The sequence below is a fragment of the Poeciliopsis prolifica genome, unplaced genomic scaffold, assembly GCF_027474105.1.
Source record: "Poeciliopsis prolifica strain line A6 unplaced genomic scaffold, Auburn_PproV2 SCAFFOLD033, whole genome shotgun sequence".
Classification (NCBI taxonomy): Eukaryota; Metazoa; Chordata; class Actinopteri; order Cyprinodontiformes; family Poeciliidae; genus Poeciliopsis; species Poeciliopsis prolifica.
In genome coordinates, this window is record NW_026562408.1 from 5,556,036 (window position 1) to 5,844,393 (window position 288,358).

Below are 288,358 nucleotides of genomic sequence, written 5' to 3' on the forward strand. Positions count from 1 at the left end.
GTGGCAGGGTTTCAGGCCATTCTCCAGTGAATATCTAATATCTGTGTTGTGGCTCTGTGACTGGGTGCAGTCAGTTGTGTGACTGAATGAGCACATAAACTCTGGCTTGTTCTGCCGACAAGCAGGACAGTTGCAACTTGTGTGCATGTAATGTGTGGTATGAATGAGTGTTATTACTACGTATCAAGCAGATTGAAAGGGATCCTTGTTTGGGTGAGTGGGTGGGTTTTTTTCTGCAGATCCTGTAGGTTTGGTGTGTGCGTGCGTGCGTGTGTGTGTGTGTGTTAGAGAGAGCGAGTCTTTGCACATGGGGAGGGGGGAAATCCGCCTCTCACATCTGGCTCAGTAGCTCACATGGAGAAGTTATGTTGAAACAGTGCAGCGCCTTCGCTCTATAAGCGACTGGATGTAGGGATGCGGGATCAGTGAGATTCTGGCTTTTTGGGGGCCAAAGAGACCTTTTCTGCTGGTGCAGGGAGGTGACGCAGCGCGGAGCTGAAGCCTGGACCAGGTGAACCGGTGACGGTCACTGCGGCAGGAGGAGCCGGGGCACGCTGTCCCAGCCGGAGCCGGAGTACAAGAGAACCGGAGAAATCTTATGCTGATCAACACTGATTTTAATCTGATTTTAGTCGGGGATTCATGGTAGTATCAATAATGCGTCGGGCTGCACCGCAATGACAACACAGCGAAAGTCTGTCAGTAAGCTACAGCTGCGGCGGTCGATCAGTGAGCAGCTGCGGGACTCCACGTCCAAGGCTTGGGATCTGCTGTGGAGGAATGTCCGGGAGAGGCGACTCGCAGGTCAGACATCCAAACATCCAAAATCACACACACTTAACATATAAATAAACTGCAATCTATACTACAAGGCAATCACGCGGAGGACTGCAGCTTCTTATGAAGATTTTTCTTTTGAAATGAATAACCTGACCATCTTAATTTGTGGAACATCCCGCTGTCTTGCCAGACCATTGAGATATGGTTAGTTTTCTTGAGCTTAATCTTATTTAGTCCTGCTAAGCCCACGGCAATTTGTAAAAATATCGACAGACGGGATGAAAGTTTATTTCCAGTCCATGCTGCATACAGCCTGGTGGCGTCATGCGCAGAGCGCTCCCTGATTATTTTGGGAAGGTCATTGTCAAATTTAGTGCTCTAAACAGCGCAGGCATGTGCTGTGGAAAGGAGTACAGCAGGGCTTTCAGATGCCGGTCGTTCATATTTTATTGGCTATCGATTTTTTTTAGACAATTTTGTTATTCTTAACGATTGTATTGGTGAGCTAGACCCATTTAGTATTTCGGGTTTCACAGCCGACAGAGTGGGTTGTAACATGAACGCAAATGCACCAAGTTTAGGAGGGTCAGTTTCCTCTGTGTTTACAGTGGCGAGCTGGAAGCGCACTCTGGATATAGGCTGTGCGTCAGAGAGGGTGGAAGAAGAAGGGAAAACGAGGAGGAGAGAGGGAGCTGCAGCTGTCCACTCGGTTTAATGCAATTACGGAGATGTGCGGCACTTAAACTGATTGAAGTAAAAATATTCCCACATTCAGGATCCATCAAGCCTCCACAGACCAAGTGGGCATAGCTGTCTCCCAAAGTATTATGAGGGCCTAAGCAGAATTTAATTTGGGTTGTCATTCCTTATTTGGTATATATTAAACCCCATAAACCTAGATGGTGAGAAGATGCCAGTTATATAGATGCAGTTGATCCCTTTTCCACAACAGACACCTCTGAGGGGTCACACTTGTCTGTAGAATTAATAACATTGTCAATGTTTCAATCCTGAAGTCCTCTCATCTATCTTCCATGTAAATAGAAACAAACAATTGGAACTGTTTTCTCTAAAAGTGTGAAACAGCGATCTAGTCAACATGATGACGTTTAAATCTTTTTCCCCTGATAACCACAGTAAAGATTCACCCTTCATTAGCACAAACTGTTTCAGGATTTAATGTTAGCACTGTTGCTAAACTGGCAGAGTTATCAGGATGCAGACTTGAATTAGCGCTCCAACACATAAACACATACAATTTTCCTACCACAAATCCAGTTCAAAACTTTGCCTAAGTTCACAATAAAACCCAGACAAATTAATTAATTTTACCTTTCTCAGATGGACACCACAAACAAATAAAACAATTGTCTGGCTCAACATTCTCTGTAAATGTCTCTTCAAATGATGAGGTTGAATTTGTTAAACATTACATTTCCCAAATTTATTTGCTAAACAAAGTTACTTTTTGCGGTATTGGACACCAAATTAATTTTAAGACAGCACCTGGTAAACTTGCCACCCTGTAATCACCTTCCACTCATTTTAATTTTCATTCCTTCATCTTTTTCTTTAAACTAGAACTCAAAGGTTCCCTTGAGCTTCACTGCTCCTCCCTCAGACTGCTGCTGAACCCATCAGCTCAGAGGCACACAGTCCACATCTGTCTGGATCAGATTTAAAAATGGGAATTCAGGCATCTGGCTGCACAGCTATGATGGTATTTGACAATGCCTTTTCCACTCTGCTATAGTCAGTCAGGGGAGGTAGGATATCCAGGTTAGTCAAATAGTTTCAATATGGGAAAAAAACTGAATGGATAAATCGTCTCACAATATACTTAAAATGATGTACCTGGAGTGACATTAAAAGAAAAAGTACAAAAAAATTGTACTCAAAAAATTACAGAGTAATAAAAACAGGTTGTGATGTTGAAATAAGAAGTAAAAAGTAAACTGAGACACACACAAAAATGGGGCAGACAAAAAAAAAAACAGAATGAGGTTTTGAGTGCATGGTGGGATTTAGTTGTAATTCTACAGATCTGTTGGATTAGGGAAACTGGGTGTCTCCCCCTACATATGGGATTTGGGGGGTTTAATTCCACATTTGTGAATGCTTAAGTGAATGTGTGTGTGTTAGTTTGTTAGAAAGCATAGATATACTGAAGGGGATTTACACAAGCAAACAGCTTTATCATTAATCATCTCCACCCCCAGCTCATGGATTGCTCCTCTGGCTACTGTAGGCCTGTCTGGATGTAAAATCCAGTGAATGCACACCAGCAAACCACATGAATACTTTCGTTTTGGTCTGTGAAGCTTTCTGCCACTTGACTTCCTGTCATCAGGTTGATTTTTAAAGACGCAGAACCACATGTGTTGATGGGGGTGATGAGATGTGTTCATTGTTGTCTGACTTCCTGGTGCTGCGAGGCAGGCAGTTTACAGAACTCTGTGTTTTTGTTTATATTTTGCTTTTAAATAAAGAGTTTGAACTTTATTTTTGGCTTTTTGTTGACTACTTTTGTCTCCTTGTCAGTTTAATGTATATATGCTATTGTTTTTGCTAATTGACAGCTTTTTAATTAATTCTACATGGAAACATGAATTATTATGAACTTTTCTTCAATTTCTTGTTTTATCAGACTACAACATTAAAGAATTATGGATTGCCAAGGATATTTTGATATATAGTTCCCTTCATACCTTCTGGTATTTTTGGAAACAGACCCATAGCAAAACATCTTTCAGTGTAATTCACAGTTAATGGCATAAAGTAGACACCATTTAATGGCCGTCATGGAGACTTGGTGACCCAAAGATTTTGCTCTTTGTTCCAAACGATGAACTTTACAGTTTTCTAAAATAATATTACTAAGCTACTATCACCTTTTTTCGATGACTTAGTCTGTTTTTTTTATTTTGACTTGTTCAAACTTCCTTTTCAAACAGAAGTAATTTTGTGTGTCACTACTGTAACAGAGCAGTTATACTCTGAATCAGAGCAGAAGATTTTTCTTTGAGTTTCCAAAAGTCTTCCTGAATTATGACTTGGAAATTAACCATTGTTCCTCCTTTGCAGTATAAATCAAAGTTTTCCTGTATTTCCTCCAGATGGCAGTGTGATCAAATCAAGTCTCAAATATTGTTCTGTACAACTTTTTCTCACTTTGTGAATCAGATTATTCTGCGTTTAAGTAGAATTTATGATTCAGATAAACTCTGCAAAAACTTTTTGCTGTTATTTTTTTGCTAGATATTCTATATATTAGTAGAGACCATCCATTTATAGATGAGTTTTTCTAAGTGTGGCATTAGCTTGACGTTGTAGATGCAGAGAACATTTCTGAATGGCATTAAAAGTCCCACTCCGCTGTAGAAACAATAGCTTTGCTCCTTCCATACGTACATTCCTCTGAACCCTCTCTCTCACACCCACATATTCTCTATTGTTCCCTTCCTTCCTTGTTTCACATTGGGATGTTGGGATCATATATTTTTCCTCTTCTACATCCCTCCAATCACAGTCATGCACATATGCCTGGGGCATGTACCAAATAGTTTCTCTGGCAGAACTTCAGGAAGCCGCAAAGAATTCCCCCTTCGGCTGCTGGTCACATGATTGAAGGAAACAGCTTGTGGATGTAACTGTTTGTGACTTTGTTCTCCTCCCTGTATCAGTCGGGCAGCTTGCGTGTGGGTGGAGAGAACAAGGACGGTCGCCTGAGTCAGGTGGTACCATGAAGTTTGTTGAAGAGGGAGGAGGAGGAAGAGGAGGGAATGTGCCTTCCAGTGAAGACATGTTAGAGGGAGGAATTCTTAAGAAATGCTCCCATAATAAGTCATCAGCGCAGGAGAGAGGAAGACTTGCATTAATATGGATGATGTTGATGCGACAGTAGTTAGGACAGAGTAAAGGTGAAGGAAAGGCAGAAACCTCAGGAAGCAATATGGATCCTGCAGACAGCACAGAAAATACAAAAGGGGAGGATGCTGCTGGACAAAATGCGTACCCTGTGGGCTTAGCCTTTGCTGACAGAGTGGACAACATGATGGCCGAGGCAGAGTGTGCTGACCCGATATATGACAGGAGTGGAAAATTGGAAAACACTATTGACAAGATGGATCAGAATGCCCAAAGCGGCAGCAACGACGGTGGAAGTGACAGCGACAGCACCAGTGAGGGAACCTGTCTGGAGGCCATGACACCTGACGGTCAGGACTACTACCTGAGGCTGGGGAACACGCCTCGAAGGCGCTCCGCCCTCCGCCTGTCACGCATCATCGCCCGACAGCAGCTTCTGCACAGGCTGGCACAAGGTAGTCAGAGAAAGTGATGTGAAGAAGTCCTAGTAAATGCTTTAATGGTCGATTTGAGTTTGAAGAACCAGGATTAAAGGGACACAGTTTTTATTTTTAATCAGCTGAGAAAGAGACAGATGCGGCTTTAAACAATGTAAGCTTTGATCAGTACTTCAAACATCGGAAGGAAGCTTCTGATTGCAGCCTCTTCATGTCAGATTGTGTCTTCCTTGTTTAAGATTTTTCCCCCATATTTGACTTATGCCGTAGCAATTTGCAACACATCAAAAATTTATTGCTGTAGCAACCTGGTACTTTACAACTTCAAGCTTAACTTTTAAGAACTCCTTTGGATTGTAATCAGCTCAGACCTGACTGAACGTACAAAGTCATTTCTGCACCAAATATGTTTTTCAAGAATCTGAAAAGAAGTCTAAAGGAATCACAAAGGCTTTCAGTGTTATTGTTTTGTCTGTGTTCCGCCTACCTAACTGGTCACTTCCTTTACTTCCTGTCACATGACCCATGTTTGCCAATATATAAACACAAAATTTAACAAAACAATGGTGACAGCTCTTTCCCTGCTTAGCTTCTGTTTTTTAAAGAAGGAATTACATTTTCAGTCCTCCCAGCTTTATTATGTGTCATATCCGTTCCTTTTTGATGATGAATGAGCCTAGTGCTACATGTCAGAAGGAGAAATATGTCAAGAATGTCGATAGAGAAGCATGTTTCAACTTGTGCAGAGTGATTATATGACCTTGTTAGCTTTCCACTACCTCCTTTTAGCACTGCTTACACCCATTTTGACCTTAACCTTCTTAATATCAATGAATAAATGATCAATTAGCAGAGTATCTATGAGACTGGAACTTCTTTTAAATGAAAGATCAGAATCCCTAAAAACCTGACAATGCTATGAAGACAGAGATGAAAGCAGATATTTCATCTCTGGAAAATTTGACTAAATAAACACAACAGTTTTTTATTCACTCTGTCACATTGTCAGAGAAAAAGGCCAGAAAAAGTCAGCTTCGATTACCCAAATTATTTCGGTTAGCTAAATTCCAGAATAATGAAAGAAGGAATTTTAAAATGTTCTTAAAATTCATACAATTACGCACATTTAATTTGTATTTTTCAGATGTAGTTTTTTTGGGTGTCCTTTTTACAAGCTTAGCACAATAATTTTCTCTAATTTCATTTCATTCATCCTGACAGTAACAAGGTCAGGGTTTTAAAGATGCCTTTTCATACACACTTTTAGATTTGTTGCCATTTTTTTTGTATGAACTTAGATCAGGGCTTTTGTTGTCCAGTCCAAGTGTTGACTTTGTTGAACCACTTTGTTGCTTAAATGGTTTCATAGGCCTACTGCCATTGTCAATTTGGAAACAAATCAAATCAAATTTTATTTGTATAGCACAGGTATGCTCGGTACGTCAATCTCTGGAAGATTTTGAGTCGATCTGGGCAGTAGGTGACCAACTGAAAGCCGCTTTGAGGCCGAGATCAGCAGGTCTCTTGCTGAGGCTTATCAAAAATATTCACTAAGATCCAAAACATTTGTGACTTTATTAAAGACTAGAAAAAAAGAACTCGACAAAACGTGTTAAAATTAACGACCCATTAAAAAATAATAATCGCAGTAATTAATTCAGCGAGGTGTTGTGCAATTCTGTGCATTTTATTTCCTTTAAAAAAAGGCAACAAAAAGGTAGACTCAGGCAATTGCCACGGCAATGGGTGTGCTGTGCTGACAGATTGGAGTGGTTTTGACTCGTTCGGCTGTTCGGGGTTATTTTGCCTTTGCTGTAATTTTACCATTACAGCCGCTGTAATTTCTGAGCGTTGAATAAACGACAAAATTGGATTAATTACCTTGGTTGTTTGCGAGTACACGTCATTCACAACAAACACCAAATAGGACAAATATATTTAATGGAGTATTTAACAAACAAATGGCTCCTACAGCGAAAATTATGTGAAATTAAATTAATTGTCCAATATAAAAAAATAGTTTGGTGTCTTGCCTTGAGCATAGAGTCTGAGAAGAGCTTTCCTGGCTTTTCCTCTATCAAACATGTTGCTAATTATTTTCATCTTTTATTTAGTGGAAATATTGATATTGATGAGACTTTCTCCAAAATGACAACTGTATAGAATGTTGAATTATTGGAAGATTGGAACATTTCAATGGATGAGGTCATTTCACCTTTTCATAACTTTGTGGAGTTAGTCGATTCATACCACATGTTTTCAAGAGCGAAGAACCACTGGGATCTTTTTTAACTGCCGACAATTTAAAGCAATTTTCTATGTTCTACAAATAGTCTGCTGCAAGGAGATTTTATGACTTCAGTAAATATCTACCATCAGGAATCATGACTTCTCAAGAATCAACTGTTTAAAATAGGGATCAGAACCAAAATAAATGGAAAAAGGCGTAAAACACTTCTTTTCGAATGTGCAGTCAAAGTCAGATCTATTCAACCTTCAGGATGATTTAAAGTACAATGTAAATTTGTAGAACAGTTAGAACTCAGTGGAATTGGGGAGGTGCAGCGATTTGTGTTGTGTTTAAGAGTTTAATGTTGTTTAAGATATGAGCTGTTTGAGACTCTAAAAGTTCTGATTTTTGGTGGTTTGCTTTCTCTAATTTCTGCCCTCTTCCTGACAATGCAACAACAAGGCTCCTGAATTTGGCAGCTAGAAATCATCATCTCATCGCTGTTGGTTCATTTATGTGCTTTCTGATAAACATTAGATAGAAATATTTTTGGGTCTGGTGTTTAATTGAAAGTTTAAACTGTTTCACAGCTTTATACACATTAAGTTCTCCTTTTGTTCGTTTGTTGATTGTTTCTCCTAGCAGTTCCTGAATTTTAGTGATTGTCCTGCTTTTGAGCAACAGCATCAACCTAAACTTAACGTTATAACTCCATTGTTTCTATTTTCATACACGATTGAAAAAAGACAGGCTATAAGAGCATTTCTGTGCAGCCAAAGTTCAATTGGGGATTGAATAGATGCACAAGATGTGACAGGTACAAACAAATCTTTTTATCCAACCCTGCCCTGAGGACATGGATAGTCAGACTGAATATGAATACAATGCTGGAACACCTTTCTTTGACACCCTCTGCTGGACAAAAGGTTGCATCACCAACCACTGAGCCTGATGACCTTCAGCTGCCTTTTCTTTTGTGCCCTCATTTAAATTCAGGCAGCGAATAGCCACTGTAGCGCCGGTTCTCCTAATTATTTTGGCCAACCAATGTTTTACCATTTTTCTGATGTTGTGTGTGTGTGTCTGTGTTTTTGTCTGTGGTCCATCCCTGTGCATGATGAGGCTCTATGTCTCAACCTGCACTGATTTCATGCCAGTATTGATTCTGTTTTACAGTGCATTCCTGAGGGCAGGACATCATAGCAGATGTAGCTCACGAGACAGGACAGGCATATTCCATTTTATCCCTCCCCCCTCCCGCTCTTCCTGTATCATCAAGCCTCCACTGTCTTCTTCAATCCTTTTTTTTGACCTTTAGACATGAAGGACTAAGTACTTTAGCTTATGTGGGAATATGGCTGCTCTCCAGACTGCCTGTGTTTGTAGTCTTTGACTGTTAAGCCTCCTTTGTCAGTTACTGGTGACGGTGTTACTAGAAGGGCTCGTCCTGATAAACATATTGAATAATGCACATATCATTTTGTAAACAGTAGCAAAATATTTTGCAGTTTGCTGTGCTCTGAAAATGTCAGCTTAGCTCAGGAACTTCCTGCTACAACCGTTGTTTTTAGTTCACATGTTGCCCTGGCTTCATGGGAAATTAGAAGCAGGAAATGATGTCATCCAAGCCTCTTAAGAGTCTCTGGGATCTAGAGACCCTGTAGTAGGTGGAGATATCGCAGAAGAAAATTGTTAGTGTTAGTGGAAAAAGGCAGGAAATAAAAAGCAGAGGAATTGACTATTCTTATGAGGACATTGGGCTGCTTTTGTTCAGTCTTTTATGTAATACCTCTGGCACCCTCATCATAAAAAGAATTACCTTTCACCCTCTTTACTCCACACTTGGATACTCACAAACTCACATTCGTTTACCATCCAACAGCCCTGTTGGCTGTGATTCTGGTCCTCAGCAGGACTGCAGTGACATGAAAAAGATTTGGGGGGACACACTGCGAGCGCCTCGGATTAGCTCCGTCTGCCTGTGTGCACTGTTGTGTTTTACAGCCAACACCAAACATGTTTGTGTACTAATTAATCTCTTGATTAAATTCTGCACAGATGAATAGTGGGGCTTTGTTCCCACACTGACGGGAGCCTAGGCTTTTGTTTTTTGGTCTGAACGTGAAAGCACAGTTGGCAATTACACATGCCCCAACACTGTGATGAAGTGCTTTTTAAATATTAGCGTGGTGATAATATGCCTTTTTTTTTTTGTGATATTTTAGATGCAACTCTGTACTGAGCGTAATTCGGAATTATTTGCAGAAGGAGCTTTGTGAGGCATAAACTCATACTGGGATACAAAATGTAAATATAAAAAAGTTATGACTTAAATTTAGAGTTTCATGTGTCTACAAAATGTAAAAAGGCTATATACAGATGTGGTGGAATTATTTCTCCCGAATCTTGTGAATGTGATTTAATTTACGTTTTCATAAAGATTTCATTACCGTGAGATTAATAAAATCTTTATGGGAAATGCAGTTTTATCTGAAAACTTTGATTCATGATCCATGATGTGAGTATTACCAAAGTAACTTTTGTCAACATTATTAGAGCATATTAAGCAGTATGAGTCACTGACTTTGTTTAGACCGCTTGTGGCAAGTCATAAATGTAAAACTTCAAAAAAAATTGTTTTTGAATTTTTTTGTGGGTTACCAAAACAAACTTGAGAAAAAATTGCTCACACATCTGTAACCCATTTCAAAGGAGTTCGTGCCAAGAGTTTATGAGTTTTTGAATCTTTTTAAAATTCTGTGGAAAAAGTTGAGGATTTCCTGCCATCTGTCCTTGTTTTGCCTCTCACTGTAGATTTGGGATTTTAACCTGATTTTAACTTTTTTAAAAAGTCAACCAATCTGACAGTGAGTAAATAAACAACTGGTGTGGCATGTCGTCGTCCCTTCAGTTTTCTCATAACATCCGTTCATCTCGGCTCCCCACCCCAGCCATCCGACTGTCTCATCCCTGTTTTTGCATTCTCTGACTCACTGAGGGCAACATCTGTGCTGTTTTAGATTTACATGCCAGTGAGTCCAATCTGCTGCATGTGTCAGAGTGGATTCTCGCTCCCATTGTGTGGGTGAAGCATCACAAAGAAACCAAGGTCAAAGTCTCCTTGTTGTCCAGTATGCTGGTGGGCTTGGCTGACATGTGAAGTAGGCATCCAGTAACTGATGGTCTGCAACCTTGAGGGGTGCAGCCTATGTGAACGTCAGCTGAAATGAGTCATTTCCTGCATGGATACAAAGAAGATGTGGACTTTCTTCAAGGAGCTTGAGTGGGAGAGAGGGGATTGGGATGTTCCTGTCGATGGATGAAAGAAAGTGTGCGAAGGATTGTTTTTGTTTTACAGAAAGAGGGAGAAAAGAGAAAAGATGAGGGGTACCACAAGAGGGAAAAATATAGTTTGGTCGTGACAGTAAAGGTTAAAAAGGAGTTTTCGCTATGTGAATAAAAGGGAAGAAAGAAAGAGCTAGATGACTTGCAGAAATTATTTCTGAAACATAAGTGAAAAGAAGAAGGAAGAGGTCAGAGAAGCGTATAAATAGAGAGATATTGTATGTGCCGTCCAACGCAGATGAAAGTTTGAGAGAGGAGGTTGAGTAGAAAATTAGAGGGAAGGGAAAACCTGCATGGAGCAGCCTGAAGAAACGGAGGCAGAGCTGTAAACACATGGGTTGGAAAGCCAAGGAGGAAGAAAACACTGAACTGTCGCCGCTGTTTGATGGAAAGCTGCACAACACAGCAGATAGATGTTTCCTCGCATGGAGATGAAACTTCAGCTGGAACAAAGAAAACATAGGAGCTTGTCATTCCCCTCAAGATGAAGTCTTCCAGTAAGTCTTGATTGGAAAATAGAGTTGAGCCTCATTGGATATTTGATTTTTCTCTACTTTCAGAGAGCTACAATAAGCTGCAATATTTTGTCCCCACCTTTACTTCGCATGTGATTTAGAGAGAAGAGTTATTCAAAGAATGTTGGAAGAGGGATGTAATTGCTAGATTGTGGCGACAGTGTCATTTCCTCTGACCGTTCTCATCTCTGATGGTGAGGGACGGAGCCTTTTTATTGCTCCGCTGAACTTTGCCAACACCTCCAAAGTCTAGTGAGTGAAGAAAGTGAGAATGAATGAGTGGGAACTTGACGGAGAAACAAGTTATTTATAGTAGTCAACTTTGTTTGGACAAATACAAACTTTATTTTCTCCACATATTTGTCCTCAGACAGCCTCTACAGTCTGTGCTGGTACTCATTCACATTCATATTCTTTCCAATCCCATGCATTAAGGTGCTGTAAGCATTCTTACAAACAATGCCTGTTGTTGGAAATGTATTTGATTCTTGGCACAAGCTTCTTTTGGTTTTCTTTGTCAGCACAAGGAGCGGCTTTAATAAGTGTCTGCTCATAAAGAAAACGTATGTAAACACACCCAGATTTCTCTGCTCCCAGTTAAGCAGTGTGTGTGATACATATGCCAGCGGAAAAAGCAGTAAAACAAAAGCCTGTAAAAAGTTTCATGCTTGCTAGGCACCCTATGTCTGCTTTGGTGCAATGTGTTATGCCTGGTACATTTATCTGAAAACAGCCAAAGGAAATATGCATAAGTTACATTGATAAAGTGAAATTGTGCTACCAGCACACTTAAGAAAATGCTTGTCTTTTTACTGGCAGATTTCCAGTTTTCCCAGTCTCATCGTTCCATTAATTTCCCAAAGGAAAAAAAAAGCATCTTAGAAATGTTCTTTCCTTTAGTAAAAGCATAATTTCCAAGAAGGATATCACGCATAAATACAGTGCAACGTCTTTGACTTGATTTATGTCGTTTAGTCATACAGTGTCTAGTAAAAGCATTTACATTCCTTGAACTTTGTCATATGTTCTCCAACCAGCTGCCCTTAGAAGTCACACAATTAGCAAACAGCGTTTCTGCATGGGTAGTTTTTTTCTCACGTGTACCAAAATGGTGTTTTGGTCAGAATAGATAAAAAAAAAAAAAATTACTCAATTACCTTTTGACTAATTTGTAAAACTCTGTGTGAATTCTAACACTGTGTTTCAGGGCGAAGAGACCAGCCACACTGTGAAGCACGGTGGTGGTAGTATCATGGTATTCTTCAATCAGAAAAAAATTGGTGGGAAGGCCGATGTTCATAGAAAGTTTCCATCCAATCTGTCTGATCTTGAATTAGTAGAATCAACAAAAATAGTCCTCTCTGGATGTAAAAAGCTGGTAGAGGCAAAGCTAAAAACATCTGCAACTGCAATGGAAGCGAAAAGTTTTTTCAGCTTCCCTGTGTATCAACTCAGGGGGACACAACAATTTTCCTTTCATTAAAAAAAAGTCTTAGACCATGTGTCCATTTTCTGACACATAAAAAGTTCGTTGTGTTTGAAATCTCTACTCAATTAAGGCAGGTTTGTGGTATCAATGTGACAAAATCTGAAATGAAAAAATCTCATTGTGACTATGTCTGATTTATCTTTCTAATGTTTTTTGTGTCTTATAGAGATTGAGGCAAAGGAGGCTTGTGATTGGCTTCGAGCAGCAGGGTTTCCACAATATGCCCAACTCTACGAAGGTAAGACAATCCAGTTGCTGTATTTAACACGCAAACTTCATTCTCTAGTTATCTTCTTTGACTTTTCCTACTTTCTCTTTCTGTCTTATTTTTCCATCGTCGTGACTCTTTCTCTTTTCCTGCTTCCCCAAACTTTACATCCCCGTCTTCTGTGCCGATGCATTCTATTTCAAGGCTTCGGTTCCTCTAGAGGGAGGGGTCATGGGAAAGGCCTTGTTATCTCTGCTGGGACTCTCATAGCTCCTCTTTCTCCCTCATTTCTCCCCCGTTCTTAAGATCACCAACCATTTCCTTTCGAAGCCCTCCCCCCTCAATCCGCTCTAACTAAACCTGCCATGTCTTACTTTTATGCTATTTGAATTTCTTTTCTTTTCTTTTCATTGTTCCTTCTTGTGTCTCTGTGCCTTGTCTAGCAAGCCTGCAGGTGTTTGCTCATATGATCATCATTTGGTCTTATGGGGTTGAAGCACAAATGCAAACTGCCTTCGATAGTGAAAGAAGACGATTTTATAACAAAACAATCCTTCTTTAGAAATATTGGCAAACACACACTGGTTCTCTGAGAAAGGTTCAGAGATTTCTAGAAAGTCAGGTTATTGATGCCGCAGATGAGTCCCCTCAATAAACAATTTGAATTGTGTTACGCTTAAGTTTTATTACACTTCAGACGCGGATGACAAGGGCTTACTTTGGAGACGGCAGCTGTGGCAGACTTCTCAAGCTCCATAGAGAACGCTGCTATGTGTCATGTGTCAGTCATTAGCTAACAAGTCTTCCCCCTCTTCTCTTTGTTGCTGTCTCTGTCTCTTATTTCCCAGATTCCCAGTTTCCAATCAATATTTCCGCGGTGAAAAGGGACCATGACTTTTTGGACCGAGATCTAGTCGAACCTCTGTGTCGGTAAGGAGGATTTTTCTCTGTAAATTCCTTCTCTGGTCATCCTGTCTGGTGTGCTGACTTTTCCTTGTGGACTCATTAGTTGTCTGACCCTTACCCTTAATGAAGTCCCCATCCACGTCTCCCTCTGGGACTTCCAGGCTTTGATCTGGCCACCTCCCCTTCTGTCTGCCATGCTCTGATCTCCCATTCAAAGAGAAGAGACCCCTCAGGGGGCAAATACAGAGAGGTGTGTTTGGGTGATGGTAATAGGGAACTGAGAGAGGGAACTCCAAAGTTCTGCTGTAAATGGATTTGAACCATTTTCTCAATTTTTTGATCTTGCCAGTCACATTACCCTATTCCTTAAAAAGTTCTTGTGCATATTTACAAAATGTTAACTTAGTTTTGCACTGCTGCCTCTTCATCTCTCTTGAGCTGCAGTAACTTGTACAAGTTCACTCTTTAGTCCTGTTTGGATTACAGAATAGAACTTAAATGGGTTTTGTTGGGATTTTATGATCGATAAACACAAAGTGGCACAAAGTGGAAAGAAAATAATGTGTGGTTTTCAGCTTGTTTTAAATTAAAAATGTGAAATATTTGACATGTCGTGGTCTTGATCTACCCTAAACCTAAAACAGGCAGACTAGATGGACTGTCTGTGAAACTCAATTTTCAAGTCTTGCCATAAATTCTGATTTGATTTTAGGTGCATACTTTGACTAAGTAATTCTGACTCTGGCTGTAAACTTAGCATCATTGTATTGCTGAAAGGCCAACCTTTGCCAGAGTTCATCCAACATATGATCAACTCACAGCTTTAAGGGACTGTGTTTTCACTGTGATGTACAGTGTTTGTTATTCACTATTTTTTTTTGTCTATAACATTTTGGTTTAATCTGACCTTCTGACACAAGTTCTCTGTGTCCCACACACTTCTCATTCTTTTCTTTTATCTTACATTAAAGCATCCTGAAACCTGAACTGTGAATGTTGAATGTAACAGCTATTATTAATATTATTTCATCATAAATGAATCATAAATAATAATTAATCAAAATACTTCTTTGTACTTCTCTTAATCCTACCCACAATTCCTTGATCTGATGCTGTCTGTTTTCTAATGTATTGCATCAAACCTCTGAGGCCTTCACAAAATATTTATACTGACATTATATTGCATACAGATGGACTCTATTTACTGCTCAAAACAGACAATCACACAACATTTAACTTAGGGGTGTTTGAGTAAAGAAAGCTGAATATACATGCACCACAATTTATTTTTTTTAAAAAATTATTTAAAGCCATGGATTATTGTGTGTAGCCCATAACATAAATTCTCCTGACGATGTATTAAAGTTTATAGTTGTAGTACTGTAAGTAAATTCAGCAAATATGAATGTATGTCACAAATAATTGAGGCGCTCTCCACAAAGATAAAGATCAGTTTTAGTCGAAGTTGGAGAGGGAGAAGAGTCAGAGTAAAACTTCTGCTGAAGACATTGTTAGACAGTGGAATGAGAGATTCAGTGTGGGGTCAGAAAAGATTAAAGAGAAAAATGAAAAGGGTTGTCTGCCAGTGACTGATCAGACTCTGGGGGAAAATAGGAGCGTGGAAGTAAAAAGCAATATCATAGAGTGAAAGTGAGTGTTATTACAGTGCAGGATAGATAGATACAGCAACAATAGGTTGTGCTTTAGTGACTCTGTCTTTGTGTGTTTGTTGCAGACGCCTCAATACTCTGAACAAGTGTGCATCCATGAAGCTCGATGTAAGCCACCCCAAGAAGAAGGTAAGCAAAACTTTGCAGCATAACACTCATTCAGCATTCAGATGAGTTTCATTTCAGATTTAAAGTAAGTTTTGAAAATGGGACATTAAACATACTTTTCACAAAGCCCAAATTTCTGTATTAAAATGTTTTTATTAATTGTCTGAAAACCATCATAGCTAACAGATTGAAGACTTGAAAGCATCTGTCTGTATAAACATTCTATCGATTTAGTTACTGAAATAAATCCTAATATATTAAATGTTTTCGCTTATCAAACTTCTCAAGCGTTCATCCTTCTTTATCCAAACATTGAACAGATTTTTTGTAGAAAAGGTTTTACCTGTTTTATTAAATAAAGGTTAACTTTTGATGAGCAAGGGAGAGGAAAAAAAATGCTCCTTCTTGATTGCAGCTTGGAGTGGTTAATCTTCATCCTGTCAGAGCTGTCACCAGGACTCTTGTATCCTAATTTCTGATCAAGTGTGTGCCTACGTTTTGGGGCTCGATTGCAAAAGTATCATTTTAAAAGGAGACAACCACTGCAGCTCTGATTAGGGGTGCTTCCATTGTGGCTGATTATAGCAGCAAGTGTGCTTCCTCTGATACTTAGTCAGCTGCTGATCCTTAAGAATATTTTTATATTCCCTCTCTTTTAGTTTTTTCAGTTCCTTTTATTCGTCTTCACCAGGCACTGCGATAAAGACATGCTGACAGAAACAGCTGAGTTATTTAAGGATTCAGGCAGACTAAACTGCAGCTGTGCTCAGCTGTTATAATAACAGTCAAGGTAGATACATTTTAGGGGTTTACATATTTTGGATAGGTTTTTGCAATTTATTCATATAATTTAAGCTTTGGCATATATTGTTATTCCACAAAACATTGAATATATTTAATTTGAATTTTATGTCATTTTTTGGTGCAAAATTGCACATAATTGTGAAATGGAAAACAATGATGCATAGTTTATGCAATTCTTCACAAATAAGAATTTAAATGTGGTGTGGTCTGAGGAAAGGAGGCCAAAATCCAACATTTTGATGAATCTGCTGAAGAGCAAAGCATTATGATGGGAGCTCCACCATATGGATAATTTTCTTCAGCATGGAGAGAAAACTAGTCAGAACTGAAAATAAGATCAACTGAGCTAAATGCAGGATGAACCTGTAAAGAACATGGACTCAAAAACTTGAGTCTGGAGAGGAGTTTCAAAGTATAATGTGGTAGAATGGTCCAGTCAAAGGCCAGACCCAAATCCAATTCAGAATCTATGGCAAGAAATAACAACAGTACTGTTCAAATAGTCTATCCAATCTGACTGAGCTTGATCTATTTAGCATAGAAAAATGTTTTTGTAATGTGCTAACTATTTATAAATGAGGAAATGATTGTTTTTTTTTTTATTTTTGTTATAACTCTAGAACAGGACTTATAATCCCAGGCCTTTGTTCCAGGTCACTTCGGCCAAAAGCATTTTCCTTTAAATGAGGAGAGGAATTGAAATTTTGTATTCTTCTGTTGCATTCTGTGTAAGGAGATGACTTTGCAGTTCAATTTTAATTTCTTCACCACAGTAGGGAGGAAGTGGGTTTGGTCCACTTCCAGAAAAACTCTTATGCTGCTTTTCTTGCTCTCAGTCACCAAAAAATAAAAAAAATAAAAAAATTACTATTACTACTACTATTTGAGAAATTCTGATGGTGAAGGATTGTTTTTATAATCCTTTAAACTGACACATTTTCTTAGTAGTAACATCCTAATATGTTACATTAAAGAACACTTGGTATTAATTTGGGTGTATTTTTTTAATCTATTACGCTGTCTTTCTATAGAGTGATGACTCTGATGAAGATGATCCTTTGGCTATCAGTAAGAGGTGGACATTTGAGTGGAACAGCCGCCGCTGGTCACGTCTGCAGGACTTTCTATTGGACAGCACTAATGAGAGCAGCCCAACGGGTCAAGGCGAGGGTTTGCGCAGCACAGTGAGCAGTGAGAGCGTACTGACTGACCTGAGTGAGCAGGAAATCACGGAGATCTCCTCACTCCACAGTGAGGACTCGGCCTCCGCAATGCCTGACTCTATATCCATGGCGTCCCTCTATGCTTCCTATCAACCACCGAGGGAACTTCCTCATTACAACTCCCTTCCCATTAAAAGCAGCCGCCATGGGCAAGGAGGAAAGAGTAAAGCCAAAGAGTTTCTACGCAAAATGGAGCTGATGCGTACCTGGGGGCCATCGACAAGGAGGAAAAGCTCAAATCGGAGACCGCAGCTGGTCATCAGTGAGCCGGTGTTACAGGGGGAGGAGCCTCATGCGCTTCAAATGCTTCAGTGTACTCCCATCAGCCAATTAGAAAACAGCCCAAAACACAACCATCAAACAGATGGCGATGATCCCCCTGTTTCTGACAACAAAACATCTAAAGTCCAGATCATGCTAAATGTGAGTCCAAGCAAAGAGACTGTAGCGCTGATTGTTCAGGAGCCTGCATGTACAAAACCGCGCACTGCCAGCAAGAGAAGCAGCATGTACCTGGAGGATATGGAGTTGCCTTCTCAGGGTAAGAGGACTGACGGTCAGAACCAGTTTGGCAGAAACCAATTTCGCTCATATGAAAACCTCCTCATTCACATCCCCAAAGACCACAAGCCAGGCACTTTTCCCAAAGCTCTGTCCATTGAAAGTCTGGCACCTTCCCCCGGTGACAGGAACAATAATCCCCAGTCACACAGCCAAACTTCCCCAAATGAAAATGGCCTGGGCGAACCTTTATCTAAACCTGCCTGCCCTGGAGCTCCGAGAGGCAGCAGGGTGAGTGTTTACGACAACGTGCCAGGCTCCCACCTTTATGCCAGCACAGGGGACCTTCTAGACTTTGAAAAGGAGGACAACCTGTTTCCTCACTTAGACGACATCATCCAGCACGTCAGTGGCTTGCAGCAGATTGTAGACCACTGGAGCCGCAGTGTTTTGCCCGAGGGGGAGGCACTGGAGGGAGTAGAGCGAGGGGAGGGCAGGGCCACCCCCAGCGAAGGTGAGAGAGACGGGGTCTCCCTAAATGACACCGATTCAACAGGGACCAGTCGGGAGAGGCGGGACTCTGGAGTTGGGGCCTCGCTCACAAGACCTCGGTAAGCAGCTGCACACACATTTATTAGATAATTATGGTTGATTGCTTCTTGGGTCTTGTTTTTATAGTTTGGCTTGAACTTTTATTGGTTATAAGAACTGTGGACTCACCACAGCATCTACTGACATTTTAGCGACGCTCTGCATGATCATCCACATAACTTCAATTATTGAAGTGAATTATTGGCAAAAGTTATTTCTTAGGTTCTTAGAATCTTATTTTTGTATATTTCAAATACAATAATCATTCTTGTATAAAGTTCTTAAAATATCAGTGTAAAAATGGTGTAATGGTGTAATAATTGTGCTATTTAGGGGATTTGAAAGGATTTCCAACTGATTTCTGAAAAAATCTATTTTATTTACAAGTACCTCTCACCTTACAAAATTAAAATAATCAAATGAAAGTGCCACAAAAACAGTAACAGCTGCCAAACAAAACTTAATAATCCAAAAAGGAACAAAGATTTGAGAGCAGTAAGAATAGCTTGAACATCCCTCCAGTTTTTTACGATTCCGAGATTGTAGATATTTATACAAAATTAAAAGATTTCTTCATGCTAATGCAAAATTGTAATTTGATTGCTAATTTTTTTGTAAAAATTGTGAAAAACATTGGTTCTTAGTGACTGCAAACATTCTCCTGCAGGTGGCAGTATTTCTGACTTCTACTAGATGTCTGCACCAGCCTTTCTTGATGACAAGTTATAGTCTATCATTATGGCGAGTGACAAAAATTAAACTATTTAAGTTCTTCGAAAAATAAAATTGTTTACATATCTATCTGCTTTTTAAAATTATTTTCTTTAAGTTTTTTATATATATGCATATTTTAGAAGGCCTTTAAAGATGAAAAAATTCCAAAAATTGTTGCAATTATTTCTATTGTGGTGTCATAAATTCTGGAGAGTATAAAAATGTCGCATGCAAGAGAATTATAAAGTTAAGGAGTGGATTGGTTGAAAACTCTGGCTTTGCATGGTAAACATATGGTCATTAGGAACAGTAGAGTAAACTGAAGAGTTTTATGAGTGCAATGAAAATGTCATTTTGGACTATGTGCCCAATTCGAAGGGGTTAGATTATGAAATAATGGGCCTGAGGACAGAACCCTGAAGAGCACCAAATGTGACCAGGACTGAGCGCTGGTTAGATAAGACTGAACTTTTTTTAAAAGTAAGCACAACATGTGATGGTGTAAATCAGTCTGAAAGTTGAATTTCCTCAGTGAGTTCATCTGGGAATAAAATCTGTAAACAAAAGTAGCATACTGTCATTCCTTATCAGTCATGATTGTCACAAGCTTCAAAAATAGCAAGATCATATTAATTTAGTTTATTTGCATCATACCATTTCCCAACAAATGTCTTGGCACTATAAAAAAAAGTAATTTCAATTCAGTCACACACATTCTTATTAATTCTAGTTATTCTAGTGGATTAAGCTGAGTTTTGTTATTCCAATTAGTTTAAAAAGTTTTCAATCTAAGGAAAGCAGCAAATTCCACCGAGTCACTAACTTGCAGCATTCACTCCTCCTGGATGAGCATGCAGCAACATTAGCAAGAACACCTTGCAGTTGTAATGGCTGTTTAATTAAAAATATAGAATAACCTAAATTAACTCTTACTTCCATGTTTCTTTACTGACAGAATGACACCTAAAATGTTTTTTTTTTGATTGAGTTGCACTTTAGAAGACAAAGGTTACCGTAGATCATGTTGTGTTCCAGTTTTAGGAAAATCTTCTGTCATCACAGCAAAATAGAGACTGGCAAAATATTCTGAGTCTGCAGTTGAGTTAATGTGTGTCAAATTAGTGAAATGAATATTCATATATAAGGTTGATCCCAAATGGATATCCACCAAAGACATGATTGGGCATTTTAAAACCAGCACAACTGTTGTTTTTATTTGATCACTCCACATATCAATGTAATAAGATACAAGAGTGAATTGTATTGCCTGACTCACATTATATTTTACCTTTTACCTGTAAATCCATCTTAGTCTCCGATGGCCAAGTTTCAGAACGTCTGATCATCTCAACCAGCCAGCATCTTCACTGCAGATCAGCAGCCAGTCGGCGGGCCAGCTGAGCCTGCTGCAGAAGTTTTCTCTGCTCCGCCTGACCGCCATCATGGAGAAATACTCCATGTCTAACAAACATGGCTGGACATGGTATGTAGAAATACAACTAACTAACATAGAAGATAATTTGAGATAGTTTAATCCCACGTAATCACAAAAAATAGGGAATATGCCGTACCGCACAAATGAACCTAAGTATGACACTGTTCATCTAACTGCTTTACAATCTTTTCTCCCAACTATAAAATGAATAATATAGTAAATGTTTTTACATTTTTTCACATTCGAAATGACATAAGTAAGGGATGCATTGAGATAAGACTGAATGTAAATGGAGGCCACGATTTTGTGATTTTTAATTTGTAAAACATTTTTAAAACCATCCATCCTTCTCTTTTCACTTCATAATTATGCTCTGCTTTCTGTTGTTATACAAACTGTAACGCCAACAAGGATGCATAGAAATGTGTGGTTTCAACATAACATAAGAAAAAGAAATTCAAGGGGTTCTTCTTCCTTCTTTTAACAGTCTTTACGAGAGCTTTATTAGATATTTCTCAAGCCTGCTGTAGCCTTTAGCTGTTGGACCATATGGACAATTAACACCTTCATGTATGTCTTAAAATTGAAAACATAGCCTAACATCAATGGGTTTGTCCATGTGCAAGTGTTTGTCAAGGGCTGAGCTTACAAAACTCAGCCGCCATTCCCCACTACCCACAAACTCATCCCTCTGCAATAAACAACCAGTCCTGTTCACTTTTATTGTGCCCTACAGGGAAGTCCTGTTGACCAGTGTGTACATGTTTAGGCTGATAATGAAATCATAGACATCTCTTTTCTCCCACACACTTCCCTAATTGTTTGTCTGTCGCTGGCAGGTCCGTGCCTAAGTTTATGAAGCGTATGAAGGTCCCAGACTACAAAGAGAAGAGTGTGTTTGGCGTTCCTCTGATTGTTCATGTCCAGCGCTGTGGGTTCCCACTTCCTCTGTGTTTACAACAGGCCCTCAGCCACCTCAGGACTTACTGTCTGGACCAGGTTAGTAAACAGCTTTTACTGGACTGCTTGTGTGCATTTCATTCTCTCCATGCCTAAGCTGTCAGACACAAGGCACCATTCCGTCCCTGATTCTTCCAGACTCTCTCCCACTGTCTCCATTCCAGGTGGGATTGTTCCGCAAGTCTGGTGTAAAGTCCCGGATTCAGGCTTTGAGGCAGCAGTGCGAGTTGTCCCCTGACTGTGTAAACTACGACGACCAATCTGCATATGATGTGGCTGACATGGTCAAACAGTTCTTCAGGGACTTACCCGAACCTCTGCTTACAAGCAAACTGGGGGAAACTTTCCTGCACATTTACCAATGTAAGTAAATGTGGAAGTAGATCTCCCTTTAATAAACTCTTTTGCTTTTTTCCTTAAGTACACCAGCCAATAAAATAATTGTCAGTTTTTTGGCTCCTCTTGAAAAGATGCATACAAAACCTTTGCAGAAACATTACCACACAAAAATGGAAGAACACAGACTTCAGTGGGAATCCATTCAAGAGGAGAAAACCCATTCTGTGTTTAAAAAAACTGCTTTTATTGAAATAGTGCAGCACCCAGTGACTCCACTAAAACTAAATTAAACATTGGAGCATTGTTTTATGTTAAAGAGCTACTGATCAGGGCAATTTCCTGGCCGGTTGTGGTTTTCTTTGAGGTCTGACTTTTCCAGTCCAATTATAACCAACGTTTATTAGATTTTTGAAACAAGACAGATTAGCTGCAAGTTCATTGACAAAAGTTACTGTTTTGATTTAAACAGAAAATGAAGAAATTACAAGATTTTTCTAAATTTTTCAACATCCATTGACTGTCATTAATTTCAAATGAATGGGACATTTACACAGAATGTTGTCCTTGATGCATGGGTCATGGGTTCGAGTCCTGGTTTTGGGTCATTTGCTTCATGTTTTCCCTTTCTCTCCTCTTCTTCTTTTATAACAAATTACTGTTCAGTAAAGGCAACTAGTGCCAAAAAATCTTCCAAAATAATTCAGATAATATCAAAGAAGTGCATCAAAGTTCATGCTATCATTTCTTTTTTTGAATACAAATAAATATCATGTTTTCAGAGTTTGATTTGAAACCAACCAGTTAATGGACATATAGCTGACAAGTAGTTGACATTTTCTCATTGCTCAAACTGTTTCTGATCTTTTAGTTAGTAATTCATAACTTTCTGATTATCTAAGACATACATATGAAGGCATACAGAGACAAATTTCACTTAGCCATTCTTCAAAATTATACAGAAAAGAGAACATTGCAATCTCCTTAATAATCCATTATTGGAACAGCATCAAACATATTTACCCAAATGGAGATTACTGCTTCCTACTATAATAAGGAATTTATCTCTAGTCCCTTTTTCCTATTTTAATTTTCCTTCTTTTCCAACAATTAGATGTTCCAAAAGAACAGCGGTTGCAGGCTGTCAGGGCAGCCATATTGCTGATGCCTGATGAGAACAGGGAGGTTCTGCAGACTCTGCTCTACTTCTTGCGGGACGTCACCTCCTTGGTGGAGGAGAACCAGATGACGCCGATGAACCTCGCTGTTTGTCTGGGCCCATCTCTGTTCCACCTCAGCATCCTGAAGAACGAGACGCTGTCACCAAGGTATGCGTAAACTCTCATGAGTTCAAATGGAAAACAAGAAACCTGGTGGTGACCTCGCATTCTTTCTGTGGTTCTTGTCTTCTTTAGGTCAATCCAGAAGAAGTACGCTACAGGCCGTCCCGATCAGAAAGACCTGAGTGAGAACCTTGCTGCCACACAGGGCCTGGCACACATGATCACAGAGTGCCAACATCTCTTCCAGGTCTGGATCAAACTCAGCAGATATTTATTTTAATGCATGGGCTGATATTTCAGTTAACAAATTAAAATTAATTCACTGCATTTAAGGCGATGAGCTAATTGTACTTAAGATTGTTTGTCACATTATGTCATCAGAGACTCAGGCTTTTTGCAAGGAATTGGAACTGCTATCTGGAGAAAATAAAACTGATTACAGTGCATTTTAAGATTAAATATCTTTTTACATTAAAAATAATAAACTTTTAATCTGAACAGAATAGGTACTTCAATCTAAGTTCTTCCAATTGATTTTTAAAATTTTTTACTTTTAATATTTTTCATCTCATCTCAAAGGTGAAGGGGAGAAGTTTTTTTTTATATAACTCTTATACACTATTTATTAAAATTAGAATTAGTTGAGAGTCACTATTCTTTCTAGAGCCAAATATTTCTCCCCTGATAGATATGTTAAAACAAGGGGTGGTCACAATCTCTTACTTGCAACACCAATCTGTACAACTTAAGATTAACCATCTAAGTCCGAGCCAGAAAACATTGTAATCTAAAAGCATTCGCTTTAATATTAAGATCAAGTTTCTTACATTCACTCACAAAAAAAAAAAAAAAATACTTACACAAAAAGATGTCTTTCTTGCTGACATGCTCCTTTCCTCCTCAAAACTTTATGTCATCAGATTTGAGCTGACTTGCAGTTCCTCTTCCTCAACTCTCTCAGTCCGTTCTCCCATCAGTGATGGGATCTCTCTGAAGTGAAGTCCTTTGAACACAACAGAAATGCCCCATAAAAGGCAGTGATGCTAACGCAAAATTCTCATGCTAATGGTGATGTGAAAGATTTAAACAGAATTTTATGCAACATGCATTAAATCTGAGCGCGGGAATATTCTTGTTCTTGTAAGTGTGGGCACTCAAGAGAGGTCTTCTTAATGTAAGAGCAGAGTTTTGAGTGTGTGCAGAACAATATGTGATAAGGAATTGAAAGGATTAAATTAAAAATTCACTGATATTGAATAAACATGAATACTACTGAAAAGTTCATGTTTTTCAGTAACTCAGTTCACTAAGTGAAACACATTACATTGACACATTTAAGCCTTTGTTTTTGCTACTTTTATTGATTTTCCACTTGCAGCTAATGAAAACAAATTTAAGATAAAAATTATTAATAAAGATAAATATTTCTATTACAGAAATGTGGAGTTTATAAATACCTCCTTAAATGTTACCTTGAAAAGTTGTATTTAATCTGGGATCTATGGGAAAACACATTCTAATCTATTGAAGATGACTGTATGCTGTTTTTAGGTTAAGCAAACATGTACCATAATTAAGTAATTAAAATTCCAACTCAATTTTGCATAAAACTAAGCGATAAAAAAGAGAAAAAAACAGAGAAATACTAGTTTTCTTCAAATTCTATCCTTCCTGAGTTTATTGCGGGTTTTTTTTTTGTGACACACCTTTTCCGATTGTTGCTCAGATCCCAGAGGAAATGGTGACCCAGTCCCGCAACTCCTACATGGAGGCTGCGCTGATGGTGCCCCCACTGGAGGAGCTTTGCAAGGTCCAGGAGGAGGAAGATGTGGATGAGGAAGTGGAAGAAGAGGATGAGGAAGCATCCTACAATGCACACATAGAAGGGCTGATCCAGAACTTGCTGAAAGAGGCCAAGGACAAGAGTAAAGGCTGGGTGTCCCGCTTGTCTTCTGACAACACGGAGCTGACATTTAAAAAGGTGGGAGGTCACTCTGTTCCAATATGGTGGGATTTTGGAGACGAGGAGTCGAGAATAAAAAAGATAAGGCAGCAGAGATTAGTGGGACCTTTTAAAAAGAGTCTATATTTATTAATCTCATGTGGTCAACACTGACAAAGCAGAAAAACTGAAACGCGAAATTTTTGAACTAAAAATCAGGAACTTGAAGACTTTCGTTTCAATACTTTCTTTGACATTTTCAATATTTATGTGTAAGGTTGGAGACGGGAATCCTCTGAGGAGGTGGCGAGTTTGTCTGGAGGTGTCAGCGTCTCCCTCTGAGGTCCTGCAGCGGCTTCTGAAGGAGCGCCTGCTGTGGCAAACGGAGCTCCAGCAGGAGAAGATTCTGGAAACGTTGGACAAACAAACAGATGTGTATCATTACACCTGCTGCAATATGGCGCCTCACCCGTGCTATGACTATGTGGTACTAAGGTATGATTAATAACTGCACGATGTGACACATGTGCGGAGACACACGTGGGTGTGTCTGTGTGTGTGAATTTGAATCCGACTGAGTGAATCATATATTCTCAAAAATTGTCACATGGAATGAGTCTTAGTAACAGTTGAAAGATTTTCTACATATCAAAACAAGCATGTATTTAATCAGTTAAAAGCAATAAAATAGAAAGATTGCTCTTTTATTAATCCACCATGTTTAAACAGCAGAGTTAAATGTTCAGAGACTAATTCTGCCTATTTTTTACATGAATAAGAAGTGAGTGTCATGATTATATTTTTAATGGAGTATTGCATGAAATTGACATTTATAGCTTTATGTCATGTCGTCAACAACATACCTGGAGTGTTACTTTGATTCTTTTAAAGCACAGGAAATTCAAAAACCTATGAAAAAGTGTCTTGAATTTCCTGTGGCAGAAAATTTAGAGATGCCCAAACGTTTAGCTTATTTTCAAAAAGCTCTTCTCCTTAGAGCTGCAGTCTCCTGCCGAACATTTGCCTCACAGAGCAGCCCTTTTCGGTGCCTCCCTCTCTCCGCTCCACAAGACTAGTGGCAGCAGCAATGAGCAAACCCCTGATGGAGCTGCATCCCCGTTTATCATAACAACTTGTTCTCAGCCCAATGTGTTTAAGAACAGTTGTTAAAATTGACATAAATACATGATTTGTTTTGTTGTTAACGACACTGTTGTGATGATGTACTGAAGCCGAACTGTCGGAAAGGGAAGAAGCTTCTTAAAGAGATAGATACCAAGAACATGGCATCAAATTGTGAAGTCAAAACTTCAAGTTTGATATGTGCAGCATTTTTATAACAACTGAAGGTAACATAGTAACTTGATTGTGTTATAAAATGGCACCATGTTCCTGGAAAATACACGATACTCTCTTATTAAAAACATTAAACTAGTACTACAAAGAGGTGGTAGTTAAGAGTTTCTCAGTAGATAGATACAATTTGTTTGCAGTTTCTACCGTGAAGCTCTAACCTCATAATCTTTTTACACCATTCAGATCATGGCGTACAGACCTTTGTAAAGAATCCTGTGCGCTGGTGTGCGTGTCCGTCGAGCATGATGACAGCCCACGTGTTGGAGCTGTGAGGGGCGTTGTGCTGGAGTCACAATATCTCCTTGAGCCCTATGGGACGGGGAAGACCAGGCTCACACACATCTCCAGAGTTGATCTCAGGTGTGGAAGGGCTTCATCATCCATTTACAGTCACGTTTTTAGCAAGATTTTAAATTTATAACATGTTAATTTGTTATTATCGTTTCAGGGGACGATCTCCAGAATGGTACAACAAAGCGTTTGGTCATTTGTGTGTTAATGAAGCCCAGAGGATCCGCTCCTCATTCCTCCCAGGCGATCAGAGTCCTGAGGCGAAGAATTGAGCTTCAAACATAATTCTTCATCCTGGAAACCAGTTTAATCACCCAGGCGATCTTTTCTTGGTGCTAAGTTCTGCTCAGACATGGAATCAGTAATTTGGGGCTTTTAAAGATTTATAAGACCCATCCAATATGGGTTTTGAGTAAATTGATTATAAAACAAAAACCGTCAGTGATTTTTGACAGGAATAACTACATACACTAGTTCAAATTATGTGTACATTTTCTGTGATAAACACAAGGTCCAAATTATCAGGTCAGTATTGGTAATGTAATTGCTTTTAAGCCTTGTTCCTGCACTGTCTTAAACAGTTCAGTGTTCTCTGGTTTACAGCCTCGCCTTCGCTCCTCAAAGCAATCTTCAATGTAGATGTGGAACATCTTCCGGTTAAAATTAAGCTTGAACCTTGATGGGTGTTATTATGTTTTTTTTAAAATCAACATTCAAACCAATTTTGCAACATTCAAACCAATTTTTAAACCAATATATTAATGAAAAACAGAGGCCATGCCACAAAGCCGTTCACTTTAAACAAACTTTGCCAGTTATGCCAAGAGGAGTGATCAATTCTCCAGCCAGAATAATGGCAAATAATTATATATTTGTAGAATAAAAAGGGTTGCTCATTTCCAATTTGTCCTATATTAAACCCCCCAAATTAAAATGATGTTAATATCCATGATGAGTAGATGTAAACTTCTGACTTGGATTGTACATTATGCTGACTGGGCACATAGAAGAAAAGTGTTTTTATTTTTATTTCCAGGTATTTTTCGACATAATATTTTAATGTATAATATAAATTATGATATTGCTTTTCAGTCACAATTTCAAGATTATTTCCAGTTGTGAATGTGTTCAATCATCAGAATTGCAATTTACTTTGCAAGTACTTGTAGCTAAGTGCATAATGAAAAGGATGATGTCTTGTAGATAGAAAGCAAATTCCCTATTTATTGCTTTGATTTGTTCTACCAAATACATAGCATTTATTTTTAACATCTTGAACAAACAAAACAATGAGAGATTATGATATAACGCTTTATTCCCCATTGTACTTATCTACAATTTACATATCATGTAAATTTATTTTCAAATTAACTGTCTATGGAAGCTCATATATTATTAAAATAAAGATTATTTATTACTATTACATTTCTCAATATTTGCGAAAACATCACAAGTCCTGCTTATTCTATCAATCTTAGATTTATTTTTAAATTAATCTGTAAAAACAGGTCTTGCTCACCTGTAACTTGACTTTATACCAGTGAACTCTTTACAAATAACATGGGAATATGATGTATCTCCAGCTTTATCTTGATGATATGCCAAATCATTGCTCCATTTGCACTTACAAAAGTATCAAAGTAATTACATAAAAATATCAGAGCTCTTTTAAAAGAAAAACAAAAAACAAAATATGGATACATGTCAGCACTGTGTTGTAAAAAGTCCACTTGTTTCATGTCCACACAGAGTCCTGAACCACATTGAAGGGGACGCAATCACTGGGTCCATAAATGTGTTTTTTATATTTTACGTACGCTTTCACAGATGATTTCCCTTTTCAGTCCCCACTTTCAGTGTTAATCTTATTCAAAGGTGTTCTTTTATCTCTGTATATGGTATTATGGTGGATTTTTTTCTCTTTTGTGTTATACAATGTCTAAGACATGAGACCATTTCACTGCTTCTGGGAAGCATGTTTGAAACTTAGCGTGTGTGCATGGTTGTGCCCGTGTATCTGCATTTCAAACACACTTACAGCCTGTACTGTAAACTCTCTGCAGCGCTCTCTGTGCCATCACAGCTCTTCAGCGTCTTCCTATCATATTGATAAGCTGAAACGTGAAATTTCCACACACCATCCGTAGGGAAGCAATAGAGGAAAACTCGCTCCACTGTGGTACTGCCCTGGCTTTAATGTTTGTTTCCACTGTAGGCAGCATTGCCATGGTGTTGCTATGATATAATATCTCCACAGTGCCACCATAATCCTCGCGTGGATGCCTTTTGCTGGGTGACAGTGGCGCGTGTGCATGTGTGTAAGAAAGGATTGAGAGACTCTGACGTGAGACCTCCGCTGTTTGTGGAGAGGTTCCAAACTTAGCTTAGAGCTGGAGGATTTATGCTTGTTATTTTTGACAGTGACTGAAAACAAAGCTATTGTTTCTAAAGAGGAGAATAAAAATTTAAAAGTGCATTTGTTCTTTGTTTTTTTGTCAAATTCTTCCATGAAAAACAAATGAATATGTGCTATAAAGAACCATGTGTTTTGCAAAGATTTTCATACGTCTTTTATGTTTTGACAAGCTTATTTATTGAATTTTAGTTGTGAAAGGCCAAAACAAAGTAGCCATTTAAAAAGAAAAAAAAAAGAAAAAAAGAAGAAAAAAAAAAATAATATATTATATATATATATATATATATATATATATATATATATATATATATCTATATATATATATATATATATATATATATATATACATACATATATATATATATATATATATTACAAATAAGGAAATATTTAAAAAATGACATGCATTTATATTTAAGGAGAACTTTAAAAAAAATATACCAATCTTTCAACACAGCTCCCCAATATGGAAATGGTGTTGAATAAATGTAAACCTACCAGGAAATTGAAGTCAACCTCACCTGATGAATTGATGGGCAGCACTTCACATCAATGTAGTTACACTATCTCCATGGTGAAACACAGCTGTGGCAGCATCATGCAATGGGGATGAAGAGAGAAGGTGATCAGAATTGATATAAAGATGGATGTAAGTCAATACTGAACAAGCTTGGATGAAAAGCTGTTAGAAACCACAACCCTAAACATACACCCAGACTTGCAATGTAATGCCTCAGATTAAAGCATATCCATGAATGGCATAGTCAAAGTCCATACCCAAATTTAGTTCAAAAGCTTTGCTAAGACCTAATGGCACAATGGCATGAAGCTGCTAATCACATGGTGCTAGCAGCAGCATGCTCTGGTCAAAGCAGGTAGATGCATGCCTCAAATGGTGGTTCTACCAAATACTGACTTAGAAGGGTTGTATGCCACACTTTTCAGATTTTAGTTGGAAATGAAAAATAAGTAAAATAACATACAATTAACATACATTAAACTATGGACTAATTCGTGCTGGTCTATCACTTAAAAGCCCAAGAAATAAAAGCTTGTGAATGAAAAGTGAAAAAAAAAAATTAAAATTGAACAAGTATTAGTTTTCATGTCTAATATTCCCCTTGTCATATGTTGCTGTGTCCATGAAGTGGTGCTCTTCTCCCTCTGCAGTTCAAACGAGCGTGAAAAGTATGCCACAGGAAATATTTTTAGATAACCGAGTAAGTGAAAAGTCCTCAGAATCACAGAGGGCTCTCCTCAAGGACTTTTTATCACTTCCCTTCTTGTGTCCTTTAAAGCAGAGGATGGAGGCTAACTCTCCAATGCTCAGATCAATATTCAATCACATTTACCTGCTTAGCTGAGTTAGATAGATGGTCTAGACTCTCATAAAGGACAAGGAAGGAGTTTGGATCCAGATACCACTCTCTAAAATCTCCCTGCGTGTGAGTAAGCATGTCTTTTTACTGTGTGACAACGGAGAGACATTACTTTAACTTCTACCTCATTTAACATGTCAGTGGTTTATCTTGAAAGTGGGGCACATGGTTACAGCTCCTGAATGTCAATGATGCTCTGCACGGTGGGTGTGTTTTAGCTCTGCTGCTCCACAGGCTCTGACAAATGGAGAACATCATTTTGCAAATTACTCAGTGAAAAAAGAAAGAATCTCACCAGGTGAATCAGTAATTTTCTCCACGAATCAATTTCGTATCTGCATGTGGTTTTTTTTTCTTTTACAAATGCACACAGAACTAAGCAGATGTTGTCTTAAGAAAAACGGGAGCCATCCAGAAGGAGACTGCAGTTTCAAATTTTGCCTGCCGGTGTTTGTTGATGAACTAAAACTGATTATTTTTTTCTTTTTTGTGTGTGTATAAAACAAAAACTAATCTTTCACACGTGACGCGTTAAGATAGAGTATAATGCAGTCTATATTTTGCAAAAGGACTTAAAGGGCCCTCTGCTGGGAACAAAACAGAAATGTAAGTTAAGCTTCAACTTTAAATTTCAAACGACAGAAATGTGAATTAAATATTAACTATAATATATTAACTATTTTTTCAAGCTGATACATAGATGTTTATGATAGCTGTCAGACATTGTTATTTATTAGCTGATTCTCAAGATAAGTTTAATTTAGCAGTACTAGCAGAAGATAGGAATAGAATTAGCTGAAGTTTCCAACACTCATGTACTAAACAAATGACCCCCCAGGGACATGGTCAATACATGCACTTTAGTTTAGTTTTTTTCACAACACTGAAACTGTGTATTCTATGGCACTTGTATTGTATTTATTTATTTATTGGGTAGTATAAGGTTTTAGCTCTGCTACACTGGTAGCCAAGTAACGACATTTCGTTGTCAAGATTCACCTTGTGTTTTTTTTGTACAATGACAATAAAGGAAGTCTAAGTCTAAGTCTTTAAAGGATGACCGCTTTTCATTTATGTTTTTAATTTAATTAAAAAAAGTTTTAAGTAGTTTTAAATATATTCTATATCTGGGAGAATATGGAAAAAAAACATTTGTATTTCCAGATTTTTTTCCTAACTGAATTTGCGTGTTTTGCCCATTTTCTTACAATTATGTTTCTCAAAGGTTTTTGAAGCCTTCGCTAAAATTTGGTATTTCTGCATGTAAAACAATAATAATTATTTCTCTGGAACTAAACTGGAAATTTTAGCCAAAATAATCTATCATGATTCTCTGATCTTTGTGTATTTATTTTGGACTTTAGTTTTTGGATTCAACTGATTGTTTATTGATGTCACTTATTTTGTGCTGAGATTATTGGTTTAGATTTTTATTTTATTGTTTCTCTTTTACTTTTGGTTTAGTGAGATCCTCTTCTATCCCCCTTTGTTAACATATGTGCTTACAAGTCACATTCTCCTGATTAGCCTCACCTGCTTCTTATGTTGCTCATCAACCCTTCCAATAGTTAAAAGCCTACCAGTTTCCTTTTGCTCAGCTACTTTACTTTTACCTTAGTTCTCTAGTTCCAGATGATCCATGTGGTATAAGTCATTTCTTCAATTATCTAATTTATTTCCAGTATGAGCGTTCCACTATCTGAACAAACACATTAAAGCTTTACAGCTGTGAAAAAAATTGTGGAAGCCAGCAAAAGTCTATTGTTTCTGGTTAATTTGATTTGAACACAATTTAAATCAATTTGTTATATCAGCAAGTCAATCCAGTATTATTTCTTTCACTTTGTTATCTTTATCTGTCTTGTTTGCGTGACTTAAAATCTGATCAGGGAGGGAAAACACTGGTGGGACAGATGTGTCCCCTGAGACCGGCTAATCCACCATCTTCTTCCAAACAACCACGATAAGGTCATCAATGAATAAATTAACCAGTGAATGAATAATTAATGGCAGCATGTCAGCAATACAGGTGTCCTTGAGTGTATGTAGAGAAACTCAAAACACAGGAATAACACGAGGAATGATGAAATTCTGGGAAATTCTTCAAAAGTGGTTATAAATAGTCAGAAAACTGACCTTCCACATACACACTTAATGAATAATACACATTATTTAAATATGGAAGGTCTGTGAAGAACCTATGTAGACATGAATCAATATGTTTGTTCATAGTTGTGAAGTTGATCCTTATATTTTGTTTAGACCTGTCCCTTCTATGTATTTTATTTCTGTTAAAAAAGTACCTATTTTCACTCTACATTTTTAGCTCTCTTGCCTACATCCAGCCTATAATTTTCAGGGTAAGTTAATTAATACATTCAGGGTAGGCATGGTGACAAATTGAGTCATTCTGACATAAAAGACATGCATACTTTTAGCCTTCAGGTCATTGTCCTGATTTGATCTTGTGCTACAGCTGTTTGTGACAAGTGAGAGACACCTGAAAATATATGCAAGTCTCACAAAAGTCAAAACCTAGAACAACAGATCTGGCTTCATTGTTTCTCTCATGTGCATTGCTACGTGATGTCTCAATTTAATTATTAATGCCAGCTGGTATTCTGAAGGTTCTCCAAACACCATGAGAAACACATGCACACATTGGTATGAATATGCATTGATTGCAATATGATGGTGTTTTCTTTTATTGCCATGCAGTTTCATGCAATAGGAAAGCATTTTCTTTGCTTTACAATAAAATGGCAAACTGCTAAACAACAATTTTGTAGACATTTAGCTCATAAAAAGCAACAACATAACTTGAAATGGCATCTCCAGGCACCTGAAAACTAGTTTCTATCAACCAATAATAAAATCAGATTCCTCAGTCTCTAAATGCTTAATTATGTTTACCATCTTGAATCCAGAGGTGTCTTTCTACTCTGAGCAGTTTGTTTAGGGTGGTGCTTTACAGCTTATATATAAATATGAGCTTTCTGCTTCAGCTATAGGAGTTGTGAGAGACTGAAGGGCCCATTGGGGCCCATTGGGGGCCCATTAGGGGCCCATTGGGGGCTCAAGAAAGTACTAACATACTAAGCTTGGATTTATGTACTGTGTATTTTAAAATCAGACTGGAATACTTGATATTATTACTCAACTAGGGAATAGCAGAAAAAACCCAAAAGAAAATGTTTGCTAGAGTCCTGTCTTTGCTTGTCACTACTTTAGAATTTGTTTAATTTGTGGCTGGACATAAAGAGTTATTGTATATTTGTGCAATAAAATGTTCATGTTATAAGTGAAATCATCTGCCAATGGATCAATTTTTTTCATCAATATTAAGGAATTGTTCTTAAGTTCTTATGTTTTGCTGAAAAGTTACTTCCATGTTAGATTTTCTTATCTGAAGTGAACCGAGACATTTGCTCTAGAAACTAGCCAGAATTAATTTGTCTGATTTTGTGTTTTTGCAGTGATATTCTTAAATACAATCTGTGAACACAACACAACATTGTTGTTCTCAGCTTTTAGGCATGTCGTCTGCTGAGTATCTTTTCATCCCACTGCCTCTGATGCTCACTCTCTAATTTAGTAAAACATTCATATTCAATATTCCTCTATTCAAAAGCCTCCAACATCCCATAATAATTTACGGTTGTGCTGTGCTTTCAGCTATGAGAAGGATCACCAGGAATTCAGCATGACGGATATAATATCTTTGGGAATCTCTAAATATTGAGGGAGATTTTTAATAAACTTCTGGGAGTTTGGCAACATTAATATCTGACTCATCAGGGAGCCGAGGCTCTGAGAGGCTAAAGACACTGAGCGGTGCTTGAATGCTGTCAGAAACGCTTATGAAGAATGCTCACAAGCGGAGAAAAGCAGATTAATTTGTCTAACGTCCACTGCTCTCTGATGAGAATTGGCCTCGCTTACTCAGTAGTGTGAAGTATATAATTCATAAGCTTTTCTGTCAAATCTCAAAGCACATGTAATCCCAGTTGCCTAATTTATAGAAACATGGCCAATGTTGCAAAACAGTGAGATAACCCAGACCTTAATCAAGGCCCAGGGCGTTTCTTACTTGATGATAATTCAACAGATCAGGATGTATAACAACAAACTCAGCATTTAAATGATTAAAATAAGGAATTGTGAACTTATTAAGAAACAAATATTTCCAATAAAATTTGTTGTTGGGATATTTTGTCTAACTATGTACTGCTTTGAAAATGTCCCTGTCTGAATTTGCTTATTGGGTTTTAAAAGAAAGTGATCTGTATAAACTAAAGTGGAGAGCATTACCCTTAAAATTTTGACATTTGCAGAAGGTGTAAGATTTCAACTAGGTTACTAGGAAACTACCATGCATATTCAAATAAGCTGTTTTTTAAAGTCCTTTGTGACAGGTTAATAAGACTACCAGTGACCGGTTAATGAGACTACCTTGTTTACATTGTGCTTCACACAATGTAACCAAATCAGAGCAAGTATTTCGTCCCCTGGATTAGAGGTTCTAAAAAAAAATAGGCCAATTAGAAAATCTTTTCCAATCTTTTCTAATACTGTCAGAATGTGAACTTTGCTTATTTTGTTTACAGGAAAAAAAGCATGAACTTAACAGGTATTGGAAATGCTAGTCATACATGCTGAGGTAATTCCAGACGCTTCAATCACAGGAAATGCCCCATATCAATATAGTACAAGTGCTGATAAACTAACCACAGACAAACTAACTTTGTTTTAGTTCTATTGTTTGGAACTAGTAGAAGAAGCTTGATTATTCTACACTTACATTTATCAGTCCAGTCACATAGTGATGACAGAAGACCTTATCTTTGAGGCTGAGCTAAGCCCGACATATCAGTTACTTGGATCAACCATTCATCTCTTGACCATAAACATTTTTGATCCCCTTATATGTTACATTCAAATGTTTCAGATAATAACATAACCATTAATATCAGATGTAACCTTATACAAAAAGTCGATCTGTCATGATTATATTATATATTCCATCAAAGTGAAACAGTTTCTGTACAAATCTAGCCATATGCGAAAAAGTAATTGTCCTCAAACCAGAGTCTTTCTCCATAAATGACGAAAACACAGATCATTGCTGATGGTCTCTGCCAAATTACTGTTTCAATGACTCACCCACAACATCGCAAAACACCCAGTACAACATCTTTAACTCCACAGGCCTCATTGGTATCTGTAAAGGTCAGAGTTCATGATTCAACAATAAGAAAAATATTATGCAAATATGACACCCATTGCCTTGAAACAAGAGACTGAAGTTAAAAAACATTTTCACCGAACAACAACAAAAAAACATGATGATGCTCAAGACCTTCGGGAAAAACGTTTGTGAACTGACAAAATAAAAGTCTAAATAGTTGAAGGTATGTGTCCCATTATGTCTGCAAAACAAACAGTCGTTCAGAAAACACTGTAGTTAAATGCTGTGGTGGAAGTGTAAATGAAGGGTGTAAATGCTTTTTCATAATTGATAGGACCATAAATTCTCTGCACAAAAACTTTCAATGAGAACGTCTATCAGCTAATAATCTAAACCATAAGCGTATTTCGGTTATGCAGCAGCACAACAGTCTGTAGCAAATTCTCATCCTAATGGCTTTAGAAAACCAAGATGAAGATCTGATTGGACTGAGGTGCTGTGATTAAACCTAAAACAGGATACTCATGCTCTAACTCTCCTAATATGAATGTAATAATATAATTTTGCAAAGAAAATTGGGATGACGTTCTTCCTATAGAGGTTGCGCACATCTTGGCGGTAGCTGATGACACAAGGTGAAGTTAGATTTGAGGGTAATGACGTTTTGAAATGGAACAAGATTGGTTAGAATTTTTTTCTCTTCATATGTTCACATTTTAAAGCCACATTTTATATTTACTCAAGTTGTTTTCATGTTCTTTCATTATCTGAAATGTGAAAAGTGTAGGAATAAATCAAACTCAAATTAGGATGGCAGTGCATTAGCTGCAGTGCTAGCAAATAAATGGAAAGAAATGGACATGAAGAATTAAAACTCAATGTGTGTTTTCATCATACATCAGCTAATGTTAGAGTGGATAAGTAATTGTCAAGTAACAAATTCTATGAAATTATATGTAATTACTTTGACAAATTGCAAAAAGTCCCAGAAAATTGATGCTTGTTCAGTTCTGTAATCAGAACAGTTCTCATCTTTATCACACTCTCCCTCTCACACAGACAAATATCGACAGAAATTACACACTAGAGTGCAAATGGACGCACTAACTCACAGCCATCTTGCTGATGACTCACATTTGTCTGTGAAAACAGGAAGTTATTACCTGCGTTTTCATCACTGTCTGAGGTAATCTCTGTTTATCTCTGTATCCTAACAACAACCAACCTGGAAGTTACAATTTTACATTTCAGCGCTGGAAATCTAGTTAGCAATTTCATGTTAATAAAATAATGAGCAGTCAAATGCATTTAATGCATCTCTTTCACTCATCAAATCTTTTCTGACAGGTGTCACCTCTGATCTGCCTGATGCTCACCAAGTCCTCCTCTTCTCAGTAGCTCCAGCATTATGCTGAAAGATGCTGTAAAATAAAATGGAACTGAACTGGAAGACAAATACCTTCCTGACTGCAAGGGCAGCATATCTAGAAAGGAAAGACATGATGCAGAAGACAAACGGGAGATTAAGAAAAGCAAGAAGGTTGTTTTTCATGTTTTTCATCCAGTCACTAGTCGGAAGTCACTTTCTCTCAAGACGGAGTCCTTTGTAGAGTCATGACAGAGCTGCAGAGGAGAGCCTTTGTCTGGAAACAAAGAGGAATGTGTTTGTGTGTGAGGGGAACTTGCCATTGTGCTTGTGCACATGTGTGTGAATCCAAGTGTGAGCGTGAATGAGAGCTACATGCAATGTGTTAGTTTGAGAAATAGCTTCTTGGAGGTGTGAGGGGAAGTGTGTCGCAGATGTGTGCTGAGCAGAGTTTGTGATTGTCTCCCTCAGTTTCTTCTACGTTGAAGATTGGTACTGAGGAGAAAATGAGACAATCTCTGCTCATCTGTGAAGTTCACTAATGATGTAACTTGGTCACACACATAAGACACACACACACACACACACACACACACACACACACACACACACACACACACACACACACACACACACACACACACACACACATATATATATATATATATATATATATAGAGAGAGAGAGAGAGAGAGAGAGAGAGAGAGAGAGAGAGAAACTGCAAAGGCTATAAGTCACAGCTTGATGCCCTTATCAATGGCCAGTAATTCAAAAAGATAAGGAGGGATGCATGCAAGAGACATATCTGCCTGTATGAAAATGCTCTCCAACAAACAGACAGGCACAGAGAGAAAAACAAATCAGCCCTCATAACCTCCTTGTTAAAGCAAATCCTACCCAGCAGATGTGCTCTGTTGAAGAGCACATGGTGCACAAAACAGCCTTATGTACACACACACGCAGGTTGTTGACTATATGGCTGATGTAGCCAACATGGAGTGTTAGTGGGACATTATTTGAATATGTGGTTTTTGGCTTTATCTGTTAGTTAATGTTCAAAGATGCCAAATCTTTATTTACATACACAAAAAAATTACTAATGCAAATTGTAACACCTAGATTTTCTAAAATCAATCAGAAATCAGAAATTTACATTTCCTTTGCATTTGGTAGAATTGCCTGTAACTGTATGGTGAAACAAATGATAAAAAAATAACAACAAAACAAAACACAGAAACCTCAGTTTAGCTTAATTTGTTTATCTCAAATCCTGCATATTTTTGTAGAAGAAATAAATAATAATAATAATCAAAAAAAATTTATATTTCACAAGGCCAACATAGCCCATGTGGATTTTAATCAAAATGGTCACAATACAATTTTTTTAAAAACATTTGAATTAAAACAAATACTAATAGGGGCTGTACAGTGGTGCAGTTGGTAGCACTGTTGCCTTGCAGTAAGAAGGTCCTGGTGTTTGATTCCCAGGCCCCGGTCCTTCTGCATGGAGTTTGCGTGTTCTCCCTGTGCATGCGTACAGTATTAGATACTCCAGGTTTCTCCCACTGTCCAAAAACATGACTGTTAAGTTAACTGGTCGCTGAATTCTCCTCAGGTGTGAGTGTGAGTATGCATGTGTGTGGTTGTTTGCCCTGTCTGTCTCTGAGTTGCCCTGTGATGTGACCCCGCCCCTCACCTGTTTCGCTGGAGAGGGGCATCTGCATCCCTTCTGACCCCACTATAGGGACAAAGGTGTAAGGAAATGGATGGAAGAATAATAATAAAAAAAATAAACACGTAAAATTCCTAAGCATGCCTGTATTGTGTTAAAGAAATAGTTTAAATTGGCCAACAATACATTACTATTTGACAAATGTAAGTTTTGACAAAATTACAAAAAAAGATGTTTTAATTGTTTTTTTTTCCTTAATTGTATTACAAAAATTGTAATCCAAAGTGAAGGTCAAAATATACTTTCGTGTGATAAACTTTGTTGACTGCATCTGTCTGAAAAATATCTGGCCTTCAGAGTAGTAATATTCCATTCTGTCATTAAATATATAAACAGTCTCTGCCTAGAAATCACACGCCCTAAACTGAACTCCACTTGAATTGCCCCTGTACTCACCCCAACTGAGTAATTGCTTGGTTATTTTCCCATTCTGTGTTAGTTTTTTGCCTGAACAACTGATAACTATTTGTTAGGAAAATATATTTTAAAAATCATAACAAAAACAAAGCCTTTCCTTGCAGGTCTGTGCTCTACATGAACCCATGCATGGATGGCTCCATGTTATTCTGCTTCAATACCCTCCCAGGGAGCCTTGAAGTGCGCATGCCGCACACAGGGGGCGTCAACATGGATCCATTTATGGAAGGTAATTGTACGATATAATCCGACTCCCGTCTCCGTATTATTTTAGAGATAGTGGTACTAGTCACCTGATGGGTGTTGTGTTTTATTTGAAATTAATGTCGCAATCATTCAAATGAAACAAAGAAACAAAAAAATCTGAAGTGAAAATTTGTTCATAAATAGCTTGGTTGAAGATATTTACAAAATAGAAATGATACAATAAACAAATCATATAACTCTACCAAAAAAAACAAACAAACAAAAGGCTTCTAAGTTTTAAGGTTTATAGGGAACTTTGGATATGTTTCGCAGACACTTCCACATCAGTTCTTTATAGCTTTTGATGACCTGTGAATGAGATCACGAAGTGGAGAAATATGCGTTTTTCTATTGAGATTTGCATCAAACCAAGATGCTGCCATTATATCACTATGATATAATGGGAAAATATAATTTATTTTTCAAAAGAAATCATTTTAACACAAAGTTAAGGTGTCAGTGCTGTGCAGTAAGATAATGCAGTTTTTTAAAAACTTGATGGACTTTCAAACCTTTTTTCTCTTCACACTGAGTGGTTATTGCTCATTGATTTTTAGGTGAAACGTTTTTATGTCGAAACAAGTGACATATTTTATAAAAACCACAAGCAGTTAATTGGTATGTATGTGCAATGTGGTTGAGCTGTCAAATACATCAGTTTAGTACATTCCTGATTTACATCATTTTCAAGTTATTCGTAAACTATACAAACTGAAATGCATAGTTTTTTAGCATTAAAGTTAAAACTGTCCCTGTTTTGTGGATTCAGACCAGGTTCTGACTCTTGCTTTACCATACCACATTGCACATTAACAAGAACAAGATTGTTTATTCACAACTCACATATAGTGATGTGCAGTGTATCTAAGCATCAATATTTAACAACATAGTTTGATGTAATTCACCTCAGTTAACATTGATAAATGGAAATTATGAACTTCACAGTGAAACTTACTTGGATTGTTTAGTGGTGTGACCTGCCTTATCTATGGCTGAAATGTTTGGAGAATCCAAATTATATGATATGTCGCCTTGCCATAATCACCGCACTGACTGCAACCTGCCAATGAGAGGGGGATACAGAAGAGAGAAAGAGAGATAGGAACATAGGCTTCTGTCAAGGCGATGTAGTTTTCCCCCTCTAGCCTTATGCATCCCTACATGTTTTCAGGTGGATAAGGTGAATTCAGAGGATTTTTAAAACACCGGGATTCTTGTTTTTTTTTCTTTTTTACTCCTCAGTGGATGGTTTTTGAACAACAGCAGACGCCCGAGCTTGTAAAGCAGGTGTGAGAGACAGCGGCGACCGCTCCTCTCCTCCCTGTTTTCCAAGGGGAAATGTCGAGCGAGACGCCGGTTTCAGCACCACCGGGCTCTGCTTCCTCGCTCACGGACACAGACCAAGACTCGCATCCCCCTCTCCCTCCTGCGCCGGCGGGGTCCTCCGCTCAGCCGCCGCCGCCGCAGCAGCAGGTCGCCGCGGGCGCTGGCTCCGGCTCCACCGGGGAAAAGATGGTGTCTGCGGCCGGCTCCATGGTTCTCCCGGCCGGGGTGATCAACCCCGCGGTTCCGATTAGGAATATCCAGATGAAATTCGCCGTGCTGGTGGGCCTGATCCAGGTTGGGGAGGTTAGCAACCGGGACATCGTGGAGACGGTGCTGAACCTGGTGAGTGGATGCGAGGAAAGCTGGAGAAAACAGACAGAGAGAGAGGAAGCCATAGAAAACAGTAGAATCACTGCGCCCCAACTCGCTATGTTTTATTTACGAAGCTTCCTTCACTCCCCCCTTTGGTTGTGTGGCTTTCAGGCGATGATGTCATTTATTTGTTCAGGGGATGTAAACGCTCGCCTTTTTAACAATTTCTGTAGATAAAAATGCTTTAGGTTGCGGAAAAAATGAGGCTGTATTATTGTGGAGGCAGACAGAGGCATGTGACTCCAGCAGGGGCTTTGAGGTTAGTCTAATCACCAGCCATTGTTGACTAAATGACCAGATTGTTGTTGGGTGGAAAGACATAAACAGACATATCCAGAGAAGCAGTGGTGGACGCCAGACACAATGCATTGTGGTTATTCTCCTGACCCCGATCTGTAACCCGAAGTGATGCGGGGGACGAACGGACGATTTTGCGCACAACATCATGACCCAAACGGCTTTAATTCGCGCAGAATCACGCATGCATGCCAGATGTGTCACCTCTGAGACGCACTCATCCAGCATCATCGGACAAAGGCCCGACTTAGCTTTATGCTATCCACCGACATCCGTATGCGTTTATGAAGAGAAAAAAATATGCACAGGCCTATTGTTGCAAGCAGGCAGGCTGGGCGCTGCATCCTGTGCGCAAAAGGGAGTGATGTATCGGTAGCTTTGAAGCGTTTAGTGGTTTATATTATTGTGCTTCACATTGCTGTTATTTATGGAGCTGATATAGGTTGCAACCACCCCCTTCCTCCTCCCGTCTTTACTCTTCCATCAGAGGTTGTGTCGGTAATGCTGGGCCTGTTCAGCACAACACATCAGAGAGGATTTAATCCAGCCGAGGCTACTGAGATGACTAGTGTGGATTGTTACGAAACAACCAAAATGTACAGTAGACATGTGTCATGTGGAGCTTTATGAAGATATAGGATGTCTGTGTAGGTTGTGTCCACCTCCTCCATGCATCATGCAGGGGTACTGCATATATTTGCTACAAGAAATAGCCTCTGATCCTTATTGATTCTCTTGTAAAAGAACAAGTTGAATGATCCAAGCATCTGTTTTTAGATTTTAGGATTCTGGCCAGTTCCTATTTTGAGGGGTTTGTGTTTGCAGAGGCCTGTGTTTATTTTTCTCTCTCTCTCCCACTGGATACCTTAAGCCATCCTGATTCAGGTTGCCTCTTATCTCTCAATCAGCTATTGGTGCTGCTGTGTGCAGCAGAGGGGCTTTGCTTGCTCACTCCAATCTTGTCTCCTTCTGGAGGAGACGGAGAGGAGTGATGCTGCATGCACAGACTGGTTTGGCTTGGCAGGGCAGCACCATGCATTTAAAAGCAGGTGGAGGGTTGAAGGAGAGTGGGGGAGGAGAGGAGAGATCGAGTAGGAGGAGGAGGTAGGATGCTGCAGTGGCTATGTGCTCAGAAATCACCAGCTGATGCAGCGAAAGAGGAAGGGACTCAGGATTGGTCCACATCAGATCAGTGAAAGCTCATCAGAGCATTCAGCTGAAACACTCTCAAGTATTTTAGGCAAACACCTGGCCTTTTTTCCCCTCAGTTCTAGGCCGATGCCTTTAATTGCGAATCCCGCTCTGATGCGGTAACACATACAAGGGCCTGACACCCTGACGAATTAAAGCACTATGTGTTGGTCACACAAAGCTTTACTGACTAAATCCTGAATTGAACAATCAGTCCTAGTTGCAGGGCTGCCAATAGCTAAGCCTGTTAGGGAATTCTCTTGCCCAGCTCTTTAATTAAAAGACTTGAAACAAAGAGGTGCAGAGGCAGGAAACCTCAGTGGTCATGCTGCTGGTACAATGAGTCCACTGTGACCCGAAAGCTGATCCATTATTTCTGTCAATGTGGGAGACCACAGCAGCCACATTCTCCACTCACCGTTGCTGTATTGATCAGGTCCCACTGTGTTTTAGGTGAGCAGCTGGTCTGTCAGCTTTAGCAGTACCTCAGAAGAAGGCGCACACTGTTTGCTCCAAATGACGGAGAGGAATGATGTCACAGAGAACTGATTTTTCTTTTGATATGCAGTGCAGCTGAATAAATATATTACATATACAGACAATGTTTGTCGAGTTCTGGCTGCAAGCTGCTCGGCTATAATCATCGACATGGCATCACTGTTGTCACGGCAACGCTACTCTTTGGCTGCCTGCATCCAGACGCTGGACCTCCTGGTGTTGTTTTCTACTTCCGGACTGCTCCGCCACAGCTCTTCTCTCTCTGAAACTCCTGGCCTTTGTTTTCTTTTTCCCCCTCGATAAGTCTGTCTACTGGTATCTATGTTATTAGCATAAGCAAAAGCCTAAAAGACTGGGTGATAAGCAGCTAGAATGATTGAAAAACATGTGCACCAGTGAAGCTCCATTGTTTTGAAATAAGTGGTTAAGCTTGGTTTAGGAACAGATGGGTGAAAAACTCATGTGGTTTATTATCGAATGTCCCAAATGTCTTGTGGTTTTTTTAAAGGCCATTACATGTAATCACTCCAGTTTTATTCTTGCTAGAACAACATAAGGTACATATGATTCTCTGCTAGGCCTGTAGCGATACATGTACCTCCCAACGTGAGATGATTCATAACATTTGGTCCCCATCAAAGCTGATTTCGAGATTCCAGTGAAATTCTGGCAGCACCACTTGATGCCCCAGAGTAATGTTGTTTCTCATTTCTCAGGCTGTCGTAATATTAAAACCTCACACTATTTGAAGAGTAAAAGATTAATTACACTCTTGTTTTCAACAATATCCTTCATTTGTCTTGTTTGTTTTATGCAAAAGTCCAAAGCTAGTCTGAGTGCATTTTTAGGAATCTGTGGTTTTTGCCCCCTCACTTTTAATGTTGAGCAATAAAAAAGGTAGAGGAATGACGAGATGAATGGTAAGAGATCTTTAGATTCCTTGAGTCTGTTCAGAGAAACACAGCACTTCTCTACTTTAAGGTTTCAGACATCTTTTTTTGTTGACATGGAGACATTTAATCGGTGAGTAGGTAGTTCTGTTTAAGAGAAAAAGCTTCAATTGAGAAGGCATTTTGTAGTATAGACTACTTCATGGTGTAGTGAAGGACCAATTTACTGTTTGTGCCGTCCCTTTGGAAGACATTCCCTTTTTTCCTGCTCACTGACTAGATAATGGTCAGTCGCTTCAGCTCACAGCCTTTCGTTACTTGACATGTTGTGATGCTTCTTATTGTTACAGCAGGAAGCCAGCTGAGCAGCAGTGTTTGTTGACAAAAGGGTTGGCATATGTGACTTCTTTATCTGAAGCATGCTGTCGCATATTTTCTTTATGTGAAGACTTGCAACATATTTCAGATTCGTCTACAGTCAGCCTTGTCACTTTGAGAGCCTTCAAACGGCACCAGGTGTACTTATTTATAGGTGGCTTTATCTAGCTGTGATGCTTTTTTTAGGATCAAAAGCGAAGGTTTGCGTTGGATAGAAATTGACTGAGACCTTGTAACAGATCTTTTTTTTTTTAATTTCAAATCCTCCTTGGAAAGGTGAATGTGTTCTTGCACGCTCTGTCCCCACCTAAGCCCATTTAGAGGTCCCAGTGAAACTCTGGCAGCAAGCGTTTCATTATCCCTGTTCTCTCGCTGTAATATCACAAAGGTCCTGAGTCCATGGCCACTAGTCAGACTCTACCAATAAATCAGAGTCTGGGACACCCAGAGTCACCAAATTAGCTCAATAAACAGAGGCAAAAGGAAAATTAGAAGAAGGCAAGGTGATAAAACTGAAATATGTTACTGCGTTTTGTCATGTGCTCAGCAATGCGTGACAGTTTGCTGGGGTATAACTCACAAGATTTCAAAGAAACCTGTCAGCCATTTTCAAAATCTTTTCTACGGCAGGCACCCCGGGAGGTCTGAACAATTCTACAAAACCGAGTGCAATCAAAGTGTTTTTCAGGCTTGCCCTGTGGCTGCAGACTTAAAGCATGAGATACCTATGTCCTGTAGCGCTTGTAATCTCTTTGAATGACCATGCAGGGGGAAACAGTGCGTCATTGTGTGCCCAGATAGCCGAGCAGAGGAGCGTTCCCCTAATGCAATTCAATGTTTTATTAAACTATGTTTTGCTATTGTGTACAATAAGAGCATATTTTATGCCACTGTATTTTCTTTTTAAATAGCCAATTCTTTTTAGTTACATGTTCTGTTTTTTTTTTAAGTTATATGGCTGAAATTGAGTTATTTAGTATCAAGTATGTATTATGGTGTTAATCTGACACATTTTACATATATTAAATTGATGGGGAACAATCCTGGGAAATTACACTTTTATTTTTTGAATTACTCATAAGTAACTATAATTTAATCTTGATTCATAAAACCACTGTTTTTTTATGTTATATGAAGAACTTCTAGCTTTTAAGTTAAAGAAGTAAAGATTTAATGTAGAAACTATGCTGGTTAGGTTAAGGCTGGTTTATTCAAGAAGATACAATTTGTTTTTGCTTAAGTTTAAATTAACATTTTGATTTCTCAGTGAGTATAATTGCAAAGTCTTGTTTTTTTTCAATGCAAATTTTTCATCAGCTTTCACATTAGAAATATATTTTTAAGTTTTATATAAATTTAGTAACGATTTACACTTCCTTTTTTATTTTGCATATTAAATTTTAGAATTAGTTTCATAGTTTAAAAGCAGCTATGCTTTTAAAATGTTATGTTTTGGCTAGAAATTTTTTTTCATGTAATTATATAGTCTCACAGATTTTTTAAATTGAGAAGGAAAATATAAAGTGCTTTGTCTACGTATTTTGACTTAATTTTAGTAAATCAGCAGAACAATCAGTGTAACTAGTGAAGGTGCAAACCTGAATGTCAGGGTAATTTCACTGCAAACAGAAAATCTAAATGTTAATCAAAAAATAAAAGAGACTTATCTCAAAAGTCACATTTAGATGATTCACTACAAGTGTACATTAAAATGAAACAGAAATTTTCTGTGATATCCCCATGGAGCCTATGGTCAGTGTCACGTTTGAAAACAAGTGAGAGCAGTGCTACTCTTGACCCAAGAGGTAACACAGGAAACATTTTAACGCAGACTGACCTGCCGTTTAAACTCCTTCACACAAACATTTTCTGCCTTTCACTTTCACATACACATGTGTCTATAGAAATGGAGGACAGAGGGTGTGGTTTCTGCTGCAAGGTCATGAATGACTCCGCTATCTATCACACAGCTGGGCTGTCCTGACCCCTGCGTGTGCCGTTCGGAGTGAGGTATACAGAGGCCGTGATAGATGGCAGAAAAACAGCCGAAGGGTGGGGGATTCTTAACTGTCGAAAGCAATACTGGGAGGAAGCCTGTGAACCTCAGGAAGGGAAATGATGAGGAGGATTCAGAAGGAATATTGAAAAGTCTTCAGCATTTCCCTTGGGTGTTTTTTTTCATCTAAAGTGTGCCACAGGTCCAGCTGTATGATGTTCTATGGGGGTCTGATGAGCTCTGAGCCCCCTGCAGAGCCTCATCACACCCTGGGTATCGCTGCTTTCCCTTCCTCTGCTCCTGGCGACAGGGGAGGGGAATACAGCAGGAGTCTCATGAAAACGGCGTGCACAGTTTCTAAACAAATCACAAAGCACTTTAATAAAACCTTGACATGCTGACTTTTAATTGGACCTTTCCTCCTCATTATCAGTTACCTGTCATGCTGGAGGGTTAGCTTCATATGCATAGCATCTGTGAAATCAAGGTTTTACTCTTGCAGCTCAACAACACAGGCTGGTTGGACAAATCAAGAAACATATTTCCCTCGACTAATACCTTAAAGCACCCAATTAAAAACTAAAATCTCAACTTGCTCCTTAAGTTGCACACCCTGTCACTCCCAAATCCTCTTAATAGCAGATTTTTTTTATCTGCTTTTGGACCAAAATGATACCTTTTGAGAAGGAATGCTTATCACTGCTGTTCTTTTTGACTCAAATTATAGTTTTTTCCTGCTAAACTCTCCAATTTTCGGGCACATACAAGAAGCCCTACAGACGTCTTTATGTTCTAAAGCGCCTAAATTCTGCTCTGCTTCTCTAAATTCCTCCTTATCCTCTTGTTAGCTTCCATTTCCAGATGGTCGGATTTGTTTCCGAGGATAAGCCATGTGAGATTTTAAGTGAGGTCTCCCGTCTGGAAGTGGGAAAAGAACGCAAAGTAAAGTGTCCCAACCTTGCGTGACGACACCTTTAGCTACCTCTCTCCATTCCTTTATCCTCTCAAAGCACATATACGTCCTCCTCACCCCTGAGCGTAATCTGGTCCCTCGCTCCCTGACTCTTGAGCTGAGTGAAGCCGCTGGTGAATGATCCCTATTATGTTGAGGTAATGGAGGTCTCTGCAGTGTCATCACTCTCTGGTTTCTCCTCTCTACGCACTTTCTCCTTTCCCACATGTACAGAAAGCCTGGTGATGGAACCATATGGCTGCCATCACCTCTGTCTGTTGAGCCTTCTGTACGCGGGGGTGGAGAATTGAAGAGAGGGACAGGGGAAGCTGACACAAGGCTTAGAGTCACAGAACTGTGGAACAGAGTAGTGCAACAGCTAAAATGCCTTTTTTTTAGGTCTTACATTGAACTACACAGAAAACTCGTAATCCATTTGCCTAATTTTTACCAGATGCTATGTATAAAATTCTGTCATTATCTTCAGTAAAACAAACATATGATACAATGGTATTAATGTAAAAGATACAGAAATGCATACCGTGCTTGTGGAATGAACAGGAAGTTATTATTTTTTCCATTTGAACAAAAGTAGATTGCTTTTTGTACTGTTATATAATTTACCTGAAGCTAAAGACTGAAACACAGTCATAAGTTAATCTCATTCAAATTAAAAATGTATAAAATAAAAAAGGAATAACATGATCCAACATTTTTTTTATTGAATAAAAAATGAAAAATAAACTATTACTCAGATTTATGCACATATTCTGTATTGATCTCATGAAACTTTAGCTGTTGTTTGCATCAACAGTTTAGTTAAAGTTATCGTTTAGATAATGGTTCTAAACAATAACCAGTGTGGTTTCTGGTTAGCTGTCATGCTAACAGCTCAGAATAGTTAAAGTAGTTGTTTTGATATATTTATATAAATATAAACATTTTAATGTTTATACTTATATAAACATTAAAGTGCTTCTTTCTATAATAAGAAACATTTTAATGCTGTTTACTGTGAACCCTTCTGTCTTGCTTCTTTGGCATTGTTTCTTCACTATTGTTACTGTCTGTTTCATGCCATTGTGTCTGGCTCTTTTGTGTGTGTGTGTTTCCTGGTTAGTACACACTGGATGGTTGTGATTGCCTCTATGGGGAGGTAGGGGGTGTATGGAATCTTCACACACAGTATTTGGATCAAAACCAGTGCTCAGACACTGATGTGGCTTTGTACACGTCTCTCTGGGTGTGTATGATTATGTGTGTTTGTTTCTCTCTGGCACCCCTAACCAGCAGGAATATTCAAATTCTAGCAAGCTGCTTTGTTGGAGTCACCTGATGTTTTTGTGCTTCTTGCTGAGCGTATTTGATAAATGAGCGCACTTGCAAAACCATAGTTTTACTCTCCTCCATCCACTTTCATCTGCACATTTTCTACTCATATATACGCATGCAGAAAAGAGAAAAAAACACATACTGCTCTCCTCCTTCTTGTAGCCTACATCATTGCCTGGCAGGGGTTATTTTATATTCATGCTGGCCTACTTTGCCTCCCTCCCTTGGCTCTGCACACACTTACACCACACATCTGCTGTACTGGAAGTATAACTGACTGTGGTGGCTATTCATCATGCTGCGTGCTGCAGTGGTCAAAGGTTGATTATAGCCAATTTTGGAGTGTGTGTGTTTGTACCTGGAGAACTTTAGTATTCCACATTAGACATCCAGAGTTTTCCTGTGCTACTCATGCATCCCCTGCAGCTTGGAAAACACTGTCAGTGGTTGTAACAAGTCATTTAACACCGCATTAAGCTGGTTAGGACATCCACACTCTTTATCGAGCCACAACATTTCCTACGTCTCTGCTTCCATCTGTGCTCTGCATGGAGGGAAGAATAAATCAGGGCTTCATGTTCCCCTCGTTAAATAGACTCTAACTAGTGATTGTGGGAAAGAGCAATTTTACCATAGGATTTTTAAAATAAAGCCACATCAGTAAAGCTGAAAGATAGAGAAAAGGGGGTGTTTATGTAACCCAGATATGACAAAGAATTTTGGAGAAAAAAAAAAGTTGAAATATGTGAGACTGTGTTGGTTGTTCTCAGCATTAGTGTTACAAGTGCCTATACTTAATAAACAATAGTCTGCTTTTGTAGCAGTGATTTGGTAAAAAGGGCTTTATGACAATATAACTTTCTGTTAATAGACTGTTGTGATAAAGTAGTAATTAAACATTTGTACCACATTTTAATGTCACCACTAATCACACACAGCATGCTGTGAATTTATTTTTGCTGTTTTACTTTTAGCACACTGTCAGTGGCACATTGGTTCAGTTCTTTGGATAAAACTGTAAAAACAAGTCAGAAAGAGTCCAGAAAATTGTGTGGACAAATTCACCAAAAATTATTTATTGAACAGCTGATAGCAAAATGACAAACTACACTCTAAAAAATGGTGTCATTCATTTAATGCTAAAAGATGTGTAGCACTTTCTAACAACCATACGAAAAAAAAAAGACAACTTATAATGGTATAGTTGAAGCTTGTTGGCAACATTCGATTGAGTTCTGTTGTTGTTGATGAAGTGGGACACATTGCACTACTTACATGAAGCGTGAGAGCTATGGCAGTCATGTGGCAGAATTTTTCACAATGACTAAAATCAAAATCAAATCAAATTTTATTTGTATAGCACATTTCAGCTACAAGGCATTTCAAAGTGCTTTACATCATAAACACAAAACACAAAGGCATGCAACATAGAATAAAATACCAAGGTTTTTTTTTTTTTTGTCATGGATGACAAAGATCCAATGCAGACTGGTTTATGTGCTGATCAAACACCACAGTGGTACTTGTGTGTAAAGGCAGTGAGGGAGTGTCATTTCCAACATACTTGAAACAAAAGGCTGATACATAATAATGCAACAATAGTGTAACAATAAATGTGTCTTGTGTTTGTCTTTACTTTGCTTTGGAACATAATGGTCTGATATTTTACTTTAAATAAATATTATACCAATAGGAAATTGTTGGCAGTCTTCTTCCTAATAAAACAAACAAACAAACAAACAAAAACTCCACCTCAAATGTCCTGGCAAATAAAAATATCTTCCTACTAGGGCCTTTTTCAGAAGTAAATTTTGACCGTGTTCATTTATTTTTATCTGGGTAAATGCAGTGTAATCTCAGGTTGGTGATAATTACCACAGAAAACTACTGTACTTCCTGGAAACGGTCCATGTAAGGCAAATTTGTATTTTTGATACAATAGCAATCCCATGTATACCTGAAGTGTGAGCGTTAATCACTCTGTTGAGAACTAAGTGAAACCTTATGAATGCAGTTATTCAAAATGGGCTGCATTCTGTTCATTAGGAGCTTTATATGAATAATAATGTTTTAGTGACTGAATGATTAGTTATTTGTGTTTTCTGAGTACAGCAGTCAATGTAGATGCTATGAAGGGTATTTTACACAGCCATCCTCTTAGGTACTATGATAAATTTTGTTCCAAATTCTTTTAGTGCTAGATCCTTCCTTTATAACATGTCTGCTTGTAGCACAATGAAGATTAATATCTTGTAGCACATTGGCAGGTTTTATTCTCGTTCTTCCTGCAAGCTTTTTCACTTTCAGAATGCTTGATTACCTGGCGGTGCTGGTGACTCATTGTGGTATCCCCAGACACTCTGATACACATTACTAGCATTGCCTTTCTTTCTCATCCTGCCCCTGTCCCATTTAAATTAATCTAATGTCTAGAGAATATGTATGCAGAGTGGCTTGGTCTATTAATTTTCCTATGGTATTGAGCTGTCTTATCTTACAGACATTAAGTGATAGAAATGTGAGTTTGGCAATTAGTGTACAACTGCATATATAATGGTTTTCCAACTAAGAAACTGGATTCTGGAGGAATGTTTGCCTCTAAAGCTGTTTAATTTAAACAGCAATTTTATAGTTTTCAGAGCATAGTTCTCCACCTTCACCACTGGAGTTTGGCCCTCCTAGAGATAAGTCTGTAAGCTCTCAAGGCTACATGTGCAAGCTGACAAAGTGCAGTGATATTTGAGAATGGACTTTGTGTTGAAATAACCTTTTCTTACAAATTGTTTTTGTTTGACATTCGACATCATCATCATCTGGGAACCTGAATTTCTTGTATTATCTTGAAAACAATTGCCACTGAAAAAGTTTTTTGTACGTTTTGGTATTTGGAAATGCAGTTTTAATTTCTCTTGGGTGGGATAAATAAAGTCTATAGTTTGCAACCATGACAAACCTCCCAGTGTAAAAGACTTGAAGCTGATTGTGTGAAAAGAGCTCATAGTAATAACCACTCATCACAGCTGCAGTTCCAGATTATTCTCTTCAAGGGTTATTTTTAAAAGCACAGATCTCACATCACATTGTTCTCACAGTGTCTGCTTTATGTCAAACAACACAAGTCTCAAATGGTGCGTCTGTGCTGGCTTCCAGTCAAATCTAAAATAAAACCGAAGTGATAAGTTTACAGAGGAACTGCAGAGCTGTTGAGGCCAGACGTCAGATTACAAATGTAACCATTTTAAATATAATCTAAAATTTAAAGCAGAGATTTCCAGTTCATAAGTCAGTTCTCCATGGCCAAGTCAAGCCTTTGGTGTTTGTGAGGACGTTCCAAAATAATCTCAAGACATCGAGGGTCAAGTCCAAATATTATAATGCCAAAGCCCAAGTCTTTTGCAAAAATCATCAAAATGTCTGAAAGGCAAGTCCAAATAGTGTCTGAAATTTTACAAACATATCTTTTTCACCCGAAGTCATTAATCTCTTCTCTAATCATTGAAATTATGAATGACATTAAATGCATGCCATCTACTCTGTCTGCAACATAAGGATGCTAAATGGACATCCAACATCCTTATCTTTACCTTTTTTACACATTTTGTTTGTCATACAAAAAATATTTTTGCACAGATTTAATCAATACTTTATTTTTTATTTGGAAAGTGACTAAGATCAGAATATAAATATGAATTTATACACAAAAAAACTTGAACTAATTTAATGCACATTGATGCTATGGCAAACATAGACATGTTGCTATTTACTATTAACATCTTATAATCCTTGAATGTCCCTTGGTGATAAATCAAATGCACCTTTCAGCAGAACATGCTTGTCTTCGTCAGAGCTGCCGTCTTTGCCTTACTCACTGGAAATACTTGCTCAGTGGAAGCTTCAAATAAAAACTGTCTGACGTTAGAAAGCTGCCATTAGCAGTTTTTACTGAAATGTAAATGTGGTGTATAAGGTTACCATAGCAGTCATTTTTATACACAAAATCAGAAGGGACATCGTTTATTAGTCAAGTTAAAAAAGATTGTTTGTTTGTTACGAGTTTGAGTCTGGGGGTTGAGTCTAAGTTAAGCTTTAAGGGCTTGTTTCTTGTGAGTTAGTTGTAGCACAATTTGCACAAAGGAATTCCTTTTTTTTATTGAGAATTTTTCTGGTTCCTGCAGTCAAACTGATTTTTTATGGTTCCCCAATCAAATGTTCTGTGTATATTGTGTTAATTCACTGTGTGTGGTCCTTGTACAGTAAGTCAGCCATGGTCAGTAAACCCTTCGGCCTTATTCCGTGTGCCCATGCTCAGATTTGTGTGTTTTTTTTTTCCCGACCCCGTCTCGTGATGATGGATTACAGAGACCCGTTGGAGCTGCTCGCTGCCTCCCTTATCCTCCATCAACTGTGGCTCAGTGAAACAGCTTTCTCCATTGTTTCAGCGATTGGACGCACACGGACCCACATGCATGCGCAAGTCTGTCTCTCAAACAGACAAAACAAACAGATTAGTAGTCCTGAATTGCCACCAGCTTGGCTTGAGTCAGGTCTGCAGGGCTTATCTGGAGACCTTTGGCCTTAGCATCAGCTAGTCTACACCTGCCTCATCACTCAAATGGACAGAAAAAACTCAGTTGGTGGAAAAAATTGGGATTGTTTTAAGAGGGAATGTGAAGCGATTAAAAAAAAATAATAATAATTTTGTTGGAGGTATTTAATGAAGAAAGATGAGTTTCATTTTCAGATGAAACTCACGAAGCCTTGAAAATATGAAATGTTTTAGCTAAAAATTTGGTATGAAAATAGCTACTACAATATTTGAGTTTTGAGCTATTATGATTATGAAGATGTCCAAAATGTATTTACTTTTGAGGGCAACTTGCGGCTGACCTCAAAGAACAAGGAAATAAAGTTACGAAAGGTCAAAGAGAAACAACAAATGGAACAATGATTTAAAAACTTATTACCACAAATTAGAAAAGCTACAAGTTGAAGGTTATGAGATGATTATCTATCCTTAGCGCTTTGAAGAGATGTACTAGATATACAGAACCCAGCTTCCAGCCTTTTATTTGGACCTCACATCCTTTTTGTTCTTTCATAATTATGAAATACAAGTACAAAGAGAATAATAACGACAGACGACTTACACTGAGGTTTATATAGTTCAAAGCTCTTACCTGCCACTATTGTATTTAATCCTTTGTAAAAGATGAGTAGGAACATGAGTTCAAAATAAGTGACTTGTAATTGTCAGATAAAGAAAAGCATTGATTAGGTTCCCTTTTTTTAAGATTATTTTCAAAGAAACAAAATGTGTCCAAATCTGTGGTTAAGCACTGAAATCCTTGATAAAGCACAAGCAGTAAACTCAATGCTATTCCTCCATCGGCATCTATAATATTGCACACAAGAATGTCTTAAGTCTCCCAGGTCTTAAGACCAATGTGAAACAGAATGACTTAAAAAAAAATAGACTTTGCAATTTAATGCCTTGAAATTGGGCTTGTCTTTCTGATACTCCGCCTTTTAGCACATCATGACAACAGCGTTTCTCCATTAAGCTGTTGATGGAGAAACAGCTTAATGTTTCTCCATTAAGAAACAGCTGTTGGGATCAGCAGTTCCTGTGACAAGCTCAGCAGATGTGCAGTTCCACCACAGCCGCTAGTCTGAAGGAACTGAGTGAGAGAGTCGTGGAGGAGGAGTGCTCTGTGAGGCTGAAGCTTGGCTTGGAGACTGCATGGAACAGGGGAGGCTTAGTGAGAGCAAGCATTTAGGCACCCCTCAATGGTTGCCATTGGAGATTAAAGGATTCCTCAAACAAACATGAAAGAATCAAAGCAACATTCTTGCTTTGATTGTGGTTTTGATGAGGGAGAAACATCATAACAAGCTAAAAAAGTTGGTTTTACATAATACTGCCAGTTAAATATTTTCAATCAGTTATTGTTGCCATTAGCTTTAAAATGGCCTTAATATCCCCTCAATTTTGCTGAAGAACAGTGAAGTTTTCCTTTGATGAAATACACCAAAGACACCACTTAAACACCCTCCTTTAACATTTTACCATTTTTTTTCATGTCAGTCCTCCTGCTTTGTGTCCGAGAATATTCTTTCGCATCTCATTTGTTTCCTGCTGTCCCTCTAAGGGTGAGCTCTCAATTACAAACTCCTTTTTATGCAGCTTTGCTGACATCCTCTCGGTTTTCCTCTTTGTTCTTTATTTTCTCTCTTTCAGATTCTCACCACTTTAGATGTTTTCTCTATCTCTCTTTCTTTTGCCCTTCCACAGACCGTTTGTGCCCTGGTGAGGGAAAGTGCTTTTTAATGATAACTCTTTCTCTCCCTGCACATAAATCATGATGGTTTTTGTTCTAGTAAGGTCCAACTCTTTTTTTTTTTTTAATGAGGGAAGAGTAGCTGTTCCTGAATTTTGTTGTTACTTTTGTATTTTCTCTAAATCTGGTGAGTTGCATCTATGACAATTTGGCATTTTTAGATAAAATTCTTGTCTGAATTTAGATATGTACTTCTTCTGAAATATTCTTTTAACTAAACAATTAGTGTTCATTTATATGTTTGAATAAACTCAGTGCTATTTGTGTGTCGTTTTTTAAGGTTACACTGCCTAACAGTTTGCCCTTCAGCTGTATTTATGTTTACTAAGTTGCTAATTATAAAATAAACATCACAATGATCTTTTTATGCCTATATTCACATTCTTGTCTGCTGAAGATTTGTGAAATCTATACTGAAACCTGTTGAGATGGGAGGTAGATGGAACAGACTTCAAAGTGTAACTTTAAAATCTTCTGTTCTTTATTTGGCTATGATCTACTAATCGTGTAAAACTACAAAAGTCTGTAAATTGATTTGACCATTTTCCAAGTCTGTAACTATTTCTTTTCAGCAATGTAGATCTTTATCTTCTTTAGCAAAGTCTGAAAACTAAAGTTTTTTGCACATTCATGTTTTTCTATGAAGAGCTTTTCACCTGCATTGATGTTTAAATGTCTTTCAGTTTTGGTTGGATACAGATTTATTTGTCTTTTTCAGCAAAGTTATTCTTCAGGTTTTAGGAAAACACAGGTTTTCTTCAGAAAAATGATTTTACATTGTTTTAAGTTGTCCTGAGCTGTTTGTGATGTCATAAGTAAAATTATTATATGTTTAAATACCTAGTCTGGAAAATTCAATAGTTTTTAAATAGAAATACCTTCAAAAGTCTTTTTCCTCTGAACAGTCATTGAACAGCTTGTGGATATGTGTTTAAAACTGTCGTTGTTTTTTATTCAATTAGCAATTAATGCCTGTGACATCGCTAACTAACAGCAGTCTTACAATATTTTGTCAATGGCAGAAAATGGCCCCCAACATTTCTGATGCACTTCATAGCAGATGCAAGATAAAAGGTCAAAATAATAAATTGAAGCAGTTTTTTGTAATCCTGCTAGCATTTCTGCTTTCCGCTTAACCTTGCCATTTATCCTCTGTAAAAGTCAGTGTCTCTGCAAGACGTTCATTCCTCAATTAATATTCCTTCAACAATATTAGATAACTTTTGAAACAAGGCATGTTTTTAGAAAATGCATACCAAAATGCTATCTTTTCCTTTTCCCCTCACAACACTGAAAGACATGAGTAAAAATACTGCAATTATAAAATATATCTACCAAAATATATAGCTCAAATAAAGCAGCTTTTATTGAAAATAGAAAACAGCCTGTAGTCATATTGAGGCTAAAGTAATATTACATGTCGTGTATTACAGCAATGGCTGTTTTTTTTTGTCATTTTTATACTAATATGTAACCCTGGGCAAAGCATAAATCAAATGCTCCCTGAATTTCATGATAGTTTGATAAGTTAAACTATCAAACTATCATTGCAGAAATTATCTGCTTTTATGTTAAGGTTTAACAAGCTGTTATTAGCTTGTCATTGTCTGCTGGGCTTAAATATGTGCTTGGTAAGCTAACCTGAAGCTGGCTATTTGATTGCTCCAAAATAAGATTATCTTAAATGATGGGTTGGGGTGTCTTTGTTTTCCACACCAAGACTGTCCATTTATTTTAGAAATATTTCTAAATGGCTAAATATCTTTTTGTAAGCGTAAGAAGAACCTTTGTTCAACCAGCTGACCAACAGTGTGCAGCAACAGGTAGGGAAGGCTCCATAAAGCTTGAGAAAACTTAATCATTGTGGATCTTATTAAAGAAAATTTTAACGAGAAATAATATGGAGGTAACAGTGTTGTGGAAATGACAATTAGTAATTGCTTGATTATTTTTTAAGACATGCTATGTGTTGTATTAATAGCTATTGTGGCATGTTGTTACTAGATCAGGCCTCTCACATTTGACCAGGTTGTGGTTATTCTTAGATGAAATATCTTTTAATCAAATTGACAAAAACTTAGAATCTGTTTGTATGACTGATTATTTAATTAAATTAATTAAACAACTTTTTAAAATGTAAAGTAACTTCAGACATTTGTTGTGATCTGGCACTATATAAATAAAATGAATTGAATTATCAACACGAAATGTGAAAAAATGTAGTGGGGTGAAAACCTTCCAGTGGCACTGAAATACACAGATTCCATCTGGAAACTCATTAGCTGTCGTCTGTGTTGCTCTTAAAGCAACACAGACGATTATTTAAAAAAATCATGTATCAAGAAAAGAGTAAAAATGCTCTAGAATTTACTGCAACTAGAAGTTAATATGTCCTGGCATTTTTTTTGTGTGTGTGTGCTGCGTTATAATTCATTGTGGGGTTTTGTAAGAACTGGAAACAATGCTTGTAGTGTGTGTGTGCGTGTGCGTGTGTGTGGGAGTGAAACAGGGCATCATGTGGTCCCTCCTTTAGACGAAAGGGCAAAACTGTTTTTTGTTTGTGACCCGATAGCATGTGACGAGGCTTATTGCTCGATCCATTACTAAGCCTCTTTGGCCAATCAGGTGGCAGACATTTTCAACCGCACTTTGGATGAAGTCAGCTTTGTGATGACTTGGGTTCAATACCCAATCTCTGCAGTGTGTATGCACATGAGCTTTTGACCTGGATCCTTGTTTTTCTTTTTTCTGGGAATATTTGCCCTGAAAATACTGCTACAGCTGCGGACACGCCTCATTTTGAGTGGTTTTCTTTACCTTTACCATATTTAGTTGTCACAAGATTTATTACTAGAAAATATCGATGGTCTGGAGGAGCTTTGCAGCCCTGTGATTCAAGGGTTTCTTCTGAAGCTTCTTTCCTTTAGTGCATCTGTCTGCAAAGGAGAGCAGGAGCTGTCCATTGTGCTGAAATGAGACCTACTGTATTTGTGTTCCTTCTCTTTTTGCCATATGTCAAAGCAAACATTCACACATTACTGTTACTGTGCTTTTTCTCTGTCAGTTTATTTAAGTCTTGCATCACTTTCTTGTCGATTCCCATTCTCCTCCTGATCTGCCTCTCTTTGCTGTTCTTCAGTTCTTTTTAAAGCTCCCTTTTCTTCAAATCCTGAAAAGAAGCTATTTTTTACTCAGCCTTTTATATGCTAATGGCACTGCACCTCATTATAGCAACTTGTGAAAGTATCTATATTTCCATTTGATTTATTAGGTTCTCATGTGGCAGATCAACACAAATTTGTGTCTAATTTTGAGGGAAAATTAGTCTTAGTTTCCATATTTTATTTTTAGAAAAACAATTACAAAGTGCAACAGACAACTTTATTATGACCCCTTTACTCTATTACCGCAAAATGAAATCCAGAAAATCCAGTTGCCTTCAGTCACTTAATCATCAAATAGACTTCAATTGGATGCAACTCATTCCTAGTGTCACAAAAACTCTTGAAGGGACTGGGGGCGGCATTGGTAAAAAACTTCTGACTTTGAAGCAGGATCAGGCAATAAAGCAAAACCATTAGAGCATCTTAGAGACCACTTTTTATTCCACCATCTGAAAATGGAAAGAGTTTGATGCAACTGTAAATCTATCTGTCTGTAACTGGCAGGATGGACAAGGAGAGCGTTTATCAAAAAAACAGCCAAGAGGTTCATAATGACACTAAAGGAGCTGCAGAGGTCCATGGTTCAGGTTGGAGAATCTGTTGACAGCACAACAAATCATGGCCTTTACGACCAAGATTTGTTGAGCAGCAAGAAGACATTAAAAGAACGCCATGTTGAAAAATGGGGGATGTTATTTAGACGATAAGGGCCCTAAAGCACCTCAAATGTAGCAACATTATGCTGTCAGCACTAACCAGAGAAAACGTTTTGGAGAGTATAAAAGACATGAAGCCAGAACAGAGGAGGACAACAGTCATTAATATACAGCTTGAGCTTCAATAGAGTGGTTTAGCTGAAGAGCCCAGTTAAAGTCTGCACCTAAGCGGTCAGATATTAAAACTGATGTATTCAGACATTCTTCAGCCTATGAGACAGCAAAAAGCTCACACTTCCTTTGGTTAATGTGTTTGTGTTTTGTTGTCAAATACTCAGCACACAGAGTTGGTTTCCATGTTTTACGATAAATCACAAGTCAGCTAATATCCTATTGTAACTACATAGAATGGCAAGTTATTGGTGTAACAGTAGCAGGTTGACTTCAACCCACCTGCTTGCATTGGTCCTTTCATAAAAAAAACTAATTGCAAAAACGTATTTTAATCCCACCTTTTTCTGAAAGAGATTAGTGAAATAGAGGTCTAATGTTTTGACTTATAAGAGGTAAATGCAAAGAAATATCACATTTTAGATTTTTCTGAAAGAAGATAAAACATTATAAAAAGCATGTATTCTTGACCTTTCACTTTGCACTAATGTGACAAACTGTGAACAAGGGGGAAGGCAGTGAACATTTTCACAAGTTTCTCCATTTCTGTGATATTCTTGTAGATCTCCAGCTTTGCTCCTTTCACATTCGCTCATGCTGTCATTCATGTGAATTCTTGCCACTGATGTGAGCATGTATGAATATACCGGTGACAAACTCGGTGACAGTGTATGTGTGAGTGACTAATTTCTGCAACTTTTTTTTTTTTTTTGACAATGAATTGTTCAAAAGGCTTTTTGCCTTTCGAATGCTGAGTATGTACGTGTCTATCTTCTGGGTGACTTTGTAAAGGATGGAGGTGTGTGTAATTGTAACCGAATGCTGTTGCGTACTTGTCTGCAAGTATGTCCAATATGTTTTATGTTCACACTTGACAAGATTTGAGTCAGATGTTGGAGGCGGTAAAAGGCACACAGAACTGGTCGGCAGCGAACTGGAGACTTTCATAAAGAGGAAGCAGCAGGCATTAAATCTCTCCTCCTCTTGGACCTTTTATTTATTTATTTTATCCTGCTCTCTCTTTGGTTTCTGGCAGTGTTAATAGAAACTGACAAGGCAATGCATGGGAGCGCTCAATGACCTTTCTTTTCTTTGATATATGTATAGACGCACATTTATGCAAATTTTTACTGAAAAATCTATCCGCTGCATGGCTGTTGGCACCGACTTCACAAATGTGTTTTGAACCACGTAGAGCTGTGGAGCGCTCAGTTATTCACCAGATTGGAGACACAACCTGCTTAATTAGGATATGTCACCTTTGCTTTGCAGCACCCTTAACCCAAGCCTTCCTTTTGCTCTGGGTCACAAGTTCTATGCAGAAATGACATTTACTGCATGCCAAATACAAGAAAAAAAGTTTTATTTAATTTTATGCATCATGACTCATACATGATGCATTTTTTAATGTCTAGCAGAAATCTCTCTGCTTGAATTTGCATACATTTAGATTTGCACCATAATAGTTCATGGTTATTTTCAGACCATGCTAAATTGTTTTTATAGTTCAGCCTATTTCATTTATTTGTATTTGCACTGTGATTGAAAAGACTATATGTGAAAGATGGAGAAAAAATTATGTTGCCAAAGATGCTAGATTGGATGTAGTTATCAGCTTTTAATGATCTGCATCTGCATTGGTCTATTAGGGAAATGCTGAAGATATCCATGCAGTGTACCTTGCTCTAGATTCTGCTAGTTGTTTAAATCTTTCAGAGGTTTTTTTTTTTGGTTTATCTTTTCATTTTGACAGATAACAGTCGTGCATCTACTTGTTTTGTGTTTTGTTGAGAGAAGATGAAAGAAGATGCCATGCAAGCCTATTAGTGTCAGTCTTCAGAAAAAGGATCAGGATGGAAATATGTCAGCTCCTTTTGATCTATGATAGAATTCTTTGTTGTCTACAAAGTGTTTTAGTTATGCATAACATGTTTTTGTTCTTTTTCACTCAAATCTCAAAGTTGAGGGTCACTGATGTGGCTGAAGGTTTGTAAATTTTGGGATGCAGTTGGTGAAGTGCCAAGAACATTTTAGATTCTACAAATTGGGAGGCAGTACACTGCTATAAGCTGGGGCAGCATTCGTTTAAGTAAGTTGAAACTCACAGTTTGATTGTGAGTTATTATAGATAAAATTATGACTCATTGCTGAAGGTCTTCATTTATAATATAGCAATGCTGCCTCAGTAACTATAAATGTGCTTATAGATTCATCATTCAACCAGTTTGACATGGAAATTAGACATTTTTCTCTTGATCAGCTGTAATTGATAATTAGCTGGTTAAAAACTGAAATAAAAACATTTTTTTCAATCTTTATTACATCAATCATGATTAAGAACAGATGTCCATCCATTTTTATTACATAACAGCACCAGCCAACACCATATATTTCATTTTTGATGAAAACAACAACAACAAAAACTGATGCAGCTCAGGGAGACATCTCTTGGTGGATAGATGGGGACAATCACATAATACCTTCATGTTATGATGAATTCAAAGTTACTCCCACTATCAAAGAAGCTACTGCACATTTTCTCCTCTATTTTATAGTTTTAGAGGTAAAAAAATGTAATTAGCATTTCAGACCTTGAAGAAAAATGGAAATCAATATTGCTCAAGAAAACCACCAATCAGTGCATCTCTAGCTATAACAACTTAATGACCTAAGAAAAAAGCATTTTGGAGCTTTAAACTGTCTGATAACTGCTCAGATAAAAATGGTTTAATTCTGGTCTTAACGGTCACTACATTGACACAATTCCTGTCTGAATTATTCACCTAAAAAAATTATATGAATCACTTACTCAGGTTTTGAGGTCATGTTTTGTTACATACATGAGCAAGTTTATGTTTGTCTGATTCCAACTTTTTGTTGTCTGATCAGGGCTGGGACTGGTTTAGGTTAAAGTGTGTCTCTTGTTAAACCACATGAAGACACTGGTCACACTGGTGCGATTTCAGATTTGCTTTGGTTGCTCTATTGAGAAATGAGGGCACATGTGCAACCAAATAACCCTGAACTATACAATGTAATTAATGTGTTATAAACCTTTTCCCCAGGGCATTTCAAAGCCCTCAATTTAGAATTTGATGTTAGTAATAGCCTATAAATATTGATTTAGTGATGTTTAATCTAAACTAAATTGGTTATCAGGTACAAATGATTTTTTTCTTGTACGATGCTGGGCTGTAAACTCATTCCAGATTTTCTTTCAGCACTTTCATTGTTATATTTTGTCAAACTCAATGACTTCCATTTATCTGAGGAGACCTGAATGCCACATGGGATTTTTATCATCGCTCTTTTACGGTTGGTCTCACAGACTCGGGACATGTCGCCGTGTCATTTGTTGTTACTGTTGCTTCTTAAAATAACTGCGTGAGCCAAAGAGCATCCTGTCTGGGCTGCACTTGCTTTAACACTCTTTCATCCATGTGGATTTATTTCATCATTTCCATTTAATTGTTTTGGAATCATGGTTTTATTTTGCACCATTACATAAAGTAGTCTGCTGTAATTCTGCACCATTTTTCATTTTTATCTTTTCATCTTTCCCTTAACTCTGAAATAAAACCAATACACTTAAGGCATTGCACCTCTTGGATGATTTTAAGAGCTCTTTGTTAATAATTCTGATTTTGCTGACTTGTGCATTCATGTGTCTACTCAAATGGTGATGGGTAGGCTCTGACTTTTAAGAGTGGGGGTTGTGTCTTGTCTTGCCTGCCATCTGTGTCGATGTTAGTACAAAGGCCCATGGGAAAAGCAGTCCAGAGGCCTATCCCTCCTCCTTCGTATATATCTGGAGGCAATCGTCAGTCAACATGTCATTCCTGATTATGGTCAAAGAGGGAAACATACATATGCTGCGTTTTTCTTACCAGTTATTAATCATGATTTCAGCTGTTAATGAGTTAGTTTTTTTTCATCCACATGTGCAACCAAATAACCCTGAACTATACAATGTAATTAGTGTGTTATAAACCTTTTCCCCAGGATGCAACTGGTTGTTTTAGGCTATACGTTTATAATTGGGTAAGCAGTCAAAATAATGTTGTTTTCAATGAAATTTGGACAGGGACTTTATAGGTAACAGTAACTAAACAAAGAAAAAAATATATATTAGTTTTTAGTTTTGCTTTCTCATCCTTGTTCAAAGCAAAATCACCCATCCAAAACATAAGCACATAGTTTCAGTTGAAGAATAGTGTCTTCTTTCAACTTAGATGCATTGCACTTCTTCAAAACCAAGGTTTTGCTTTCAGATTTAATACCACTTGCAGAAATATTCTCTTCTCCTGTTTGCAAACTATACAGTGTGCATGAGCTTCCTCTGCCCAAAAACCTTTCCTGGACTCTCAGCTTTATCCTCTCTGCTCAGGAATTGTTGTTTTTTTTGGTTTGTTTTCTTTTAAAAGAATGTGATAAGTCTATAAAGTAACAGCTTCAGCCAATAGAATGACTGTAAGTAACTATTACGTCTCTACCCTGAGCGACTTGTTTTATTGATTACTCTCTCAAAACTATACTTCTGCTCTCAGATTTAATGCTTCTTGCAGAAATATTGTCTCCTTGTTGTTTGCAGTCTACTCCTCACACTCAAACTCCTGCTTCCCAAAGGAAGTTGGAAACCTGCACACTCATGGATTAGCTTTCTTTCTACACAAAGGTGACTTGTCTTGTAACTATTCCTGCAACTAAAATAGCTGCATGTGACATTACTGCCCTGTTGGTGGTGAGTTATTATTTTTCACTCTGGTAAGCCCATTCTCATAAACCAATTTAAAAATGAGAACCACCAGAACAGACAGATGATGCTGCGGAATTTTGAACGAGGACAGTAAATATCTGGAGACTGAAAATAAGGAATCTTGCACTAGAGGTAGTTAAAAGAGAAACTGGAGGCTTTTCTGTGAAACATATATGTGCACTTTTAAAAAGAAGTAATGCATAAATATTTTCTCTTTATGTTCTAGCTTGAGAGAGATGTGAATGATGCAAACTGAGAGAGAAAATATATGTTGCCAAAGGCATGTAGTCTGAGTAAGCAGTGAAACATCTGAAATTGAAAATAAGAAAACATTAAAAAATGTATGCTCTTGTATTTTAGAAAAAAACAGCATGTAGCATATAATCCCCATATGATCAAAATGTCAAATTTTTGGTTTATTTTGCAAAACTACAATCTGTTAAATAATTTACGATGAATAATTTTATGCATTTTAAGCCAAAGCATAAGAAAATACACTTGAAGATGTTCTACAGATATAAATTTTGGGCTGGTGATAAAATTAACTGCTGCTCTTATTGATGGAGTTTATTGCAAATGAGGTCATGTTGAAAGCTGAATGTGGATTATTGAGTGTTTAGTGGCCAGTTTAGCTCCAGCATAATCCATATCTTTGCAGAGATTTGCTATGGTCGTCAGTGGAGAATTAAAACCCTCCACTGAACATGGTGAAAGCTGCAAAGCAATAAAGTTGCTCTGCCATCTTGATAAGGAAACCACACAGTCGAAAGCCCCAGTTCCCCCCAGTCTTTCATGTTCCGTGTCACATAGACAAGCTTTCTCGTAGCTATTCTTCTTCATGTACATGCTCTTTTTTTTTTTTTTTACCCATTTACAGTTTACACCATCCAGTCTTTTGTTTGTTTTTCACTCTTTTATCTGCACCTCTTGTCCCACCCACCCCCCTCACTCTGTTTCAGCTTTGCTCTCCTTTGCCCTGCTGAGCCCTCTTGGCGAAGCGTTAAGTGTATAATCTGTGATCTCATGTCTAGATGGGCCTCTTGTCTCCTCTCTCACTGCACACAAAGGGTCTGAATCGCTGTGATTCACTCAGGGGACACAAATGAGTCGTGAGCCACCCGTGTACACTCATGCAGATACACACACACCAAACAAACACCCAGAGATGTCCGCAGCTCTCCAGCGCTCTCCCTGGAGCTTTGAAGTTGCATATTGATGATGCCAGATCTGAAGGCTCAATTGAATGTGCAGAGGCAGAGGGGGTGGCTATTGACCGTCCCTTCACCTTGTTCACCTGTCATCCCTGATGAGCCGTAATGAGCAACAGGTGCCTGTTTTGCCAGTTTTGGCCTCGATAGTCATCAAATGTTCAGCGCTCAGTCAAAGTAATCAGCTGCCTTAATCGCTCGTTTGATGTGTCATCACAGCACTTCATAACAGGCTGCAGTGGGCCTGAAGCACTTTTTTTTTTTGTAAGAGGCAATTAATATTATGATTATTTAAAATGTGCGTCTGATACAGTGGCCTCAACTGTTACTGGCAAACCTGTTAAAGACATTAAAAAAAGCTAAAAAATAGTTTTTTTTATGGCAGCATCATAACCTCATGTTAAAAAATAAGTGAGCTCAAGAGATTTTTTATTTTTTATTTTTTTATTTGTCATAATTTTAACACTCGCACCAAACACATCACATACAATATCATACTTATGTAAATATAAATATCTTTACAAATTTTATATTGCTTATGGTTATATTTGTATTTATCAATATTCAACTCTTTTGATGGAATAATTGTCAGCATTTAAGCAATTTCTCTTTGGAGATCAACAAAATATATATATTTCTCACCATCTCCATTATTGTGTGTGTACAAGAAGGGCAAACTTAAATTCTTATCTACCATCACTTTTCACAGTTTAAATCATTTACATCTCCATATTAATTGCTCTGACTGTAAATGCAACACAATTATTTGGTTGAGTACCTATTTTCTTGTCCCCAAATGACCATTCATTCTGTCCCACTCTGATGGCATGTTCTCTTACTTTTCCCATTTTGAAGACCAGTGAGGAGAAATGGGCCTTTGTATTCAGTGTTACTCAAATACCAGGGAAGCAAGGAGGTAGTAAAAAAAAAGCCTAACAGTGTATAAGGCTATAATAGAGTGAACATTAGATGGACCAGTATGACCTTCAGCAGACGAGCAAATAAAGGCTGGTTGGATAATGAGCAACATGAAATATTTCTAACAGTGGACAAGATGGTGTCTTATTAAGAAACTAACACACTCGATAGTAGTTTTATTCAAAGCAGGTCTACTTTCAACCTCCTGAACATGACTTATTGTATGTTCATCATATCCTTGCTCTTTTGCAGTTGTAATCTGTTTCCTTTAAAAAGGCCTTTTGCCCTTAGAGTGATTCTGGGCCATGTAAGCAGGCCTGTCATAATAACAAATTTCACTGGACAATAAATAGTCCCAGAAATTATTGTAATAAATGATAATAAATGTTGTTTTGAGACCATTTTAACTAATATAATGCTAATGGCATAATAATGCAAATACATCCTCTCAAACATCAATAAACTAGTGTCCTAACACTGGAAGACATTTTAAATATAAAAAATAGGCAAGTCTTAAAGTCTCTGTAAACAAACTTGCTCTTCAAATTATATTAAACATTAGGCTCAGACAAGGATAGCAAGTAATACTGACAAATAGGACTTTTGTGAAAAACAACTGTGAACCGACTACGGTATACTCGGTGTCATAATTCTGCATGTCTTTGTGCTGATATGCTACTTGAAATTCCAAATTACAGTGAAGTTTGTAGTTGCTGAATAGTAGATGTGAAAAAGATAATGGGGTATTGTTGCCATTTCAAGTCAGTGTAATAAGTTGCCCACTGACTCCTCTCCCTTCTGATGCATATACCTCATAGTTTCGTTGTAACCTCCTGCAGTAGTGGAAAACAGTCAGCTGCTTCCTTAGCAACTGGTTTAAACCGGCTGTGACTCAGCAGCTAGTGTCCTTGCATGTGTGTGTGTGTTTGTGTAAATGGAACATGCAATGCTTTGGGACTTATCAGTGCCATAATGCTGCCAAAACAAACAACTTGAACAAGTTGCCAAGAAGACAGTGAGGTCAGTGTTTTACAGAGAGTGTGGTGGCACTGCCAGGCCCCTTTTATTCAGACAGGATGGTGTTTATGTTTGTTTGCCCTTTAACTTCCAGCATCATAAATGCCTCTTGTGTGTGCTCACTGGTGTGAATACATGGAAATCCACATATTGGACATGCAGGGCAGGGTGAACAGAGAGATTAAAGGTTACTTGTGTTTATGCAAAAGAATCATGTTGGCTCATAAAACTAATTAGCTCGCTTTTGTCTGTGTGCATGATACTGATTGGTGCTTGAGTGCACTTGGCTGTACACGGCCTTATTGCTATTTAAGGTGCTGTATTTATTTAGACATCAATTAAAAGCCACATTTGAGCAAATAATGAGCTCAAGCATCCAGCGGTATTTCTTTTTTTCCCCCCCAAGTACTGGAAAAGGGGGAAAATAAATTTGAGTTGAATATTTTTCATGCCACTGCTCTGGTCTTGGCAGGATCACTTCAGTTTTTAAATATCCTTTACAGATGTTTCTGTTGGTGCAACAGAGATAGTATTAATAACAGGAAGAATGAGGACACTTCCTCCTTTTTTATATCACTCTGCTTTTGGCCTTCAAGCTCTATTTTTTTTGCTGCATTGTTTGTCACTAGACATTTTGTTGCAGTTGTTTGCATCACCCCTCTCATCTCTCTGTGATGCTCTGTGAAAGGAAGAGTTGGCACAGAGACATAACGCTCATGCTGTACATGAGTAGACACGCCTCAGGGATGTGTGTATCTTTCTATGTTCCAGTTTGCTACGTATCTACTAGCGAGTTTCTACAAATGCCCTCTGCGCCCCCTGTGGCTGTTTACATGCATCGTCTTCAGACGGACAGGTTGTATTGGATGCGCTAGAACGCAGCGGTCCCCTGTGAGCAACGTAATTAGGAACCTCTGAGGAGAAGAGGAGGGAAAGAAAAATTCAGCGTGGGCTGAATCTAAATCTTCCTGCTTTTATTCCAGACTTCATCCTGTGTAATCTGTGATAATGTATTCACAGAGCGAGGCGGATCAATTCACTTCTCCAAGGGAGAGATGGGACACTGGGACAGAAAGGGGAGACCATTGTTTTAACTGTAAAGAGGGGAGGGAACAGACGAGGGTAGACGACATGGAGATTTATTGTAGTGACAAAGCTGGAGATGAGACATAATTAAATGTAATGTTTGTTTCTGGTTTTCCGTATTGTTGACTGTATGGTGTTTTTATGACTTTGTATTTTTGTGTTATTATGATTGAACTGCCTTGTTGCTGAAATGTGTATACAAACAAACTAGATTGATTGATAGAAAAAACATCTACTGTAAAGCACCAACTGTTGATGTTAACCCTCTCCAGGCAGGTGTTGCAGATTTGCAACAACTTAAACAGTCTTTGCAAGTAATTTGAGCCTGAGAGGGTTAAATGCCTCTCATTGGACTTGCGATTAGGGAATATTGATAAGACTACTTAATGATCGATTATGATTCCAATGATTGCTGAGGTTAGATTTCCTTCTTATGTTAGTATTACATCATCATGTTATGGCCTTTCCTTGTCCTAAAGAAGACATTGCGATGTAAGCATTGGTTAAAAAGTTGGCTTTTAAGGGTGATTTTTAAACAAATCAATGGAAAATTGAGTAGAAGGGAAAAGTATGATGGAAAATGTGCACTGGCAAGTTCATTCAAGAGTTTGCTTGAGATTTAGAGAATGTGGATTGTGGTGAGAGTCTGTCCGTTAACAGCTACCACAGTCTGCTGTATCTGAGACCTGGGCTTTGGCTTTGGCTTTAGCTTTTCTTATGTCAATCCACTCCTCCCCCACAAACACCAGAAACTTCTTACATGGGCTAAGGAAAAAAGGCTTGGATGGCTGCTCAATGATTCAATGTTCTCTTTGCAGATAAAAGTAAATGTAACATTTCAATTGGAAGTCAAGATTTCAGTCAAGTGTGAAATTTCCACAATCGGTGAAGATTTGTGGAACCTTGTCATCAGCTATCGTTCATTCACTGTGTAAGGGCAGCCATCAAACAGGAAATTTCAAATCGCTTAATGTTTCCTGGCAAGTTTTGGGGAGATGCTGAGTTTTCTTTGCCATTCCAAACACTATTACCTTATTTCATGACCATTATATCTGGTTATGTGCTTGATTAGCTAGCAGACTTGCCTGACCCAAACCCTATTGAGAGTCTATGGTGTTTTGTCAATTGGTAGATAAAAAACATCCAATGCAGAAGAACTGAGGGATGCTAATGAAGCAGCCAGGCCTTCCTTAACATCCAGCAGAAGCATTGGCTCTTTGTCTACATGTTGCAATGCATTTATGTTGTCATGCAAGCAAAAGGACCTAAGACCAAGTATTAAAAGCAAATACTGTACAGGATGTGGACAAGCTTTTTAGTATGCAGACGTTTCTGTTTTTTGGTCTTGTGAGCCCTAATTTCTCTGTTTTAGAGGTGTCCAAATCAAATACATGATTGTTTAAAAATCTACTTTCTGTTCAGATGGAAGCCACCCTTGATGCAGCTCAGCTAGCTACTACAGGAAGTTAGAAAAATATAGGTCTAAAACTGATAATAAACAGATTATGATATTGATTCTTTAACAGTGTGACAATGTACAGATGATTAATTAAAGGAGTGTAGTCAGTAACTCGGTCTTATTGTAGATTATTATGTTAGTTACTTTTTGAATTATGAATAACCCTTTTTTGATGAGTAAAATGTCACAGCCACATTCATGATTGCTGACAGACCTGTAGGATAACGTTACTCGAGGCTGAGAATCAGATTACTTATTTTACACACTATTAAAACTACGTCACATAAATGTTTACACTACAGGGCAGTTTCTCCTGTCTGAATGGACTCTGCATGATGGCAGAAGGATCTGAGAAGACAACATGTTGTGCTCCATCTAAATAAATCCAGGAACTGATAAGAAACAAAGTTGTTGTTGGTTTGACTTTTTCTGAGCTGCAGAGTCATTTCTGAGGCCTCGGGACACCAACAAATCACAGGGAGAAAATGTGGAAAACTGGTGGCCAAGATAACTCAAATAACGGATCAATGACAAACTTTTCAACCTTTTCATAAAACAGATCATGAGAGGAATGTTCATCTTACTGTACACAGCCATGACAGTCATAATGTTTATCTTTTTCTCTCTCTTGCCTTGCATAGTCTGTGGCATGTTTCTGTTTCATCTGATTTAATAACCTCGATGCTGCTCCCAGTGCTTGCTGGTTTCCATGGTTTCCATTTCCTGGACAGTGTAGTATGCAGAGGACGAGCTGTGTGGGTATGCTCGTGTTTGTGAATGTGAGGCACGGCCGTATGTACTTTCACAAGTAATTATAGTGCTTCAGCCATTAAGAGACAGAACATTTGCGCTCGATTTGATAAGTGTGGTATGATCTGACTAATGCCGTCTAAGAGGACCAGGACTGTAATGTGCATTAATCAGTGTCTGTGTGTGTGTGTGGGTGTCTTTGCATGTCATGATGTGCGTATGTGTGTGTGTAGCTGATGAAGAGGAGGCCATTTCTATGTGGCTGTATGTTGAGTGATTGAGGTTCGCAGAGGGTAGAGCTCCTCTCCTGATATAAGAGAGTGAGGAGTAGAGGACATAGGGTGTGTATGTGGATGTGTGTGAGTCCATCTGTGCACTGAGACAAGAGACGTTTATTTGTTTCAGTGCGTGTGTCCCCCAGGCCAAAGAAATGTTTTTCTAGCCAATCAGCATCCATCAGAAGCTATACTAACCTCTCCTGGAGACAAAAAACTATAAATGCTTCTCTAAATCATTGACCATATTTCTTCTGCCCTCCCCTCTCTCATCCCCTCTTCCCCCCTTTCTCCCCGTCTTCCTCCAGCTGGTGGGCGGCGAATTTGACCTGGAGATGAACTTCATCATCCAGGAGGCGGAGAGCATCGGCTGCATGGTGGAGCTGTTGTCGCACTGCGAAGTAACGTGCCAGGCGGAGATCTGGAGCATGTTCACCGCCATCCTGCGGAAGAGCGTGCGAAACCTGCAGACCAGCACCGAGGTCGGCCTCATCCAGCAGGTGCTTCTCAAAATGAGCACTGTGGACGACATGATCGCAGGTGAGATGTGGAGACGGCAAGAAAAACAGTTCGGTTCATAGTTTTGGATCATCATACAATATCATTATTTTATCCCATCAATGTTTCATAACCTCATTATTTAAACATGATTAGACACTTAAAAAGATTTCAGTTGTTTCAACAGAGATGTTTAACATTATTTAAAAAATCAAAAATGTACAAAATATGTAATAAACAGCCTATTTTGTTTTAATCATTTTGAATTAAGAATAAATGTTAACATGGTGAACAGTGTTGAAAAGAAACTGCATTTCTACACGTTTCTAAAAATACATAGATTAAAGGACCAGTCTCATTTTATACTGATATTAAGAACCCTACTTATTTTGGTTTAGCCTTTTCTTAGCACTATTTTTATTGATGAATGAGCTAAAAGGCAGAGTTAAATTTGCATAACCAGTATATATAGAAGCTCCTTTCAAGAAGTTGTTGCAAGAACAATATGAAGCTCTAGAATTTTATTTATTTTTCTAATTTATCAGTATATTTAACTAAAGCGTAGGTTAAAGCACCCTATAGTTGCTTTAACCTATTATCATTTAAAATAATAATAAAAGAACAACAAAAAATAATTTCAAGAAATGTACTAAAAAAAAGTTACATGTATAACTTAAGGCTATTTATTTAAAGCCTAAAACCATTAGTTACTTCTACCACTGAAAAAAAAAAAACAAAAGAGATTGATTATTGTGATTATTGTTATTTTTATAATAGTATTAAAACTATACATATATATACTCAAACTTTATTTGTGGCTTTCAATTCAATATGTTGAACTGTTTCTTTAATGAAGACCATCTCTTCATTAGCACTTCAGGCTGCATGATGGCACATTTTGAGACACATCTCCAACATAAATCCCATGAACTTCCTTGATAGGAGGCCTGAAATGTCTGTGCAGATGTTTGTCATATATTTTGTGGATGAGCTCAGAACTTTATCAGTCATAACATTTTGTGATTAAACCTTCCCACTAAAACTCCCAATTGTGTTTTAACCCAGCTTGCGAAAGGTGTAAATTAGATATATCTGCTTACTTATTCATAAATTGGTAATACACTTATTAAGTATTTCATTAGCTCTGTGTAAACAAAATAGCTCAGGCTGTGCAGAAACGCATCTGTTGATGTGCAATGTGTTCTCACACTTCTTTGTATTATTGCTTTGTAGAGTCTAGTCACTGCAGTCATGTTTGAAAGTGTCTACTGCCAGAGTAATAATTTCACACAGGGTAAAGGGATTTTCCCAGGAGTGCCTTTTAGAATAACACGAAGAACACCTTTCTTCAGAAATGTTTTTTTCTGTATTTGTTTGACAAATAAAAGCCAATAAGGCATTTTCAATAAGCAGTATACAAGATTTTATGACCATTTTCAAGCCTGTTGAGTTAACCTTATTTGTTTGTGGGTAAACGTGGATGATGCTTTCTTATAATAAAATTTTCCAGTGTGCTTTGTTTGAAATATATAAAACTTGCCTAGATTTTTTTTCATACCTACAGCATGTAAACTTTACCCAGTCAGTCATCTCTTTGTGTTGTCACATTGACCTTGGCTTTCCTTTGATAGCATCTCAGCATGTTTGTCCCCACAGTTAGTGTCCATGTCGTCTCTGTCCTACCCACTGCGGCTGGATAATGGGTTTTATACCTTAACTGAGTTATTAAAACTCAGAGCAGAGCATACAGCTGCATCAGTTTAATGCCAGTTCTCTCTGTTCTCACTTGGATTCTGGCTTTTTCCTGAAACTATTTAAAATGACCCATTTGGATTTATTGTACCAAAACTGGAGCTCAGGGGTGTAAATCTGGGACATTCTGAGTTGGATTTTGCTCTCGTATCAAGTACCTCAGTGAGATAGCCTTTTTCCTTTATTCCCAGTCGCTGGGCTCTGGTTAATGAATTATGGTGGTGAGACTCTTCATGTCCATAAGAAAGAGGAGGCCTCTCTAAGCAGATCGTTTCACTCTGCAGAGGCGGAATGCTCTCTCTCTCTGCCATAGCGACACTGCTAATGTTGTTTGTGTGATGTGAAGGTCAATGAAGCAGGGAGGTCATCTCGAAATACCTCAGTTTAGTGCTGATGTGCTACTGTCTACGAACGTACCTACAACAGAAAAATAATCAAGAGAGTTGTATTATATTAGGACTAGCCGTATAAAACCTTATCATGCACCATATAAGTATATTTACTATACTGAAATATAGTACCGAAATTTTAAATAAAAAGTTTTTGGGTAAATAATTCCCCTGTACCTTTAAATGAATATCCTTTCCAGTATAAAACTGGCACGTTTTTGTAAATATTTGTGTTGAATATTCCATTTACTGTGAAGTCCACAATTATTCATACTCTTGCTGAATAGATTTTAAGTAATCTTTTACTTCAACCAACTTCTTTTCTGTTAATGAAAATATATATATTTTTATTTTAGCCCAACTTGAATTATCTGTAGAGGAAGATGAATATTAGGGTGATGGCAGCAATGAGCCGTTCTAATCTCAAGGACATGGACTTCATCATCAAAATACTATATTAAATGCAAAATAAGTTTCTACCTTTGTTGATAAATTCATCTAAAATTTGCTTTGTTTTATTACCATTTGAGAGATGCCTGTCTCACTTACTTTCAGAAACACAATTTAAGCAAATAATTTTAAGTGTGTCAATAAGTCTGAAGTGTGTTTGAATGTGTCAGGAGGAGTAATAATAATTTAGTTTTCTGTAGATATAAAAAGTGTCCTTCATACTTTTTTTATTTCAACCACTCGAGTAACAAAGACTCAGGTCAGTTTATTCCTGCACCTGTTCATGCTTTATGGATTGATTTGTACCAGTCTTTGATATAATTTGTTTATGCTTTGCCAATGAATGATTTAAAGTTATATCTTAAGAACTTATTTAATCCTCCAAAGCAGTAAGAGTCTATAATTTCTATGATGAGGTGAAGGGCTTTTATTTGTCATATTTCAAAAGAGTAATTTGGTCCAAACTGGAATCTGAACTGCAATCAGTTGAATTAGGAGTGAATAAGACCTTTGCAAAATAATATAGAATTAAATGAAATTACATCTGAGTTTAGAACATATTATTATAATTAAATTGTCTGAGAATCATATAAAAACATACAGAACGACCAAGATGAAAAATGTGAAACACAATGATAAAGTAAGCGGATAGAAAATAGAAACAGGAAGGGGTGACATGTGGGTGCAAACATGTTTGAAACATTGAAGGACTGATTTGACCCGGAGCTGTCAAACAGTGATATGTCCTGCTTGCTATATAGTGGTGTAGCTGTTTGTTGTTGGCTTGACTTTCACTGAATGATAAATGAGTAAACTCTCGCTGTACGTGAACTGGCTGAGTGTTATGACCTCATCACACTTTATCAGAGAAAAGTCTGCACAGGGCCTTCCAGATACTGACTCAAAGATACGCTCATGAGAAAACATATCTTACCCTCTGTGCTCTCTGCTTGTGTGTGTGTGTGTGTTTCCTCAGACCTCCTGGTGGATATGCTTGGAGTCCTGGCCAGTTACAGCATCACAGTGAAGGAGCTGAAGCTGCTCTTCAGTATGCTGAGAGGAGAGAATGGCATCTGGGTGAGTTGCTGCAGAACAAAACTTTGCATATTTGCCGTTTTGTAGATGTTGGTTGTGGACATTAAGAGAATGTTTTTTTTGGGTGTTTTTTTCTGAAGTCGACAACTTCACAAGATTATCATTTAGACCTTTATTACTGGAGGATATGGAACTTTTGAAAATACTTAAACAGGCTTACCTACAACACAAATCTAAATTTTGAATACAGTTGCACTCATAAATCCTTAAAACACTGATAGGCACACCCTGCAGGATTTGATCTGATAGATTACATGCACACACATGCACACAGTGGATGGTTTGTCTTGCAAATTAAGATTACATTTTCACCAACTCTGTTAAAACAGAGAAATGCAGAAATGTGTAGTTAAGAGAAGCAGAAGTGATGTCAATGACTATGTTAATCTGATAAGATGTAGATGCCAGGTTTTAAATTAGCTTGACAGATAACAACACAACAATTGTATGTAAATTTCATTAAATTTAAATTTATTTTCTGATCTGTTGTAATTGTTGGTGAGATTTGAACTGCTTGTTATAGAAAACATTTTTAAATCTTGGGACTCCAAAATGAGCTGCTACTGTTGTTTGTTTTTCTGAAATTTGTGTAAGTGTCAATCCAGATGCTGAAAATCCTCTCAAGCATCAAAAAACATTTGGTCTTCATTGAATGATGCTTTTTAATTGCACAAATTTCAAGGTGTTAATTTTACTAGCTAGACCTAGAACAAATCTATATGCTGAATTCTTCTAAATACTTGGCGATAATAAAGTGCAGTTCCTTAATTGAGCATCAAATAAAATAAGTCAGTCAACATAAACTATAAAGGTAAAGTTGTGGTGGTGATGGCAGGTGAATGACTAGAAATAAAGACATTTCAAAGATTCCATCTCAGTATTTTTATTAAATGTTGTTTATAATGATGGCTTTATGCAAATAATAGATTTACTTTTGGTTGTGTTGGGGAACTTGAATATGCCAACTTAAAACTTGTTAATTTATTGAAATTGATTGATTTTATTCTTAAATTGACTCTGACAACAGTGAATGCACTCTCTTTAATTAGATTAGCCAAAAAATCACAGTCTCTAAATTATTGCAATCTGCAGGACAGAGGCCTCAGCTAGTGACTTTTTTTTATGACTTCTTTAATTGTCTTTCTCAAAACACCATTTTATATGTTTTATGTCTTCAATTTATTTCTTTTTTTTTGTTTTTATTTATTCTCCTTTTTGATTTCTTTTGGCTTGAAATTAGATTTTCCTTTGATTTTACTTGCCTTGTATCCAACTACAATAGTGGTTGAAGCTAAATTTATTCCAAATGAGATTAATTAAACGGCAGGAGTTTGTGGTGTCATTAGTCTGGGTGTCACTTAATGGGATTATTGTGCTAATAGACTTGAATAAAATAGAACGTGTTTGCGAGTGGATATAGAGACATGGGTAATTTGTTTATGTTTCAGGTATTTTCTTTTATAATTTTTTCAGTGGTGTTTTTTTTTCTCTCTCTCTTGTAATTGACTTTATCAATACAGCGAAGTAGTGACTGTGTTATTGCTTAGACCCTTAGAAGCTTGATGAAAAAAGCAGTGACAGCCCAATCAGGTGTGAAGGTGAAACAGTCAGTGCAGTTCAAGATACTCAGACTCTCTTTACATGTAGATACTATTTTCGGTTTCTAAGCACAAGCCAGCTCTACTGGATGAGTTCAAGGGCACACCTCGTTTTTTTTTTTTCTTCTTTTTCTACTTTTGACAGGTTGTTTAACCATCGCATCTCTTTCACAGACCTTTCTTTACTGTCGGCAGAGAAATTCAAAACTTTTCAGACATAAGACAGAAAGTTTTGTTTACTCTAGCATTTTGCATGCTTTGGAATTAATTTGAATTCTCCGTGTTTTAAACTTTCTGCACCTTTATGTTTATTATCAAAATGCATAAGCTTGTCGTTTTTTTGTATTTGTTATAGTTAGAGCTACTCTACAAATACCCATTAAAGAGATTACTCCTGGTGCTGGTAACTAAAAGTGATTAGTTTAAGATCAGCTTGGGTTCCTGTTGTCGTAATCCAAACTGCTCCCTGTAGTTTACTGATTAGCTCAGCTTGCAGTCACTTGATTTCCCTGTTTTAGAAAGGATACTTTAAAACTAAGCTTTTTAGAGATGATTTTATGAGATGAAAGTTCACGTTGAAACTGCCAGCGCAGGCCTTTTAGGTCTCTGTACATTTACAGATTTCCTGTAAAAGAAGAAGCAATCCCGGTTACCCTCCCACCTCTCTTTTCAAAACTCCTCTTGTCTATTTTGGTGATTCCTCCTCTGATCAACCTACTTTTCTGAACATATTTTCTAGGAATTTGCAAACTCCGAAATACCAGTAGAACAAGGTACACAGTTAATTGTTGTCCTTGTTGAGTCATACATGGAGAAAGGCAGGTCAATCACAAACATTGAAATATCCTGTAGAGATCAAAGCAAACTTAAAATCTTCTTTCTCCACACCTTACTGTCTGAAAGGTTGGTAGATCTGCAAATGAGTCACTAACTTCAGATGCACATCAGTGAATTATAATATCATCAAATATTTAATTTGTTTACAGGTTTTAATCAAAAGGTGGAACTCATGTAAATTCATTACACTCAGTGAGGTGTATCAAAAGTGTCTGCGTTTTGTTGATTTTGATGAATTTGGCTTAAAACTAATGAAAACCCAAAATATTGCATCTTAGAAAATGTAAATTATTAAATTGGATAAATTTGAAATTTTGATACAGAAATATATTAAAAGTTTATCAGGTTTGTTGCTTATCATTTCTTAATAAGTTCCTGGTTTACAGAGGTGTGTATCCAAGCACATAAATTGAAAATAGAGTAGAAGGAAAAAATGCAGTAGCAAAAATACACAAGCAATAGGGATAACAACAGTTTTGACAGGATTGTGACTCATTCAAATGGTTGGGGGAGATTCACAAGGCATGGGCTGCAGCTGAATCCAACACACAAACGTATGCAGGCAACGGCTGCAAAGGTCGCATTCCTTGTGTTAAGCCATTCCTAATCTGGAGACAGCATGTTTTATGTAGGTCAAGGAGAAAAATGACCTTAATATATGTTGGATATTTATTGAGGCAACATAATAATTGGCTGGTTGACTCTATATCACACTGCATCATATCAACATATAAGCTGATGCCGATCTGATATTAATATTACTGCTACGGCTGATAATTGATATTCACCTAGTATATTACATAGATTTCACTACTCTTTCAACACTGAAAAAGCAACCTCAATGCTGACCTCTGCTTCTCTGCTTCAGTTAAACTTCCCACAATCCTGCACTGGATCACCATTACTGTCACATGACCATCCTTCTCCGCTTCCCCTCCAGAAACAAATGACTCGTCATGACATCAGTCTCACGTTATTCTATTTTTTATTTCTGAAAGTGATTTTTATGGGTTTTTTATTAGCTGTCAGCCATCATTGTTTAAACTAACAGAGCTCAGCAGTTTAAATACATCAATGTGTTTAATAAATCTATATCACACATTTTTTGATTGAACTGCCAATAATACATTTTCAATGATATTCTAAGCTATTGAGTTCCACCTGTAAATGCCTTTTCCCTTCCTCATTAATCGATCCTTTGGTGAAGCTCATGCACAACCACCTTCAGCCACCTCTGTTGTCTGACCAGTGGGCAATACCCTCAGCCATTTTACTGCACCTCTGCTGTCCAATAGCAATTGTCAGCCCATCCACTTTGTCCGTTTCACCGTCCATTCCAGTTCCTCCTCCCTCAGCAGTCTTCTCTGGGGACAGATCGATTAAGGGGTGCCATGGTATTGAGGGGTTGTTATCGGGGGAGGGAGCCGGTGATTGAAGACTTATTGATCTGGGATGGTTGTGGTAGAGATGTGAAGCCACAGAGTTGTTTTTCTTTTTTTCCTCTTTTTTTTTTAAGTCTCACTGTACTGTCCCTCTGATGCACAGCATTTTTCATGTAATAACAACTTACTTTCTCATCTCCTCTCCTAGCCAAGACATGCTATCAAGTTGTTGTCTGTGTTGAACCAGATGCCTCAGAGGCACGGTCCCGACACCTTCTTCAACTTCCCTGGACGCAGTGCAGCGGTAAGAAGCATACAAATATGTTCTGCCCCTACATGGCTAAAAAGCAGTTCTTCCAATTTATGTGTAACATCAGCATGTTTGTAGTTATTTTATTCCACGAAAAATAGATTATAAATATCCAGTAATAATGTTAATAGCATGGTGGAAATTGAAAATTGTATATAACCCTATTAAAATCGACTGTTCCATAATGTAATTTTTTTTTCTCACGAATCCATTCTTTAGTTGACATAGCTGTTGCCTTTAACTCAATGTATTGATGAAGAATGAAATCCTTCTTCAGTTTTACCTTTTTAGCAGACAACTACAATTAAATGCAATTTTGAACACATTCAAAAAATACACATACTTCTTTATATTTCTACCAAAATTAATTAATCAGATTCATTATCAATAATATCAGGTCTGTACAAAAGAAAACTGATTCATTTAAAGGTGTGTGTATTAATGAGACCAGATTTTGGCCCCCTTTTTTGTTTTTGTTTATCTTTTCTCCTCATACACCTTTGTCTTTGTCTCTTAATTTTTTCAGAGTATATTTTATACTCTCAAAACTTTTCACATTTATTTATTATGGTTTAGTTTTTAAAATTTTTTTTTAATCTCATAGATGCATCATTTTAACAATTGCCTGTAGTTTTTTGAAATCTGTTCATGGCCACATTGCATTTTTTTATATGTTGATGTAAACTCTGCTGTGCTTATTCTCCACCAGGCTATAGCATTGCCACCAATTGCCAAGTGGCCGTACCAAAACGGATTTACCATCAACACTTGGTTCAGACAAGATCCACTCAACAACATTAACGTGGACAAAGACAAACCATACCTCTACTGGTGAGTTTAGAACCCTGTAGTTGGACTGGAGCTAAAGGTTATATTTTATTGACTTGGTAAAAAAAATAAAATAAAATAAAAATTGACAATGAAACTCATACTATTAGATCATTGTTTTTTCTAACATTTATTATCTTGCTTGCAGTGAAAGACCAAAGAACATTAATATGCTTGTTTTATATTTTTTGTGATCACAGATAATCGATTTTCTACAAGTCTTTTTATGTTCATAAGAAAAAACACTGATTTAAGTGTTGACTCCTTTTGCGCTAACTGGCCTCTGTTGTTGAGGATTCAAGAATCAAATAATGAAAAAGCCTGCTGGTGAATGAAGAAGCTGGATCGCTTTTTGTGTTCAATTTGAAAGAAGGTTTGCTGACGGAAAGATGCTGCACAAAGCAGAAATTGTCTGATTTCTTCACATTATCAAAAGTAATCGACTGACTTTAGTTTAGTTTATTCTTGCTCTTCAACAAAAGATGAGATTATTGCAAAAAGAGATACTGGCTTCACTTGGAGCCAGAAAAAGACCAGAAAGGCTAAAAACTCTGTTGCAGTGATTATTTTTAATTGTAGAGATCTTTAAGTGCAACTTCTAATTCATTTCTTACATTTTTCTATCTCACTACCTATGTCGTCTGGCAGTGCATGACTGAAGAAAGCCCGGGGTTGAATGTCCAACCTGTTTGATCTCATTTGCTTTGCTGATATTTTTTAACTCTATTAGCATTAGTCAATAGATTCAGCATTAGCTTTGGCCCTCAGATGCTCCATGTGAGCAAAAAGGCAGCTATATTTCTTGATGTGTTAGACTTAAATAATTTTCACAATAAAAACATACAATGTAGGGTGAATTATGAATAGAAGATCTTACATATGAAACACAACCAGTTTGTGTTTCTGAAGCAGCATGCATGGATTTAAGGTCTCCAAATTGTGAGATAATGGTATGTCATAAACAGTGAGGTAATAATTAAATAGATTATTGATTTGGAACAAAACTTTAAATGTCAAGACACTCCGTGTTGAGTGTATGGTTTGTTGATTGCTTTCTGGCTGCTGTGCAGTTATGGACTCGGCTCGTTTCACTGTTGGTGTTGTAAGAGCAAGATGTTAGCCAGTGTAAAGCTTCATTGGTTTTGACCTTTTATTTAATTGAGCTTCTTTTCTGGACATCTACTCTCCCTTCATGTATCTGTGATGCTAACTAGCAGCATCCTCATTCACCTAAACCCTCCCCAGAAAAGTCAAAGACCCGTTACCACCAAGAAACTAAAGAAAGTGAACCAGGAGATAATCTCCTGAAGGAAGGATACCATCACAGAGATGAGCTCTAATCATGTAAAGTGTTGGGATGTAATCCTGTTTCCTTAGTAACCGTTTGTCAGATTGTCATGGTAAGCACTGAGTGAGAGAGGGAGGACGTCCTCCTCTGTTCTGGCCCGGGTCTTATCATCCTCCCCCAGATGCAGCTGCTACTCAAGTAGCATGTTTGACAGCGGCCCATGAAGATGCATGACGACCACGATAACGCACTTTGACGCGGTCCTAATGCATACCAGGGATTCGCTCGAGAGGGATTTATATCTGCTCTCCGGCTTTGCTGCGCGTGTGATCCTTCTGGGCCTATTTTAGGAGAGGAATGTGTCTTAGCTGTGAAACTGCGCTGTATGTACGTGGATGTAGCGAGAGTGGGAAGATAAATATTACGGGGGACAAATGAAGGGAAAAGGGATTAGTAATGTCAAGAAATTGTAATCTGCAACCCATGATGCTGTTGCAAGAAAAAAAAAGTTTGGAAAATCAGTTGTCTGTCACTGGCTTAAAAAAATAAAATGTGTGGGTGATGTTGATCCTAAATATTTGTTTCCCCGCTTAAAAATGTTGTTCTGATTTTTGCTTTGTTGCACTTTAATGTTTCATATCTTATCAAACTAATTGGATAAATATAAAAAAAGTAGTTGCCGTCTAAAACTAAGAATTGTCTTGGTTGTAACAACTGCAGCATCTTTCTCTTCTAACTCTAAATTAGAAGAGAAAGATTTTTGGAAATTTTTGGAAACTGTTTTTTCTGCTCATGCCAGAAAACATCTTGTTGCCACTTTTCAACCTGTCCCTGATTACTGAGACAATATTTTCTTCCATGCCTGACCCAGCTATTAGGACTGTTAGACACTGTCATTTATAACCTCTCACACATCACTGCACTCTGTGCTTTGGTCAGCTGGACATCTTTATCTACAAGCAGACCTATCCAGTGGAGCAATTTAATATATAAATCAATACCTGGACCGTGAACATCATACCTGTCAACTTTCATCCTGTAAACCGTGTTCACAACCTGCACTCGTATAGATGTTTCTTCCATATGTTTTAAGCTGAGCAAAAAGCCTTGTTAGCTAAATGTTTGTCATCTTCTCTTTGGTAATATTGTGCATTAGTATTGTTTATGTGAACACCTTCCTTTTCAAGATATTGTGAAATTTTTAATAACTGGCAATGAGTATTTTACATCCCTGTGGAGACGTTTTGGACCACTACTGCTTGCTGAATTTGTTGTGATTATGTCACAACAATGTCTTTTCATTTCTTTCCTGACCCTCCCACCCTTTTTAATGCATCTTTGGTAGGCTCTGCGTTTTAGGGAAAAATTTCCCTCCAAGTTTTGTCCACTGGTGGATTATGGCTTTCATTGTAATTTTCTGGAATTCCAAAATCTTTTTAACCCTTTTAAAGACTGATAGCTGTTAATGTCTTTGTTTCTTATTTGTTTCTAAATGTTTTTTGATTGGGGCACATGTTTTTTTTATTTTAGATCTTTTGGCCTACCTAATGTTGCCTGGCAGGTTCTGTTCTGTGAGTCTACCTCGTAAAATTAAACTAAACAATGTGGGCAATGAGTTAATTTATGAATTTATTTATACAACTTTTTATTAAAATAATTATTTAGTTAGTCATAGTTCAGTCATAGTTTAATTGGCTATATATTAATTAGATCACCTAAAGACAACAAGAAAAGCAAAAACAGAGTAATCTTTATGGAGGCAATTCCTTTCAACAGTATCACATATAATACATAAATTCTAGAAATTCATACACATTTATTGTATTTTTTATTTGCAATGTGTTCAGTCTCTTGTTTATTACCTAACTTTTTCTTTTTTGTTGAACTTAAAACAACAAAAAGACCAAAAATTTATCTCTCTGATTTTTCTACAGTTTTCGCACGAGTAAAGGAATCGGTTATTCTGCTCACTTTGTGGGAAACTGTCTCATTGTGACATCCCTGAAGTCCAAAGGAAAAGGCTTCCAGCACTGTGTAAAATACGATTTCCAGCCACGTAAGGTAAGGAAACACACAATCTGGAAATCCTGTGCCACTTGTTCAATTAGGCAACGGCCCTGCTCTCTCCTGCTCTCTCTCCCTCTACATCTCTCTCTGCACTCGCTGCGAATGTTGATAAGCCTTGATAAGGTCTGTCAATTAAGGCCCCCTCTGCCACGCTGTCAGCAGTTTGCTGCTGTCCTAAACACAAACACCCACACAAAGTCCTTGCGTGTGCACGGAAACAAGCACACATTCGGTTGATGAGATGGCCTTCTGCGGGATTTGCTGACCCAATGGATTCCCGGCGCAGCCTAACAAAGTTCCCAGTGGTTCCAGTTGATCAATTTGTATGTCACCCTCGTTTGTCTGGCTGGTGCATGGGTTAATGTTCATGTGTGCACTGGGGAGGTGGTAATGTTTGGATGGACATTTGCTCCCTCATTAACCTGGCAGAATTTTCGCCCCACTTACTGAAAGAATTGAACAAATTGCAATCATTGTTAACAGGTCGCAGTCATAGACAGCTTCGGTATGAGGAGTTCAGCAGAAAGAATCTTTACTGCTGAAAAGACAGAAATGAGCACACAGGACAAAAAGCAACGCAGAGGAATGACTAATGGGGTTATTTCTGTGTTTTCCAGGTTAGACGAGCGTGGAAAAGAAAATAGTTTGGAAAATACTATTTCCAGACTTTATTTAGTATCTTGTGTTCTTTCTAATATATTACCCAAATCGGACCTAAATGATGACCAGATATCATTAAATGATATTTCACGGCATGGTTGCAAATCAAACTTAACTGTTTCCATGTGTTATTTTTTCAGTGGTACATGATCAGCATTGTCCATATCTATAATCGCTGGAGAAACTCAGAGATCCGCTGCTATGTCAACGGCCAGCTGGTGTCCTACGGCGACATGGCATGGCATGTCAACACTAATGATGTAAGTACACTGTTAATATTGTTTAATATCATAGAATACATTTTTGCTTGACTAGATTTCTTTTAATAGCAGCCAAAGAAATAGTCTTACACAAGTCATCTTTAACTTTCAAAGAAGTGCCTCTGATAAAGCTCTGAAATCTAGTATTGCTTTGGCTTTACTTCAAGCTTTCCCTCATGTTGTGGTCTTGGCAAACATTTGAGGTGTGCCCTCTGCGCTTGCCAGCTGCAGGAGAGTTGCCCTTGGGCTCTTTTCCAGCACAACTCACCCAAACTCCAACTTCCAACTTTTCCATTTAGCAGGGGACAGGTTGCCTGACCTTTCTGTGGCCCTTCCCGCTTCCTTCCTCGGAAATTTTCAACTTCTGCTGCTGTAACCGTAGGGGTGGAGAACACATATTTCCTGGCCTCGAGGCAGTGTTTTAGTTTGTGCATGTGGTTTGTGCAGCTTATCAAGAAAACTCCAGAGAGGTGATGGAACAGGTCTCAAAATGCACTGATCCTATCGGTGTGTTTTCTCTTGAATGCTGGAGATAAAACTTATGTCATAATTTTTAAACAGCGGAGCAGGACAGATCTCGTTGTGATAAGAAGTATTAAAAGGATGTAGCTGGTAGGGAGGCGAGTAGACTGCAGAACACATAGAAGAAGGTGATAGTGAAGTTGGTGGAGAAGAGATTAAAAACCAACAGCCATTACAAGTTCTCCTGTTTTCCTCCATCCACTGCAGATAGCTAAGGCCCTTTAAATGAAAATGAAAAATGTACAAGATTTAAGAAAAAAAGTGACACTGCACCATAATGTTATTAAATACATTATGGTTAAACTGCTTCTCCTTTTTTTTCCAGAGCTATGACAAGTGCTTTCTGGGTTCATCAGAGACAGCAGATGCGAACAGAGTCTTCTGTGGCCAGCTTGGAGCCATTTATGTTTTCAGTGAAGCTCTCAACCCGGCTCAGATCTTTGCCATTCATCAGCTCGGTCCAGGTTATAAGGTACATTAATACAACCAATCACACTGAATCAATTGTGAGGCACATGTCCCAGAGGTTTTTTTTAATTCTGATGTTGTTACTGACCCTCTTCTACTGAATCTGCTGTTGGGGATCTTGAGCTTTTATTTATTAATACATAGGAATTTAGTCATTATAAGAAACAGGCTATGGTGAGAATAGAAACTGCAAGTTTGTGAACTTATCATACCCTTTTCATTTAATTGTCTAGGTAATTTTTCTTTGCGTAAAGATGCATAAAAACACATAAAAGCCTAATTATACACATCTATAAACACAAGAACATGTCTACTGTGAGACTGTTTCTTTTTAATGTCTGCATCATTAAAAAGAGAAGAAGAATGAGGAAGAAAGAAAGACAAAACATTAGGCTCTACAAGTAGAAGCACCACAAAGCAATAAAGAGAGAAAAAAAGTAATTGCTCATAAAGCTTTTTACTGCAATGTTTTCACAATATTATGCCGTCACAGTTCAGACTGGTATGGAAAAGCCTATTTTCACATTACTTCCACTTCAGGAAACATGAACTTGATTTGTTAACATTCTGTATCACTTTAATGTTAACCTATTCTGATTAATTCACACTTATCAAAAAGTATGAGTGCAAAAAAAAAAAAAAAAGATTTATAGAGTGGAATAAGTTTGTGCACTGTCAATTTTTTTTCTTCTTTTAAAAAATGGCTCAAATTAGTCATGGGAGTATCACAACAAATATGATTGGAACATCATTGCTTACTTACATCGGTGTAAGCAGAGTTGTTCTGCTTACACCGAAGACATTTAGTTAGGGAACATTTTGGGTGATGAAGAGTTGACTGAGGCCATCAGAAAGAAATTTGTTAAGGCTAATCACTGTGAGTAACTTAAAAGCTCTTAAAAATAATTTAATCAGTCTTTGCAGGGTATAAAAATGGTTTACTATTTTCAAAACTACTGCTGGCTGTCAACTTTGACTATTTAAGAACTTCCATCTTGAAAGCTGGCAGCAAGATGCTAAAAGAACTCTCAAAACTCATATGCATTATCTTGCAGCTGTTGATGTGAAGATGCACAGCTGTAGAATCAGAGAGAACCCCACAGAATTAGAGGTAGAGGTTCTTAACTTTGTTTTCACCTAAGCAGCGTGCATAAAAATTCTGCTGAAATCTGCTCCTTAATTGGAAACACCTAGATTTTCTTTTTTTTAAGTGCAATCAAATCATTTTTGATACACATTTATGTTTTTTACAAGCGTAAACATGGATTTTCACACATTATAGGAAAAAATATAGCATCAGAGCTTTTTACACTGTTTGTTGCAGAGAACCGTGAGCTCTAAAAATCGTATTCCAGGCCTTTTTGGCCTGGCTATCAGGGAAAGATGAGAGACCAGAGCATCTCGCCAGCTGTCTTCTCCTTGTTTTGGCAGACTTGCCTCAAGCTGCTTTCAGCCTTTACTTGAAGGTGTCCAGACCTGTCAAGATTTCAGCACCAGGAGACTGCATCCATATGAAGCTGTGGATGTGCAACAGTGGATGTGCAACAAGCTGCTGGAATCACAGCACATTCTCAGAACAAATATACAAAAATCATAAGATATTTCTTTACTTATTATACCATACCATACCAAATTTATTTATAAAGCACTTTAAAACAACCACAGCTGATACAAAGTGCTGTTCATAGAATAAATAAAAACTCTTACAGTTTAAAACAAACAAACATATTATAGACTAATGGAGCAGTAAATAAATTGTAATAATTTGAATTATTGTCACCTTTAGTAATGTAAACCTTAGAAACATATTTACTAAACAAGTTACAGGTTATTATTTTGCCCTCACTGAACATTTTTCACTGTTTCGTTATTAGATTGAAGAGTGTTTTAATGAAAGAAAAATTCTGTTTCCTGCTTTGTAGTAAACGAACAGAGAAATAACATGCAGGAATGCACAACCCCATGTTTTAGTATGTAGTCATATTACTATCCTAGCATAGCTAATATGTTAAGTAATGGTGCAAAAGGTAACATGAAGGCTACTAGTATTATGCCAATTGAAAATAAATGGAAGATCCAATTCATTGCTAATTGGTCTCAATATAGACATAACAAGCAAATACTAACTAACTATAGTGAAATAATCAGACATTTTAAATTACTGGTTGGCCGTATTTTTTCAGTACTCTTTTAGTGACTCCTTTGCCTTTTTGTCTCAGATTTTGCTTTGACATTTGTACTCTTTTTTTGGATTTTGTTTTAACACCTTAATGTTTTTTTTTTGTGCTCTGACTTCTTTATGCATTGGCTTTTGAATTCTTTTATGCATGTTTTCAGGAAATTTTTGTAAAGTAAATTTTTATTAGGCATTTAACAGCAGTGAATATATCCCACTTCACTTGAAAGGTGGCACAGATCTACAGATCTACAAATTATTCAATGAACTAGAGCCTTTGCCTTGCATAGAAGCTGTCAGTTGTACTAGAGTTGCACACTTTACCTTCTCTGTCTGATCTAACACATTATGGGTAAGGATATCTTATAGACTAGATCTCACAGATGCTCCTCGTAATGATTACATGCACATCCTCTGTTTTTTTTTTTTTTACTCTATGAATACTGATTTTGCACTCTGTCACAGCCCAGAGCTTCCTGAGACTGATCAGTTAGATGATTGCCTCTCTGCATGGCGCAGAATGGCCTTCTCAGATGCCCAGAAGAGACCATTAAATGGCTCGGTTGTTTCGAAGACGCAGGGCCTCCGTGCTGGTATAGTAATGATGAGTGTGTGGGTTTTTTTCCAGCTGGTTCAAGAGTGATAACAGTGAGACTCAGTTTGTGTCGCCTAGTTTTCTTTCTTAATGTAGGCCACTTATTGTTATCTTGGCTCCACACAAATGATGTATGTATATAACAAGGTGCTCTTTACGTATTGCTTGGTTCATGTTCAGGAGAGCTGGATCTTCAAAGTACTACATGTAACCCTTGCAGCTGTACTGTATGTATCCTCTTGGCCTTGGCTGTTGTCAGTGTTACTGCTCAGTAATGAGCAGCCAGACAGTTTGCTCTGCTGAACAAGCCTTCAGCTCAGCGAGGAGGCCCGTGGTCTTCACATTTGTGGCGGCTTATGATGGCCGACACACTATGTTGAGCTGAATGTCTGCGTGTGCAGTTTGAGGCCCCCACGCTCCACTAATGACACAAGAAAAAGGAGCATAACATCTTGTGTTCCTGTGTGGGCTGTAGCTGTACGAAAGCTCCTGAGCTTTTCTATCTTTTTCTCTGAGTTTATGAAATTGTGTGTGTGGGTTTGTTTGTTTTGTGCTCCGCAACTTGTGTTGTTGAAAGCGCCGCTGGTTGCTGTCTTCATCAAGGCTCCAGATGTTCTCACTAAAGCAGCATCAACAGTCTGACCCCTGCATGATTATTGAAGCCATCCAGTCTGTCGTTATAACTGTATTGTATTTATATGAGTTCAGATGTTTTGTTGCATTTAGACATTGAATGTCACTGACTTTTCAGAGCAAGGGAATATGTAGAATATGTTAGATAGAAATGGTAAAACTGGGGATGAAGATCAAGTGAAATAAATACGTAAAAATGCTTCCAGAAAAAAAAAAAAAACAGCTCTATTTCTCTCCCTCACACACACACATGCACACGCACACACAGACTGTGCTGTTGGGAGACCTGACACAATATGAAATTATTGCAAATTCTGAGTCAACGTGAAATAAAATTCTTTGGCGTCTATTGTAAGCCTACAATTTATCTAAGCAGTTATTTAAAGAAAGTCTAATTACGCTTGCAGTAATCTTTAATGGTTAAAGTCCAAGTGAACTTGTACATTTCAGTCATATGCTGGAAAGCTTACTTACAGCTTTTGGCCTATTTTCTGCAAACAGTGTGGTGAGGCAGGGTGAATTGAATGGATCAAACGCATGTGTGTGTTTGTGTGTTGATATCACTGCTGTACCATAGCTGCAGCTGACAGGTGCAGAAAAAGGTGGCAGTTGTCGCATTCGTTCCTCTGTGTGTTTGGGACTCGTATGTCTTTAATCTCCACTCTGTAGAACTTCACATGTTTAAAAAAAAAATTACATTTCTTGCATGCTCCTCCTATCTTCTTAAATCCTCTGTGGTGTCCTTAAGCCTTTAAAGAGTCAGCAAAGCTCTTTTACACATTCACCTTTCTGCCTCTCTAATTCAGCATGGTATCATAAATACAGGCCTATTTTACAGGGCCACAACTGCACAAATTTCAAAAGTGCTGCACAGCAAACGGGCTTACTCTGCAAAATATGTGCATCTTAATAAGTGTATTAATTTTACATTCAGGCTATTCAGTATTTTTTCTTGTGTGCAGAGGGCCTACTAACCTTCGAATTAAGCCGAAGAGCACTTTATTTATTTTTGTGATGGATTACCACTGCATCTTACCAAGGCTTTGTTGGTAATCTATAATGGTTAATCTCTTTAACACACCTTTTCAGTATAAAAGTTGAAGCATCCTGTTTGTGAATGCATTAATGTTAACTTGGGCTCCTGCAACTATCTCTAATTTCTATTGCAAATGTTGCTAAGGGGATGCAAATGTGTTTTAAATGTCAGCTTGGATGAGGATAAGAATATTTAATTTACTGCTGCGTGCAGTCTGCTCAGGGTTCAAATCTCACAGAAATCTCAGATGAAAGGTTCAGAACAACATGGGCCTGGAGATCTCAGCAGCCTGGGGCTTTCCTGTGCAGTCAGGCTGAGGAAGGCACCAGAGACTCAGCTGCTGGAAAAGGGAGAACATCCTCCCGCCTGGAGCTGATGCAAAGGGTTGCATGCAACTCGTGAGCCTTTTTATCTACAGGGTTTCACATGTGTTAAGGCACCAGTACCGCCACAGGATACATGAACTCACTGGCCTCTGCAAACAGAAATAGATAGAAATGGGCAAACACAAACTGCTCCCAGTAAAGTAATTCCTTCTATCTGTGCATAAACAGCAATAAACATACATGCATGTCTAAGCCCTTTAACCTCTGTTATAGAAGCTTAGAATCTTGGCCAAGGTTAGCATAACCATAATTTAACATATTGGGACTGGAATACAAATGTGTTGATCTTTTTGTGGGTTGTCATCTTGACTGACTACAAAGAGATAAATCTGGATTCCTGAGTGCTTCTTTTCTACACACACGCTCCCCCGCTCTGCCTCTTATTCTGTGCTAATTGAATTAGTGCCCGGGTTAGCACTGTGTTCATTAAGATAATGCTGTGTTGTTTACACGAGGCTCAGGCTGCAATTAAGCAGACTCCATTTTGGGTGTTGAACTTGTACATGCAGAAACACACCCGCACTTATCTCGTCTCCTGACAACTCATTTGTCTCCCTGATTTCAAGATTTCTTTTCTTTTTTCTTCAAGCTTTTCTTATTATGTCTGTCTCCGCAGAGCACTTTCAAGTTCAAGTCGGAGAGCGACATCCACCTGGCTGAGCACCACAAGCAGGTGTTGTATGACGGCAAGCTGGTCAGCTCCATCTCCTTCACCTACAATGCTAAAGCGACGGACGCTCAGCTCTGCCTGGAGTCATCACCCAGGGAAAATCCCTCCATCTTTGTCCACTCACCGCACGCACTCATGCTGCAGGTCAGTTTGAGCTACATCCTGCAGAAAGGCAGCCTACATCTTCTTGGTTGGTTCAGAAAGTGTAAAAAAAGCATGAATGAAGCAAAATAAACAAGCACGTCAGTTTGGTATCAGGCCCCTGTGACACAGGCTGACTCACTGCCACTTCAGGAGCATTTGTGCAAAAGCTGTAGTGTTTATTTTGGTTTTCGAACAGTAGTTAAGTGGTTTTCTATAAAAAGTATGTATTAAATATTATGGATAGAAAAATACACACTGCACTATATGGAAAGCAATTGAAACATATTCTGGAGCAAATTGTAGTGTTGGTATGCTTCATTGTTTTGGGTTATCAGATTTCATTTTAAATAAAATGTGGATCTAGGACATATTCTTAGAGCTAAAAAATATTTTCCTTTCACAAATTAGCCTGCAGTATATTGAAAAGATGTCACACAGGGTCTGCGTAAGAGACCACAACCAGCAAAAGTAAATGGGGTCATTGTTTGCTAAGCCAGTTATTTTTTTTTTTTTGAAAAAAGATGTGATCATACAACAGGTAATTTTACCAATATGTTTCATCTGACTAGAAGTCATATGGACATTTTGGAGTGGTCAGCACTGCATCCCAACAAAACTTGATAGAGAATGTATGGAAGAAGCTAAATATTAGGATAATGGAACCCAAAAATGTTAAACACATGTAAATGTTAAATTTCCAAAGGAGATTTTATTTTGAAGCACCAGAACTGAAGCTGTAACAGTACATGCCTGTGGCAAGTTAGGCTTGTTTTGTTCGCCTTTGCATCCCTGTGGCTTACGCTTGTGAAGCTAACTGCTCTTTTGTCCTACAGGATGTGAAGGCCATTGTTACCCACTCCATCCACAGTGCCATCCACTCTATAGGAGGCATCCAGGTCCTGTTTCCACTCTTCGCTCAGCTGGATTACAAACAGCTCAATGACAGCAGTGTGGACACCACAGTCTGGTTAGTCATTAACAAAAAAAAAGGTGCAAATTGAACCTTATGTTCATATGAAATCTGATATTAGACAGATGTGCTGGAGGCAAGTGGGGAATATTAGTTTGAAAGGGCAATAGGAGAGACATTTTTTCCTCAGAGGACAATGATTTCTTTTCCAAACTATCTGTCCTCCTCTGACTTTAAGATCTTCCTGATTGCACTCCATCATGTGGTCTTTAATGCTGTTACTTATCAGGCACCATCTCAACATCATGTCAGCTGCAGATGGATTATTTATTTAATTTCATCAGGAGGATGGAGATAAGGGAGAAAATACAACTGCGTATTAAAAATAAGTTATGAAGGAGCTATGATGGGAACATGGATCATGTTTTTTCCACTTGATGTGGTAGAAAACGCATTTAAACTCTTCAATGTTTTATATGTTGCAGTGCGACTCTGCTGGCATTCCTGGTGGAGCTGTTGAAAAGCTCAGTGGCCATGCAGGAGCAAATGCTGGGAGGCAAGGGCTTTCTGGTGATTGGGTACCTGCTGGAGAAGGTCAGTGCAACGGCCTCCTTTGGTTTCAAGTCGTGTTTGTTTGTTCTGTTTAAAAGAAGAGAAGCCTTGGTTTTGACTGCGACCCCCTCTTTATTCATCAAGATTTTTGAAGCGTTCACAAATAGCTCTTCATTATTAGCCAAAGCTATTTATCCTGAATAAAAATAAACTCATGCTTATTTTGTTTTTTCCACTTGTAGATGAAAGTAATATTGTGTAATAAAAACAGAAAAATTCCTGATCTTTTGCAATGAAATAACAGTGATTCTTTTCCATAAAAATCTGCCTCTAAAACATTTTCAGGAATGATAATAGCTTATGGAAAATATTAATTCCCTTGATCTTTTGGATACTTTGACACATTACAAAAATGTGGATTCCTTCTTTTACACAACTGCAAATTTCTTTTTCTTCTTTTTTTATTTTTTACAAATAATCCAAAAATTGGAAAAAACACCCAAAGTTCAAACCTAAATGCATCTTAAAATCTTAAAATATGTAGCAAAATTTTAATATGTGATGCTTCCTGTTCAATCTAAGCTGGAGTTGTTTTGCAAAGAGGATTGGGGAATTTTTCAGTCTTAGATGTTTGAAGCTGGTAGATGGACGGCTACGACTGAAGCAAAAAGCTGTTATACAAAGTATTGATTCATAGGGAATCTAATAACTATTTTAGAGAGGTAAATCCAGTTTGAGAATGTAAAAGATTCAATGGACTGGGTTTTTGTAAGGCACTGTTCATGCAGTTTATGGGAATGGATAGTGTTGCATTTGTTGATTGTGAAAATAGACTTTGTTTGCTTACTTACATCTTTGCTTAATTAAGCTACAGCTCATACTTGCCCTTCTTCTTGCAGTCGTCTCGGATTCACATCACCAGGGCAGTCCTTGAGCAGTTCCTGTCTTTCGCAAAGTATCTGGACGGTTTACCTCATGGAGCGCCACTCCTCAAACAGCTCTGTGACCATGTCCTCTTCAACGCTGCCATCTGGATACACACACCTGCCAAGGTCTGTTTGTCTTTGTATGCATCTCTTCAAGTACTTTGCTTCCAAAATGAACCACAGATTACTAAACTGATGACAGAGAGACAAAAATTAACACAACAGCAAATTAGTATTTAATTCTCTTCTCTGTGATGTTTTGACTGAGATTGTGCTTGAAACAAACAAAGAGGAAATGCAGAACTGACATCTCAGCGCCCATTACCCTTTACAGTAATTTAATAAATGAGCTCAGAGGATGTGCAGGGAGGGGCCGACTCGCCGTCCTCTTAAAGGAGAAAACAAGCGAGCGAGGGAAACAAATAGGAAATGTGACATTTGAAAAGACCCCAAGAGGAGAGAGGGGATGTGCATCTCCTCTTTTCTTATTTTCTCTCTGAAATAGATGTGAGAAACCATGGCATTCCCTCAGGCCTCGCTGGCTCATGCCTCCGCGGTTCGCAAAACTTCTCCCTGACCCTAAGAGGTGATCTTGCAGTTGAGCTGCACTCCGGGGCAAGTCAGAGCAAAAACGGAAGAGACAAAATATGATTAGTCAATGCTGTTTGGGAGAAACAACAAACATAGAATCCAACACTGGGTTTTGTTTATTGATTCTAGTTGTCAACACAAAGCGGATCAAACTGAATTATCTTGTTGGGTTTTTCTCTCCCTTCATTCAAGTGCCAGTAAAGAAATTAAGGGAAAGAAATTAATGATAACAAGGCTGGCATCAAAAATGTAAAAAGCAAGAACAAATACACACGCACGCACAAAATGTAATTGTCAAATCTTACCTCTGTTCTACCTCCCACTGAGCTTTAATATTTTCCTCCTCTCAAGGTGTCATTGCTACCCTGATTAATGCCAAGATTAAACTTGGTAATACTTAGGGCTTAATGAAACACAGAAAGAAGTTTCTCATCATGTCTCCAAAAACCCTGATTACTGTTAAACAGTGTCCTGCTGAAGAAAACCAATTATTTTTGTTACAGCAATGCACAAAAGAAAATCAGAAATGTTGTTTTGCTGTGCAAAATATCTGCAAATTTAACAGCTGAGTGTGTGGAATGTAATATAAAGTATTGCGTTGAAGGCCTTTTTAAGACAGCTGAGTCCACTCCCCAGCCTAGATGATCTCTGATGTGATGTGGTCAGGCCGTGGCCCAGCGTTAATTTCATCCGCTTAAATAGAGCTACCTTGTTAAGGCCGGCCCTCAGCATGGTGGCTGCTGTAATGAGCTCAGAGGATTGTGAGCCATCTCAATTCAGCCAATGTGCATCGAGGATTAGCTGAAGGAATATTAGGAGAGGGCGAAAGGGAGCAGAAGGAAGAGATGAAGGAGCAAATATGTAATAAGAGAGAGGCTCCCTCTTAAATGTCAGGAATTGAAAGCAGCTCCTCGAATGGAAGCGTAATTTCAAACCCTAAAATATTAAAGCATAAAGAAAGCGGTAGATGTTTTTTGCATTCCCCTGTGTCTGTCTTTGTACAGTTAAATTGCATTTTTCTTTAACTGTAATAAACATTCTGCTCATTGATTCATCCAGCAGCTTCTGTTGGTCTCAGTGTATCGATGTGTGCTACATGAATGGACTGTTTGCTCCTGCACAGGTCCAACTGTCCCTCTACACGTACCTGTCGTCAGAGTTCATCGGCACCGCCACCATCTACACCACCATTCGCCGCGTCGGCACTGTCCTGCAGCTGATGCATACTCTGAAGTACTACTACTGGGCTATAAACCCTCTGGAGTGTAGCGGAATCACCCCCAAAGGACTCGGTATGTTCACAACTTAAACCTGACACTAAGTTAAGTGGAACAGGACGTGACCCTTCTGTACTATTGCCTTATCCTCGAGCTGTCTTCAGTTGGGCAATTTGGCTCAGTGCCCTGGGCACCATGGCCTAGGGGGCGCCACAATCTCTTCAGAGAAAAAAAAAGTGATCTGTCAGTTGCACATTGAAATATTTTTTTCTGGACAACGAACCCTTCATTTCTCATTTCAATATTTTAAACGATTCTTCACTGAACAGAAACTCTTTTAAAACATGTTTAGAGTTATCAAGTGGTGATTTATAAAATCTTTATTCTATTTGCTTCACCTTCAGATGTAAATCCATGTCCATATCTGTCAGGTTTAACACCTATTAACAACACAGGAAAGACAAGAGATTTAGATTTAGATTCTCTGTTGATGATCAAACCATGATTCATACTACTATGAATTCATAGGTCAAAATACGCAGTTATTAAGACCCTGCTAAGAACTTGATCTGGTGCAAGATTTTATATCCCTCTTTGGTGTTATTTATTTATTTAATTCATTTCCATGCTTGTCAATTTTGTAGCACGGCAGCACAGCAGTCATGCATTAACCCAAGTTAAACCAGCTTAAAACTCCTTTCTTGAGACGTCCTTTTTTCAATGTAGTTTGAATGTGTATTAAATTGAGGACCTCCTAACAATCTGTGGTATAGAATTGCACAGATGTGATGCTCTGAAAAAAAAAAAAAAAGTTAAAATGTTAGGAGGCGTTCCACTTCTCAACATGAGTATGAAGGATCACGCTTATGAATTGTAGTCACAATAATAACACTAATGGGGCCATTAGGTTTAATAATAGGGCTCTTAATGTCACATGAGTCACTGGCCCTAACTCCTGAAAACTCAACTCAGTCCAGTAAAACAGAGAAGAAGATGAGGAGTTCAAATGTGATCATTCAGTATGTAGGAGGGTCTGAGAAACTATCCTAGTGCTTTTTAAGCCTTGCGACACTCAGACAAAGATTGGTTTTATTCCACAATGTGAAGAACTCTTGATTGTTCTTGAATCAATTAACAGAATTCCATATGAACGTATGCAGGGAAAGGTGGTTGCCTCCCTGGACAACAACGACTTATAGAGGAACGGCAAAAATGATTCAGTGTTTCTGAGAATGAAGATTTTTTTTCAGGAGCAGATGGTTCATTGAGCTTTTTTTTTAGATGAAGGGAATTGTCCTCAAAAGACTAAATGTTTCTCTGATGCCTTTGTAAAAATATTTTATACTAGGTGGATTGTTAACTTATCCTTTCATGCTTTCTGTGAGAACAGGGTAGCTGTTCTTTGTACTCGTTTAAAAAAGAAACGTGAAAAAGACAGTTTTAACTTCTTCCGTTGCTACGAACCGGTGCATCAAAAAGGTCAGAGCACGCCCTCACTTTAATCAACCTCTTTCTCGCCCCGGTCCTGCGGCTGACTGTGAGTGTGCATCTGGGGTCACCATAGCAACAGACAAATTTGACGGGAAGATCCAAGGGAGCGTTTGGGATTTCTAATCAAGTGACTGTCTGGCTCCCTTTTCTGTTTGGCGATATTGCCGTTTGACTGCTGGGATTTAGCCCCATAAAGGAGCGCTGATAACAGCGCAGCAGCAATTAGCCTCAGACACATAAGTCGCTGCCATTCAAAGGCAAAAGCAGCTAGTTATGGTTTGACAGACCACATGCGCGCACACTTGACTTTACTGTAAGAGCGTGATATGCACTAATTTACATAGTAATAGGAAGATGTTTTGATCTCACCGCAGGCTTTGTGGATGAAAATGGATTCATCTGAGTGTCAGTCTGAGGGAATGAGGTTGATTCCAAGTTGAACATTAACATTTGTTGTATTACAGTTTTTTTGGAGGGGTGCGGGGGGGTTGTTTCCTCTGGCTTTACTTCTTTCATGAGATGCAAAATGAATTTGCACCTTTTCCATTTATTTTGCAAATAATTCAATTCCCTCCTACGGGTATAAACAGAACGAGTGTAATGTAATAGAAAGGGAACTTTATGCCTTTTGTTCAGGGATTTGCCTTGAATTTTGCAAATAGGTTAGAATTCAGTCAGTATGATAATTAAATTTCTTGCCATTTAGTGCTAGAAGAAAGTGACCACAGCAAATTAGCATAAATTTGTTTTTTTATGAATAGTTGTTTTGTACTATTGTTTTCTTCCTCGTATGGGTAGTTCACTTTATAATGTAGATATATGTACAACATTCTTAAATATTCTCATTAGAATTGCACAATATAATTATCATCACTCAGATATATATTTTTTTCTTTTATTATATTTAACCTTTATTTTACCAGAATAAAAAAAACATTGAGATTAAAAGCTTATTTTTCAAGGGGGTTCTGGGCAAGAAGCCTCAACAAACACAACACATAATTCAGAGGCCATGTATTAAAACTCTGCTTTGGAGGAGCTTTGCATTTTACGACCAAAAGTGGCGAGCTTTATCCTGGGCAATATGGCTTTCTGCCTGAAATGCCACTTCTTGGCTGCAGTAACATAAGCACAAAATACAGTTATTTCTTCTCAATTGTGCCTATATCAGTTTTCTTTTGTATTTTTGCATGCATAACAAATGCTGAATGTATATCTACCATGCACCACTTGCACGTACTTGTTTTACAACTAGCAACAAGTAGTTCAACAGCATTATATTACTCTAATTACTGGTATAGGCTTCTTAAATTAGAAACTCTTTTCACTCTGGATAACAATAAAAAAGGCTGCACAATTGCCACTGAACATCCTAACCAGTTTTCTATTAATCTGAGGATGAAAGGATGGGTCTTCTTCTATACCAGGACCAACTGGTTTAACATCCACGTGAAATAAAGTGTCTAAAGTCATGGTGAACTTACATGTGTTTTTTTTTAGAAAATTTTTAAAAAATGTCCCACTTTTTGCTGTTTCCACAATTGTTCTTCTTAGATCTTCCCTGAGTTCACCTCATCAAGTCAAAACAGATTCTTAAGCCTTCAGAAAAAATAAAAATAAATAAATGAATCAACATTTTTGTAAAAGTATTTTTTGAAAAATTCAATAAATTCGTACTTGTTTTACAATTTCTTATTTGGAAAAGACATTGAAGTTGTGTTCTGTACAATTATGTCAGTCCTCTTATTTTTACAAATGCTTAAAATAATTAATTAATTTATGTTTAGATATAATGATCTGGCCTTAACTGTAAATCCAAATGTTGACTTTGGTGCTTGCAAAGTCCTGAAAGTGTTAGCACAGACCATGTTTACCACTGTATTACATCAGCTTGTTTGAGAAAACTCTTAGCAGTTGGAAACTCAAGAGACTAACTTTTATGGGCTTGAAAGTGAAAAGATTTCCACTTCATGCTTGATGTCAGTCTAGCACCTCCTCAAAGAGACAAGAGTTTTCTCCAATAATGCTTTTTCTCTACTATCACTTATTCCGCTTAGAACCGCCCTTACATGACAAACTTGCAGATATTGAGGTGTTGCTGTCCAGGTCCAACAGAACTCCAGACTTTTGTTTATCAAACTGCAATGCACTTTACACTGTCAAATCTTCTAAATGATATGAGACCCAACAGAAATAGCAGCAGTTTAACTTTTAACAAATGCAAATGCAAACTGTTATCTGAAAAGATTTTTCAGTAGTTTCTACCACAGAATCATCTGTTTTAAATGCGAAGCTGCCTCAGGGCGGAAGATCTCTGCCATTCAGCATTAACTTTCAACCTCGTCCTACGTGGAGCTTTTTCTGCAGACATTCTGAATCCTTTAATGATTCTCTAAGTGCCTTCGATGATGAAATCTTGTACTGTTTGGCCAGACAGTCTCTCACAAAGCGTTAACCCAGGCTTTATTCAGAGACACTCTTTCTCTCCTTGCTCCTTTTTTTACTGTCCATTCATGGAGCTGGGCATATGGAGCTAATTAATTATGGGATATTACACTAGGTACTCCTCTCTAACACATTGAATTAACAAATTTAGATATAAAGGTAATGGTCCATCACAAGTTAACATGCTACTGTGAAGTGCAAGGGAAATAATGTATGGGTTCTAGTGCAGTTATAGTTTTCATAAGTTCAGTTGATCTTTTTAAGGTGAACCACTGGAAGCAACACAATGCTTTAGGAAAATGTATTTTCATCAGGAAAAGATAAGCTGGTAAGAGTTGTAAATGCAAAACAATCTTGGAAAAACACTCTTTAAAGGATGTAAAAATGTTTGAGGCTGGAGTGAAGGTTCAACTTCCAGCAGGATAATGTTAAATTTACACTCATATCTACAATCGTGCAGTTCAGAACTAAGCATATTCAAGTTCAGACTTAAACCCATGTTCTCAGGTGCTTTCTGTTGAACCCAGCATTACAGAAAGTAATTGGTAAAAATGTCATGCTTATTATAGTGACCTTTTTGCACTACCGGCTTGACTTGTTCTTTACGGTTATTTGGATTTTCCACTAGTTCCGGTTATGTGGCATCAACCCCTTTTTATTACTTTGCAGGGCTCAACAGGTGCTGAAAATGCAACATCAGAAGATTGTGTTCACCGATTATCGAGGGGGTGAAGTCACAGGTTGCATCACATGAGCGACTCTCTTACAACAGTCTGATAAGCCGTTTGACTCCTACAAAAAAACCCTGACTGAAAAGACTGTTCAAAATGACTTTCCTGTCCCCATTGTTGCATTGTGTTTGTTTCAGATATCTCATCATGCTACTTTTCAGATTCTGGGATTTCTTACTCAGTTGTAATAGAAAATCACCCAAACTGTATAGAGTTGAGTCAAGAAGCGCTACTAGGTGCTAGTGGTAAATGGTGTGCAAAGTTAGTAGATATTAACACAAAAGACTTAAAGCTATAATTGAACCAAAAGATGGAACTGCAAAGTATAGACTCAGTGAGCTGAAGACAAAATCCCAAATTTTGGGTTGTGATTTTTTACGACAATTATAAATAATGTTACTTTTCTTCCTTGCATTATTAAATTATGGAATTTTTGTGTCTTTCACAAACAAACCCCAAAAAAACAGAGTAAAATACATTCTACCGTGTTTACCATACATTTTGACAAATGTATGAAAAGGTTCAAGGTTGCGCATATGATGTGAATTTTTCATCCTTTCTTGCAAAATTGTGCTAATACCTTCTCAAGTTAATACTCAGAACATGTAATCTCTGTGAAGAAAATACACCTCTTTGACCCACCTGAGCGTCATGTCGGGTCAGAGAGAAAAAAAAAATCTAATTTTGTGTGACAATTATGCCACGAAACTGTTAAGTCAGATTAGTAGTTATGAAAGGAGGGAAATTAATTTCCAGGAATAAAATACAGTTATTAAACTTCCCCCAGAGAAGCAATTTAGACAAATTTAAGCCTTTTTAATGTCCTCTCTGTATGCAAGACCCTAAAACTGAGGCATATACTTGCTTTCACAGACAGCCACATAAACTATGATGGATGGTCTCTGTCACTTTTTCCAGCACCGTGGAACAGCTTGTCAGATGAAGATGATGGATAACAAAGGAGAGCTTCAGTGTCATGTTTTTAGCTTTGTGAAGAACAGTTGAACTGGCTCAGGCGACTACACACACTCATATGATTCAAGGGCACTAAAGCATGACAAAGAATCACACAGATATTCTTCTTTGGCCTTTTCTCTGCTAGTTTTTTTTTATTTTTTATTTTTATTTATTATTATTTTTTTTTCCACCAGCACAGGGTCTCTTGTGAGTTATAGATTTGCAGGAGGATATGGTACATTTTATTCAGCAACAAACTACATTACTGTTTTTAATGGTATTTCTGTTGACAAGCGCTTCAAACATCTTGCAAATGCACACAAGTTAGACATCATAAATAGTTATAGATTTCTATTAAATGAACAAAGCCTCAGAATGATAATGGGTTTTGAAGTCTTCACCGTTGATTTTCCTTGTTTGCTAATATAATTTGAACAAAATCATTTGAATATGATCTGAGGTAATGTTGCACACTGAAGGGTGTAACACCAGATTATTACTTTATTTTAGTGAAATAAAGTCGAGAAAATATGACGGGGACTTTTTTTAGTGGCTAAACGAATGAGATATAATGGGAACAAAGCTTAATTCAAAGATGGTATGGACTTTCAGATAAATGTAATGCCTTATTCCGTGTGTCAGATGCTTTTGTGTTTTTAGCTCCTGCTTCTCCTACTAGCAGCCCTTCACTGCAAACAACTGATGGAGTGCCAGAGCTACAAAGTAGACAGTGGATTACGCCGCTTGTTTGCTTTGGATCACTCAACCATCAGTCACATTTTTTTTGTGCAAATGACTTCACCGTTGCTCTAATAAGTTAGATTAGTGCAAGCATAAAATATCTCGATTGCCAAATTGCCACTGGAGTTAATGACAGTGATTTACAGTTCTGATGTAGAGAAAGTGAGTGCATGTGAATGTTTTCCCCCCAGCTCTCGAGGAAGCCTAATAAAACTAAATGTCAGCAAACAGAAGGGCTCACTCAAACTCAGCTGCAAGCATATTTAAAGTGCCGTTGTTATTGGCGGAAATAGCAATTTTTCATTTATGTTTGTGTGTTTTTTTGCTCAGATGGTCCACGGCCGTCCCAGAAGGAGATCATCTCGCTGAGAGCCTTCATGCTCCTCTTCCTCAAACAACTCATATTGAAGGTAGAGGGAGAAAATGTGATTATCTTCATGGCATAGTTTAAGCTGTGGGAAATCACTTTACTTCTTTGATGTTCTCTGTTGTTTCTCCTCCCGGGCAGTTCATGGCCTAATCTAAAATATGTGGAAAATAGCATTAAATTTGAGCAACGCCAAAGAAGCTCTGCAACATGTCAGTGTGTGCATGCGTGCGTGCCTTCATATCAATTTGTGTTCCTTCTTTTGTATTGCGTCGTCCAAGGTTAATAAAACAACTGAAGATCACTGAGAAATTGTTGTGAATCTGTTTTTCTTTCCTAGGACCGAGGTGTGAAGGAGGATGAGCTGCAGAGTATCCTCAACTATTTGTTGACAATGCACGAGGTACAGATGCTTTCTCCTTTATTAAACCAGAGTCAGACAGGGGGGGAAAGAGGGATTCAGAGCCGGAGTGGAGCTGGTGGCAAAGTATGCACAATAATCTGGGGGCTGAAGTTATAGTCCACTTAAACGAGCGGGAGAGTGAGTCAGCTTCAGTACGGTGACAGCATAAAAAATGGCGCAACAATGGACTGAACAGAATGTACTCTTCTGTAACAATTATATCTATTCTTGCTCTAAAATACCACCTGCTCCTCCGCAATCCCCCCTCCATGCCCACCCATGGAACTCTCTTTGTCCTCCTAGCCCTCTATTCATCTCTCCCCTCCGGGCTTTTTCTTTTTATTCCCCTCCTCCGCTGCCGCCTCACCTGTTCACCTTTGCTTTCTTTTTCCTACGTAGGATGAGAATATCCACGATGTCCTCCAGCTGCTGGTGGCTCTTATGTCTGAGCACCCAGCATCCATGATCCCCGCTTTTGATCAAAGAAATGGCATCAGGTGAGTGCAACCCACACATGCCTGTTCATATAAAAAGATCTGTTGCTGCACTAAACACCGACATCTTTTTTTTTTCTTACATTTGTCATTACTTTCACTAGCTGAGAGAGAGTTGGAACCTAATATTAATATACATTGTGGGAAAATGCACATTTACTCTTTTATGTCAGTTTTGGATACCAAACTTACTTCTATTTGCAGAATGTCAGAATAATGACAGATATCCTGTCTTTTTTAATTTTTATAATCTTTAAAGTTAGATGTATGAATGTTAGTTGATATCCTTGCCCACTGCAAAATTGTATAGGAGGTGCCTCCATTTAAATTAATTGTAAATTAACCCAAAAGAAGTTTTGAGAGCTGTCATCATCTTCTCTATTTTCCCAAAGGTTTTGGCTGAAATTTATTTTATACCAACCATACAGTTAGGATAAAACAACAGTATGGTTTAATATTAACCTAAAAAGCTTAAGATTTTGGAAATTGTATGAAAAAAAATTCCCCAAAAATGCTCTTTTTCTCATTATTCTGACATTTTATATTTTAGCAAATAGAAATAGCTTTACTAATCCCAGGCAACTAATCCCAGAGTTTAATACCTGTATGTTTCTTGTTATGACAGGGTGATCTGCAAACTCCTAGCCTCCAAGAGCGAAAGTATACGAGTTCAGGCACTTAAAGTTCTGGGCTACTTCCTTAAACACCTCGGTCACAAGTAAGTACTTTATTTTCTATCCGCTTTCTTTCATATCCTGTGCCTGGCGGTGAAGGATTTGGGAAATTTTAGGATAGAAATTAAGCACTCTAAATTTTGGCATCAATCTCCTATTTCTTACTTTCAATAAGCTTTGACTTGTCGATACCAATTTTAGCTAATTCCAACTTCTCTATATGAATTGAATAATAGGAATAGTACTGAAAATTGTTTTTTTTTTAAATCCTTCCTCGCATGAGTGGTCTTTAGTGAACATTAGGGCAGCAATTACAATATGCATTCAGAGGAAACAAGTTCTAACTTGTTTTAAAACAAAGGCAAAATAATTCTGAAGCATTTTTTTAACTTTATTTTCATTTTAAACTTGCTTATCATGATATGTTGAAGATTAGTGTATTTAGCCCCAAAGTCTCTTTGTTGATATTTTAAAAGATTGACCCATACATTAACTATGAGATTTCCAAATAGAGCATGTTTCAAAAATGAAAGTTGATAACTCCAAATGAGAAAACAGAGCAATTACTCTTCTTTCTGTTATGTGCTGAAAGTATTACTTTCTCACTCTTTTGCACCTCTAACATCTTTCTTGACAGTGTAATAAAAATGAGTTTCTGCATATCTGTGGTTTTTCTGACGTTTAACCACCTCGGTGATGCTGAGAATGGCTAGCATTGAGTCGTATTCTTCTAGTAACAGCATTCACAAAATGAATGTTTGTTTCAGTCGCCAAAAGAGAACAAACCTTGCATAAATCCAGAGAAACTGAGAGATTTTTAAATGTTACACTATAAAGCTACTTCAGAATGGCAGCATTTCACTCTCCAGTGAGCTTTATACAGCTATTTGTTCATGTTTGTGTGGAGATCTCATCAGTATGTCCTGGCGGAAAATTCATTGTGACAGTCTGCACTCGGAGGGAGGAGAAATCCTGATGAGGGTCTACGAATGCTGGGGGATTTAGTCATACCATGTGACATGGACACCTCTTGCTCTGCAACATGAAGAGGGACACCAGGCTGCACCTGAGCCCTACATAATCAGTCCCCCACCTACTTAAAATCTGATCCCACCACCCATTTTATTGCTATTTGCATAATTCTGCAGCATTTCATTTCATGCCACCCCTAAGCCCAATTCAGTGTTACATCAGCATGACTAAAAAAAGCAACACTATTGCGGTTTTACAAGATATCGAGGATGCTTTGTTGAATAAAAAATAATGAATACAAGATGGTACTTACTATCCTAGGTGTGGGTTAAATGGAAATTGACACTCTAAAGCAGTGTTACAGTTAAAGTTTTACAATCCTTCTCAAAACAGGCAGACAGGAAAAAAAAAATCTTAAATGGTATCTTTGACTGTCCAATTGTGAATTGGACAGTCATTAAAATATTTTTATGCAACAATAATTTTTACAAATTGTTGTTGGAGCATCTAAATCCCATCATGCATATCATAATGTGTTCAAGGAATTTGAGAAAGCTGGATAAGCTGGAGATGTAGTTAATTTGTTAAGCAAATAAACAAACTCTGAATCATCATCTCAATTAGCACCTTAGTGAAAGGAACCTCGTAGGTGTGAAAATACAATTTTTATTCATGTCGAACAATACTATTCTACTTACCTGTTGCTTCAGCTAAAACATTTTAAAAATAAAAAGTTTCAAATAAAGTGGCAGTAAGTACAATTTAAGATGCCTTGTTTTATTAATGTAATTGTTACATTTTGTTATTAATTTTTAAGTAATTCATCAGAATTTACAAAGGGTGAAAATTAATTTCATCCCAGTTTAAAGGGTTGAAAATGATTTTTCCCTTGTGGCTGCTTGCTTTAAGAAGCTTAATGAATGCTTTTTCTGCCATTCTTCTTGCATTTTCCTTAATATAAAATCTTAAATGCCAGACTTTGATATGATATCCCAATCTCTTTGCTTTGGCAGATTGTCAAAATGTTAAAACCGTTCATTTTATATATTTTTATACTAGCAACCAAATGCTTTTTGTTAGCAAATGCTAAAAATGATATGGTAAAATTTTACAACCTACTAATATTTTGTTTTCTCAGTGAAAATTACTGTTGCTTATAATTATAATGATCCTAAATAATATGCAATATTTTTTTTCTGTTGGTGTGCAGGAGGAAGGTGGAGATCATGCACACACACAGCCTGTTCACACTGCTGGGAGAAAGGCTGATGATGCACACCAACACGGTCTCCATCACCACCTACAACACACTGTATGAGGTAGGTAATTGTGACAGCATCTCCCTTTTCTACATTTCCATACAGATTTACATAATCTCTTATGATTTTGCCAGAATAGCAGTGGTTTGTATGTTGTTTAAATGGCATCCGCTAAACTTCTGTCAATGCAGATTCTGACAGAGCAGGTGTGCACCCAGGTGGTTCACAAACCCCACCCTGAGCCAGACTCTACTGTCAAGATCCAGAACCCCAGTAAGTAATGAAGCACTCCTCTGTGGCTTCCATCTGCCATTCTTTTCTTTTTGGTAATGCAAACAAACAAAGTCTGGATTCAAATCAGCTCTGCTGCCATCTCCCACTTACTGATGTCACTCACACATCATTCCATAGTTTCTTGTTTTCCCTGCTCCCTTATTATGGACTCTTTCTTGTTTCTGCCAGTGATTCTGAAGGTAGTGGCTACTCTGTTGAAGAACTCCTCACCCAGTTCTGAGCTGATGGAAGTTCGGAGACTCTTCCTCTCCGACATGATTAAACTCTTCAGCAACAGCCGTGAAAACCGACGGTAAAACCATAACAAATCAAGTTTCTTCAGTTTATTCCACCACATAACTGATCATCTTATTTTACAAGTGATTTTTTTGCCATAAATTATATGCAACTAGGCAGCTCATATAACCTTTTTTCTGTTTGTATCAGCTGCCTGTTGCAGTGCTCGGTGTGGCAGGACTGGATGTTCTCCCTCGGATATATCAACCCCAAGAACCCAGAGGAACAAAAGATAACGGAAATGGTGTACAACATCTTCAGGATCCTTCTCTACCATGCTATCAAATACGAATGGGGAGGGTGGAGGGTCTGGGTTGATACTCTTTCCATTGCGCATTCTAAGGTGAGAGTGGAAACTGCAAAACTTGAATCCTCAGTGTCCTTTTATTGACACAATTTAGTTCTGTGCAGAACTGAATATGAATGAGTTTACTGATATAGCTCCTTTTTAAAATAAATGCAATCTCAACCCCGTTACAGACAAAGTGATTCATATCCTATTTTATAGAAACCAATATGGTCACATTCTTGATGAAAAAAGGATAGTTAATGGCATTAATGGAATATTATATTATCAACTCTGTCAATGATTGTGTCCAGAAAGGAGAGGCAGACAACAACGTAAGTACACAGAACAAGGAGTACTTTCTAGAGGAAATAAAAAACATTAAGACTTAACCAAGCGGCAACAACAAAACCTGCATCACTTTCTATAAAAATTATAAGTAAAACGTAGTAAAGGCAACAATATCTTTGTCAGGTGTTCGTTTAGCAATATGACACAGTCAAACACAGAAGCACTGGAAGGGGTTTACTTTCTGTGCAAGAAAAATAAAAACATGATGTCAATGGCAGCAATCTTGGCAAACAATACATACATGTAGAGCAGTAGAAAAACGATTAATTCAGCAGTCTTAAGACTATACTGTCATAACTGAAAAGGTAGTTCAGGAAAACTTAAGCCACCCTGTAAATGTACACCAAACAGAAACTAGTTTTGGCAGCCTCTCACAAAAATAATTTCTTTGCTTGAATCTTTGAAAAATAACAAAGCTACCCAGTTTGACAGAACAACACCAACCAGGTAATTCCCTAAAAGCCTTTAGCTGAAAACATGGATAATAACACTAGGTGATCTTTTGCAGGAGAAAGCATGAGGTCTTTGCTGGACTTGGCTTTACTCCTTTTTAGAGTGTATGACAATTAGATACTTATATGCTATTATTCGCAAGGACTGGACTGATGGAAGAAAGTTTTTGCAAAGACCTAGAGAAAGACCTAAAAATTATTATTTGCTATAATAGGTACTTGGATGTTTACAGATACATTCTAAAAAAAGAAACATACCAAATATATATATGTTTTTAAACCCATGGATTCTGTCACAGATTTTTGTTTTTTTTTACCTTCCTCTGTTCTCAAAGTAAAATTGAGCTGATTTTATGGATTCTGGCCTTAATGCTTCTCGAGACTGGAGTCCCAGTTTTGTTCATGCTGTCTGGTTGTGATGATCTATAGCCCCCCTTGGGAGTAGCTTTTGAGTATGGATGTGGAGGGAAGCTGCTCTCAGTACACATCTTCTGATCGCCTTTCCAATTATATCCCACCATCTGTCACAGGTGACCTATGAAGCCCATAAGGAGTACTTAGCTAAGATGTATGAAGAGTACCAGCGTCAGGAGGAGGAAAACATGAAGAAAGGAAAGAAAGGGTCTGTCTCCACAATCTCCGGTCTCTCGGCCACACCAGCTCCTGTCGTTAACGGGAATCTAGAGATAGATGACAACTCTCAGACGCAGACCCCGGAAAGTGAAGTAGAGTACGGCGAAGGGGCAGGCGGGGACTCACGCAACCTTCTTGCTGAGGGTTCAGTGAAGCGGCCGAACGGTGAAGCTTTGACGCCAGGGGAGCAGAGTGCTGGTCCAGGAGTGAGAGTGGAGGTTCATGACCTCCTGGTGGACATTAAAGCAGAAAAAGTAGAAGCCACTGAGGTGAAGCTGGATGACCTGGACCTATCTCCAGAGGCCCTGAGTGGAAGTGTGGGAGGCAGTGGGGGTGGGGTAGGAATAGAAAATGGACCTCTTGTAGAAGTGGATTCTCTCTTGGACAGTTCTTACTGCTCTGTTGTTCCGAACCTGAACGGGAATCTGGCGCCCAAAGAAGACACGGCAGGCTCAAGGGTTGGAATCGGGACCAGCCTGGGACTTTCGAGAGTCAGCATGGAGGATGACGGGAACATGGGTCCTCTCATCACGTTAGCTGATGAGAAAGACAGTGTTCCAAGCAACAATGGATTTCTCTTTAGCAAGGTAGGATCTCATTATTGCTCTCCCTGATTAATTCAAATAGTTTTTGTGTAGCTTCATCCTCTTCTTCTGGCTACCAATTTGGATTTTATCTTCACCAGGTTGATGAGAAGCTGCTTCCAGCTCTGGCATCCACAGATCCCCTTGTTCTTCCTAGTACGGACCAGCCTGCTCCATCAGGAAGCGTCCCCGCTCACTCCACCACCAGCGCCAGTGATGACCTCAGCTTGCTGGCCCACATGACCAGCTGTGACTCTGATTTAACACAAACCCAAAGCCACACCCCTGGGGAACTCCCTGAGGACGGACCATTCAAGATCCAGAGTCCTCTGGCTGACATCAGCTCTATTGCTGAAGCCGAGAGCCAGAACCAACTCCAGGGAGCGACTAGACCAGAATTCCCAGAGGGGGAGGGAGCACCCGGGCCAGAGGGAGAGACTGCGGGGTTGAAGACAGGGGGAGACACAGCCAGTACCACTTCTGATACAGAGCGGTCAGATGATGGGAAAGACAAAGACATAAAAAAGATTCAAACTACAGCTACCACCCAGGTGAGTGTGAACTCTCAAGGTGCATAATTACCTGGCTGCTTTGCTCTCAGAATCCCTAATGATTCTGTGAAACTACAGTACAAACATTGCTGGTCTGAAGTTTACATCCACTCATTGTATGTCATCATAATTATGAGCTCTTAATGATTCACTTAAGCCCTTCAAGTATAATCATGAAGGAAAATGATTATATGATTATGTTTCAATAAATAAAATAAAAAAAAGTAGAATGGGTGCACAGGTTTCAGTTAATTGTGGATTTTCTCTAATCTACACATTGTCAGAATTTTATATAGAAGGCAGCAGAGCTACACATTTTTTCTCATCTGAGAGTAATAGTCTGGGTCAAATGTAATTGATTAGTTAATGAAATTTTAAATTGTCCAAACACTGTTTGCTATGTTTGGACATTTGAAAAGGATTTGAGAAAGTTTTTGCAAACCAGCTTTCCTATTCAGTTCAGGTCAAGAATGATTGACCTGAACTGAGAAAATTAAACTCATGTTATGAAATAACAGCAGACAGTCCTTTGATTCTTTAAGTGAACTGTAATCGTAACTGTTTTTATGTGCTAACCTAAAGGATAAACGCAGTGTTAACCTTTTAGTCGCCCACTGCCTTGCAGGCCCTGCACGGCCGCACCGCAGCCCAGCTGGAGCGGGACCTGCGTGTCGACCTGGGCTTCCGGGGAATGCCCATGACGGAAGAGCAGCGGCGTCAGTTCAGCCCCGGCCCACGCACCACCATGTTCCGGATCCCAGAATTCAAATGGTCCCCGATGCACCAGAGGCTGCTCACCGACCTGCTGTTTGCACTGGAGACGGACGTGCACGTGTGGAGGAGGTGAGTGGGGCCACGTGAGCTGTGTGTGTCTGCTGCATAAAATTAGGTCAGCTGCACATTTTCCCCGGTTGTATCACCAAGTTAACTTTGCTGCCCTTATTTTCCTTTTTATTTCAGCCACTCCACTAAGTCAGTGATGGATTTTGTGAACAGCAATGAAAACATCATCTTCGTCCACAACACCATTCACCTCATTTCTCAGATGGTGGACAACATCATCATTGCCTGTGGAGGCATCCTCCCTCTCCTGTCGGCCGCCACCTCCCCCTCCGTAAGTGGCTTTTCTCTGCCCCCATGTGGTAGAACTGAGAATTGTAGCTCTTTAATGTGCATGGAATTTGTGAAAAAAATAAAAACGTGTCTTTTCCCTCGGTTTTATGGCTGTTTGTTTATAAGCAATAAAACACAACAAGAGCAAGAATTATGTAAGTTTAAGTGTATTGGTAAAACACCCTGTTTGGTTTAACAATATGTGCATTTATGAAAAAATTAAACTCTTCAAAAACATGGATTCGTCTCATTAGTAATTTATGCATTTAACATTTGATCTAATACGCTGTTTTGATCTTTATTTCAACTTTGCTCTAATCTTTTAAATTAATAATTTGATTTATAATTTAAATAACTTTTTCTTTCTGTCATCTATATGTTTTAATATTTCGTTTCCTCTCTGTGTTGCGTGTATTTTGTGTATTTTCTTGTCTTTCTTTGTCTCTGTTTTTGTCTGTTTTGCATGCGCAGAGTTCTAAGAGTAGTGCCAACACTGTAAGTTACAGTTTCTTCCTCTTTTTCTACTCTGTTAACTTTTATGTTTTAATTTTATTATTATTGTGAGCAACCCATGCGTGTCAGACATCCGTGGTGTTTTATTCTGCTGTGCTTCTGTGCTGCTAATCAAATCTCCAATTTAGATTATTTGTTGCGGTCAGACTATACGTTTTTCTTTCAAAACACTTTTTTGATCATGAAATGGAAAAAGGGGAAACACAATAGGAGGAATGAATAAATTATGAGTATTTTTTTTCCCGAACAAATTAGAAAAATTCTTCTGGTCAGACATTTATAAACACATCATTGGAATGAATGTCATATTAATTTTGGACTTTTAATTGTGTATTTGAAAAGCTATTCTTCTGGAGTTGGATTATAATACATCATTTCAGCATGTAGATTTTTTTTGTATGAATTGTTTGAATGCATTGTGGATTTTTCCTATGAAGCTTTATTTAAATAAAGCTTCAAAAGCATACAGGTCCTCTGCCTGAACAAAAATAAATCAAGTAGATGGTTGAAACATCTTAGTGTTTAAGTGAAAATGAACCCAAACACACATCAACATACCTCAGTAAACTTGCTTTTTATTGTGAAGATCTGAAAGAATGTAGGAATTGTCGAGGTGTATGCATGAATTTAACCCAGCGTGCATAAATTATTTAGAAAATTTAGAAACAAAACCACTTTTTAACCAAAGTTTTATTTTCAGAATCAGCTGGAATTTTGATAGAATGGTTAAAATAAGATATTTAAAGTTTAAGCCTAATATGACCATAATGCTTATGATGTGTATGTAAACTTCTGACCTGGACTAGAGTGTCTTTTCTATAAGAGAGCGAACAAGAGTGTTTTAGACCGTCCTCAAGACTTGCTTTTGCTAAGAATGTCCCGTTTGTATCAACACCAAAGAAGGCAGGAGGAGCAGGACCCCAGAGGGGTTCGAAGGGAGAGGAGGTGACCCCCATTCCTGGGGGAGGAGGCGCAGGGGGAGAGGTGCGTACCGAGCCTGAGACTCTCATCATCACCAGAAGAACTAAGAGCACCAACCAAAGCACTTCTGTCCTCACTCTGTGTCACTGTTATTCCTCAACTGTCTGTACTCTGATGAGCCTTCAGATGCGCGCACTTTGTCCCCACAGATCTGCGTTCTCTACTTACAGAAGCAGTGAAGCAGCAAAGCAAACACTTGGTTTAAACACGTAGTGCTGTTATTAGGTCATGTGTATTTATATATCACAGTAAAACTGCTTTGGGATTAAAACAGATCCAGCTTAAAGGTCATAGAACAAGGTCAATTCAAGTGGCAATGTTAACTTCAACAACACTGCTGCTGTTACAAAGCTATTGTTACCATTACCTGTGTGTCATCAGGCTGCATTTCCTGTGTATTGTGGAGAGCACTTTATGTTGCCAGATTTCGTCATTTTTCAGCATGATCCTGAAGGTTGTTCTTTCTGTTTGTTGTTACAAACAGCCATGACTAATTTAGTCATGCTGATCCAAGGTCCAGCTTTCCCAAAGGCTAATTCTTTATTTAAAAAAAAAAAGATGATTTCACCGTCTCTCCTTATCTGCCGAGAGAGCTTCCTTCACTATTATTGACTCTCCAATGTGTTCGTTTTTGTATCCTCTCCCCAATCCAGACAGAGTTGGAGAACATAGAGGCGACACAGGGGATGTCTTCAGAGACAGCGGTCACTTTTCTGTCTCGCCTGATGGCCATGGTGGACGTTCTGGTGTTTGCCAGCTCGCTGAACTTCAGTGAGATCGAAGCAGAGAAGAACATGTCGTCTGGGGGCTAATGAGGCAGTGTCTCCGCCTCGGTGTGTGCTGCTCTAACATATTCTGTATTGATCAGAATCGAAACCCCTGCACTTATGCTTATGGCTGTAGACATCATCATTACAGGTTCATGGCTTGCTTAGTTAGCCATATTAGTATCAGTAGTTCTGTAAATATTTCCAATTTTATAAGTTTACTTTGAAACTAAAGCTGAAAAATAAATTCACTAAATTGTGTTGATTTTCAGCTTTATTAACTTTTGTAATTATTTACTTACCATATGTAAGCGCACTCTTTGGTTTGGAAGTTATTTCTTGCTGAAAAAGTCTTAGTTAGTTTCAGAATCATTGACGTGTTTTATAAATAAACCCAAAGAAAGCACAAATTTATGAGAATCTATTTTAAACGTGTCAACACAAGTTTGTGGTGGCGTCACACTGTGAAAAGAGCAAGAGACTTGAGCAGGTGACAAGAAGGCTAAACAGAGACAAGCAAAGCTCTGAACGTGCTGGACAGGGAAATGTTGGCAACCTAAAGGAAAGCTCAAAGTTGGCGTAAGGATATATATTCTATGACGAAAACGCACAGAAGCTGATGTTTCAGTAATGTACAGTGGGCTATAGGTGTTAAAATGTAAACTCTGCAAAAATGACTTACTTTAAAATAGTAAAGACCTGTTTTACTGCAACACCTCTCCCACACACACAGCAGGATGTCACCACTCCTCCTAGAATCTATAAGTTTGGAATTGGATTATACTTATGCTTACTTAAAGAGAAATCGATGCCAATGGGCATTGCAAGGTCACAGCTATACAAGAAAAAGAGATTGGAAATTGGGCGCAAAATTTAGAGCAGTGCATTTCTGCTTATAATCTTATTTTGGAACCTGGAAAGGGCTCATTAAAGATGACTTTATTAAGTGAAAATGTTTTATAAAAATTGACCCACTTATTACAATATTAATACTGATTTAAGATTTTCTCTTTTCATAGCTTTCAGCTCCCAATACAGATTTTATCTGATTCTAGTTTCTCTTCAAGGATATGATTATGACATAAGAACAATATTCAAAAATGTCTTGACCTTCCTGTGTTGATCATGTCTTATTTATATTAGTATTAAAGACATCCCATAAGAGCAATCAGTCACTGTAAAATAAGGTTTTGCTAATATTTTAAATCAAAAGTTGACAGAGTTCAGATTTAAAACTTCCTTTAACATGTAATACTACGACAGTTAACACATCTGAAAAGGCTGCCTCTATGTACATTTCCCAGAAAATGTAGATCTATTACTCTGAGATTTCAAACAGCTACCAACATTTCAAAATCCATTATATAGCAAACAGAGGTTTTCAAAAGCTAAACACAGGAACTTTCCTGAAATATATTCAGTCTTTCTGTTATCTGCTTTTTGTCTTGCTCTCTTGCAGGCATGGAGAAAAACATTTCCCTTTAGACAGCTTCTGATTTCTTTGTGCTTTTTCAGACTTCATCTTAAACACCTCACTGATTCTGAAAATCTCTGTTTCCTCCATGTTTCCTTCAGTGTGTTGCGTGGCTGTCAGAAACTGCCTGGAGTGCAGACAAAGACAAAGAAATCGAAGTTGCAAGTCTTCATTAACCAGCAGCAAGTCGCAGGACAGCCTCCACAGTGCCTCCACTGCCAGCAAGGTACCAAACACACATTTATGACATTCACATCTTGTTGCACTTAAAAGCTAGCAAACAATTGACCCAACAATTTCATGACTTATATTTGTAGCAGGATCCAGATAGACTCCTTCAGGATGTGGACATCAATCGTCTTCGAGCTGTAGTCTTCAGAGATGTGGTGAGTATGCCTGTTGGTGAATTTATTTGTGTTGTAACACTAAGGAAACATATCCCACTCTGCTTGCTAGATAATGTTTTTTTTTCTTTATGTTTGTGTTGTTTTATTGCAGGATGACAGTAAGCAGGCTCAGTTTTTGGCACTGGCAGTCGTATACTTCATCTCAGTTCTCATGGTGTCAAAGTACCGAGATATTTTGGAGCCACAGAGAGAAATTGGCCGGTCCACCAGCTTGTCAGGGAGAAGCATCCGCCATGAGATAAACTCCCCAACTAGTACAGGTGATGTTTTGTTTTTCCTCTGGTTCAGGGTCATTTATATCATACAGTAACTTGTCAGTGACTCATCATTTTTACCTTGCAGTGGAGAAAATACAGACTGCAGCAAAGCAACAATAGTTTAACAAGAGATAAAGATTTCAAATACAACAGAAAAGTGGAAAACGACACAAAAAAACTGTTTTTAAGAAAAATAGATTTCTGTTGGTATCTGAATTTAAACAATTTGGGCATATTTATTTAAGTGCATGTTAAATAAACAAAATTTTCTTTCTTTCTCATCATAACAGAGCACCCATCCACAGCCTTCTCTGACAAGCAGACCCCTACCCCAGTAGATGACTCTCCTCTGGCAGGCCTTCCCCACACGGATTCCGGCATTGGAGAAGAAGGTCATGTGGCTGGGTCCCTGAACGGCTCTGAGGTGGGCCTTGGTGGCCTTGGTTTGGGCCTGGTGGGGAGAGAGACAGACAGAGACCGAGACAGAGACAACGGTGGAGGGGGAAGCGGAGGGACAGATCTGCTGTGCAGTCTGTCGTCTGACGTTCGGAGGTCGCAAGAGAGCCTTCTGGATTCTCCCCATGATCCCAGATCCACTCCGAACTCGAGCCTAGCACCACCTTCATCCATTTCTAGCATCAGCCAAACAAACAAAGGCATCAATGTTAAGGTGAGTGTCTTAACAAATTAGGGCACCCTATGAAAACTTGTGGGTTCTGACATGTTTAGACATGTGGATATTTCACAAGAAATCAGTTTAATTAGACAAATTTAATTTCTGATGAACCCTAAGAAATGTATGCAGGTCAGGATAAAGTTTGTACCAATGTAGACAAGAAAACCTGGACTTCTAGAATATTGGATTTTGGACAAAGGAATCTTAAGTTAGAATATCTGGACAAGGCATGTTTACCATAAGCCAAGTACAACATTCCAGGAGGATAACCTCTATTTACTGTGAGGCATTTTTAGATATGGTTTAGTTATGATGCATAACTGATATGCATCAGTTATGCAGTTACAATTGATGCATTAAAATATTGTCCAAATCTTTTGTAATGCTGCCTGAAATTTATCTGAGTCTGACTAAGGTGGAGGGGGAACCACTCTAACCTTCCTTCTTTGTATATTCATTTTATATCCAAAAACTGTGTGACACAGAAGCCTACACTTAAACCAGAATGTAATGATTCTCTGTTCACCAGATTTGTTTTTCTCCCTGAAACGCAGGAGATCCTGAAGAGCTTGGTGGCGGCTCCCATTGATGGCACAGAGTTGGGTCAGGAGTCCGGGCCGACGCCCTACCACCCGGACCCCGCTCTGAAGACGCATCCCATGCTGCCCATGCAGTTCCACTCCTTCGACAGGTCAGCCATTTTTACACGGGGAACTGCAGAGAAAGATATTGACTTGTTAGCATTGAGCTAAACACATCCATCAGGTGATCAATTATTACAGTCAATATTGATATAGACCACTGCTCTACTAGTAGAACTGGATCCGGATGTTTTGTTTAGTATGTTAAAAAAAGTTTCTCTTAGTAGTAATTTATTTTTTGTTTTATTATAACTCAAATAAATACATAGAAATCTAAAAACTTGATTTTAACTTGATTAGTTTAACTGGTAACTTTATTGAAAAATAAATGATAGCGTTTACTCTCGTCCATGTTTGCATCAGTGTCTTTCTGAAAAGTGAATAGCTTCCTAAATTTCCTCTCCATCATTTATTCTCCTTGATCCTGTCTTGTCACAGTCTGTGAGCAAAGTCATTGATTGAATATGGTATGCATTATTAATAGAAGATTATCTATATCCATCTCCCTGAGATGTCTGCGTCGTTTCTAAAGCCTCTATAGGTCAGACCAGCTTCATGGATCAAGTACATGAGCTTGTATAAATTAGAAATAAAATTTAAATTGCTATGAACAAGCTGTGATTTAAGAGGTTTTTGTTTTAGTCTAAACAGATGTAAATGGAAATAATATATACACACAATATTACAAGTAAGATCCCATTTTTTTTTCTCTTTTTTTATTTGATTTTGAAAAATTCAACATTTTATTTGAGTGCATTTATTAAATATGAGAAAAAATATATACTTTTAAAATAACTGCTTTTTTTAAAATTCCCAATGCCGAAATTATTGGTTTCTCCACTGTTAATACTTTGTACAATCTTCTATATAGGATTAAATTATTTCAAGGATTTTACAGATCTTTATCTGGAACTGGGAATTAATTTTTGCTACATATATGTTTACTATATTTTCTTATATTTGAGGTCTAAGTTGCAATTCCAACCCTTTGTAAAATATTGCTTATTCAACCATGAAGACCCATTAAGTACATGATGGAGAAATTTATTAATAAATATTGAAATATTTTTGCTTATTTAGTTGTATATTACTTGAATAATTCTGTGTTTTTCCAATATTCTAATCCTACACCCCAAATCTGAAAATGTTGTTCAGATCTGTATTGTAGAATTTTTTTTATACAAAAACAAAGGGAAAGTTTTTTGAGTCTTTATATTTAGAAACATTAGTAAAATAAACATTTATAAATATTCAAAGACGCAGTTATTGATTGACTTCAAACTGTTAGGTACCTGTTGCAAGGCTCAGATGCCATGGTGACCTCAATGAGGACCAAAGTCACCTGTCACTTTATTTTAACACTGCAGGCACTAGAGTCAGTGTTTCACATCAGTTCAGTTTATTTATAAGGTGCAATCTCACAACAAATCTCAGCTAGAATGTCTCAAGTGCCACTTTGCCTAATCGTTTGTTTCTCATGTTTTCACAGGAGTGTTGTTGTTCCAGTGAAAAAGCCCCCACCTGGCAGCCTGTCTGTCAACACAGTGGGCACACCCACCACCAGTGGATCAGCCACTCCTGGCAGCACACCCAACATTTTTGCTGCTGCAACAGCAACACCCAAGAGCATGATCAACACTACAGGTGAGAGAAAAAATGTTGGACATGTGGATGGAGATTCGGTCCATGGAAACAACTTGCTTGACTCCAGGGGGTGAAAAAACATACATAAACGATAGTTCAGATTTTGTGATGTTTGTTAAAACATTAGAATATATATATATATATATATATATATATATATATATATATATATATATATATATATATATATATATATATATATATATATATATATATATATATATATATATATATATATATATATATATATATATAGACGGAGGCAGAGGACTAGTGAGTGTGAGAACCACTGTCCAGGACGAAACAACTAAGATCCATAAATACATCAGGGACAAAGCCTCAACAGACAATGTGCTCAGTGAATGTCTCAGACAACAGGGAACGGAGGTTGAGGTGCCAGAGATACCATCATGGGAGGACAACCCTACATGGGATGTACCACAGCAAATAACCCAAGTGGCTGATATCAGTAAATCCTACCAATGGCTGGAAAAAGCTGGACTCAAGGACAGCACAGAGGCCCTCATCCTGGCCGCCCAGGAACAGGCCCTAAACACCAGAGCAATAGAGGCCCAGATCTACCACACCAGACAAGACCCAAGGTGTAGGTTGTGCAAGGAGCCCCTGAGACAGTCCAGCACATAACAGCAGGGTGCAAGATACTGGCAGGGAAAGCGTACATGGAGCGACATAACCAAGTGGCAGGCATAGTGTACAGAAACATCTGTGCAGAATATGGACTGGAAACCCCAGATCAAAGTGGGAAACACCCCCAAAGGTGGTGGAGAACGCCAGAGCTAAATCCTGTGGGACTTCCAGATCCAGACAGACAAAATGGTAATGGCGAACCAACCAGACATTGTCGTAGTGGATAAACAAAAGAGGAAAGCCGTTGTGGTAGATGTAGCAATACCGTGATTGCAACATCAGGAAAAAGGAGCACAAGAAACTGGAGAAATACCAGGGCCTCAGGGAAGAACTGGAGAGGGCTGGAAGGTGAAGACCACAGTGCCTGTGGTCATCGGGGCCCTCGGGGCAGTAACCCCCAAACTGGAGCAGTGGCTACAACAGATCCCAGGAACAACATCAGACATCTCAGTCCAGAAATGTGCAGTCCTTGGCACAGCCAAGATACTGCGCAGAACCCTCAAGCTCCCAGGCCTCTGGTAGAGGACCCGAGCTCAGAGGATAAGAACCACCCGCGGTGGGTGAGAAGGGAATTTTTTTTATATATATATGACTTTTCCTCAGCCTGTCAGGTCTGAATTGATTGTGTTGTCTCAAAACTCCTTGTACTTTTATTTCCACACTTTGCCTGCCAGAGGAAAAAAAAAATCTGAATAGAAAGAAGCTGAGTCAGCAACTCCTTTTTAGAAATAGTTTCAGCGTCACAGAAACTAGATGAGTACAGTTTGAGAATAGAGATAGAAAACAGAAGCTATTTAATGCAAGTAAGCAAACTCCCTTCAGGCTGTCACCAGCGCTCTTCCATGTTTGCTCTTATTTACTTTTTTTGCTCCTTGTAGAAACAGATGCAGCATCACACTCAGCAGATCCATTGTAGGGAAATAGATTAGTATTCACATCCCTGCCGGCCTGTCAGAGATACACTGCTGTATTATGCATCCATAATGGCAGAGGCTGGGTGGGTGGGGTGAGGTGGGGGGAGTTGCTTCTGCACTGGATTCTTTATATTGATTGCAAAGCTATTTTCACAAACCATTACCAGAAGAGGTGCAGCAGCTTGTCTGGTGAAATAACATCCAAATTGAATTTATTTGCCTCTGACTGGTGATATAAATGTTTCATATCTGGGATGGTCGTCTTATTTTTCACCACTCTTCATCTTAACCTCTTCTCCCTCCCTCCCACCCTCCACCCACCACCCAGGTGCTGCAGACTCTGCCTCCTCATCCTCTTCCTCCTCGTCATCGTTCGTTAACGGTGCAACTAGTAAGAATCTGCCAGCAGTGCAGACAGTGGCCCCGATGCCAGAAGACACTATGGAGAACATGAGGTGTGTGTAAACGGCGTCGTAAAAGCTTTCCAGCCATTTGATTTCCTTCCTCTTTTTTTCTGTTTTTTATTTCCTTTTTGGTTTTCGTTCTCACGTTAATGCGTCTGGCTTCAAGTGTGTCGTTGTCATATTTCCACCTCACTCCCACCCCTTCATCCTTCTCAGAGAGTTCTTACAGCTCACAGAGAGGTTAGATGATGGATTTATTGTCTGGAAGACCGGGGAGCTTCAGAAATGTGGCTACAAGCTCACAAGAGCTTTTGTAGCAAATTCCTCAGATCTGCAGTCAGTTTATTTAAACGCTACATCTAATTCTTAGCTGAAGCAAGAGCTATGCATACTTTTTTTATGAGCTAATTCAGAGCACTTGCCTCTGAACACACATCGACAAGAAAGAAATATTGGGAAATATGAACAAATGACAGGGATTTCATTAATCTCATCTGATAAGATCGAGCTTTGGTATTAAACCTCCTCGATGTGGAAAAAATGGCTGCAGTTGCAACACACGCACGCACGCACGCACACACACACACACACACACAGAGACTGAGCTCATTAGGAGCAGGGCCAGATGCATCCAGCCAGAGGAAGTGAAACATGAGCTTGCCTGGCTCCCAGGCTGCATATCGATTAAGATTAATATTCCTCTCACCATACTTATTTTAAGCTGTCATGCACACGTACCACTGACGCATCCCACTTAGTCAACGCTGTATGCTGCTCTTCAGCCTCGACATAATGACTGTGTTTCAGTCATTAGCTTGCTCTGCACTGTAGATAAGGAAAACACAATTGATTGTAGTGTACAGAAAACATATTCATACCCCTTGAACTTGAATTGCTTGAAGAAATCATGTAAGTTGTAAATAATAGTAAATTAAACACCTGTGTTCATCTTATTATAAATCAAAATGTTCTGTGAAGGTTTCATAATTTATCAGAGAACATTAATGAACAAATAGCATTAATGAGAGAAACACTTCACCAATCCCGAATAATTCTGGGATGCTACAGAGACAGAACAACTAGAAATATTTTCCAGAAAACTGGGCTCTGTGGAACAAGAATACAATGATTGTTGAAGAAGCTGCAGAAGGCCTGTTTGCAGTTTCTCACAACTCATCTGGAAACGCAACAAATATGTGGAAGAAGGAGCAAAATCTGACTTTCTGGCCTATGTAAAAACCTACATGTGGCAGAAAATGAATGATCACACTGAAAACAGCGAGTACCTGCTCAGAGTTTATGAAAACCTGTTGGAGGCTGCAAAACACACGGACCTGGAGCAGATGTTCATCTTCTATCAAGACAACACCACTCGACATACTCCCAAACTGGGATTAGACCACATGGTAGTCAACGTTTAAACCTTATTCTGTGGAAAAAGTTGATATACACAAACATATCTATTTTAGATTTTTGTTGGTTGGAAAAAAAAACGAGCAGAAGAAAAATCTGTTTCTGCATCTGCAGTTCTAATTGCAGAAAAAGAAAATTCTATCAAACATTGAACCCACATTTCTTCCTTTTTATTTGTAAGAAAACATTTCCTTTCATTTAACAATTTCCCATTACTTTATGTTTGTCTATCACATAAAATCCTAATAAAATGCAATTTCTGGCAATAATGTTACAAAATATCAAACAGTTCAAGGGGTATAAATAGTTTTCCAAAGCAATACATTTCTACAAATTTGAGCTCACCACTCTTAATGTCTTCCAAAGAACATGTAAATGAAACTTTCATTAACATCAACCTTTGTTTTGTCTTGGTAAAAAACACTGTTAACGTCTCTAAAGTTTGAATACGTTTTTACTAACCAGGAAATGATTTGTAGAAGTTTTTACTCTAATTATTAGCAGACACTGGAGTGCGTGAGGTGTGTATGTGTGATCCTTAATCAGTGTGCATGTCTGCATGTGTGTTTTTTATGTGTGGTTTGTATTCCAGTGCCTATTGTGAGGTGGCGCAGTGTGCGCTGCGCAGCGGTCAGACGCCCCCTGAGCTCAAGTCTTTTAGCTCTCTGGCAGGCTTCCAGGCAGCTCCCCGAGATGCAGGACAGTGTTTAGGCAAGGAGACACCCGTCCTGTCCCCTTCCCCCCTTCTGCCACACCCTCCACCACACCCTTTCTGCTCTGGCCAGCTATTACTAAATGTTCTCTGTATGCCATGTAACAAAAGACGGACATCTTTGCTTCAGCAAGATGATGGCATCGCTTTTGTTTTCAGGCCAACAGCTCATACTGTTCGCATTTACTGCACCACATTGAAGTCTGTCCCTTACTGCATGGTTGTCTTCACACACTCAGCCCAAAGTCTAGATCAGACCTGGGTTTCACTTTACTCCTTTGTCAGGGACCTAAGTCACAAATGTTTCCATAGTAACAAACATTGCTGTTTCTATTACAGATTTATGTTTGAGTTTGTTTTGTTTACTTTTTTTTGCTTTTTTTTCAAACATGGAAGTCCCTCAAAAATCTGGTGATTCATTTTTTGTCTACTCTAAATTTTTCACCTGTTGTCACAACTTGATATCTGCAGGTTGGATTTTGTATTAGGTGGGGTTCTACACGGTAGTCATCAGCAGTCAGTATCTTAAAACTCTCGTTTGAGGGAACAAAAAAATCTCTTCATCTGCACATCATGTATCAATTTCTGACTAAAGCAAACCCAACCTAAAAATGTTATTTGGCTCTTGTAACCTCTTATTTTATTTATTTTTCTACTTTATTATTAATTTTATTTTTGTTTTCTAGACATTTGTGTTCACACAGTGGCTGAATTTGGCTTAGCAGGTTTTGTTTTGTTTCATAGCAGATCCACACAACTTTTTATGAAAATAACTATTGCCATTCATGTGAGCAAAGGACTAATCCTAAACTGAAGATGTTGTAAAGGTTTACAGTGCATCTTTGGCTCGAATTGACTGATATTAGAAATCCACTGTGAAACTGTCCTTACTCTCTTTACTGATAGTTTAGGTTTTTCAGATCACTGTTTGTCATACCTCCGAAAGTGACTGCTGAATTTCATAAAAGCTAATTAAATACAAATCTGAACTAGAAGAAGAACAGCAAGGGAAAATAAATTTCTGCTCTGACGTTGTCCTCTGTGGCCTCTTGCTTCTAATTGTTCTTCTGATATTAACAGTAGCCACAAAAATTCTAAAATGTAATTAGCTATGAAAACTTAGTATTTACAATACTCGGCAGAATTTAACATCCACTCTTTTGTAAACTATTATTTGTGCCTTTTTCTTTTCTTTTGTGAAATTCTTTGATATTTCTTCAATTTATTTGAAATCACACAGAGGGCCAAGATTTTGCTGATAGGCTCAGAGATATGCATACAGTTATGACAAAAATGTTTGACTCAATTTTATGAAAATATGCATTGGATAAAAAACATTGATCTAAATAGATATAGTTGAAATGGAGATCCCTTAAAATGGGATGTCTAATATCTACAGATATTGTGAGATCTGTTGATTGAACACCTGCCTTAGCTTAATTATGAAATATATTTTGCTCATTTACTTGAGAAATAACAAAGCATTTTTGCAAACCACAATGAGGAAGTGGATCACAAGTACTTTAAGTGCTCCCATTTTTAACCAAACTTTTTCTACACGAGCAATTCTCAATGCAGAAACACACTTTCTTGCATTTATAGTACAAGAAAACACTCAATCCAGTTTTCAACACTTGAGTGCGATATAGTAAAGCTGCTTTATCCATTTTTAAGTTAATTTGCTCAATGATTAGCTTTTTAACTGCAGCACTTTCCCAATAATAACACAGCCGCCTTGCCACCAAACCCGCACCATCATCATGTTTGATTCTGACCTTTTGCGTCGTCCATGTCCGGTTTAACTCCTGGTTTTTCTCTTGTCCTCCCATTTCCCTGCTCATTTCTGTCATGCATGAATTTTACATCTGTTTGTAAATCCCACATATTTTAAGCTCTTGTTTGTCACGTATGACCTTCTCACTTCTTTTGTTCCTTCATCTTTTTTTCTCGCCCTGTTCTCCTCCGCAGCATCACCACTAAGTTGGAGCGTGCTCTGGAGAAAGTGGCACCGCTGCTAAGGGAGATCTTTGTGGACTTCGCTCCCTTCCTGTCCAGGACGCTGCTGGGTAGCCATGGGCAGGAACTGCTCATAGAAGGTACAGGTGCTGTACACGGCTCCTTTTTCTCTAACTGGCGTCCCTCTCTGTGGAGTCTCCTCATTCACTGTCCCTCACCGCCATGTTTGAGTGCGAGAAACACCAAGTGCGCCTGTGTATGTGTGTTTGAAAAACACAGAGTGAATGAGCGTCTTTGATCTGCTTCACTCATTCGTCAAGCAGGTATGAAGTCACTACTTTGCACTGTATGAACTCAGCTAGACAGAAATGTATATGCTGTTAGATCACATTATATTTAGCATCACTTGAATTGTACATTGTCCTAAATGTGTCCTCAGTCTGCCCACCTGCTTCCTGTTTTGTAATTCACTGTCTCTGTGTTCCTTTTCCTCAATTTTCTCCCTTCTTTCTCTTCCTCCTCCACTTCCTTCTTTCCTGAATTTCTCTGCTTTTTGTCTTCCCTGTGGCATGCCTCTTGTAAATTAAGCTATGATGACTGTATAGGAACCCAAACTGCTATCTCTCTTATAACTTCACTGATATTTTTTGTGTTTTGGAAAATGTATTTGTCAGATGAGGAGAAGAAAGACTCCTGACTGTAGTGTTTTGTGTTTTCTGCAGGTCTGGTGTGCATGAAGTCGAGCACATCTGTGGTGGAGCTTGTAATGCTGCTCTGTTCTCAGGTTGGTGACCTTTCAATCTTATTCTCATTCAGGATCATCTTTATTAATAGGGTTATCAATCATTTTATTTCAGTATTTAAAATTTTTAAAAGTGATAATTGCATTTTTATTACACACAAAATTTACTGATTTAACTTTTGCATTTACTCAGACTTCAGACTGTATTCCCAAAATCTCCATGCCATGTCAAATAGTAATTTATTTAAAAGCAGCTCTGACCAATTATTAATGAACTTCAATGTACAGATCATGGTCAGCGAGCTACATTGTTTTTATTAGTCTTCTGTATTAATCAAATCTTCTGAGAAACCTAATTTTCATAAAAACGAACAGACTTGGCTTATATCACTCTTTGTGCAGTGAATCTATGAGGGTCACTTTTTAATAAAAATTTATTTTTAATTTTTTTTTTATGTCCTGACACTCTAAACTTCATTTTGTTGCATTTTTCTCATTCGTAACATTTTTGAATGTTTGATTCTTGATCTGTTATGATGATTTAAGAAGGTAAAAGTATCCATAAACTGAGGTTAATGATATTTCATTACTATGAAATATACTCATTGCAGATGTAATATGACTTTATCTGATATGCATGTTTACAAAGAAAGAAAACTAATCTTAAAACACAAAAAGACAATCATTAAAATATCAGATCTTGACTGATGGAGGATTTTTCGTTCTTTTGTCCTCATGCATTAAAACCCAGTGGTTCTTATTTTGTATCTGATGATCAAAAGATGGGATGAAACTCACCATTACAGAAATGGGCGACTCGGTTTCTTTAAGAAGACTTGAAGTCTGCCTCACATCTTCAAGTCTGTTTATTTCTATTCTTCTTCATAAGAGCTCTTCTTCTTCTTGGAGTCATCCTCAAGCTCTTTCCTCTTGGTCTTTCTCCTGAGCTCAGCCACTCCATTTCTGCTCTCTTCTCTCCTTCTTTCCATCATCAGTCACATTTCCAGGCTCTTCTGCTTTCCTGGGCTCAGTGTTTTTAGTAGCAACTGCTTTCATCTTCTCCTCTCTCATCCCACCACTCCCTGTCCTTTTTGTCTTCTGGGAGGCATCTCGTCAGCATGTATAGTATTACCCCTGACTCCCGCCTCGTCTGCCATTAGAGGACTGTGGAGAGCAAACTCGAGCCCAGAAATCGATCCCCTAGATGCTGGGGGTGTAACGGGAGATGGCCTTAAGAGCCAGTGGAGCTAATGGAGCGCTGATAGTTTTCAGGCTTTCAGAAGTTCCCCTCCCATATGCACAAGAAATGGAAAATCATGCAATTTATGGATGTGATTGTAGTGATGTTTTTAGAGCTATGAGAAAATGTTTTTCTCATTTTACATTACTAAAGTGTCATTGATTAAACAAATAAAGTGTTCTGTTTGCTTCATTTTCTTGTAGTGAAAGCTTACTAGAGTTCTGTTTGTTATATAAAAGCTCAAAACAAATTTTAAAACATTTGTGTATAAATAAATAATATTTTTCCATATGTGGTCCACTGGGTTTTGATTGAAATCACAATTACATAACTGGTAAAAATTATTAAAATTCTTTCATAATCAAAAATATATGTTAAAAATATCCAAGTATTTAGAAGAGACCATATACTTTTTTAAGACACTAGTCTGCTGTTTCTGCTTTAAAAAGTTTTAATGCTGTTGTTTTTGTCCATTTGCAGGAGTGGCAGAACTCCATTCAGAAGAATGCTGGACTAGCCTTCATCGAGCTCATCAACGAGGGAAGGTAATCCAATGAGCTTACAGATCAGCCATCCATTTATACTCACCCTAATGTGTATTGCCTCCTCTGGTAGAGATGTGTGAGAAGTCCCAAAATAAACCAATGTTTTTTGGATAATTCAAACCTTAAAAAGTAATGCACCAGTGCCACAGTTATTAGCTCTCCTGACAATTTCAATCAAAGAAACTGAAAGATATTCGGTTGATTTTTTTTTTTTTTTTGGTTTATCAATAATTGTGCTCACATCTGAACTCTTTTGCCAGACTCTTGTGCCACGCCATGAAGGATCACATTGTGCGTGTTGCCAATGAAGCAGAGTTCATCCTGAACAGACAGAGGGCCGAGGATGTCCACAAACACGCCGAGTTTGAGGTAAACAGGCTCTCCATCTTCTGTTATAGAGCACTGTACACTATCCATGCCTTAAGTTGCATCCAGTGGCCCTTGCTTAACTCCTATTCCCTCTACTCAGTCTAACTGTGCTCAGTATGCTGCGGACCGCAGAGAGGAGGAGAAAATGTGTGACCACCTCATCAGTGCTGCCAAGCACAGAGATCATGTGACTGCCAACCAGCTGAAACAGAAGATCCTCAACATCCTGACCAATAAGCACGGAGCCTGGGGGACAATGTCACAGAGGTGAGTGGAAAATGTCAAAGTCTAACATGAGCCCAGTACAGTATTGAATACAAAACAGTGAACAAACCAGTTATTCAGAACATAGAAGACAGTTTATTACAGAAGAGAGGTTAGGATTTGTAAAAGAAAAGAAGTTTTCTGTCTAAAATCTTCTTCCACTTTTTCTGTTTTGCCCTGTTTATGTTTCAACACCTAAATGATACTGAAAACTGAGTCTTCTTCACTGAAGTGTGTTGTTAGCAATTACACTGGCTCATTCACTGATAAAAAGCTGAGTTACCAGTGCCTGTCTCAATTTAAACCTCAACTTCCCTCGTTTGTGAACAAACTCTTTCGCATTTTCATGAAAGCCCTTTAATTTTGTATATTCCAAACTGCATTTTACTTCTGATTGCTCAGAAGCAAACAGAAGTAAAATGTTTATCTGGTTTATTTGCTCAAATAAACCAAACACAACAAAATTTAATGTTGCATCCACAGTGCTTTGGTTTTGACTGTTTGTCTTTTAAATGCACGAAGTCTATATTTTTTCCTTATCTCCAGATTAATGAGTACCTTTGAGGGATTTTATTGCTTAAAAGTTAGCTTGCTGTGTTTGTAAAATTGGAAAGGCTTCTTGAGATAAAGCTTCATCTCAAACTTTAATCTCTTAAATGTTCTAGAATTCACACTTTGATTGTTATCCACTAGAAAAAATACTCATTTCCCTCCCATTTCTTCAGCCAATTGCATGACTTCTGGCGCTTGGATTACTGGGAGGATGATCTCAGGAGGAGGAGAAGATTTGTGAGAAATGCCTTTGGATCCACACATGCCGACATTTCACTAAAAACTCTGGATGAGTACGGTCAGTATTTTGCTCTATTGTTAAAAAAAAAAAACTGTCAGTGTCAACTTTGTGCAGCTTCTCACTGACTGTGTAACACAGGCACAGAGGAGGATGAGGAGGAGGGGGGTGTTAAGTCGAAGAAGAACTTCCGCAGTCAGTCGGTGGTCACCCAGAATCCAGAGGCGGAGCTGATGCTGGAGGGAGACGATGACGCCGTCAGTCTGCTGCAGGAGAAAGAGATCGACAACCTCGCTGGTAAGGTGGAGACGAACAAAGGCAAAAAAAAAAACAGCAAAAAAAACATGGCACTCATGCCTTCATGCTGAGCAGTAAACTGTATATGACTCTTGTTTTTAGTTCGTTTCCGTCCGCGACTTTTTACCTCCAAAGGCAAGTTGGACCTTTAAGTTGTTTTTTGTTCAGCTGTACTAACCACCCAGCTGATTCACCTGACCTGTTAAGATTTAATCAGAAGTTACTAAATTTGATTCTGATACAAATCAACTCTTGATGCTTTTAACATCAGATAGTGCAAACAAAGTGGAAAATGCAGATTCAAAAATCAATCCTCGCCTGTTTGAAATGCTTCTGATGTTTCCATGTCTTTGATGCTTCTATAGACCTCTGGCCTGTCAGGGTAATGAATAGATAATTTAATATTGCCCCATGCTCCTGCAGGCCCTGTGGTTCTGAGCACTCCTGCTCAGCTGGTAGCCCCTGTGGTGGTGGCTCGAGGCACTCTCTCCATCACCACAACAGAGATCTACTTTGAAGTTGATGAAGAGGATCCTACTTTCAAGAAGATGGATGCAAAAGTAAGAGAAAGCATTTTTTTTCCCTCATCAAGGTGTGGACAGACAATAGTAGAAGGAAAGATGAGATGCTTCCTGTGTGCTACAATGGTGTCCATCCTCAACAGGTGCTGGCTTACTCAGAGGGTTTGCACGGGAAATGGATGTTCAGTGAGATCCGAGCCGTCTTCTCCAGACGCTACCTGCTGCAGAACACAGGCCTGGAGGTCTTTATGGCCAACAGAAGTGAGTTTGCAATGATTTTACCACAGAGTAAGCTTATTTCTAACATACTTTTTATGAAATTGTTAATAGTCATATATATATATCTATCTATCTATCTATCTATCTATCTATCTATCTATCTATCTATCTATCTATCTATCTATCTATCTATATCTATCTATCTATCTATCTATCTATCTATCTATCTATCTATCTATCTATCTATCTATCTATCTATCTATCTATCTATCTATCTATCTATCTATCTATCTATCTATCTATCTATCTATCTATCTATCTATCTATCTATCTATCTATCTATCTATCTATCTATCTATCTATCTATCTATCTATCTATCTATCTATCTATCTATCTATCTATCTATCTATCTATCTATCTATCTATTATCTATCTATCTATCTATCTATCTATCTATCTATCTATCTATCTATCTATCTATCTATCTATCTATCTATCTATCTATCTATCTATCTATCTATCTATCTATCTATCTATATATATATATATATATATATATATATATATATATATAGCTTATAGCTTTGAGTTAATTTCTTTTGGATTTATATGTGTACCACCCATTAGTTTATGATTAGTTTTTCAGAAAGTACATAATTTAATCATTTGGACTAAATATTTCTGACATATCGGTCATGTTTTCTCTTCTTCTTTCCAGCATCTGTGATGTTTAACTTTCCTGACCAGGCCACAGTCAAAAGGGTCGTCTACAGCCTCCCTCGGGTCGGGGTGGGAACGAGTTATGGACTTCCACAAGCCAGGTGTGAAATGCATGTTATCTGACATCAGTTTAGGATGAGAAAAGGACTAAAAATAAAAATCCTGTGTTTGTTTGCATTACATCTCAGGCGTATCTCCTTGGCCACTCCACGTCAGCTCTTCAAGTCATCGAACATGACGCAGCGCTGGCAGAGGAGAGAGATCTCCAACTTCGAGTACCTCATGTTTCTAAACACTATTGCAGGTACATTAATTTTACAATCCAGTGTTCTCACAAATATGTGTAATGCATTTTCTCTCCGTTCTTAGTCAAAACATTTGAATCTATTTTATTTTTTTTTACTTTTCCTGTTAGTACTGTGCCGCTTTTATTGTGCCACTGCCATTATGTTCTGACTTACTTTATCCATGTTTATCTTAATGGCTTATCTGTAATTACTTATGGCTAAAACTCTGGTTTTTAATATATTCATGTTGAATAATAAAATGTTTTAGTTTTAGCTTTTATTGTGATTTCTGTTCCAGTCTTGCACCCATTTTTGGCTAACTAGAATGTTCTTCATATTAAAATGTTGACATAAAACAAAATAAAGGAGACATTTGATTTTAACTTCCTGATGTCATGTAGAATATTCCTACCAATCCTGCCTGTCAGAAGTTTATAAATTATTCAACGTTTTAATTCATTGTGAGTTTTTCTAATCCACAGAGAATTATGCTAATGGGCTCAGATACTTTCATCAGAAATTAAAATAGATACGTCTAATATTAATTATTAAAATTACTTGAATATATTTGTTGTTTAATCATTCTACTCCAAATATAAGAGCCCTTCATATTCTTAAATAAATGCAAAAACTGGATTTGATTATTTGATGTCTGTAAACTGGCATTGTATTTCTAATAAACTAAACAAACACGTGTTCACTGCATGACTTTGTTTTAAGTGAAGGAGAGTTTCATATTGGTTCTTTGACATTTGTCCCTGTAGGGAGGACCTATAATGATTTGAACCAATATCCTGTCTTCCCCTGGGTCCTGACCAACTATGATTCAGAGGAGCTTGATCTCACTCTGCCTGGCAACTTCAGAGACCTTTCCAAGGTCAGGATCATGTTTTAGTACAGTTTTTGGAAAAAATTGAAATAGTTAAAGCAAAGTTTATTTGAAAAACACTTTACAGTAACTCAAAGTGCTTTACATGATGAAAACATAGAAAGGTCTGTTTATATTAGTAATGCTACCATGCATGCTGCTTAGAGGTTTTCAGCAACAGTATGTCTTTTCCAGCCAATCGGTGCCCTGAATCCCAAGCGAGCGGCGTTTTATGCAGAGCGCTATGAGACATGGGATGATGACAGCACACCCCCTCACCACTACACCACCCTGTACTCCACAGCTCACTCCACACTGATGTGGATGGTCAGAATAGTAAGTGTTTGCATTACACACGCTAAACATTTTGGATGTTAAAGGCTTCCTCTGCAACACCATGTATTTTTCTGACCTTAGGAGCCCTTCACCACATTTTTTCTGAATGCCAACGACACTAAATTTGACCATCCAGAGAGAGCCTTCTCTGGCATCGGTCGCGCCTGGAGGAACTGCCAGAGGGACACAGCGGATGTTAAGGTAACTCCTGTTGGACTGAGGGAAAAGGTCACTCAGGGCAGCAGTTGATTTGCCTGAAAGCACTGAGACATGATAAAACAGTGAGCTAAAGAAATTTTTTTTACAGCCAATTATTTCAAAGTATTTCAGAAATTAAAAAATGTTTCTTGTGAGTACTGAAGAGAAATGTGACTATTATTGATAAAAACAGTATTTGTTCATGTTGAATAAGGCTAGAGGTGTATTATAAATATTTTTTATTCATGCTGGAATTTATTCATTGCTGAAACATTGTGCACACTTTTTGAGAAAAAAATAATTTATATGTAATTTCTAATTTAGAACTTAGTGTAGTGATTATTATATAAAAAGTTATAATTTCTTAAATTCTTAAGTATTAACTATGCAGTATTTTTTTTCAAGAGCAAAATAATTTAAAAAATGTATTTATTTCTCATTTTATTTTTTATTCATTTTCTCACTTAGTATCTTTGTTTCTTAAAGATACGGTGTCTCAGTTTGTAGGTGGGCCTCAAATAAAATGTGATTGGCTTAAAGGCGAGCCAATCAGATGCTGGGGTCTTTGACAAGCTGTTTGATTTATTGCTTAGTGGATAGTTGCACAGGAACTACAAAATCATCAAAAATTGACATAATGATATGCTGTTTTAACATAAAAGTTAAAATGAAAAGGAATCAATTTTCTCACTTTATTTAATTACATAGTATTTCCATTTTCAGCTTATTTAATCTATGACAAATATTCATAATTATTTAATGATTCGTCTAATTATTTGATGCTGACACAAGCACTCTGCACTGATTAATTTGTGATGACAGTAGTTGTGTTGGCTATTCTCGACAGCAGTTAACAGGTTTTAATCCAACAGTTTCAAGATTGATTGAATGATGAACAGTAAAATGATGCATTTGATGTCATCTAGGAGCTGATCCCAGAGTTTTATTACTTGCCTGAGATGTTTGTGAACAGTAACGAGTATGAACTGGGCGTGCGTGATGACGGCGTTCCTGTGTGCGATGTGGAGCTTCCTGTCTGGGCAAAGAAACCTGAAGACTTTGTCCGCATAAACAGAATGGTAGGGGGCACACTTTTTTCCGAAATACACAAGTCCCTTTCGACTCGACCTGTGGACAAAAACTAATTATGTCCTTGTTCGCCTCCTCTCACTCTCTGCTTTTCCTCTCTCTCTCCACTCAGGCGTTGGAGAGTGAGTTTGTCTCGTGTCAGCTTCACCAGTGGATCGATCTCATTTTCGGCTATAAGCAGCGGGGGCCAGAAGCGGTCCGAGCTCTCAACGTTTTCAACTTCCTGTCCTATGAGGGAGCTGTAAACTTGGACAACCTGGATGCTGCACAGCGAGAGGTTGATAGATTCACACATTATCAAGAATGAATTAAAATCTAGTTTTTTAGCTTCACAATTAAGTGATAAAGTAGATTACTGTATTCATAAAACTGTACATGTACTTACTGGTATATTTTGAATAAAAAATGGAGTTGATGTGTTAATCTCCCCCAAAATCTTGAAATATACTTTGAACTTAATTGTATTTTGTTGATGTAAATGATGGACTGACACGTTTAGTGGATAATTGTAAAGTGAAAGAAAAAAGATGCATATCTTTTAGATATAGAAGTCTTTTAGATTTTAGAAATAGAAGTCTTGAAAGCATCATGTACAACCCCTTTAACTCTAATACCCCTAAGTAAAATCTGGATTAAGCAACTGCCTTCAGAAATAACCTAAATGATTCCACCTGAATGTTTAATCTTAATATAAATTATTTTTTTCTGTCTTCTGTTTTGGTCAAATACACTGTAGTTTGTGTTTGTAAAATCACAAAATGATCAATTTCAGGTAATGATTTGCCTATGTCCTTGATAACTCCCCTTCCTAAAGAACTTTGTTTATTAGGTTTATTAATTAAGCACTTGTTTGAATTCATTTCTTTAATATATGTGTAACTTTCTATTTAAAATTGTCTCTGTCTCTGCTGTCTTTAGGTGATTGAGACTCACATTCAGGTCTCTGGACAGGTTCCCTCCCAGCTGCTGATTGAGCCGCACCCGCCTCGCTCCTCTGCCATGCACCTGGTGAGACTACAGCAGGCGTGTTTTTTAAAGACTTTAAAAAACAAAAACTCTTATGCATTTTCTGAATTGATTATTTTGTCAAGTGAGGTTTTATTACGTACAACAGCATATAATAATGTTTATGATTTCAGTTTTAGACCTTTGACCTCAGCAGTGTGAGGCCTCGGTGTCTCCACATGTCAAACCCAAACCTGTCAGTCCCAAACCCGACCAGCCAGTGCCTCCACCTCCTCTCCTAGCTCTCAAGCCTCCTCAGTGTGTGAACCTGTTCTGACCCTGTGCTCCCACTAATTTACCTTTTCCCTCCCCCCCTTCTTTCCCATCCGTTCTGTCTTTCCCTATCCCTCCATCTCCAACCCTTCCTCCATTGTATTCCTTTACTTTCCCTCCTCTGTCGCTCTCTCGCTCTCTCTTTCTGTCCTTTCCTCTCTTTCCTCTCTGTCTGTCTCACCAGTGTTTCCTTCCCCAGAGCCCTCTGATGTTTAAGGATCAGATGCAGCAGGATGTCATCATGGTGCTCAAGTTCCCCTCCAACTCTCCCGTCACACATGTTGCAGCCAACACGCTGCCCCACCTCAGCATCCCGGCGGCCGTCACCGTCACGTGTAGCCGGCTATTTGCTGTAAACCGCTGGCACAACACAGTCGGTGAGCAGTGCAGGAACTTTATTTTGTCTTGACAAAAATCCCTCATACAGAGATGTGACTGTAGTATCTGTCCAATCAGGCCTCCGTGGTGCTCCAGGATACTCTCTGGAACAGGCTCATCATCTACCCATAGAAATGGATCCTCTCATAGGTCAGTGGACAAACATTTGTGTAGCAGTTTTAAGAGGACAGATGCACTGTATCAGTATATCACTATATGATTTTGGTATATCAACCGTAATTGGCATGGAGGAAGGCTAATATAAGCAATTGTACTTGAGTGGTTATTTCTGATTTATTAAGGAACTACAAGCATCTGCTTTTTGTCATTTCTATGTTCCTTTGTGTTTCCCATTTCAATAATTTGGGTCGTTTTGTTGCGGAAAACAACAATTATGTGCAAGCATAAGGTTGGAATTTAAAAAAGAAATCGCACATCCTTTTCTTCACTTCAACATCTTATGGTGTTAAGAACAATGCTAGCATATGTTCAAGACTGAACTGTACGTTTGCAGATGTGTAAAAATCACATTTATAACATGGCTAATTACAAAACTATGCTATACTGTCTTCCTTTTTGCATTGTTAACCTGCCTGTTCTTCCATGCAGCAAATAATTCAGGTGTAAACAAGCGACAGATCACTGACCTGGTGGACCAGAGTATCCAGATTAACACCCACTGCTTTGTGGTAACCGCCGACAACCGCTACATACTGGTCTGTGGCTTTTGGGACAAGAGCTTCCGAGTTTACTCGACTGAAACTGGTTGGTGATGTGGATATTTAACCAACATGTTTTGTTTTATTTAGCTTGTAAAGCTTGTTTATTACAGATAGAAAAAAACCTGCTTGTTTCTCGTTCCACAATGATTTATTTTTATCCCCAAGTTAAGCTGCCATGAACTTCCATCGTGTTAGCAGAGAAGGCGCGCTGATTACAGTGTCCTCCCTCTTCCTCTCTGCAGGAAAACTAACCCAGATTGTTTTTGGCCACTGGGACGTGGTGACATGCCTGGCCCGGTCAGAGTCCTACATCGGAGGAGACTGCTACATCGTGTCCGGCTCCAGAGACGCTACTCTTCTTCTGTGGTACTGGAGTGGACGACATCATATTATAGGAGATAACCCTAATAACAGTGAGTGAGGTCGTGGTGGAGATGGTTGTTGTGGGTTATTCTGAGGATGTGAAGAGTTTCAGAGCTTTGCTTTTGTGATAATATATGTATATTTTTTTGTCCAGGTGACTACCCGGCTCCCAGGGCGGTGCTGACGGGACATGACCATGAAGTGGTGTGTGTTTCTGTCTGCGCAGAGCTGGGACTGGTTATTAGTGGAGCCAAAGGTTTGTGACATTTATATATTCATCTGAAATCAAGCAAACACTAAATCACATGTCAAGCTTGTGGCTGGGATGTCAAATCTGGCTCGCCATAGCTTTTTATGTTGCCCTCTAGACTACAGACACCAGATTACTTCAATCAGTCCCTCCAGTTTTTCAAAATTCCATGATCATGGAAATTCACTCTGCATTTTTCATAATAATGCAGAATTGTCAGTTTGTGCAATTTTAAGTTAAGTTACTCCCACAAGCTAAAAAATACAGCAGTAAAAATACTGCTGTATCTTTACTCCACTGCTGCCTCAGACTTATTTGGTGTCACTTTATAATTCACAATCAAAGTCCCATTTAAGTGTAAATATTGCAAAATTACTTGCAAATGTATCTAAATTAGCACTGCAAAATCTGTGATTTTGATTAAAAAAAGTCACAAAAACAATCATAAAAACCTGGAGAGACTGATCAGAATTAAAAAATGTTAAATGTTATTTAATTTTAATAGGGACTTATTGAATGCAAGGACTGCTATTTATTATTGTTTGGGCAGTTTGCTAATGGGTTTCAGCAGTACATTCTGGCTGAAGTGGCCCTCCAGAACATTTATGATCTTAATATGGTTTGGCTCTAAACAATTTGACATTATTAAGTTACTTTTTTTGTCACTCCCCAGAGGGCCCATGCCTGGTCCACACCATCACAGGCGACCTGTTGAGGGCCCTGGAGGGTCCAGAGCTCTGCCTGCGGCCTCGCCTCATCTCCGTGTCCAGTGAGGGACACTGTATCATTTATTACGAGAGAGGTCGTTTCTGCAACTTCAGCATAAATGGCAAACTGCTGGCACAAATGGAAGTCAATGATTCCTCTCGAGTAAGTCTGCTATTGACATAAACAGGATGTAGTTTTTCATCCACATATCAAACCTTGTTTAACCTCTAGCACCTCTCCTCAGGCCATTTTGTTGAGCAGTGATGGGCAGAACCTGGTGACTGGAGGGGACAACGGAGTGGTGGAGGTGTGGCAGGCCTGTGACTTCAAACAGCTTTACATCTATCCAGGCTGTGACGCCGGCATCCGGGCCATGGACCTCTCGCATGACCAGAGGTACACAGAAAGGCAGGAGATAGCAGGCTTAGTTCAAACGGAGCCGTGAAGTCTGACCAGCTGAGCCTGAGCGATTCCCATGAAGATCATCCCATTCCATAAAGAGAGAAACACACTGTCTTAAAACCAGTAGCCAGTTAATACACCCTTGGCAACAACTGCTTTGATGAGTCTTTGTGGAGTTTTACTTAGAAAATTGCTATAATCCATGGCTGTTGTTTACCTCAATCATTCACTGGTGGATTTCTCAGTTTGCTTCAGTTTGTTATCCTGCTATATAACCCAAGGCCAGGTAATCTGAGATCTGGACGTTGGCCGTAAGAATTTTCTGGTGAAGAGCAGAATTGAAAGATTACAGCAAATCATTGTTAACTTGTAGAAGCCGGTCACTTCCACATTTTCTCCACCAAGTCTCACTTTTGTAAAATCAAAGTGTTACAATTGCTATTTGTATTTTCAGACTAATAGCTGTCAGTTAATTTGTTTTGAATGTTTTTAACTTACATAAGTGATTTCCTGATTCTGAAGGTCTGCTAGTAATCTGTACTTGGTGTGGCTATTAAGATTAAGCTTGACTTTTGTAGTTGCCTAATTTGAGATAAACAAAGGGTGTTGATTTTTCCACAAGGGACCAGGTGAGTTTGGATAGTAATTTTGTCGTTGATAAAGTATATTTATTTAAAAAATTTAAGGCAGGAAAGTTAAATGTGATCAAAAAGTAAGAACAAGAAGAGACCTGTAAGAACGGGAAATGCTTTTTCACAACTCTAATTATTTATTGTGTAATACACAGATGCCTCCTATTTCCTGTGGAAATGAGTCCTGTTGATGTTGCTGTTGATGTGTTTCTCCCGCGCGTTCTGCCCCACAGGACTTTAATCACCGGCATGGCCTCTGGGAGCATCGTAGCGTTCAACATCGACTTCAACCGCTGGCACTACGAACACCAGAACAGGTACTGAGGCGGATGGCTTGAGTTGGACGAGGGAAGGAGTTCTGCATCGCTGCTGTGCCTCAGCAACACGAAGGGGGGAAACCACAGGTACCGAGACAAAGGAAAATTTAGTTTCAGACCTATAGGCTCTATTCCCTTGCATTGAGGATGCGACTGCGCTAGTGGGAATGGTTTCCTATGTGCACACGTGTGTAACCACAGACGCATAATAAGAAGATACGCACGGAAATCTGCTTCAATAATACAACACAGTGACTGCATCATAGGAGCAGAGAGCCAGTGAAGCAGATGTCGATCCTCACGGGACAGATCGATTTCACTGTTCCTGGTACGTTTAAATCATCACACATACTCAAGTCTTTTTTTCCTTTTGGGTTTTTTCTCGTTTGAATTCTGACGTCACTGAGTTGTATTTGTTAATTATTTGGGTGAACTATAAATTCAAATTCTTTTCTTGTCTCTAAACTAACGCACCAGCCTGTAACTGTTGTCCAGAAGCCGGTGAAATTGGCTCAATCTTAAATTTTCTCCTGAGAAATTACCCAGAGTGTTGATTTAGTTTTTATCTCGTTTCATTTTAATTGCCTAAGTTTTTTTTAAACCCCAAATCAGATTTTATGTAAATAAGGCTCTTCTTCCTTCAGAGTTGCACTTGTTCTTTCACTACACAAACTGCGCTTCTCACCTTTAATTTATTAATGACTTGCTGTATGTAAAATACTGTGTAATAATTATTATAATGTCGACGAGACTGATGGTAAAAATGGTGGCATCAAGGATGGTGATTTATTTTTCCCTTTTGGTTCATTTTTGCTGGAGACAGATATGACAAAGAGCTCTTTTTCCGTGCCACTGAAGATGACAAATATGAGACAGACATAATTTCCTTTGTATATTTGGTGATTGTTTTGTCAAATATGTACATACAGTCTTGATTCAAGCTTGGCAGGAGACTTACTGGGCTGAATGGGACCGAAAGTGCAAAGGAAACCTTCACATACCCACATTTGTTGATTATTTTAAGTAAGAAAATGACAAAAAAAGAGAATCAACTAGTTTGTTTTGTATCTGCACTTTGCACCAATCACATATTATTTATTAGCTTGGTTTTTCTGGTCGACTGCCTTCAGCTCCACTTTTTATTTAATTTTTCTTCCTTCGGGGATTATTTGTGCATTGATGTTTGTATTTAAAAACCGTTGAGCTCATGAGTGATTCTTCAGTTTTACAACCTCACAGTTGTAAGCAATATCATGATTCTGTAGCTGATAGAGAAGACGGCGGGCTGGGGGAGGAGAGAGGAAAGCGTGTGACACGTACTGTATGTGTGAAGCCATTATGATCAAATGCGCACATGCACATACTCCTATTGACAGGTTCAAACTTACGTATCCAAAAAAAAAAAAAGCTTAAATATTTTTGGATCTATGAAACCGTAAAAAAAAAACTATTGTATTCATGTTTTATTGCAAAGATGTAAAATATGACATGTGTGAGTTGGGAAAAAATCATAAGAAAAATAAAATATGCAAAGAATTTGAGGTCTGGACTTTTAATTTAGCATATTGTCTGTCTGTCTGTATGTCTATCAATTTTCTTGAAAGGAGAAATTAGTTCCAGTTGTACATTCAAGATACAAAACAGTTACTGATTACAGATGTGTAAAAATCCTAAAAGAAGCGATGTTTTATTGCAGTAGCATAATTATTATAAAACTGTAAAATCTAAGTAAATTAAGTTTGTGGGTGTGGAGATGACCAACATCAGTAATTTGTTGGGTTTTTTTTTCCATTTTTATTTTATATGTTTAATTGAAATTTAAAAATTTCACTTAAACAATTTTTGGATGTGATTTGACGAGGAGAAGTCATATTCTGATTTGTAAATCAATCAGGATATGATTTACAAAGCATCTAATTAATATTTCGGACACTAATTAATTTAAATATAGTACTCCTTGACTTTCTGCTTTATTGAGATTTAAATATAACTCTCTAAATAAGAAACACAGGAGAATCTGGGTTGATATTTACTCTTCAAGCAATAGGTACTGAAAAACATCTACTCACTTGTTCATGATGACATTTCAAGCATTAATTAATAAGCTTAAAACAACCAGAACAGTGGTAAGTTCACCTTGTGTTTTTATCACTATTCCTTATTTTAGTCTGTTTTTCCTACATAAACTCAGTTAAATCCTAAAATAAAAACAGAAAAAAATTGGTGGGACAATTGTACAGCAAAAGATCCTTTTAAACAAACATTTACAGATGGGATTGTTAAAAAGATTAAATATGTGCCCACCTCATGCCCAGTGTAAAGTACCGTTGTAGAGCTGTGGTGTTTTGGCTCTGTATGATCTTATTCAAAAGTTTAGGGAAACTTTTTTTGGCTGCATCATGATCTCTTTGAAATACCAGGATGTTTTAAATAATGCTGTTTGACAAAAGGTGTTTGTTGGTATTGTATGCAATAATTATGAAACTTGGGATTTGGTTCCTCACTGAAGAAATACTGAAATTCAACTTTGGATTCTTTTCTAAATTCTTCAGTCAGATTATGCTACTGAAATAAAAAAATATGAAATATCTTTGCCTGAGTGCTGCTGTGATTTTCATGTTGTTTTTTTTTTTCTTTCAAAAAAAAAAAAAAACAGGCTTAAGATTAGCCATGTTTATCCGTTATCCAGATCCCACCTATCCACTTCGACATCAAGTGAATGTGTTTTATATTTTCTCCACCCTCAACTAGATCCATGTCTCTTTTTTTTTTCTTTTCACTTCAACTGTGCCAACCAGTTCTTTGACTTGCTGAACAGCGAAAACAACCTTTGCCGGGTTGTCATCCTGGAGTACAGATGAGGGTTGACAGCTGGAGAGAAACCTTGTGCTTCAGGTTTGTTGCAGGCTGGCGTCAGGCTCTACGGGAGCTGACAGGAGGCAGGAGGTACCGCAGGCAGATCTGCTTATCAAGGCCAGAAATTCATCCTATAGTTTTTGCTACTATTGACCTGCTCTGTTCTGTAAATGTTCTTCTTTGTGTTGCCTCTTGACTTCACTCTACTGGGTGATATGTTGCCTTGGTGTGAATTCAACCAAGCCACAGATGCACACTCCTGTTTACAAAGTTCAGATATTTAATAATTTAGAATGCTGGGTTTTGTAGACTAATCTACAGATATAATCAGAATATGATTTACAAAGCTTCTAAAGACAGAAAACGTCAACACAAAAGGATAATTGTCTTTCACTTTGTGTTTTCCCTGCAATGGGAAAGTATTTACCAGGTTCATTTTTTGTTGTTCAAGTCAGGTTTAGCAGGATATGTTGACTTTTAACCCTTGTAACCTTTGTGGTAGCTATGCAGATTGCATACAGACATCAGTGTCACTGAACCTCCACGATTAAAGTATGCATGCATGGAAGGATATTCTTATTCCATCAGCTGGTCTTGTGGAGTTTTTCTTGTTGGTTTATTTGTTTGTTTTGCATGCATTCTCAGCCTGTAAAGAGAAAACGGCGCATTTATACATGAGTCTCCACACTGCAAGCTTGCTCAGGTGGAGAGCACAGAAATGGAGGACCTCTGAGAGGAGATGCTGCAGATCTCCATGTTGGTGAAGGAGCTTCCTCCCTCGCTGCTGCAGTCAGGAACTGAGGAAGACGATGAGATGATGTTTTTCAGCCTGTGGAGGGAGATGATGAGCAGCGTCAGCAGGAACACCAGCAGCCCGAGGAAGAGCCACACGTAGACATAAACGTTGCCCTGGCGACTTCCTGGGGACGATGCAGCCGCCGACGTGGAGGCAGACGTCGGGGAGAAACGGAGAAATGTCCCATTGTCTATCGGGGTGACTCCAGTCTTGTTGTTGTCCACCAGCAGGACGTCCATTCCTGACATTCTGGCTGATGTTATGACATGGAGGAAAAGAAAGAGAAATGATTTCTATTCCCAAGCAGTGGTAACTCAAAAGAGTCCAGCATTAATTATTTAAATGACCTCTGGCTTTCTTTTTCATAATGTCTAATATTGCTGACAAAAGAGCTTTCACTAATATTCTTATCTAACTTCCAATTAGCCTTTACTTAAATGAAAGACATAACCGGATTTCTTCTTCACTAAAGAACTTACACTACACAAAACTTTTATTAAAAGAAATGTTTTCCTTCAAGTCTGAGGTAATTCAGTAAAACTGGGAAAACTATATGTTGACAAAACAACTATTAGCTGTGCAACAATAAGTAGGCATAGAAAATGAGTGGTTGGATGCAAAACATCTGACAATCCACAGCCCACTATGAAGAACTGTGGTAACATCAAGTGTTGAGGACGCTTTTCATAAGCAGGAATAATAAGTGAGATGTAATATGAATATACTGTGAAAGATGCAATACTAGCAGAGATTAAACTGGTAGTACAACAACCCAAACCCAACTGAAAATTTGGGTCACAGACACTCTCCACTCGGTTTGACACAGCTTAAGCTATTTTGCAAAAAAAAAATAACATTTTAGTTTCTTGATGTGCAATGATGTAAATTTTTCAGATTACCTGCAAAACCTTTAGAAAGTCATATATTCTTTGCCATCTAATTAGAAATTAGCCAGATCTATGGCTTGTTTAATCACTTAAAATCTCATTAGGGAAGATTATTCAAATTAATACAATTTCCGCATTTTTATTTCATGTTGTGAAAAAGAAAAAAAAATGAACCTCTATGCTTAGTATAAAACTATCTATTTTAAAAGAACATGGTTAAAGATAAAAAAACACATAACTCCTGTCTACAAACAGTACAAACTAAAATTAATAACTTTTTTTCAACCATATAAGTAAATGACACCTACTACAGTTGAGAAATGTTCTTCCCCCACTATTTTAATGAACAGCAGGGGGAGTGCTTGTAACATTGAAAGCCTGTCAGACCTCTTCCCTCCAGCAGTGTCTCCTCATAAATGAAGGCATTATCTGATGAAATTAAACCCTCATAATCAGCTTTCACAATGACAACCGAGCGGCAACCTTCCTCCTCTGTGTATTAATACTGTTTGTAATGTTCCATCACAAATCACTGCTCAGAACCGAGTGTGAGGAGCAAGGAGACGTCTGTTAGAGGAGAGAGAGGCTGATTTGTATTTGGTTCATGGCGTTCTTGTGTCTTGACTTGATCTACGACAGGGAGGAGAGAGACTTCAAAGGCAGGAATAAATGACCATGACAGGAATGAAAGCAAAAGGTCAGCACACACTTTTCATCTTGCACTGGTGTGTGTGTTCACTTTGCTTTATCTGTCAGCTAAGTCCCCCCCCTTTATTTTCCTCTCTCTCTCCATTTCATTATTAATTTTCAGCATGGCCCATATAGCCTCCATTCCTGGCCACTTGCATGATATTCAGCAGAGAGTGGTGAAATATATTTTTGCTCTCCACAAGCCATTTGAACTACAATAACTGCGTGTGTGGGCCCCCATTAACAGAGCATTTTCAATATTTATGTGCAGAAGGGAAAGGTAGCAAAGAGAAAAAAAAACACTATAAACACTAAATGCATTTTCGAAAGGTTTCCAATTGCTGATTGCTAGAGTTGTTACCAATTGTTTTTATAAACATCGATGCTCTGAGTTGGGAGAATAACATTGGAAAATGTATAATCAGACTTTTAAATTTGTGTCTAAATCTGAAACCAGATTAAGTTCTGGATTACTATGCAAGATACAAATTTGGTTAGATGCATTAGCAATCAGCATCATTAATTGCAGGTGGGTGTTAATTATCTTTGGACTGCTAAAAACTGAGTACACACGCATCAACACGTTACTCGCTCCCTATTTAGTTTGAGGTATATATGTATTCAAATCATATTGATTACACTAGTATTGTAAAGTGACTTTCAGTACATTGCTAATACGAGTAAGTGTGAGCTTGAACCTCTCAGCACGCATAATACAAGACTTTATAACCTTTAAAAAGGTTATTTTTGGAGCATGCTATCATGTTAATGAATGTTTATATAAGACTCTGCACAAATAAATCTTTTCCATTTACGACATGCACAGGATTCCCAACTGGGAATTTGGTGAAATGAGTTGTTTAGTCAATCTGGAGTCCAAATACCCATTGATTAGGTTTAACTGTAATATTTTCTTTTCTGAAATGCATTAATAACACATGATACATTGTAACACATCATACATTGTAATACCCGTATTTTTCAAAATACAGGTATTGTAACTTGTATTACAATACACATAAAAATGTGTATTATAAGACCTCCTCAAAGCAGGTCTTATATTTTAAATATTTTCATTAACGTTGAAAATATCAAATATTTTAATGGGATTAAGTTAAATCTATTTTACTGGACTTTTTATTAAGTGAAGTACTGCTGTGTAAAAGTACTTTTTAAATGTGAATAAATGTTCCCAAATTATGTACACATTTGCTTTTCTAAATTAAACTGTTGGACATTATGTGACTACAGTGAAGTTAGCATGTTTTTAAGCAAGATTACAAAGAAGTAAACCTTGATTTAATATAGAAATGTATTTGTCATTGAAAACAACACACCATGTTTACACATTTGTATGTTTTGAGATGAAACATGAAACAATAAGCTGAGTAACTGTGATACAACCTACTCTTTCCAACCAAACGAGACAGTAGTTAAAACCCTTTGCTTTAGGCAGAAGATGAAAAGATGTGCAAGAGCGAATCCATTAAAAATACCCAACTACCAGCTACGTTATAGTATTATTGGCCCTTTTAAGCTAAATTTTGAACAGTCATATCATCTATTATTGTCACTCCCCCGAGTTTGACAATTTGGATTATGAAGCCTTTTGAATATATTTATAAGAGATTGTGGAACTTTTCTGTGAGCATCACCAGCTTCATGTGGAAGAAAACTTGCAGAAAGTTGAAGTGAACCTCTCTGTCCCCAAACTGTTTTATTTTAGACTTTTTTCAGTTCCTTTTATCTATTTCTCTGGGTCGTGTATTGGACAAGAACTCTACTCTCTTTAATTTGAAGCCCAAAGTAGCTTCAGGCAGGCACACAACATAATGAGGATGGATGAATTGGGTTGCCTGGTTTCTTTTTTCGACTGGGCGCTCTTTTGTCCATACTCTTGTTTTCTTTATCAAATGCTCCCCATAATCAAACTGGGCAAATCATTTGTTTGCACAGTTTGTTTCTCATAATTTACAGAAACCTCACAAACAGAATGTGTCTTCTTATGAACAAGAAGATTTCTCCATCTACTATTGAAATATATCCTACATTTTCTTCATCAAAGGGTCTCCTTTGATACCTTTCCAAGGTCTCGACCTTTGGCCTCACCTTCTTTCCACACCCCTCTTTGCTGCTCTGTATACACTGAAGTCCTACATGACGCGTTGTTGTCAAATCAGTGATGAAGCTTGTTTATTGTGCACTGAAGTGGCTGATAATTGTGCCTAATGATGCTTTTTGTATCCAGGCAACGACGTAGGCATGGTTCTTTTTCAAGCTGATCTACTTTAAGAGGGCAAGCCCTACAGTCCCAGAGAGGCTGAAGAGGTTAGACGTGCATTCACATGCCTGCCCACGCACTGTAAATACCCCTGGTTTTCATTTCCCAAGGAAAAGCAGGAACTGCAAGGTAGGGTTCATGAGGACACTGAGGAAAAACTTTAATCATTTTTAGATTTTTTTCCTCTCGACCGTGTATTGCTGTCGAATCTATAAATCAAATCTGTGACATAACCTGCTCTCTACCCCCGAATTTCAAGGAAGGAGTGAGTGCTTGAGTGAAGATGGAAGTTAAATTGCTCCTTGAAGAGGAACCTTGCATCAGACAGAAGATCAGTGTTTCGCTGCAGTCTGCAAGACTCACTTGTTATTCTGTCTTCTGGGGAACTGCTGTCTTCTTTTTCTTAAAGGTGTATGACCCTCAGAGAGCAAGCTGGCTGTCATTTGTCTCTCTTCTGTTTCAGCTACAATAAAAGAAATTAAACAATATTGTTTCCCAAGTAGAAATGCACGAATGAGATTAGAGACAAAATTCTAATATCTGCAATTTAGGAACATTTTGATCTTCTCACAAAAAGTTCTAAGAGTTGGAATTTACAGCATTTAATATGTTTTTAGCCAAACTACTGCAATGAGGGATCATTAATTCACTCTCTGTCTGTGAGATCTGTTCCTGTAATCAGCATTTTATTCATTTTGATTTTGAATTTGCACTTTAAGCTATCATTAGCATTTAATTTTAGCAGCTGGCACAACTGTCCCACATAGCATTACTTCTATATAACCTTAAATGGTTTTCAACAAGTAGCCCTGAATACATTTTAAGTAGTCTTTGTGTCACACAGTGGTTTTAAAGCAGTAGTGTTTGAAAATATTTTTCTCCACTCTGACTAAAGAAATGCTTGTTTTTCCTCAAATCTTTAACTCACACAGGTTCATACAGCTAATTTTAGTGATCATTGGCTAAAAGTATAATTTGCAGAAGTAAACAATGTTATTAGCTTGTATTGCCAGCTACTGGTGACTAGTAGTTAGCCTGATGACTGAGCACAACAATTAGCAAGTCGACCAAGAACACTGTCAAGTTGGGTATTTTACATCCATATTCCAGCATAGACTGGGGTTAGTTTACACTATGATTACATTGAGTTACAAAAGGGTAATGCTATGTTTCTCTGTAAAATTAGAGAAAAATGTGGTCACTACAAGAGTGTCTCTCAGGTATCTCATTAAAATAAGTTTAAAACAGCCAACACAATCTAGCTCTGTGTAAAAGCCTGAATGAACAGTTGATATGTTTCTGTGATGCAGTTTCCTCTTAAGAAGCTTCTTAAAACAATTCTTGTCAGCAAGACGTAGTTCATTTATTGGAAAAAGAATCCCCAGCGGCTGATCACTGATGAGTGGATATCAAAATGAAAATCAGACAATTATCGTCACAAGTTGGTTTCTCGGGGCATCATTACTGTAAACTAATGAAAACAAGGCATACAGCATCTCTGCCTCTTCAAATATCTCTATTTTTAGTCGAACCAGAGAGGCTTGTCATACTGTACCTACATGGCCCTGACTCTTAAAGAAGGAACTATTTGTGATTAATTGCAGCCCTTAAGCTCGTACTGCTGTCACATCTAGTGTAAGCTGTGAAAGGGATCAGAGCTACTCCCTGTTTTCATACTTCACCTTCAAAATGACCCACAGTCTGAAGCAGCGAAAGTTCAAGTCTTTTCCAAATGAACACAGAGAAGCATTGAAATACATTGCCAGATTTGCTTTTGTATAGCCAAATTAATTGTCTTTAGTATTTTGAGATTTGAGTGAAAATTTGCTAATTTCAATTACCAGCCTATTTTACAGTGTGTGCATGTATGTTTCATAAATTTGTATATGATTTTAAATAATTTGTTCAAATATGCGTGAGATTTTGCAAGTCGCTGAAATATGGTCTTTCAGTTGGGTCTAATGGGATGACGATGATAAAAAAGCCTGTTAATTATATTTGATTAACATAATTTTGAGTGACCCTGAGCACCATTTTCAAAGCAAGGCATTTGAGTGGGAGGCTTCTTTTATTCCAGCAAAATATCAGTCTTTTATGAGCCAAAACTGAAAGAAAAATAAGTCAGAAAGTTGGAAAATGAATAACCCATCTCCAGTTTGTATTAGATGTGGTCAGAGTTTTTGTTTCATTTCATAATGTGGTTGAGATTTCTAAACATAAACAAACAGGAAAGGAAACCATAAAGAAAGTTCAAGAAGAAATCCAAAGCAAAAAAAAAAAAGAAAAGAAAAAGAACTAACTTGGACAGAAGACTAACCAGAGTATGTTCCTCTGGAAACTCCTTGAGTCTCCAAATATAGACATAAATGCCTTTTAAAAGCTAAAAAGTCTGCTTTGGCATGTTTCAAAGGGGTTAGTTGGACACATGGATGTAAAATTAGAAAGAAGAGGACCCATCTGGTTGGACTTGATGAACTGAGAAACTAGAAACTCTGTGTTTACTTGGAAAAGAATTCAACGTTCTCTGCTTCAGACTGTGGGTCATTCTGAAGGTTAAGTATGTTAGTGGGGAGTAGCTCTGATCCCATACACAGCTTGCACTAGATATGATAGTGTCTGAATTATGTCCTCAGAGTGTCTCCAGATTCTGTAGATGCCTGGTAATGAGCTGTTTTTTTTATTCAGCTGTGCTGGAACATATGATGCATTTAAAAGTTGGTTGTTGACTCTAAAAGACTGGACACATGATATAGAGTGTGCAAGCAGAATTACAGTTTTTAGTTCTTTTCAAAATTACCTTGATCCCTTTTTGCTATGCGATATCTATCTTGTTCACAGAACTCATTTTAGGTTTGATAATATTTTCGAAGCCTGAAAATCTTCTCAAAAAGAGCAACTTGAAAATAAAAAAAAAACATGCCTCACATTTAAAAGTCTGTTAACTTTGTTAAATCTTTTTTTCAGTTAAATTTGCAAAGCCATCTTCCGGGTCCTTCTCCACCCAGTGCTGAAGGTAAATGTCGACTCTCAAGCAGATGAAAGGACGTCTAACAGGGAAAATATATTTTGACTCTGATCTCTGCTGCTCTTGCACTTCTCTTTCAGCGTCTTGAAAACCAGCGTGTCTTCAGTTTGTGAAGGCCTGCCTACAGGAGCAGAAGCTTCTGAAGCTGCTACTGCTCTATTGAAATAAATAAGTTGATTGAGCACCATTCCCTTAGATTAAACATCCCTGGGCTTCACATTCTGTGACCTGAATTTCAATCCTTCTTAATCAAGTCATAAAGTAAAATCTATTTGCTTCACTGGAAAAGTTAAGCTTTTTTCGCCTCATATTTTTAGTCAGTTCGGGTTGTCAGCTTTCTGATTTCCATTTTTTTTTCTTGTTGATTAAATATCCCAGCCTGGAGCCCTTCACAGGCTCTGAGGAAGTTCTCCTACTTTTCATTCATAGAAAGGCCTTCTTTTGTCAGCTATTTTACTGCCGTCAAGTCCACAAAACTTACAGGGCTGCCTTTGAAAAATCTCTTCCAGGAGTTATGTAGATTTAAACTTTGGCATGTTTAGTCTCCCATACGCCTGAATGTACAGTGAGCTCTGACGCTTAATGCCCAAACTTCTTTTTCATCTGCTCAGGCTCCTCAAACAGCCCCATCCTCTAGTGAAGTACATTCAGCCAAAACTCCTCTTGAGACTTCATGCCGCATAGCTTCCTCCGCTCCACTTTCTCAATCTGTCTTCTATACACTTCTCATTTCTTCCCTCCATCTCTGTGTAATCTTCTTCAATGTCACTGCTTTATACATATTCAGCTTAAGTTAACATTTTAATATTCTTCCTTCAGGAATTTACTTTAAAAAAAGGATAATTATTCTTTTGTACAGACCTTCCTGAACCTCTTCCACAAGATAAAATAAGGAATGTTGGCGAGTTACACTGTCCATTCATTTTAATTTCAGCAGGTTGTGTTTTGATTTTACATGAGTGCAATCATTTAAGACGACAGCATAAGCAGCTTGTAAAAGCTAGCACTAGCCACACCTTGACAAAAGAATTAGTAAAAAAATTCAACATAAAACAGGCTGAGAAACTTTCTTTATCGCTACATTATACCTACATCACAATAATCCATTTCGACCTTTCATTTGAATATGGTTTTTAATATGATTTAATGTTTTTCTATGGCTTAAATGATTTAAAGCAGAGCTTGTTTAATCAAATTACTCTTTAAAGAAAACTATGTGTAAACATTTGGGTGTTTTTGATATTGGTTTTACAATGAATGCAAACATTTGCACTTTTATTGACATTTCTTCTTATTTCTTTTTTTAATTTGTCACTTAATGTATTATTATTATTACTACTACTACTACTGATAATAATACTATTCTTATTAGGAGTAGTAGCAGTGGTAGTTTAAGTCAGAGGCAAATGGTCTGTCTGGGACTCCCTGATGTTCCTAGTTAAACTTTTGCATATCTCCAACACAAAGCAGCTCTTGAGATTACTCTCGTTGTAACAATCCATGCTTGTAGGGTTAACCAATATTTATTGAATTGCAAACATCCCAGGGGTGCCCATTCTCACTGTCTGATCAGGCCTGGTGTTAGATCTTTCACTCATGAATAATTCATGAGATCTAGATGTGGCCAAATGTCATGGCATTTGGGCCATTTCCTCTGAGTGCATCGAGTGTATTCATATTTTCTCATGCTGTAATTCCACTGCACGGCTGAAAAATAAAAATACAAAAACTGAGCCTATGGCAGAGATGCTGGGAAGGCTCCTAATCAGTGCTTGTGTCCACACACCTATAATAAATGTAAAGACTTTCCCTCCCTTGCAGACTCGCACTCGCAGCTTCAGCTAAAATAGCAGATTCATCTTAAAAAGCAGGAGATAAAAGTAGACTGAATTCCTACCATGTTAAGCATCTCATCTTCTGAGCCAGATCAACTGAAAACAGACTTCAGGCTCAACCTCATGAATTCCAAACGACTCCTGCAGCCCCAAATACCACAGATAACCCTCGCAGGGGTCGGATATATGCAGGGATGATCAAAGTATGAAGAAAAGTGATGCTTCAGTCAGCATCACACGCCTTAGTGTGTTTTCTTTTGTTAAATAACAATGGTTTTCTCTACAATTTGGATTGCCAATAAAGAAACAACAGGGCTCCTGGTTTAGAAGAACAGATGATTTTGGATGGGATCTACAGACAATAGTCTTTGCAATTTATTCATTGCTTTTTTTCCCCCTTTTTTAACATGTGAATGACACAATCTCCGGGTAGCACACCTGAATGCACTCAGAGCCGCAGCAGAGGTCGAGCACCTCTGTAAGCAAGGCTGTTATCAGATTCTCTCAGATATTCGAGGCATTAAAGTATGGTACGTAGAATTCAAAAGGCGCAAATCGGCAGCAAAATAAAATGAGCTGAGACCCACGCAGACTGTCAGGTACTGTGATCTGTCTGAATAGAAAGCTATGGACGTTTTTTTTTTTTTTGGGTCAGTGGCCAGTGTTGGTAATGAGCAGTATTGCTTTGATGTGTGTCCGTTTTGTATCATCCTCCTGTTGAAGCGTACTTTTACACATTCTTCTCATATCTGATAATTTCCCCTTATGCTTTGGAGTGTGACTGCAACTTTAAGTTTGATACCACCACGGTGTCAAACCGTGGTGGTATCAAACAGCCCGTTTACTTTCTGTTTATTATAGGCCACATGGTGAGTCATGCAACATTTTAAACACAAACAAAACCTTGTTTTGTTCTCATTACTCTAAAAGGACACTTCCATTTCTTCCTCTCCCTCTAGGGATGCAATTTCCCCACTCATCACCATTTTTTCTCTCTTCCGCTGCCCCATTAAAAGCGTCTTCTTTTCCCCAAGTTGGTGGAATGATGCATATATGAATATTTTCCCCCTCACTTACATTAACCTTGTTTACTGGATCCAGGGAACCGTTAGGGTTCATCTTCCTTGATTTTCTCCCTCATCTCATCCAACACCACACTACTGCTACTCTTGTTTGGAAACCCCAACGAAGCCCTTTTGCATAAGAAATGAGCCTCTTTCTTTGCTCATATTTCCTCTCACTAAACAGTTTGTAAACTTCACATTTAATACCTGGATTATTTCACAACACATGATTAAAAAAAGAAAAGTTACAGACCTTAATACGTGCAGTTCAACTTCTCTTTGCTCACTTTGTGCAGAAATCCATCCTGTCTTCAGGCTTGCAGCAGAGTAAACTAGATCTGCCTCCCCACAGATTTCCCCTTTTTCTTCCCGTCTCCCTCTCTGTCATTCAGTGCAGACAGGCTCTACAGCTGGAGTGGACACTGACGAATGTGGGTCGTCTCTATGAATGGACACACAAACAAATGGCTCTGTCTAAAAGGGGCTGTAGTGAAGCTGATTTTCTCCTGGAGAAGTCCTGGAGAGAGAAAAAGAGGCGGTTTAGTGCTCATTCTACTCCCATCCCCTCTCCCTGTGACTCTCTTGTCTCCACCCTCCCCGCTCTCCTCTCTGCTTGCTCATCACCTTCAATAACGATCGCACCAACAGTGAAATGTTCCTCTGTGTTGTGTTTGTGCCCGTTTTCCCAAAGCAAAGACAGTGCCTTCCAGAAGTATTCACTCCCCTACACCTTTTTCCTATTTGTTGATGTGACAGCGACAAACTTCTATACACTTTGTCAAGTTCTCCGGCTAAGATGGACTACTTACTGTCCAAAATACTACATGAACATTAAGTGGAAGGAAAGAGACACAGAATTTTCCACATTTTTGACCAAAAAAATCAGAGATGTGTATCACACATTCAGACCATGAGTCATCTCTCTGTTATTACAGTTGCAAGTATTTTGGTGTATGTCTCTACCAGATTTATACATCTGTAAACTGTAGTTTTTTCCCATTCCCAAAATAGTTAAAGCTTAGTCTGATTGGATGTAGAGCTTTTGTGAACATCCATTTTGAAAATTTGCAACAGATTTTCAGAAGAATTTTGATCTGGGCTCTTGGTGAACCATTTTAACTCATGAATATGCATTGATTGAAACCAAGCCTTCAAAGATTTGTATGTATATTGTGGGTCATTCTCCATAAAGAATGATCCAAGACTACTGTAGTCTCAAGTCTTCTGAAGCCTTTAGTAGGTATTCATCCAGGTTTTATTTGTATTTAACTTCATTCATCTCCCCACAAACTCTGAACAGTTTCTCAGTTGTTTTGTAAAAACACTTTGTTTCACAGTAAGAATGCTATATTCAAGGTCATCTGAAGTGCTACATTTTAGTGTCATCTGACCAGGTCACTTTCTTTCATACACTGCCCCGTAGTAAATTAGAGCAAACTGTTGAAAGTATACCTTATGCCTTTCTTTGAGTGAAAGGGTTCTTTCCCCCACTATGCTATAGAGATCAGATTTATGGCTCACAAAACTAACAGCAGTCCTGAAAAAGGACCATCTGGGTTCTCCTCAAATGAGACTTCGACCAAGCAGGGGTCTCAAGAAGAAGAAACCGCATCCAACAATTCTCAGTTTCAGGTATTTTTACATATTTTCGATCATATCCAACACTGTGTCAGCTCACAACATGAATTCTTTAAGAAGATCTCTTTATGTGACCTAACAGTAAAAACTCTGCAAGATTTTTCACCTGAATCTTTGACAACCTTTTGTTGCTGCCATTTCCTGAGCTGTCCAAACAAAGATCATTCTATTATTAACCATGTCACTTTGTGGGCAGAAAACACAGAATGGCATTCCGTTCCCTCTCTGCTATGCTGTCAAGGAGTTCAGATTTATTGGGACAAGTTTTGAAAAGTACATCTGGGATTTGACAGACAATATTCAAGCAAGGCTGGTGACTGCTACAGTCTCTATGTGCTGCTTCCCAGAAGCAGTTCTCATCTTACCTCAACCTGGACAGCTGCACCTGTATGATACTCCACAGACCTGATTGATGGCCCTGTGATTTATTGTCACTTAATTACATCTGTTGGGAGCCTTGATTCTATTTTCCTTCTGGCATTGCTTTACACGTTCAGTGATTCGTCCATCTTTGACAGTGTTGTTTTGGAGATGTGTTCAGGCTTCTACTTGTTCACTTCCTGTAGTTGTCACCTGTCGGTGCGTTTACATTTCTCAAAATCCTGGCACTACAGCTGCCAATCGAGCAGTGTCCATATTGCAATCCTAAACCCAGTTGGTCAGTGCTGACATGCAGTGTTTTGACTCTTAGTTTGACCACTATGGTACTTTGTGTTGATGGTCAGTCCTACCATGTTTGTTCTCTATGGCTCTGTTGATGTGTAACACAACATGTACTCTTTAAAATATACTCTAGGGGTCACATTAGAGTAAAAAAGTTATAAATGGACTGAAGCGAATAATTCACATTATAGTCTTTAAAATAGGCCACAAACCACCACATTTAGTAGAAATGACACAATGATTTGTGCAGCTAGGCACCTTCAGAATTTAAAATCGTGACTGAGAAATGAGTTTGACAAAAAGACAAAGAGGATGATTTCATTTGCAACATTTGCTCAGCTAAGAACAGGATTGCTACACTAAGTTTGACCACCACTAAAATTTAGAAAAGAACGAAGGCCGACTTATGCAAATTTTCTGTGTAGCACTGACATCAATGTGGCACCACACCTTATGTTGTCCCACACTGCTGGCACCATCGTCTTCATTTAAATAGAGAGAAGAGGCTCAGAGGAGGCTTTATGACAGAATTTATTTGTGGAAGAGGCTACTGTCATTGTCACTTCGAGGCTACATTAAATATTCAATTAATCACGCTGCTGAATTGTGCAAATTATGGTTATGAAAATTTTAAATTGCCAATCTAAGTGAAAAAAAAATAGTGGTTATTCTTTGAGTTCAACTGCAATTACTCTGGGGAAATTTCCAGAATGCCCAGTTTAATGTAAACAATAAACAATTGTATTTTATTAACTATAAACCTTTGGTCCACAAGGTTATAATATGGAGGTAAAAAAAAAAAAACAACAACAACAACAAAAAAAACAATCAATTATGCTACAATAAAGTAATGAAACATGAATTTTGGCTCCTGTTTTAACTGATATAGAGTTCTTCATTAGAAAAGTGATACAAATGTTATCTGACAATAGAAAATTTAATTATTTACTCATTCTAAAAGAATGAGTAAATACAGAATGAATTAGAAATCAATTAAATCAATTAAAGATCATATCCAGTTTTGAATGTTTAATTGTTTTTCAAATGTTACATTTTTAAGCTTAATTTTGAGCCATTATCGATAAATAGATTTAGTGAACTAATTTAAAATAAATATCATGCATGGCTCTGAGTCTCCTGTGAGCTTGTTAGCACATTAATGGGATTCATGAGAGTGTTAACTTTGTGGCAGATGACACCTGGCCCTACTCTGTGAAGCTGTGAAGGGGAAAAGGCACCTCCCCTCCCACAGAAGCCCAGCTTCTCTGCCATCTGCCTGCTGACATGAACAGCAGAAGGGAGTGATCAGTTGCTTCTTCTTTGGCCATTCGCTTGCTTCATATTTGGCAACCTTATATTCAAAATCACCCATATTGGAGGGGTTCTTGAATTTAGCACATGTTCGTGTGGGAATGTTTTTCTAATCGTAGCTCATCAAGAGGAAAGGAGAATGATTAATATTTCAGTAAGATGCTACAGGCAGTATTAATGGTTATGTGCTTTGGGAGGAATCAAGCGCAGAGGAAAGGGAGCAACTTATTTAATTAAAAAAAATGATTTACCTCATTTCCACTCTGCTTAGGAGATTACACCTACTTCCAAATCATGACATGCAAGTGTTATTCACACTCTCATATACATGCTAAAAATATTTGCCAAAGCTAATTAAGACAGTCCAAATTCATCGTTATGTCTGCACAAGCTTTAAAGATCTCGTATTGCTTGTGTTTGTGTGAACACGAGAGAGTACTGAAGGATGAAGATAACAGTTCTGGCCTCAGTTTGCTCTTGTCACTAATCCCGGAGGGTACCGAAGTGGCCGCAGATTCCATGTCATTCACCAATATCCAAGCCGGCTCTGCTTCCATGCCATTCCGGCTATGCCCTTGTGAGGACACTGGTTTCTGCACTGCATGCTAATGAGACATGCTCTAGAGGAGGGAAGGGGGATTGATTTGACATTCTGCTAAGCCCATGTGAACACAAGTTTAAACTTTGAAATAAAAAGACAAGGAAATGTCACAATATAGCCTGCAAATGCAGCACATGCACAATTATTATGCAGATTGTTAATTCCATTCTTGCACAAATACAAGCTTTTGTTGTCTGGAAAAGGAAAACGTTTTGTACTTCACAAATAGGACAAAGGGACAGTTTAAGTTGTATTTGAGATTATTTGCAGAAACTGAACATATCAAAAATAACTGTTCTTCAAATTTATGGCCATTGCACTGTTCCTATTAATATGCAATATACAATTATTCACAAATAGCTTGTAATTCAAGTAACAACATCTTAAACACTGCATTGTTATACATCTATTACATAAAACTCACTATATGATCTGAGGTTGAGTTAGAAATAAAAACAAGATAATCTTCCCTGCCAGTAATTAAGCACACAATTTCTTTACAGGTGTAAACTTTAGTTGCATCATCAGGTATTTAGGGTATTTATTTTTCTACGGAATCTGACTCAGTTTGGTCAAAAGCAAACAGAAGACAAGTATAAAAAAATTAAGAAGTTCTCAATTCTCTTTGCTGGGTTTGCTTTATAAAGTATTTGCTATTACTAATAAATGTGTTAGACTGGAGGAGTGTAATCTTTTTTGCAACCATTATTGCTGTTTCTTTACATGGATGCTATGGCTCAATTCCCAGGATGCTGCTCTGTTACAGGATGACTTGATTTCTAAATAAATAGAAAATCCAGTCAATAAGAGGTAGGAGCCCTCAGACTATTACATTTTAAGCACAGTAAGAAAAAAATGTTGATCGCTGCAGGAGGTTAATGACACTCAAAATAGTATCTGAAAGTATCTCAGTTATGATTGCATTCTTCAAGATTCGCAGTGGGAGCATGTGAGCCGAGCAAAAGGTATGGATTTTATACTTGATTGGTCATTGCTCTGCAGTATTCTCAGAAATACTGATAAAGGGATCAGATAAATTTCCAATACAGCCGAACCTGCTCCGCAAGAACACTTTCAAAATTGTCCTGTTTGAGTGAAAAACGGTGCGCACAATCCAAGAACAACCAGGCACTGCAACATTAAGCAAGGCCAACGCACCAGGGCAGAGACATAATTGGCAAGCGTGCCCTCGCCACTTCTAGTTCACTGCATCAACAATAACCCTAGCTTAATTCATAGAGTCCTCTCAGTGCTCAATTTAAGGCCATTCTAAAAAGGAATCTCGACTACATCCTAAAATATTAAATACTTAGCATGGTAGAACAAAAACACAGTTTGAGATTAACGAAATATTTATTCTGTTTGTGAAAACAGGACCACCACATTTTAAGAGCATTGTAAAATATATAAATGTGGACGTATTACTTCATACTGATCACAGTAATAATTTGGTGATAATTTAATGTCTGTTTAAAAATGGAAGGAAGTGCTGCCATCCTTGCATCTTTTCAGCCAACTCCTTTTCTTTTCCCTGATCAATTTTTCTTTTTTTTAATCGCAATTTTAATTTGTGTGATTAATTTTTTTTTTAATGTAACAATGTCTTAAACTTGATCCAAGAACAACCAGGCATAATACTTAAAACCAATCAGAACTCAAGGTCACTCTAAAAGCTGGAAACTTTAAAGTTTCTTCTATCAGTTAAATAAATGGATTGTCTCAGCATACCTAACAAGAAATTAAGTTTTTGCTGCATCACCAGATGTATTTCATAGCTCTCAGCAGTCCTGGTCAATTTAAAGATCTCGTATTGCTTGTGTTTGTGAACTAGGAGAAAAAGCTGAAAAAGAAAATCAGAAGAAGTTGATGAAGAGACTGGTTTCACTTTTTCCTTTTTTTTGCAGGACTTTGTTTGTATTTTTGTGGTGTGTGCTGACATAATAGGAAATTATGTTAATGAAGAGGTCCACTTTAAACTTGTCCACTAATGCTGTTTGTGGAAGAAACAAAGTAACGATGGGGATATTTTTTATTAGTATTCCTGTATATTTCCTGCATTCAACTATTTCTGTTCCCATCATACTTTCAATGTCAGCTGAAGGGGATGAGGACTGAGGCAAATGAGAAATTGTGCTTTAAAACAACCCAAGATCTTTCAAGCCTTGTACACTTCTCCTGTGTTTGATTTCCCTATAGGAATTTGGAATTACATCATACTTGAAGTGAGAGAGTTCTCGAGGAGAGTTTGATTTGTCTTAGAAGCTTGGATCTGTAAATTACACCACACTAAGAATCGCCAGTGTCCTCATTGCAAAAACCATCAGAATTTGTCCAACAAGTACAAAGAGTTCACACAATGACACGTCTGAAAACCAGTGAAGTTTGCTGACTCTTTTTATGGTAACATCTATCAGCAACACAAGACCATGGCAATATATTTATCTTAATTTTATACATTTAAGCACAAAAGGAACATCCATCCACCCATTTTCTGTTCACCCTTGTCCCAAGTGGGTGACACAATACATATTTCATTGTCAGGTCAGGAGGTGCTGGTGCCTATCTTCAGCAATGCTCCAGGTGAGAGGCGGGGTACACCCTGGACAGGTCGCCAGTCTGTTGCAGACAAAAGGAACATCAGTTCACAAATAGCTGTTTAATAGTTCAATGTGTACCACTGATTTCAGTTGACAGAAGTGCTACTAAGTAGCTTATTCTTGCTGCTTTTTCAACAGCTATGTGCAGCACTGACAGCAACTATACCTGGAATTAAGCTCAGTGGTGTTCAGAGACCTCAGGGTTTTCAAATCATAATTCAGACTTCAGGGGGAAATATTGTTGTACTTCCAGCTGTTAAACATGACTTAAACCAGTCATGGTTAACAATCACAAACATAAAGCTCCAGATATTTTTCTTTTTAATTCTTTATGTTCACAATGTTAACTACATCAAAATTCAAGCAAAGAATATTTTAGGTTGAAGATTTTCACAAAACAGTTGTAGCTTAAGATTTATTGATACTCTTTCCTCTCACTTAACTTCTTAAGAAGTTCAGAGATTGAGCCAACCTAAAATCTAGTTTACTGGATCCTTGTACAACTTTAATTTAAAATGTAATCAATAGATGATGCTTTTAATATGGACAATATTTATTCAGTTTTTGAGTTAGTTCATCATACTTTAGATAAAAACTGGCCTTTTAGCTCAAGGTAATAGCATTATGTCACACCAAGACATCTTGTTTGTTGAAGTTGGAAAATTGGCATAGATATAATGATTTCTGCCAAGTAATTGAGCACTGAGCTCAGAACTGTGTGAGTTTTAACTCCAGCAGACATTATCCATATTTCCTAGCAGCCAATTTGTCAAGACTCCAATATAAGACGTCTGCAGTGGAAAAATTAAACTGAAAGTTTGCACCACTCATGTCGAAGCAGGTAAAATATGCATTGTGTTTGTCTCCAAGATTTGGAGAACTATTTGTGAATTCCAATGTTGCTTTCAAAAGGATTCAGAGGATGAAACATGGCCCAATAAATTTGTATCACACCGCTGCTTTTCGTCTCACAGTGGTGGCATGCCAATCAGAGCGATCTCCACAGAGTGGAGGGCATGAAGCGGAGCAAGCAGACTGAGGCGTTACTGTGACACCCCCCAACCCTATCCTCCCACACACATACAGGACAGCCGCCTGATAAAAACTCACCTCTCCAGAATAACAATGAGACGCAGCAATGTCATATTGACACCATTTGAAATCAACATCGAGGAATGAAGAAAAAGACAAAAAACAAAGAGGCCTTTTAGTATGAGGCATCCAACAGATGGCTGAAGCCTTTTGAAAATACCATTCTATGTTACGGTACCTCTGATGGCCTTGGCAGTTTGGTGCAATTCCTCTGAAGGGGACACTCTAAATTCATGAAACAGGAGAAGAAAGGAAAAATGTCCTCAAAGTCAGATTCACTTGAATACATGAATAATTTAAAGCACTGAAAGATTTGCGGTCCTTAAATCACAAAAACAGGGATTCATTATTCATCTGTTTCAAACCGGGAGATATTTTATGCACAACTCACACCATGCTGATGTTCTGAGTACGGAACAAAGCCTCTCATCCTGCTGGAAAATTACAAATGATTTTGTCATTTTTTTGCTAGTTTGTAAATATCTAATTGTTCTCTGTCTCACTATGTTTATCTCATTGGACATCTGACAAGTCAAGCTTTAAGACCCTGTACCTTTAATTATACTGCTTTTCTCCAGTGAAGTTTAGTATTTTAGCACACAACTCGAATATTATGCCGTTAATAAAAGTCACCTAAAATTTTTTAATATTTAAAGAAAACTGAAAAAAAATCAAGTGCAATACAAAAACAACAGCTGAATATTGCAAATGATTTATGATATTATCTCTGAAAGATCAACCCAGTTCAAGTTTGAGCTCATATTGTAAAATTTTTATGATTTATCCACTGATAAGCATGAAGACAGAAGAATTGTTCACTGAGAGGCAGTCTCTTGGAGACCTGACAAACTGGCACCCTTCTCAGATTTATTAGCAGTGTGTGGTGAGCCTATACTGTCTGTAATTCAACAGAGAGTTGAACAAAAACGTAATTTGACTTTTTAAAATTGTGGTTTGGTTCAGGTTAGATTTTGTCCTACTCCAGTTCTAACCAGCATTATTATTCTGAAGTGAAGCAGCATGTGACAACCTTTTTTGTAACAGCTCTGTTAACAACCATCAGATAAGGCTTCTGCATGTTGATGTTCCCTCTAAAGCCTTTTTTTTTGCCTCGATTTTTCCTTTACGACAACCGTACAACATCCTGCAGTGTGTGGTGTGTTACTTGGTGGTGGTGTGTTGTCTTGGCCCGATTTTTGCGTAGTGCAGCAAATAGAGCGGCTTCTCCCACTTCTTTTATCAAACATCTTTTCTAAATGAGTCCACAAACTATCATTACTGCTTCTACATAGTCATGTTTGATTATTCTAAAGTCACTTGGGGGTTTTACGGGATGTTCTTATGGAACCGATCAAACCTGTTGGACTTTTATCAGTTCTGTTTGGAAAATCGTGAGACATTCATTTAATCATTTTGATTTGATCAAATTGAAAAAATTTCCCACAGGTGTTGTGATTATTTTTTTCTTTCAGGGACCCTCCCCCTAGTTACAGACCAAACATTTTAAGTTGGTGTATATCAAAGCCTGCTCATGTTTAGGAATATAGATATTTGGAAATGAGAAACAAAATGAGAGAGGAGCTCAGTTTCCTTTAATTCTCAATTCAGCAATTAGCCTTTTATGCTAAGAAATTATTAGTAAATTTCTTCATTTCAGTAAAAGTCCTTTGAGCCACATAAAATCTTCAAAATGAAACATTGAAAATGTGATTATTAAACAAAGGGGGAAAAAAGCCATGGATTTAATGCCCATTATTTTTAATGTCATGCTAATTTGATGCTGGTTGTTGGCATTCTCTGAAAATGTTAATTCCTTCACATTATTGAATGGTTTGGCACAGACAAGTTGGCCTCTTTTGAGATCTTTTTTTCTTTGAGAAATGGATATCAAAGCTCTGATTACCAGCCCTCTTGTTGAGCCAATGCAGGGAAAGATGTCTGGAACTCAACCAAATATAACTCGTCTCAGAGAAAGTGCTGCAATTATAACAAAATCAAACATCAGCTGAGGGCCCTTCGCATTTTCTCTTCACTCGTTAAGCAACCATTTAAAAGAACAGAGAAGTCGGTACACAAAAATCTCACCGGAACACCGACTGAACAAAGTTTGCTGAAGTTTGTCACCAAGGAAATTGTCTTTCAGTTACTTTATATGTGAAGCTGTGAGCTCAAACTTTTATAACTAGTGTTTATGATTATGAGTACTTAATCTACCTGCTTTTATCTTGGTATGTTTAAATGAAACATCTGCTGTGGGACTGGACTGAGGCAAATAAAAAACATTCTTTAATCCAAATCATAACACTTGGGAGGAAAGTTGATTTTTACTTCACTAATGGAATCTTGTGGGGCTGAAAAATGTGTTGGGAGATTACATGGAGAAGAGTAGAAAATGAAGATGCTTTGGGGCTGAGGAGAAGTTGAAGGAAGGGAAATGTGATTCCAGATTGTGGAGAAAGAGAGAATAAGCAGTTTGGAATATTATAACAATGAGAACTGGTCTAAAAATTTACTGACAAGCTTGAGATTTTTCCTGCTGGTCTTTTTTTTTAACTAGATATGAACAGGTGTGAAAATAAGTACAACAGCTGCACCTGGAAGGAATCCAACAGTTATGTGAGCATAGCTCTGGTTTTAGGTCTGCATTTTACTCAGTAAACCACCACAAACTGATAAAAGCTAAACACTTTGATTCCTCTTTGTAAGCATGGATTCCTGAAAGGTGAACCACACTCCAGAGCCAGCAAGCACAGCTCTTCAACTTTATTCCAAACACAAGCATGCCTCAGGGATGTGTGTGGAGCCAGATGATCTTCAGCCTATAACTGAACACACATTTTTCCCACAAACTTTAGAACTAAGCTTGACGATGAGATTACAGTCATTGTGTTAATTTTTATTGAAGATGGAAAAGCCTTCGAGCTGAAAGCAGAGCCTCTTCATACATGGTGTAGTGACATATTTACTTGAAGTGTCCTTAAGTACACCTCAAAAACAAAAGGGATAATCAACATCTTTTCCCAATGCACTGCAAAATAGTGGCAAATGGAGGGAATCTTAATTACCAGGGAGTATCTTCACAGCTGAACTCAGGCCATTAACGCCTCCCACCTGTTGAGGAAAGCACAACATCGGCGTTTCATTCCCAGGAAGCTGAAAGAGACACAATATTCAAAATGTTTGTAGAAATCCATCCTGACTTTTGGTACAAAAAATTTGCACTGCTGCATCTAGTCAAGATGGCACAGCTGTTTGTTAGCTTCAACATATAGATTGGATCTATATCACCACGATAGAAAAGAAAGGCAGACAGTGTCATCAAAAATTGTGAACATAATGGTCACATATAGTTCAGAAGATTAAAAACAGTTGTGTCCATTTCCACTGAAATGGGCAAAAAGTCATGGATGACATTGTTGCGAATGAAAGGCAAAAAAACTCAGAAGGAGAAGAAAACAAAGCAGATCTGTCCAAAACTGAAGAGAGCATAAGAAAATGTAATGCACTGGGATAAAAATACACAATTACCCACAAAACATTTCTAAGGGTTTGTATTTCTTCTGGGCCCCATTTTAGCACAAATAAAGGGTTTACTGAAGGGATTAGATACAATAGAAATGTGAAGGTCTGTAAATATGTTGTCTTGTGTCAAAAAACTCACTTTGAGAGAAAAGATTAGGGCTTTTCATCATGACAACAACCTGAAAAACACAAAAGCTTTGAAGGTTTCTTGGGAAGATTGACTTTCTTCAACTGGTCATCACTGAGTCGTGACTTCAATCTAATTGAAAACCCTCAAAAAGTAAAAATTTACCACTGCAAAGACTGAGGGGGTTAAAAAGTATGCAGTACTCATAAAAAAGGTTTCAATAGATAGATATTTAATCAATGTGCCAATATCTGTAAATGGAACATGTAATTTGTAATAATGGTAATTTTTGTTATTAACTTGGAAGTCTATTTGAAACCATTTTAAACTCGACAATAAATGATTGAATAAAGAGCAGTTGTTAGCGCTGTTGCCTTGCATTAAAAAGGCCTTTATGATGCAAGAATCTTTCTGCGTGATATTTTTATGTCCTCCCTCATGCAGGTATGGATTCTCTTCAGTTGCTTTGACTTCCTACTGCAGTCCAAAGATGTGCATGTTAGGAGATAAATGGATAACTCCTTGAGTATAAGTGTCTGCAATGCATGGTTGTTTTTATATGTTCTGCTATGGTTATAAATAAATAAAAAAGGTCACCTATCAAAGGTGATCCTTAACACCCACCATGTGAGCCTGTAAGGATTATGCATAGAAAAAAAAGATTGAATAATAGGTTAAATACTTTCACCAGAACTGGAACACAATAGTGGAAGAAGGTGATTTCAAGGTCTCTTTAGTTAGAATTATCCTGGTTCTCTCAATATTTTATATCTCAAGTTTCAACCTTCAGAAGATTTGAAAAATACATCATGTTGATAAAATGGTCCAATGCCGTTGGCCAGGAACAATTTGCATCTTCTCAGGGACTGAAAAGCAATGTGAGACTGAGATAAAAGAGACAGAAGAAGACATATGAGTCTGCTGAGGAGGCGTCATTTTTGTGTTTCCTCATCTCATCTCAACTGAGAACAGATATTGATTTTTGTTTTGACGGGAGAAAATAGCCACAGCAGGCCAACGCATACCTCATCTCAGCTGGAACAGATAGGTGAGGATATTTCATACAATCTTTGGCAGAACAAAGATCCAATATGTCTTACCTGTCAGAGAGAGGATTACGCTCACCATTTTTTAAAACAAAGAAATCCCTTTAAAATATGAGAGATTTGGAGCAACATTTAAGACACAGAGTTTATAACCATATTAAAGAGACATTTGGAAATGTTTAAATTCATATCATAACATCAATTTTCAAAAAAACATTTCTTCACTTGCTGTACTGTTCACTGCTCTTATCTCATATTTTATAAAATATATCAAGACATCTGCAGGTTTGTTTTGTTGCAGAATAAAAGCAAACAGGTCAAGTTGTGGTCAAACAAAGGATCCCCATACCATGACGTAGTTGTAGTTTACAAAGCTTGTTTTATTTCAATCAATTGATCAACTCCAGTGGAGCAGCTGTGGATTAAGGATTCCAATTTGCAATTTTTGTGTCAGAAAGCTGCTTCTTGAACTTTGAACCAGCCATCCCTTCTCATATTTTCCTGATGGCTGTATTTAATGGAAAAATGTTTCACTTGTTTTTGTTCATTCTTGTTTAATAACCAATCATAACAAGCTTAAATTCCATAGATTTTCATGGATAAATTCCAAAGATTGCAAATTGAAATCCTTAATCCACAGCTGCTCCACTGGAGCTGTTCAGCAGCACCGGCAGCATGAGAGAACAGTTTATATGGCTTCTCATACATGTGGTTGGTTAAAATTTTTGGCCAACATCCATTGTAATTTTTGCAGAATTGTGGTTGATCGTTCTTAAAGAGAAAGACTGCCATCCAGTGGAACATGTGGAACTTGCAGGCATTCACAAAAATCTAATTTCCAGAGACATTTCTCTGTTATACTTTTAAACGTATATTTTAGTTTTTGTCTTTCTTTATTGTATATTTCTGGGGAAATTTCGTTTACCCGTGACACTGCATGTATGAATATGAAACAGATACATTGATAGCTAGTCAATAATGAAATGCTTAATTGTTCAATGAAAAACTATCTATAATTTTCTTTGATAAATATGACTGAGCTGTACTCTGATAACAGCACCCAGTCATTTGCCAGAGAAGCGTAATCACGGTGCTCTAGATTTCCGATATAGTAAACAGAGTTGCATTTCAGCAAGTTATTAAATAATCTTCTAAAGTTATTAGGAATCAAATGGTCTATTTGAATAGACTATACCTACTTTTATACCTAATTATGTAGTATACAGTCATATGGTTTAGGATTTATATGTCCATGTGTTCTACATGTACCTTCTTGATATTAATGGAATTGATGTCTTTACAAAAAAAAAGTGCATCACACAAATTTGTTTTTGTTTCTGCAGCAAACAGCTGAATTCGCTGATTGTGACGTAATCAGTCTGTACTTACACTCTGGCACCTTATTGGACAGAACTGGCACACAAAAAACAAAAACATCTGATTGCTGAATCCTCGCCCACCGGAGATATATTGCATAGCAAAACATCTGCTCCAGCTCGTCGCTGCGTGGCTAGAGGTCGCTGTTTGTCTTAATTGTTTCCAAAAGGCTTTGATTAAGCCTGCTTTAGCGCGGTTTGTCATTTAGAAGAGTGCATTCTCCTTTCCGCTGGGAATCTGCTCGATGTTGGTTATGGTGAGTTCGGCTTGACTAGTTAATGAAAACCAACCAATACTGATATCCTTTTATTGCCATACAAAGAAGTTTTGCGCTCCACATTTCACTGTACTCCTGTCTGTTTGTTCTAATTTATCTGTGATTGATTTAATGTTTGATAAATTCTTGTAACCATGGCAATGTGTATCTGTCCCTATCATTTTAGAATGACAAACCGTGTTTAACATGTTTGTCAACATGTTTGGATCTCCAAACAAGAACCATTTTTTGTTTTAAATACTTTGTAACCAAATTACACCACATTTAAAAAGTCTGTGAGGGTCCCTCTGAATCACGTTTTCTGCTTTGATTATGTTTAATTTGTAAAGCTAAACTAATGCAACTCAGTACCAAAATGAAGCAGGAAGCTGGATAACTTTTAACATTAACTTTAAAAAGTACAGTACACATTGCAATCACTGACAATGGCCTGTCAGAGCTTTTCTTGCATGTGTAGCATAGCTGATTATAACTTCTTAGTGTGCTGTTTATTTGCTAATGTCAAAAATGTTTTCTGATATCAGGTTGCATCATATTTTTCACTTTTTAATAAAACAATGTTCACTTTTTTCCCATTTATGAAATCATAATTTCTTTACATTTTTGTATAAGATACAATTTGGCAGTTCACTCCAGAAATTGGACCGTACGTATCTTTTTTTTTTTGGTCATTTTTATTTTTGAGTCAATGGATTCCATGCTGTAAATAGAAATTCACGATGTCACAGCCTGGAAAATATATTAAAAAGGATGAGCACTGCATAGGTCCTTCAAGAACCATGAGCCTAATAATGATATTAATAATTATAAAATGCATTAGAGTAGACACAAACAGAGTAATTAAATACATTTTCTGTAAATCTAAAAACATGTTCTTCATATTTCACATTATATTTAGTAAGAAAAAAAGTAGCATTTTCAGTAAAGAAATATTTTTTTTAGATTCTACCCCTTTTTGCCAAAAGTAACAAACTTTATTTTGACTTTCTTTTAATCTGTTTCAAAGATGAATTTCAGTAAAAACACCCATCGTGGCAGTCCCGCTCACAAGGAAAACATTCCATCTTCAACCAAACCAGAATCCTTTCAGTACCCAAGGACCATACAGCGCACAGTCCTCGGGTCCTTGTCAGAAAATGAGCAGCGTGGACGATCCCTGAGCCAGGTAGGTAACAGTAGCATCTCTCCGCTTTGCAACCAGAGAACTTCCATGTTCCAGACGGCTGATTTCCTCCACAGGGAAGCCAGTTTTCCAAGCACAGTTCTGTTTCAGACAGCTCGCAGCTCAACTTTCTCGGCTGCCCATCCAGCTCCAGTTATGATGTGTACGTTGAGGAGGCTTGTGAAGTTGTTCTTGCCGCTTCGGGTCAGGAAGTCATTTCAGATTGTTATGACCTTGAGGTTGATGCCAATCCGCTGCAGAATGAACATGTTAGGCTCTTGATGGAGTTTAGTTCAAGTAAGTTTGGCCTGCACAGAAAAAATAAAAATTCTTCAGTGCATTAGAAAGGTTTTACATCTGTTGAACTTTTTCTACATTTTTTCTCACAGCACAACCAAAAATAGTAACATATTTAATTGTTTATATTGTTGTATTGTTTTGATAAATAACAGTGAGAAAAGTTGTATTGTGCTGCTTTAACTCTTACTTAAAAAATCTTGAGTGTTTTGCAAAGGTTGATCTATAGAAAGCTCATTTTAAAAAATGCAATGGGTGGATGTGCATAGTTGAAAGAGAAAAAACCTAATGACTACTTGCTGATGTAACTGCAATGAAATGCATTTCTGCAATGTCTTGATTAAAATGGGATGAATACAAATGCACACCGCAGACTTCAGATGTTTTTTCATCATGTCCTTTATCCTCAACTCTATAAGTATGCACTGTCACTTAAAATTTACAACAAAATACATTGCAGTTTTTGACTGTAATGTGACACAATATGACAAACTTGAATGCTTTTATAAAGTACTTAAAATGGTACTTCTACTTTTCCAATAATTACTCTTCGCCAGGTTCATGCCAGGATGCCTCCATGCTGTCCGAACCAGATGAATCCTTGATATCTGGAGAGACTTTCTGTTTTGATTATGCAGAAGATATTTACAAAAACTTAAGGGAGAGTGAAGTGAGTTTTTTTTTTTTTGTTTGTTTTTTTTTACAAATTATTTCTTTCTTGTATTGATCATTTTTGTGCTATTTAGTCATGCTGGTTACTAATTCCAGAAGCAGTTCAGGCCAAAGCCAAGCTACTTGGAGAGACATCCAGAGATCACCAATGGTATGCGGGTCATTCTGGTGGATTGGCTGGTGGAGGTTGTTCAGGAATACAAGCTCGGTTCTGAAACTCTGCACCTTGCTGTAAACTACCTGGACCGTTTTCTGTCCTACACAACATTCATCAAGAGGAACAAGCTGCAATTGGTGGGAACAGCTGCATTACTGATTGCCGCGTAAGAAAGTCATTCCTGTCCATTCTGGTAACTCCACACATGGCAGTTGTTGGTTGTAATTGTGATGCCATTTGTTTTGTAGAAAATATGAAGAGATCTTTCCTCCTGAACTGAACGAGTTTGTGTACATCACAGACTGCACCTACGCTAAGAAACAGCTGCTGCGCATGGAGAGCGTTCTGCTAAAGGTGCTGGACTTCAAGATGGCAGCACCCACCACCAATCAGTTCCTTCGCCTATTCATGTTCATCCACTCTGTCTGTTCAACAACAGAGAACCTTGCCATGGTGAGTTCAGTTAATCGCATCTCCTTTTGTAACAAAAATGTGGCAAGAATGGCTTCTCACTAAACTAGACATATGTCATGATTCTAGCTCGGTCATTCTGCACTTAAATGTTCTTGTATCTAAAACATTCTCAATTGTGAAGTTAAATTGTACTTTTGTCTGATCTGAGCACCTTCTTTTACATGTTTGATGTGTCCTCTAAATTAGTTGTAGCACTCTAAAAACCGGACTTCTAGTGGTTTTCTTTGATCACATACTTTCTTCTTTCTACTCTTTCATTAACACAAGATTAATGGAGTCCATAACTAACATCTCTTCAGCTCCTACAGAATTACTTTTGGCCGCTTGGCTGTTAATACTCTCTTTGCCTGGCCTATCCATTTCGGTGGACATCCATATGTTTGCAAGCGCTTCCTATTTCCAGATGGATTTTAAAAAGCATTGGTCCTTTTCCTTCTACATCAAGTGATGATATACTTTGTGTTGATCTTTCACATAAAAGGAAAGAATGAAAAGTTCATGACATATGAATAACTTTGCAAGGCGCTGTGTATTTTTCATCTTTTCCTTTTCTTGTAGTACATAGCAGAGTTGAGTCTACTAGAGACCGATCCCTTCCTTCAATACACCCCATCCCTACTGGCAGCTGGAACCTACTGCTTAGCTACTTACACTATACATAAATCTTACTGGGTGAGTTGGTCCAGATGATGTTGTTTTTCTGAATGATAATTATTTGGTTCTGGTGTTTTTTTTTTTGTTTTTTTTTTTGTAAAATGATACCAATATTTATTATTTCTTAATAGCCTGATTCTTTAATTACCTTTACTGGGTACACGATGGAGGAAATTATGCCCTGCCTGACTTCTCTCCACAAGCTGTACATCAGTGCAGAGACTCGACCACAACAAGCTGTCAGAGACAAATATAAAACATCAAAGTAAGGAGAGGCAGAAAGTCCCAACTGGAATTCATGAAACTAGATTTGTCATCTTAGCTCTTTATGAATAAAGGACATTTTTAAAAATATATTATTTTAAATGTATATTCTTTGTCTTTGTCTCCTTCATAGGTACCATCGTGTTTCAGGGATCTCTCCCCCCACTGCTCTACCTCTCCTGTGACTCCACTCCTTCACATTCCTGATCCTCCCAGCAGAGCACAGTTACAATTCACTGAAAACAAAGCAGAGCACATTAATTTTCACCACACACATGTGGACTCCTTTACTTTTCTTAATCCAATGTAGTTATTTATACGCAATTAAAGGAGTTCAGTTAATGTTTGAAACTCCTTGTGGACGTAGGTAACAATGATGTACTTTCATTGTTATATAAATTATTTTGATTTGAACTGTTATATGCTTTGCCTAATGCATGTATGACTGTTTCTCTTTTCAAAATCTAGCTATCAGGTCATGCATTTTACAGCAGTTAAAACAACTAAGCACTTCATGGTTTGATTCCTTTGTTTTCACTTCACTTATAGACATTTTAGAGTGTGTGATACTGTATTATAGGCCTCAACACCTATCACATTCTAAATTATGATGAGGTGAGCACAGAGATTTCAATCCTTATAATAAGACATGTTTCTGACACCATGTAATTCAATCATCTTGGGAATTAATAGAAGTTTTAATTCTTCACACAATAACGTCAAAGGTTTCATATGTAGCCATTCAAAACCCACTGAACTAGTCTGATGTATTACCAGCAACATCATCAGGAAACATCTAAATAAAGGTAGTTATGTTGTCTAATTCTGTTTGTCATTGTTTTATAGTCAAATATGTCGTAAAGCGGTTTCATTGTGAATTACACATTACCAGCTTGCTTGATGTTCTTCAACTCCTGTTGAGCTGTTTACAGAACTGAATGGTATTTCAAGATATTGTAAAGTTTCTCTGAACATTGTTGTTTTTATAAATAAGAAGTCAAAGTCAACTTTTTTGTTTGTTTTTCACCATGTTTTGATTACGTGGGGATTTTTTTTTTTTCTCAGCCCATAGTGGAACATATAATCCTTTATTAAAACACTGTTCTTTCACACAAATACTTGTATTGTTTTAGTAAAAACAACTGATATCCAACAAAAATACTTGCACTTCAAAATGTGATTATGCAAACATGGTGTATAAAAATGTACAATAAAAGTGATGTTAACCCAAATAAGTTTCTCATAAATATTTATTACTCAGCTCAGACATTGGGTGTGTACCATTTGTCACCTGCTGTGTAAATACAGCTGCTGTAATTTCCCTCTCCATTCCTCCCTCCTCCCTACCCTTTGGGTATTATAAAGGTTTTTACAAAAAAAATCATCACCATAAATCCTTAGAGTGAAAATTAATTTCTACGAAATGACAATGGTTAGTTTATATTCATAATGTGGGTGGTTCATAATGTGATACTGCATCATCGTTCTGACAGGTTATAGCTGAACTTTTCCCACCCCGTCCGTTTAAACTCCTCCCATTCCGCTTGATGCCACTTTCCTTCCAGCTCGTTCCACGGCTGACCGTTAAGGAGTGTACCCAGATTTCTCTGTAGGTAAAGTAAACGAAATACTTTGTACTTTACGGAAGTAAAGTACAAAGTATTTCCTCTCTGTGGACGATGTTTGGCAGTAGATGGCGTCCACAGGTGACTGACAAAGTATTTTAATTATGTGTGAGAACCGAAAAATGTTGAAAAACTGCAGTACGGAGCTGACTAAACTTTTGCTGTAGGTTTCTGTTGGCATGGAGATCTGTCGGTAGACTCGTTCTGGAAAAACCTGCTTTGTTTGGCAGCGCTCAGACCTAACCTTTGAGCAGCCAATAATAAAAACCTGACCAGCTTTGTTCACGCTCGTTGCCGTGATATTCCAGTCAGACAGCTGGAGTTACGTACTTTTTGATAGTTTTGTCAACAGGTAAGCTACAATTCTTAATTGCCTCTGCTTTTATTCTGACAGTAAAACTATAGAAAGCTGAAGTTTAACAATAAATCAATGCAAAATGACCAAATCTTACCTAGGATTTTTGTTTGGTTTCGAGTGCACATATTTTAGTACACAAGACAAACATACAATTTCTTTTCAGAAAGAATAGGAGCTTGTTTTAAGTCAATTCCTTAATATTGATTGAATATTGATTCCACTGGCAGGTTATTCCACTTATTGCATGAGATTTTCTGATGTTATCAGTGAAATAGTGGACCTAGTATTTTTATTTATTTATTTATTTTTACAATATTAAGGAATTATTTTCTTAAAATAAGCTCTTCTTTTTTAAAGAAAGATATTTAAGATATTTGCATTAGAACAAAACAAAGAATACTTAAGACTTTATGATTGTGTAGTGTATAATTTCAAATTAGAATAAATCTCATTGGAAAGTTAATTTATTTTGGCAATTTTATAGCACAGCTGTTTATTCATCTTAATTTAGATTGGTAGCCTATTACTTACAGATAATGAAAACCCAAAATCAATATCTTATTACATAAGAGCAAAAGAAAGGATTTTTAATACAGAAATACTAAAAGTATGTTTGCATCCTGTAGCTCGTAGGATATGGCCTCAAAACTTTGTCTTTTTCTTTGAATTATTACATCAATTAATTCAAACAGGTTTATTTGGATCTGATAAGATGACTTGAAAGCACTGAGCATAAGTGCTCAGGTTTGCAGTCTTTTTTTTTCTGGTTCAGGAGCGATTAACACAGAATTCTACATGTGTATGGTTTGTAATCAGTGGATATATCTAAGTTGCAGTTTTTTTAGATATTTTAGGCAGCTGTAGTACTGGTCATGTGAATCTTGACATGACTTCAAACTATTGAATGAGGTTTGTTTCACAGTCATCTCAAAGCTGCTTGAACACAGTTTTCCTTCCACTCCATTTTCCATTGTTGTACTTGGATACAGAACTTTGTAAACAGTCAGGATCTTTAGCAATAATCTCTCGTGGCTTACCCCCTTGAGCAGGGTGTCAATAACCATAGTCTTAACCATAAGGCTTTAGTATAACATTCTTTTTAAAAATAAATTTTTTTGTTGGTCTTGTCATATTAAATTTTTTTAAGAGACTTAATTATTTAAATTAGCAGGAGTAAACACTTAAAATATGTATCATATTTTATGTCAATAAAATATGAGTTTTACTTTTTGATATTATATTAAGATCCTCATATGGCTGTACATTCTGTGATAAAACTTAATTGCATCCTAAAATTGCAGGTATTTTTTGTTAAGGGTTATGTATTGTCATGGTTTCTGTTTCCCCTCTGCCTTCCAGCATGGCTGAACCTGCTGAACTGCTTGTCATTAAGGATCAGTATGAGCTGGCCCAACAATCCATGAACCATGGATCAGCGGCTCAGGAAGCTGACAACAAATCAGAAGCTCTGGTGTATTACAAGAAGAGTCGTCTGCATCTTCATCAAGGACTGGAGATTCCTACTGCAGGGGAAAGGCATCAAGGAGTGGTCTGGGACAAGGCTAGGCAGCTTCAGCAGAAGATGAAGGAAATGTTAGGGACTATCGACACCCGTCTATCTAATCTAGAAAAGTCCACACCAGGGGATACACGCTTACTGTCCAAATTTTCTACTCCTCTTTACCCAGACTTGGTAATTAACAGTCAACCCGCCAATAGTTCTGTCCTCCATCTGTACCCCACCATACCAGACTCTACCCACAGTGCCTCACCAGCCTCCATCAGTTCTATTTCCCCTGCTGTCCCAAACACACACACACTCCCTTCAGCTGATCTGGAAACTGTGTCCATGGATAGCTCAACAGACCTGCCTCCAGCATACACTCCAAATCCAATGGATGGGCACCGCAGCCTGGTTTACGATCCTGCTGGAGGCGGCCTCTGGTCAAGGGAACCACCAGATGGGAAGGAGCTGCTCTCCATCCCCTCTGGGGTACAGCTGTTCTTTGTCGAACCAAACGGTCAGGTCAGCTCTCTCTCCTCTCCGGGCTACCTCCGTATCATCACAACAGATAATCAGCAAAGTGATTGCAATGCTGAAAAACCCTCTGGATTTTTACATGTAAGTTAAAAAAGGCATTCATTAGAGCTTGTCTTTGTTTGTAAGAAGGTTTGGGTGTGTGTGTCTTCAATGTAAATGGGTGACGTCACGCATAACCACTTCTTCATTTTTAGAAGTTTTCCCAGTATGAGTCATCATAATGTTATGTTGCTGGAAAACCAACTAGAAAGTAATGTTTGTCTCACAGATGACAGGGAGGCTTTTGTAAAGCATCTTAAGATTTATTTTTGGATTAATTTGAATTTAACCCTCCTTAATGTATTGACATTTTAAGTGTTGACAGGAGCAACATCTGTGTTATATGTCTTCAATTCTAAGTTTGCATTGTTTTCTTTTTATGAACACCAAATTTTGAGCAGATTGTTCAAATATCGAACAGTCTGGAGGAGTAGAATTAAAACCAGTTAGCTTTTGCATTGCAAATCTCCATGATGTCCACTTATATTAAATGGCATATCTGTTTTTAAATCTCTCTTTCAATTAATTTCCTTCAATAGAAAATGTCTGTTTTGGCATCTCCACAAAGCATGCATTGTCTTGTTTTGTATTTCACTGTAACCCATGACTATGCTTCCCACCAAACCAGGCTGGTTCTGTGGCTGCTTTGTTTCTGCTTTGTTTCCCAGTAAGACAATGGTCCCATTAACAGATGACTCTGCACTTCTGTTGTGTTGTTGGTCAGGCTCCTGTGTCCTCACAGGGGTCATTCTGACAGATCTGCACACCAATGGCAGTGTGCAACAACAAGTTTGGATAGTTAGCTTCATGGAAACCATCCATGGAATGTTGGGGGTGTTGGAAAAAAAATGCATTAAATAACTTTGGGACTTTCTCAGTGATATAAAAAAAACAACCTTTGATAGCTTGCAGAAGTAGATGAAATGTCGGAAATAAAATATGAAAAAGATCTCAACGGAAGTCCTGCATTTTCTGCTTTAGATTTAGTATAACAGATACTTCAAAACTTGCTTGATAGAAACTTAAAATCATAATATGAATAAACTCTACAATCACTTAATTGGAATTATTATTGTTTTAGAAACTACTTGTGAAAAGTGTGTTTAAAGAGGCTTAAGTTAAATAGATTTTAGTAGAATAAAATAAAATCTCTTCAGATTCCCTGTGTAGAGCTTTGATTGTCCTGTTTTGTTCTGTCCTTGCGGTTTTTAGGTATGTGACCGTCTGTACCCCCTATCACCAGACACCCCGGTGCTACTGGCTAACTCTGGCATCTACATGTTCCCTGACTTCTTGGCAGAGTTACCCGGCTCCTATGTGGGTTTAGTGTTGTCCTCTGAACTCCCTGTGGCGGACTGTGAGATGTTTCAGGATGTTCTAACACAACTCGCTGATCTCAGGATCCAGGTAAGTCCTAACTAATTTATGCTGAATAAAAAAGAACCTTGAATTAATATGAGTTACCACAATATTTAGGGAATCAATATTTTACTAATTCCCTTTGGGATCAGTAAAATATTTTGTAAGTATTTATAGTCTTCTTTTTGCAGATTGAATAGTTCAGCTTCCTAAAATTATGACATTTTAAAGGTGAAGAAAGTTATCTGTATATTTATGTAAACAAACTGATAAAGCAAGCAAAAATTTTTAGATCATACAGGTATCTTAAAGAAACAACATTGTCTTAAAGCTCACCATTAAGAATGGAACTTTGACCTTTTTGACAGGGAACAGAAGGAGCGGAAGGAGAGGTCATGAACTTGACTGATAAAATTCCCTTGAGTCCTCCGCATGAGCAAACAGATCAAATGGTACCAGAGGGAGAAAAGATAACACTTCTACTTCCTGGATGGAGTGAGAAGATGGCTCAAGGAATTTTGTCTGGTGGGTTTTGCAAAAAGACTCAGAATGAAAACTCAAAGAATGTCAGCACAGAGTTACACATCAGTTGATTACAGAGTGGATACTCCTACTCCGCCAGTAGGTGATGTTTACCATGACATCAGTCTAGTCTATACTTAACTGTACTTGGTGTTGGAAAAACTAAAGCTTGATGTTTTGAAACTACAATAAATAAAATCTTTATCTTTATAGGAGCTACAAAATTGAGTCAGTCATTTTCAAAAGGAGCAGAGGCAACTGGGAATATAATTCAAAAAGGAGCGGCCAAGATCCGGGACCGCATCACACCAGAGGAGACCCCATCTGAGGTCAGTCCACAGGTCACCAGAGGTCTGAATGCTACCAAACAAGCCACTGGGGGTGCTGTTCGAGTCAGTAAATTCCTAGGTAAGAGCAACCAGATTGATATTACTGATAAGGTAAAATCTATTATTCTATCCTGATCTGTAAGTATCAGTACGTTTGTACATAAATCTATTTCTTTGGTATAACTTTGTGCATTTACAGTGAATGGCATAAGTTCAATTGCAGAACATGTGGCAGAAAAGGTGGCACCTCATGTGAAGAAGCACGGTGCTAAGCTGGTCCCAGAGTCTCTGAAAAAAAGTCAGGATGGCCAGGCTTCCAACTTCGACGGAGCCAAGTTTGTAGCAGCCAGCAGCATACAAGGTATTTACTAAGTTTTAGAAGACAAGGTTAAGGAAACACAAACCCATTCAATAAACTAGAATATCACTGAAAAGCCCATGTATTACAGTAAATGTATCACTAACTGAAACACATTATTCCATTTCACACAAATGGAAGTCTGAAACCATTTATTTCTGTTAATTTAATGACTGAAAATGATAATTTTCCACTTGTGGGTAATAAAAACATGACATTTAAAATTGGAACATTATATCATATTATTAAAAAACATTTAATTCAGAATTGTGGGCCTTAATGAAAGGATTATATAATACCTGATTAAAGTTGGTTAGATTTAAGACAACAATCTGAACGCATATTCTAATTTAATGAGTATGAGTGTACACAGGGTGGTAAATTTGGACCCACAGGGTGGTTTGATATGGCTGGTGTACATTTTTAAAATTGTCTTTCAAATTAGGTTTAAGCACAGTTTGGGAAAGTCTAGAGACTGGAGCAAAGCACGTCTGCAAAAGTGTTGCAACTGAAACTGTCACAACAGTAAAGTACAAGTGAGTTGATCTCTTGACTTGATACCTCTTGAAAGCGTTTCTATGTCTTTATACCCTCCTTTTTTCTATTTGATTGCTTATTTAAACTGGGGATGTCTTTGTCAAGATTCGTTTGATATATCTGACATAATCTGTTTGTGTCATGAATAGAAAACTGACAACACGATTCTCAGATTCGTCATACAATCGATGCCTTGTAATTTTGTAAAAACTAGCTTTAAAGTATAGAAAACATTACCTCACCTCATTCACCAGCCACTTTTCAGGCACTGCACTGACAGTGTGTCAGATATTGTGTTTTTTTTAATCATTTTTCTACCCTTCTTCTTTTTCTCTTGGTTTTCTTGTGGACTGACTCTTTTTCACTGTTGTTTCTTTTCAGATTTAGGGGTTTAGAGAATCTTTTAAACATGACTGGGAAGATGTGACTTCACTGGGAAGTAAAGGTCAAATTAACAACTGATCTAATCTTGTTGTGCTTCTACTAACCCAACCCAGATTAAAGAATAACCTTACACAACCTGGAAAAGCACAAACTAAATTTGTATTTTTCGAACTAATTTGTTCACTTATAATATGCTTTTCAGAGGTCTTTTTTTGCGTTAGGCTTGCATTTTATATCCACTGTATGCTGATAGATGCAAACTGATGTCTGTTTTTATCCTTCAACTCAAATAGTTATGAATTATGTATTATAATCATTAAGCCTAAAAAACAGAAATCTACACTTGTTAAAACAAGAATTTTTGAAACTGCAGACTTTGTACGAATAAATCGAGCCTCTCCTCTAGACTGATTGTTGGTGCATGTGTGTTGCTGTAAACTACATGCCAGATTAAGTAACATCATTACATATAACACTTTTCAACATACAAAAATGTGCTAGAGTTGGTGTGTTTTACCTTAAAGCAATGTTTTGGTGTGCCTGCAACTCTGCTGTCATTTGTTTTCTTCTACCTCACTCTTTTCTCTAACACTTCCAAATTATTTATGATGAAGGTACGGCAATGATGCGGGCCAAGCCACAGATACAGCTCTCCGCTCAGTGGGCAACATTGGTTTGACTGCACATAATATTGACAATCTGGGCCTCAAAGCCTTCCTGAAGACTACTAGCAAGGAGACGGCCAAGGCCATGGTTATAGAACCTGACGAGGTAAAGGAAACTGAAGAGAATAAGATGCAAAAAGACGACCATCTCACACAATCTGAGAAGGACGTGGAGATGAAAGAGGAGGCAACAGCTAAGAAAAAGGATGTGAATAAGAAACAAGAGGGAAAGTAGAAAGAATAAATTTCTACTAGACCTAATGCTTTGTTGTCATACAGTATAAATTAATGGTGTACTTAAATTAATATATTATGGTATTAATTACAATAAACTCAATTTTAAGTGTTGTTTGAATTGGATTATACATTTATCAGAAGGTGAGATTGTGGCTGAGTGGATAGAGTATATTATGGGCTTGATTTCAGCTTCCACTGATCACATGTTGATGTACCCCTAAGCAAGGCACTTCACCTCCAATCTTTGTATTTGTGTATGAATGTTTGTGAATCTATTGTGCTTTGAGTGGCCATAATTTTGAAAAGTGCTATTGAAATTTGGTCCATTTTCTGTTTTGCCAGACAAACCTTTTCTCTAACTACTTTGGTTGAGTCAGTGATAAAATGTTATTTCTGTTATTAAACATACTTCCCAGATTGATTCTGTTTTTGTCATAATTAAATGTTTGAGATCAAATCAGTTCTTTAAGTCAAACACAACCCGAGTTGAAGTAACATTGATAGAAATTGTCTGACCAAAAGTAATTGCGCTTAAAGTAAAAAGAAATAGGCTACATTTTGATTTACATAAATTAAAAACAAAGTCAATGACATCCATCAGTTTGGAAGGGTTAAAACAGTTTGGAAGGGTTAAAACCTGTTTCTAAAGTTTTATGTTACAGAAGAAAAGCCGATTATTTCAGACGCCTGAAATATTTGATTCCCCCCATAACTTTGATAAATAAAGAGGACATGTTTCAGGGATTTGCTGTTCATGAGGAGAGGAATAAACACAGTTAAGAAGTTTTTGAAATAATAATTAGTTCCCATGTTACAAAGGGGGAGGGGGATTTGTTTCTAACAGCTGGAATAGTTGAGTCCCCCCCAATTACTTTGGCAAATAAAAATCAAATGTTCAGAGGCGCCGTGAAAATGGTGGGATACATGCATAACATCAGCCTCTCTGGCTGCAGTTCGCGCTCCCGACACAGGGGGAACCAATGTTCACAAGGAAACAGCATTTTGCAGAAAACAGGAAATGTCGGTTTCCATGGATACCATGAGCCACAAACTTGCCTGCAGTAAATTTTCGGAAAAATGGCGAAAGGGAACGACTACCATAAGTACGATTTGGCCCGGCTGCAAGTAGAAATCGAAGAAGAAAGAGAGCTAAAGTGAGTGTCCCGCTCCTTGAGAAAATAAAGCTTTTCAGACATTTGAGACTTCAATCTAACTTTGGTTGCAGAGAGATGCTCGTAGGATCTGTGTGCGACTTGCGATGTACTGTGGCAGAACTGCAAGAAAGATTACGTAGTGTTGATGGGGAAGGTAAAAACTTTGTCTCAGTACATTATTTGCGCATTGCGTAAAACATTTCAAGCATTTATTTCCTGTAATTTTGATGATATTGTGAAAAGTAAAATATTTGAAACTCATGCATGCCGCACCCTAATCAGACAATTAATTCAAAATACCTGCAAAGGTTTCCTGAGCAGTATGCTGCACAGACATGGACACCAGATTGCCATCCACTACAAGGAGGACAAGACACCAAAGATCATTTCTAAAAAAAGTTGGTTACTCACAGACATATGCAAGCATTTTCATAGAAAGTTGAGCAGATGAAAATGTGTGATAACAGCAGCCTTGAAAGGATTATTAAGCAAAATCCATTAAACAATTTGGAGGAGTTTTATAAAGAGTGGACTGAGGCAAGAGTTAATGAAGATCTACACCTGATGTCAAAATCCTTGTGTCAAACTACTCTTGTCTCTGGTTAAAAGTCCTCTGTAGGTGAATGTGAAGTTTGCATTTAATTTGAACATTGGTCTTGTTAAAGAATGGAGAGACAATTTCCATAGTTGGTGATGATTTGGTGTGCCATAGTATCAGGTTGTGTTGGTCCAATGACTGATCACCTCCATGGTTCTATGGATTGATGCAATGTATTTAATTAACCCAGTCTCAATGGTGAGTTTCCATTACCTATAAGCATTGATAATCAAAATCAAAACCTGTGAAGGCTTGAAATATTTCTCTCTATATAATGGATTCACTTTTTAAAAAGGAGGTCAAACTTATTGAACTTTTTCCCAATATACATTTTTTTCAGATGTAACTGTGGAAATGTAAGCTTTCTCTCGTGACTTGTCTGTTTTTGTTGGTTATCAGGTAATGAATGGAAGACGAGGTTTGAGACACAAGTAGAACTAAATGGACAGCTAGAGAGACAGATTTCACACATTCAGCAGAGGCTGGAGATCATCAAAGGAAACCCCGTTGGTGAGGCTTCAATTTCTTTTAGTACTACAACCCTACCGGTTGTTTTGAAACTACTTCTCACTGCTTGTTTTGAAACTACTTCTCAAAGTAAAAACCTTAGTTGCATTGCTTTTAAGGGAATTAATTATTAGAACAGACTGGGCTTAAGAAGGCTGGTGACCCGCCTCTCGCCCGGAACGTAGCTGGAGATAGGAACCAGCAACTCCCGACCCCACTAGGGATAAGAAAATGAATGGATGGATGGACATATGCAACCAGCTTATTTATTATAACATAAGGGGTTCACTTTCTTAAATGAGTGACAAAAATATTGAGATGTAACTGCACACCCTATATTCAAGTAAACCCTTTTATACGTGTGCAAAAAGTTTTAATTTTTGCTATTATTTGCCCACCTACATTTACAAGTTTACATTGTGATCAAAATAATAAACTCACACTTGCCCTTTTTTCCCCCAGATCGATTGGCTTTTATCCGATTATACGAAGACATGGGACTTGTGAGTTGACTTTTGTTTCATCTATTGGCCTTAAATTTTTTGCAAAGATTTTATTATTTTCTAAAACCTATGATCATTCTGTCCACAGAGAGTATGCAAAGAACCACACACACCAGCAGAGAGCGCTAGAGACAGAGAATGAGTTTATAGAAAACAGCAAGTGTTGTGACGTCAGCTGCTCTCCTTCCTTGTTGATATAGGCTGCGAAAACTAGAGTTTAATCACAGCTCTGTAATCATAGGATTAACGACCATGGGAGAGTAATGCAGTCTAATTACAATGCTTTAACACACACACATACACACCCGTCCATGCGACACTGAAAGGTTGCACAATAAAGCTTAACCACCCTGGTGCCTGTAAGCCTAAACACACAACTAACAGATGCTCATTAGTGTGTCCAAGAAGTGACTGTGAACAGTTAACATCAGTATAGACTGAACGGCTGAGATGAATTTGGATTATCATTAGAAATTGTGACTGAATAATTTATGAGTCTCATCCATTTTTGTACTATTGTTGTCAACATGAACTATTTGCACATTGTTTGATCGTCCTGTACAGTATTCCACCGGGTAATTGGTCTTCACCAGAATGACATAAGAGTAATTTAAACTCTTCCTCACAGGAAATGCTTAAAGAACACCTAACAATTCTGACTGAGAAGAAAACTGACCTCCATAATCAGCTGAAGAACTGCCATCTTCAAATGGAACAGGAGGAAAAGGTCTGGGCCTCATTGTTCCTGTAGACAACGAGCAGTGGGAGGGATTTATAGGCATCAGAGTGTCTGCTGGTTTACTTTTGTCATTGTGTGTTAGAAAAGAAGCTTTAGAGTTTTTATTGCCCACAAAGTAGTGATTTCAGATACAAACAAATCCTAATTAGTAAAAAATTTAGTTCTTTGTTTATTGTTCTACTAAAATAACAGGGAGGTATCAGTTAAATACAGGCTTAGCACTCAGCATTTGTGACCAGTAATCCCTAATCTGTTGCCCATTACCACTAACACATATTAAGGGTTGTATCCATGAAGTGACTGTGTGGTTTTCTATTTCTTTCACTTCTCAGGCATTTCATAAAACCAATGATGAAAGGCGGGCATATCTTACAGAAATAGCTATGGTGAGCATTTAAAAATGTCATTTCTCTTCTCTGCTGTTTCTGCAAGGAAGGTCAGAAGTTTTTATGCAGTCTCCATGTTTTATGTATTTACTGCCTGCAGTTATCTTCTGTCCGTGAGCCGCAGAGACGGCAGTACGCCAACCAGCGACAGAGGGCACCAGAGAGCAAACAGATCAGGTTTGTAAAGTCCCACCTCTGATCAACAAAATCTTTATGTTTACGAGTTGGCAGTTTTAAATTTAGGTAATTTTGTGACAGTGGATTATTCAATGGGGATATATTATGTATTTTCCACGTATCTAGTACTATCTCATAACAAAATCAACTAAGTATGTTACTATCAGTTGTACGATCAGTGGGCACCCTGTAGGAGATTGAAGGATTTCTAAAACATGTGTGAAAGAATCAAACCAACTCTCCAGGTATGTTTTTGATGAGGGAATAAGATTGTAACATATAAATATAAAAAAAATAAGTTTATTTTACATAATACCCACCATATAATACAAATGAATATGCATTAAAAGCAGTATCTTTAAATTTAATGTTAACTGATTTTAGTAATTTTTTTTTCTAGTTTTACTTTAAAATAATTTTAATTTATTTCACAGAGGAAAAGATATCCATAGGAAAGCACAAGCTGGTTCTAACAAAGGAACGGAGGAGGGATTAACAGAACGTCTGAATGAAGGCGGTGGAGGAGGAGGTGGTGATTCAACAACAGAGAGAGGAATGAAGAAGAAATCCCAAAGGGAAAGCAGGTTACCAACCCTGAAGCATCAGGGAAAACATAAACCTTAACCAAAATCTGTTCCCAGGGATATTTGCAGGGTTCTTTTATTCGGGGTAATTATCCTTGTGCATTTCTGTCAGCTTTTTGTTTAGGCTTTTATTTATTTTTTTTAAAAGTCTGATTATATAATGATTTCAATACTTTTTCAAATGTACTTATATAGAACTATGAACCATCAGAAATCAGATATTTTTGCACGCAAGAAAATATATAGGCAGATATTTCACTCTTTTACCAAGACATTTGCAAAAGTCTTTCATTGTGACTTAAGAATGACTTTATTCTGCTACTTTAGAACTCAGTAATCTTGAGCACAAACTGCTTCCAGCCAGTTAGTAGTTGGTAGGTATCTGTTGTTTTGGAACCATCTGTTCCTGAAAACGAGTTTTGCAACGTGGGTCATTCACATCAAGGACTACGACTGTCATGAAGAGCCCAAAACTTAACTTTTACTTCAATTTATTCTAATTTATACACCTGTGCTGTAGAGGAAACCCTGTTCACTTAACACGATTAGTGTTTGTTTTGTTGCCAGCTTGGTTCTAAATCCAGGAAGCAGGATGTCTGTAGAGAACTTTCAGGATAGAAAAAACTACAGTGAAAGCCATCTTCTATTCAAGACAACAAAAGAGCTGATGCAACCAGAACAAAAACAAGTTTGTTCAGAGAAAATAAACACCTTTTTTTGATGTAAAGTTAGGCTCCACGTATTAGTTTAATCTATTGTGATTCTGGTGCTGGAAGTTAATGGAATAAACTTTAATTAATTAAAAGGATTTCTCCTTTTAATTTTTCTTTTTTTTTCTCTCAACATTTTCCTTCAGTCAAGTGAGACAAAAATAAATCTGCTTTTTAGTTTCATAGACTTTTGATATAGTTAGATCTCCATTCAGCTAATAATACTTTGACCTTTCATTCTCAGGACCCTTTGAAATGTTTAAGTAGTTCCATGTTTGTCTGTTTTTTTATTTGCTTTTACTTAATTGATTAAAAATATTCTAATATTATTTCAAATGACATATTTTGTTTTTATTATTGTTTCCAAACTGACAATTCTACCCAGTTTTTGTAGAATTGTCAGAGTTCAAATTCTCAGAATAAACACATTTTAGACAAATGTATTTCATTCCTTGTTAAAGTCTTCTGTAAATTGTAAGATGACAATTTACTTTGAACTGCCTTGTTGCTGAAATGTGCTAGGCAAATAAACTTGATCAATATATTTGAGACAGTTAAAATAAAAATATATTAAAAATAAGACTGATAAAGTGCTGATACATTATCAAATGCACTTGTATCTCATAAAGTAAAATGTTGCAAAATTTTTGTAGTATTTGTATACATAAATATATTTTGAATCTGATCTAATTTGATTCTCTTTCATGCAGAAAACTGGGTGAAATGCGAGTATAAGGTTTGAAACTGGTGAATTTAGCTGCTACATGTTAGGAGCCTGCTGATTTTTACATTTCTTTTACAATATTTTTTTTAAATACCACCTACTTCACACATTACGTAAAGAGAACCATATCCACCAATCACTCTGTGAAGTTGAAACACAGAGTAAGCAGTCGCCCCCATCCTACCCACTGACCATCTTTATATGTGTGGGTGTTAAGACAAAAAACAACTTTCCCTGTGAGATGAAGTAGTGTTCTGTAAAACTGCCAGAACCGTTTTCACAACTTTGTGTTTGAGAAGAAGTGTTAGGGATCATTTGAATTTTCACATTGAATAAAAAGGTGATACAGCAAAGAGCTAAATTAACTCATAATTATTGTATTTTGTTCTTCAAAAATGTATTAATTCCATTAAACTTTTTGATGTTTTATTTTAAGCCAGAGACGTCGGATCTGAATATTTGGTTGTGACAGATTATTTTTACATTTGCTATGTCTTGACATTCCAAGATCCATGATGATTTTAGGAGTGGAAATGATAAACCTGTATAGGACTTTATCAAATCCAGAAGACCCCACGGCACTTCATCCCACATTTTAGTCATTCATCCATTCACACACTGATGATGACTGGCTACTAGTAGCCACAGTTGCTCTGGGGCACCACCAGCAGTCAAAGTGGGTGAAGAGTCTTGCCAAAGGACAGACTGGGTTTGAAACCGACATGCTGTCATTTTTGGAAAAAGTCAACACTACATTTGTTAAAAGCAACCCTAAGTGATGTCACAAACCCAACACTGAAAACAATTTCATTTACTGTGCTCCATCTCTGGTCTTCATTTTTAGTCAGTGTGCCTCATGCTGTGTGCACCCTGCTTCCTCAAGATTAATTTAGACAAGAGCACCTTGTCGGGCCTCAGTTTGTGACGCACACTGTCTCCCCGTGAGTTTGTCCCCAAAAAGAGAAGACTGTACACGGCCAAATACATTTTCGGGGGAAAGGGGAAGGGTCCCAATCAAAGAATCCCCAGGACATATTATTCAATCACTGTACTTAAATGGCATGATTGGTTTATTTATCTTATAAATATGAAGATGTATAATATTTTTTTTGAATGAACAGACTTGTGACCTTCATAACAGAAATGACAAATGAGGACATCTGACTTCAGGTATTAATTGTTTAAAGAAGCTTTTGAATGTCTGACTGGCTGCATCGTTTAGTCTCGTGCAGCACACATACAGTATAGGGTGTGACAGGATGTTCGTCCGAATCCAGTGAATGAGCTCATCTCTGGAGGCTTTCATGTAGGTCAGTTGCTTCTATCTTTTCCTACTCAATGAGACTTTTACTGCTATGTCAGGAAAATATTAGATATGTCAACTACATCTCTCACCTCTGAGCTTTTTCCAAAAATTTTAGTGATAGTGTTAAAGCAGAAGCATGCTGTCACATATATCCAACAGTCTCCGGATTTGCAGATCAACACAGTAAATACATAAAATATAGAAAAATATTGGGCATTTAACAACAATTTTCTGTCTATTGTTTTGTATTGATAAGTATTGTTCAATAACAGACTAAATTCTATCAACATTAACAACTTTTTCAATTGTTAGGTTGGATTTTAAAACAATTTTCACTGTATAAATGGGATCTTTGTGTAGCCGGGGCATTATGTCCATTATGCACTCTTCCGGTTGCCCATATAAGTAAGACGCTGTTTTAGCGCAGCTGATTCATTACGGAGGCAAGCAATTGGTATTTACATTTAAAAGCGGGTAGATCGCTGAGAGGGTGAGAGTCCAGGCTGATTTCTCTGCAGGTATGGTTAACATGAAGTGTGCGCTGGGTTGAGAATTATTTCTGATGGCTCCATTTTATTGCAGGAAACCTCCTCTTGGAGAGGATATACAGAGTTCTGCTAGCTTTTAGCGAAGTTAAAGGCAGTTCATTATTATGTGGTTATTTAAAATATCTGTTTAATTTTATTCTCTGTTGTGTGCAGGTTGGCCTGCTACTGTTTCAGTTTTAGTTTGTTTTGGTTATTTATGGATTAAACTTTTTATTCTTTTGGGAGTTTTTATTGTTCAGCCCTCCAGGCTCGCTTGTAGATAACCTGTGCTGTCCCTGGTTCCAAGCTGTTTTATCTAGATTGAGGAGACTAGTGGGAGGGGAGTTTCTTGTTTTGTGTTATTCACCAGGAGTTTCTCTTTTGTTGTGCGAGTGTTTTTTTGTTTGGAACACCAGTTACATTTGTTTTTTTTAATTATTATTTCTCCCCCAAGCAGTCTGATTTTATTTAATCAAAGTAACTGGTCATCAGCGGTAAGGTTTCCAGGGCCAGCATAGATTTAGGACTTTAAAGTGGTTGATATTGTACAATAAAAATGAATTGACTATTTATGCCTAGCATTATTGTGATTAAACAAACTGTGGTTAATTTGCATCAGTGCCTCTGATCATTTTCTTTACAAACTTATGTGTGATCTGGTAAAAAGACAACACCAGAGGATTTAAGGTTTTTCACACATAACTAAGGTGGTAACCGAGGTCACATTTGGTTGAAAACTGTATTTTGTAATTTATTTATTAGAAAATGTATTTGTTTAATTGGACACAGTTTTTGTCAGAGTATGCTTTTGACTGTGAAAATAAGTGATGTGACTCCCCCACGCAAACCCCCCACCCCATCCATCGTCCTCGGGGCTGGCAAGCGAGGGGGATACGATCAGATGCATCCCCTTCCACGAGTGTGAAGTGTGGGTTCGCATGGAAATGAGGGGGCGCGGGTGCCGAATGGAAATCACGACTGAGTGACGTGAAGATGTGGGAGTGGGGAGGAGAGAGAGAGAAAAAGAAAGAGAAAGGGGGTGGCTGGAAGAGAGAATGGGAGGGTAAGCAGCTGCTACCCAGTCAATTTTCAAAGCACTGCCTCTTGATTATACACACGTTTTGTTTTGCCTGGCGGAGCACATCAACAAAGGACACTGCCACCGTCCAAACTGCGAAGAACCAACTGAACTCCAGTGTTTGCTTTCGCATCTGCCTAGAAGGAGTGCATTAGTTCAGACTGGAGGTCACAGTGACAGAAGCGTTAATTGCTCGCGTTGGTAAGTCTGTCAGTGCGCAAAAGTAATTAGTCATTTCTCTGCATTAAATAACTTTCCCATACTTTGCTTCAAGTTGTATAATCGTGATCTAAACATGCTGTTGGTTTTAGTCGGTGCATGGTGTTGTGGATAATGTGATTTAGGAGATGGATGAGGCTGATGTTTGTCCTGCTGAGTGCGCAGCTTCTGAGTATTTATTAATATTAATAAGTTAAATCGATTCGTGACTGTCGCTCTTCATCCAACTCAGACGCACCCACAGACCCACGGGGATGGACGTCATGAAGCACCCTGTCCACTCCCTGCTTAACAGCACTTAATCCGTCATTAGGGGGTTATTTTGAGACAGCGCACCGGCGGCACACACCGGCTGGCTGCTCAGTTCGCCTCTTCTGGTTTTACTTCGCAGCCTTTGTTGTTTGTTTTTATTTCCCCAATTCCTCTGCAGTGAAAAGTTTTCATCACAGCCCTCTTCCCTCTCCCCCCTTTTTTCGTCCCCCCCAGACAGTACAGCGGTACTCATCAGCTTAGGCAGCGAAATAGAGATGGAGCATTTCGACGACCGGGACAAAGGTCAGAGGCACGGCCGGTCCAACGCTAAGATGAACGGGGTGCCTAGCCCCACACACAGCGCCCACTGCAGCCTGTACCGGACCAGGACCTTGAAGACTCTGAGTGCCGAGAAGAGGGCCAAGAAAGTTCGCTTCTACCGCAACGGGGACCGCTACTTCAACGGGATCGTGTACGCCATCTCCTCAGATAGGTTCCGGACCTTTGACGCACTGCTAGCCGACCTGACCCGCTCTTTGTCTGACAACGTCAACTTGCCCCAGGGGGTCCGGACTATCTACACCCTGGATGGCAAGAAGATCGCTAGTATCGATCTGCTGGTTGAAGGTAATGATGTTTTATTGCACTTTCAGAGCTGGCACATGATTTAATAGGGCTCCCTAAACATGACAATTATCAACATAAACTCTTCAGAATAAAGTGTTCTAGAATGTCAAAGTTCAGTTTCTGAGATGTTTCTTTCCTGATTTTGCTTGCATTTCATTTATTTGAATGGAGCAAGCTCACATTCGCTACAGAAAATATTATGTTAATTAATGAAACTCAGCAGATAATGCTTTGCATCTGACGAGCTGAAAAAATATTCATATAAATTCTTAATCGCTATTATTAAATATGACTTAAATTACTGTATCAAACGTAAACATTTTTAGATATAGTTCACTTATTTATTTAAATGAATAATCTAATAATAATTTTCTAAAATGTCATTTTCATTTATATAAAATCATTAAAAAAGTCAATTTGCTATGTGACAAACAATAGAGAGAACCTGAAGTTGCCTAATTCTTCATAAACTTGAATACAAATTATAAAAACAAAAACACAAAAAACTTCTGAGCTCAAAAATGTGTCAAATCTACTCTTTCTCTAGGGCCTCAAGTTGTGGTTGAGTTTGTGTATGCCTCAGGATGCCTCTGCATCTGTTTGGGAGTCAGTTTTACACTAAAGAATCTAAAACATCTCTCATCCTTTCTTAAGGAGCAAACTCTTCATGACCGGTGAGCCTCCAAGAAATCTGATCTTGCCCAGCTCCCTTTCCTGATAAACTTTAGATGAGGCTAACGTAACGGGGACATTTACTTAGACGTCCCACCTTTGGATTAGACACGAATTCAATGGGATTTTCAATGTATAAAAACCTGAGTAAAAATGCAGCTGTTTCACATTATTTGGGCTAGTACATAAAATAAAGAAGATCTTGTTATTTGGCCTATTTCTTGTTATTTTTGATGCATTGGCTAAAATACTGACAGTGACTAAACGGTGGCTTATTGCAATATTAAAGCATTTTGCTATTCTGCACACTACTAGGTCATTCTTTGTTGAAAAATTAGAATTTACCCATTGGTATAAATGAGTTTTTTTGTGGGCTGTGCTCCATAAAAAATCAGTTCAAACCAAAGTATGTCATGCATTTGATGTCCATATGTCCAAACAGATGTACCCTTTGTTTCATGTCAGATTAGTTCTCTCTGGATAATTTCTCTTTTATGGCTGTCAATGCTAAAATGTCAGGAGAACTAATAAGAAGAACTATAAGTTGTTAAAATGAAACTCAATTTTTCATGTTTCATCTTTTTCCAAATGTTTGTCTCTTTCACAGGTGAAAGCTATGTCTGCAGCTCCATAGAGGCCTACAAAAAGCTGGATTACACAAAAAACGTAAACCCCAACTGGTCAGTGAATGTCAAGGCCTCGTCCTCTTCATCACGTGGGCCTCCGTCCCTGAGCTGTGCCAAAGCTTGTGCCTCAGACGGCCGAGAAGGCAAGGACTTCATCCGTCCAAAGCTAGTAACGGTGGTTCGAAGTGGAGTTAAGCCCCGCAAAGCCGTGAGGATCCTGCTGAATAAGAAAACAGCCCACTCCTATGAGCAGGTTCTGACCGATATCACTGATGCCATCAAGCTCGACTCTGGGGTGGTGAAGAAAATCTACACATTGGAGGGCAAACTGGTGAGTTTGCAGTATTAAAAGATTAATACGCTAGTCCTAATATTCCTTGTGCATTGCACTCAGCTTAAACACTGAGCTGCTGTTTAAGCATATCCTGCTAATAAATATTACTTGGTGAGATATATCATCTAGAGATGACAATGAACTTTGAACTTTGACTTTATTGTCCCTTCGACAAATTCTTTTTCACGTGTTTAACAGAGAAGACAGTACAACTAGAAGTTCTTTGAGTAAATGGACGAAGTTCTGTTCTAGTGAAATTGTGGGAAAAGCTTGTGTTAAGTTTTGTCTAGTTTGCAATAAAGACCTTGTTGACAAAGCAGCAGGTTAGGTTTTGCTGATTGTCGGGCTGATGATGTCATGTATGTAGAGAGTGTTTTACAATGGACCAAGCACACAGCCTTGTGGTGCTCCAATATTCATGGTCAGACCAGGAGATGTGGTTGAATCCACTTGTACTTCGTATAGTTAGTTTCTCTCTACCCTAACTGCCAATTGTAATTTGTGTACAGGCTTTTCTGATATTGTGTTTAATTATTTTTATGATGTCAGAACAGAAAACATTTTTTGTTTGCAGCATCATTAGCTCTCAGTGTTTGATAAACAGTTCATTGCATTAGTTTTTTAATATCTCTATTTTAACTTTTTATGCAATTTTGCTCTGTTAATGCTTTGTTATTCTTTCTGCCATTCATTTGATGTATTTTTAAGCACTTTGGATTGCCTTGTGTATAAGTGGTGATCTATAAATAAACTTGCCTTGTATTGTATAGGGACAGGTTGGCTATGTTGTATTTTTAGACAAGGTTTGCTGAGTGGTGAGCTGATGCTGTTGTTTTTATAGAATGCGTTTAGGAATGGATTAAACACAGACAGTGGTGCTGATGGTGAAGACAGCAGACGGGGTTGAGCGCATCCACACTTCTTGCTGTCTGTTTGCTTAGGAAATTGTGTAAAAAATGGGTGGATGATAAGGTGGTGGAATACCAGTTGCTACTGAGTTGAGTTAAAGGCAAGACAGAAGTCCACAAGATGTGTTCAGGAGAAATTCTGTTAGAATTATTCACCTTTATGCGCTTTTAAATTTTGGAGGCATCATTGGTTTGCTGTTTGAACTGACAATGGGGCTAAAAACTGAAACAGTAAAGTTTTAAACTGCTTTTTGATTCTTCACTGGAGGTTTTTGCATATCTTATCTGCAGAAAGAGTTAGTTCACGGGCTGCTGCTTGAAGAGCGGAATTAAGACTTCAGAATGTCTAAATATTTAATGAGTACTCTTTCATTTTTCATTCCACACCTCCAATTTTATGGATACATCTAAATTTACAGTTAGAGCTATGAACAGAAAGAGTGACGAGGAGGTCACGTTGAAAGAAATCCATGAATGGAGTCGCTCCCACGCTGCAGCGATGTGTGATTTGTGCAGATCATTGTCTCTAAACACAAAAATAAATCAGCGTCGAAAAAATAGTCCACCCACCAATTCAGCTCCTACTCTCTCAGAACGATACACATTTTCCTTACTGCATTGCTAAAATGAGGACTGGGTCTGCACTGCAGCTGAATCATGTCAAACAAGCCTTCTTTCAGGCACATGTTGATGTTTGTGTGTATTCATAAGCAAAGAAAGAACACTTTGTGTCCTCCAGCATGTTGCCGTTTTATTTTTCATATTTTTTTCCTGTTTGGATTCATGCCACCTGTCTCATGCATCACCATTTTTTCTCTGTATTTTTGTCTGCTCCCCATTTCTCTGTCTGCCTCTGTTTAGGTGATGCTGAAGCTCTAAGTTACTGAATTCAATGACACTGAGCTGCTGTCATCCTGTCAGCAGCGTTATTCTCTGTTGGGCTTCTTGACATTTTGTCAAGAATTGTTGTTTGGAAAGAATTGGGATGTAAATGACCAATTAGTGAATCATGCTCATGGAAATGTTCTTTGCTCTAGGATCTTTTTATGCTCAGTAACGCTTTTAGTAAGCTCTTATTTTCATGTCATTTCATCTCTGTCTGTTTAATGTTGCATTGTTAGCTCAGCAGGATCCTGACTCCAATTAGATTCTAGTACCAGCCAATGAAATCTGAGGATCAGGTTTTCCTAGAGAAACCTTCTGTTGGGGATTAAACTCGCCACATTTGCATAATACCCACTAACGAGCAGTTTTCTTGGAGATTACACAATAAGTACTACTGTTGCTGCGTTCATCCCTCTGTGATTGGAAAGGAGGCTGTTTTGGTGTGCTATTTTTAGACATGGTATTGATTGAACATGTAGGCATGGTAACAGACTCACTGCTAAATTGGCAGGGCTGGGCTGAGTTCAAATCCAGCTCCTCATTTTTATCTTCTATGTTTGGCCTCTGGTTGCTGCTTGACGCAGTTTGGAAAACTGGAAAGTGGGTTGTGGGAGACAAAATTAAACGCAGGATTTGAATTGATGAATGAACTGTTCCAAAACTTATTTCCAAGTCATTTCTCTACACAAAAAAAATCTTGCAGAAGACCTGAATACTATAGAGCAAACTCATTAAATGTGGTTCTGCATGTATGTTAGTCAAGTATAAGTATCGGGATGACTTTGCTTTAAAAGCTAAATGAAATGTGTGTCTAGGTTTGTGCAACCACAAGCATATTTATGAGAATGTGTTTCTCTATGTATGGACTTCTTTCATGAGCTGAACCACGTCAGTCAGTGAGCTTGCACAAAAGTAGGTTTCTGGGCCTGTCTGCCAATAACGTCGAGTCCCAACAGAACTCCAAAGGAGCTTGAGCCTCTTACTTTCATTAACCCTGTAATGAGGCCAGAAACGGAGGGCATCAGGTTTGCATGCACTCTGTTATACAGGGATTGCTATGTGTTTTGGCTGTGGTGCATCTTTCAGGTATATTTTTGTATTTGTTTAAAGTTGATGTTCGTCATTCTTATTTCACGTGCAATCATTCTGTCAGTGCCACCTTGCTGTTAGGATTGTAGAGTGGCACAGCAATAAATCACTTACAGTGGCTCTAGTTGGCTGTATGACATGAAGCTATGACCATACTCACACTTTCCAAAAACAAACCCTCTATTTTAACTGTGATGTTGCTTTATTTGTTTTTTCACATTTTGTTTGATAAGACACGGCATGTGGTGCTTCAAGAATTCAAACTCCCTGAAACATTTTCTATCATTTTTATTTAACAATTACAAACTTAAAGGTGTCTTTTATTCACATTAAAATGTCAAAAGTGAATTTAATTGGAATTTGCAACTGAATACTTTCAGATGTCACCGAATTAATGAATTGAACCAATTAGTGAGCAAATATGGAGACTTAAGAACACCCCTGAGAGATCAGGGATAATGTTGTGGAGAAGTATAAAGTAAATTTGGGCATAAAACAATATCCACAACTCTGAATATCTCCAGTAAAATGATGACCAATGTCATACAACTAGAGCTACAATGGACAAAATTTTCAGTTTTTACATGTGTGAAGCCAGTGAAAACATACCCTAAAAACTTATGATTAAAAAGGTGGTTCTAAAAAGTACTGACATGGCAAGGGCAAAATGCAAAGGCACGTCACAGCTTTTAGGTTATTCTTATTTCTTTTTTTCATGCAATCCCAAGATGCAATCCCAACAAAATACATTAATGTTTATAGTTGTAGAATGAAAACATCTGAACAAGTTCAAGGGGCGTGAATACATTTGATCAGCACTGTGTAACACAGAGACTTACTCACAGAGCAAGTCTCTGTGAGTATCTGATACACTGTGGCACCTCCTCTCTTCTGTGGAGGTGGAGGTACATTTGTATATCTACGTGTAATACGAGAATCTTGCTTCAGGAGCCGAGATCCGATTCCACCTCCAATACTAAACCCATCTGGTTTAGATTCTTCCCCTACTTTTTGTGTAAGCGCAGCCTAACTATTTTGATCTTTGTTTTGCTTGTTTTTTCTAAAAATGTAATCTAGTTGCTAAGGAACTGGTTTACATACTGTTGAATTATCACAGTAGCACACCGGCATGATGTGGTCTGCACAGAATGATCATGACAATAGACGACCCGTAAGTGGCGTAGGGCACGGACGTGGCCGGGATATTAATACTTCTTAGATCTGTTTACACACACAGGCACTATGGCAGACCCCACCTGCTGCCTCCTCCAGCATTTGTATGCCTCATGCATATTCAATGTGTAACACACATCTTTCAATGCATTCATTTAGATTTTGCCCAAAAAAGCATGAAGTGATGCCATAGTTTTATCTCCAGCACATCTTGGGCAACTGTCTTAGTCTTTATAGTATAAAGAAGAAAACATCTAAATGCAAATTCATACAAATGCAAATAAATATGCCTACATTCCTTAATAGTTTTATATATTCTGAAAGTTTAAGGGATTAATTAATGTTTTTTTTCTATGATAAATGTATGTGATCATAAAAAGGCAGAATACATTGTGGATAAGCAAAATGTCTTGGAACAAAGTCTATTGGTTCAGATTTTAGCAGTGTTGACCAATCACAACTTAGTTCACTTCGAGTAAATTTGAATAGTTTGTCAAACTTGTCCAATGGTAACATCTCTCTACATAAGCCTTAATAACTTTATAGAATTTGAATCAATTTAATAATTCCTTCAATATTCCTCAAATATGCACTGTAATTGTAATATAACCAATTTTTTGCATCTTGTGTTAGTTGACAATGCTAAATACTGACTCTAATCCACTGATTATGCTGACCATGTTAATTCTTTATATGATTTAAATAGTCCACTGCTATTACCAAGGATACATTTCTGCTATGTATTGTCCTGCACATTAAATGACCCAGTTTCAATGCAGGTGTTATGTGGGAGAGAAATGAGGAAGAGCAACTTGTTCACAATCTGCAGTGCAGCTCTCAGTTCTTAAACTGCATTGCTGGCATCATTCTCTCCTTGCTGGCAAGGCCATGCAGCCTTTATTTCCCTTCTCTGGTTTCTTTGCATTCTGATAGTTTTTAATCTCATGTTAAGATTTTCCTCTATGGAAATAATTTTATTTTGGCATTTCCATCTGCTGTCCATGCATCATCTTTAAATGCTAAGCAAATTACATTACTGCTTCAGTCAGTCACTTTCCTTATTTTTGCAATAATTTATTGTATAGCAATGAGGATTTATTTGTAAAATCAAGTCTTGTGAACTTCCTTCCATAATTTATTTTAGTTTATCTTCTGTTATTGTTTTTCCAACTCTGTAGAGCAATAGAGAAGGGCTGCAACAGTGTTACCCAAAAGAGCTTCATATTACATCAGAATTATATGAAAATTATCTCATCCTCGCATCTAAGCATATATCTGCTTTTTATTCTCAGATTTTTAGGCTTGTTGATGGTGTCATGGTTCTGCTTTGCATGAGTGGGAAAAGTGCATCTGCTCTTTCAGATTTGCTGAATCACAGCCACTCATCATAGTGCATGTGTGTGAGGGGGTGTGGAGGTATTTCTCTGTGACTATGAGCAGGTATGTAATGTCTCAGCACTACTCTAAGTGCAAGTTGACAGTGTTTGAAAAATGATTTGCTCTCTTTTTTTCTTTATTTTGAAGAGTCTTGGGAGAATACTGCTGCTTTTGTTAGCAAACAAGTTATTTCAAGCATCTTTTTATCAGCAAAGTTGTTGATTCGATTTCATGTTTGCCTTTCTCTCTGACTCATTGACTGAGCTTTTTGTATGTGTCTCTGTATGCCTGTGAAGAGTCACTGTAGCAGATTGGAGCTCTGGTCGTACAGTCAGAGGGTCTGTTGCCAAGTTAGGATTGATGGCAGACTTTTGTGGCACCGACAGACTGTGGAGAACTCAGTCACATCGCAAGTTCAGATGCAGACACACACACACGTGTGCACACAGTTTCAGTGTATTTGTATGATAGACAGCTGTGTTCCAGCTCTATGCTGTTAATTGCACAAAGAACACATATGCACATAGTCCGATGTGCATAAAGAACACACAGTCAGACAGTTCAGTCTGAGCTGTCAGACTGACCTAAGTAATGCTCTCTCCCTATGAAAATGAAAGATTACTGCAAAGCCATAGCCATATAATAATATTAGTGCCTGATGCATCACCACAGTTGGCTACTCTATAAAGAAGAAAACAACAAAAATTGATTGACTGACTATTATCAATTGAGTCTGTGAGGAAAATAAAACATTTGAAATCTGCTACTAGGCAATTGCATCTTTATTCCATTTTTCTTTAGGTCTGTGTATAAAAATATATCATATATAAATGTTTTAGATAACAGTATATTAACTAGATTATTGAGTCAATAAATATTAAATCATGTCTTTTTTAGTTTATTGTAAAATCATAATCACATGTTTATCACAATTTCCCCACATTACAGTATCACTCTTAATGAAAAAAAAAAAAAAAAAACTTGAGACAATTTAAGATCATCTCTTGATCTCTGGATTATCTCTAGCATATTCAGTGTCTGAAACTGCAGCAGAAACTGAAACTCAAGGTGTCTCATCTAATATTATATCTGACCTCACAAATACACTTTTGAACAAAATGTTCAAATAAATCCCATATCTTCATTCCTAAAAGTTAAAGATTGCAATCCTAGAAAAGTAGGAACTGATATAACAGCAAAGTTTGGGCCATATTTTGTATTAAACCATGTTTTTACATAGGTGGACAAGAAAATAATTAATATTTTGCCAGTGTGTTGTAGGTTTTGCATGCAAAGTATGATTTCCTGACATCTACTACAATATTAGTTGTTTATATTATGAATATTGGAAAATACTTTTAGAATTTGTAATTCTTTGTTACTAGATTCCAAGTGTCAGGAATTCTCACTTTGGGTGCCAGTAATATATTCAACCTGTTGGATTGAATTTCATTGTCCACATCTGACCCCTAAGATGCTAAAGGTCACACAGAAGTGGATTTATTGTTACTGATAAAGTCATCACAATATGTAACTATATGTAACTTTCTATCACACTTATTTTTAAAATTTTGGAAAAAAATATCCAACAAATATTGCATTCAAAAACAATTTTTTTGTGGTATTTACATTACAGATGTTATAATTATATTGTACTGTCTTTGCAATACATTGTGCTTCCCTAGGCTATACCAAAGTGACAAATACTGCACTTTTCTTAAACTAGTAGATGTTTTTTGTAAGCACTTTGTTGCTGAAAATGTGCTATATAAGTCATATTCAGGATGCATGTCCTTGAGAAAGCAGTAGGACTTTAGTTCCCTTTTTTCTTTTCTTTTTATCAGAGCTGCCAAAAGATGTGTTTTAACACATGGAGGGTGGGGACATGCTGTCACATTTAATAAAGAAAAAAAATTCACAGCTTCATCAGAAACTTTCTCTGCCTTCCACTATGTGGTGAACAGAAGTGGTTACATAAGGTGTTATGCAACAGAGCAGCCAGCCTGGCAGGCATCTGCTGGTTTGAGGTGAACACAGTTAACTGGCCTCATGTCACCGCTCCTGTTTGTCTTTCTCACTCTTCCTGACTTCTACTGGTCCCGGAAATTAATCATTTCTCATTTCGTGGCAAGTGTCCGATAAAACGTGACCTTTCAGTCTGGGCTCTGCTAATTAATTTGGCTTCTGATGTGCTTAGTTCTCGTGTCCTACCTATCTGAAATTTAGTTTTAGCCAATGTTCCCTTTTTCAGATGACAGATGATCTTGTCCCTAAAATGCCAATCAAATTTCCACTGTTGCGTGTTTTCTACATACAACAAGGGAGAATAAAGACTCTGAAAATAAACTATCAAAATTAGAAAAAACTGAACTAGAACTAATGGCCTGCACAAAGGGGACAATTTAATTTGTGAAGCAAAGACTTCAAAATAAATAAATTCTCTTTGATAAGCATAAAAAAATTATGAAAAAACAATAATAGATTGTTTTTAGACAGGTAGATAATTGATTCGATTGAATTGGTTATGGTTTCAGAGCAGCACGGCAGGCCCTTTAGCTTGCGACTGTGATTCCAGGACCATGGAGAGCTCCACTGATCTAAGCTTCTTTGGCAGAACACAGTAGCAGCTCATCCCTCCAAACTGTGATATTTCTGTGGGCTGGATTACGCTGCCCTCTCCGTGTCCTCTGTGTAAACACTGCAAGTCCATTGTGGTGGAAGAACATTGGAGGTTGAGTTCTGGCTTTGCAGCAATCAGTTAGATTTAGCTTCAAACAGAGCATGCAGGAATTTTGCTGAAATGGTAATTTTTTAAATTATATTTCTTCTCTAACAAGTAACGTATATATAAAAAAAATGTCTGAAATGCCAGCACTCCATATTTAAGTATAATCTAAGAGACATGATGACCCCGAAGCTCAAAATTAAACAAAAGCTCTAAGGCCATTATTAAACCTTTTATAAAACAAGTTTACAGTTACAGGTTTGGTAAGTCTTAGTCTGAAAAAAAAAAAAAATTACAATAAGATATTTACTTTTGGTTATTTTATGTGTTCTTTCAGAGTTTGGTTTAGTTGGCTTCACATTTAAGACACAGCAGTTATTAGTTTCCTATTGTTTTGCTATTGTGAGGCTGTCAGAAGTGCTAACGTAAAACCTGAGGAGCTGAGATATGACTTCTCAAGTAAGACCTGCCATATGACACGCAAGGCAAGAATAGCTGATGTAAATGTGCAGAACAAGAAGCGCTGTCACTAATCATTTGTTCTTAGCTGCTGATTTGCTGGAGCTGCAATTGAGCAAGACAGCCTGTGTCAGAGATCGAGATCACTGAGTGGCTCCGATGTGAGCTGTGTGTGAATCTTGCAGTGGTGTTTAATTCAACAAAACAAGTTTGAAATAGAAACCGTATCTGGCAAATAGAGAAAATCATTACGGCTGCTGAAAGCTAAACCTCTGCCTTCTACATCCAGAACACAAGATTGACTTTTATTTTGCATCCATTTTCAAACAAAACATGACCCACTGTCCTGTCCCCCCCAAAGACAAGCCTCCAGAGTCCACTCTTTCATAAAGTGAGTGACACACACACACATTGACTCCACTTATTCAGTAGGTGATTACTTACAATTGATTGCACAGAATTTTTTTAAGTGTATCAACGTAAAAGGGACTCAAAATGCATGCCACACATTATAGATTTTGAAGGTGGAAATGTTTGAATATCATGTATCATTTTCTTTCCAATATGCATAACTTTATAGTGGTCAGTTGAATAAAATCAAGGGGTGTGAATATTTTTACATGGTGCTGTACTTTATGCCCACAGATTCTCTTAAAACAAGATGAGATATAGTGGTGTTACTTAGTTTACAGTTTAAAGCATCTTGTTTTTTATTTGCTTTTGCTCTGTCACTGGATCTGCATGTTATTCATAGTGAATCTGTTTAAAATACATTCCTCCTTCACACTTCTTTTTATCACCACTGCTCTGTGTTTCAAGACAATCTAAAATCTTTTGTAACCCGATTAAAAAAAATAAAAATACCAGAAATTCAGTTTGTGGACTCTTTTGCTACTAGTAATAAATTGTTGTTGCTTTCAATATCTTATAGTTAAACAGTGCCACCATGTGGTGTTATTTGTTTGTCCAGATGTGGTAATGATTTCTGTAATTGTTCAGCAAATTATATTTTTGGAAGCACTAGAGTAAGCTAAACAAACTAAATAACTAGTTACTAACCTTTTATTAAAACATAAATAACTTATGTTTTAATAAATGATTAGTAAACAAAAACAAGCAGCAGAAACAAGAGAGAATTAACAGAATTGGAGTTTTGTGATTTAAACACTAGGTGGCACACTGATAATGTCAAACCAACTATGGAAAAGCATTCATTTTTTCTGCAAATGGGCTTTTTGAAGAAGGTGATAAATACAATTTTGCAATGTCACACTTCGCTTGTTCTGTCTTGTTCTGGATTTCTATGCCTTTTTTTATTGTAGCCTTTTAAATTTATGTATAGGATGTAAACTGTGCAGTGAGTCATGTGTGTAGTGGGCAGCACTACACACATGGAAAGAGACTGGTTATGAAATTACCCCTCTTCACATCACTCTGCCCCTGTTTTTGTTCTGTTTATTTCATCCTGTCCTTGTTTCTGAAAGTGGCACGTTGTGTGACTCCACTACTTCACTGTACGAACAGAGAACCAGATACATCAAAGCTACTTGTTTTGTCATCTAGCACAATCAGAACTGCAGTCAGAAACAGATCTCCCCTGTTGTGTTTTTTTTCTTCCATTTTTCTTGCTTTGTATTTGCTTTTGATTTAACTCTGGGACTTGAATATTTGATCTCTCTCTCCACTTTTATTTGGTATGTTTCCCTTTGCTCTCCTTCATTGCTTTCTTGTGAACACAACAGTTTAAAAAAAGAGGTATTGCATAACTGTTTCAGCATAACCAGGCCATGCAAAGCGTGGATGCGTTCATGTGGGGATTTTTATGAATGGCATAGTTCTGCTGGGTAAAATACTTAGAGTAGCTAAAATATGAATGATGGCACTCTATTGTCTCTGCCTGCACATTGTGCAATAAAGTGGCACATGGCCTGCATGCATCTATAGCCAAAGGACATTACTGCCATGGAAACCATATTTTTTCACACCCCTCTCAGTTGCTCACAGTTGGTGCTTTTGTCCTGCTCATCAGCATAAAGTTGTCACCATAGATAGCTTCTTCTTCTTCTGAACTCTGCTTAATAATGTCATCCTACCACTAATGTTTTTTAATGTTGGCAGAAGATGATTAAATTAGAACTCAAATAATGCACTGATCTAATCAACTAATTGGAGTTCATTTTTAAATAGTGTGAGCAACATTTAGCTATTTTTATTTCTTCAACATGGTATGTTTTATTTCAAAGGATATTTACTGACATTTCTTTACACAAATAACTTTAAGCCATTCAATAATAATAATAATAATAATAATAATAATAATTAATAATAAATTATGGGCTGCACAGTAGTGCAGCCCATAATTGCCTTGCAGCAAGAAGGTAATGTGTAGGTTTTTTAGATCTTTTAGCCTTTTTTATGCTGTCAGACGGTTCTGATTGTTTTTTTTTTTATCTATAGGTCTGGCACTAATCAGGCCTGTCTGCTTGTGAAAATTGTGATTTAAATAGAAAAAAAACTTTGTCTCCACACTTTATATACCTTTGAACAGTCATGTTACATAATAGCTTCATAAAGGTAGCATCTATGCTTTAAAAAAATCTAAGAAAGTGAGAAGTCTGGCGCGAAATTAAATTGTTGGAACAACATTAATCTGATAGTTGTTATGGTCTTTATTTTCTTTTCTATGGGTCCAAGAAATGCAATAGCTCACAGGAAATGAATAGAACACTGAAATAATACAACATATTACTTAAGAAGCATAGCTGTCTGAAAGTTTTTCATCAGTAGCGTCATCGTCTGTATCATTGTTATGTTTTTGGGAAGTGGAGATGCTCAGCCCTGAAATCATCAGAGCACTGTCAGGGGACATCAGGGAACAAAGCAATATACAATCTGTTATGAAACAAGAGTGTAATTTCCTTTCATGTTTACTTGTGCAGAAGCGCTCATCCTCATTCTGTCTGAGGCCGAATGCATGAACACACTTGGAAATACACACACATAGTGCTAGATTTGAAAAGTTATTGGGAAATAATACATGCTCAGCAGCCAGTTTGTGTCAGAGTGTTTGATTTAAAACTTCTTCCTTGTCTCATCCATGCCTTGTTTAAGGGATAAAACAGTCTCCCTACATTCTCATACTCATCACACAACATCAAACATTCTTTTAACAAGCCCTTTTCTCCTGTTTATTCAGTTTTTTGCCAGTGTTACTGTTACATAAGCTTTGACTTTCTTTTGGGGGCTCTAGTTTGCAGGCAGATGGGAATCTAAATAGATCCTTGGATATTAATTGCTCTGAAAATGCAATAACAGTTGTTTTGTGTTTATGTGTTTTCTCCGGGCGGTGCTACACATCCGAGCAGCTTAAGCTGTAATAGCTCTTAATAGGTTTTGTGGTGAGAAATTTGTCATGGTAGATGAACTGTTGCCATCTCATAAAGAGTGTTTCTGACTGTAATGTTGCCAATGCATGAATTATAATTTAGAATATTGGTGCCTTGGGGCTCAAATGTGATGGTTGACCTGTTGTGTGTAATTAACTCAGTTGAGTAAATCATTCAGAGTCTAGCTCAGTTTCACCCTCTGCCCTTCTCAGATTGATTCCTCTCATTCTAACTTTTAAACCGCAATGTAAGAATGAGTTTGGAAATTAAAAAGCCGCAAAATCCATCTAGTAATGATCAGCTGCGTACGTTTGTTGTAGCAACTTGTAAATAATGTGTATGATATTTATTCATCATATGCTACATTACTAAATACTTATTTCCAGAGGAGGTTCCTGTGATTTGTAAGTTTGCATTTAAATGGTTGCTGTCAGCTGGTATAAACTGCACAGTATGGAGTCTGTCAAGGAGTGACAGTGAGTCATTAAGACTGAGTCAGATGGGTATTTAGTCACTTATCTTCCTATTTTACTGTGATCTTGTTATTTTAATATCCTCTCTCCTGTAAGTCCATCATGTTTACTCGCATAATAAATTTAATCTCATGTGATTGATTTATTCCTGTTTATAGGATACAAGAATTATGAGAAGAGAACCTCCCACTTGCTTCTCTGGGTGTCTGGTTTACATGCTGCTGCACATCAGCAAATTGCAACTTAGCAAGGTCTAATTATAGTTACCAATAGGCTGATAAACAGTGAAGAACTGCAGCGTGCGCTGAAAACAAACACAAACAGACACCCTGGATGATCTTTGTCCGTCTCCTTTGGTTAATTTGATGTTTCCACCAAAACAAAAGAAGGCTAGTTTTTGCTTGTAGAAATCAAATTTGGACTGTGTCACTAAAAAGCCATTATTATAAAATTTGTCAGACCTTGAAGAGAATCTTTCTTTGCAGGATCAGCTCTGATTGCAGAAAACAGCTGTTGTGTATTCTGCTTGGCACTCTGGATTAAACAGTGTTGCTATAAAACCAACTCACATGTCTCTTTACTTCTAGGTTGCATGTCTGCAGGACTTCTTTGGTGAGGAGGATATTTTTGTGGCCTGTGGACCAGAGAAGTTTCGCTACCATGATGACTTGATGTTGGATGAGTGTGGTAAGGGAAAAGGTGCTCTACAAACGTTTTCATTGTTTCTTGCTGAAGTTACAAACTCAAAATTATACAACTTGGTAAACAGTATAGGCATGTATTGGTTGATAACAATAAATTTTTGCAATAACAGACACTCAGGCCATCACAGAAAAGAGATGTTGATGTGTGATTCTCAGAAACCTGCTCACATTGCTCAGCTTCACAGCTGTGTATTTGCAGACCCTTTCGTACACGTTCCTAAACCTCATGTCATAGATCAATGCCAGTTTGAAAAATCTTAACTCTTTTTTCATGCTTTATTTTGTTGTACCACAGTAAATCCTGAGAAAACACAGACAGAATGTGAATATTTTCAATGTATAAAAGAGCTTTGCGAGACACTAAATGCTTTGTGTACAAGCAGAATGGATGTACTGACACATCTATTCTTTATTTATGTGTTTGCATCTCCTTGAGTTGTCCAATTTGCATTTTAAGAGCCAGACCAGAAGGAGATGTGCTACAAATGTCCCTGCATGCGTAATATGCATTCTTTTCAGCATTAGAATCACTCATTCACAATGGGAACTAGAGGGGAAACAAACATTCACTCACATAAAAAGCTGTTATCTGAATCCTTTCAGGGTCTGTTGATCTAATTAAATGAAGAACAAGCTATAATTATGGAGAAGTAAAAACTGATTAGTACAATCTAACACAACAACATTCTCTGTGGAAATGTATTGCCACTAGCAAATGGCAGGAAACAGCCTCCTTAAATACAAACATTTACCATGGGATATGACTTCTGTGATTAATGAACCTGATGTAAAATCCATCTGTTTTGACTATCGCTTCATTTCCTGAAGGACTGCCATCTTTCTGCTTCAGGTTACAAAAGAAATTAAGTCCATGCTGTAATATGTGCTGATCCTTCTTTTCTTATCCCCATCTTGTTTCCTGTTCTTGTCTCACCTCTTATAACCCTGCTCCCTTTCTTTCCATCTTACCGCCACGGCCCACTGAGGATACTCTCTGTCCTCACTTCACCCATCTGATTTGCTGTCTGCTTCTCCTTCTGTTGCCATTTAGTGCTCATCTGTATTCTTTCCCTCCTCTGCTCCCACATGAATCAGTTTGTGCTGGCTTTTGTTCAAATTTTATTCCGTACATTTGTCTAATTTGTTGCCCTTTATTCACCAAATAAAGTCCATCCAACGTGGTTCTCCAGCATACACCCCATTCTCATTATTCTGTCTTTTTTTTTGCACACTATTTTTTTCTCAATTCATTTCCCAAATATACTTACCTGAATCCATTAGCCAGTCTTCTTTAGGTGACCTTCTTCCCTTGTGAGAGGGGGGTTATGATTTTGAATGTGTATTATCTGGAATTACTGATAATTATCTCCAGAAGCGGGGATCTTAGCAGTCAGTCTAGTTCTGACTGTATCTTTCAGATTACACTTTCTTTCTTTTTCAATGTGGGCATCAGTAGTAAAGATGGAACATAGAGGCAGAAACACATCTGTACTGTTGCCCTGCTGTTAATGTTCAAGTTTAATAAAGAGCATGAATCTTTTTTTATACTAGATGGAGTCATTTTTTATATAATAACATATTCTTAAAGAAACAAAAATATGTTTTATAATTTTAAAAAGATTAATTATTATATGGATTTTTTTGTGCTTTTTATGAGCTTTGGAGATGTCCTTTCTCTTTTTATCATCAGAAGACAACCTGACTAAACACAATATGCAGTTTTCAAATTATAATTACATTTATTAATTTAACAAAACTATCCAAAGTATCTTGCTTCTAAAAACTGGTTGTGTCACTCTTGGCAGCAAAAACCACCATCATGCTTTTCTGTCTGGATAAATTTTGGTCCCCTCTTCTTTGCAGAATTATTTAAATTCAGGTGGCATTGGAAGGTTTGAAGCATGAAATGCCTATGTCATGCCTCAGCTATTCATTTAAGTCTGTACTTTAAATGAACTGCTCCAAAACCTTCATTTTGAAGGTTTATTCAGCCATTCAGAGTTGGACTTTATGGTATGCTTTGGGTTATTGTCTGGCAGCCTAACCTTATGTTATGTTAGTTTTATGCAAGGTGTAACATGATTTGTACCTTCCAAAAGGTTCAACTTTTCCACTTCTTGAGGATTTTTGTGAATGTGAGATTGGACTTTTGTGTTCTTTTGTCAGCTGTGGCTTTTGTCTTGGAACTCTCCCAAGTCAAATTGAGCTATTTTTTATGAGCAATCAAAAATAATTACACTTCAGATAAGGATAATTATGAAAATCACCCCAGACAATAATTATTTTAATCAAGGGTTAGTTTTATTATTAACCCCCTCCCTAATGATTTGATTAAGTAAAAAGACAGAAACAGAGCTGAAACACTGCACACTGCACATAGAGTTTTATCAACCAGAAATCAAATGTTCTTAATATTATCTAAGTTGATCAAAGGTTTAACTTTAAATTAATTTTCTGGTCATTGAAGAAAATGGCTTCTCAGGGAAGAATAATTTGATGTAATGTTGATTTCAGGGGCTTATTTTTGGAGAAGCAATTTGATTTCTGAACCACCTTATGATCCATCGGCTTACAGCACCAGCATGGAAATAGAATGGCTACTGTGGGTCAGATGAGGTCATTTACTTTCTTGAAAGCACTTTATTTCTGCTCTACTTGTAGTTCTGCCACCTCAGTCTCTCTGGGGAGAAAGTAAGCAGCAACTCCAAGGACGGTGTCTGAGGCTTACGCCTGAAAAGGCAAGCAGTGCCAGCATCTGCTGATACTTGCTTTTGAGTGTCCAGAGTCCCTTTATTTTCGATTCAGACCTTGGTCTTGTTCTTGACGAACCAAGTCATGAAACAGACTATATCTTGAGCAAGAGAAGGAATTTAAACAAAACTTCGCAGAAAATGTACACAGAAAACATCAGATCTGACAAACTGATCTAACTTCTCAAGTTTGTAAATCAGAACAAAAAAACAATTATGCCTTAGAATTAAATCAGCATTCTGATATTAAATTTAAAAAGTTTCAATTTCAGTGTCTTTTACCATACTTGCCATGTAACTGATCACTTAAATCAAAGACAGAAAAAAATGTTCTTACTTTGTATTTTTCTCTTTCTTGCAAACCTTAGAATTATTTGAGTTTTTTTATGGAATTACCAAAGCAAGACTTTTTTCACAGTATCATTTTATTCTGTTATGCAATTATTTTTATAGCTAATTTCAGTTACAAAAGCTTTTAATAGAGTGAAAAACACAAACAAATTTTTCTCACCCAGGAAAATGTGTGAAGGGAGTCAGCAGGTTAAATATGGAAGTATACAGATTCTGTGCTGCCAACAAACTCAATACTCAGGTAGAACTTCAGGTAGAACTTGTCCTGGCCTTCTCTATGCCACGTTAAAATGAAAAGCTTATTAACCTGGCAGGGCTGCATCCAGGTACAATTCATGTCTGACTTTCTTGTTTTTTTTTTACCCCAAACTTAGATGAAATGTGACCTAAGATGTCTGTTTATTTTACATCTTCAAAACGTAACTAAAAGTTGACTTTCTAGCCACTTTTTAATAATCCTACATTAGTGAAATATTCTCTTTTTGTCCCCAACACACATCGATCCTGAATTGTCTGCGTCAGGGGATGGGGAGTGTAAGTTAACACCTCTTTATCCACCGGCAGACAGCGAGCAATATGGAGGAACAGACAGACAGGAACACAGAGTGACAGACTAAGCAGTAAGGCAGTGAGCTGCAGAAGACGTTGCCTCCTCTCAGCACCGGCTATAATTATCGCCCCTGCCTCAACTCTGGCACACAGTCATCATGTTAACACTCCGTATTGTACATTAATCACTGGGTTACAGAAAATGTCACACAATCAGCCACACAGACACACACAGATGAGGTGGATGAGGCCAGACGTGCCTGGCAGGCTGCGAATTTCTTTCCTTTCCCACTTGTCTGAAATGTTAATGAGCTTTAATGGGGCTCAGTTAATGAGCAGGAGACGAGAAAAGTTTTGGAGGAGAAGGAGGCAGGCAGGTTGGGCGCTGGCGTTCACACGGCTCATTTATTTGGACTGTGTTTCTGCAAAGTACTAGTTCTCAATGAGTCATAGCCGCCACTCCTGAAACGCCGCAATAATTCTGTTTGGAAAGCGAGCCAGGAGAAGGTCAGGACTCATTTTTCCTGGGGATCCCAAGCTAAACCCAATTACAGCTGGATTCATAGGTTATCATTTCTCTGTTAACAATGCAGGCTCAAACATTCATAGTTGGAGAATATTTTTAAGTACTATTTTATCTGAATTAAGACACTATTTGAGCAGATATATTTGTTTGTGCCTACCAAGTTGCCTCAGATTGCATGGTTATGCTGTTTGCGCTTGCAGAATGCCGCAAGATGAAGTCAGTGACCTATGGCAAGATGTCAGGTTCTCTCAACCGATGCTCTCCCAGGACTGTCATGCAATCACATCGCAGCAAGTCCCCAGCTTCTGGTAAAGTGGTTCTCTTTTTCTGCTTCATTTTTGCAGTGTCATCTACCATACTAAAACATTTAGACAACTTAAACTTTTTCACAATTTGTCACATTGCAAGCAAAAACTCTGGCAAATTTTAGTGGCATTTTTAATGTTAGACGAACACACTGTGGAGGGAAAAGGTGCATTTTTTTCCCATGTTTTAATGAAAAAACACTTGAAAAGTGAAGTGCCAGCTGAACTAACTGCTTTCAGAAATCTAATTAATAGAGTCCAGACAGGCAACATAAGCCCTGTTTTCACACCAAGCACAATGTACGTCCTAGTTTTTGTCTAAAATCCCCCAATTGATTTTAGACATAAACTAAAATGGTGGTGGCAGCGTCATGCTGTGCAGATACCTTTCTTTAGCAGGTATATAAAAGTCTTGTAAAGTGGATAGTCAATGGATAAATGCAGAAAAATACTAAACAAAACCATGAAATGGTTTAGATCAAAGCATGTCCTTGTGCTGGAAATACAACAATTAGTTTCTTTTAACTTTTTAATTATATGCTACTTTGTTTTGGTCTATGACATTTTATGCAAACAAGATTTTCATTGCAACAATGAAAAAAGTTCATGCGGTACAATACAAGGCACTGTAGTTCACTGAGTACTTCTAACAGTGTCTGTTTGTACATGAGGAATGTGTATGGTGGCACAGTAGAAATAATTGGGATGTGTTTGTGTCACGATACTCCCTCATCTTTATTTTTCTTATGTTATCCAGCTCATTACTTCCATCCATGTCGCAGCACAGTTTGAATAAACGCTGTAATGAAATCAGTTCTATGCAGACTATCTGGCAGTGTTCACATACATGCGAGCCATGTCTCAGTGCATGCAAAATGCAAATTGAAATGAGACAAGATCCAGCCGAGTTCACCCGGGGGGGGAGAGAAAATGAGAGAGGTAACAAAAGAGAGATGAGATGGAGGGAGAGAAAAGATAAGAGGGCTGGTGACTCAATCCTGCAGCTCCACACAAACTGCTCCTCACCTGACATACTAATGAAATGTCATAAAACATTAAGAGTGTGCACACACACTGTGCCTAGTCTGTGCCTAATAAGACATTTATAAAACTCCTTTAGATTACACAAACGGCCCAATAAGTTAATTTTAATTCATAGAAATTAATGGAGTTCTCACTAATGCACCAGCATTGTTGAGTGCCATTCATTTTGCCTAAATAGCAGTGAGAGGTTTGTGATTAGTTTTCAGCTTTAGCAAGAATTACTTCGTTATTTGCCTGATTGCACAGTTTTGCTTACTTATGCAACAGCACAGTTTTTCATTTCGGCTGTAATTATGAAGTTATTGACTGCACAGAGACCTACCGGTTTGGGGATGATTCAGTAGGCTGATGCAACCCCCAGAAATCCTACGGAAATTATTTGTTCCACCTGCTTTTGAAGTCACAGAAACTTGTTTTTCTTTATTTTTGTTTCCTACAAATATGAAAATTGCAGAATGAAGATGTGAAAAACAAAGTGAAAAGGTGTAGAGGGAAAGATGTCTTTATGCGAAGAGAAGCTTCTGAGTGCTGTCAGACTGAGAACTTTGGGGAAAAGGTTATGAGGGTGAGTCATACAGTCTCTGATCTCGCTCTCAGCATCACATCTGCAACCAAGGTGTAGATGTGTGCATGTGTGTGTGAGAGAGAGAGAGAAAAATGAAAAAACAAAAGTCATGTTGGGTTGGCGGGGGCCTTCTCTTGGTTGCTACGGAAACGTGGCACACTTGGAGCATGTAGCTTGAGACACAATAGGCTCCCATATATGGCAGCAACTTCCTATGAAATGGCCGTCTGTGCAGACACAACTGACATTCCTTTCCCGTCTAGAATCCTGAGTCAGGTCATCCTGTCTCTTTTGTAAAAAGAAAGGAAAAAAAGAAACACCCCACATACCCTCCTGGCTTCACCTATGCTGTTTAAACTGATGTTGTGATCAGCTGTTGTGTTGTTGTTGACTATGTTGTATTTATTTCCTAGAACATTGCCTGACTGTTACAGGCGAGAAGCAGAGAGCGGAGTGACAGCAGAAAAACAACTGATAGATCTGTAAATCCAATCAGGTGTTAACCTGAAGAATTTCATTGGAAATGTGTTTCTTTTGTGGATGAAATGAAACTATTTGCAATGAATATTTTTTACAGTTATTTCTATTACCCAGTTGCAGCAAGACAATAATTGTTTGTAACTCTTAAATAAATACTAAGTTCTTGCATTGCTCCCATTCTTGGAAAAACATGAGTAAAATAAATGAACTGTCCAACGAAATGTAAGAATATATTTCCCTTTTTTTATGTTGGAGAGAAGTTCAATGGATGTATTGAAAATAAGTTTCACTCATCAAAATTTTCTAATAGTATAGATGAACAGCTGCATGTGAAACCTGAATATAATTTGAACAAATAAGCTAAATTTGTTTTTTCTCAATCGTGTAGCAGACTTGAACTCTGCGTTGTGTATAAAAGGGACCAGCAGACGAGGACTCGGGATGTCTAGCAGGTTTATTCTGTTTTAAAACAAAAATAAATCAGTGCAGCAGTCTGGGCTCCGATTTTCCCACATACAGCACACCCTCTCCCCAGCGCAGTTCGGCGCGAACTCACACAGAATTCCATCAGAGGTTCACTAACATTGTTTAACATCTAAACAATCAAAACAAAAACAAACAAATCACCTGCCCAACAGTCGCCACTCCCACAGTTCAAATTGAATCAATAAAAAGATATATATGAAAACATATTAATTACATTACTCTAACATCCAGATAACACTTTGAAGAAACTCACATACCTGTTTTAAAACAAAAATAAATCAGTGCAGCAGTCTGGGCTCCGATTTTCCCACATACAGCACACACCTTAAACGATCAAAAAAAAAAAATTAACCAGGTTGCCTTGGTAAACTCAACAAATGTCGGAATGGTGGGAATCAGACACCCAATACAGTACTGCACCAACATAAAACAGTACAAAAACAATATATAAAGATATATTAAATTAGCAAACATACTTTTCTTAGAATATCTGGAATGTTTTCATAAACAAACTGATGACGGCTCTGTGCACTCACCTCTCCCCAGCGCAGTTCGGCGCGAACTGAGGAGAGTAGCGCGAACACGCAGGATGTGACGCAAAAACAGGAAACAAGAAAATAAACAGGAAACAAGAAAATAAAAGCTTCTTTACCAAAATAAAATTACAACTCAAAATCCAAGAAAAACAAATATACATAGATAATGAAAATGGATTTGGGATGAAATATAAACAAGTTTTTTGCATACTTGCTACATCCACCCCTCCTATATTTCACCAAAATCCAAGTCAGTCTAAATTTCACAATCCTTACACATGAATAAACTGACAAATTTGATAAAATTTTAGCACAGGGTTGCCATAACCAAGTATAGCATTCAGCTTGAGAGCCACCTACAAAACAGGTTACGAAGGAACATGGTTGATCAGGCCTATGCCCTTCTCAGATCAATATGATGCCATTTACACCATACAATTCTGTGCCAGCTTTAACCCAATAATCACAATACCAGATGTATATTTGAGGAAAACCATATTCCACTACAGTTACAATGCTGAACTGTCCATAAACAGGACTCGAAACAAATAAATTCACTCAAAACCATGTAAGAATGGACTGGGACTTTTGGCTCACAGAGTTTGCCAAATCCCTAAAATCAAAAGGTCTTTGAACCATAGACTCAATGAGTCTGTTCACCCTTTTGCTGACCCGACCCACCCGAGTCCTAACAACTTGGTCAGCATTCTCTGGAAGATGACACATGTCCATGTTAGCATCTGAATTCACAGGAAGAGCATCTGTGTCTGTAGAATGAACTTGACTCACTGTGTGCAAACTCTTCTCCTGTCACATGACTATCAGCATGTTCATCTGAGGGTTCCATTACACTGTGAGGCATCACAAGACTCTGGTTGGGTGAGTCTGGTTCTGACACCTCTCGATCCAGAGCAACCTTGCCCTCACAGTTTGTCAATTTACTCATCTCCCATTCATTATCTCCGACATCCAATCTCCTGCCTTCCAAAGCATCAAGGAGTCCAACAGGCCCTGTGCATCCTCTGGGCTGTCAACAGCCATCTCATCCTGAGCTGTTCTCACAGGTAGAAAACTGATGTCCAATATCAGATTCCTGTGCACAATCTTTTTGTTACCTGCTTGTCTTCCAACTTGTATGTGTGAGTTTGGAGATTTCTGTCAACAACTGTGTAAACTTTAGCATTCCACTTGTCGGATAGCTTTTTCTTCCCTCTTTCACCCTTGTTTGCTAGCAATACCCTAGCTCCTATATTCAAATGGGTACCTTTCACTTTCTGTTGTACCCTTCTGCCTGTTTATCTTGTTCTTCCACAGCATGTGCTTGAGCGATCTTAGCTGCCTCATACAGATGTGACATGAGAGTTTTGGCATAAGTTTTTAATCGTAGTCACTGGATCACATAACACTTGCTTGAAGATCACATCCACCGGGAGCCTTGGAACGCGACCAAACATGAGTTGGAATGGAGCAAATCCTGTAGTCTCATGAACAGTTGCATATATATGCAAAAGTCAGGGTTTGTATTTGTTCAGGCCATTTGTTCTTCTCTCTGAGTGGCAGTGATCTGAGCATGCTGCCAAGCGTGCGGTTGAACCTCTCGGTGCCCCCGTTCCCCATGGGGTGGTACGCAGTGGTGTGAGACTTCGATACTCCTGCCAGTCGAAGGAGTTCAGCAATGAGCTCACTTTCAAAGTTTGCTCCCTGATCAGAATGGATCCGTTCAGGAAATCCATACACACAAAATACATGGTCCCACAACTTTTTAGCAACCTGCTTCGCTGTCTGATTGGTGCATGGAAATGCATGAGCTAGCTTTGTGAAGTGATCGGTCAGGACAAGCACATCCACTGAGTTTTGCTTTTATCCTCTGCGCTCCAGAAGTCTAAACACACAAACTCCATTGGGGCAAAGGTTCTTATGCTTTTAAGAGGGGCTCGAGCACAAGGTTCTGGTGTTTTGGCAAGAATGCACTCTGGCAACACTTGACATACTCTTTCACATCAGCATCCATCTTCGGCCAAAAAAATCTTTGTCTCGCCAGGTGAAGTGTCCGTGCTGTCCTTGATGTCCAGCCATGTCATGGACGCCTTGCAAGGCTCTGTCCTTGAGGCTTTCAGGAAGAACAAACTGATGTCTCTTCTGTTTGCTGATGGGATCTCGAGTGACTCTATAGAGGATTCCATTCTGAATCTTGAGCCTCTCCCACTGTTTATGATCACCATAGCTCCTATGCCAAACCCTGCTCTTTCACGTCTGGATGACGCCTCTCTCGAATAATGAATGGCAAGGTCTTGGAAACATCAGGATCGAGCTTTTGGGCATGTTGTAATTCATTCAAAGTGAACATAGGGAGAGAATCTTGTCCTGGTGTGCCCAAATCTTGGACAGACTGGATGAGCGCTACTGCGCGGGTCTCAGCAACCAAATCCCACTGGTCATGCATCTCCAGAACAGCCTTGACTGCATCACACTGGTAAAGTTGCGAACTACAATGAAGTTCTGGACTGACACAAGATAGTTCCTTCACTTTTTGGTTCTGGACCTTTAGGTGAAAAGCATCTTGGATCCCATCTTGGCTAATACTATCAGCTTCCATAAGGAGACGAGAATAGCCCTCAGTGATGATCCTATGGCTGACAGTTGTTGCAAATGGATCCCTACTGAGAGCGTCAGCCACTGTGTTCTTGGACCCAGGTATGTGTTTCAGATCAAAAGAGAAGGGTGCCAGCTTTGCAACCCAACGCTGCTCACAAGCATCAAGCTTTGGCTTTGTCATGATGTAAGTGAGCGGGTTGTTATCAGTCCATACAGTGAATGTTTGACCTCTTAACCAATGACTGAACTTCTCACATATACTCCATTTCAAAGCCAAAACTCAAGCCTGTGAGCTGGGTATTTCTTTTGAGAATTACTCAACGTCTTGCTGGCAAATGCGATGGGGCGAGCCTTCTCTTCTCCAGCTGGTACTTGAGACAAGACAGCTCCAAGTCCATCCAGTGAAGCATCAATAGACAAAATCAGAGGCTGTGAGAAATCTGGGTGCGCAAGAATGACACAATTCAACAGCTTTTCTTTAAGACTAAAAAAAGCTGTTTCACATTCCTGTGTCCAGTCAGATGGTCTCAGTTTTCTGTAAGAACCTGCATTAGTTGTTGTTTTGTTTTGCCCTTCCTCTTCTGTCCAGCGGTTAGAGCAAACAGTGGCTTGGCAACAGACGAACAGCTCGGAATGAATGTTGGTAATAAAATACCATCCCAAGAAAGGACTTGATCCTCTTGACTGAAGGCGTGCATCCATCATCCTCCATCAAGTCAACGTTTGTCATTTTCGTAATGACTTCAACCTTTCCAGGGTCGACAGACACTCCATGGCCGTCTATGATGTGCCCCAGAAACTTCACTGATGATCTCATAAAGTGACATTTCTTGGGGCTCAGCTTGAGGTTGTACAAACGAAGGCGTTGGAACACAACCTCTAACCTCTCCAGAGACTCTTTTTCGCTCGAAGCAAATACAAGGAGATCGTCCAGGTAGCACAACAAACTGCTAAAGTTCAAATCCCCAAATATGCTGAGCATCATCCTCATGAAAGAGGCAGGACTGTTACACAGGCCTTGGGGCATTCTATTATATTCGTACAACCCCATTGGAGTTGTGAATGCCGTGTATTTCTTGTCCTCCTCCGCCATAGGAATGTTGTAAAATCCTGATGTCAAATCCATCGTGCTGAAGTAAGTATTGCCTCCAAGAGCGGCTAAGCAGTCAGACTGATGCGGAAGTGGGTGTGCATCTTTGAATGTCCTTGCATTTAACCACCTGAAGTCTGTGCATATCCTCAGACTGCCATCCTTCTTCCAGACCAGCACAAGAGGAGAAGCATATTCACTCACTGATTTCTTTATGATCTCCTGTTCCTCCATGTCAGATAAAACCTGACGCAGCTTGTGATAATGAGCTGGTGGGATACGGCGATATGGAAGACGAAATGGTCTATCATCAACAAGTCGGATACGATGTACAAAGCCTTCTGCCTTGCCACAATCCAGAGCATGCTTAGAAAAAACATCATTATATTTTTCAAGCAGCTCGACCAACTTTGTTTTCCCTGCCTCATCAGTGTGGCATAAGCCAATGTCGAGGTCACCGAGCCCAACCTGTTGCAGTCGCAGCTTCAGATCTGCGGGCCTCTCTTTGACATGTACCTTCTCTGGAGCAGCGGTTTCAACCTGGTTGATGCCTTGAAAGGTTTCAAAATCTTCAACCGCCAGGCAAGGGGACACATCTGCCAACTTGCAGTTTCTTTTCAACGTGGTGGGCTTGTCTGACAGGTTAGCGACTTTTAAAGGAACCCACCTATCTCCCCATAAAGGAGTGATAATGCGAGCAACCATGATGTTGCGCGGCATTGACTTAGATGAGGTTGGTTCAGTAATTACAGTACTCCCTGGGGACATGGGGACATTATATGGTAGCTTACCCCACACCAGATGTTCAGTCCTTGCCAGTAGAGTAACAGACTGTTGTAATTTGACTGTGCCGATCTTCTCTGGAAATTCTTCACCTCTCCACCGAGAAGTACTTGCCATCATGTCGAGAAACTGCTCACATTCTGGGAGAAGACTGGGGCTGGACACTAGACGCCAATAGTCATCTGTGATCTTCAGCTGATGCATGAGAAATCTTATGACATTTGTGCCAATGATTAAATCGTCCCTTTGGCCTGGCACTACTAACACAGGGACAACACATGTCTCGCCATACAGTTTCATTTCCACTTCATACATACAGCGGGGTTTGCTGAGCGACCCACCACAACCAATGAGAACTATTTCTTGAGAGAGGGGAACAGGTTCTGAAAGTGAGTCCTGATTCAGCATCATTTGTTCCACCTTCTCACTCAATGTGCAGGCCATGGAACCAGAGTCAAGCATCCCCTTTAACTGAAACTTGTTATTTAAAGTCACAGGTGTATAAAACAGTTCATCAAATGGCTCGACTTGTTGTGTGTTTTGAGCTATTACCCTAGCACCAACTGGTGCTGCTGCACATGCCTTTTCATATTGCTGTTCAATGTCATTATTATTATTGAGGGTTTTTTCTTTTGAGCCCACACCACCCCTCATCCCATGCAGGCCAACTAGTTTAAATGCTGGGGGTCTTGAGACTGAAGGCCATGCTCACCTCTGGTAGATAAGCGGTTTGGACAGTCTCGCTTAATATGATTTGGTTCAAAGCATGCTAAACACAAATGTTTTCTGTTTGCAGTGTGAGATGGTAGAATGATCTCGAGACTGACAAACCCTGCATGCTTTGTGGTGCACTTGACTGGGTGAATTCTGTTTGCCTGCAACCTGACTGTTCTGTGAAAGTGCACGTTCAAAGAGACTGACTAAAGTTTTCATGCAACCGTCGTTGCAATGTGACGGGGCTGTGGCACCAGTCTCTCGGTGTGATGGATTGTCTCTTAAGTGGCTGGGTGGTGGTGATAATTGCTCAGGAACAGGAGCTTGAGCATGAGCAGTAGCTAGTTTAGGATATCTTGACCTGGAAGATGTCTGCTCTCTGGTTTCAATTTGGTAACGATCAACGTGTTCCTGAATTTCACCAGCCGTCCATTTGTCTGGTGCCTTGAACTTCAAGATGGCAGCAAGCGCTGGGTCTGGACAATGTTTCACAAACATCATAGTTGCTTCTTGGCAAGGGTTATCCAGATGCCGTCCTAATCTCTTTAAACCCTCTTCCGCTGCATCAACTGCCTTGTTCAAGCGTACCCAGTAATCTAGGGGTGTTTCTCTTGCTAGTGGCACAGTGTTTAAAAGTCGGCCATAGGCATACATGAAAAGGGCACATCACTGAAATGTTGTCTAAGGATGCTGTAGACAATATCTGGTTTTTCCTGAGGCTTTAGTGAAGGGCTGCTTCGCAGTGTAATTCTCACAATGTCCTTAGCTTTTCCCATCAACTTAGAGAGAATCTCAGTGTACTGTTCGTTAGTGGGTGTGCCTCGTTTTCTGAAGTAGATTTTCATTAATTCTTCCCACGCGCAACAGTGTATTTTGTCAGAACCATCTCCCCTGAAAGTGGGGGGTTCTTTGACATCTGGCTGTAGTACTAACTTTGCCCCAGTCAAGTTGAGGTAAGTGGGTTCACTCTGTGATTGGCCCACACTGCTCTGAGATTGCAGACCTTTCACACTCCCTTCCCCACATTCACCCTTAAGACGGTCCATTATGGACTGTCCAACTTGTTGTGCAATGCTTGTAATAAGGTCACTTAATGGTGGATCAGCACTAACTGAATCGTCCGGAACTGCACCATCATACTCAACGCTAGAAGATACATTCTCAACTACACGCGTAGAACAAAAGGCTGGAGAGCCTGCATCATTACTGTTTCGAACTGGGGTAAAAGGCGAAGCCTCAATCATTCTCCCTCTCCCCACAGAGAAGTTAACATGACTCAATGAACATTTATCCTCGTCTGCCTTATTTTTAACATAAGTCATTTTCTTTTTCTTTTTTTTTTTTTTTTTTAATTTTCTTTTATTTTCTTTTTTCTTTTTTTTTTTTTTTTTTTTTTTTTTTACAATCGTTTACATAAATGCAAATATTTAAAATGTATATATATATTTTGTTGTTGTTGGTGGAGCAAAACACTATTCAACATCCAACTCTGTTATACTATTCAGTTTGTATAGATGTCTTAATGTAACAAGCAACCTCTGGTGACCAGCTGACATTGATCCACTCTTCACGAACCACGTGATGAACTTGTCCGAAGCAGTGTGGATCCGGGTCACGGCACCACTGTAGCAGACTTGAACTCTGCGTTGTGTAATAAAAGGGACCAGCAGACGAGGACTCGGGATGTCTAGCAGGTTTATTCTGTTTTAAAACAAAAATAAATCAGTGCAGCAGTCTGGGCTCCGATTTTCCCACATACAGCACACACCTCTCCCCAGCGCAGTTCGGCGCGAACTGACACAGAATTCCATCAGAGGTTCACTAACATTGTTTAACATCTAAACAATCAAAACAAAAACAACAAATCACCTGCCCAACAGTCGCCACTCCCACAGTTCAAATTGAATCAATAAAAAGATATATATGAAAACATATTAATTACATTACTCTAACATCCAGATAACACTTTGAAGAAACTCACATACCTGTTTTAAAACAAAAATAAATCAGTGCAGCAGTCTGGGCTCCGATTTTCCCACATACAGCACACACCTTAAACGATCAAAAAAACAAAATTAACCAGGTTGCCTTGGTAAACTCAACAAATGTCGGAATGGTGGGAATCAGACACCCAATACAGTACTGCACCAACATAAAACAGTACAAAAACAATATATAAGATATATTAAATTAGCAAACATACTTTTCTTAGAATATCTGGAATGTTTTCATAAACAAACTGATGACGGCTCTGTGCACTCACCTCTCCCCAGCGCAGTTCGGCGCGAACTGAGGAGAGTAGCGCGAACACGCAGGATGTGACGCAAAAACAGGAAACAAGAAAATAAACAGGAAACAAGAAATAAAAGCTTCTTTACCAAAATAAAATTACAACTCAAAATCCAAGAAAAACAAATATACATAGATAATGAAAATGGATTTGAGATGAAATATAAACAAGTTTTTTGCATACTTGCTACAATCGCACGAACCAGACCTCTCATCCAGATTACAATTTCAATCTGTTCTTTCTGAATCCAATCAGAATAATCCGATTGGAGCGTTTATATGACACATTTTTATTCAGATTACTTATTCATGTAAATGTGCCTAGTGACCCGACTCTGCGTTCTTTTTGGATGATGGACCTTATGTGCGAGGCTCAGGCCAGCTACCCAGTAGATGAAGCTTGTTTTGTTTTATTTGTGTTTCACTCTTCTTTCTTTATTTGTTCATAATTAATATATTGGTGTGACAAAAGGTACTTCTTGATTCTAGCAGTGACTGGTTCCAACAGTAACCCTACTTTTCAGTATATTTAAATTTTAGTTGCGAGAAATTAAATCCAAAATATTCGTCCCCCAATTAGATTTAGATTGATAGTGATCCGCCAGATTACAAACAAGAATCCCCCAGAAAATCAGTGAAGAGAGCTAAAAATTAGAATGATGCTATGACTCTGAAAGTCATATTTGATGATTAAAAAAACAAAAAGCAACCAAGAACAGACATTAGAAATGCACCAGTATGACTGCAGTTATGCATAGTTGGGAAAGAAATCCACAAACTCAAAAATCAGTTATTTGGTTAAATTTTATTTTTTGCATGTCCTTGTCGTTTTTCTCTAGTTTATGTTTAGAATGAGACAGTCATTTCTGGATAGGAGTCCACAGCAGTCAGATAATGTAGCTTTCGAGTCAGAATGTTTTATCTTTTGTCTAGGCTTACGCAAACACGTTGTCCTTTCTACTTAGGTTTAACAACAAAAGCCTTCCAAGAAACGAGGCAGAATGCCTTATCAATTCCCAGCAGCATCAAACAACTTCTAAACATACAGCTCACAGCAGATTTGAATTTAATTCTCCTTCCTTGTTCTTACTGAAGCAAAATAAAGCAACCTTATGTGTTGTCTGTTTGTTGGGTATTTAATTTTGAGTAGCCACCCCATGTTTTATAATTATAAAATTATATAATCGGATCGTAATGTCAGAAAAAGGTAGAGAAATGAAAATCACATGAAAATAAAAATGGAAAAGTGTCTGCTATATTCTGTCATGTTGTGCTTTATCTGCCAGTGGTTGTGAGTGGGCAGGCTTAACACTGTCATCGCTCGATATTCACTCTGCGATGATGCCACAACCCTGGCTGAGAGTGTATATACACACCGACCCAAAATAATGTGCGAAAACAATTTGCACTCAGACATACAGTAGTTCCTCTCCCCATCTCACCATCTGTGCCTCCGTCGATGCCTCACGTCTGCTAAAAATTAACAGAGAAGTGCAGATGGTGTCATCAGCAAGCATCGCTTCGACACCTATGAAAATTATCTTGCTCTTTGTGTTGAAGCCTCTGGGGTGGGGTGACCCAAAAATAAGATCAAATATGTCTCCAGAGAACCCAGTCCTGTCTGAGAAACTTCATGAACTGTAAATGTGCTATACTTAGAGCATCTGTTACTTTTATGATCCATAAAACCTGTTTATGCAGGCGAACATACACAGAAAACACGAGTCCATTAATGTGTATGAATAATACAGGTCATTCACCAAAAGTCAGTAATTTATGTGTATTTCAGACGTAGAAAACATTTCTCTCAAAATTCAACTGTGACATAATGACAATTACTGGTTGTATTTATTTGCCATTGAAGTTCTCAGTAATTATAGCTGTTATTTTTGGTTGCAGTTGATGTAATGCATCAGATGTTATTGCAGCGCTAATCTCTTATGAAAATATGTGGCTTGCACAATAGAATGATGCTGGACGGATCATTTGGTTCATCATAACTACTTAAAAAAATCACACACTTTACTTACTATTTACACAACATATTGTAGGAAAATCCTACAAGGTTTTCAAAACTTTTGGCAAAGTTATGGCAATTGCTCTAATTTTTAAATCTGTGGTATAATTAAATGAAATATCATGCAACCTTCAGAAATCAAGTTACCTGCAGGTAGAGTCAATGTTAGGTATTTTCCTCGAACCTACAATAAAATAACCACAGACAACGTATATGAATTAAATATGGTCAGGCTTCTGCAGAAGGAGGAATCTCGATCAACAGCTCCTCCGAGCTGGTCAAAAGAGAGTTCTGATCTGCTTTCACGTGAGCTCCCTCTTTATTGTCAAAGAACATCAAACAACAGAGGTCGTAAAACATTTAACACAAACAGACCAACAACTCAGTTCCAGGTGTGATATCTTAATTTACAATCTGAGCCCAGTTCAGCTCTGGGTCAAACTGTCACCTAAGACCGGGCAGATAACACCAGAGAAAACTTTAGGGTCTGAGAACCATAAAGTTTTACTATCTCGCATGAAGACAGTCGTAACCTCCAGGTCAGCCCATACACACATAAGGAAGAGAACACTTTAACAAAATGATAATATCAAAAAATCTCTAACAGTCAACTGTAATGTATTCTCAGGATAAATACAGTTCCCTGTGAATGTTGTACAGGTCTGGGATAAAGTTATGGAAAAGTTTAAAGCTAATCTACCAAGACATGGTCATATGGAGCTACAACATGTAAAACAATGTGTTCTGATAAAATAAGACCATAATGAAATGTTTTGGACATAAATAATTCATACATGATGTTGACTGTGAAGCATGGTGGTGGCGTCATGCTATTGTGATTCTCAAAAAGGACATGGAAGCTTGTTATAGTTGCTGGATGGATCAAACAGGGAAGTGCTACAAGAAAACTAGTTAGAAGCTGCTGAAGACGTGAGACTGGGGGAGAGGTTGACCAACAGAACAATGACTGGAAGAATTCAGTCGGCGCCATAACAGAATAGTTTTGATGAAAGCGTTTGAAGTCTAGACCTAAATTTGATTGAGCAGGATTTGGCGGGATTTGAGCATTGATTTTCACAGATGCTCTTTATCCAGTCTGACTGGACTTGAGCCATTTTGCAGCTCAGGAAGAGCAAACACTTCATTCTCCTGTTGTACACATGTAATGGAAACTTGCAGTTGTAATTGCTATAAAAGGTGGTTCAAATGCATGTCACTCAAATGGTGGGAGTTCTTAGCTTGATGCAATTACGCCATTGTTTATTTTTAAAAAAATTTCATCAAACAATAATTGTGTGATCCCAATCTCTTGGTGCTTCACTATTTGTTACACACTCAGTATATCCCATCTGGTTCATCGTCTGGTCAACAAATTAATTTCCTTCAGCCTGAGCCTTCATTCTCCACATTGGCGCTGTAGCTTTACTTTAATCTGTTATCACCTTAAACACTTGGATGTACAGTCATATTCCTGCTTGGGTATCAGACACCCTTCAGCTGACTTATAATTGTCACTTCAACTACATGTTAAAGGCTTAATTACACTAAAAATAGGAGAGCTCGCTTCAGGCTGCCAGTAGCCCAATTTTAGTTGCATATTTTTTATGTGTATTCCACAGTCACTGCAGGTCCATCTTTTTCTTTTTTTTGTTTTTACCCATCTCAGGCTTTTTCAAAATTTTTATGTATTGTGTCGCAATTATCACCACACATCACATTATCTTACCTTGAATTATGTTTATTTTGCAAATGCAATAGTAAATTTACTATTGAAAGTGTACTTTGGAAAGTACAGGATAGGCAATTAAAAAACTGCATAAAAGTACATCTTTTATGCGCTGAATTTATATCAATTGCATTTCAATCTCTGAGAAATATCACATATTTTTCTTAACTCTAAACATAGTTTTAATGCCATGCTTTTACAAACTATGCAGTTACTGACACTAAAAGTAACAGTAATGAGCTGCAAATATAGCTGAATTATTATACTAATAAAAGGTACCATATTCAAGAACAGCTGGAGCCAAGGTTTGAGTTTCATAAGTGGCAATTCTTTCTGCACAATCCAGTCTCCTTAGTTAGCCCTTGGCTTATAAGACTACTTCGGTGTTTCTACACCATAAACAAGAAGCCGGCATATATTTTGTAGGAGTTTTATGAACAATGTTTCTCTTAATTTATTGTATAAATACCTAGGCATTGTTATCAAAATCAGTCATACAGTTAGAGCTTCCCTTTCGCTAATGTACTAAATTATAGAATGTGTTATGTAACAATTGTTCCCACAAATGCTCTCAAATGAGTGCACATTATGCTCAACCTCATGAAAAATCATCACATAACCTGTTATTTCTGAATAGCCTGTTAAGGATTGTTGACTAGGCTAGTGTCTCGTTTGTTGTAATAACTGCTCAGGTTGTTAAATCAGAATGCATCTGTAATATCTATTGAAAGTGTTTAAGGCAGCCTGTAAGCAGGCAGCTTAGACTAGCAAATATTTACACCTGAAGTCTGCAGCTGCAGGGTAAAATCTGTATCATGTACAAATAACTTTTCTATCTGATGTACAAAATCTGACCCAAATATGTAGTTTTTGACTTCCGAAAATGCTTTTGAGCTCCTGACATTTTTGAGGAACAAAAAATTGATTTTTATTAAAAATTACAGTTTTAGGCGGCTGAGTAATATTCTTGTCATTTTTCTCCTCAGCCCAGAAAAATCGCTCCTGAACTTTCCGGTGAAGTGACATAACATAAGGAATGTGACAGTTGTAGGCTTATGCTGGATATGTCTGAATAAGCACTGAAGCACTGAACTCCTGCTACAGTCCATACATTTTGAAACTTCACCAAACTCTAAAAGGTTTTGCTTCAAAATCCTCACAGCTTCAATTATTGTTGCTCACCATTTTTGATCTCAGTTTTTCTTTCCACAAAGTTTTGCATGCCAATATTTTTGAACACAGCACTCTGTGGATGGAAACATCTTTGGCAATGGCATTTTCTGGATTACCCTTACTGTATTAAATCGCTAATTTGTCAATAGTCATGATTGTCTTGCTTTTACATCACTGTAACATAACTTTTTATTTTATTTGTCTTAAACAATGTTATTTTCTGATAGAGAAAACTTTGTTTTTGTTAAGCCATAATGATCAAAATTAATAAGAATAACGGCATGAAATATGTAACTCTGCTTATAATTAATTTTACATGAGTTATATAAGTTTCATTTTTAAATTCAATTACTAAAATAAATTGCATTTTCAACTATAATTTATTGAAGTATGCTTGTAATTAACATTATACTGTAGCCTATATCAATTTAACTGTATCTACTTCAACAGCATACAGTGAAGGAGAATTGTAAGTGAAGCAACGCCTTTAGTTAAATAACAAAACGTTTTGTAGGATTTGTTGTTAAAAACAGTCAACATTAGAATTTCCAATGTTGATCATTTTATTACCCAACATCCATCACCTTTTGAAATCCCTTTTTATATTGTGGACTGGTTTTGTTTCTTCGGGAATGCGAAAATGGAGGAGTTGAGTGTTGAGCTGAAGCTTTGGGTGGGTTTTCTGGTAATAAATAGAACATTTCTTTATGAAGAAACAGAGCTTTTAGAACACTGTGTTCTGAATCTCTCCACTATCTATCCTTTGCTTTCAGCTCAATCCACCTGGTGGTCATTCTGTTTCGCTTCCAGATTAAATAAAAGCGCAAATTTATTGGTAACTATAACCGACCAGCACTGAAAGATGACAATTTTAGATTTTTTTTGTACTAGTCCTTCCTTCTCTCCCTCCAGCTCTCCATCTCTCCCTCCAGCTCTCCATCTCTCCCTTCAGCTCTCCATCTCTCCCTTCAGCTCTCCATCTCTCCCTTCAGCTCTCCATCTCTCCCTCCGCTTCCCGCGCGCGTCAGAGTTTGCGCAAGCAGCCTCTCCGCCTCTCCGTGTAGTATAGCGCAGCTCCGTCTCCCATTCACACCAGTTTACTACCAGACACACACTCGGTCGGAACGCGTTAAAAAAACAAACAAACAAAAAAGGTGCTGCTCCTCTCCTTTCGCCACTTTGGATTAACACTGTGCTTTTTTCGCCATGCTGGAAGTGGAAGGTAGGAAACTCAGCCGTCGGTTCTGTTGTCATTTCAAGCCCGAAACTTATGTGTTAAAATCCGGTCGGTACCGTTTAATAGATGTTCTATTCCCCGAAATTTGACCTTGACGAACTGCTTTACCAAAAGCGATTTTGTTTGTTTTTGGCACAAAATAAATCGATGGCATTCACGCTGTGAAGGCTCATGTCGGTTTGCAATAGTAAGGAGGGCTTCACTGTCTAACGCTGGTGCTGAATTTCATCAATGAAGGAACGTTTTAATTTATCCTCACACGTGCAAAAAATCAAATGATGAACGTTTGGGTAATTTAATGGTGAAGCCATCAACCGATTGCTGTGCTCATTTTCTTTCTACTGTGGAATAATTCAGAAAGTTCTTAGGCATGAATTGCACTGCAAAAATGTAGTCCAATTCTTGTGAAGAGGCTTTTCTTGTCCAATTCATGCTGAGGCTCGGAATCAAGTGAAAGAAAGCATTAACCAAACAGCTTGTGTGCTGCATCGAGGGATTGACCGTGGAAATCTATGCTGTCTGCATTTAGCAACCTTCAGATGTGTGGGGAAATAAGGTTCAGAAGTGTGGCTAAAGGTAAAACACGGAGCGCAGAGGGGGAAATGTTGAATTCATAAATACCTTTAGTGGATTTTTTTTTTGTCTTACTTTAATTCTTGAATAACGCTACTTGCCAGTTCTTTTGTTTCTTCAAACAGCAGACCTTCACTGCACAATAAATCGGCTTTTGTATAAAATTTCTTCAAAACTCAGTCTACTTCAATTTATAACATTCCGATCCAGATGTGATATGACGGGCTCTCCTTTTTGTTTTCAAAAATAGAAAAAAAAAACAAGTTGACAAATCCAACTTTGTCTTCTTCTGTGCCCGGTGTTAGTGATTCCCTAAATTGAGAAAGGTCAAGCATGAAGCCTATTGTGATGCTTTCAGTAAAATAAGAAAATATTCCAGTTGGAATGAGTTAAAATTCCAGCTGGATTATTAGAATATTTTTCATGGCAATTCTAACAATGCTATTAATAAATCTGTGTTCTCTGTAGAATAATTTGGTTTAAGCAGTTTGGATTCTGAACTAAAGGTGATTAAATGCAATCGAAAGTCCATAAAAACAAACATATAAATACAATTAAATTAGTATGCACAATAGTAGCAAATGCAAACTCCAGAATTTTCTAACAAACAACCCAAACTGGCAGAATCAGGCTGGCGATATCAACATCAAGACCGCCACTCTGTGTAGTGCTAGTCACGTTACAATAGAATAAAGTTAGAATAAAGAATAAATTTGGCTTTAAAGAATTGTGTTTATGGTTGTCCAGTCTGAGTATTTGGATTTTTGAACAAGTGAATATCAAATGTAGTCTAGACCTTCAAACTAACTGTGAGACAGACCCTCAGTTAAGTGGTAAAACTGTCAATAATCCTGAAGCAAATGCATACCTTTGGGTCTGTAAGAGCTAACTTCAACAGCTAATGGTTCACTATTTGAAATATTATTTTAGTGTTTAAAACTCAGACAAGTCTTCTCATTCCTCTTATTTGCTGCTGCAGTACTCAGTTAAAAGGAGCGGAGTCTTAGATGCTTTGGTAGATTTAGTCCCGTCCAACTTGCAGTCTGTACTGTTACATCACAGTATTATTGTTACCGTTGCTAACGGTAGCCACTAAGGATCGGCACTGAAGTTGACATCTATTTTGAATTTAATGGCATTGCTAACCTAAGGGGCCATTTCACAGTTTATTGATAATTCATTTGATAATCAGTTTCAAACTCTAACATTCTTGTTTGTTCTCGCCTGATTGTGATTCATATCTTTGCTTTGTAAAGTCTTCACTTTGCTAAAAACTAAAGAAAGGGAGATTTTCGATGCTTTTGACGTCATACATTTCTCACAGACAAGAAAAGAAATACTGTAGTTACAGGCAGTGGCAGTGTTTGATACTGGTAACTTATCTCAATGCCCACAATGCCGTTCTGCAAGGGGTGGCGCAAGCATTTCTGGAAAAAAACTGCATTGATTACATTGATTTCAAATAACTTGCATTTTCTCACCACTCCCTTTTATCACCATATCAGTTTTCCTATCCTTTAGGATCCCACTCTGTAAGATCCACCCCACCAAATTTTAAATTCAGGCAATGCTTTGTGATTGCAAAATTGTACATGTTAATTTGTACTGACATGATTCTTACTGATGCCCTCAAGTTTATTTTTCTTGACTCCAGGACTCAGGTGAAATGTTGATTAATATAATTTTCTTGTATAACAAGATCCTGCCGCAGGGATTTTTTGTGCTTCAGCTGGAAAAAGAGGCTACTGAGGTCACACGTGCACTGAACAGGCAGTCAAAACGGAGGACAACCTTTGCTTACCTCCAGCCAACAACGTAAATAGTTTGAGCGAAAGGGTTTGAGTCATGGCTGAAGAAAGATACCAAAACATAACATAAGCGAAAGAAGCGTAAAATGGATTTTAGCGTTTCCTTTTTCTGCTTCCTCACTCCTACTCCATTTCATTCATGTGCATGGATATGCTGAGGGCGGAAGTGTGGGCTGCTATAAGTTTCCTGAAAAACACCAGTCCAGTTTTAAATGTTTTTCTTTTTCTGCCTTTCCCTCTCTCATCTTTTGTGTTTTCCACTTTTCTCTCGTTCCCCCCCGCGCCCCCAGTGAACGGGACGCCAGCCAGTCAGCAGTCCACTTCTCATTCGGGGAAATCTCCCACCCCTTCCCCAACCAGCCCAGGCAGCCTCAGCCGACGCCAGGTAGGACTAGATTACACAAGCAGACACACACACACACACACACACACACATACACACAATCACATAAGATTTCCACCCACAATCAGCCCACACATTTTAGAGACTTTTAAGTCTGTAACACACTCCTTTTATGTTCTCAGGAAAAGGACAAAGCTGTGACTGAGCATAGGCCAACTACATCTTAGAGTCACTTGAACATGAAGAAACCAGCACATCCCAACACCTTTAGCATCTAAGATCAGGGTGGAGAGTGAAGCTTTGATCTCATCCAGTACCGCTCAGAGAAGCTCTGAAGGCATATTCGTTTGGACACGTGTTACTAGCCGGAAAAACATGTCCATTGCATTTGCACATATGCTGACGCATTGCTCTTTGCTCCTCGCCGAGAATTCTATCTGCAAGTGTTAGTGCTGCATCGCACAGCGCCAGCCCTCGCTTCTAGTTATCTCTGGATTTATGAGTCAGCAGTTTGTCCAGCATCTGATCTAAAAATGACAAGGGCGGATCTTGTGTCATTTTGTATGTGTACGCCCCTGCAAAGGGTTTAGAAAAGATTTTATAGTAGGAAGAATTCATCAATTCAATTGCTTGTAAAGTTTCATTTTACTGATTAAAACATTTTTTGGAAACACTTACTAAAGAGGATATGAGATAGGATAGTAATAGGACTGAAGCACAAATTGAAGATGTAATGCAGAGAAAGAACATGCAACTCAATGGAAAAATGTTTCATTCAGACAAATTGTTCCTTCTGATTTCATAGCCCAGTTGTTGCAAGCTTAAATTTTACTTAAATGTGTCAAGATGAACATTCTGGTGCAACAGTGATAATGGTGAGCTTTTATTTTCTCCTTCAACAGAGCTACTGATTTCAGCAGGACACATGAAGCTCATTTGTCCTGCTGAAATCCCCAACCTTGTAGCTGAAGGTTACAGCAAGTCCTTCAATTGTATTTTTTAAATGTGATTCAAAAATTTTCAGAATAATTAAGTTTTTGGATTAGTTTCTGTCTCTCCTAAAGTTCAGGAGATTTTTTTTCAGGAGATGTATATTAACTCATTACAACGTTGCTCCTGCTCTGATAACTTTGCTTTAGTTTTTCTTGTCTATTCTTATGTAGGCCTCCGTTTAGGCAAATTGAAATACATTTTAGACTTCGCCAAATCAGCAATGCTACTTTTTTCTTTTTCTGTTTTGCCATTTTTTTTAGTAACATTGGCAACATAATAAGCCAATATAGCTGGCCAATGAATGAGGCTTTCTACTTGGCTTATAGCTTTCCCACAGTATTTAATGTTACAAAACAGTCCTTCTATATTAAGAGCGACAGTTGAGCATCCTCTAGTTTCTGTGCTGTGACCGTTTGCATTTTTCCACATCTCAAAGCTTTGAATACAATTTTTAATCAATGAACACTGGCTGCCAAATGGGATGGGATCAGCTTGACAACTCAAAAACGGCTAACGGCTAAACAAAAACAGAATATTTATTTAACTATTTATTTAACTGTATGAATACAGAGTACAAGGGCATATTAATTTAACATGACTTATTAGAAACTTATTAGAAAAGCTTAACTGGTCTGTTTAAATAGAATGCCATTAATATAAAATGGCATTAACATAAAATATTTATATACCCTTAGATAAGCACTTACAGAGATGCTTGTGAATGTGTTTGAGATAACAAGACCTAGAAGCTTCATAGGTTCTGTTTTGTGCAATATTTGAGAAGCGATTTGATAAAACAAGAAGGATCTATCAGTGGTACAGTTTTTTTATACGCCATGGAAGTTAGCCAGGGCTGTGAGAGCGGATCCAATTTGGGTTTCAGCTACTGAGAACCAAACAGCAGAACTTACGCAGTTGCCTGGAACTGGGTCGACATAAAAGAAACAGGCTGGCACGTGCATACATTACATTAACCCACATTGCCAAACGCACTCAGAGAATAAACAGGGAGAACTGTCATGATGTAGACTACCGAAAATTTTAATTTCATACAGGAAAATATCTTTTCTTAACTGTAAGCACATACCACACCAAAGTAAAAATTAAATTTAACTGCTTCAGACTGGAGTGAAACTTCAAATTGGTAAACGTTGGCAGTTATTCAGCTTTAATGTTGTGTTTCTGGTGACTACACATGTGAATTACCATCTTATTACTCAGGCAAACAGCTTATTCTGAGATGTTTTTTGTAGGCTGAACTCATAATGAGAAAATGAAAGTAAAACACACTTTTTTTGCACAATTTACTGAAAACAGCAGTTAAATTCTTCTGAACATCACAAGCTGAGAGCCTATTTCATAAAGAGAGATTATTCTGAGTTTTGCCATTTCTAACACTTTACACTGAGCCGGCAATAGCTTGACTCGAAGGAGGAGTGGAAACCTCTTTCAGCCCATTATCTCTCCTCTCCACTCTGCAGCTTCACACTCTTCAGCAATATTATGTTATAATTCTCGCCCGTGTGCCTTACTTTCCTGTGCGCCGTGGTAGAGATTCCTTCTCTCCCTTGTGACAGTTTCAGCTGCAGCCATTTCTACTCACTCACAGTGAGTGAGTGAGAATGAGTCCCAGGCTTGGATTCATTTGAAAGGGTGAAATTGTATCCCCTCTTTCTCCTGTGGATAACTTCCTCAGGAGAAATGATAGAAGCAGGCACCAGGTTCAACAAATTACATACATCTGTACTCTCTCCTTACACCTGTCATTTCTGATCTGCAATTTTTGTAAAGCTCTGTACTCTAGATGCCCACTTCAGCTGATTTCTGATTTTTCTTTGAGTAGTAATATAGGGCGATTTTTTGCTGAAGTAAAAAGTCAAGATTTTACCAATATTGTGAAACAAAACATATTATTGATCGCCATGGTTAGCATAACTAGCAGTGCAGCAATTTCCATATGTATTCCTAAAGAATGTTAGCTTTCCACAACACTGCTAAGCCTAACATGTTGCATGACAGATGGAGGTTGAGAACTCTTACGGGTAAAATGGAGCAACTTTGCTGTAGACCTTTTGGCCTTTCTGTTACCTGATTAAAATCTTGTTCTCCAAAAAAATCGTTGAACCTCAAAACATGCCTTAACATAGTTTTTTTTAATAGCTTTCCAAAGAGAATTCTAGATGCAGCCATATTGTTTCAGTCCTCCGGTTCACTTTAACATGTCACCTTGGTGGAATCATCTCTCAGAATGAGGTTGCCTACATTCCTCTGTTCAGGGCAACCTGTTTTCCTCAAGCAGAATAAATTAACACAGTGGCTTTTATCTTTTAAATTTCATGCATGCAAAACTGTATTTACAAAGATGCGCATAAATCCTCCAGGAATCCGAGCAGACATTCATGCAGGCTTCAGAAGAAACACTTATGCATAAAATTATCATTTGTGCTCTGGTGGCAGATGAGCACGATGCACTTGCTGTCTGATTTCCACAGTCTGTGCACAACGTGACCTATTTTTGTAAACTGGCAGCCAAAGCTTATAAAAGTGGTTTGCATCCACAAAGTCACCCACCTCCTCTCTTCACTTCCTCCTTTCTGTTCAAACTTCTCATTGTCCCTTCAAGGCCGCTCACTTCTCAAACAGCAGTCTGCTTCTCTTTCATATTTTCCTATTAAATGTGCCGACACGTTCAGCCACACAGGCTCCCTCACCAGGCTTTGCGGTCCGAGGCGGATGTAGATGAATGAAAGAAGCCGGCGAGGTCACGGCTCTGTGAAAAATATAAAGCGGAGAAATAAATCATTAAGTGAAAAAATTAAATGTGACAGCGACAACTTGGAGGTGAGAGAAACAGACGTTCACGTTGCAGAACCTGTGACAGTCGGGTTGTTTGGATGAGTTGACTCTCATCCATATGATTTCACATACCATCTTTTCACTCTTTAGTCATCCATCCATCAATTGTCTGCAGCCACTTAGGTGTCTTCCTCAAGTGTTCATTAAGCAAGAATTTTAGACAATCATACCAATTTCCGTTGAGTTGCATGCTCTGTCCCTCATCCATATCACTCATTTCTTGTATTGGGTGATTTTTCATTAATTTATTTGTGTGTTTGGGTGAGAAAGAAAGAAACTGTGAGATGAAGAAGAAATGATCCATTAAACCTTGTAACATTGTCTTATTCATCCATATGACTGTTTTTTTTTCTTGTTGTATTGTAATTTTCTGTTACTTTTTGTGTTATTGTCATTATGTAGTCTGTTTTTTCTTAATGTGACTGGCTGCACCACATGAGGCTGTTATTAGTTTCTAAAACTGTAGATGTGTTTATTTTTTAAGTTTTATTAAAAACTTGTAATATTCAATGCTCCTTAAAATAACTCTTTTGCAAAACGATGCAGAATATTTTCATGCATCTTTTTTGTGGGATAAATTACATTCATGATATGTCATGTGAGGCAGCCAGCTCTTCTTGGCTCATTTGTTCCTGTTTTGTGTTTCCTTTTTTTCTGAATGTATTCATTTTCATTTGTTTGAGTCATTAAATTTGTTGTTTCATTTTCATTTTGTGGTCTTTCTTCTTGTGCTCCTTATGTTTCTTATTTTTATGTATGATTGCAATTAACTTTTCATAAGCTGCCCAACTGAGCGGAATAGCTCTGCATTAATAACTAGAAGCACAGAGCAGCTGCTATCCACTCTGTTTGGACAATTTTCTCTTCATCAGTGCATTTTTGGTATATAAAGACATAATTATTACAGCTGCCTCCATTTAGTAACATATATGTTACTAAATGGAGGTAACAGATATAAACTTGTTTTGATTAAAACGTGAAGTTTGACTAATGCACTGAAATGTGCAATTGGTCATTTTACTGGGCTGATTTTAATTTTACTACTTTAGAAAGTGCACCTGAAGTCCTCTCAATTTAAAAAAAAAATTGTCTTGGGTGTACAAAATTAACTATTGTATTTGCAAATGAATTTCAAAATCCCGATAAGATCCCATCACTTTGTTTGAGTGGCAGTTTGTCTGTCTAGACAACAAGTCCTGTAATCTAATCTGTCTTGTTTGCTTTTTAAACCCAGAGAGTCATGCAGGGACAAAACAAACTCTTCAGTTTCCATTAAATCATATTAAATTTTTCCACCAAAAACAAACAGCGTTAAGTCCTTCGTCAAATATTGTCTGGCGCTGAAAGTGACAAGAGAGGTTGCAGGGAAAAAAAAAAAAAGAACCTTGATTCTTTTAGGCCAGAGAGCAGGAAGGCTCCGGGATGTGTCTCCTAATCAGATTCAGACAGCAGCACAGAGGACAAAGCTGGAAATACCTCTAAGTTGGTTATGTAAATGTGCACTGCATTTTTAATCTGCAGCTCTACAGCTGGCAGCCTTTCTTTACCACCACAGAACAGATCATTATTTCTGCCTCAACACATCTGCTTCTGCGATTATGCTTCCCATTTAAAGTCAGCCTCCCTAATTCTCTTTTATCCACTGACCAGTTTTCGGCTGCAGAGGGCTCCCATTGCAGATTTGAAGAGAAGCATATCCAAAAAAAATTATGTGAAAGGTTTTGCCAAGTGTGTGTTTTAGCAGAGTGACTCAGTTCAAACAAGAGTGCCGAGCTCTGGAGTCAGAAATAACAAAATGAGCCAGCAGGGAGAACGCTGGGCTTTATGATATAATCATGATTAACATCACCCAGAACAGACTCCTCATCCTTTCTCTCTCACTCTGTCTGCCGCTCCATCTGTCTCACCGGCATCCTCACAGAAAAGACAGGCAGCGTTTTCATCGAAGGTTGAGCTCACCTCCCAGTCTGCAGACAGGAAATGGCCATATATAGGCTTTCTGTCTCCTTGCTGGAAGTTTCATAAGCTGCTGCTCTCCTCTCTCTGTGAGCAGTCTCCATAGCAACAGTATTTTGTTTCCCTCTGTGGCAGGAAGCAAGAGAGAGAGAGAGAAGAGAGGTAGAGATAGGAGTTTGAAACGAGACGGCTAGCGTAGATGTACGATTAGGGCACAACAACAGAAATGGACATACGGAGGAGGAAAAATACAAGAGCAGAAAGAGGAGATGAAAAGCACCGCAGGGCCGTCGGGTATTAAGTGGGTTTTCTTGTTCTGGGAACGAGTGCTCGACCAAACACAAACATTATATAAATCTGGCTTTAGTCTGACTCATGGCTACATTCAGATAGGTGTTTTTAAGGTCACAGCAAAAGAGATGAGTAAATGCACTGACAGCAAGTCAGGTGAAGAATTAGGGCAGATCACTTCTGTAAATAGGTTCAGTAAAACAGCCTTTTCCGTTTCTGTAACGTCGGTGAAGATTCTCATAATCTGCAAGTGTCAATCATCATTTTTTATGAGAAAATCTGAAAGTTTTGACACAGAAAAGGGTTTGTGGTTGTCAGCAGCACAATCGGCATCATAACGTATTCAATTGCCTTTTAGGAGATTTTTTTTCTATTGACCAAAATAATTTTTCTGCATCTGACTTCTTTTCTCTTCATTTGAAAAATAAAGGTATATATTTACATATATACAAGAAATACCAATGATGTTTTCATAGTTTATTTCAATGCATGGCATGTCTATTATAGATTCTGATCCTTGATGTTTGCTGGGATGGACATTTTACCTGTTTTGTAGCAGAAATTTTCTAAATCCTAACATAATGCTGCCAGTTCAAAGAGAAATTATACTAGGCCACCATGAACTTTGATTTATGTTATTATTGAAAATTTCAGATGTAGTTCTTCATTCTGATTGAATTGTTAGGAACCAATCAGCAAAAGCAGTTGTTTAAATGTTAAGATGTTTTCACTGGACATACAAAGTAATGTGGCACTAACATTTACCATTCCTGCAAATTTGGAAGTCAATTTGCTTTTCACCTCATACCATTTGAAATCCTTTGTGAAGTGTATTCTCTGCAGTCCTGCTACTTCCATAAAAGGAAGTTACAGGTTAGAGGAAATTCTGACATTTTCATCTTTAGAGAATGACAGATTATTCATATTAGACCTTCTAACTTGTGGAACCTGCTGTTATTAGTTTTGTATGAGCAAGCGGCAGTGATGAACAGAGGTATCTGTGATTAAAAGAGATTCAATCATGCATCAGTTCGAAGGAAAATAAAATGTATCCATTGCACATTAGAATCTCTATGTTCTGCAGAGTTTGTGGTGTGTTTTATGCAATAACATAATTTTAAAGTGAATTTTTCTCCCTCTTTGCAGGGGTCACTGGGTTCCTCCACCTCTTTGTCTTCCGCCCAGGTTTCTAGCCCAGCGGATGACAGCAATGACGTCAATCCTGAAAGTGAGGAACATTTATGTTGCAAAATTGTTTTATTCATTATTTAATAAGGAAAAGCTTAACACGTTCAAATGTCAAACTTATATGAGTGACCTTTGACGCCTCTTTTTCTACCTTCTTTATGCTCCTCTGATTTATACATTCTGTTCTCAACATGGTTTCTCACCACTTCTTCCCTCCTTTGGCGCTTTACTGTAAAATATTGATGCTGTTTTATATTGTGTTAAAAGGTCAGTCACTTATAAGCTTCAGTATCTGGAGAGAAAAAAAATACTGATCTGGAGAAAAGGATGAACATGTTCAAAATGACATCTTAATAGATTTTTTATTTTATTTTTTTTTTTTACTCAGAGCTCTGAAAACTATTTTCATAAAGTGGCACATATTTTTTAGTCTGTAAACTGATTTGAACCTTTTGTGTCCTATGCCTGCAGCTGAGATTCTCCAGGACGAAGTTCCCGCTGTGCCGTCCTACATATCGGACCGCTACAGGGTGGGCCGGATGCTGGGCGACGGGAACTTTGCAGTTGTGCGCGAATGCGTGGAGCTCTCTACAGGAAGGGAGTACGCTCTGAAGATCATCAACAAGGGCAAATGCAGAGGCAAGGTAAACAAATGTCCGAAAGCAACTTTTGAATTTAAACTGTGTTCAGTCAAAGAGAGAAACTGTAAAGTCTGTGGAATGGAAATTAAGTTTTTATAAAGAGCATCATGCATGAGCTGTAATTGAAGCTAATTTTGTTTAGCTTCAAACATGTTTTTGTTTAAATATTTGGTTATTTGGTTAAATAAATCTACTTTTATTAATTCAAATATCTCACTTAGTTGTTCAATGTTCTTCTGTTTGCTCTAAGGAACACATGATTCAGAATGAAGTGGCCATCCTCCGCAGGGTCAAACACCCAAATATTGTTTTACTCATTGAGGAAATGGACACTTATAATGAGCTTTACCTGGTCATGGAACTGGTCAAGGTATGTTTATTTCATTATTACTGATGTCCATAGAATGTCTTTAAACATTTTCATGTTTTGACACATAAGCCCCAAACCTAAGTGGAAATAATTAGGATGTCTATGAGATAGATTAACACAGAGTAGTGCAAAACTGTGAAGTGCAAAGGAGAGGATTCATGGTTTTAATTATTTTTCCAATTACTATTTGCAATTATAACTGCAGTTGTCAACCTCTCTCCTTTGGTTTTGTGCTTTCAGGCTAATATTGCAAATAAATCTTCCTTAATATTTTGCCTGGTGAAATAATGGTTTACCTAACTAACCAACTAAAAATCTGAAAAGTGTGGCATACATTTTGTGTACGTCTTTACCAACTCTGCACATCTAAAAAATGTTTTCTTTTCTGACTCATCGTTTTAAAATAGCCAAATCTCAGATTGTCCTGATGAAGAGCATTAGTAATTTTCTCACCTTGCCAAACTAAAATCTTAAATTTGATTTTAGTTTGGCCTTTGATTACGACAATTTAGTACTGAAACATGCTGTAAACCACTTCATGATATTTCTAGCTGTAGGTTAGATTTAGATGATATGGTTTTCCTCCATATTCCAGCTGTTCAAACATTTTCTTCCAGGGTTGTTCTGTATAGAACTTGTCCCATAAAGAACTTGTGGCAAACTGCAAACAGCACCTCTTTTGGCCTTTTTCTTTTCCAAAAAGGGCTTTCTTTCTACCATTCTTCAACAAATCCTCAAGTTCAGCTGTCTTGTCAACAGATTCATGGCCATTTGCTCTTCTTAGGGATACCAGGCAGAATTTTCAGTGTATATTCTATTACACATAATGCTGATCCATATCTTGAGTGGAGATGACGACAGAGACAGAGGCGTAGCAATCAAGCAGCGCAACTAATGACGAAGTCACGCAGCATGAGATGGAGAGAATCTCTCCTTGGCTCCAGGCGCTCTTGTGCTCGCATTCTTCATTCTCTCTCCTGCTCTGCTCTATGAGTTGAGAAATGTCTGTGCATAATTCAGGAGCCAGGAACGCGATCCATCTGTTCGTTCTGTTGTATGGAGTACTACAGGATACAGACGTGAGCCAGTCTGTGGGAGAAATGTGCGTACTTGTTACCATGTCCAAAAGAGGGAGGAGGATGGAGAGGAGGCTGGGGATGAATGAGGTGGAACATAGTCACTGCCAGGGACCGAGAGACCGAGAGAGACAACTAATGCAGAATCAGATGATAGTAATCATGTACATCTGGGTTCTTTTGTTGGCTTCTGATTTGGGTTTGTTACTTTAATTTGAACTAAGGGAGCAGTCAGAAAACAATTTGAGATAGTATCTGGAGGGGTGTTACCAAATTAAACCCCTGGAGAATTTATGCTTTTTTGGTAAAAGCATAATGTCATTTTGACTGAGAAATGACGCAAAAGAATCTAATTGAAAAAATATGCGATGGATGTATTGTTGTTAGAGTTTCTTGATAATGAAAATTAACATCAGCCAGTGTAAGACAGGAGATTATCTAGACCCAGGGTTCCTTTTAGACTGACTAATAATGAAAGAAAGTCATCAGAAGTTATGTTTGGCATTGTCCACAGCTCATATAAGGGATACAGTAAACATGTGAAAGAATGTACAAATTCATACTAAAACAGGTGACTTTTATGGAGGACATAAAAAAGTCACCGTTTACATTGTTAAACAGGTGACAATGCAGATTGTCACCTGTTTAACAATGTCACCCATTGTTAAACATGACGGTGGCAGCCCCATCCTGTGGGACTCCTTTGCAATAAATTATGCTAGAAAATTCTGGGAAGCTGCAAAAAACTTGACGCTGAAATGGAGGTACTCCTTCCAGCATGACAACACCCTAAACAAGCAGAGGTACATAGAAATGCATGCCAGACTTTTCAGATCTTTTATTTTTTCTAAAAATAAATAAAAAATTTAAACCAATCATCAGTTTTCTCCCACTTCACATCTATCCACTACTTCCTATTTGTCTGTTAGGTAATGTCCTGTGCCCACTGAATTGAGGGTTATTTCCAGCTCTCATTTAAACAACTGTCAGCCCGGAGGTCAAACCCGGATAGTGTGTCTGGCATTTTCTTGTGCTACTTTGTCCAAAGCTTCAGAGAGTCTGAGAAAGTGCTAGATGACAGAAACCGGAGTCCTATTTTAGTCCTCTGCTCCATTTAGCTCACTTGGAGAGACGGTCTCAGAGAGCATGAGAGAAGAGAAGAGGCTGAGATATGGAAAGGTGAAAAATATGACAATCTGAAACCTGAAATGGTTAAAGGAGTCAACAGCAGTAATTAGTAGAAAATGCAAATTACAGATGTGAATGAAAAGTTTCAAACAAGCTAAGAAATGGGGTCATACATCACCCCTATCAACCGCTGATCCGACAAAACATGCACTGTTCAATGAAGAAAACTATTTCCTGCAGAAAAGACGAAGCGATTCAGTCGAAAAGATTGAATCTGAAAATGCCAGACAGTTTCCCCAAAACAGTATGGTTCCAGTCCTAATAACTCACATCACACGTCTGCAGGGGGGAGATCTGTTCGACGCCATCACCTCTGCCAACAGATACACGGAAAGAGATGCCAGTGGGATGCTCTACAATCTGGCCAACGCCATCAAATACCTCCACAGCCTCAACATCGTGCACAGAGACATCAAACCAGAAAACCTGCTGGTGAGTTAACACATGTACAGTAACTTGGTGATTTGTGGTGTCCTGCATCTTCTCTTGGTCCCTGAAGGATGTAGCATCACTCATTTCTGTTTTTATCTTTCTGTTCAAATTCTTCTTGTCATTTCCCGACTCCAAATTCTGTTGTTCTTCCACCCAAAAATGTGCCAAATGATGCTGGGTGACATTCAAACTTCAGGCAGCTATTAGGATAGTTTGGGAGTTTTCAACTGATCTTCCGTTAAAAGCTTTTGAAAGGTTAATATTCTACTGCAATATATAAAGCTATTATTTTCTTTATTAATTACTTGCATTCTTTACTTTGCCCATTAGCACCGAGAGCTAATGGGCAACAGGGAAAAAAAACTAAATTGATCAAACTTATGAGCACAAACACTTCACTTTATATCTTCCTAAAACCAAAAATCAAAGCTTTTGTATTAAAAGCTTTTATTAAAATAACTCATCCTGGTCTTTTATCTTCCCACTGATTACTTTGATATCTCCCACCTCAGAGCTAAAATAGGTCAATGAGCTGCTAGCAACTGACTGGTCAAAATACCTGAGTAAGGAGCAGCAGTTTATGCTACCTTAAAAAAATCTAGTTAAAGTACTGTGATATTGGTCAGTCATTCTGTCCAGTATTGGTCTGCCTGTTCTATACTCAATACAAAGTTATTATTTTGGCAAATGTTTCTTTAAGTAGCTTTCATATAGCTTTTAAATTTTAAGACTGGGTGTATTCAGGTGAAAGAAGTCTACTTTGGTCTTTAATCCTTTAAGGACAATGTTTTAGTATTTACAGCATATAAGATTTATTAACTGCTTATTACTCTTTCATAGAACTTCACTTTTCCTACTCCACCGTGTTACACTCTGTGGATCTGTCTAAAACCAAACCTCTAGTCAGACCGATTTTTCTTTCTGTAAATATGTAGGTGTATGAACACGCAGATGGCAGCAAAAGTCTGAAACTGGGAGACTTTGGTTTGGCGACGCTGGTGGATGGACCCCTCTACACAGTCTGCGGGACCCCAACATATGTAGCACCTGAAATTATTGCAGAGACAGGGTAAGAGCAGTACGTAGTTCAGATCAGATGTGATGATGGCTGCAGGGCAAAATAAAATCCTATCTTTTCAGCAGATCTGAGGTATTTCTTATTCTAATTATTTCTTTATCTTTGAATAGGTACGGCCTTAAGGTGGACATCTGGGCAGCTGGAGTCATCACCTACATCCTATTGTGTGGTTTCCCACCTTTTCGAGGGTAAGCTTATAGTTATCTACAAACAAGTTTTTCACTGCATCGGGGTTCCAATATGTAGCTTTGATTGACAGAAACTTGAAATAATTTTTTGTACTGAAGTTTAATTGGAGTTGGAGTTGTACTATTTTTTCTTTGTATAGGCTCTTTAGACAAAACCTTAAATGAGCTTTTACATGTTTCTTTTCAAGGGCTATTGTTTTGCAATTACTTTTTTCCACCACTTGATGTCTCTATGCTACACCTGAAGTCTTACTGTATCTATGAAAATGCTCTGTCAGAGAACTATTTCGTTCATATCTGATATCTATTATGAACATTTTTGCAGGAGCAGTGAGGATCAAGAAGCCCTTTTTGATCAGATACTGATGGGGCAGCTTGAATTTCCTCTTCCGTACTGGGACAATGTGTCAGAGACAGCGAAGGTAAGTAATCCTCTGAATGCATCGTGACTGTGAAGAAGATGATGTGCTACCACTGGAACAAGCTCACCCTCCGCTGTTTGTTTCTGCAGGATCTGATCCGGTCCATGCTGGAGGTGGAGGTGGACCAGAGATACACTGCCCTCCAGGTGCTGGAGCATCCTTGGGTTACTGTAAGTATAGCATCTGTGAGTTTGTGAAGCTGTGTTTCCTTCAGAAACACTGACTTGCTAATCTTCTGCTCAATGTAGAATGAGGGTTTGTGTGAAAACGAACACCAGCTGTCTGTAGCGGGAAAGATAAAGAAGCACTTCAACACTGGGCCCAAGGTCAACGACACCAACGCGGGGGTGTCAGTCATTTCTGTAAGTAATCAACTGCAGACCACGTTATTCCACTGCTTTGATAACTATTTCCAAAATTAAAATGTTCTATACAAAAAAAAAGAAAAAATGTTATTCTTCTTTGTTCACATAGTTCCAGCTCTTTAGACAGTTCCAGCTTTCTGATTGACGTTTTCTTACGTGTGCTGGTGTTTGGTTTTTCTTTGTGTTCAGCTGGATGACAGCTTTTCTATGCAGCGATCTGGGTCGTTGGATTTCTACCAGCACCCAGCTATGTACTGGATAAGGTACGCCAGGTTTCAATGGAGATGTGAAAGATACCACAAAGTGGTCATAATTCAAAACAACCTAAAATAGTGTGTATGAAATTGATGGCCCCAGTCCCATCCATCGCTGAGTGCTACCCCGCTGGTTGGCTGCTGCTACTGCTGTGCTGCTATTTCAGCCTGATTTGGTGTTTGTACTCGGCTTTCTGCTTCTTCTTTTTCATCCTCCCCTCGGTCTGAACACACATTTCACACCTGCTTAACCTGCACTATCCTGTGTTGTGTTCATTTATTTGTGTCGCCTGGAACAAAACCACACCTTTGATAGAAAATGTCAAAAATTTATGTGACAGTGATTTCTTCAGAGAATGTTTTTATGGATCCTGCTTTTTTTAAACAAATGCTGTTGTTCTTTGTTTGCATCTTTAAATTCCTGTGGTTTTACTCTTGTGTGCATGAATATGTTAATCATTTTTTATGTGTGTTGCTTCCAACCCAGCTCACTCTTTTAAGAACTGGCCTTGCTCTTCAGCTTCACTTCCCTGGCTTCTGTTATCTGGTCCAACCACTGACATATTTATGACCTTGAGAGTCACAGTTTTTTGAGACACCAGCGGCAAGAGGAATTGATGACACATGAATAAATTAACAACAAAATTAGCAGTTTGATGAACCATTGTGTCTGATTTCTAGTTACTTTGGTGTATATTTGGGTTCAGAATGATGAATCTTATGAACAAGTTTTATGGAAATTAAAGGACTGATGAAGGATTCTTTTGCTACCTGGAAAAGCATATTTATTTATGTATTTTCCAGATCTGTCTGTCCAACAATACTTTTCTCCAGGCCTCCTTCCATTTTCTGATTATGTGCAAACCCTTACATCTATAGATGTAACCCTTACAATCATTATGAATTACTGTATTTACAATTTTTAACTACCTATAAAAAGAATGAGAACTTAGAAAATTTGATCCTGTAAGTGTATGGAATCGTGACAGAACTGTATAGGAACCCTGGTAAAGCTTTGGAAAAATCAAAACCCTTATATAGACTATTTAACTTGGCAATTCCTCTTGTCACTGCCCAACTACCCCCAAATCATTTCCTGACCAGCATGTGCAAAACTTATCTGTCCCCCTTACAGGATTACGCATGATGAATCTGATCATGATGTTCTACTGTGTTTGTCTCTGACAGGCCACCCCTCTTGATAAGGAGGGGCAGATTCTCAGACGAAGACGCCACCCGAATGTGAAGCCGTCGCCTTTGCAGATGATCCAGACTGTGAACGCAGAAACGACAGCGAGGGCACTCCGGCCTGAGCCTCCCAGTTGCCTCCCCGGCTTGCCCGCAGACCCTCCCTGTCCGACCCCTGACTCTTGCTCCGACCCCTCCTCGGATCCAAGCCCCCTGTCGGACTCCGATGATGTCTCCATCAGCTCGGTCAGCACAGTCTGCTCCCCCAGCTCACCCTTCTAGCGATTAGATGGAGGGGGAGGGGGAGGAGAAGCAAGGAGGAAATCCTCATCCAGCTCCTCCTGTACAGAGGAGAAGGAAGAGGAGGAAAAGGAGATGAAACTCCATACCTGACTGTGGAGAAAAGACATTTAAGAGAGAATTTTTAAAATCCCCTAAATCCATCTATCTAATTCAAGAGGAGAGATTGTTGGAGGGGTGGAAGTAGAAAGATGAACTTCCTTTTATTTCTTTTGAACATTCTCTCATCTGAGCACATGTCGAGCTCAAGGAGCAAGAAAGGGCGAGAATTGTTTGCCTTTCAGTGATGATCCGGGCCAAACATGGAAACTTCCTCACTTCTGGAGTGGCTCAAAATGGCAATATGAGAACATTGATTGATGTTCATGTTTTATTGAACCTTATTTAACCATGATTTATTTACTACATTTTTTATACGCATTGCTCTTTTTCATAGAGGTAAAAAAAAAAAAAATGTTGTCGTCCTAAAGAGCGTAGTGGAATAAAAATGAAAGAGACATGTAGAAATAGAACTGGGACATATTAACCTAGGCTGAGGTAGACTTGGTCAACACTGGAATCAGAGCTACGGGAAGCAGAAATTTGTAAAGATGTTCAGAGACTTGTGCTACAGCTCTGCTCCACTTGAGCTTCGCCTAACACAGGGTTTACATGTTATAAAGACGATAATGGTGCATCTTCTCTCTTCTTTACACCTGCTATGGTCACAACATCTTAAACCAGAAGATACAGCAGCATCCAAATGCTTGTAGCAGACATCTGGACCACTTTTTCTGAACACACTCATGTTGCACTGACACTTCATTGATCTTTATTTTCAACCAACGCCACCGTTGTAATCCATTAATATTAAGCTGCATCTCATCAAATTAGAAAATAATTGAAAAGTTCATTTATTTCATCAACTTGATTCAAACTGTGAAACTCATATTCACCAGATTTATAACACAAATGAATTCAGATGTGTATTTTAATATGACGTTTCAAAATCATCTTAAGATTCCCCATACACTTTTTTCTTCCACTCAATTTTCCATCCGTATTCTTGTATACAGCACTGTGTGCAAAGCTAACTTCTTCTGCAATTACCTTTTTTTGTTGATGTTGGTCGGCTGGACAACTATCAAGTCATTACTTCCACATAACTGTAGACTCTCATAAAATAACATTTCCATTTTAACAGTTTTTTATTTGTCTTATGTGATAATCTGGTTTTTCATGACATCAATTATTATTAGCAGAAGTAAACTATTTTAATATATTCCTCAGTTTATAGTATATTTTCAGTTGTTGAATTTATTTAATGTCATCAGTGAACTTTAATTCTGATTTACTGAGATGCACCTTTATGCCAACATTTAAGAACAGTATGATTGTTGTGGTCCAAATGCTTCTTAAATGTGTACTGAAGGGTATGAAGTGATACCTATTTACACAAATGTTTTGCAGTCTTTTTACAGTTAAAGATGACAGAAACAATGGCAGGATGGATGAAAACCAGCAGCACTCGTGCAAAGCAGTTAAAACATGGAGGATGGCTTGTTTAAGCTCTGTAAACCTCATTCATGACTTCATTTATTTAGATGAAAGCATGACAGACATACAGTAGCCTATTCTTATAATTAAAAAAAATGTTTAGTGTTGAAGTATTGTTTATATGTTATGTAAATAACAGTTTTATTTATTTTGATAGTTCACAATACAGTATATTTCTTTACTAGTAGTAAATATATGACAATTGTAAAAAACTAAAAAAAAAAACTAAAAAATGAAACAAAAAGAATCATGTCTGATTCAATAAGCAAAAAGATAAAGAAAAAAAGAAATATAAATTAAATTATCTGATCAAAATGGAGAAAAAAAACTACAATTGAAATGAATAGTATCATTTTTACCTGATGTTTCACCTAGATAAATCCACACAGTCAAATATACATTTGTGGGGGAAAAATAGAAACCATAATTTTTGCTTCATTGTCAGTTCTAACAAAGATGCCACTGTGTGCAAAATCAGACAGTAATTTTGATTTTCAGTTACTGATGTGAAGGGAGAAATGCAGAATTGCACTTGTTTTTTATTATTATTAATTTTAGAGATTTTAAAGCAGTTGTGTAATTTGTCTGTGTTTCTGCATTTCTTCCTATTGAGACATTTACATAGTAATGTGCTGCAGTGTGAATATGTTGTGCTGATGAAACCCACACTCTCCGGTACACGGTTAACCAAAGTGCTCTCACTGCTGCTCTACTGCATTCAGCCTTTCCTGAATACTGATATCTGTACCTCTCTTCATCAATGGTCTGTCAATAATCAAAAATAATAATTAAAACACCTTTAAAAACTAAACTGTTTGCGTTTTTTTTTTCTTTTGTGAGGGGGTTTGGGGGTTACTATTGCTCAGTTGAATAATTATCACACAGATTTGCTCTGACTGAATCTTTTCAATAAATATGGCATAAGTCACCTTAATATTTTCAGTCTGTTTTCCAAGCATTTTTGTCAAGCCGTAGAAGACTAAGGAGTATACTAATTTGAGGAGGTGACGAGAAAATTGAAATTAAAGAGAGGTAGAACAAGTATGAAATGTTTTTTCGACTTGTTTAGGGAATTAAAATTGAAAACATTTTTATGTGTAGCTCTCGTTTGAGCCAAAAGGCGTCGCTGTTGTCAGACGCAAACACAATGGCAGAGAAGAAGAATATCATCGAGGAAGTACAGCTTTCGCCTATGGGCGATTATGTACATTTGTTTTACGAAGACAATGCATGTTTTATTACAAAAATATGTACTATTAACTTGAAGCTGCGTATCAAAGTGAGGTTGTTGTAGAGAACCGGCGATTAGCTTTGCGTTCACTGCCATAACTATGAGCAACAAGGACGGTTCTTCGTCCGTTGCAAATAAAGACAAGGACTCAACTCTTCTGCTCACTAAAGACGGCCAACGGTATTTCGTAAGTAAAAGCGGAGCTGTGGACAGCAGAAACGTGACGACGCCGCATGAGTCGGAGAACAACGTGTCCTCTTTCAGCGTGGACGATCCGGACGAAGAGAGCGACGTGCTGGATGCGTCTGATCCCAGAGAAGGCGCAGCCAGCCCGGAGGAGCTCAATGAAGAGGAGATCTCGGAGGGCGACAACGCCCCCAAACAGTGCACGTACGAGGGCTGCACGGAGACCACCACACAGGTGGCCAAGCAGAGGAAGCCGTGGATGTGCAAGAAACATCGCAACAAGATGTATAAGGATAAATATAAGAAGAAGAAGAGCGACCAGGCTATGTCCAGCGGAAAGCTGGATGTAAGGAAAACAGTTTTTTTTTTTTTTTTTAAATCTAAAGGGTCGTTTTAAAAATTGCAAATAATTTATTGCGGGAGTTTTTCTCTGGTTTCTACACTCCAATGTAACGTAACTGCTCTTTTTGTGGGGATGACCAGGAAAACTCTGAGGAGCGTCCAGTGTCTGTGAACAAACAGCGCCTGGGAGCCATGGGGGACCGTCCAGCCAGACCCTCCCTTATAGAGCAAGTCCTCAACCAGAAAAGACTGGTGAGTCTTTGACCTGATTCTGCTCCCATGTGCTGATGAAAGTTTCTCTAAACTTGCAGAATACTTTCTGGAATGAACAGGTTACTCTTCCAGAATGAATACCTATTAAAAGCTTGCTCACCTTTAGCCATAAACTCTGAGAAAGTAAATTCCAGAGATTACGTTTCAGGATATGAAAGATAAAAGAAGAGTTACCATTTAGGAATTTAGAGGTTACTTTTCTGGATGCTACAGGCTTCTTTAGTTTACTTTTCTGTAACCTTCCAGGAACGTTCCTTTACCTAAATGGTAACATCCCAGAATTTAGATGTTTCTTTCAAGAACTTAAACTAAAAACATTGACTATTAATTACTACTGTGTGCTTCGCTGTGACATTGTTATTGTCATACATGTTGTCATTGTGGTTTCTCAGTTCTGTTTCATTTTCTCTCTTTCTGCAGGTGTAGAAGCACACTATTAGTGTTTTCTTGAATTATCGCTATACTTTTTCTTTTATTCTCATCTTTCTGTCTGTTTTTAACTTTTTACACCACCTCTCTCCCTTTCTTTTTCTCTTTCTTGTTCATCTTTGTGTCCATTACATTTGAAAGGCACACAAATAATTTTCTAATAAAGTTTTTTTGTAAATATAATCACGCATTATAGCAAAAACCTTATTGCCACATTTATGAAAGTAAATCTAGTCTTCTCCTTGGTCCCCAGATAACAGTTCTAATTACCACACTTTTTCTGGACACACAAGAAAAATACTTCAGGGTTATTCCCCATATCTTGAAGTTTACATTTTTCAAACTCTGAGGTTACATTGCATCTTGGGACTTAAATATTATTTCCCGGAAGTCCGAGGCTACTTTCTTTAACTCTAGATGTTGCTTTCCTGAAATGTCAGGTAAATTGTCTGGAACTTAGATTTTACTTTCTTCCAGCATAGAGATTGCATTCCTGAAACATTTGCTATTTTGTTTTAAATAAGAGTTGTCCTCACCGTCATTCATATGTTTTATTTTTTTCTGAAACTTGATAACCTTTTTCTAGTTGCATTGAATAAATAAAGCACTTTGCACTTAACCCACATTCAAATATTAATATTCACAAACACACACATACACCAGTATGCAGACTGGTAGGCCACATGTGGCAGATCCCTGATCTACTGTATCGATAGATCAGTTTTTTCCCCTCTTTTTTCCATATTTGCATTACCAGTCTAACATGAATTTCTCTGTGTTCCAGTCTCTGCTCAGGAGTCCAGAGGTGATCCGGTTCCTGCAGCAGCAGCAGCAGCTCCTGGCTGCACAAAGCCGCAGCCAATCACAGCAGCACTTTCAGGGCTGTTGACAGTGACTAGTGTGTATTTGATAGTATTTATGACACATCACAAGGGTTGTGAAAAAAATACAAATAATTTATGCATAATTAGATGAAGCTGCTCAAAATCTGACTTTGAACTGGACTGAAAATCATTTTTAATTTGTAAGCAAAACGTTTTCTCCGTTTGCTTTATGTTTTAGTTTAAAGTTAGTTGGTTTTACTGTCCTTTATATTGGTTTTAATCAGGACATTTAATTGTAATTGTTTGTAAGACATTGCATCCCTGCATTGTTATATTTATATTGTGTCTTCTAATTGCTTATTTATCTTGTGTGTTCTTGTTCTTCCTTACTGTTTTTGTGGTATTTATGTGTTGTACTATTGTGAACATCAACCTGATGTAATTCACCTAAAATGTTCAAAAGCAATTGTAGCATTGCTTTAAAAGAAGTGCTGCATTTGTGCAGTTTAATGTTTTTCCTTGTGACAATCAGTGGTCATATTTTCACCCAACAGAGTGTAACGGCTTATTTTTAAAATAACATTTTGTATGTTCTTTTCATCTTACAGTTTAGCATAAGCTAAATTTTACTAGATCTAAATAAGTTAACACAAACCAAATATGTGATGTGAAAATTATGACATCTGTCTGCTGAGCCTATGAAAATAAAAACATTAATACTCAGACACTGACTACAGAATGAATTTACAGTACAGTTTGAGCTTTATTTTTAATAAGGTTGCTAAGGCTTCAAAAAAATCAAAATGTTGGAAAAACATGATAAAGAAAAACATTTAATTGGAGATGTAAAAAAGAAACAGTACATTCAAACATTGGTCAACCAACACATGGAAATACACCACAAATCACTATAATATGAGTACCTCCAAATAGATCCCATTTCGTTTTTGTACAGCTAAAGTGTCTGAATCCAGAAATGTTTCATTATGCTGAAATTACGTTGTGTCTTTACATCATGTTAAATGCAAAAACAGTTCTAGAGTACATCCTTATGAGTCCCAGAGTAGTGATCATGAGATGTGATGTCATAAACCCACGGACAGAACATATGACTACCTGTGTGAAGACAGTGACCACACACTCAAAAGTGTGTTTGTGTTTACGTTATGATACAGAAGAGATGGGGTTGTGCGGGGATCCCATCTGCGTAAGCACCTTGTCCAGCCACTGCAGGGGTCCATGCAGGTGCACTTCTATCCAGCAGGGGGTGCTTGTCACATCTTGACGGTGGTATTCAGCACCCCAACCCTGAGGAATGGAAGTGGCCATAAAGCTCAGCTGGTGGGATGGTGGTGTGGGTGCTAACAGGAGGGAGAGTTACCCCAACCTTGTATGTGGCAGGATCTGACATGTCTGGCAGCGGCTACAAGGTCTAAACATTTCACTGCTCAATAAATTACAACCAACAACGTACAAGCACTAACTTTTTATTCAGCTTTCAGGAAGAATTACTAGGCCTGTTCATAATGAAAAACGAACTCTGTTACCTTGACGAAGCTCATGCGGATGGTGCACATCTTGGTGAGCTCATAGACGACCTCGAAGCCGTGGTTGACAGACTGGGCGAGAAGCTGAGCGAACAGCTGGTTGTTGAAGATCTTGAGGCTGCAGCCGCTGGGGATTTTGCACACTGTGGTGGTGTGGAAGCCATGCTGGAAGTTACAGTTACGGCTCTGCACAAAGATGCTGCTGTCACTCAGACACTCTGCATAAACCTCTCCTCCCACATAGTACAAATGTAAACCTGAGAAAAAGCAAAGGGAGGAAGTGTTACATTCAAGTTTGAGAAAGTCCAGTACAAATAAATCACTAGAAAACTAGAAGATTAATCATGCTTATGTATTCTGACATAGACATCATCACCAATGACTCAGCAATAGAAGAAATTATTATTCCAATACATTTTGGCCAATTAGTCTTAGATTCATATTTTCATGCATGAATTTAATGAATTGCGAGAAATATTTATTGTACTAATGCATTCCCATTTTTTGAAAAAGCTGCTTTTTTAGAAAAAGGGAGCAAAATCCCTTCACATCATTACTCTATATTTGTTTTACAGATATATATCTCCAATATTAAATTAAATCCAGATAGCCTATATAATTCTGATAATAAAGTTAGCATCCAATAGGTTATGTTCAATCTCAGTTTGAAAATCAAAATTTGTGAAAAGACGCCTTTAAAATATTTCACTGTGTTCATTTTTACACATTACTTATCTTTTTTTCTTCTTGCGTTACCTTGTAAATGCGCAAATAAAATTAGATTTTTTTTAAGACTATATTTGGGCCATCAGACTAAAGAGGGCTGAATACAATTTACTGCATTATTTGCTGCATAATTTTCTTTCTATTCTACTACACCACTTTGTGTTGGTCTGTCACATAAAATCCTGTTCAAATCAACTGAAGTTTGTGGGATTAATGTAACTAAAATGGCTGCAAATCAGCTGGAGGTACTCACCTTTGCCTATGTGCCTGCGAGTGTGCTCGATGGTGGAGTTGCGGTTGACATTGGAAAGCAGACCGAGACAGAATCGGTTCTTGTTATTGGACGGGTCTGTAAAGCCGTCAACCAAGACGCTGCGGGACGAGGCGTGGAACGTCTCCCCCACCCGGTTGTTGAGCTCGTAGTAAGCAATGGAGCACCAGTACTCAGGCTCTTCGTAACAAACAGGCCTCATATCTAAAGACAAGGTTAATTTAGGGGGATGGTGAACTTTAAAAAAAAAAAAAATTTATAGATTTCAGAATGGAGGAAAACGACAAGTTACCTCTGTGTGGAGCAGAGAATGTGAGTTTTGGGGTTTCTGAGGAATTGCTTGGCTTCATATCTTCTTGAGTATTTGTCTCCATCATACTGTATGGAGGGGGAGGAGTCTCAGCTAGATTAACACAAACATCAGAAAAAAAAAATTATCAATGTAAATTGATCAAGGTCAGAATCTTTAACAGCTGGGATTTTTTGTTCCTACCTGTGATGTGATATGGACTGCCAGGTTCTGCAGAGCTGCTGGGGGAGTTGGGATAACTCTGTGAGGTGGGTGACTGGGCGAGGGAGGAAGATGGAGAGGAGGAGAAGGAGGAGATGGGAAGCGGCGGGAAGGAGTCCGGGTAAATGGCATTCTGTGGCATCAGTGGCTCGTTGTTCAGGGAGGCATTCCTGAATTTGGCCAGTAAACTGTGCTGAGGGTTGAACTCACTGTGGCGTGGGACCAGAACTGGTGGAAGCACTGATGGCACAAGAAAGAGAGAGCTGATAAAACACCCAAAGAAGACGAAGCAAACTCAATAAATACAATCAGTTTAGAAATCCTGTCTTTCACCAAATATTCTGGCAGAGTCTTTCTTGTACCTGGAGTCTCCACACGCCTGTAGTGGTAGGGGTTGACACAGATGTCTTTCTGTTTGGAGCCAAAGGGGAACTCGCAGCATTCGAGGGGTTTCAGTTCATGGTGGGACTGCAGGTCAGGCCAGCGCCACACCCTGCAGTAGATGACATGGGGAAGACCCTTCCTGTGGGACACCTGCAGTCTCCCATCCAGTGACCGAGGAATTGTCACACACTTACCTGAAGGTTGAAATAAAAACGGAAATACATGTAAACATCTGGCTAAATGCAGACTAAAACTGAATCATTAGAGCTCAGCGATCAGGAACCATGTTACTGTTGTAGTTAGAAAAGACGCAGCTGCTTTATAGAGACTGATATGTCAATCAGCTGGTATTTTGAACTTTCATTTTCAGAGTTGTTAATTTTGGTAAGATGGTTGGTCATTTATCAAAGTTAGACCTTGTAAGAAAGTCTAAATTATTACAACTTCTAAAGTTCTTAGAAACTGTTTAATATATCTTTCAGTGGTGAAAAACTACAAAACAAAAGTCAAATTCACATTATTTTATTGTATTTTCCATTGTTTTCAATTTTATTAACTTCTTAGCTTTAGTTCCACCTTGTATATTCATATCTCAATTTCATACCTACTTCATCAAAACCTACCACAAAAAATGATTAGCCTCCTATGTACCAACTTCTATGTAGTTTATTTATCTTGGTGGTTAAGTATTTAAATTAATTATCTACATAATCATAAAAAAGCTAAAATTGTATATGTATATCATTAGTTACAGATTCTGCTTTGTTGACCTTGTATTACTCTTGTATTTCCATTGATTGTGATTCTAAACCAATTGCCTGTTATGAAACATGACAAATTATTGCCCCTAATGATAAAAACTGTGAACTAGAAATGAGTTGGACATTTATAAACATAATTCCCTGTAACCAATTATATAAAGGCACCTTCAGAAATTTCAAAAATTTCTAGCAGGATTGGGATCACTAGTAATGTCTTGGTATCACCCTATTGAGAAAACAAAAAAATGACATAAGAATAAAAAAATACTATATATAAGTGAATCAATGTAAACATGTGCTCTCCTGGTATAAACTGATTTATAAATAACATGTTACCAAGAGGACTATCTGGCAGGGGTTGACTAGAAATTTTAAGCAATCCCTTTCTTGTAGCTGGAAAGTCCATTTCTTCTGGTGGCTGGTTGTCACTCCTTGGTAATCACAGCTACAACCAAACCAACGAAAGACCGATACAAACTGATGCAACACTGGTTCAAAAACCATCTGGCACAAGGCTCTCACAAAAAGAAAGATACAATTCTGTATGTATGGTATATTACTCTGCAGAAGGTAATGTGCAAAGAAAGGCTTATGAAATACAGAGAAAATTTCTGAAGTGGGATTTTAACTGCCTCAGTAGGGGAGTGCATTATGTGTTACAAAATTCTACATCACGTTTGTAATATTATATACTAATATGATGTTTTTACAGGTAGAAGCATCATGAAACTATGGATAAAAGTATGAAGGTCGCATTTTCTTAAGCTCATCTTGGGATTGTCTTGTGACTCCATTTATCAGCTTTGCGTGCTGCTTTAGGCAGCACGATTGGCTAAACTCTTCTGTTTATCAATGTGCTACTCACTGGGCTGCCCAGGGCAGCTGAGGGCTCGCTCCAGTTCCTCCATTGCTCCCTTTTTCTTCTTCAGTTTCTTCACCAGAGAATCCACAGCCTTTTCTGCCCACTTTTCCTCCTCGTCTCCTTGTTTCCAGCCGAGCAGACGTTTAACTGCAGGGCTGGTGAAGGAGAACAAGGACGTAATCGACGATGAAGAGTTCATTGTGATATGGATACAGAATTGGCAGGATGGGCTGAGATTAGGTCCAGTTAGCAGTGCAATCGTTCCCTTGAGGCGAAGGAGTGATGAGGCAAATAACTTACAGCCAGGGCACAAGACAAAAAAACGGAGGATGAAAGAGGTATTATGATGAGTAAACAGAGACGTTTCTTTTATTATTTTGTTTGTAACTTCCAAGCAGCTCCGGGGGAAGAAGCTGGACTTCAGCCAGCACAGTGTAAATCGTAAATCCCTTCTCTGTGTTGGCACAGATGGGATCCGGCAACTTTGGCTTCAAAACCTCCTGCAGAGATAGTTTTTCCTCACGCAGCCAGACATCCAGCTCAGGTTTCAATCATCTAGCAAGAGAGAGGAGATTCTGAGTTAAGGAACAGTTTTGCTAATTCAGGTGAATGGAAGAACTCTTTGTACATGTTGAAGCCAAAGAGATGTATTTGTGAAGTAGAAGAGAAGTGATTCATGCTTTGAAAAAATGTGACATTTATATTCAGCACATCTCAGTGGACACTATAGAACCACCTGTTGCTGCTTTGCAGCTGCAGGTATTTTTAGGTATGCTTTGTCGAGAGACTAGAATTTATTTCTCATCGGATCTGACAGAATGTTATGTAAACATCCGTTTCCTAGTCTTGCCACAAATTCTCAATTGGATTTAGGTCTGGTCTGAACCTTTGCAGCACATGGATGAACTTTAATCTGAGCCATTTCTGACTGTAAATTTAGATCTGTTGTGTAAATTTCATCATGTGAACCTGCCTGCTGTTTTCCACAACGATTCTCCTCATAGTGGAGAATTGTAGCTGCATGCAGCTCAGGTTTTTGTGACAGCACAGACTGTACACATCAACGGTGACAATAACGTTGCCATTTGTAACTCCAAGCAAAAGAAGACGTTGTTTTTTCTCATTTGGATAATTTATCTTTTAGGAAGAGCAAAATAACAAAAGTAATTTGATTTCGTTTAGAGAAATCCCCCATTTCATTATTTTCAACATCTGAGTAGGGAGTGTACAAGTTAGCAAGGCAACTCTACTATCAGGATGAAGAGTGCGAATCAACTGGGCCAAAGATCGTGAATATGGTTCAAGTACCTCATGTCCCTGGATGTGGAGTTTGGAGTTGTGCAACACTCTTTTGGAGTTTGGATTGAACAGTTCTCTGAGATTGTCAATGCTTTAGATATGGATTCATTTTGAGGCAGCAGAGTAACAGGGGCGCGATGCTAATAGATGTCACACTTTCCAGACTTTTACTTAATTGTAAAAAGAGAAAAATTAATCACAAATCACTTTCCCTTCACTTCACTAATACACTAATATGGGAAAGATTAAAATGGTCTGTATAGGCATTGTAGGTGGATTTCCATAATCAGGAGGCTCAGTCAGCAGGGTCTTCCACATGCTACACTACATTTTTCTCAGAAGGGGAACATTAAATGTTTAACAAAACTGTCTCAGTTAGAGAAAGCCAAGATGGCCAGGCTTGTTTCTAGATCCACCAACAATGAGGAATGTCCTTTCTGGCCTCTGTTTCTATGATCATGCCACTGACGCCCAGGAGCCTTACTGTCTGGCCAGAACACATCACAGAACAGGAGGGGGAGAGCGAGACAGGGAGGGAGACAGAAACACAGTCCCTGTTTGTATCTTTCTGTCCGCCTAAATAGCCACTGACTATTACGCAAATGCCCACAGTGAGGTGCGGATGTACAAAAAGAGACACTTTGATGTCCAGCCTCTAAAATATTTACACTGGAATTATCTGAGACTGAAGCAGAAGATAATAACTTGCCTGCTTGTTTTTTTTTTCTCATTGTGTGGTTCAGCCTCTCAGCATTTTCACTTCATTCTTGCATTGCTGATTACAGCTTTGTTGCACATTATGCATATTATAGGGGTTTTGTGCATTGAATGCAACTTTAGAAAAAAAAAAACAACAACAACAAAGACCGGAAATGTAAAAGATGACTTAAAATGAACCTTTATTTTAAAGGTGACTATGGTATAATGTGTATTTAAAAGACTAAATAACAGATCCACATTTGAGCAGATCTCAACAAAAAGACAACGCATCTGCATACTTGTGCTTGTTGGTTGAAATGTGACCAGTTCTGTGGTCCCTGAATGGCAGACAAGCAGACAGCTGAGGAGGGTTTTTTTTTTCTCTTACAATGACAGCAAAGCTGCATCAGTCCGTCTCTGCTGCTGCCGCTGCTTTATGGAGCCTGGCGTCACTCAGTCTGCAGCCTCAGATAGGCTAATTACCTAATGCTTTATCACCAGTGCACCCCTTCCCAAAAAAGTAAACATGCCAGCTTCCTTCAACTATCGCTGCATCCAGTCTCTGTGCCGCTGCAGGATCCGGTTTCTGCCCTAACCTCTGCGCACACACCTTTACTCTGCGCAGGAGAATGTGACATAAAAAAAAAATCAAAACATAAAGTATCCATTACTTCAGGTCTTACATATAACGTTTAACAGCATGTCGTCACCACAGGAAGGCTTTTAGAAATAAATTAAAACTTTTTAATCCAAAAAAGTCTAAAACTGACATCTACTTTTTAAAATTACATTGTATGTTAAGAGAAAGTAATTTTAATAGCAACCAGGATAAAAGTTGTCAGAGTAAACATCGTACGCAACTCCTTTGCTCTTTGTATTGGATGCAAATTCATAACAAAAAGTAAAATGACAAAAACAACTCTCTCAAATATTGTGTTATTTCATTTCTCACCTGTGTTGTCATAGCAAGTGCACCGCTGACTGTTGAGCGCGTGTGGAGGTTTCCGCGTCTGCAGCGGGTCAGGTCGGTGTGCTGAGGTTGTGAAGGTGTGTTTCTGTCTGCAAGTGTGCGTGGATGTGTGTGTGCGGAGTGGGTTGTGACTAGGAGCGTGTGTTTACGTTGAAAAATAAAGAAAGTAGTAAAACAGAAGTGCATCCAGTTAGTTCTATTTCAAAATAAAAGTGTCAGAGAGAAACTCGGGTTGGTGGATGAAGAAATGAAGAATCTTTTATGGAGTACTACTTAGCATTTCTTGTTTAATAAGATATATATTAATAAGATTTATACTTTTGTAATTGCTATATTCTTAAACAATTACAAAAAGTGTCCATCTGCGCTATCTATGAGATGGAGGCCCAAATTTGCATCATTTTCAAACTGCTGTCAGGGACCTGCAGGACAATCCTGCTCTTGATGTCTTCATGAACTTTTGTTTTATAACCTAATGCTTATAGAATGAATTAATTATGTAATATTAATTCATTCTATAAGCATGAGTAAATTTTATTTATTTTTTCTTTTCATTCAAGTACATCTGAAATGTTTATCAAAGAGAAATGCTTAAATGTACAAGAACATATACATATTACCCCTAGTCAATATTGAACTTGAGAATACACATTCACTGAATGTTTTTAGTTTATTTGTTTGTTTTTGTTTCCAGCTCACTAAACGATGCTCAAAGCTGAAAAAGTGACTAACATAGTCCAGTAATTTTATTGTGAAATACCAGTGACAGTGTCTTCCTGTGCTACGCCACCACGTTTTCTCGTTCTGACGCAGGTTTCGTGGAGCTCAGAGACTCCGCTCCTCCAGCAGCCACAGCCGCGCGCCACACAGCCTCGGCGGCGTCAGCCTGGCTGGAACCGCAGCGCCTGTGTGCTGGATCCCTCCGCCTCCCCCCACCGTCCTGGAACTTTCCCAGGATTTCAGGGATTTCAGATTCTGCGCGCGCGCGCATCCGTGCCACCTGAGCCACGCACAGCGCGCACGTTTCCTCTTTCATCACGTTATACCTTATGGAGAACTACAATCACACCTGTTTTCTTTCAGGCTATTTTAGCAAGTTTCCCAGGGCAGTCAGCCCTGGGAAACTTAGTTTGTCTTATTTATAAGCTATTTATGGTGTACTTCTAACATTAGTTATCTGACCTCTTATAACTACAATACGTTTGTGATTATTTCTACAGAAATGAGTGGAAATGTTCATTTCTTAATGTGAAAAACCAAAAATATAGCATCATGGGACAATTTGCTTATTAGACTCTCGCTTAACATTAACTTATAATAATGCAGAGAAACAGAAACACTGCACCTGTGGTGTGAAGGAATAATAAAACTGGGTCTCATTTTCTGCTACATAAATTCCTCCACGCTGTGAAATGTGAGTTTTCCGTTGTTGAATCCAGGTTTGCATGATCACCCATCGTTGGAAGTCACGTAGAGGTCTTTTTCATTGCGGATGGATACGATCCTTTTATTGGGAGTGCCGTGACCGGTCCAGTTAATGACGCAGACTCGGCTGGCGACAGTGAGTCTACAAGTTTGACATTTTCACAGTTTACAGCAACTGCTGCGGGACGTAACGGTACTGCCAGCACCAAGTGAAACCTCTCAGGAGACCCTTTCAGATAAAAACCCAACAAAAAAACATGCTTTATTCCTCCCTCCACCAACCGTCAGGTAAATCATCCAATAATCCTATCAGCGGCGGACCGCAGAGACCTGCGGAAAAGCCGGTGTTTCCAAAGTCTCAACACAGGGAAGCAGAGGCGTCCCACGGCCAAAATGTGCTCTTTTTTTTTCTTTCACAAAAGAGCTGATTCCGGAGACAGGAAGCAAGAACTGTGCAGATGATGATTCACCGCCTCTGTGTCTTGTCTGGCTGTAAGAGCAGACAGGGAGGACACAAACAGGATGCGCTCCCTGGGGCCCGTGAGGCCCCAGAGACATGCGCATCAACGGGACTCTGGAGCTCAGGAAGAAAACAGCACCATTAAGGATCATTTTAGAAACAAGAAGCGACCCTCTCTGTACATTTTTCACAAAATGTCAAGTTGTTCATGATTAACCAACAAAAGGGAGTAGAATATATTCATCTAGAATTCAAAGGTTCCTTTTTTATTTTTAATTAGATAAATAAAAATACATCCTTATTAGCTAAAACGTAGAACCTAATTAGATATTTAGTCAAATTAAAATTTGAATTAGTCAGATTAGATAAATGTTGCTCTGGGATTATACTGCATGCCATTCTGAACAAAAAAGTACATCTCAATTTAGTTAAATAGAGCACCAGAAAGGAACAAAAAGATAAAAGCTGAAATAATAGCATATAATGCAAAAGTGAAATGAGAACATATCAGAGCAAGGATAGATGGTCATATGTCCTCCAGCAGCCTTAGTCATAGCGACGTAATGTCAGGATCACCTAAGCTACTCAAACTATAGGCTTGATCATAAACAGAACATTTTGAGCGTCGTTTTAAAGGTAGAAAGAGTTTCTGCCTCACAAATTAAAACTGGAGAAGCCTGATGACTAAAATATTTGCCTCCCATTTTACTTTTAGAAATTCCAGGAACTAGCAGTAAACCTCCAGGCTGAGCAAAGTGCTATTGGGAACATTTTGAATAATCAGATCTCTGTTGTATGATGGAGGTTGATTATCAACTTCCCGAAAGCCCCCAAATTTAGAGGCAATATCATTGGTTTCAGGAGACTCTGGGGATCAAAGAGTATCATCATTTTGTCAATATCTTAATGATGAAAGAAGAAAATCATAGAACCAGTTTAATAGCGGATTTAAATGACATGTTCTGGTCAGAGGTAACACTGAGATTCTTTGCTGTATTACCAGAGGGCAATTTAATGTCAACCAGACCAAGTGATTGAGCAGTTTCTTTTTCAAAGAATTTCTAACTTGTCAGAATTCAAATGCAAAAATAAAAAAAACCTTGTCATCCAGATTTTATGTCAAGATAACATTATTTTATAAACACAGTTATCGGTGACCAAATACAAGCAGATTACGCCAAATTATTGCTGATTGTAGAAACTTCACAATAAACTCTTCCTTTCACACTATGAGAAGAGGCTCGAGTTTTTTTTCTCCATCGCCAAAGAAATACTCTTAACATAATCTCTGGTACAGGTGTGGCTTATTGCAAAGACAGGAGACAGCGGTAGTCCATGTCCTGGACGCATGTGTAACTCTAAAAGGTGCTGTTCTCTTTCCATTAAGAACTTTCTGGTCTTAGAGTTTCATAAGGAACTGTCTGATACAGATTCTTGCAGATAATGAATTGTTAAATACTGATATAACCCAGGCTATGGAAATGGCCAACGAAAGAAAATACCTTTTGGCACAAAGTGGTGTTTTATTTTATCTTAAATGGCAAATGTACAGATTTTTAAGATCTAAATCTCAAGTCCATCTTTGTTGGAAAATAAATAAAAATAATGTATACTTTTTAAAGGCTGGCCACTAAAGGGCAGAAAAAAAATACTGACAATGAAATCAATTTTTGTTCTGCTATTTTCTGTTTAATTATGTTTCAAGTCATTCAGCCTATCAACCACATTTGTTCTTTTGACAGACACGCCACATGATCAGATTCTTCACACATATTTTACATGCAACTCTTACATTCTTAGCTGATTGAAGACAATATAAACACCAGGAGACATCAGAACAGGATCAGTCAGATATCCTGCTTACTGTGGCAACAGAAACGCATGTGTAACAGCAGCCAATGAAAAGCCAGCATCCACATAAAAAGGCAGAACCACCAGGAATCCACAACTGTGTCATTATCTCATTTCCAATAATGTTTGGATGGAAAATTGATTTAAGCTTTGCTTTTTCTGATGATTAAGTTGAACCACAGACAGAACTGCCCCTCCCACCCCCCATGCTCACTGTAAGGCTCCATGGTCCTATAACAGGTTGTCTCTGTGACACAATGGCTTGTCCTTTTGGCTAATCAGCCTTATGTGGTGAATGCAGTTTCCAGGCTCCGGTGATGTAGCACAGGCGAATGAAAATCAGATCCCATCCCATTTGCAGCCAGCTCCAAAATGGGACCAGTTTGGACCCTGAAGAGAAAACATCAACACTGCACTTTCAACAGAAGTTCTTTAAAGTCAAACAGTAAAACTGTGATGCTTTGCATGAAATTAAAAAGGACAGACAAAAGAAAAAGTAGCTAACTAGTATTAATTAATTAATTCAGTTTGGGGACAAACAAGAGGTAAAGGGTGAAGATCAAATACTTCATGAAAACTAACCTTCTATTTCTGTCCAATTCACTGCCACTTCTGCTATGGGGATTTTAAAACACTGGGCAATGTACAGGAGCTCCACGTCAAAAGCCCTGAGAAAGTAAAGACAGATACAGAGTAGGCCTTCAGCAATAAATCCAGGTTTCACATCAGCTAAATAAAATTTTAAAAGAGAGGAAGAATAACAAAAGTTCTTCAACACCGCACTAAATATTGACTTCTAACTTTAAATAACTCCTTTATAATTAGTAGTCAAAAACCTCTCCTTTCTTACCAAGCATTTTTAAATAAATGTTAATGACCCTAACCATGTACAGATTTACATTTTTACACTTTACAGTTGGATCACTATGTGATTTATTGGACTTGCAGTTTCTTACCATCGCTCTACATGGAGAGAGGAAAAGGTCTTAAGAGCAGCTTCCCGCGTGAAAAGCTTGAAGCCACATTGTGTGTCTTTGATTCCCCTCACACAGAAGAACCACACCAGGAAGTGGAAGCCATACATTAGGAATGTACGAAACACAGATCGCTGAAGAAATACAAAATTGCCAATTCATTGCTCAAAATAGACATAATTTGTCATTTTTTTTCTCTCAAAAAAAGACAAAACAGTTTACCTGAGCTACTGAGTCCTTTTCTAGATGAGCTCTGGAGCCACACGAAATGGCCAGGTTTTCCTGCAGGAAAGAAACGGAGTAAATAATCAGTGTTTTTTTAGAGTCTTCTTAAAACCTTTGTTTCACTTTTTCTTTCCACTCATTTTAGGTGTGGTACATGGCTATTTTCTAAGTAATGATTTTATTTGTTTATGAAACCATTTAAGGCTAAACTGAAGGAACAGCCACAGAATGACCATTGTGGCCATTTTCTCATATCTGCTTTTGTAAAAATGTGACCTGCCAGCACTGATTTTAGCTGCTTCTGAAGAGCTTTAATATGCAGTGATAGAAGAACAGCATTTCAAACATTTTTTCCAGTCTCCCTGACATTAGAGGTCATATTTTTATTTTAAGAGGAGAGAAACATCACACTCTGTGCAATGGAGCAGTACATGTAAAAAATAAGATTTTAAGCAAAGGTTGTGAAGTTCACATTTCAAACTGCTTTTAACATCTTATATTAACAATTAGGATAATTTCTGCTTGCTTTTCTGAACCACAGATGTGTCATAAAAGCAGATGTTTTTAATGTTACTCTTTGATTTTGTTTTAGACTTCTCCCTGATACAGACAATATAATACGTTCAGTTTTCCTAATTCTGTCACATCCACATTAAAGAGGTTTATTGTCAATACAGGTTAGAATAAGCTGAAAACTTGCGTATTTACATTACCAATCATTTTCTGGAGAAATACCCAGAAACATATCAATAATTTTGGAACCAATTTGGTGATTCTTGGCTGATAATGGGGCATGCAGTAGCTGATAGAGCTTCTCATGTTTTAATTATTTTGAACTGAGGACATTACTTTTACATAGTATTGATCTGATGGAAAAAAATATTTTAGGGTTGAAAAACATATATCACAGTTTACTTGTCCACTGCCATATTTGTTTAAGCATGTGCTGTATAATATATGAAAAAGATCCAGAATTCAAAGAGAAACATTAAGTAACTTTAAAAAGTCTGGAGGACAAATGATAAAAACACAGTACTGTACATTTATAAGAAACTGTATAGGAAAATAAAAATAAAAACCCAACTGGTCCGGTGTTGAGGTCTTTCAGTCCAGCCTCCACTTTCTCTAGATCAGAAAACTTTGTGGCTCCATCAGCATCTGCCATCAATACGAGTTTCCCTCTGGAGCTCAGAGTTCCCTTTAGGAGCAGCAGAGAGACTCCAACATTAGTAATAGCAACACAAAATCAAACCATGTCAGTTACTTCAGAAAATAAAATAAAATAAAAATATCTGCAGCCTCACCATTTTCACAGCTCCTCCTTTCCCCCTGTTCTTCACCAGCGTCAGAACCCTCACTTTATCTGCACTGTATTTGTTGGTATAACGCAAAGCAACCTGGCAAAGCATCACAAAAACATCACAGCTTTAAATGGCATCACTGAGCAAAGTAGAGCAGAACTCATGGGAGCATATTAAAAAGTATGATTCAAACCATTACCTCTGTGGTTTTGTCTCTGCTTCCATCATCGACCACAATGACCTCGTAGGTGAAAGAGGGGTTTTGTTTCTGCAATGAGATAATGAGAGAGATTTTCACAACGATGCTTTTAATTGGACTAATGCTGCCACCTAGCGGTAGCCATTGGAAATAAAGCCTACATCCTGAAATGGGAGCTGTTATGCTCTCTTACAAGACTCTTTGTAGGCTATAATCTACAAAAAGTCTCTGAATCTTTTAAATAAACTGTTTTCTTGAGAGAAATGAAAAAAAAGTTGTACTAAAATAGAATGTTGAGTAGAACAATTAAATTGGTCTACTGATCCATGTAAGTTGCATGAAAAAAAATTATATCAAAAACTAAGCACAGAATAAAAGAATGGTACTGCCATAAAACTTGCACTTTACATGTTAGTAAGTAGAACAAGACTTTTCATATAATCATATTTTTACTCACTTGTCTATTTTCCAAGTACTGCATTGCTTCATCAAGCATCACAGGCACTGAAATCAAAGGAAGATGCAAGAGGTTTCAGTTTTCTGTGGATGGACAGTGACATGAAACCTAGCGGATGAACTTTGATGCATTCTTTGGAGTCTCCCAGTTGTTAGTGAAGGCCCATTGTTCGGTTTAATGATTTAGATTTCATTGAAATCATCAATCACTACTTTCTCAATTTATTTACTTTGCTACTGCAAAAGCAGTCCCTGACAGAAAAGCAGAGATAACTCACTTCGGAGCTCCTCATTGTAGGCAGGTATCACGACAGATAGCTCTCTGGAAAATGGATCATGCAGACTCGGGAAGGGTTTGCGCTCTCCTGTGGCTGTGAGGAAGTATTTCTCATTCTCATGGCGAGTCGGTTTCACCATCCTTGCAGTCAGATGTGCGACTACAAGCACCTACAATGGGATAAATATGGTAATGAATCTCATCTTATATTAGCAACAACATTACACATTTTGTACACATAAGTCTAAAATTACCATGTGCTTTGAGAACAGCAATATGATGCTTGAAGATTATGTTTATATTAAAGCAAACGATAGTGTTACATTGTGCAGACTGGATTTTTAAAAACTATACATTCTAAGTTTATTTTCATCTTATTTGTTGTTTTGAAACATGTATGACTTCTGGGCAGGCTTTGTATAACATTTGACTAAATATTTAGTAAACCCTGCTAAGCTCAGCTTAAGAGTATACCTTATGGTATGTTGTGTGTGCTCAATAAAAAATGGGTCAAAAAGAAAACAAATTGAAATTTAAACTTGATCCAATCTTGGTAAAAACTATAGTTGATAAAAGAAAAATACATTTTCAACTAGACTTAGACTAGTACTTTATTGATCCCTTGGGAAGACTCCCTAAGGAAATTGAAGTTACCAGCAGCTTATAGGCAGAAAAGTGGCACACAGTGCGCAAAATACAAAAGAATACAACGAATACAACAAATACAAATTAAATACAAAGGTACACACTAAATGTGAGTAGCCAAAACCCTAAATTAAGCAAAAATAAGCCAGGAATAAGAATATAAGTAAAGTATAAATACAAAATATAAATACAACACAAGAGAAAATATAGGAATTGGCAGATAAACTAAACACAATTTAAAGAAGTCATAATCCTCTTCCAATTCAATCACATATTCATATTAACACTTGCTGACTCGATCTAACACTAAGGCTACAGTAATTATGCTTACAGGGCTAAAACAATGATTTCTAACCAGCTTCATTACAACTCACTCCTCATGACAACTTGGACTCATTGTACGTTATAAACTGAGAAGGTGAAGTCAGTCTTCATTTTGCCCAGGACAGTCAATTAAAAATAAAAACAACCTTTAAGATTGTAGCCAGGTTCTTGCATCACATCTTAATAAATTCTTAACATGTTCAACCGCATCAACGTCAAATATTACTCACCACAATCAAACCGAGAGCTGCCAAAGCAAAAAGAACTTGGACTATATTACAGAGGATATCCATTTTCCTTAAAACTTCCTGTAACAGACCACCTGCCCAGGTGGCTAGCTGAAAGGCTAGCTTGTTTTCTTGAATTGAAACCCTGCAGCCGGTGCTCCAGGTTCAACCTATCTACATGAAAACGCAAGCCTACAATAACTCGTTCGCAATGAAAATGATTAACAACTCGTCATATATCCATTGTTCTGTGGACAGTTGACTCTGCTTCCAATCACAACTGTACACAGCGGTGACACGGAAGTCACGGTTGTCTCTAGACACATCATCAGTTTGAGACAAGAAGGAACCGCGTCGCTCCTAGACAGGCACCAGTCACAAAACACTGCCATCTACTGGTAATAGGTGGAAACGACGGCAATTATTTATAATTGATTTAAGACTATAAAGCTTTATTGCTGAGCGCAATTCTTGGAGAGCGTAATTCTTGTTTAATTTATCTCATTTCAATGCAATTTATCTTTCAGAATGAGTGCACTTTTAACAAGATGTGACCTCGGTTACCACCTTAGTTATGTGTGAAGAACCTTAAATCCTCTGGTGTTGTCTTTTTACCAGATCACACATAAGTTTGTAAAGAAAATGATCAGAGGCACTGATGCAAATTAACCAGTTTGTTTAATCACAATAATGCTAGGCATAAATAGTCAATTCATTTTTATTGTACAATATCAACCACTTTAAAATCCTAAATCTATGCTGGCCATGGAAACCTTACCGCTGATGACCAGTTACTTTGATTAAATAAAATCAGACTGCTTGGAGGAGAAATAATAATTAAAAAAAACAAATGTAACTGGTGTTCCAAACAAAAAACACACTCGCACAACAAAAGAAAAACTCCTGGTGAATAACACAAAACAAGAAACTCCCCTTCCACTAGTCTCCTAAATCTAGATAAAACAGCTTGGAACCAGGGACAGCACAGGTTATCTACAAGCGAGCCTGGAGGGCTGAACAATAAAAACTCCCAAAAGAATAAAAAGTTTAATCCATAAATAACCAAAACAAACTAAAACTGAAACAGTAGCAGGCCAACCTGCACACAACAGAGAATAAAATTAAACAGATATTTTAAATAACCACATAATAATGAACTGCCTTTAACTTCGCTAAAAGCTAGCAGAACTCTGTATATCCTCTCCAAGAGGAGGTTTCCTGCAATAAAATGGAGCCATCAGAAATAATTCTCAACCCAGCGCACACTTCATGTTAACCATACCTGCAGCGAAATCAGCCTGGACTCTCACCCTCTCAGCGATCTACCCGCTTTTAAATGTAAATACCAATTGCTTGCCTCCGTAATGAATCAGCTGCGCTAAAACAGCGTCTTCCTTATATGGGCAACCGGAAGAGTGCATAATGGACATAATGCCCCGGCTACAATCAGATAAATTAAACATTTTGTCAGAGAATTGTGCTCAGTTGTATCTTCCCCTCCATTCAAATATAGTCCGAAGTAACCCAGACTTGTGCACCCAATTCTTGTTTGTAAATACATTCAATGGAGAGCACTGGCACCATTAGCCCACTTAAAAAAAAGAAAAAAAGTGCACTTCCTCCAACCGGCCACCGTAGTACAAACCCACGCGGTTAACCAAAACATCATGGCGACTGGGTTCAAGTAAGATTGTTCGAACTTTTCATTTTTATTTTAAATGCAAGCCTTCTATTGTAGATTCATTTTGCGTGTGAAATTATTTATAAACAGCGGCACATTAAATATGTTCGTCTCCTGATTCGTAGATAAATTCAGAGCACGAGGAACTCCTGTCAGTTTTTCATTGCCTCTCCTCTTCATTTTATTAATATAGTTTAATGCACGGAGTAGTGATGCCTTTGTAATGTTGTTTCCATCTTACCCATAGGATTGCGGAACCTCTGGAGTATCACAGAAGCTTTTTGGTTTGTGATGTTTTCCATGTTGAGTTCATGATTGTTATTGATCTTCTGATTTAATAAATATAATTTTCACATGAACAAATTTCATGTGATCCAGAAAGAAAACTGTCGACCTGATGGACGGGAGCTGTCTGAATTCAGAACCACAACACTGAACATTGGTGAGCCGAGCTGCTGGTTCTGACCCACTTTTCTAAACTCTAAGGGAATATTTTGGGAGTACGTTCTATATTTTCTTTTTATTTCAGGATCCATATCCACAGCAGATGGTTCGGCATTGGTGAAGATGGGAAACACAACGATTATCTGTGGAATCAAAGCGGTACAGATACAACACTTCTGAGTTTTACAAATTATTTTCTTAAAAAAAAAAAAAAAGATTTTCAATGGTAGTATCAGACTTGATCTGTAACATCAGTCCAGCTCACTTTGGGGAAAGTTAGTCAACAACAGAACAAGACTTCATGGTTAGCTTTTTTATTTGTTTGGACATTTTGTAAATCTATTTAAAAAATAAATATTACGAGATTAAACATGACCATGCCTCTGGTGACATCACCACAGACATAGACCAAATGATATTTTAAATACAGGCCTTTATGTTTTATGACATTCTTTTTGGCTCAGAAAAAAATGACAACAATAAAACATTTGATGTGTGTGGTGAAGAGGATGAGAGAATGGTTATGTCTAAAATTATTGCTGGTCACTCTGACATAGAACGAGTCCAAACCTACAATCCCCCAATCCCCACTCCCTGCATGTTTAGTGTTAAGCTTATGCCTTCAAAATTATTTTTACTGATAATAACAATAAATAAATAATTTTAAAAAGACCTGAAAATTGTCATTTAACCTATAGTTTGAGTTCAGTCTGATTCACTTCATTCACACACTGCTGACCATTTAATACAAGTAAAACAAATAATTTACTAATTTTGAGTTGGTAGTATGAACAAAAACAAGTCAAATATTCAAACAGTAAAATAATGTTGTCATTCTAATACTAAAAATATACATTTGCATTTCTATCCATGTCTCTTTCACCACTCATTGGAGCCAAACTCTGAATTAGATGCTCACAGTTGAACCCACTTGCAGGTTGAGTCTTTCAGAATCGATATTAAGATCTGTCAATTTTTTTTTAATCCACCGGCATTAGTGTTTACTTTTGTTTTTCATGGCTTTTTGTTTTTTATGGCAGTATCTCACAACTTGTTTTTGTGCAGGAGCTGGCAAACCCCACAGCAGAGGCCCCTGGTAAAGGTTACATTGGCAAGTATCACATACTCTCATGTAGAAAATCCCTTTGTAATACTACTAGCAAGGTTTTTAATGACCCTTAAATGTTCATGTTCACAGTGCCCAACGTGGATTTGCCTCCTTTGTGTTCGTCCCGCTTTCGGCCCGGTCCACCAGGAGAACAGGCCCAGGCTGCCAGCCAGTTTATTGCTGATGTTATTGAGAGGTGTGACCAACATTTTACAACTGTGTGTGTGTTCACTGCTTAAACGCTGGTCTGTTTTTACTAATCGGTGATGTGTGTGCGCCGCAGCTCTGAGGTGATCAAAGCAGAGGACTTATGCGTCGACAGAGGAAAGGTAGCTTGAGAAATATGAGCACACCTGTGCCAATTGTTTTATGTGACAAATCATTAATAATGATATTTTGTTATTGTTGCAGCTTTGTTGGGTGCTCTACTGTGACATTATATGTCTCGACTATGACGGGAACATTCTGGACGCTTGTATTATTGCCCTGCTGGCTGCCCTGAAGAACAGTATGCAATTCTACGTCAACTTCAGTGGAGGGAACTAAAATAAAGGAAGAATGCTGGGGACGCACCAATCAGTTTTACAGGGATCATAATCAATTGATTTTTCATTGATCAAAACTAAAAACGTTCTATTTTTTTTCATAAGCACATCAACCAAACATAATTGACCAGAGAAAAAGTTAATATCAGCAAGGCACAGCATAATTCATCCATCTCTTTAAAAAATTATCATCTGTCACGTCATCTATAAAACTAACTTTATACATGCCTGTTATATGGTGCTGCTGGCTTTTTTCAAATGATTTTATGTAGTGAATTATCTGAGCCTTTGACTAGACCTTTCCTGCTCTTGTTACAGCACAGCTCCCAGAAGTCACCGTGAACAAAGAGACATGTTCACCAGAGGTGAATTTGGAAAAGCGACAAAGGCTTCATATTCTCAAACATCCCGCCAGTGCTTCCTTTTGCGTCTTTGATGAGTAAGCTTGCCAAGTAAAAAACTTCTTTTATCCATAATTTACATCAATTGTAATCCCAAATGAGAAGAATAATCAATATACATGATGTCCTAAAGAGAAAACACTAGTTTGGTGGTATGTATGTAAACAAATTAATAACATAATCAAATGGATACTAATTAAAATATGAAATGTCCTAAACTATTCTAATGTATCAGTACTATAGTTATCTTGTTTTGCATAGTAGAAAAACTATTTTGACACTTTAATAAAACTTGAGTTGTACTTCCCAGGTCCTTGTGCAAATTATACCATATCCCATTCTGCTCTTCATGAAGTAACACAAGTATGGCAAGCTAACATTGCTATACCCAGCCAACACTTAGCTTAATAATTTGTGTGCTCGGTTTCCGTTCTACCTTTACAGCAGTTTTAAAACAATTTTACTCTCATACCACTCCAGTTCTTTCTGATATCTTATTTACAATATTTCAAACTGCAGAAATGCTAGGATAGAAATTTGTGATTTCAAAAATGTTTTTTTTTTTTTCCAAATATGTGATCTTTTATTCTGTTACATCCCATGTCTATTTTGATTCTCCTGGCTCCCTCTGCTCAGCTCTATCCTGATTGTAGACCCCACAGCTGAGGAGGAAAGTCTGTCAACGGCTCACCTCACTGTGGTCACAGATGAGGAAGGTCGTCTCTGTTCTGTACATAAACCAGGTGAGATGCATCCTGCAGAGACTTTCAAATGCTTAACACTTGCAGGAATGGGAATACAAATGCTGCTCAGTTCAACAATGACTGTTTTTTCGTTTTTCTTATAATTGTTGCTCACCTAAAATTTTAGATCTGAACTCAATTTGTCTGGTCGAGAATGGAATAAAAAAAAAAAATTAGCTTGGAAAAATATTTGTTTTCAGACTTTAAGGCCCATTCCATTGTCTTAATTTTGGTGTCCTCCAATCCTTTTGTACTTCCCCTTTTCTGTTCTTCCTTTAGTTGTTCCTTTCACTTTTACTCTATCCAACTGTCTTTCTTTACCTCTGCTCTTGTTATACCTCTTTCCATATTTTGTGTCCTTTTGCTCTTCTCTACTGGTTCCATCTTTTCTTCTCATTCATTCTGTTCTCTCCTATTCTTGCTTTCTTGTTTCCTACTTCCTGTTCTATACAGGAAGCTTGCCTGGTGTAAAAATATTTATCATTAATTTATAGTGATTCTTTTATACCGGTATATTAAAGCAAATGCAAAACACTAGAAACACATCTAGGAGTGAGTCTAGAATTTTTACATAAAAATTATGCATCTCTTAAAGTTTTATAAAGATGAAAGGACATATAAAAATGCTAATCAACACCTTTTGTGGCTCAGGTGGAACGTCACTTTCAGGAGACAAGCTGCAGGAGTGCATCAACCGAGCAACAGCCCGGCAAAGAGAGATCCACAAACTCATCCACATGGTTCTAGACAGTGTGAAGACGACAAAATAAAAACAGTCAAGACAACATTTTATATCTAAAAGCTGTATTTTCCACTGTCAATATATATTCTTTTTTTAATAACAATAAAACTGATGACAAAGACTGCTTAAAAAATTATTTCTCAGTGTCCAGAAATGCCTCGCGCACGCTCAGCTGATGTCATGTAAAGAATATGCTCATGGCTCCTGGACTTATTAAAAGGTGACACCTTTTTCAAAATATGCTGTACAAAAAGTACACCTTGTCTTGCATGTTGATCTTGAATCCTGTTTGCCGGAACCGCTAACAGAAGAAACACTTCCAACAGACTGAGAGGTAGACAGCTGCCCCCAGGCAATACTCCCAAGATGAGGTTTGCATTTTCACAAAGTCGTCATGGTTACATGGAGGATTTGGTGTCGACATAAGCTCAGCTCGGATCTGTGCTTAAAGGGCAGTATCTACTGGGGCTTTTTATTTTGGGAAAGGGGGTGGAGGTCAACAAAGCAGAGGCAGGAGGATCAGACGGCCCCGTGCAAAATCCTCCTGAGAATGTGCATTCGGGCTCCTCTCAGTCCTCACAAAAAAAAAAAAAAGTCTTCCTAACAGGACATTGTAACCATGGAGACCCATTGCTTACCAGACCCACCTTCTTCTGGACCATCTCACTTTATAAGTAGTCCCTGTTGTAAAAACCTGATCCTCCACAGTGGATGTTTTGGTTTTCCAAAACTTCTGAGAACCAATACATACAAATTTATCAGATAGAAAAAGCATAAACAAGTCTTTTGTCTGCTGTCTTAAAAGTGAGGCAAACAAACAGCACAGTATAGATCATTCATGTCCTTTTGTGTGTGTAGGGCTGGGGGTTTAGTGTGACTTCTGTCTGCTATGACTTTGGGAGCGGCTGTGGCGTGCTCCTCTTCCTCTTACTTCTTGGCTGACTGCCGGTATGTTGCCGTGGCGCTCCCACCTGAGGAACCGCTGCTCCCATAGCCATTTGCTGCTGCTGCATTTGGTGCTGCAAGAATTGCAACTGTTCAATAAAAAAGTAAACAAACAAATCAGAAAAGTCTCACTGTTTTTAAGCTGAATAATCACAAAAAGTGAGAGGTTCTTAATCTACATGTTATCTCTGGCATTGGTTAACACTTTAACTGCCCCTGACGCGAAGCAGCCTCCCTCACTTGAAATCGAATTGTCTCTAATATGCTTTGTGCCACGTTAGCGAGGGTTAGTGAAGCTGACTTAAAGGCCAGTTTGCACAACATACAAGAGGAGTGTGCGGAGAAATACAGAAGAGAGGTTAATGGTTTTCAGAAGGGAGGGAGAGGAAGTGTTGGGGAGTGAGGCAGGATGCAGTCAAGCAGCACCAGTTGTGTCTGGAGACGCACATTATTGGCTGTGATCTCAGTGAAGACAAACATGCAGCCCAGCAACCGAGAGTGAAGAAAACCCTTCCATCATGCCTGCAGCCTATCAGCCTATGATCACAGGGACCTTTTAACAGTTTTGCGCCAGCACAGATGTACTGAACATCTGACTGCTAAATGCTGTTTTAGACCATGCCTGCCTTCTGGTCTGACACGCTGTTAGTTGCTGCCATTGGAAGAGCCATAAGCTTTGACATATGTGGGTTGTTGGGAGAAACCCAAACATACAGCACAGCAGAAAGATCTTAAACATATTAAGTTGAGAATGCTTTGGATGAAAATTACCAGAAAAGAACACACCCCAAAAAATCTAATGCTTAATGTTTTGTGCGTCTTTTGGACTACAATACAATATGTAAGTTGTTCTGTTAACATTTAGGTGTTATCAAATTCTAAATGTACTTAGTGCTTTGAAAAGGTATTCTGTTTTAGGTTAACCTTTGCTCATTTTTTTTCCCAGCCGAACTTTGATGTAAAGTGCACGATATTTACAGCAGAATTTCATGACCTGTTTGGTTTTGATAGTCCTGGCACTCTGCAGTACTATAAAATCCATCTGGATGTTTGCAAATGCATTTTTTATGGATTGTGAAATGATTCCAGGTTTATTTTTTCTTTGCTTAGATCAGCAAAGAGGGTATGAACTCGCTCCTCACTTGAGGATGGAGTAGGGCTGACTTAGTCATTACTTGGTAAAGTGGGAAATATTGTTGTTTTCTTCCTGTGGCGTTCCAACAAGCATCGCTTATGTGCACCCCACCGAGTAACTAGCTGTTGTAGTGCAGTATAGAACATGTAGTATATTTGGTGTAGGTACAATACAGGAAGGCTGTTAATACATTTATGATATAATCTTTTACCCCATGTTATATTGTATTGTATTGTATTGTGGGCCACATCAGGCGTAGGCATTAAATGTAAAGTGGAAGGAAAACGACCTTGATTTTTAACATTTTTCACCAATAGAAATCTGAAAAGTCTGGCAACCACACTCTCCCGTCGATTCAACACTTTGTCAAACCACCTTTTGTTGCAGTTTCAGTCCCATGGTTTAGGTGTACTACCAGCTTTGCACATTCAGAAATTTTTAATTTTTACTCACTGTTTTGTAAAACGGATAAAGTCCAGTGAGATTATGAGGGTAGCATCTTTTCAACAGCTAATTTTAAATCTTGCAGCAGACTCTCAGTTTGATTAAGGTCTGTACTGCATTTCACTGCAGCTCTGTTTTTATGTTCAGACAGTGTTATTTCAGCTTAGTTAATATTTTTTACCACCAATTTACATATATAAATGTACAATCAGGTAAAGCTAATCATACAGACTGAATTAAATTCAGTCTCTTAAATTCCAATTCAGAAGAGAAGTAAATGGTTTTTATGTCACAATTCAGTCACAACCGTACAAAAAAGAGAAATCTATAAGGAATCAGTGCTGATTGTATTGAGTCACTGATTTTAACATTATCTGGTATTAAGCTCCACTCTATCCAGGTCTCAAACCTTTTTCATTTTCAAACAGATGTTCCTGCGTTTAGTTTCATTTTCCAATGAACTCTGGCTTTAATAAAGGAAAGACATTGTAATTTTTGTCTCATTTGGCCAAAATACCTTCTTTCACATATGAATTGTATTCACTACATAGCTTGAGGCAAACATCAGACATATTTTGGCTTCTTTCAACAATGTTTTTCTTGCAGCTCTTCCAAACACCAGATTTGTGGATGGGTCCTGTCAACATACTGTCTCATGTGAACTCTAGATCAAAACAGTGCTGTTGGCTGCTTGTATTTTTAACACTGTCCTTTCCTGGCCTCACAGTCAGGTGGATCGTCAACTTGTGGTAAGGTTGGAGTTATTTCATACACATTTTATTTTAAGATGATGGATTGAACAGTTCTTGGTTTTCATAAGGCTTTTGTTTGCTAATGCTTTCCAATTTATGGGTTCTTTAAAATCCAGCTGGATTTGAGTAGACCATTTACAACACAAGTAACTCCTCAAACTATAGGTTGAACTGAATTTTATAAAGAGGTGTCAGAAAATAAATGCCAGAGTTTTCAGATTTTTATTTGCGCCTAAATTCGAAAAATAAAAAGACAAACATCTGTTTGTGATTACGCATAAGTTTGTGTTGGGCTTTTGTGGTTTTAATGTGACAAAATGTCAAGAAATTCTAAGGAGTAGGAATACTTTTTCAATGCACTCTATGCAAAACAATTGAAAAAAAAAAAAGAAAAAATTGCCTGAATTCGAAACACTAAAAAAATCATGTGTTCCCTCATTTCCTCAAAGTTTACAGAACAGCAAAACAAACAGCAGCCTGGTGAATGAAGCCAGGCACAGTTGACTGCTTGCTCCCGTCTCTGTGTTCGCTTCCTACAAACCTCTCTGAGTGTATATGAATGTTAATGTTGCTGTATTACTTGAATCTGTGGCTGGTGCTGCTGCTGAAGCCTTGGAGAAGGCAGCGGGGGCCCAGACCCGTCCAGCCCACAGCCCAACTGGGACAGCACTAAGGGGAGGGAGAGGGGGAGGAGGAAGGGGGAAAATGGGGATCCCCAAGTAGGAAATGGGTGATGATGAGAGGGAGAAGGTCAGAAAGACATGGGGGTGAAGTGTGAGGAGAGAATAGGCACAAAAAGGAAAACATTGGTGAGGATGAAGAGGGGGGAGAGTGTAGTTTCAGTTAAAGTACAACACAAACAGATGAAACGAGAGGGCAAAAATGTGGAACATTGGAGGGAATCCATTGGCACATAAAAAAATTACCATGTGCATGGATTATGGGCAAATAGCATGAATTGAATGGGAAGTTAAGGCGTGAAGGAACAGAGTGATTTGAGAGGAAAGAAGGCAATATAGAACGGGGGAAAGGGTGGAGGCAAAAAAAAAAAAAAATAATAATAACAGGGGGAATGAAAAAAAGAGAGAATGTAGCAGAGAAGAGGGGGAAGTTGAGTCTCTCCTGCCAGTTTTACACGTTCCTCTAAGAGAAGAACAATAACTAACTTCAACAAAATGATCAAGGTTATTTACATATTATGAACAGTAAATGCAATCATAAAAACAAGACATCATGTCTGATTCATAGTCGTGAGTGTGATGGTGTCATCTGTGTGGAATCAGGTTAATGTAGAGATTGAGAGTAGAAGAAGTGTGGGATGCTGTGTTGGTGAGTCGGTGTGGCTCATACCTGCTGTCTGTGGAGACATGAAGCTTCCAACCCCGAGATTGATGACAGCCGTCTGCTGGTTTCCTAAACTCTGATCGGATCCTTGGTCGGTCTGAAATGACAAAAAGTAAAATTACATGCAGCTTACAACAGAGACAAACCTGTACAATCACAAACACGTGTATTTTACAGAAAGAGAGCAAACGTAGAGAAGATATGCAAGTGGAAATAATAATACAGTGCCTTACAAAAGTATTTACAAAACTTTTTCCTTCAACATATTTCCTGATATTTTATCTGACTGACACAATATAAAGCCTAACTGTGAAGTGAAAGAAAAAGACTTAAAAAATGTCGATATAATGTCCCCAATCTGAAACATGGTGGTGGCAGCATCATGCTGTGGAGCATGCCTTATTTAAGCATGAAAAGGTAAGCAAAGTGGATTGTGAAATGGAAAGAAAATGAGAATGTTTTTTTTCTTTTTTTAAAAAATAATCTGAAAAGTCTGGTGTGTATTTGTATTCCAGGCTCCCACAACAATATCTCATAGAAGAATTTTTTCTTGCAACTACAGCTACACTTTTTGCGTGTGTTAAGTTTTATCATGTAAAGCACTTTAAGCGCCTTGTTGCTGAAATGTGTGTTTCAAACAGTCTAGAGAAAACCATTCTTGCCCATTATTCCCCAATCTGAAAATCTGAAATATTGAGGAGACAGAATGGATGGATTCAGCTCCATCCATTCTGAGCTCAGTTTGAATGGATGGAGACTTGAAATAGATTCGTAGTTATATTTTTTTGACTGGGTCATTCTGTGACAAAAATATAATTTCTGCAAACATTTTTTTTTTGGTAATTTTTTTCCAAGAACTTTGTTGGCTCTAGTGGCCCGCATTTTTTGAAAGTAAGCTGACAGAGTAAGGTACGGAGAGAGAGGGGAAGACATATAGCAAATGTCGCCCGGGGCGGGAGTTGAACCATCGCGGACTAAGGTTCAACTTAGTGGAGAAGCTGCTCCAACACTTACTGCAGCACAACATGATCATCCAGCTCCCTTCAGCTGCTCACATGGCATTACCCAGCATGCACCAGTGAACCAGTGCGCTCTCAAGGAAGCAGCTGACGAAAAGACTTAAGGCCTCGACATATGTGGAGGCCTTAGTCCTCCACATATGTCGAATAAATAGGACATATGTAGGTTGTGCTAACCCCCTACGCCACTGTTGCACACCCTTCTGCAAACATTTAATTGTTGCTCTGACTGCTTGTTTAGGTTTGTTTCTTTTGCAAAACAGCTTCTGAAAAGTTTCTGTCCTGTATTCCCAAGTATTCAGCTTCATCCATCTCCCGTCAGTCCAGATCAACAAAAGCATCCCTAGCTCATCATGATGCCACCACCATGATGAAATTTGTTTGGAAATTGTTTTCAAATGTTGCTATTGTCGTAGAAGTCACAGGTTCTAGCCAATGTAGACTTTACTGCTGGCAGTACGTGTTCCAATAGCAGTGTCTCACCATCTCCCCCTGCTGTTGAGGACTGGACGTAGCTGACTGACTCTGCTGTGGGGAGAACTGGGACAGCTGCTGCTGCTGCAGAGAGTTAAGGATGTAAGGACCAGGAGGGATCTGGAGATAACATGGACACACCGACACGCACACACAAAAAAGTAGGGGAGTAAAACACAAGGAGATGAGGACGAATGAAGGATGGGAGGACAGACCAGGCAGAGGGAGGGAAATCGTGTACATGTGATGGAAAGGGGAGGAAGAAGGACATGGGAGAGTTAAAAAGGAGCCCAACATAGACTGTTCCTACAAAGAAATAGTCAGAACTAAACTATTCCCCCTGCAAAGACTAAGCACTTCCAGTCAGACAATAGCAATATTTTCCAATCGAGTATAAAATGTCACTTTAGTAAGAAGAATGGTACATTCTGCTTTGCATATGTAATGAGATGGAAGGGAATAAAAGAAAGTTAAATCTGTGCAACTGGTTCACACATCACATGACAAGGAAGGTAAGGGTGAGGAAAAATCCATCAACATGCTCTTTACCATGAGTGAGAGAGAGGCATACCTGCAACAGGTTCAGCGGTCTCAGTCCAGCACTGTTGTTCAGACCAAAAGGACTCCCTGTAACAAACCAGAACCACACAACAGCATAAACAACTAATACGCTTTTTACTTTCTTAACACAAACTTATCTGTTGACTATTATTTTTAGATCCTTGTGACATCTTTATATTGATTGTTACATATATGTTACATTACATAAGATAAGGCAGGATTATTTTACAATGTTATTCATTTTGAGTATACATTACCATTAAAAAATTTCTTATTTACAGTAAGTTCTTTACGTTGCTACATTTTGGGACGCAATGTAAAAAGATTGAACAGAAAGGATCAGAATGTTTAATGCAGTAACTGATTAATGATACTATTGTAGAATTGAAAGCTCCCATCTATATATAAAAAAAGATTTTACCGATGCATCCCTGAATACAATTATTTTGAAACAATATTTTTAGCCATTTTTTTTTTCATTAAAGAATTGCAGGAAAATCTTTGGTTGTGTGCTTGAACTGTTGTTCATTTCATTGGCATGAAACTGCTGAAGCAACAAATTGTTCAGTCTGACTTCACTAGTGACATGAGGTACTATGACATCCACTGGTGAAACATCGGTATTACAGCTTTTCAAGCAGATATTTAAAAAGAAAAAAGAATCATTTTAAGTTTAGAAATAAAATTGAAAAAAACGGTTTTGTCTAATTTTTGAATGTTTAATATTAGGAACCTCTCCTAATATGTGTCTACAATAAGTCAGAGCACTAGCGCCAGCGAGTGCTTACCAGTCTGGGCACCGGACTGCATGGTGGACATCAACCCTGCAGGTGGCAGGATTCCACTCAGATTAAGACCTGGACCCAGCATTGGGTTGGAGCCACTCATTAAAGTCTGGGGACTGCTACAAAGGCAATGCCAAATCAATACTAGAACACACAGTGACTAGCATATGACAAGGCATCTGATGCTACTTATTTCTTACCAGACAGAGCTGACCACGTTTATGAAGTTGAGCCCTGGGTTTGCCATAACTTGTGAAGAGGTGGATCCTGTGGTGATCGACGTCCCCATGGTGGGAAGAGGGATGGACATGACAGGTAGAGGCTGGCTAAGAGCCAGTTGTTGCTGGGCGAAAGGTGTGAGCAGGGGAGCTTGTGACTGGCTCTGAACCATGGCAGGATCCGAGGGGGTAGGGGTCACTGAGAGGGGCGTGGAGAGCGCATCAGAAGGGTGAGGGGTTGAGCATGGTGTGTTGGTGGGTGTGGGAGTAGAAGGCTTAGGGGTTCCCGATCCTGAAGAGGAGAAAAAATATGTCCAGAAAGAATATGAGGCTTAGAAAGAAGTCTTTTTCTGACCATTTAGTGACAAGATGATATGTATTAAAAAATTCCAACATTTCCCAAAGGTCTCAAGCTTGTTCCCATATTTTTCCAAATTTCTTGAGATTTGGTCTCTTGCTGGGGTAATCCATCAGAATTCATCATAAAAATTCACATCTGTTAAACTTGGAAGCTGGGAGACGAGCTGGCGCAGCACGCTCCAGCACAGCGCATGCTGAGTCCAAGAGTTAGTCAGAGTTGGCCGTACTCACTCTGCGTGGAGCCCATCGGAGAGAGGGAGGCAGGTGACAGCAGGCCCACCTGGCCCAGCTCTATGGAGTGCTTCCTGTTCAAAGTCTGGCTTTTGGCTGGAGGTGGCGGCGTAGGACACTTTAGTAAACCACTCGTGGTTTGCGAACTATACAGATTACCTGGAAAGAAGATCAACACTCTTTACATAAATGTTCAGAAAGTTTTGTTTAACCCTTTATAAAGCTTAAGTTAGATGCTAACAATCCCAGATGGGGCTTTGATGCTTAGGATTAGAAAACATCTCTAAAACAAATGTAGAGCAAACCCCCACTGACATGTTTGTGCACTGGAACCTGAGAAAACTAAGACATCATATGCTGTTCATTGTTTTTGTGACTCTCTTTTTCCACTGGTGACACACTTGTACTTGTTAAAATGAAGAGTAACTTGAAAAGCAATAGTAAAATAATTAAACTTAGGAAGCATTTAACCTGTTTTATTTATTCAAATGAAGGAAGGACGGAGAGAAATAAAAAAGAATGAGAGAGAGAGAGACCTTTAACTCATATCTATTCATCACAATTCCACAAAATACAATTACTCACATGAAAGAAAAGAATATATCAAATATTAAAACCAACTCACACCTAAATCGATCTGTGTAAAAAATTGCACACAAAGAAAGACATTCTAAAAATACAAATTGAGTACGTCATCATCTCCCAGTGAATATAAAACATTTCTAATATCCCAAAAGTCTGTAAACATACAGACTTATTGCTCCACTGTTAGCCTTGATGCAACAAACCCCTTAAAACTTACCACAACATTAAACCACAGTCCAATTCTGTCCAAACATTTTATTCTTTCTTGATTTCCAAATTGCCAATTTTACCATTCTGAAAAGGAAATTAAGTGAAACAAGAATCTTACTTTTACTAGCTGTTACGGTCACTGACCTCTAGGGGCTCTCTTCATGAGAGAGTCCTCTCTCTCTGTGTTTCAGATGCACAGGTGAAATGTGTTGGAGCTCATCAGCCACTACATAAAGAGCTTCATACAACCAATGTTGGATCTTCTTGTTTGGGCCTTGACCTGATCTGACACTTTGACTGGTGACTGAGTGATTTTGGCTGTGAGCCTTTGAAGTGTGTTAACCAAAACCTGTTGTTTTGTTTTTTTTCTTTTTCACAGTGGAAGCTGGTAGGGGTTCTCTGCCATTTGTGTTCAACCATTTTTCTCCTGTTTTGATGGCTAGCCAGGGAGTTCAGGTTTTGTATTTTCTTTTCTTCTATTTACCATTAGAAAGTTCTTTTTAATTTCTTAGCTAGACAAAGGGGGGTGTTTTGTTTGTTATTTTGGCCTTGGAGACCCTGAAGATAAATACTTCCCTGTGTTCTGTTCTTTGTTTTAGTTGACTTACCTGCACTGTAAATAAATTATCCACATTTTGCTACAGACAACTGTTGTTTTTTTTTTGTGTTACAACCAGCGCCAGATTTTACCCTTATTGGTCTTGGGGGGGGGGGGTTGTAACATAAGTGGGGGCTCGTCCGGGATCATTTTGTTTGTGTATGGCGCAATTTAGTTTGAAGGAGTTTTTAGATACTCCAACTGTACAACAGTTTGATGTCTGTAGAAAGGATGATTTGTATGAAATTGCTTCGTATTTTGGTCTCCATGTCCCTAAGTCTTTGCTCAAACGTGAACTGAAGTCTCTTGTCTTTAGTGTCTTGGTTGAAAAAGGTGTGCTCTCAGGAGAAATGGAGAAGGAGGACACCACCTGTTCTGAATCTGCTGATAGGCCTGAGGAGGTAGAGAAGACACCACCTGTTATCAAGCCGGATGGAAAAAAACCACCAGCCTCTCTCCCACGGTTTGAGCCCTTCTCTATTGAATCAAGTCCGACTGTTGAGTCACGTCGAAGGTACGTCTAGTTCGTCTAGAACTTGAAGCTAAAGAACGAGAACGGAAAGATGAATTTGAATTCCAGCTTAACTGCTGGAGAATTGAAGCTGAAACTGCCATTAAGTTGCGTCAGCTGGAGCTACAGTCTCATAAGCCAGCCACTGTTCACACTACAGGTTCTGGTGACAATGAAGACATCATTATGTCACCAGATAAACCTCCCTCTTCTCTAGCGTCGTCTACATTTGACCTCAGCAAAAATATTTCCCTGGTCCCACCATTCCGGGAGACGGAGGTGGAGGCATATTTTAATGCGTTTGAACGTGTTGCTGTTGCCCTTCACTGGCCCACAGATGTCTGGTCTCTTTTGTTGCAGTGTAAACTGGCTGGTAAGGCACAGGAAGTATGTGCAGCACTCACAATTGAAGACAGTCTTGTGTATGACAAAGTTAAAGCTGCCATACTCAGGGCATATGAGTTGGTGCCTGAGGCCTACAGTCAACGATTCAGAGCCTTAAGAAAATCCTCTACACAAACATTTGTTGAATTTGCAAGGGAAAAAGGAATGTTATTTGACAGATGGTGCCAGGCAACTAAAGCTGCTGATTTTACCTCACTACGTGAGCTGGTATTGTTGGAGGAGTTCAAAAACTGCCTTCCAGACCGCACAGTTTTATACCTAAATGAGCAAAAAGCCTCCACCCTACAAGAGGCAGCTGTCCTGGCTGAGGAGTTTGCCCTTACTCACAAAAATGTTTTTGTGTGTAAATCTGACCAACCATCTCGTGACAAGACATGGAAAGATGTGCCACCATCTCCAATTAAGAACCCTCCAATTTCCAAATCAGAAAGACAATGTTTTATTGCCACAAGATGGGGCATATTGTTTCTGACTGTTTGGCCCTGAAACGTAAACAGGCACCCCAACCACCAAAACCTAAGGGGGTTGGCCTAGTCAAGACGCTCAGATCTTCCCCACAACTTTCAAACCTGAGTGAACCTGATGACTGTTTTAAGCCCTTCATTTTTGATGGTTGTCTCATTAACAGGTCGTCCTGAGGATGAGAAACCAGTGAGAATACTGAGGGACACGGGTGGTTCCCAGTCATTCATCCTGTCTGGTTTTCTGCCATTCAATGCTGATACTTCCTGTAATGCAAGTACAGTGGTACAAGGAATTGGAATGGTTATGTACCGGCACCTTTACATCATGTTCACCTAAAGTCCAGGTTGGCCTCTGGATTCTTTAAAGTTGCGGTGAGAAACTCATTCCCTGTTCAGGGGGTTGAATTTATAATGGAGAATGATCTTGCTGGAGACAAGGTTCTTCCTGTACCTGAGGTGGTGGATAAACCCAGTTGCATGATGGGTGAAGATGAGTTGTTGGAAGCCCATCCTGATGTGTTTGCTGTCAGTGCTCTTACCAGGTCTCAAGCCCGTAAGCTGAAGGAAGTGAACTTGGAAGACTCTGTTCTAAGCTCTGCTTTGATGGAGGACAAGCTGCCAGCAGATGACCTTGTAGAACCAGCATCCCTCAAGGAGGACTTCACCAAAAGTCTGAGGTTTTTATCCCGCAATCAATGTCGCGTGAGAGTTTGAGCCAAGCTCAGAAAAGTGATGAAACTCTCATTAAATGCTTTGAAAGTGTGAGTGATTCAGTAAATAATAAGGCCCATAAATTTTATGTTGAGAATGAATTACTCATGAGGAAATGGATCAAGGCCTGCCTTGCAACAGAAAGGTGTTGGAGAGGATTGGGGAGTAGTATATCAAATTGTTATTCCTCAAGGTTATCGTGAACAAATACTGCAGATGGCACATGACCACTCATGGTCAGGTCATTTGGGAATCACTAAAACCCATGATCGTATTCTGCAGCATTTTTTCTGGCCAGGCCTGAAAAAGGATGTTGCCAGGTTCTGTAGGACATGTAAAGTTTGCCAAATAGTGGGTAAACCTAATCAGAGGGTACCACCTGTTCCTCTTAAACCCATTCCTGCAGTTGGTGAGCCTTTTGAGCGTGTCCTAGTGGACTGTGTAGGTCCTCTGCCCAGAACAAAAGCTGGTAATCAATTTCTCCTGACTGTCATGTGTGTTGCCACTCGTTTCCCTGAAGCCATTCCACTGCGGAAGATTACAGCGCCCACCATAACGAAAGCTCTTCTGAAGTTTTTTGCAACTTTTGGTCTGCCTAGAATTATACAAACTGATCAAGGTAGCAATTTTCAATCCAAAATCTTCAAGCAGACACTACAGTCTTTTGGCATTAAACATGTTCCCTCAAGTCCGTACCATCCCCAGTCACAAGGTGCTCTAGAAAGGTGGCATCAAACTATCAAGGCCATGATGAGAAAATATTGCCATGAAACAGACAAAAGCTGGGATGAAGGCCTTCCTTTTCTGCTGTTTGCAGCCCGAGAAGCTAAACAGGAGTCTCTTGGTTTTTGCCCTGCTGAACTTGTATTTGGGCATGGTGTAAGGGGACCACTGAAGGTTCTGAAGGAGCAACTCCTGTCAGCTGAGACGCAGCCACAATCTAACGTCCTTGAGTTTGTCACACAGTGTCGGGAGTGTCTATACCATGCTTGTTCGATAGCAAGAGAGTCTTTATCAGCTGCCCAAGGGAAATGAAACATCTATATGACAAAAAGACTGTAAAGCGGTCATTTGAGCCAGGTGATAAAGTGCTCATGTTGGTGCCCACACCTGGCCCATCACTTTCAGCCCAATTTGCAGGCCCATATGTGGTAAAAAGCAAAGTCAATGACACTGACTACATTGTCCATACTCCTGATAGGAGGCGCAAAATGCGTCTGTGTCATATAAATATGTTGAAGTTGTTTCACTCCAGAGAAGAAGACAAGGACACTGGTCGTGAGGACTCTCCGCAACCTGCATCAATCTCTCTGGTGTCTGGACATACTCCCCATGATGGTTTGAAGAAGAATGATGAGGGCCAATGTGGTAGGCTTTCGAACTCTGTCATTTTGGATTCCTTGGATGCATATTTGTCCTATCTTCCCAGGGTGAGAAGGAGGATGTGGAAGAACTGATCAAGCTGCACCCTATGCTTTTTGGCGATGTGCCCTCTAGGACCTCAGTAGGAGCATGATATTGATGTGGGTAATACCCCACCCATTAAACAACATGCGTACCGTTGTCCCCCAGTCAAGAGGGAAATGATGAAGAAAGGTTCAGTACTTACTGGAAAATGGGTTGGCTGTACAGAGTCATAGCTCCTGGAGCTCCATGTCTTCTGACACCAAAGTCAGATGGTTCTCAACGTTTCTGTACAGACTTTCGAAGAGTAAATGCAGTTACAGTCCCAGATTCACATCCATTGCTCGTATGGAAGACTGCATAGACAGTATTGGTGCAGCCATCTATATAACAAAATTAGATCTGCTGAAAGGGTACTGGCAAGTTCCTCTGACTGCCAGAGCTTCTGACATTTCAGCTTTCGTCACACCAGACCATTTTTTGCAATATACTGTGATGGCATTTGGAATGCGAAATGCACCAGCTACCTTTCAGCGACTGATGAACGTTGTATTGGGAGACATTAAGAACTGTAATGTCTACTTGGACGACATTGTAATCTATTCATCAACCTGGACTGATCACATTAACACTCTGAAAACTGTGTTTGCTCGTCTAGCTCAAGCCTCCCTCACCTTAAATCTGGCAAAGTGTGAGTTTGCCAAAGCGGTGGTGACGTACCTTGGAAAGGAAGTGGGCCATGGCCAGGTACGTCCGGTGAATGCAAAGGTGGAGGCTATCCTAAACTACCCAGTGCCCACCACAAGACGTGAGCTACGCCGTTTCTTAGGATTGGTTGGCTATTATAGGTGTTTCTGCAGGAACTTCTCAGTGGTGGTGGCTCCTCTGACAAATTTGTGTAGTCCAAAGATGCCATTCAAATGGACTACTGCATGTCAACATGCATTTGACTGTGCAAAGTCCTTTCTATGCAGTGCTCCTGTATTGGCAGCTCCAGATTTCAGCAAGACCTTCAAGCTGGAGGTAGATGCAAGTGCCACTGGGGCTGGGGCAGTGTTGCTCCAAGACGGGACAGATGACATCAGTCACCCAGTTTCCTACTACTCAGCTAAGTTCAAGCCTCATCAATTAAACTATTCCACAATTGAGAAGGAAACATTAGCCATGCTATTGGCTTTGCAGCATTTTGAAGTTTATGTGGGTTCAACAAGTCCTGTGACAGTCTATACGGACCATAATCCACTGGTTTTCCTGAACCGCATGTATAACCACAACCAGCGGTTAATGCGTTGGGCTTTATTGGCCCAAGAATACAACCTAGACATTAGGCATAAGAAGGGGGTGGACAATGTGATAGCTGATGTACTATCCAGGATATAATGTTGTTTATCTCACTGTGGTATTGTCAGTTGAAGAAATGTTTTATGTAGGATTTTATGGGGGAGGGTGTTACGGTCACTGACCTCTAGGGGCTCTCTTCATGAGAGAGTCCTCTCTCTCTGTGTTTCAGATGCACAGGTGAAATGTGTTGGAGCTCATCAGCCACTACATAAAGAGCTTCATACAACCAATGTTGGATCCCTTCTTGTTTGGGCCTTGACCTGATCTGACACTTTGACTGGTGACTGAGTGATTTTGGCTGTGAGCCTTTGAAGTGTGTTAACCAAAACCTGTTGTTTTGTTTTTTTTCTTTTTCACAGTGGAAGCTGGTAGGGGTTCTCTGCCATTTGTGTTCAACCATTTTTCTCCTGTTTTGATGGCTAGCCAGGGAGTTCAGGTTGTATTTTCTTTTCTTCTATTTACCATTAGAAAGTTCTTTTTAATTTCTTAGCTAGACAAAGGGGGGTTTTGTTTGTTATTTTGGCCTTGGAGACCCTGAAGATAAATACTTCCCTGTGTTCTGTTCTTTGTTTTAGTTGACTTACCTGCACTGTAAATAAATTATCCACATTTTGCTACAGACAACTGTTTGTTTTTTTGTGTTACAACCAGCGCCAGATTTTACCCTTATTGGTCTTGGGGGGGGGGGGGGGGGGAGGTTGTAACACTAGCGGTGTATTTAAGACCACAAACAAAAACTGTTGTAGAAAATTGTTCATTCTGAACTTCCAAATAGTCTTGCAAAATCCTAAACAAGCCTTTTAACATTCAACAAGACAAAAAAACTTCTAGTTTTGCTTGATGTCTGCAAAAAGAACATTCCTCCCGAGCAATTGGGTCGAAGTGAGCTCTGCATTGGTTTGTAGATATTGACCAAATATAATCTTCCACTGGAGGTCACCAACCCACTTTTCAACAGGCAACTTATACAAGCTCCTCCATCTGCCTTTAGGGGTAAGATACGATCCAAAAATATGAGTCCACCTCAACTCTGACACCAGCCAGAGAGTGCAACTTTGTCAGAGCTGCTCCCAACACAGGCATTTTCAGAGAAAGAAACAATCTACTCTCAACATACAAACAATCATATAATGGAGTGACTAAAAGTAGTGGAAATATGTACTCATATTCATTGTTCCATTGGTCAACTAGAGCACTGTTTTCATCTAATACTCTAAGTTGCAAAGGTACCGACTGCCGGACTACTTCCATAATCCTCTTCAGAATTCTGACAGACTTGATGTAAGTATTGCATTCCCTTTTCATTGAAACTCTTGCCAGGTGACCAAGTTTCACAAACCCAGCTTGAACAAACTTAGTCCTTATTGTGGATGACGACATCAGTCTTGTGTAACAAAGTCATTGTAGAACAATGGTTCCTCCAAAATCCACGTCGGGTCTAGGATCAGAATCCCAGAAAACTTTTAAGGTTCTCCAAGCATCAATTAATGAGCAATACAAATGTGCTAACAAGCTCAGATCGAGCTTTGATGTTTCTGACATAAAAAGATGTTTGTCCAGTCCAAGACGTGTAGCTTTCTGGAGAGGCAGCAGAGCCAAAGGCAACCAAAAGTATCCACATCCACCAAACAGCTTTTGAGAAATTTGCAGTCTGAAAGGAGAAGTCTCAAATGTAATTTCAATAGAGACTTTGCAGCATGACGTCACGTGTGGAAGATCCCGCCCTCCAGCTCTGTGTGGAAGGCAAACAATTGCTTGCCAATGATGACTATTGTTGTGTTTTCTATCAAATGGTCAACATAACATGTACATTTTTAAATCTATGCATGAAATATACAAGAAAAAGGGATGCAGTACTTTGCTACTAATTGTCAACAAGGTCAGAGAAAGTTTTAATTAAAATAAAATAGCGAGGGAAAGGGAAGCAGGTCAGTTAAGCTAGCTTGACTTTGACAACTTTAACATGTTGATGTGCTGTGGAACTCCTTGTGTTTCGGTTCAGTTAAAGAAAAAAAAAAGAAAACACGACCCACAGACGAACTCTGACAGATCATCAGTAGAGAAAAAGTTTAAATTAGCAAATCAACTAAGCTACCACTGCTGTGTTCAGACAATCACTTATTAAAAATCATAAAATAGTTATCAAGCCTGAAAACATAATACTGCAACAAGATGAATGTTCTGTTCTTTGTGTGGGAAATGTTTTTGTGTTTTTTGGTGTGAATCCTGATACATCAGTGGCGTTGTCAGTCAGTTGCTATGGCAAAGGGACTGTGTGTCATGTAGATGACACAGAGTGAGAAAAAAGAAAACAAGTTGTTTTGAATTGTTCCTCAACAGTTTTTCTGCCTTATTTACCCTTACTGTGGCACACTAAATTAATAATACATCTAGTTGCCCAACATTTTCACATTCAAAATATTTCAAAAAAATCACATAATATCCCTTCCTTGTGTTTACCTTGGAAAGAGACATCTAATGACTGGGTTGGTAAATCCAAGCATGTAAACACCTGTCTATGTGGAGATTGAACGTATTTAAGCTCGGAATCCCTATAGCCCAAACTATTCTTTTGAATCAAGTATGCTCCTGCGCTAGCGCTTTGTGAGATACAAAGGGTGGAACTCTGTTCAGTGAAATCCAGGTGGATGGAACACCTAAAAGGGAATTTTTAATAAACTCATTATTTACTGTGATTCCGCTTTCAGCAAGTTGAGAACCAACTTGGGCTGCAGGACAAAAACAACAACCCCTATGATCATAAGAGAGTTGTAGGCAATATTTCCATGTTCCACTCTCACTTTATGACTCAATAACAGGGACGGTGTCCTTCAGGACGCCATCCCTGCAGAAAAACTGCAACCAGTAACCAAAAAGCACTACTGTTGAAACCAAACTGCAAAGACAAATACCAATCCATACATAAAAACAAACAGAAATTAGTGAAAGAAAAACAATGGTATCTCTTATTCCACTCACCACATGCCCAAACACCAAACCCCAGCATGCAATGCGAAAGACAGACAGAAAGAAAGGAAGAAACCGAAAATATAGGGTGGATAATGACAGATGTGTGGAGAAATAGATTGTTGGAAAAGTTACTAGATTACTAACAAATGTAAAATACATGTGTCAATGAAAGGCTGGATAAACAGAAGAATGATGGACAGATGGATGAATAATGTATGTATAGGTGATGGAAAAGCAGATAGATGAATGGACTAATAAAATCTAGCAAATGAGACTGGGAAAAACACAAAATGCAAATATTTCTCAATTTTTTGCTTACTTAATCCAGACCTCGAAAATACGTAAAATCAATTTCCAGAATTTTCCAAAGTTGGTAGGAACCATGTGGGACGTACCTGAGGAGCTGCTGCCCGATCCTGAAGGCAGTTTTATGGGAGGGGGTCGATGCTTCACCCCTTTTCCTAACACAGACGTCTGTACAAGAGGAGAAATACCATCATCCTGTAGGTGACATTGTGGCAAATCATAAAGGTCTAACCAAGACATCACATAATCTAAAACCAATTCAATTGGTCTTAATGAAGCAGTAGCTACAAACCCTCAAAGAAAGGAAGGGTCTTACCTCATCTTTGCTGGGGGACAGAGACCCCTGTCCCACGTTGCCTGAGTTATGGGACATCCTGACCTCACACTTCACATCTTTCTCATAGACTCCTTTGTACTGGGTAAGAAACCTGTGAAACAGATAAAAAAATGTACAGAATTATTTAAAAGTGCACTAAAAAAACTGTATGACAGGATTAGGGAACAATCGACAAAGATAAGACTGACCTTTCTGCATCAATCTTTGACCCTATGAGGAAACTGAAATCCAACAATGAAAGTAAATGAATTAAATCCAAATATGTCAGGAAAAATTTATTTAATGATGTATCCTTACGTCGGGTGTATAAGCTTTAAATCTGGGCTGTCCTCCTCTGCTTTTGTTTCTTTAGCAGAGTAGATCTTCCCGTAAACCAGCGGGTCCCCCATCGACTGGAAGATGGACACCTTAGTTCTCTGAGCTTGGCCGCCCACTTCACATTCAAATGTGTAGTCATCTATAACTTCCTGTTTAGACATGACCCCCAATGTCATTTCATCCACAAAAGTGCAGACTTTCATCTTTTTTGACACATTGTCTAGTGTGAATATGATAACTTCTCTTTGAAAAGCCACATTTTAATTATTTACACATTATCTGACCTGTAAATGTGTTTCATGATTTCATTATCTTACACTCCTGGTTGATTATAAAAAAATTTTTAAAAAAAACATGCTAAGTGGTCTCCATATTTTAGGCCATAATCTCTTAAAAAATATCCAATCTTATTCCAGTGACCTTTCAACATAAGGAAGTGGAACATTTAAATATCTTCAATGTGTAAATACAAAATTACAAATATAATTGCTATTTATAAAGCAATAAAAAAACAACATAAAAAGGAAAGAAATAATATAGGAATAAATGGACAGATGTCTAGCTGGAACAATGCATAGAAGATATTTTTTCAGCATCCATGAAAACCTAGTAAACACTTGAAAACTATTCCATACATTTCCAGACTTTGTAGGAACTTCGTATCTAAGAAGAAACAATGCAGCCCATAGAAAACAACACTCAGGTTTGTCTAAGGACATAAGTAGAAGCAGGAGTGAAATTTAAAACAGTTCCAAACTGTTCCTGTTTTTATTATTTCCTTTATGCACACTAAATTAAAGATACTGTGTGGTCATGATGCACAATATAGCTGGTCAAAATAATTAACTTGGTTTTTAATAGGGCCATAAACATTTTTAACAAGCACTTGTAGCTTTTTCTTCTGACAGCACACAGGCAGCATTGCTTTTCATCCTCAGGGACTGTTAAATGCAAGAGCCAAACTTACTTCAGCAGGCCAGATCACAGTGGTTTGAGTGTCTCCCAACTGCAAAGATTTCTCAACCACGGCATACTTCTCCACCTACAGAAGAGCCACAGCAAAAGATTAGCATGGCTGGGCCTGCATTTGAACAAATCATCCTTCAGTTTTAAAGTAGCGTTTTAATGATCCCATGTTACTTACATCGATCTCCTTCGGTACTGTTAGCTGGCAGTTGTTCTGCTTCCACATGTCGACACACTGTGAATGTTGAATGTGATTCAGATGACAATAAACAGAGATGTTAACTCTGGGTTAGGCTTGGCTTGGTATGAGATTCTTGGATATGTATACCATGATCTAATATTAAAGTATTCCAAGATTTAATGTTATATTTAAAAACACAAAAGCAGCAATTATTTCTGCTGCTCCGAGATGCCATAATAATGTTGGCTATAACATATTTTTAGTGGTGCTTTAATTTTGGCTCACAAATTTGAGTAAAAATATAGATTAAACAAGCCCTAAATTTAGTACAAGTAGCACTGCAGTATCTCCAATAAACAGGTGTGGAAATGCCCTCAGGAACAAATAACACAGAGAACTATTAAACTCACACCAGCAACAGATGCAGGAAGAAACAAGCATTAAACGACTAACAAATAGATTTCTCAGATGCATTCTTTGGTTTGCAGGTTTATGAAGGGTGATTCATAACTCAGCTGGATAAGGAACCCAGACACATTTTATAACTGTGAGAAATATTGGACGATCAACAAGCATGTTTAGTCTGTTTGGTATGAATTCCTTTTCATGGTTGTCAAACCTAAAGATCATCCAATTATTTATCAATTTTTATACCCACTTAATCAATTACAGTGTCACAATGAGGCTGTAAGAAGAGCTGCACAGAGAAATTAGCTAGTAAACATATTTTCTGCATGAATGGTTCCATCAGTGGACCAGTTGGTTGAAACTTAAAAATCCAGTCTTTGCCTTAAATATAAACCAAGTTACTTTATGTGTACAGCAACAAATTTCAAAGTTAGCCATGTTCAAACCACTGAGATGACAGAATCTATTTGAAAGAGAAACTGCAGTTTTCTGGCTGATCACTGATCTTTATAAGCCTGAGCTGCCCATTTTTGGCCACCTTTTTGTCTGAAAAGTTGATTTATATAGCAACAGTGGGGTGACTATTGTTAAACAAGCACATACGGCTGTGGACGGATGTGTCAATTGGCCCTTTCTTACGACAGAACAAACAGGAGCAGTGGCTAATTTTCATATCTTTGCAGAGGTAGATTAGATCAGTGGATAAGAGATGCATTACTAATGACAGATTTTTCAAAATTAAGAAAATCAGAGTGAATTTATCGGCGGCACCCTTTTTGAGACAGTTTTGTGCTTCATTCAGGCAGCAAGAGAGAGCAAGAGTTTCAGCAGATAACAGTAAGGCTGATTTGAGTACAGCTAACTTGCTATATTTTATCCTTTGAACCTTCCCATCACCATTTGTCATGAAACATATTGGAAAAGTCAATGGCCTTTTGGAAATGTGAGTTAAGATAAGGAAAACTGTTATTTACAGCAACAGTAAGTGTTAAGAGAAAAAAAAACCTGCAACAAAATAAATAGCTT

The 288,358-nt window shown here is 38.2% G+C and overlaps 12 protein-coding genes and 1 long non-coding RNA gene across 30 annotated transcripts in view; 8 read left to right on the top strand and 5 right to left on the bottom strand.

The window, feature by feature from the left end:
* The first annotated feature begins 325 nt into the window (after positions 1-325).
* stard13a (StAR-related lipid transfer (START) domain containing 13a) lies at positions 326-29,467 on the top strand. 3 transcript variants are annotated; one of them, XM_055051596.1, is made up of 14 exons: positions 326-804; positions 12,830-12,901; positions 13,720-13,801; positions 15,513-15,576; positions 17,391-18,694; positions 20,701-20,871; positions 21,663-21,822; positions 21,948-22,146; positions 23,234-23,447; positions 23,535-23,649; positions 25,129-25,383; positions 25,622-25,839; positions 26,884-27,060; positions 27,149-29,467. In XM_055051596.1, the coding sequence occupies exons 1-14, from the start codon at positions 678-680 to the stop codon at positions 27,261-27,263; spliced, it is 3,273 nt and encodes a 1,090-aa protein (XP_054907571.1). In that variant the 5' UTR covers positions 326-677; the 3' UTR covers positions 27,264-29,467. The 3 variants fall into 3 exon arrangements, with proteins under 3 accessions (XP_054907571.1, XP_054907570.1, XP_054907572.1); XM_055051595.1 differs by lacking the exon at positions 326-804 and adding an exon at positions 4,426-5,102; XM_055051597.1 differs by lacking the exon at positions 326-804 and adding an exon at positions 10,446-11,156.
* An 11,372-nt stretch (positions 29,468-40,839) lies between these two features.
* nbeaa (neurobeachin a) lies at positions 40,840-138,564 on the top strand. Its single transcript, XM_055051594.1, is given in 61 exon segments — positions 40,840-41,404; positions 71,075-71,306; positions 74,832-74,932; positions 78,976-79,071; positions 79,787-79,908; positions 83,128-83,254; positions 84,061-84,180; positions 85,028-85,174; positions 90,613-90,810; positions 91,644-91,777; positions 92,206-92,314; positions 93,172-93,324; positions 94,913-95,081; positions 101,702-101,781; positions 102,079-102,141; positions 102,541-102,638; positions 103,261-103,353; positions 105,492-105,600; positions 105,732-105,813; positions 106,003-106,126; positions 106,261-106,453; positions 107,730-108,419; positions 108,518-108,967; positions 109,593-109,810; positions 109,928-110,081; positions 110,552-110,575; positions 111,494-111,577; positions 112,228-112,381; positions 112,384-112,407; positions 113,917-114,041; positions 114,133-114,201; positions 114,314-114,482; positions 114,770-115,149; positions 115,710-115,846; positions 117,286-117,440; positions 119,331-119,457; positions 123,500-123,627; positions 124,210-124,271; positions 125,950-126,014; positions 126,275-126,383; positions 126,484-126,650; positions 127,373-127,497; positions 127,579-127,734; positions 128,158-128,294; positions 128,399-128,516; positions 129,194-129,296; positions 129,384-129,499; positions 130,247-130,359; positions 130,546-130,686; positions 130,768-130,887; positions 131,811-131,963; positions 132,086-132,250; positions 132,892-132,981; positions 133,436-133,628; positions 133,708-133,779; positions 134,239-134,394; positions 134,594-134,764; positions 134,869-134,970; positions 135,638-135,834; positions 135,917-136,068; positions 136,940-138,564. Coding segments are annotated over 61 exon segments (9,042 nt in total). The 5' UTR covers positions 40,840-41,074; the 3' UTR covers positions 137,031-138,564.
* LOC129373592 (uncharacterized) lies at positions 115,017-125,321 on the bottom strand. Its single transcript, XR_008607384.1, has 3 exons — positions 125,028-125,321; positions 115,682-115,869; positions 115,017-115,111 (listed from the first exon to the last, which is right to left on the bottom strand). It is a non-coding gene; the product is annotated as an uncharacterized LOC129373592 (long non-coding RNA).
* Positions 138,560-150,976, bottom strand: LOC129373591 (serine-rich and transmembrane domain-containing protein 1). 2 transcript variants are annotated; one of them, XM_055051602.1, is made up of 3 exons: positions 150,711-150,976; positions 140,607-140,928; positions 138,560-140,525 (listed from the first exon to the last, which is right to left on the bottom strand). In XM_055051602.1, the coding sequence occupies exons 2-3, from the start codon at positions 140,921-140,923 to the stop codon at positions 140,456-140,458; spliced, it is 387 nt and encodes a 128-aa protein (XP_054907577.1). In that variant the 5' UTR covers positions 140,924-140,928; positions 150,711-150,976; the 3' UTR covers positions 138,560-140,455. The 2 variants fall into 2 exon arrangements, with proteins under 2 accessions (XP_054907577.1, XP_054907578.1); XM_055051603.1 differs by having other exon boundaries at positions 138,560-140,928.
* A 13,472-nt stretch (positions 150,977-164,448) lies between these two features.
* Positions 164,449-169,211, top strand: ccna1 (cyclin A1). The gene is made up of 9 exons (XM_055051599.1): positions 164,449-164,687; positions 165,715-165,873; positions 165,948-166,167; positions 166,725-166,837; positions 166,936-167,162; positions 167,245-167,449; positions 168,029-168,142; positions 168,256-168,389; positions 168,522-169,211. The coding sequence occupies exons 1-9, from the start codon at positions 164,676-164,678 to the stop codon at positions 168,571-168,573; spliced, it is 1,236 nt and encodes a 411-aa protein (XP_054907574.1). The 5' UTR covers positions 164,449-164,675; the 3' UTR covers positions 168,574-169,211.
* A 732-nt stretch (positions 169,212-169,943) lies between these two features.
* Positions 169,944-177,263, top strand: sparta (spartin a). Of its 5 annotated transcripts, XM_055051686.1 has the most exons (10): positions 169,959-170,094; positions 170,181-170,365; positions 171,731-172,493; positions 173,664-173,858; positions 174,179-174,335; positions 174,546-174,740; positions 174,861-175,022; positions 175,465-175,555; positions 175,938-176,001; positions 176,555-176,665. In XM_055051686.1, exons 3-9 carry the CDS (start codon positions 171,732-171,734, stop codon positions 175,981-175,983), a joined length of 1,608 nt encoding a protein of 535 aa, XP_054907661.1. In that variant the 5' UTR covers positions 169,959-170,094; positions 170,181-170,365; position 171,731; the 3' UTR covers positions 175,984-176,001; positions 176,555-176,665. The 5 variants fall into 5 exon arrangements, with proteins under 5 accessions (XP_054907659.1, XP_054907660.1, XP_054907661.1 ...); XM_055051684.1 differs by lacking the exon at positions 175,938-176,001 and having other exon boundaries at positions 169,944-169,997; positions 176,555-177,263; XM_055051682.1 differs by lacking the exon at positions 175,938-176,001 and having other exon boundaries at positions 176,555-177,263.
* A 605-nt stretch (positions 177,264-177,868) lies between these two features.
* On the top strand, positions 177,869-182,528 carry ccdc169 (coiled-coil domain containing 169). 2 transcript variants are annotated; one of them, XM_055051546.1, is made up of 9 exons: positions 177,869-177,996; positions 178,068-178,150; positions 178,305-178,394; positions 178,994-179,104; positions 179,564-179,604; positions 180,233-180,331; positions 180,676-180,729; positions 180,830-180,906; positions 181,341-182,528. In XM_055051546.1, the coding sequence occupies exons 1-9, from the start codon at positions 177,920-177,922 to the stop codon at positions 181,528-181,530; spliced, it is 822 nt and encodes a 273-aa protein (XP_054907521.1). In that variant the 5' UTR covers positions 177,869-177,919; the 3' UTR covers positions 181,531-182,528. The 2 variants fall into 2 exon arrangements, with proteins under 2 accessions (XP_054907521.1, XP_054907522.1); XM_055051547.1 differs by lacking the exon at positions 178,305-178,394.
* Positions 182,529-185,872: 3,344 nt separating this feature from the next.
* dclk1a (doublecortin-like kinase 1a) lies at positions 185,873-242,807 on the top strand. 6 transcript variants are annotated; one of them, XM_055051301.1, is made up of 17 exons: positions 185,873-186,036; positions 186,541-186,933; positions 188,213-188,562; positions 201,628-201,739; positions 206,121-206,228; positions 225,632-225,726; positions 232,927-233,008; positions 233,440-233,612; positions 233,860-233,979; positions 236,529-236,675; positions 237,611-237,744; positions 237,864-237,941; positions 238,267-238,363; positions 238,453-238,533; positions 238,612-238,725; positions 238,918-238,991; positions 240,171-240,321. In XM_055051301.1, the coding sequence occupies exons 2-17, from the start codon at positions 186,582-186,584 to the stop codon at positions 240,226-240,228; spliced, it is 2,175 nt and encodes a 724-aa protein (XP_054907276.1). In that variant the 5' UTR covers positions 185,873-186,036; positions 186,541-186,581; the 3' UTR covers positions 240,229-240,321. The 6 variants fall into 6 exon arrangements, with proteins under 6 accessions (XP_054907276.1, XP_054907277.1, XP_054907279.1 ...); XM_055051302.1 differs by having other exon boundaries at positions 201,628-201,727; XM_055051304.1 differs by lacking the exon at positions 206,121-206,228 and having other exon boundaries at positions 185,874-186,036; positions 201,628-201,727.
* Positions 242,808-243,166: 359 nt separating this feature from the next.
* On the top strand, positions 243,167-246,016 carry rfxap (regulatory factor X-associated protein). The gene is made up of 3 exons (XM_055051626.1): positions 243,167-243,769; positions 243,907-244,017; positions 245,252-246,016. Exons 1-3 carry the CDS (start codon positions 243,338-243,340, stop codon positions 245,354-245,356), a joined length of 648 nt encoding a protein of 215 aa, XP_054907601.1. The 5' UTR covers positions 243,167-243,337; the 3' UTR covers positions 245,357-246,016.
* A 94-nt stretch (positions 246,017-246,110) lies between these two features.
* smad9 (SMAD family member 9) lies at positions 246,111-253,427 on the bottom strand. The gene is made up of 8 exons (XM_055051625.1): positions 253,304-253,427; positions 250,357-250,908; positions 248,709-248,924; positions 248,329-248,586; positions 248,128-248,238; positions 247,818-248,039; positions 246,839-247,095; positions 246,111-246,599 (listed from the first exon to the last, which is right to left on the bottom strand). The coding sequence occupies exons 2-8, from the start codon at positions 250,550-250,552 to the stop codon at positions 246,456-246,458; spliced, it is 1,404 nt and encodes a 467-aa protein (XP_054907600.1). The 5' UTR covers positions 250,553-250,908; positions 253,304-253,427; the 3' UTR covers positions 246,111-246,455.
* A 3,442-nt stretch (positions 253,428-256,869) lies between these two features.
* Positions 256,870-267,069, bottom strand: alg5 (ALG5 dolichyl-phosphate beta-glucosyltransferase). Of its 3 annotated transcripts, none has more exons than XM_055051356.1 (10): positions 266,946-267,069; positions 260,491-260,659; positions 260,214-260,260; positions 259,757-259,825; positions 259,561-259,653; positions 259,341-259,454; positions 258,254-258,313; positions 258,014-258,165; positions 257,640-257,725; positions 256,870-257,447 (listed from the first exon to the last, which is right to left on the bottom strand). In XM_055051356.1, exons 2-10 carry the CDS (start codon positions 260,627-260,629, stop codon positions 257,332-257,334), a joined length of 876 nt encoding a protein of 291 aa, XP_054907331.1. In that variant the 5' UTR covers positions 260,630-260,659; positions 266,946-267,069; the 3' UTR covers positions 256,870-257,331. The 3 variants fall into 3 exon arrangements, with proteins under 3 accessions (XP_054907331.1, XP_054907330.1, XP_054907329.1); XM_055051355.1 differs by lacking the exon at positions 266,946-267,069 and adding an exon at positions 262,968-263,059; XM_055051354.1 differs by lacking the exon at positions 266,946-267,069 and adding an exon at positions 261,689-261,999.
* On the top strand, positions 263,324-267,473 carry exosc8 (exosome component 8). The gene is made up of 11 exons (XM_055051357.1): positions 263,324-263,369; positions 263,614-263,650; positions 263,745-263,808; positions 263,896-263,969; positions 264,876-264,921; positions 265,009-265,114; positions 265,202-265,247; positions 265,330-265,426; positions 265,782-265,902; positions 266,501-266,607; positions 267,259-267,473. Exons 1-11 carry the CDS (start codon positions 263,353-263,355, stop codon positions 267,375-267,377), a joined length of 834 nt encoding a protein of 277 aa, XP_054907332.1. The 5' UTR covers positions 263,324-263,352; the 3' UTR covers positions 267,378-267,473.
* A 361-nt stretch (positions 267,474-267,834) lies between these two features.
* Positions 267,835-288,358, bottom strand: part of supt20 (SPT20 homolog, SAGA complex component) — a 25,064-nt gene continuing 4,540 nt past the window's right edge. For 2 of the 3 annotated variants that reach the window (XM_055051352.1, XM_055051351.1), the window contains exons 11-24: positions 286,922-286,978; positions 286,745-286,819; positions 285,757-285,926; positions 285,648-285,680; positions 285,439-285,550; positions 285,212-285,317; positions 275,618-275,776; positions 275,009-275,318; positions 274,812-274,927; positions 274,034-274,089; positions 273,472-273,582; positions 271,976-272,066; positions 271,206-271,294; positions 267,835-268,383 (exon numbers count right to left, since the gene is read on the bottom strand). In XM_055051352.1, coding sequence (XP_054907327.1) covers positions 268,237-268,383; positions 271,206-271,294; positions 271,976-272,066; positions 273,472-273,582; positions 274,034-274,089; positions 274,812-274,927; positions 275,009-275,318; positions 275,618-275,776; positions 285,212-285,317; positions 285,439-285,550; positions 285,648-285,680; positions 285,757-285,926; positions 286,745-286,819; positions 286,922-286,978 — 1,632 coding nt within the window. In that variant the 3' untranslated portion in view covers positions 267,835-268,236. The remainder of the gene's footprint in view (positions 268,384-271,205; positions 271,295-271,975; positions 272,067-273,471; positions 273,583-274,033; positions 274,090-274,811; positions 274,928-275,008; positions 275,319-275,617; positions 275,777-285,211; positions 285,318-285,438; positions 285,551-285,647; positions 285,681-285,756; positions 285,927-286,744; positions 286,820-286,921; positions 286,979-288,358) is intronic. The other variant, XM_055051353.1, reaches the window with a different exon arrangement.

Bases quoted from the DNA above. Each gene is read 5' to 3' on its own strand.
- ccdc169 (XM_055051546.1), top strand. From the start codon at position 177,920: ATGGCGAAAGGGAACGACTACCATAAGTACGATTTGGCCCGGCTGCAA. The intron at 179,605-180,232 runs GTGAGTTGACTT...TCTTCCTCACAG, and splicing joins TATACGAAGACATGGGACTT to GAAATGCTTAAAGAACACCT. The intron at 180,332-180,675 runs GTCTGGGCCTCA...TTCACTTCTCAG, and splicing joins AAATGGAACAGGAGGAAAAG to GCATTTCATAAAACCAATGA.
- smad9 (XM_055051625.1), bottom strand. From the start codon at position 250,552: ATGAACTCTTCATCGTCGATTACGTCCTTGTTCTCCTTCACCAGCCCT. The intron at 248,239-248,328 runs GTAGGAACAAAA...GTGTTAATCTAG, and splicing joins CAGTCCATATCACATCACAG to CTGAGACTCCTCCCCCTCCA. The intron at 247,096-247,817 runs GTGAGTACCTCC...GCTTTTTCTCAG, and splicing joins TCGCAGGCACATAGGCAAAG to GTTTACATTTGTACTATGTG.
- LOC129373591 (XM_055051602.1), bottom strand. From the start codon at position 140,923: ATGTCAGGAATGGACGTCCTGCTGGTGGACAACAACAAGACTGGAGTC. The intron at 140,526-140,606 runs GTCCTCCATTTC...TTCTCTTTACAG, and splicing joins TGCAGCATCTCCTCTCAGAG to GCTGAGAATGCATGCAAAAC.
- sparta (XM_055051684.1), top strand. From the start codon at position 171,732: ATGGCTGAACCTGCTGAACTGCTTGTCATTAAGGATCAGTATGAGCTG. The intron at 172,494-173,663 runs GTAAGTTAAAAA...TGCGGTTTTTAG, and splicing joins AACCCTCTGGATTTTTACAT to GTATGTGACCGTCTGTACCC. The intron at 175,556-176,554 runs GTGAGTTGATCT...TTTATGATGAAG, and splicing joins GTCACAACAGTAAAGTACAA to GTACGGCAATGATGCGGGCC.
- rfxap (XM_055051626.1), top strand. From the start codon at position 243,338: ATGAGCAACAAGGACGGTTCTTCGTCCGTTGCAAATAAAGACAAGGAC. The intron at 243,770-243,906 runs GTAAGGAAAACA...GGGGATGACCAG, and splicing joins TGTCCAGCGGAAAGCTGGAT to GAAAACTCTGAGGAGCGTCC. The intron at 244,018-245,251 runs GTGAGTCTTTGA...TCTGTGTTCCAG, and splicing joins TCCTCAACCAGAAAAGACTG to TCTCTGCTCAGGAGTCCAGA.
- exosc8 (XM_055051357.1), top strand. The intron at 265,248-265,329 runs GTAGCTTGAGAA...TTATTGTTGCAG, and splicing joins TATGCGTCGACAGAGGAAAG to CTTTGTTGGGTGCTCTACTG. The intron at 265,903-266,500 runs GTAAGCTTGCCA...CCCTCTGCTCAG, and splicing joins TCCTTTTGCGTCTTTGATGA to CTCTATCCTGATTGTAGACC.
- dclk1a (XM_055051307.1), top strand. From the start codon at position 186,582: ATGGAGCATTTCGACGACCGGGACAAAGGTCAGAGGCACGGCCGGTCC. The intron at 186,934-188,212 runs GTAATGATGTTT...TCTCTTTCACAG, and splicing joins TATCGATCTGCTGGTTGAAG to GTGAAAGCTATGTCTGCAGC. The intron at 238,364-238,452 runs GTAAGTAATCCT...TTGTTTCTGCAG, and splicing joins ATGTGTCAGAGACAGCGAAG to GATCTGATCCGGTCCATGCT.
- stard13a (XM_055051595.1), top strand. From the start codon at position 4,733: ATGGATCCTGCAGACAGCACAGAAAATACAAAAGGGGAGGATGCTGCT. The intron at 22,147-23,233 runs GTAAGTAAATGT...TCCAACAATTAG, and splicing joins TTTCCTGCACATTTACCAAT to ATGTTCCAAAAGAACAGCGG. The intron at 23,650-25,128 runs GTCTGGATCAAA...ATTGTTGCTCAG, and splicing joins AGTGCCAACATCTCTTCCAG to ATCCCAGAGGAAATGGTGAC.
- ccna1 (XM_055051599.1), top strand. The intron at 165,874-165,947 runs GTAGGTAACAGT...TTTCCTCCACAG, and splicing joins GTGGACGATCCCTGAGCCAG to GGAAGCCAGTTTTCCAAGCA. The intron at 166,838-166,935 runs GTGAGTTTTTTT...TACTAATTCCAG, and splicing joins AAAACTTAAGGGAGAGTGAA to AAGCAGTTCAGGCCAAAGCC.
- alg5 (XM_055051354.1), bottom strand. From the start codon at position 261,751: ATGGATATCCTCTGTAATATAGTCCAAGTTCTTTTTGCTTTGGCAGCT. The intron at 259,826-260,213 runs GTGAGTAAAAAT...ATCTCATTGCAG, and splicing joins AGTACTTGGAAAATAGACAA to AAACAAAACCCCTCTTTCAC. The intron at 257,726-258,013 runs GTAAGAAACTGC...TTACTTTCTCAG, and splicing joins TCTCTCCATGTAGAGCGATG to GGCTTTTGACGTGGAGCTCC.